General features: G+C 40.5%; 5 protein-coding genes, 1 long non-coding RNA gene and 1 pseudogene across 9 annotated transcripts; 3 read left to right on the forward strand and 4 right to left on the reverse strand.

Moving 5' to 3' along the window:
• Positions 1-17120: 17120 nt before the first annotated feature.
• Positions 17121-20525, reverse strand: tlnrd1 (talin rod domain containing 1). Its single transcript, XM_071489067.1, has one exon. The coding sequence runs from the start codon at positions 18797-18799 to the stop codon at positions 17735-17737; it is 1065 nt and encodes a 354-aa protein (XP_071345168.1). The 5' UTR covers positions 18800-20525; the 3' UTR covers positions 17121-17734.
• A 2997-nt stretch (positions 20526-23522) lies between these two features.
• mesd (mesoderm development LRP chaperone) lies at positions 23523-27610 on the forward strand. The gene is made up of 3 exons (XM_071489635.1): positions 23523-23704; positions 25486-25718; positions 26760-27610. Exons 1-3 carry the CDS (start codon positions 23549-23551, stop codon positions 27022-27024), a joined length of 654 nt encoding a protein of 217 aa, XP_071345736.1. The 5' UTR covers positions 23523-23548; the 3' UTR covers positions 27025-27610.
• Positions 27611-32551: 4941 nt separating this feature from the next.
• Positions 32552-219975, reverse strand: LOC139628189 (cell migration-inducing and hyaluronan-binding protein-like). 4 transcript variants are annotated; one of them, XR_011692707.1, is made up of 30 exons: positions 219832-219975; positions 136026-136182; positions 122834-122971; positions 120542-120680; positions 118893-119129; positions 116622-116801; positions 110925-110995; positions 110666-110761; positions 105727-105848; positions 100808-100955; positions 98293-98484; positions 89567-89736; positions 79256-79465; positions 77669-77874; positions 63736-63805; positions 62272-62400; positions 58703-58788; positions 57085-57216; positions 55284-55319; positions 53476-53631; positions 50552-50732; positions 49664-49879; positions 48813-49024; positions 44955-45140; positions 43912-44116; positions 43496-43582; positions 42862-43019; positions 42614-42714; positions 35344-36199; positions 32552-35183 (listed from the first exon to the last, which is right to left on the reverse strand). XR_011692707.1 is itself a non-coding variant. In XM_071489626.1 (29 exons), exons 2-29 carry the CDS (start codon positions 136078-136080, stop codon positions 36072-36074), a joined length of 4047 nt encoding a protein of 1348 aa, XP_071345727.1. In that variant the 5' UTR covers positions 136081-136182; positions 219832-219975; the 3' UTR covers positions 32552-36071. The 4 variants fall into 4 exon arrangements, 3 of the variants coding, with proteins under 3 accessions (XP_071345727.1, XP_071345728.1, XP_071345729.1); XM_071489626.1 differs by having other exon boundaries at positions 32552-36199; XM_071489627.1 differs by having other exon boundaries at positions 32552-36199; positions 219828-219969.
• On the reverse strand, positions 105856-110643 carry LOC139628191 (piggyBac transposable element-derived protein 4-like). The gene has a single exon (XM_071489634.1). The coding sequence runs from the start codon at positions 107970-107972 to the stop codon at positions 106539-106541; it is 1434 nt and encodes a 477-aa protein (XP_071345735.1). The 5' UTR covers positions 107973-110643; the 3' UTR covers positions 105856-106538.
• Positions 193972-199463, forward strand: LOC139628371 (uncharacterized). Its single transcript, XR_011692760.1, has 3 exons — positions 193972-195034; positions 195131-195220; positions 196410-199463. It is a non-coding gene; the product is annotated as an uncharacterized lncRNA (long non-coding RNA).
• Positions 219976-236526: 16551 nt separating the features above from the next.
• Positions 236527-265533, reverse strand: abhd17c (abhydrolase domain containing 17C, depalmitoylase). Its single transcript, XM_071488914.1, has 3 exons — positions 264504-265533; positions 247123-247302; positions 236527-239209 (listed from the first exon to the last, which is right to left on the reverse strand). The coding sequence occupies exons 1-3, from the start codon at positions 264986-264988 to the stop codon at positions 238990-238992; spliced, it is 885 nt and encodes a 294-aa protein (XP_071345015.1). The 5' UTR covers positions 264989-265533; the 3' UTR covers positions 236527-238989.
• LOC139628018 (nicotinamide riboside kinase 2 pseudogene) lies at positions 265367-266438 on the forward strand (annotated as a pseudogene).
• The last annotated feature ends 5670 nt before the right edge of the window (positions 266439-272108 follow it).

Consider the following 272108-nt stretch of genomic DNA (forward strand, 5'->3'; position numbering starts at 1 on the left):
AAGGTTGCTGAAGGCAGGAAGTCGGCGGAGGGAGGGGTGGAAACAGTGGAGGGTGGCCCCTCTTAAGTAGTCACCTCAAAAACTGCACCTATAGCATTTATAAACCCCAATGGAAAGCAGCAAAGTCAGAGAGCAGAAAGAAGAGAGCCAGGGAGGAGAGACGCAATCAAGTGGCCTAAGGCGAAACACTCACTACGAGGTGCAGTGGAATCCAAGGTAAACCAATTCGGAGATATCCTGTACAAAGAGAAAGAGATTTGGAGAGATCACCAGAAGGCACATGATTGCTTGAACAACACATCAGAGAGCAATACACTGACCCAGCAATAACAACACCATAAGGACCTCCAGGCTATGTGCCCCACCCAGCCCCACAAGTCTTCCCTTTCAACATTGCTCTCCTGTATCTGAGCGAGGTAGTTGGAGTTGTCAGGAAAGCAAGAGCAGTATCAGCACCAGGCCCCAGTGGGATACCCTATAGGGTTTACAAGAACTGCTCTGGTGTCCTGAAAATCCTGTGGACCTTAATAAGAGTGGTATTGAAGAAGCAAGTCATTCCCACTGAGTGACAGAGAGGAATGGCAGTGTTTATACCGAAATAGCAAAACTGCCAGAACATCAATCAGTTTAGGAGTATTTCCCTGCTCAGTGTGGTTGGGATCTCAATCCATGGGTTCTGAAAAGAACAATGGAGAGGCCTACATGTCCCTCCAAAAGCCTGAGCCAGAGTTGCTTGACCGTTTGAACAACGGCGCCACGACCCCCCCACAATTCACACCTAGGTCTGAATCGGAGGTTGAATGTAAACTCAGCACCGGCATTGGCCGAGGCCAAGCACTCTCAGCAGGGATCCCCGGCGACGTCACTCAGGTAATAAAAACAGCAGCACGACCCTCCTCCGTTGCTTTTTTCCCTTGCACCAGTTACAGTAGAGAGCTACTCCCAGCTCTCTCCACGACTCGGCTGCTGAAAGGGAGCTTTTCCACAACTTCTTAAAGCCTAGGACATAGTCTTCAACTTGCGGGCCGACCGCATAGACTGCTGACGTAGATCGCTGTGCAATCAGCTGATCTTACGCCCTGTGAGGACGAGCGCGCCGACTTTGTTAAAGACAAAACAAAGTACACCGTCCCTCATCTGTGATCTTCCTGCTGCCGCCAAGGAACTCATCACATCGTCATCGCCAGGAGAGTGAGAAATGAACCGCCAAGCTCCCAGCCAAGGACCGAGCTGTGGAGAATCAGAGCAGACTTTCTTTTTCTAATTCCGAAGGATCGGAGCAACTGAAAGCAAGAGGCTTATGTCTGAGCAGAGACACAATTAGTATAGCATGTATTATATTTGTAATCTGACTTGTAAGTGCTGCATATCTTGTTGTTTCAGATCGTTCATTGTGATCAGCTTAATAAGCCAAATATCACGAGTTAAAGGACCAATATCCGACTAGACGAACTCCGGTTCGCTGGCTCCGATATTGTGTGGTGATATTGTGGTGATTATCAACTGTGGTGACGATCTCTTGTGGACTCTTTCCTCTCTTCACCTTTATTCTCCCTCTTTTCTCCCAGTCACACACCTCATCTACCTACACATCTCACTCACATTCAGGCTGCCCTAGAGTGTTATCGTGTGATAACACATAAAGCTCAAGGGTCCCTCCCTTTGTTTTTGTTGTTCATGTCATTCACACTCCGCAGCCAGCTGGCCGCCATCTTGGCTCTAGCAAGTACGTCACTCACGTCACACTGCCGCCATCTTGGCTCCTACTGACACGTCACTCACGTGACTGCATCACCATCATTGTTACATGTGTGTTTTGCCTGTGATCATCGAGTTAGTAACCAATGTTTGTTTTAGTTATAGTTGAGTTTAATATCAAGTAATGTTATTTTGAATTATTACTCTCATTAATAAATCTTGTTATAATTTAACTCATCGTTGTCTGTGATTATTGTGAGTATATTTGTGATAACAGCTGGATTCAGGACAGTCAGTGCTCGAAATTACCCTTCAATTAACCTTCTGAGACTGCATTTTGAGCATCAATTTGGTCATTGGTCCCTGGTGACAGGGTGGTGCTCCAAGGTTACTACTTTTAGTAAACATTTATATATATATACTGGTGATTATCCCTGATAATCATTAATATTATACGCCAATAACCAAATTGTCCCTACCTGTGCACAACAACATCAAGGGCAAGATCTTCTTCTCCATCCTGGTGAAGAGAATGTCCTACCACACAACAAATGGTTACAGCGATGATTTGGGAGCAAATCCAGAGGGTCAAAAGAAAGAAAAATATCCTGCATATTGATTGGCCAGAACTGGCCAATGCATATGGTTCAGTCCCCCATCAGCTGATCAGCTTTGGCAGGTTATTGATGCCGCCGGGGATGTAGAAGAAATTCAGGGCAAATACTTCAGCGACCTCCAGCTGTTCTGTGCCCACCAGGATTTCTCAACAGGCTGGCAACAGCTAGAAGTAGGGGGCTGCTCCATCTCACTCGTCCTGTTCATGGCTGCGTTTGAAATCATCCAGATAGGAGCAAGATAGATGGCCATCAGGGCAAAGACTTCCACATTTGAGAGGCTTTATGACATCACTGTCATACTCTGGACAGCACCATGTACAGTGAGGCTGCTGAAACAGATCGATGAGTTGGTGATGTGGGCAAGGATGAAAATCAAGCCCTCCAAGTCACAAAGTCTGTCTCTCAGGAGAGGGGTTAGACATGATCACACCATCTTTGCTGCAGCAGGAGAAGCTGTCCCAAGGTAAACAGCCTCAGGCAAGCCTATACAGCAGAGCTTTCAGACAGGCAAGTGGGCAAGGCAGTCAGGAAACAGCTTTCAGACAGCTTAGCCAAAATTTATCGGTGCCAACTCCCTGGCAAGTACAAGGTGTGATGCTAGCAGTTAACACTGTATCAAAGGGTGATGTGGCCATTGAAGCTGTGTGAAGTCTCCTCCTCAGAGGTTAGCAAAATGGATGGGACGTAAACAGCTGGCCTCCCACTCCACCTAAATGACCCATCCAATTCGCCAGGCCAGGTGAAAACATCCATGCCTCCTTCTCAAGAGATGCAGCAAGACTCCTGGAACCAGGTCAGGAGTGGTCCATGAGAGCAGATCTCGGGAGACAACTCCAGTTTCCTTCAGAGATTGTCACAACATCACTTAGGCCTGACATTTTAATCTGGTCTAAGATGGCAAGAACTGTTCTCCTAGTGGAGCTGACAGTCCCATGGGAGAGAGGGCACGTACAAGAGAAAGAGGGTGAAGTATTCCGACCTGGTAGCTGAGTGCAGGGAGGACAGCTGGAAGGCAGTCGTATGCCTTGTGGAGGTGGGATGCCTCAGTTTTATTGATTTCTCAACCCTGGGCCTGCTGCACGAGACCGGAGTCACTGGAGCAGATATACACAGAGTGATGAGGGAGTTGGCAGAAGAGGCAGCTTCTGGCTATGGTTGGGGAGGAACCAGGCAAGTTGGATGCCAGGCAATGCCTTGGGTGTTAGCAGTGGGTGGCAGGGTCAAATCCCTGCCATTGCTCCACCACCAGGAGATGTACTGGTGTTAAAGGAGTGAAACATCAATGACTAGTGGTCCTCAGATGATGACCCATCTGTGCTGCACAATGGGTGTTGACTGGACCTTCCAGGAGTGGGAAAACATGCCGGAAGGGCACCCTAAGGCACCGGTGGAGGTGCGGCAGGTAGCAATGTGTAGTGGGTCTGAAATAGCCACATATAGTTTATTATATTAACAGACACCCCCTCTTTTTCATTTTAATATTTGGACCTTTATTTGAACCTTTGCAGAAAGCATTACCACTTTACACCGGTAGAGGGTGCTCTAATACCAGTGGGTCCAAGCAAATAGTCTCTGCTCTGCTTTGCTCTGCGCGCGTACAGAGAATAAACCTGCTGAGCAGCAGTAGCATGAGCTAACAGCTCTCGTGTTGTGTGTTTGGATCCACAAGTAAAATGTATTATTTGTACAGTTTTGTTTAGTTAAACTATGTAACAACATACGGCGAAGCCATGAAGTGAAGCTAAGCATGGTAGAATGTTGAAATATGTACTTTATCGTCGTGGTTTATTATCGGGCGTTCCCGTCCGCAAAAGGTCGGTTAAACAAGAGTGAGTGTGTACGTGTGTGTGAGTAGTTCCGACCATAAATGTTGCTGGATACTAGTTATTGTTTATTAATACTATTCTGAGAGTAATTGGTATGGCATTTGCCATGTTGTGTATATCAAATGTGAACATTTGGAGCATGTGCAGAGAATAAACCTGCTGAGCAGCAGTAGCATGAGCTAACAGCTCTCATATCGTGTGTTTGGATCCACAGTTACACCATAGCCGCTCAGTGCCCGCTGCCTGAGTAGCTCATGCTGCCGGACCAGAGACCCCTAGCTCTGGCGCCGGTAACAAATGCTCAGCAGGCAGACAATTAGCCTGTATTGCAATCTGAATCTTAATCTTAATCTTAATCTATTTCTGCAAGGATCAACTGTCACGTAAAAAGATCACATAACTGACTCTGAGGTAAATTATAATATTTGAATAACTTAACAGTATCTTAAAGGAAATCCATGTGAGATGTATTTCTTGGGCCAATCTCTTATCATTGATGTTGAAAAGTCATGAATATCATAATTTTGATAATATTATTGATGTGTGTATCCCTAAAAATACTTTGACAGGTTAAAACAAAAAATGAAAAAAAAGGACTGTCATTCATGTTCAGAGGCCCTATCTGCTGAGACAGTTTAGCTTCAAGTTAAATTCACTTTGAGCTGTTTAATTCTTCACGTGACTTTTAAATAAATTAATGTATTTATTTATTTTAATTCAAACAATTTAATAATATTTTGATCATAAGCCATCAGTCTATTCAAATCTTCAGGTAACTTTGACATCAGTGCAGTACTGTAAGTTAGTAGAAATGACACATTACTTAGGATGTGGTCATAATGTAAAGACACATTCAATGGCAGACAGTTCATCTCTGTAAATGTAGTCAAAGTCAAAGTCAAACTCAAAGTGAACTTTATTGTCAATCAAACCATGCAACAGTACATTACACAGAGGACTGAAATTGCGTTTCCCCAAATTCCAAATGTGCAGTATCATAAACTAAATTTGACACACAACTAAGAATAAACTGAACATGAGACGTCACTGACACACAACTAGTATAAACTGAACATTAGACGTCACTGGACATAAAGTGCAAATAAATATCAGTAACAGATCAACAATCAACACAACATATAGACAACAGTGAGCATACAGTTCCTAGACTAACACAGTATTCCAGAATGTAATCAGTTGAGGTATGTTACTGGAGTGCAATAGTACAATACAGGTGCAATATGGCAAAAGTGCAGAGTAGCAGCATGGAAATGAATACCTTTTGTAAACTTGTGTTTTTGTGCAAAAAAGAATCATAGTTTGGTCTTTTGTGTGTGTGTGTGTGTGTGTGTGTGGGTGGGGTGAGGGAGGGGGTGGGGGTGGGGGGTGGGGGGGGGGGGGTGTGCTCTTGTTTTCAGGAGTGAGTTTAGCAGTCTGGTGGCTTGTGGGAAAAAGCTGTTGCTGAGTCTGGTGGTCCTGCAGCGCATACTGCTGTAGCGCTTGCCAGATGGTAGGAGGTTAAACAGTTTGTGTGAAGGGTGGGTAGGGTCTTTGATGATGTTGATGGCTCTTCTGTGGCAGCGGGATGGGTACAGGTCCTGGATGGATGGTTGGGCTGATCTTGTGATCTTCTCTGCTGTTCTCACCACCCTCTGTAGAGCTTTCTTGTCAGCAACAGGGCAATGGCCATACCAGACTGAGAGACTGCTGGTGAGGATGCTCTCAATGGCACCCCTGTAGAAGGTGGTGAGTGCTCAAGGGGGGAGACTGGCTCTCCTCATCCTGCGGAAGTTGAGGCGTTGCTGTGCTTTCTTGACAAGGGAGGTGGTGTTGGTTGTCCATGTCAGGTCATCAGTGATGTGCACCCCCAGGAACTTGGTGCTTTTCACTGATTCCACAGCACTGCCATTGATGGTGAGAGGTGTGTTTGGCTTGTGATTTTTCCTGAAGTCCACAGTTATTTCCTTTGTTTTGTTGACATTGAGGTGTAGATTGTTGGTGTACCTCTTCTCTGTAAGCTGAGTCATCATCGTTGCTGATGAGGCCCACTACCGTTGTGTCATCAGCAAACTTGATAATGTAGTTGGAGTTGTGTCTAGCACAACAGTCATGGGTCATCAGGGTGAACAGCAGAGGACTCAACACACATCCCTGGGGGACCCTAGTGTTCATGATGGTGGTCTGTGAGGAGTTTTTGCCAACTCTTACTGTCTGTGGTCTGTTGTTGTCTTGGTCGGCCCTTTTGACTTGTCAAAGGAGGAAAAGCACAGGTGTAAGTAACGATGATGATGATGATGGCTCCAGTGTCTTAGTAAGCCATGTCAGTGAGCAAGCCTGTGCAATAAGCAGCTCACCTTGGACATTAACAGTGGAATGCAGCTATTCTTAATGTTATTAATTCCATCTGTATGTTATCTTGTATAAGATTATTGTAAAGATATTATACAATGCTCTATAAGATGTTAAGATAATACTGTGAGGAAAAACTCTGGTGGTAACAATATTCAAACAAACATGAGGCTGCTGATATTAACTTCTCTGATAATGTACTACCTTTCTGTTACAAGTTTGGTGATGCCCTGACATTTGATCCAGCGCCATCAGGGGGGCTAAATTTCAATTTGTCCAATACTTTGGACAGGTATTAGGTTTATTACTAAATACCTGTAAAACTGACATTTCCATCAGCCTCAGCTGTACTTTGTGTTGAATGCTAATTAGTAAATGTTAGCATGCTAACATTGTCATTACTAACATTCTAGTGTGCTGATATTAGCATTTAAATACTAGTGTGGATAAGTAAGGCCTTACATAGACATAGCTCTAGACTCTTTGTCTCTTGGTAAAGTTACTAAAGCAGCAAGACAGAAAAGCAATAAGAGCTGCAGACTTTCATCAAGCTCTGCTATCTTATTTCCACACTCTAATGGCTGTGATGTCACCCATCCTCCACCTGGCTGTTGGACAAGAGGAAGTGAGGATAAAAAATAACCCTCTGCCTCTCCCAGTAGGAACAGGATATGTGAACTGTGCTCACATCAGAGGGAAATCACACACTTTTTTCTTGCACATACTTTCCCACAGTATGGAGGGATGAGGTGATTTCTGATAAAGTTAAAACAGTGACAGCAGAGGTGGACTGAGACACAGCCCAGTGTAATGTTTGTGTTTGTGTGTGAGCACAATAGCAAACAGGGTGGGGTAGAGACAGGATATGAAGTGTGTATTGTGAGTGGGGAGTGGGTTTGTGTTAACAATGTGTATAGTGTCTGCTGACCAGGAGGAAGCTCTCCAACTACTTTAAATCCCAAAAAAGATCTTGTGGCTCAGAGGGCAGAGTGTGGGTGTGAAAGCTAAGGTCAAAGGTCAGACTTGTACTTTTTCAGGAGCCAAAGAAGGGCTGGGCGTAGAATTAAAAATGGATTTGAGCAACAGCCAAGTTTCCACATTCTGCAGCTAAATGTGACCAGAGGGAGTTTTCAGTTCAATAGACCAGATGTCAAGGCTGAAGAACTGTTTAGTTCCATCACCTGCAATAACATCAACGCATCACCTCCCATCATTGTTCACAACAAGACCTGCTGGGAGGTGCTGTCTGAATGTTTCCACTGAGTGCAATATGGGAATGATGTTCAACTGTGATATCATGTTTTTAATTGTTCATCACTGCTCTTTACATTAATAATATGCTAAGCACCCTGTCCAGGCTGGTTTTAAGATGTGTAAAATTCATGTGCTTTGAAAAATAATATGTGTCGATATGGTTTTTCCACAAAAAATTACCTTGTTAAAAATGATTGAAATGACATCTAATCATACACAAAATGATAATTCTGTGACACCTTTGATTAATAAGCAAATAAAAGAGTGTCAAAACAAAGAGTGTCTAAACAACAGAGCGAGATAAGATAAGATAAGCTAGATAAGCAAGCAAACACACCACACACACACACACACACACATCAGTACAGGTAACTCTATCCTCTATCAATGAGGTACATCATTTATGTATTATGGGTGTGTGTTGCTGTGTTCATAGTGTTGTGTTTTGGGCATTGTGGTAGAAATTGCTGAAATGTATATGTGAAATTTCTGAGTCACTGTTAAACTGGCTTTTGTAATAACTCATCAGGGTAACCTTTGACACCAGTCTGTCCAGGTGAGAAGACTGTGGCAGTATTCATGTAAACTGTTCTTACCACAGTCTCTGAGAAGTGACTACTTGACAACTTGACCTCATTGTAGTTGGATAACAGGCTGGTGGGGGGAGGAATGGTTGAGCAGATTCAGTTGGCTGTTAGTGGATTAGTGTTTACAGCCCCACTGCCCAGCTCTCTCTTTTCCTTGCAAACACTGTCCATTGTTATACCACACCCATCATCAAAGGTACATCATCACAACTGAACAGCTTAATTATGAAGATGAAATTAATTTTATGACTTTATTATTAATCAGTAAACTAATCTGTAACGATGGTGTGGGACATGTCTACATATCTGCAAGTACATAAAACATTTTAGAGACCTTACCTTTGTTGGGGAGGGGTGATTGTGTTGGGGGAGACTTATGTGTAAATTAAAGGTGTAAATGTGAATGTGAAATACATAAAATTTGAGAGCTTGCTTTTAGATTCATTGAGGATCACAAAAACACTGAAAATCAAATACGATGTTGCACAGACAAGTTTGAGAAAATGTTTTTCTCCTTGTGGCCACAGGTAATTTGCTGACTCACAAGTCTTATTAGTTTATTTATTTTCATCTAAAATGTGAAATATGAGAACAGGGGTGTCACATCACAGTCTGTCCTTTGTTTAAGGGTTTGTAACCTTCTCTGTGTCAGAGCAGCAGCACTGTCATTTGATCAGCGAAACATATAAATAATGCACACAGGATCAATTTACTCTTCTCAGATTCCTACAATGCACCTGAAAACCTAATGTGTTAAACTGCCTGGCAAACAGAAGGCACATCCACCTTGTGTACTATTAAAAATAAGATCAACATTAAAATAGTTAGACTGAACACCCAAAACAGTTTTCTTTTTTGTTTTGTCAAAAACTGCTCTAGTCAACAATTTAAGGTGCAGCCAGACCAGGTCAGTGTGTCTCTCTGTGGGTCAATCAGAAAACATGCTCCAGCCTCCCCTTGTCCACTGGTAACTTCCTTCTCCTCAGAAATGGGTGTCGTCAGCGCCGCAGGGATGGGCGCTCTCCTGGGGAAAAGGATAGGCAAGTGTTTCCCTCTTGAAGCAGGAAATGGGCGAAACCTTGCCCGAAATTATGACTCGAGCATTATGGTGTGTGAAGGAAGCCACTCCTGATAGCACAGGCTATAGGTTTCCTGTTGTGGGCCAACAGTTTTGGCTTCACCGAATGTTGTCAAGAAGGCTGAAGGATACTTGCTCAAGACCTACTGAGCGCCTGTTAGCTTTAAATTATGCCACAAAAATGCTAAAGCTTTGAATTTACAAGTTGCAATTGACTGTTCAACACTGTTATACAGTTACATTAGTTGCTGTAATGCCATAACTTGCATGCAAGACTGAACATTTGTCGGTTGCACTCCATTTTTGGTCTGTGAATCAAAGAATACCACCTTTATTTTATTGTTTTAATGGATAAAAAAATATACACCACCCACCTGGTATCAGATTTAGTTGAGGCACTGGAACGAATCTTCTTACTGCACAACAGTAATAAGATTGTAATGTGGGGTGAGAACTGCAAGCTGGCAAATATTGTGATGAGAAACTGAACATATTGATCTTGAGTGTGATAGTTCATTCTTGACAATGGATACAGCAGTTTAAAAAACTTAACTTTACAAGCCTTTTTAAAGGCCGTCATAATGTTGTGGCATGCAGGAATTGCTTTTCCTCTCAAAATGCACCTGGCACGGAGGTTTCTATGTACCTGCTGCTGCCAGAAGGCTCTTGAGGCATAAGTTAATACAGTACATTTGTTTATAGTAATGGGTAGTCTGTTTAACTTACATATGAGGTGTCTAAAGATTTGGGGAAATACGTTTTCATTGCTCTTAATCTCTTGCCTCTTTCTGGTCCTCCCACCTCTGCTTCTCCTGGTGCAGCAGCAGCACTTTGTTCCTCTCCTCTTTGCTCGTGTCCTGCTTCCCCTTCACATCCTCTGGCCTCCACTCACACTGAGCTTCCCTGCCTCGGCACCTGTTCTGTCTAGTAGGAGATACAACCAATAAAACTGTCAATAAAATTGATTGGTGTATGCTTGGACTGGGAAAGACATTCAGTCCTGTAGGGTGCTTGAACAGTGTCAATTTAAGCATTACCAGGAAAAGGAGCAGTCTACCCTTCCGTCACCACCAGACCATGTGAAACGAATTGATTGGGACTGCAGACAGAAGACTGGCAGCAACGTGACAAGTGCATAGAAGAAATGTCTTTTGGCAGTGGTGTGAGCTGCAGTTTTTCCAGATAAAAAGCATTACACCATTTACATTTCTTTCAATGACTCGTTTTTATATCAGTGTGGAGTATAGAAAAATGTTTTGTCTCCAGTTATCTAGAATCTCAATAGTTGGGCTATAATTGCTGCTTTCCATGAAGGGGAGTGTGTATCAGTATTAGGCTACATGAACTGAATTACTTATGTTGTGGAAAATAATTAATTGTCATAAGAAATTGTAAAACCTCACATTTGTCAAGCATGGACTTGACTCGTTATCCTTGGTTCATACTTGTGTTAAAGTCCCTGTATGATTTTATGTTTATGAATTGTGCAGAATGTTTTTACTTTGTGGGAATGTTTTTTTCCATCTTTGTCCCCATCATTTTAGTTTTTCTTGTGCTCCAAGTCAGAACACAGCTCTCTGATAGGGTTCTACCCCAGAGGGCTACAACCCTGTGTTTTTTTGCTTCACTTTATTATTATTATTTGTCAAATTTCTTTGAGCTTGAATAAGCTAGAAACATTAAACCTGGCCCAATAACTGGAAATGATGAGCATGTGCTTCCCAAGAAATATGAGTCCAATCGGCCACATAGTGGCACTGTAATTAAGGCTCAAAAATGCAATTTTGGAAAGACCATGGCCCTCGCACAGTTGTACTCTACAAACAAGCTTCTTGGACCATAAAAGTCTGCAATATTGGACTTTTTTGCAAATTTATATAATGTGAAAAACAGCGAATTTTGACTTTTGTTTCACCAAATTTGGTAAACAACCTTGAGGGGAATGAAATATACAGTCCTATCATAAAGGAGCAAGATTGGTTGAATACACATGGCCACCACCAATCAAAAAGGGCTTAGCAAATATTGGCTTTAATTCATTAACCATTTCCCTGATCATCATAAATCCTGGTAGATATCCATACTTATAATTGGGTTAGGGCATCCCAAAGCATTTTTCGCCCGGCCCAGAGGGAGCACCACAAATGTGTATCTGAACACCCAGTGGATAGAGCTGGTGTGCATTTACCACAGATTAACCAAAATCTGAGGTGCCATATTGATTTGTGCAAGTTGGCGTGGCCTTATCACATATTTGCTCAAAACTCAAGATGCCTTTGAGCAATGGTGGACATCCTGCACCTCCTGAACATGTTCACATCTGATGAAGGAAGGAAAAAGGGTGGGACTACCTGAAGTAACTTTGCTCAGCTTTGTCAGGCATGAATCCCACTCATTCCTATTCACAGCTTTCATTTTGGGCGAATCAGCTGTTTCCTTCTGTTGAGCACAACAAGGGTTCATGTGTCATTTGTATTTATGTGTACTTTTTATTCCAAAAGGGAATGGAAGTGGCCAGGAAGAACCTATCATCTCTTGATCTCTCCTGTCATGCAAATGCTGTTTGTAAAGTGATCATAGCTGATCATCACAATCTTTTCCCTGAGAACTGAACTGAAGTCAGTCTCATTTTGAGCTGACATTCACACTCAAAGTCAAGTTCTTTGTTTAGTTATCAGTGTGACATTGTGTCACACATTATTCCTAAAAACACCCCTGAAACTGGGCAAACACTTTGCAGAGTCATATCAAGGTCATATCACTGTGTTTTCAGCTCAGATCCAACTTCAGATGTTACAGGACATGCCTATACTGTATAATACATTTCATTTAAAGAGAATTTGGGCTCTGTGAGATTGGCACAACCCGGATCTTATGATGGCTTTACCTCAGAGAAAAGAGCGTGACCTAGGTTGAACTGGAGAAGGCAGGGCAGGAGAACACTGCTGCTCCATGTTTGAGGGCAAGACCAATGCTGTGTTCACTTAATGTGGAATGAGAGGTAGCAACGGGAAAGATTTTAATTTTAACTACATATGACTGTGCACTGACAGTGTAACACTATATCCATAAACTTGGTTTAAACTACTTTGAATGACAAACTTGATTATGTCAGGAATCTATATTTCTTTGCTTTTCCTGGCTCTTCTGTTATTTTCTATTCATTTCAGATCTATTCAATTATTTAATGTCAAGTTGGATATATCACAGCTTTCACAAAAATCTGTTTTCCAGTCGCAATAATGACTTGGATGCTGATGTGAAAGGTATTCACCTGTCCACAGTTAGTAATCACAATATGGACATATGACATTACTGCATTATCACAATGCAGTGACAATCAGTGGATTTTATATAAAGGTATATATGCATAGCTAACTTCAACACTGTTGGTTGCTTTATTTTCAAAATGTGGCAATGCACCTGTTTCATGGCAGACAGATGCCACAGCAGGAAAAAGAAGAGAGATGAAAAGAGACATGAGAAAACAACATCAATCTTATGTCTGTGTATTACATAGTTAGCCTAGATTAGCCTAGTTAGCCTAGATTAGCATAAAGACTGGAAGCAGATGGAAACAACTAGCCTGACCCTCTGAAAATTTTTCCCTTACCTCCTCACTTCTGACAAATTTCACCAAATTTCACCTCTACCTCCTCACCTCTAATACCTCTAAAGCCCAGAGGTGGAAAAAGTACACAGCTCCACTACTTGAATCAAAGTACAGTTCAGTATAGATCAATAGTTCAGTCAAAGTTTTAGTTTTTTCAGTTAAAGTATTGGAGTACTTGCTTTTAAAAACACTTCACAAGTAATTTTTTTACGTCAACACATTGTTGTATTGTTCCTAAATTGGTCTGAAAAATCATCCAGCAGTGAGTCCCATGGACCTTGCTTTTCTTTTGTTTCATCTTTTTTACTCTTCTCCCTTTCCTCAACAGTGCTTCTCCACTCAAACCAGCAGGTTGGACATCAAAGGCAGAGTTTTGCAGTTTTTTTATCCCTCAGTTAGGGTACATGCACTCTTTTGTTGCATTTGTGCAAGCCACAGACTCAGTTAGGTCAGTGTGTTTGGTACTTTTTACCACTTTGTAATAAAACATAAACTTGGTATTTGTCTCTGTCTGTGATAGTTGGTTTAACAATTCAGCAGTCACTTTTTGCAAAACCTGCTATATGAAATCATCACTTCCCAATGCTCTGTTCTGAACTCCTGGTGTAATGTTCTCATTGATTCAACCAGGAAGCACTTCTGCATTCTTTTCTTGTTCTATGTAATTGTCTCCTTTCCTGTTGTTATCCTAAAGTTGGCATCATGCTCCAGAAATGTTTTTTTTTCCTCCACTTCCTTGCTGATTTTGTTACATTGCATTTTTCAGGTGTATTGGAGTTTGGGGGCCCTTGTCATATTTGCCATCAACTTATGTGAGAACCCTAACTATTTTGATATTTCTTTTTATATCTGGGAAAAAAATGTGTTGTGAAACAACAGAGTTCTTCTTAAACCCTTTGTTCTTTGTCTCTGTTCGTTGGTTGGCATCTCCATTTTCTTCCTATTTTTCCAACTTCCTTAAGGAATCTTTGGAATTAGCTGCCTAAAGATCTCGTTGACCTTTGTCCTTGTCTTCACTCTCTGTGCACAGTTTTTTGGTGCAGACAGTTGAGGTGTTTCAGGTGGCTCAGTGGAGCTGGAGTTGGGTCAACGACAATGTCTTCTTGTGACTGTGGTTGTGCTCCAGCCTAAATACTCTACTGCAGCTGCTCTTTCTACGTCGGTTTTGTTGAGAAGTTTGTCCTTGTCTTCTAATTTTTCTTTGCTCTCTGACAATTCTGACAAACAACACCTTGTGCCTTTTATTCAGGTATCTTTCTCTGTCTTTTCTAAGTAACTCAGGGTATCTCAGCTCTTAATCCTGTCTCTGTTTGCTTTTGATCTCTCTTTCATATCATCTTAAAGAACAAGAAAAAGTGTCACATGTATGAATGCATTTTGGTGCGGTGTGTAAAGGAGCGGATCCAGGAATCACCTTCTTAAACAATGCAACATTTCACAGGAAATAATGTTTGGCAGAGAGGTGTAAGATGAGCCCATCAACTTGCAGGAACGGAGGGGTCAGGCAGAGAGCAGGAGTTTGCATTTGTGTGACCACTAACATTGTGTCAGCCACAACACACACGCTAACAAAACAAATAATATATCATCATTGCACAGTATTTTTACAATTTTAAAATGTATCTGTAGGCAAACTTCAAAGGCCATTCCTGTAATTACAAGTACAGTATTTCATGGAGATTTAGCACCATGAGATCTTAAGTGTAAAATGTTAAATGAGAGTGACACTTGGCAGAGTCAATACCTCCGCCAAGGTGAAAAATGTCTCATCTCGAAATGTTAAGCAAATTCCTTTTAAAAAATAAATAAAAAAACAATTCCTGGATCCACTCCTTTAACCAAATCTGCAAATTTTGTGGATTCCTCCCTGGCCTTTGTCTCATCCCTCCAACAAGAGGTCTTCTGGCTGTTCCAGAGCCCAGGCTGAGAACTAAAGGGGACAGAATCTTCGTAATCAGGTTCCTGAAGCCGTGGAGCGACCTGCCCTAGGAAATTAGGCTGAGAAAGTGCTATCTCTCAGGTCTCTTCTAAAACACACGTCTGCCTGAAAGCATATCCTGATTTCGCTTGTGCTGCCTGTATCTTAATTGCTTTCTCAAACAGTAAGGTTTTTACTTATTGTAAAAGAAAATCTATATATAAACTTTTTTTTATTATTACTTTATGATGTCTGTCAGTATGTTTGCAATGTGGTCAACTGCCTAACATTTTGTTTATAAAGGTCAAAGATTTTAACAACGGAATACAAACGCAAATAAAATTAACACATCAACTTGACTTTTCAGAGATTAGCTTAAAAACACTAATACACTGTAATAAATAAATATATATATAATTTTGTACATCAAGTTCCAAACATTATTTCCTCAGAAACTGATAAAAGTGTCAAAATACGCTTTTGCATCTACATCTCGCAGTGTTAAACCAGATCAGCAGCAAAGTGTAATGGGTTCTTCCATGGTCCATGTCTCAATCCATCCACCAAGTTTGTTGTGAATCAGTTCAGTGCCTTTTGTATAATCCTGCTGACAAACTAACAAACAGACATAGTGAAAATCTAACATCTTTGGTGGAGGTAAAAATTCTAGTTCTATGTTTCAGACCAGCTCAGATGTGAGAAGTTGTTCTGACTCGAGGTCTTTTGACCTGGAATAATGAGCAGAATGAATGAACTCCTGAATGTTCAAGTTTCTTAAAAAGCATCAGCATCCTGGCAGATTTCCCAGCATGCACTGATAGCAGCTTACTGTTTGTAGCACATGTTGAAGTAAGCCATGGTTCTTTCTTCCTATAATGAAACAATGCAAACAATGATGGAGAGTAGTATCACACCACACATGCTTCAGATTTACCAAAGTTAGTGGGAGCAGTAACAACACCTGTAGCTCTAAGTTATTCATGTCAAATGAAGAAGAGATTTATCAACTGAGAATATGAATGGGAAACATTAGTCAACATGACTGACCATATGCTAAGTTTACTCGACTGGTTTCCTCTGGTTCAATTGATTTATTTCAGTGGGTTTAACATGTTGAAAACTTGTAAAGTGACTTAATGACAAAACCTAAATTCAGTTAACTTACATTTTTAAAACAGCAGTTGAACCAGCTTGATTTTGATTTGCAGTGAATACTAACTAAACACAAATAGCACTTAACATTTTAAATATCAATTGAAAAACTAGTCACAAAAACCTAATAATTGGTGAAAACACAAGATTTTAAGGGGACAATACATAATAATTAAGTACATAGTAATCAGTAATACTTCTGAATGTAGTGGAAAGGCTCATTCACCTGACATCTTCTTCGTTGGTTCAACATAATTTCACCACTTGTCAATCTTTTTGTCTTTGGTTTAGCCAAAACATTTTTAAAAGTGTAATTTGGGTTTTATTTGTCCAAGCGTAAAGATTTCTGCCTCAACACTGGTATAACAGAGGTGAATCAACAGCTGTTAATAGATTTCATTTGAAAAATTCTTTGACAGTAGAAAAGGTAAAACTTCTGTAGATCAGGTTTGTGTTTATTTATGTTGGCAAGATTAAAAAAATATTATCTTTCTGGAATTAAAAGGTTGTATATTGCAGACTTGTTGCTGATTCATTTTTGGCAGCACTTCCTCAAGCGGCACCTTGTGTATAAATGGTTTATAAGTTGTAACAAAAGCTTTTATTGATGGTAAATAAATAATTTATTCATGTTTTACACCAGTTCTAAATCATAATGTTAGGTTATGTCATAAAGCAATGTTGGGTTTTTTGTAAAAAAAAAAAATCCAGTCAAAGTTTTTCTTATTAATAGCTTATAAATCATCTAGAAAACATTGTTTTATTAACCACCATTAAAGCCATAAGTTACATCTTACAAAACTAAATATACAAGGTGTGTTATTAGACAGTGGTATTTTAAATGTCTCTTTTCTGTAGAGGTGGAAGCAGAAATTTAGAGACGTCTCAAAACCAGGACAAATGAAACTAAACTATCAGCATGGACAGATACTAAAAGGAGTAACACATAACAGGTTCTTCTGTTATTTGGGAAAAAAGATCCTTTAAATCAATTCAGCTTTTCAAAGCACATTAGCCCAACAACAACATATCAGAAACAATGTTTTTAATAGTTGAAATAAATACTCTATTACATGCATGATCAAAACACTTTAAAATACTATGCAAAGTCTGGTAAATAGTGTAAAACCTATGGCACACACTCACAGCAGCTTTTTACCAATTAATAATTCACACGTTGAAAAAAAATAATGAGACACTCAGATCACTCTTTCCAATCTCACAAAGCACATATAATTGAGCAGGTCAGCCAACCATAGGTTCACACAGCAAGGCTACATCCATCATCGAGGCTGGTGTTTTCAATTAAGCTGAAAACTGAGGTAAACTTTTCAGGTTTGAAGGCTGCTGTCTGAAGGTGAGAGCGGGCTGTCAGATGAGGCTGGATCAGGCTTTGGAGCAAATGGTCCATTTCTAACATGTTCTGAGTCACATCCAGCGTGACACAAAACCCTGTAGCGGTTTTTCTATGCTCCATTGCATTCTCACACACTTCAACCACATGGACAGACCCACAGACAGACAGCCTTCTTCTGATGTTACTCTGACTCTAAACCTGATGGACAGGGATAGCCCAAGTGAGTCTCTTTGGTATGTCAGAAGAGGACAGAAGAGACTGGAGATCATGTTGCCTCTTCCTAAACTAATTCACAGAATGAGAGTTGACTGGCGGCAGAGTCCTTGGAGAGGAGCGTTCTCTGAGTGCCTGAGTGAGCAGTGTGCAGCCGTCTGACACAGCACACGCTGAGTTACGCAGACGCTCCCTGTAGTCTGCCATTTTGGAGCTGCTCTCGGGATGCTGGGCAACGTCCCTGAGGCCCTGAGTGAGGAGGACACAAGCTGAAACCACACTCATGGCCCCCCCTAACACTGCAGTCTGTACCCCCTTCCCTTCATTGGAGACACTCGCAGCTCTTCCAAGGAACTGAGGCTCTGTGGCAAATCCAACCAGGGCGCTCACAGCCTGGACCAGGGCGGCACTAAAAAGGACGCAGCGATTTCTGGTAAGCTCACAAGGCTGGGTTTTCACCTCTTTAACACACGCTAGGAAGGCTGTGCCGCTCGTGCTCATGCTCTTGACGCTCAGTTTGAACTGTTCTTTCGCAAAGCGGTCTCTGGACCTCTCACTGGCCAGCGACGAGATGTCTGTCAGAGTCTTGAGGTTGGTGGAGATGTTTTGAGAGAGCTCAAGGAGGAGCTGGGGGGTGAGGTCTGACAAAGGTGTGATTCGGAGGATACCACAGCTTTGTTCCACCTCGTGCCGGCAGCGGGTCACCTTGTATCGGTCCACCAGACCTGGCAGGCAGGGCTGAGAGCCGGGGGTCTCCACGGCTGCCAGATAAGCAGCGTGGGCTGAGCACTCAGTCAATGACACCACAAGGTCAGCCATCTCCAAAAGGCGGTCCCCCACCTCGATGTAGCGACCCATGTTGAGCTGGCTCTGGATGTCGTGGGTGAGAATGGAGAGTTCTTTAGTCCTGGCGATGACCGTGTCGCGGCACTGGTCAAAAGTGTCTGCCACTGCCACACCTTCAGAGGTCATGACCGGCCTGGTCTCGCTGGACAGCAGGAGGAGATCAGCCACCAGCTGCATCTTTCCCTTACATGTGTCACAGATGGAGGAGAGACGTTTTCTCTGCTGCAAACTGCCACTGGGTGTGCTGGTTGATCCCTCACTAGCCGATCTGCCAGAACCACCACTAGCCATAATAAGGAGGGGAGTGTGAGTGTGTGTGTGTGTGCGTGCGTGTATATGTGTGTGTGTGTGTGTGTGTGTAGAGGGGTGGGGGTGACAGTCACACTGCTCTTCTAGAGGGGTTCAGTTATTTGTAGTTTTCTGCTGCTGCACATTGTACTGTTTAAGACATTTCCAAGATAAGCCTCACCTCATTGCTTTTTACAAACTCCTTTAAATAACAACTGGCCAAACAGTCTTCCTTAAATTCCTTCAGAGTATAGATAATCAACTGTACATTATATGTTGACACACAGGACATGTATTCTCAATGTAAACATGCAGAAAAAGCTAAACTCAATTACTGCATTCACTTATGTTTGAATAACATCCCCATTGTGAATTAATGTGTCTCCACGGTACATTATAATAAAAGTCTAGACTATGATCTGGCATATTCTCAGTTATCTGCCTTGGTTATTACTAATTTTGTCATGTAACACAGTTGCACAAAAAAAAACTTCTGCGTAACCAGTGTTAAGTTATTTGCTCTTAACTTTAAATGAACTGAATTTAAATGCCCTGAACAACATAATCCACGTTTACTGAAAGTCAATATTCTTGTTGTTGTCCCAGGTTTTTGTGGAACAGATTCACAGATTTCTGACTTAAAAAATAAATCACACACTAGCTGCAGTGCCACCAAGGTGCCTCAGAAAAGGCAAAGTGCAGATTGAGAATTAGGCGAAAATAATGTCAAAGCTCAACACATTCCCAATTTGAATTACATCTATTGAATAGCCTATTGCTATTTCTGTAACGTTAGATGCCTTTCTTTTACGACTGCAGCCAAGAAAACTTCCTTAACATTTAGTAGATGCCGTTTGAGTCTTTTTTTAAACTGTAATCAACAGGATATCATTTTGTATCCACTCGCATCGGAGCAAGTAGTCTCACACAGCACCGAGATCTTGTCCGACTTGTTCCCAATGAGTTTGACCGGCCTGGCGCACTCATGCTGGTTACAAACGGGGCAACACCCGGACAGCTCTTCTGGATAGCGGGAAGACTTGTGTTTCCCTCCAGCACCATCATTTCATGAGTCCTCCTAAGTAATATCCACCGAAAGGACGACTATCCAAAACCACAAACCCCTCAATCCACTTTCAACCTCTTCTTCTTCAAACAGAGCCCTGGGTTAGAAGCTAGCAGTTGCTCCGGTCGCTTCGACTCCATATGCATCGTCCGTCTGTCCACCCTCCACCTCCTCAGCGTCTTAACTCGGGACCGGAGAGTGTACAGCCCCGCATATACTCTGTGGGGAGTCGCTTCTCATCTCCATACCAGTAGGTGGTCGTTGACCATTCAACTCACTTGTTTTAGCAAGTTCCACGGTCACGGAAACGTAAACGTAGCTGGAAGAAGTGGCCGTTATTCCCAGAGATTCAAAGTCGTGCTGCGCGCTCCCGCTAAAGTACTATGAGGAAGCAGGGAGGGTGTGGTCGCGGCTGAACGGCTGTTGGACTGAGCAAAGTTATAGCAACGGAATAACACAAGAAGCCCTCTCCACCACTTTCCACCATGTCTGTCAACTAGCTGTTATCTTGTATTCACGACGTCGCGGGGGAAGATGCTAGTTACACGGTAGCCAAAGAGCTCCGTGGAGTTTCACGACTGCTTTTACTTTCAGGACTGGCTGCTTCTCTGCCATGAGACATCCCTGCTACGTCAAGCCCACCGCTAGCCTAGCTAGCTACAATAAGACCGGAAGCTTGTTTATTCAAAATAAAAGCAGAGCAGTCAGGGCCACAGCTACCACTGAGGACTCTGAGCTCACTTTCTTTAAGGGAACTTTTGTTGTTCAACAGCCAGAGCCAGAGGCATTGTGTTTTTGGGTTGTCCGTCACATTCTTTTGAACGTAATTCCTCACCTTGAGGTGACTTCTTCAAATTTAGTCAAAACATTCTGTACTGCCTTGCCATCCTAGTCTTATCTGTGGAATATCAGACAATAGGCTAATACATAAAAACACAGGTTAGTCTGTACATATGTAGCCTGCTCAAACCTTTGGATTAAATGGAGCTATGGACTTAACTTGCCCCAACATCACTGGCATGTTTTACCCCACAAGTAGAACCAAAAGTTTATGTCCTTGTTTTGTAGCTCACTGGCTTAAGTTAACATGTAGTAATGTCCAAAACATATCTATTTTAATTAAGATTCAAGACTTTAGTAAAATGATGAATTCACTTGGCATGATAAAAATCTTTTTTTTTTTTTTTGGATTGCTTACCCCTCTCACCATGTGCTTGAATCTGAGATTGAATCAGTAATGTAAATTATACTTCCTTAATTTGTGGTCACATGATTACCTAGATATAGGGGGTGGCTCATTTTACCTACTTACCCCATTCTCCCCTATAAAGCTATTTGAAGTTATCTGGTGAATCTGTCAGAATAATGTTCTTTAATACAATACAGCATCATATTTTAACCAACAAGCTCCTTAATTTTAACCTGGTTAAAATTATAGTTCCACATACTATCTCATATGTAGACCTCAGTATATGAGGTTCCATGTGTCTGAAACCACCAACATAGGTGTGCTACACATCACTACCAGTTTACAGCACAGGAAAGTCACGACCAACGACCACGATCAACACCAGATTTAAAACTCCAGTATACTACAAAATGCAGAGGCTTGATCAGCATTGTATGAACTCCTTTGGCAAAGGCTTGAATGTGATAGATGTTCATTTATATTTAAGAGTCCTACACTCCAGCTTTAAATCAGTTAATTAGGATTTATCAAGTAAATATAGTAAACATTTGCTGGTTCCAGCTACTCAGATGTGAAGATTTATTTTCTTTTGTCTGTTGTATAACACTGTAAATCAAACCTTTGTGGGTTTCAGTGTGTCAATTTCATGAATTTCAATTCAATTCAATTTTTATTTATATAGTATGGAATGATAAGATACATTATTATACATTACAGTGTAAGTATTCAATATTAAATTTTGACCATATATTTATATATTTGAATAATTCTGTTCCAAAATTTGATACCAGTCTCTTCCAAAATTATGTTAAACACAGAAATAAATCAGTTCAATAATGTCTTCCAGATGCTGTATTTTATACGTAAGGAATAATGAAACATAGGAATGTTGCATGGTAACAAAACCTCTTTTCCTCTTAGTAGGAGGTTGTGATGAACACAGTGTGAGTGCTGTTGTCCTGTCAGTGGGACTTGCAGCTGCACAGGGCACTGTGCCATTGGGTGGAGTCGGCAAAAGAGGAAACAGCTCTACAGTTTGTGTCAGCTAGGCTGATCTCCGATCTCCATGACCCCATGAACCCTATAGCATTCATACGCTTTGTTTTTGTCTCGGTAATCTGTTCACATTCTCACTGAGGGAAAATAATTGTTAATTTACATTAAATTCAGGATCCTATAAATAGAGTTACAGTAAGAATGTATTAGTCTAACACTGGCCTTCATGTTATCATCCACTGCATTTCCTGCTTCTGAACATGGATGGATTGTGGGCAAATGAAGAACCCATTAAATTTTGGTGTGGATCCGGTTAAAGGGACATATCCAGGAATCTTTATTATCACTTTCCCTATCATTGCAAGGACATTTTTTGACATTTCATCAATTTCTCAGGACATAATGTTTGGTTCTTATGACTTACTATCTTTTATGACAAATAAATCATTTATGTTATCTGCTTCCTTTTTCCTTTTTATTTTTCTATTATAACAGCTAGACAGTTTTCAATGCTTAAAAACTATGAAAGGGTATTTTCTCATTCTAAATTGTCAGCAAATCCCATGTGCAAACCCAAACCAACCATGAACTGATCCCTCTAACAAGCATTGTCTGTGTATCCAAAAGCCTGATATAGGCTACAAGTTCTTATTCCTGTGTCAAAATGCATAAACCATTGTTGTCCAAAAACTATTAATAACACATCGGTAGGCTGTGCTGCTACACTATGTGACATCTTCCTTCACTGTTATTAACACACACTCTGTCAGAGAACTGAGAGATGTGATGGTTTGTGAGAACAAACACATCACTGGATTTGATCTTTTCAGACTCATCTTAAAAAAATCATTAAAAACAGACTATACTTGATCTTGAAATCTAGGATCAAAGGGGAACAAACATAAATAATAAGTATTTTAATGTTAAAAGGACAAAACCCCAGTTTTGTACTTGTGATGCCATTACTTTGGGTTGTCAGCTCATGTGTCCATAGTGGCAGTGAAAAGTGTGTACACAGCAAAAACCTGACAGCAACAAAACTGGCTGATGTTTGGGAACTTCCAACCAACAACTCGTGAGACTGTCCTTACGGTGATGCAAAGTTTATTTGTTTGGTCTTTCATCATTTTAATCTCCTCCTCTGTCCTCTGCATCGTTGCTCCACTGGTCTTTAGCTCACAATTCATGAATTCTGCAACAAGTGGCTGTATTTTCTTTGGATTCTAACTCAGAGGGGCGTAAACCCAGAATCGCCACTTGCAGCTTTATTTATTTATTTATTAGTTTCTGTCCAATTGGCTTAAATTGAACATCGGTTTATTATTCAGGCTAATGCTATTATTATTAACCACTGAGGCAGAAATTTGAATAATTCTAGCTTTATTTTGAAATTTCCTCACATGGTGTGCGCACCGTCGGTCGGCTTTTCACAGCTCTGACACGCCTCTCGGTCTTGTGACCGGTAGTCTCCACAGCCTATCAGAACACACCATCTGTAAACATGGCGCCTGACTTCAGGTGGAGTTGTCTGGTGCTTGTGCTCTGCACTTATTTGCTTTGTATTTTAGCGACTGTCGGCGGAGATAAGACCAAGAAGAAGAAGGATATTCGAGACTACAATGATGCAGATATGGCGCGGCTCTTGGAACAATGGGAGGTAGGTTATCGTGTTGGTTCTCATTTAGCCAGCCTGCAGACATTAGCTACTAGCCTAGCAAGGGTACAGTCAACCCTGTCCTCTGTAGGCATATCATTGGCCTGGCATGCATCATCACCAACATGGAACTCATGACGGTGTCTCCAGCAACAGTTAATCTGTTCTTTTACTTTACCATTTAGTTCTGTGTCTGTTTCCGGTGAGAAAAGTATCCTCTGCTTTAGTAAACGTCGCTCTACCACATTGTTGCACAAGTAAAAGAGTTGCTATCTGTTACCACTAGATCTTGCGGTTACTGATGTTGGCCGGCTCTGTCTCTCCTCTAAATAACTGCAATATACGTGGGTTTCCTTAAAAAAGAAACTGTTTTTACCAAATGTAATTTTCCTCCAGATCTGGATTGGAAGAAATAATATTCTAAATTTATGATTGTAAATAAGATCAAGGAAGTGACCTTTAAAATGATTCATCGCATTTATCCCTCCAAAGTCTTTCTACAAAGATATAAAAAAGACATTAATACAGACTGCACTTTATCATCTGGCTCCAGAAGAGCTCAGTCATTTGTTTTGGTCATGTCCTCACTCCTGTGTTTTTTGGCAGGATGTATGTGCTTTCATCTCTCAACATGTTGACTGTGACCACTCACTCTCTTATGAGAATGTATTGTTTGGCTTTTTTACTTACTCTCCTTCTAAAACAAAACAATTCTATATTATTAATTTGATCCTCTTACTTGCAAAATCTCACATACACAAATCTAAATCTTCTATCCATAAACCATCTCTCGTCATTTTTGAACAAGAAATCAAATACGTTAACTCAATCAAAAAAATCCCAAAACAAAAAAGCTATTCAAGCAACTTTGTTCTTTTGTATTCTTTGTTCTTGTTGGTGCTGTTTCTGTATGTTGTGTGATTCCAAATGTCAATAAAGCTTTGGGAAAGAAAAAGAAAAAAGAGTTGCTATCAGCAAAATGTCATGTTCAGAAGAGTCAACTGTAACAGTAAGAGTAATTGGGCAGAAGAAAGCCTATGTAAGTGTTACATTGTTGCATATTTCTGCACTGGCCTTTTGTAACCGATATATTAGTGTCTTATCAGCGTTTTTTTTTTAAATAAATTATTATTTTTTCTTCCACATTTCTCAATATTGAGTTAACTTGAAAGCTGTTGATACAGTAGCACAGTGGCAGTTTATGTAGACCAAGCTTAATGATTTAAGACAGAATGTCTTAATTGTCCACATCTTTCAAACTCAACCACCAACAAAACTTAGTTTTCAAATACATTTACAAACTATTTTTAAACCAATGTCATTTTTAGATCAAAACCCAACAAAACAGTCCACACAGCTCTGGAATGATGTATGATTTTACCTATTTGAAATAGTAAAAAAGAAAAAAAAAGTCGTGCCTATGTTGATTCTGGTGGTGGGCTGCCACAAATAGATCAGTGTATGGGAAACACTGGGTAGAAATATGATGTAGCATTAAATGTTTATTATATTATTATAACACAGTAAGTTGACTTTCCACAACTGGACTGTATTTATTAAAAGTCAAAGAGTGGTATATAATGAGGTAGAAAAGTTGTTGAGTAACACAGTTCTTTATGAGCTCTCAGCTGTAGTATCACAATATTTAGAAAAGGGTTTTACTCAGCACCTTTAGCCATATGAAGAGTGAGACCGTGGCAATTGGGCACCAGTGTTACATCATGTCCTGGCCACTTGAACCTTTCATGATTCACTATGCATCATTTCTCCTTTCTGTTTCGCAGAAGGATGATGACATTGAGGAAGGTGACCTCCCGGAACACAGGAGGTCTCCTCCTCCCATTGATTTTTCCAAGGTGGATGCCTCTAAGCCAGAGGATCTCCTCAAGATGTCCAAGAAGGGCCGGACTTTGATGGTTTTTGCTACAGTGTCAGGGGACCCCACTGAGAAGGAGACAGAGGAGATCACAGGCCTGTGGCAGGGCAGCCTCTTCAACGCCAACTTTGATGTTCAGAGGTAGTTACTCACTATACTTATTAAACATTAACAAGACAGTAGATTTATTTTTCATTAACTTGGCTGTGCATGAGCAAAGCCTGATGAGGTTTTAGCGCTGACCTCCTGTTTGTGCTGAGAAAAGGGTTGAAGCATTAAACAGTGTGACGACAGTGACAACTGGTGGTTTGAAGAAACTATAGCAGCTGCTCAAGACAAGCTGAAGCACTGACACAACATCCAGCTGTGGATTCAGTCTCACTTATTAGCTTTGTCTAGAGCTTTCAACCACATCTCAAGGTCTTCATCGACTCATGGTGTTTATTGATTTGTATCATTCATATATTTTTAAGTGTTTACAACTTTTAGTTGATTTTTGTTTCAACTAACGGACTCCTTCAGAAAAGGTCCCTATTAAAAAAAGGATTTTTACTTGTGTTTCCTGTTAGAGCAGCTGATATCAGCACAGCACAGTGTTTTCTCTGCAGGTGAAAATATGTCTAGTAGTGTATTTGAATTAGAATAAACTAGAATTTAATTAAATTCATTAGTATAAATAAGAAAGCAATTTATTTTAATGAAAAAGTGTTCATCTTTATATCTCTGCACTAACATTGTATGGATGAGTTTTTTTTACCCATCAACCCCTTTATTTTTATTTTTTATTTAAAATTCTAACAGTTACATTTTTGATATGTTTTTAAAATGTGTATTTTTTTACAGCTTACAATTTATATGAAAGGTAGAACTGAAAAGGGAAATTTCTCCTGACCATTTCATCCCTTTTTTTTCAATGTAATTTATTGATTCACTCTCACTCAACCGATCATTCTCACAAACATTGCACAAGCAGAGGTCTTTCCTCAGTTATCACCATATTTCAAATACGTGCTCTTCTCATTCCAACATTGTGTGTCATAGGAACATCATAAGTAACTTAGTTTAGTGATTTATTTTATTAATTAGGCCATCATGTAGTCACTAAAAACAACAACAATACATTACAATGGAGGGTATTCTATAGTAATAAATCGTAACTGGTGTGATCCATCTGTCCTGCAGGTTTGTGGTGGGTTCCAACAGGGTGATCTTCATGCTGCGGGACGGCAGTCTGGCCTGGGAGGTCAAAGACTTTCTTGTGGCCCAGGAACGCTGCATGGACGTCACAGTGGAGGGACAGGTGTTTCCTGGGAAAGCTGCCAAGGAGGACGATGCCAAATATAACCAGCAGAATGAAGTCAATGCCAAGAAGAACAAGAAGAAGACGGAGAGCAAGAAGCCAGACTTTGAGGGGAACAGTGCCAGCCATCCGAAAAAGGAGCTTTGATGGAATAACGCAGAGGGAAATGAAGTGTCACAGGTCCTTAGACGCGCTTATTCTTAAGACCAAGATCTGTGAGCAGCAGACTTATGAGGGCTGCAGGACCATGTGGTTCGGAGTCAGTGGTACAAGTGAATTCATTAATCCCTGCGCGGTGCATTAGCCTTGAATGATGAGCTGGTATCAGAGATTTACTGTCTATTCTTCATCTCTCCCTCTGTGGAACAGCAAGTCAATTCTTGAAATAGCCTGTCACCGAGTGGTTTAAAAATCAGTTGTAATGTCAGCGTTGACTGGTTTAGCTATTTTCTGTTAGATTATTATCAAATCAAAATCAATGCATGCACATCTTGTTTAAAAGATACTCAAGGTAAGCATCATTAAACTTATTTTTTTTCTGTGCCTAGAGCCATGTTGGTTACAGGAAGTGGTTTTCCTGTCACAGATATGGAGTTATCCATCACACCTTCAGGTCCTGGTCTGTTAGATCTTCACATTCAGAAGCACTTCCAGATTTGATGCAAAAGTAGCACCCACATTTCCTGTTAGATTTTTCACTGAATAAGAAAATAAACATTTTTTTAAATAATCACTTGAGCTTCATCTTCATGGCTGAGGTTTGAATGTTTGAACCGTGTGTTCTGTAACTCCATCGTGGCAGTTCTCATCCTGCTAGTCTTCACTTTTGTTTCCAGACATTGACTTTATTGTAATGGCCAATATGCTACACTCAGTGTAGTCTGAACATCATTGTGCTTCACTTCCCAGACTAAATAATATAGTTCCATGAGAGAAGCGTGCAGGTAGAAATGCACAAAACAGAAGAAAATGGAAAATGAGGATTTGGTCAAAAGTATCTGCAGCGCTGCCTACATGCTGTTTCTCACAGTTTGAGCTTTACTTACAATTAAGGGAAATCTTTCAGACGAAAGTGTTTCCAACACCAGCTGGCAACAGTGTGTGTTGGTCTGTTTCCTGGTTCAGCATGACACACATGCTCCAAGAAGTGGTTTTCCAAGTTTGGTGTTGACTCTACAGCTCAACCCCATCCAACACCTTTCAGATGAACTGGAACACAGACTGAGAGCCAAGGAGCCAGTTTCTTCCCTCTCACATATAGTTTAGCAGGGTTCACTTACCAAAACAAGCAGTCTGCATGACCATGTCAGGACCCTGTAGGACACATCCACTGAGACACTGTCATGTGAGCAGTGCTTGCAGATCGCTTTAGTGAAACTGGCCCCGGACCTGATGTACTTATGGCTGAATGGGAACAAATCCATGACACCAGCAGAGTGGAGCTTATTAATACCCATGGTGTTGCATGTAGTCTATGTTTCCATATTTTTGGTATTATTCTGTGTGTCTTCAGAGGATGTCAGCACATGAGAAAAGTTTAGAAAATTATCACTAATAATTAGAATGTGATGACCAAACAGGCGAAGGCAACAGTTACTGTGTCAGATGAATGCACTGTAATTGGGGGTTTTACCACCTGAAGCAGGGGAGCCTTGTTCTGTGTGGATGTCCGGAAACAGATAAACCAAAAGCAAGCACGTAAAAATTGTTCCTACAAAATTTCATCAAAATAAACTTGATGTCACATAAAGGAACTTTTTAAACAAATCTCGATATTGGTGCAAGATACATCCTACAGATGCACTGGGATACATCAGTCCCAGTCATCATCAGTCATGTTTCCTGGGTTCATTGGGTGTTTCAGGCTTCACAACATAATACACTCTCGCCCAGGCAGCTCAGCCAGAATGGCAACATCTTTAACTTCTTCAGACCGCTGACTCATGGTCCCAGAGTGTGGCTCTGACTGAGTAGATATCTGAGTTGCATTATTGTAAATAATACTCAGCGCAAATTGGGAAACACACACAGGCACCAGTGCAAAGGGGAGATATTCAGAGAGGATGCTGACAACAAGATATGAAGTCACACATGGTCACATGGCAACCCCCCAGGGCTGCGTGCTAAGCCTCCTGCTGTACACACTCTACATGTGCGACGGTAGATGATTCTACAGTTATCAGGCTAATCACTGATGGCCTGGTGTCATGACAATAGCCTTGCCCTGAGTGCTGACAAAGACGAAAGACCTGATTAATGACCCAAGGAGATGAAAAGAGCAATACACACCACTATACAAAGGTGAGACAGAAGTAGAGAGGGTGAAAACCTTCGAATTCCTCAGCACTTACATCAGCGAAGACCTCACCTGGTCTCACAGCACACATCAAATTATCAAGAAGTCCCAACAGCGACTGTGCTTCCTGAGAAGACTGAAGACATTTGGCATGTCACCAGCAAATCTTAGCAGTTTCTACAGGGGCACAATTGAGAGTTTCCTGACTAGTTCCATCACAGTGTGGTATGGAAACTGCACTGCTCGGGACAGGAAGGCCCTCCAGTGTGTGATTAAAATTGCACAGCTCATCTCAGTTGCGGCCTTCTCCTCACTCCAGGAAATGTACAACACAATGGTAATCAGGAGAACACGCAACATCATCAGGGACACTACACCCCTCAACACAGCCTCTTACACTCCTGCCATGAGGCAGACGCTACAGGAGTGTGAAGTCTGGGACGACAAGACTGGTAAACAGCTTCCTTCCACAGGGCATCAGGCTTGTGAATGTACACTGCACCTTCCCATCAGTCTGAATGGTTGAACCCTGGTGAACTCACACACACATACACACACACTCCTCACATATATTGCAATATTTGCAAAAAGAAATTTAATGTATGTCCAGGTGCATCAATGCACAATTCACTTTATGACTGTTATTTGCACAAAAATATACACCAACTTTGTTTACATTTATAATGTTTACATATTTACACAAGTGTGTAACAAGTGTGTAACTTGCACATCCATCTTCCACCATGACCATAAAACATTAAAGGACACAACATATAAACCTAATGGCACTAATAATGACAGAAAGAAAACTATACAAACAAGGATTTCATATTATAATTATAATACAAGTGGGTAACTGATCAAACAAGATAGTTAATGTTTCCTAAAGCTAATAGTAAATAAGTGTGGGCTACACAGTAGTCCTTTGATTATAATAGTCATAATAATAAAGACAGTGTGGATGTCTCTAGTGTCTGTTACCTTGGTGATAGCATGGTCACTCGAAAGATATTATCTTTAAATCTATATGTTACATCTCAGCAGTCATAGAGGATAGAAGATCAGGGATTGGCTTATTACACAAACACATCAAATTACAGAATAGTTGGATAGTTGGTTTTATAATTTTACTTAGATCTGTGTCTGTGAAGAGTGACATCCTGGTGCCTAGTGAGGATTGGAATGTGGCCAGTAGCCTAATTTATGATTATGTTATCTAAAGAGGGACAGAGGAAGAACAGGAAGCCTTAGTGTGTGTGTGTGTGTGTATTCATGTGTGTGTATTTTTGGTATTATTTTTCCTATATCAGTCACAATCAAATAACAATTCAGTCTTACTGTTACCAATTTGGAGAGTCTGGTTGTTTACTCCAATCTTGTGTGCATTCATTGATCCTCTGAAGGTGAACCTTTGGCCAATGGTGTGGGTGCATGTGTCTCTGTGACCTGCTAAAAGCTGGTCTGTTTGTGGGGGAGGGGTTCTTTGTCTCTGTTTCCTATCAATTTGATAATTTGATGGTGGGGAGAGTAAGAAAGTGTCAATTTCTCATCCATAACTCTGCTTTCCTCACTTTGACCTTCTTTGAATGGCTGGGTATGCCTGTTACAGTGTCCCTGTGGTGGTATCAACTATGCATATTGCTATTGTAGGACTTGTGCCATGTGCCATGGAGGTGTTATTTCATGTAATTTATTTTCTGACCTGCTCTTGGTGACTTTCCTAAGAAAACTGGAATGATGTTAAGAACAGCGGCAGTCCACTTCACTCAGACCTGTCATGTGAATGCACCACAGAGAGGTGGAGACATAAACCAGCTGTTGTTGCAGAGGGAACGTTATTGGCAGATGTAGACCTTCTAGTTTTTGCCTAAACATCTTTCTTCATGTATAAAAAGGTTTTTGTTGTCTTGGTACTGCAACACCTCCAAAACATTTCATTCAATGTTTTGAATTTCCACTACCCTTATACAGTAATATCCGTATTAACATCGTTAAGGTGCTGGCAGTGCAGCACAGTTTAGAAATGGTATCCACTACTGTATAATAATGTGTTGACACTACTGCCACACCCTTATCATTTTTTGGTGGTCCAGTACTCTTTGGTATGTTCAGTATTTGTATATATTTGTGTAGATTTCACTGTAAAGATGGATCCTTTTAAATGCCTATGTAGCATTGTACTTATTTTCTTTGTGTTTTAAGATTGATCTGGGTTTTGTGTGACATGTATAGGGTGTTTTCATATGCATACTAGTAGTCAAGTAACCCATCACTGTCTGCTGGGGAAGACTGTTTGTACTGTATCCTTAAGGTCTAACAAACATGTCAAGTGTATTTCTTTCCTCATGAAACAATTGCAAGTACGTCCATGTTTACTCTTCTTCTTTCCTGCCTTTGCTGGTGCATTGCGACATATTAACATACAGTGTATTTACTTAAGTGTATTTACCTTATGTATGACATACATTGTGCAGGAGGTGTGGTTTTGGGGGTTGGATTTAATTTTTGTTTAAACTTTAACAGGCAACACAGCCGATTGCAGTTGACCACTGTTTCAACCGAAAAATTGATGAAAAAGTAATCCCTTGTTTTTCCAGAACTGTACAATAACGAATTGGTCTCATATCAGATAGGTAATATCAGCAGATGCTGCTGCCAGGTTTGTTTAAAAAACATGGTGAGGCTAAGCACTACAGCTTAATACAGTCCCACTAGGGGAGTGGTAGACACTGCAGCACAAGAATGTAACGCTTTTACTGCTACTTGTTTATTAGTGTGTGTTCTTGTGCACAAGATGAGTGAAAAACCATCTCAGTGTAATTTTCTCTCTCAGGTTTCTGGAGCTCTGGCAAAAACAGGTTGGTTTCTAAGTGATTGAATAAAAACATTCAATCTAACGTAAACACTCAGGGAAACCGAATCCTTCAAGGTTGGATGGTGGGTCCAGGTGGGCGGGGCTTGGGGCATGGCTCTGAGAGCAGTGACTGCTTTGTTGTGACATCACAAAGTTCCAGAAGTTCTGACGGCTGGTTTTAAGGCTCAGTTTCTGAATACAGGCTGTGTGCATTTCTCTGTGGACTGAGGCTTTGATACTTTCACAGTATTAATATAGAACCTAGACCTGATCTATAATAGAAAACACATGGACGTCTACCTTTATACAATTTGGGAAATTTCAATCAGTTTGTCAAAATCTTCTAGATGCAGCAGCCCACAGTGCTGGTCAGGCTCATCACTGACTTCCATGCAGTGCTGGGAATATAGATGATAGTGGAAATGACACTTTGTGTTTGAAAAAGTCAGAATAATACAGTGTTTTCAAGAAGACTGGATGTTGCTTTTTTTTTGTCCTGACAGTGACACAGTGACCTTCTCACAAACTGTTCATCATCATTTATTTCTGTACAAAAGTCCTCAAAGAAATTCATAGTCAGCACTTTACAAGCCCAAGCCACATATACAACACATCCATTTGATGTACAGTTAAAACAAGCCAACTATACCATATGAGTCATATGCATGTATGCTGAGTGTCTGGTACAAATCTTTTAAAAGTGTAGCGATAATGTTTCATCATACATACAGTATACATACAGGACAGTAATAACATTACAACTCAAAAGATGTCCCTTGTAGATTTTGTCTGTACAATAAATAAGTATAAAATATATCTCTTGGCAATCTGTGGGTTTTTAAAAACACAATAAACATACAAAACACTAAATTACTGCTACAACATCCGAAAAAAGACCAGCTATTTCGGTAAAGGGAGGGGAAATCCTTTTTCTCACCAGATTGGAACAAAGAATTCTGTGATTTTGAAATGGGGAAATTGCACATTTAAAAACTCCCTGATTTAGAATTCACAAGATAATTTCATCTTTTATATTGTTACGGGTTACTTGCTGGTTTACTCCAAAAACACAGACAAATGGATCACAGACACTGATGTGAAAGAAAATGAGAGGAAAACATCACAATATCAAGTGGGCAGTCAACAACCAAATGAGGAATGTCTGTTTTTTTTCTTTTATTCTTCTCTTTTCTCTCTTTGAACAGTTCAGTCAAACACAGCAGGAGTAAAACCACTCAAAACCACTCTGTCACATGTCACAGAAACTGCAGGGTAGGGATGATATATGCTTATTATACATGTTTTTGATTAGCTTGCTCACACCGTCTATGTATTTGCTCCTGCTGTTCATTTAGAAGCAACCATGGTTGACACTGTGGAGGTTTACTGGGCCTTAGTCAATCACATAAATATCACACAACCAGGCCAGAAGATAAAAATGACTGTTAAATGATCAATGTAAAAGTGAATAATCTCATATCTCAAGTTTCTTTCTAAATGCAGGTGATTGTGAGACAGTAAACTGACCAACCCAGTCTCCTACCAACTACCATCACACACAACTCTTTGTAATAACAATTTACATTTACTTCAGAGTTCCAATGCAGGAAGCAATGTAAAAACACTCAGAGAAAGTGAATAGTTCAAATGAACTGTGGTGCATTTACCTGTTTGTTTGACTGCTGTGAAAACTGTAAAATCAACTTTGGTCCAGACTGGACTGAACCTGTTTGAAAAGCTGAGTCTTAGTCAAACTGCTTCTCTTTTTAACATAAAGACTAAACTTTCAAGTGAATTTCTTGACCCTGACCATGGACAGATGAGACCCCTGGGCATGAAAAGATGTGAAAGGCCTCTGACCCCTCCAACATAGGAGAGAGACACAGAGACTCAAAGAAAAATCACAAATCATCCATTTGTAGTCCTTTTGGGTTTCAGTAACAACACAGAAAAAAACTGACTTGGAGATGTTGTTCGTCATGATTTTGTGTCTCTTTGTGGTCTTTTGTATTTCTTTGTGGTGATTTTGCATCTCTTTGTAGTTTTGCATAACCGTGTCTTGTTGTGCTTTTTTGTGTCCATTTATGGTCATTTTGTGGTTGTTTGATCGACTTTACAACAAAAAATACTGTTGTAATATGATAAGTAACTGATGATGCACTGATAACTTGGGGGTGGTCAGCCCACATAATGACCCTCACATTCTCTTATCATGCAGAGCTAAACCATGTGCTATAGATACAGGCCCAAGTGCTCCTACTTCTCCTGGCTTCAGGGGTGTGCCCTGGTTTCTCAATTCCAGGTGAAGTTGCTCTGTTTGTTATTGGCTGCTCATAACAGTTCTTCAATGGAATCACTGGAGCTAGTAAAGAAATCTGGTCTGGAGGTGTTTCAGGCACATCCAACAGGGAGGGGGCACCACAATGTATGTATCCCATCTGACCTTTGGGAATACCAGAAGAGTTGAATTCTGCTACTAACGTGATCAAGACCAGAAAAGGTCAGAGTGGTAAAAGACCTGAACAATCTTTTTTGAGACTTGAGAATTCAAAGACTTCCAAAAGATCAGAATTTGAACATGTCCTTGTCCTGGCAAAGCAGCCCCTGGCTGTGTGGTCACTCATCTCATATTTAACAACTCAAACCCACAATTCTCCTATTGATCCTGTAATTGAATTGGAAAACACCCACTGGTGAGAAAACCTAATTTCTGTGTTTTAACTGGTGATGTCATTGGAGCAGGGGACACATGAAGCTCTGAAGGCATCAGAAAAAAGTGTTTGTGGGGTTGTCAGTGTTTGAAATCTCATGACCCCCCACCCTTGCAAGCATCCCTCAGTGTTTGGAGGTGAGAGAGTAGGTTGGGCTTGAACTCTCTTGCTGTCTTTTTTCATTCCTCATACAACTTCATGCAACACCATGATTTGCTTTAAATAAGGTATGCGTCATTAACCCTACTGGAATATTTATTGATTCTCTCCATGATGGGAGGCTTTGTACTGCCCCGAATCCTTCAAGGTTGGATGGTGGGTCCAGGTGGGCGGGGCCATGTGGAACAGCTACGAACACATTTGCCTTTAGATGTGTCCATGGCAGATGAACATGCTCATGGCTGAAAAAGTCATACTCGATCTGCACCACTGTGTCCAAGAGGGCCTGCAACTCAAAATATGTGACAGTTTCTGTAACTTTCCCACCTCCACACTGGTAAATCACCGGTCAGAGTATAATATCTAATTTGGGAATCTTCACACAATTCTGCCACTTTCTGTGTGTCCACATGAGCTCAAGACCATGAATGTGAACAAGCACTGACTTCATTCTGAGGAAATCCTGCTGCACTCCCTCTGTGACTCGTAACAGTCTGCAGTCCTTCAATGCTATGTCAGAACCCAGACAGTGAGATGCGTTGCTCTGAGGGGAATTTACCTCCAGGATGGAATCTGTGTGCAAAATGGAAAAGATCTAGAAGTCTTGAGTGTGATGTCATGTTAGCTGGTGCACAAAATGGATGTTTTCACAGCACAACAGTTAATGGTTAGCTGACCAAATCCAACAGTTACTTTAGCTGGCAAGCTAAGATTATGTAAACATAACATTAGTGACAAAATGACTGTGCAGTCAGAAACAGAAACAGAACCAATATCATATTCATATCTGTGGAGCCAACCACATTTCTACAAACACCATTGGTTTCTTTAGAGCCATTGTTGCTTAAGAGTTGAAGACCTCCAATATGGCTGCCACAGGGTGTGTTGTCACTTTAAAGCAGTTTGCTGATAGTGGGTCATAAGCAGAGCTGGCTCTGGGAACAGGGTTTCCCTTTTCAGCACACTGACTCACATCATTTTTTCTGACCGCCAAACCAAGAAAAAAACACCACTTGAAACTGGACCAATGGCTTGGACCAACTGACTCTTCAGCGCCGGCAGTGTGTGTATGTATTAGTGTGTGTTGGCACGTGTGCATTTTTTCAGGGGGTCTGTGTGTCAGTATCTGGGGGCTACAAGGTCTCTTGGATTTCTTCCCCATTCTGTCTGTCACTCATAGTTTTATCTTGTGCACCACAGGGACAGGCAGGACCTGATGGATCTTGGCTCGGTCTGCATCCACCTCCAGATGGACCCATTCAGGGTGGAAGGAGCCCTTGAACCCCACGAACGCCACCTTATCTGCAGGAAGGCCACATGACATTAAAGTGAAGAGAAATAATCTGAGCATCAGGTTGTTTTTCAGCAATTCACAGAGGCACCATGTGAGGCTGCTCCAACTCTGAACAGCCTCTGGTTCTTCACACTGGGAGTAGGGGGCTACTGTTCCTGTTACTGCTTGTATCACACCACATACATTGTACACACTGGTTACTGCAAACATGTTGCTTTTCCTATAGTTTTACAATTTTCATTACCCCTTGTGACTCAGGTACAGGTACAGATAAGCTTGTATATGGAAGGTTTTGTGCATTTTATAACTTAAAGCATGACACTTTCCTCAGTGTTTCTATAAACAATGAAGTTTATTTTCAGATGTGGAGGCATTTCAGATTTGACCCCTGGGACAGGGCAGAGGGTGACCAAATTTCAGGCTGTCAATTTTTTCCACTTTTTACAGGCATGAAGCTAGTATATATCATTAATGCTTTATTTTTATGCCTGTATTACATGTAGATTGCTCAGCACTGAATTCCTAATGGGTGTTTCTCAGAGAGGACCATTATGTCACAAACATGTACTGCCACCTGGAGTAATGAGTGTGGTCCAGAGCAAACTAGCATGCTAGCTTCTGATTAGAATGTTTGTTTGTGCTAGCTTGCTACATAATGTCTTTTGATTCTTTTAACCTTTTTAAAATTGTAAGTTGTTAAATTACTGGTCCAGTTGAGTTGTTTGGATGATTGGAGCATAAACACTGGAGTTGTTTCTCCACTGGAGAAACAACTCCAGTGGATTTTTTTCCTACTTTTCTCGACTCATCTGTGGGATTATTGGACATTTTGGTCAGAGGTCACTGACCGTTGCTCTCGCAGTGAAACGCCGGAGGAGAGGAAAACGTGCCGGTGCGCTTGCGCGTCTCCGCCGGCGCGCACTCCGCACACCGCTCCCAGGTATCTTTCTCTCCAACGTGCGTTCACTGCCCAACAAACTGGATGAACTTCAGCTACTGGTGCAGAAGAACAGAGACTTTTCCTCATCTGCCGTTCTGTGCTTCACGGAGACGTGGCTGTGTGGATCGATTCCGGACTCTGCGCTGGAGCTGGCCGGCTTCCAGCTCTTCAGAGCGGATCGCGACACAGAGCTGTCCGGCAAAACCAAAGGTGGAGGAATCTGCTTTTATGCTAACAGTGGCTGGTGCAGAGACGTGACAGTGATCCTGCAGCACTGTTCTCCTGACCTGGAGACTTTCATCATAAACTGCAGGCCCTTCTACTCCCCCCGTGAGTTCACCTCATTCATCCTGGTCGGTGTTTACATCCCACCCCAGGCCACAGCAGATACTGTGTGTGGAGCGGACCAACCCGGACTCCGTAGTTATTGTCCTTGGTGACTTTAACAAAGGTGACCTCAACCACAAACTGCCCAAATACAGACAGTCTGTTAATTGCCCGACCAGAGAGGGGAACACTCTGGACCACTGTTACACCACAATCAGTGGTGCTTATCCCGCCGTCCCCCGGGCTGCACTGGGCCACTCTGACCATGTCATGGTCCACCTGATTCCCACATACAGGCAGAAACTAAAACTGTGTAAACCTGTTGTGAGGACATCGAAGCAGTGGAGCAGTGAAGCCATAGAGGATCTGCGGGCATGTTTGGACCGCACTGACTGGGAGGTGTTCAGGACTGCTTCCAACAGTCTGGATGAGTTCACAGAGGCTGTGACGTCATACATCAGCTTCTGTGAGGACTGCTGTATCCCATCATGCACCAGGGTGAGTTATAACAATGACAAACCCTGGTTCACAGCTAAGCTCAGTCAGCTCAGGAGGCAAAAGGAGGAAGCTTTCAGGAGTGGGGACAGGGACAGGTTTAAAGAGTCCAAGTACAGGTTTAGCAAAGCGGTGAGAGAAGCTAAATGACTGTACTCTGAGAAACTTCAGCTCCAGTTCTCAACCAATGACTCTGCTTCTGTCTGGAAAGGGCTCAGAAAGATCACAAACTACAAACCTAAACCCCCCCACTCCATTAACGACTTCCGTCTGGCCAATGATCTGAATGAGTTCTACTGCCGCTTTGAAAGACAGTGGGACAAGCCTGACACTAACCTCCACATCAGAGCCACATCAGAACCCCCCTCCTCCCCTACCAAAGGAACGTCTCTCTCTATCCTGGAGAGAGATGTCAGCAGGCTTTTTAAGAAGCAGAACCCCCGCAAAGCAGCCGGTCCTGACTCTGTCTCTCCATCATCCCTGAAGCACTGTGCTGATCAGCTGTCTCCAGTGTTCACGGACATCTTCAACACCTCACTGGAGACCTGCCACGTGCCAGCCTGCTTCAAATCCTCCACCATCCTGTCCCCCTGTCCCCAAAAAACCAAGGCCCACAGGACTAAATGACTACAGACCCATTGCCCTGACCTCTGTGGTCATGAAATCATTTGAGCGCCTTGTCCTGTCCCATCTCAAATCCATCACTGACCCACTCCTGGACCCCCTGCAGTTCGCCTACAGAGCCAACAGGTCTGTAGACGACGCCGTCAACATGGCTCTCCACTTCATCCTCCAGCACCTGGACTCCTCAGGGACCTATGCCAGGATCCTGTTTGTGGACTTCAGCTCTGCCTTCAACACCATCATCCCGGCTCTGCTGCAGGACAAGCTCTCCCAGCTGAGCGTGCCTGACTCCACCTGCAGGTGGATCACCGACTTCCTGTCTGACAGGAGGCAGCACGTGAAGCTAGGAAAGCACGTGTCTGACTCCCAGACCATCAGCACTGGATCCCCGCAAGGCTGCGTTCTTTCTCCTCTGCTCTTCTCCCTGTACACCAACACCTGCACCTCCACCCTTCAGTCTGTCAAGCTCCTGAAGTTTGCAGACGACACCACTCTCATTGGACTCATCTCTGATGGCGATGAGTCTGCCTACAGGTGGGAGACTGAGCGTCTGGTGACCTGGTGCAGGCAGAACAACCTAGAGCTAAACGCTCTGAAGACAGTGGAAATGATAGTGGACTTCAGGAAGAGCCCAGCCCCACCCACCCCCATCTCCCTGTGTGACTCCCCCGTGGCTACCGTGGAGCATTTTCGCTTCTTGGGAACCACCATCACACAGGATCTCAAATGGGAGCTGAACATCAGCTCCCTCATCAAAAAAGCTCAGCAGAGGATGTATTTCCTGAGGCAGTTGAAGAAGTTCAACCTGCCAAGGACTATGATGGTGAACTTCTACACCTCCATCATTGAGTCCATCCTCACCTCCTCCATCACCATCTGGTACGCTGCTGCCACGGAGAGGGACAATAACAGACTGCAGCGTATCATCCACTCTGCTGAGAAGGTGATTGGCTGCAATCTTCCGTCCCTCCAGGACCTGTACGCCTCAAGGACTCTGAGGCGTGCAAGGAAGATTGTAGCTGACTCCTCCCACCCTGGACACAAACTCTTTGAGACACTCCCCTCTGGCAGGAGGCTGCGGTCCTTCAGGACCAAAACCTCTCGCCACAAAAATAGCTTCTTCCCATCTGCTATTAGCCTCATCAACAAGGCTAGAGAGCCCCACTGTCACTGATCCCCCTGATCCTCAATTGCACCAATCACCAGAAAAAATTCCTTGTATGTGAAAACATACTTGGCAATAAAACTGATTCTGATTCTGATTCTGATTCAGTTCCTCTGTCCCCTAATCTAAATTGATTTTATTGATAAGTTCTCTGTTGTCAGTTGTCTCTGAGCTTTCGTCCTTGGTGATTTTAATATACACATATGCTGTATGTAACCTCACTAATAGTTTTCATCCCGTGAATCTCTTGCTGACTTCTATATCTGAGATCACCAAGCTGTTGTTTTTAATGTCCCTTTATCTCCACTCACTGCCACACCATGTGTCACTATGCTGTCACGTGTTCTCACTGCTGATTCTGCCAGGAAATTCTGTGACACTTTCTTTCCTACAGCTTCACCTCAAACTTATTTATGCAGTGACAGTGCCCTGATGGTTTGGTTGGTTAGTGATTGATTCTGTTGTGAGCGGCTCCATCCTGGATGCTGAACCTAGCCCTAAATTAGCAGAGGACCTTCTGAATTATTTTGTTAAAAAGAAAGAAAAAATTAAAAGAACATTAGGTCCCAAATTACTTCAGACACACATATCCTGTCCTCCCGCCACATTGTGTAGCACTGACTCAACCACAATTTCTCATATGAAATCCTCCCCCTAGGTTGATATTATTCCCTATAAATGCCTCAAAGACATATTCCCCTGCATCTTATCAATTATCAATGACTAATGTTTTCCCTTCTTCTTTTTAAACATGCAACTGTAAAACCCCTGTTACAAAAACCTTGTGAAACCTCTCATTCCCAGCAATTACTGACCTCTTTTAAAAATATCTTTCTTACCTAAAGTGTTAAAGATTAGTTATTGCCTCTCAGCTGGTTGCATATATGAGTGCCTACAACATTTTTGTCAACTTTCAGTTTGCCTTCAGAGCTTGACATAGAAGTGAGACAGTCTTACTTAAGGTAACAAATGACCTACTCTTTGCTGCAGATAAGAGTGAAAGGTCCATTCTCATTCTGCTAGAGCTAAGTGCAGCCTCTGACACAGTAGACCACTCCATCCTCTTAGTGTGTCTTGTTCTAAAGAGATCTGCTCTTAATTTACTATGTACCTATCTAACCTGTTTGATAGAACCCTCTCTGTTGTTGTTGAAAATTCCTCAAGCATCAATCCTGGGTCCGTTATTCTTTTCCATTTAGATGCTGCCTTTAGGTCAGATTATTAGCAAACAAATCACACAGTATCATCTTTTTAAGATATGTTTTGGGGTATTTTTTGTGCCTTTATTATTCGATAGGACAGTTTAGAGTGACAGGAAAGGGGCAGAGAGAGGGGGGATGATGCTAACGTGGTACGCGCCCTAACCACTCAGCTATCAGGTTGCCCCCAGTGCACAGTATCATTGTTATGCTGACAACACAGTTATATGTTACAGTAGCTACACTAATCATAGTACTAACAGATTTAAATTGCTGGATTTACTAAAACTTCCTTAAACAAAATGATGACATAACAGAAATTCTCGTGTCCTCCACACTCAATCTTTCAGTCAGATAGTCAGCAATTTGGGAGCCCTACCAAATAATATAAAGCTGCTAGAAATGTGTTTAGGTATTGTTTTTGATTCTATAAAGAAGATTGTTCAGTTAAAAAATAAATCTTTCTTATCCTCTGATTACTTACATAGGGTTGTTGACTTTTAACCAGGCCCATATGTATATCAGGGATTTACTAACTCCACTTTAGATCAAATGATAGTGACCTCCTGGTTGTTCCCAGAGCTGTTGTGTTTTTTGCAATCTGGCCCTGCAAATTCTTGAATGACCTTGCATGCAAATAATTCTTTATTCTTGTTTTTATTATTATTATTATTATTATTATTATTATGTCGTCTATTTTTTTGCTAATATAGCTTTCAGTCAGAATAAAAACACTTAAGCATCTTTCTTAGAACAAAAATTTAATTTTGGCAAATGTAAAGATGATTATAATGGAGACTGATGGGTCAAAAACTGGAAAAATGCAATGCTGAGGTCAATGACCTCTCAAGGTCACCAGGGGTCAGATATAAATTGCCTCCACGTCCAAAATACAACCTTGGGGTATGTAGATTATATGCTGAAACTTTCATGCTTTAGTCATACAATGCACTACAGGTACTATCACCAGTTCTACTGGTGCCCTGACTGGAGAAGTTTGGAGTCAGCGCCTTGCTCAAGGGAGGGGACAGCCTTATTCATTCACTCTTTGCACATGAATGTTTATAGCAGGTGCAGAGATCTGAACTTGAAAATTGTCATAATCATCACAAATGGAAAGTACATTTATTCACCCAAAGAACTTCCACAGATTCATATTCATCTACCTCCAAATATGGATCATATTTCCTTGACCAGCAGTCTGTTGGTGCAACCACATTGTTGTGTGTTATCCATTCTAATACTCAATTCTATTAATGATCATATAATTAAAGCAAGGACAGATTTTGCCATGTTAGCTGTTTTTACAGTTGTTGACATTATGCATTTTTTCATATCTCAAAAAAAAGATTTAACATTTTTCATTAATTTTTGAATTGATTTACAAGACAGAACTATTCGGTTCTGCAGTTGCATGAATTGTATGTTTATACATAATGTAGCCTACATGAAACAGCATTACTGGACACTAATATTTTCAACAGACTCAATGTCTTTAAAATGTTCTTTATAAATCTATCATGAAATAAAAAATGAAATGATAAAACATTCTCACAGTCACCTGTGAAAAATTAAACAACAGGGCCCTCTACTGCATTTTTGTTGACAACGATAGCCTTTTTCTCTGACATATTTGAGGTACAGTACACTCCACATAGATATAGTTAGTTACCTTTCAATTTGATGCTTTTGTCAGCTCCAAGTCTGTCCAGGACTTTGGTCCAGGATCCTCTGGTAATCAGATGGCCCTTAGATGTCATGAGGACAATGGAACTGGAGAAAGAGTGAAAGACAGCTCATCATTTAGATGATCACTGGTGCATGTGTTGCCTCTTTTCAGGCCTGAATTAGGAGAGGTAGGAAAAACGGCTGAAGGAGTTTTAGTGTAGTTGATTGAACAGCAGAGGAGCAGCTTCATACCCGTCTTTCAGTGCACTGATGTAGTTGTCTATCTGTGCAGGGATGCCCTGCAAAATGGAATTCTTGAAGCTTTTGCTCTCCACCACCTTCCCATCATGCCCATCAATAACTGTCAGCTGCACCCCATCGTCTGCTTGGTACAACTTCCTCCCGTTCACCTGTCACATGAGTCAGCCAATCACAGCACAGTTCAATCAGTTCAGTGACATAGCTGACTCAGCAGTACTGACATCAAACAACACAAATCATATTATATCGAAAAATAATAACTATAATAATAAGAACTTTTTATAGTTAAGTTTAAAAAGTAACTGAGAAACCAAGTGGTTTGTTAAAATGCAAGAGAGTTTAAATTGCTATTGCCACAGAATACAAAATAACAACAACAACAACAAAGTGAGAATGGGAGTAAATATGAAGTGTCATCTCTCACTTTCAACCATCTGACTAACTGTATTCTGGTTCCTTTACTAAGTGTATAATATGCTGCATTAATCCATGCATGAAGCAATAAAATAAAATAAAATAAAAAAAATCTGTTCATAAAACCATATCTAGTGGTCTAAGTCTCAGCTGTTGAAGTGACAGTAACTCTACATCTACTGTTACACTGTCTGCATGAGAGAAAGGATACCTCAGTGAAGGCAAAGTCCTCCTTGATGTGGAAGAAGCGAGTGTTGTAGGACTCCAGTTTGACCTCCAGGAAGTGTTCTGGTGAGTGCTGAGAAGAGGTAAGCAAATCTATTAAATTTATTTATTTTTATCTTTATTTTCAGATGCAGTATGTGTCACATGGCAGCTGTGCAGTATGCACACATGAGCAGGCAGCCATACTAATGTGTGACATTTTTCACCTTGAGAAATACTGTGATTAAACCAATTATTCAAATTTTTATATTTATACTTTTGTTTACTGGTTTATTTAACTTATTTAAGATTTTTAGTCTCTGTGCTATTTATTTATTTTTTAGATTGGTACATTGTTTTTTGTTTTTGCTTGCAGGCAATGACCTCTACTTCTCTGACCCTCCAAACATGCACACCACTCACCAGCCTGGCATTAGGTATCTTTCTGGGCATGGGTACATCCACGACGGGCAGCTCTGCATGTCTGGGGTAGGCCCGGGCCATGCAGTTGCTGGGTGGACTACCTTTGGGGATGACAGCTGTGATCTTCACCCTCTCACAACCCTTCACAGAGCAGAAGGCAAACTGCTCCCTGTTGTTATGGGCCTTTACCTTCAGGAAGAGCAGACTGCAATTCCACAGAAAGAAAGACATTGTGAAATGCACATTTCAATCACAGCTTACTGACCCACTTCCTGCTTCCTCCCTACTTCAACCTATTGTACTTACTGTAGTTGTGTTTGGTCTGTTTTCCTGTGCAGTGAGGGATACCAGCTTTAAAGTACATGTGTTATATAATATTCACACCACATTTCACCACCAAATGAAGTCGTTTAGATTGTCAGGATAAACTGTCTGACCATCTGACATGTCTCTTGACCTGTTGTAGTCAGTAGTCAATAATTTACTATGATCAGTAGTTTTTATGTTCTCTTCATGCAATTGTTCCTTAAGAATGAAGGTTTTCCAGGGTGAATTACTCCCTACTTTTGTTTTGGTTCAGGGCAACGCTTGTGCTTTTGATGTGTTGATAAAAAGACGCACACATTTGTGCAGAAAAACATAGAAATTGTTCATCACTATTTTCCTGCAACTTCTACAACATGTACTGTATGCATGATTTTTAATGTCAAGACGTGGAACTGGTGTTAGGACAACTAATGTAGGAATTGTTATATATTCCTAGATTTATTCTTTAATGACAAACAAATTAGATGATGTAAGAAAGTGTATATGACATTTCATTGATTTGCTCATTAAGCATTAACCATGCTTAACCTGGGCCACACTGGATTAGTAGTATAGATTATACATGCATACAATATACATATACATACATACAATTTATTTATTTTTTGGTATCAGATTAGTAGTCAGTACCAGCTGGTAAACAAGTTCAGGTCTTGGCATTGGTATCAGGAAGAAAAAAGTGGCACTGGAACATCTCTACTGATGGTGTCACTGACCCTGTGTCATCCTCCCAGTAGTAGTATCCTCTGGTCAGGTGGGAGTGGTTGATCTTCTCCCTCTGCGTCGTCTTCATGAAGATGCCGGTCTTGCGGGTCTGTTTGGTCAGCCGGTTGTGGATATCAGAGATAATGGTGAAGGTGCTGTTTTGTGGGTAGCAGAGGCCCACGTTGATCCAGTCATTTCTGACACACAACAATCAGAACAACAAAAATAAAATACTGATGTCATTTCACAGCAAAACCCGTTCTCACATGATTATTTCTGCCTTTAATCAGTTGAATACTATGAATAGAACTGGACAAATTACTTGATTAACCGATCGAGAAGAAACTGTCATCAATTTTAATGAACTAATTATTGAAGTCATTTATAAAAGAGCAATGGAAAAACACACTCAGGTTTTAGCTTCACCTGTGTGACTGTTAACTGGACAAAACAAGAGTGGGATGATCTGATCCAGTGCAAACAAAGTTTAATTGCTGCCATGATTCTTTTTCTTTAAACTTAACCATGAATTTAATTTGATTTCATTTAGTTTTAATTTGTCTACTGTGAATAACAGACAAGAAAACAAGTGAGTCATAGCTTGTGCTTTATCTTCATATCTTAAATTATCAGTCTGTTGTGCAGCAAAGATGTCTGTTATATGCATTTTTATATTGAACACTTTTCCAAAAAAAAATGTTTCTTCAAACTTTACAGTTTAGTTATTGCTATATTGACGACCTAGTTGAATTTGTGCACTGTTTATTAATCCAGTCCATGGATTTCCCTCTTTTGTCCCATAGAAAAATGCTGCTGGTTGCAGCACTGATTGAAAAATTAGGCTTCCAGATAAGTTGAATCAGGAAAAAACAAAAGATTCAAAATGAATCAGAGTCAGAGCTACTCTACAAACCCCACCACCACCAACAGGAGACATATTTAAAAGATTATGATCTATTTAGTTCAACAATCTGAATCCAAACTGCTAAATCAGCAGGAGGTAACTTCAGTTTAAAATATCACACTGAGCAAAGATCAGCTGACTAATTACACTATGATCAGTCGGTAAACTGGAAGAAAAACAGATGGCAGCTAACAAGAACAAGTCATATTTGAGCTCCTTCTGTAGAGAATCAGTCTCACTTGCTGTTTTCTTCCATGAACTGTAGATGGGGCAGTTGGTGTTTGCACCATTAATACAAATATACTCTCTTGGCTCAACACTGTACACGTCAGAGTGGACTTGGCCGTGGGGAATAGCCGACATGCTTGAAATGACAACCAGCCTTCATGCACTTTAAATGGCTGAAGGCCGATCTGTAAACACTATTTGAGCAGAGGCCCACAGAGCGAGGCTCTCCCTATTTCTGTGGTGAATCCTCATGAATAACAGGAGTGAGAGGAATGAGTAGGCAGCCTCCATGACATTACGTCACTCATCTGAGTGGACTCAGGAGCTGCCCTGCCATCTACTCACATCCTTAAAGGAGGCTGCAAAACAAAATCAATCCTGTTAACTCCCCATGCCATCATCCATGAACATTGTCCTGCTTTCTAGATTCTTTTTCTATAACTGGATAACAAGGATTAAGTCATCAGTGTATTTCAGACAAAGTTCTTGTCAGAGTCTCCACCATCTCCCACAACTGTCCATTGTCGGACTTCTGGAACCAACAGTTGTGCAGTGACTGTCCAGGTGGAGGTGTGAAAGGAAACAACAAGCTTCTCTCGCAAGTTCTGTTTCATTTTTGATAAAAACTACTTCCAGCACATTTTGTTCGTAAGACAGATGTGAGGAGGAGAAACTGCCAATATCTGATTATCCATTGTATGATTGATCATGTTTCATCCTTCTTGATTACAGCAAGCTTTTTCACACTGTCCTTATGTTTGGCCATTCAGAGCTGTTGTCAATACTTTACACTCAGATGATTGAAGCATCCTGAAGCCTCATGTTTGAAAATAATCAACCCTAACCACCACCTGTTACATTGATGGAGTCACAATGGGCAGTAAAAGCATCAAGAAAGTTAAAGTCAATGCATCAGGATAATAGACACAAATTTTCCATGCATATTCCTCTGCCTACATCTTAGCTCAATCACAGACAGTTCAGTGTGCAATGCCACTAGTGGCAAATGTAGCCTAGAAGCAGAGATAAGGAGGGGGCTACAGATGTCTTCTTTTGAACTAAACACCCCAGACATATTTTTTATTAAATTTTGTAGTCTTCAGCCTGAACCAACACCACCATCATTTCATTTTGGGCAATTTACATCTATCAAATTTCACACAGCTCCCTCTGGCATCATAAAATGCTTGATGGAACTTTTTTCACACATGCAGTAGTTCTCTGCTCAAAGGTTTTCATGGGACAGCACAGCAATGCGTCAGCTTTGGACAATTTGAGAAGTACTTAGAAGAACTCAGTGGTGAATGATGTCATCATGACATCATCATGACCCCACACAAGCTAGTTGTGGGCAACATCACATCAATGAAGCAGCAAGGACCCTGGACAAGAGACTGAATGAACACTGGAAACTGACATCATCATCTGTCTGTGAACATCAGAGCAAAACCAGCATCCACTGGGAAGAGGTCAAAGGTCGTGAACCAGAAGTCAGTGGGTCACTGGAGAAAGACTGAGGAGGATGTTCACACCTGACACACCTGACAGCATCTTTGATCAGACACAGGGTGAGTATCTACCCACATAGTATACAACCAAATGTTATCATATGACCAAAGTATTAAAATTTGGTCTGTGGACTTGTTTGCTCCCGTGCTTCAGTAACAGTGTAATGGAGGAGCTGAAGGTAAAGTATAAGCTAATTGAACAGATAAAGCCCACAGGCTGCTTGATGTGGTCATAGAACCGGCTTGTAAATGCTGCACTGTGATTGGCTGATTCAGGACGGTGAATTTGTATCTGTTTACATGGTCCTTCTTTTACATCATGTCTCCACAGGAGATGTAGCATGAGCTGAGCAGGTGTTAGCAGAGGAGCAGCAGCTTCAGTGGTTCCTGTGTGTTGACATTAGACATTAAACACAGAGTTTTGGCAGTGCTGAGAGCCCAACACACAGTCACTGTAGCCACACATGTAAACCACAAGAAAACAGACCTGAAGCTTGAAGACGAAGCTTTGAGACACATTTCTAAGTGTGTAGAGTGAGTGAGACGTTAGCTGTTTCATGGCCTGTGCAGACTGCTGGACTGATCAAGTAGACACATTCTGATGGCTAACTGAGGTATGTGGCTGGACATACTGTAAGATCCCTGCTGAGTTACATTTTGATGCATTTACAATGAGGTTGTAAATGGCCATAATACAATTCACAGCCCATACTCCACTACCAAATATTCCTGTATTTATCCCGAACAAACAGAAAATAAAAGTCAAGTACCTGTAATGCAGAATATGTACACATTCCTGAAAGATATTTCCATATAGACTTTGTGTGCACAAGACCTCACATACACATATTATTATCTTTTGCAGTATTAATAATTTTAATAATTTGTGCAGCCAAGATATTGATCCTATGCCCACAAGTTATTATCTTGTGCAGTATGTGTTCACAAGAAATTATCTTGACCCAAAAGTGCTCAGTAGATCACTACAATTATGCACAAAATATTATCATGTATGCACAGGAAAAATATTTCCCCTCTCCGCCCGAGTATTACATGGCTTGCACGTACTTCTAAATTATTTGAGAGACAGTGGCAATATGATATTTAATATTTTAATTTGGCTCTGTCCAACATCAAGTGTAGTTTACATGCAGTATGTGATCTCTGCTCTATATTTTGTCTGAAGTGTGTTCTGTGCTGTTACAGGTTTGGCTCATGTGTCCACTGACTTGTTGAAGTTGATGAGCCAGATGGTGACCTCAGCAGGCGCCACCTGGTCCCAGTGGACGGTGTAGCCTTTAGCCAGTGTAATCACTGGCTGGAACTGCTGGTAGTGTTTTCTCTTCCCCAAGGCACCCTCTAGTGTCAGGGGACGATCAGGGTACTCATTCCTCACTATGTCCATGTTCAGGTTGGCAGGGTTTCGTGTCTGGACATAGATCTGAGAAGAAAACAACAGAGTTCGATGGGTTGCTGTGGGCTAAGCACCTGATGTAACAGGTACCTGATATTTTATCCATTTCAGACTAGAAAAAAATAGAATTACTGCCTTGTGGTTTATGCCTCTGCAGCTCAAATCTTGTATAATTGCTGTCTTGAGTAAAAAGTGTTTTGTGAGGTCACACTGACCTTGACCTTTGACCACCAAAATCTAATCAGTTGGTTCTTCAGTCCAAGTGGACATTTGTGCTAAATTCCTTCAAGGCGTTATTGACATTCAATACAATGAATGATAGAAAGAACATATTTTTTATGTGATAACTATAACTGACAACTCTTGAAATCATTAATATGATCACACAAAATGTTCAGTTTAAAGACAAGTTTAACATCTACAGAATCAATCATCTATACAACAGTCCGAGCTAATTCAGATAGCACTTATAATTCAGACAGCTAAGATATGTATGAAGGATGTCTCATTTCTCACAAACACATATTATGAATTTATTTATGATTCTACTGGGATTTAAAAATACATGTGATCAACGGTGCCACACAGGGTGTAACAGAAAGTAGATTTGTGTTCGTGAAGGGTGATCTGTGAGCGTGTGAGTGAGTTTGATGCCTGCTCACCCACCTGCGCATAGTGGCCACTGCAAATAGCAGCCTTCCAGTCGGGAACGTCGATGCAGTCAGAGTGACGGAGCAGCCAGTTGTCCTCTTTCACCAGGAAGGCTCCAGGATACTCGCTGACCGAGCCATCGATGTCATGAAAGATGGTTGTCTTGTCCCCGTCCATCTGCATCTTATTGAACCAGGGGCCCGGTTCCCCAAAAAACACACGAGACGTGATCTACAGTAGAGGGCCCAAGTTAGAGACATATATTTGAAGCGCAGACGCAGATTTCCAAATGTTCTATACCTGAAATATTTAAAACATTGTCAAAGAATTAGATCAGATTAACTTGATCTGAGTTTTATTATATATATATATATATATATATATATATGTGTGTGTGTGTGATGTCCCACCAACATCTCTGGATTAATCAGTCCAGGGTCCAGATGTATAAAACTCTGTGTAGATTAATGACTTAATGACAAAAAAGAAATGCAACTTGACTGATTACAAACAGGAGCTGATCAGTGAACTAGTGCAATAACTTCAACTGTGAAGTCCTGTTTTACTCTGAACTTCATTTGTCGGGACTGGAGACATCTTCATTCAGCTCCAGACAGGTATCAAACTGTCATTAGTAAATAGTAAAACAGTAGTTTATAATATTAAACAATGCTAAAAGAAACATTAAGAACACAAACAATTCTTTATGAATTGTCAAAATCTTTCTGTTACTGACCATGTGTACACATGGTCAAAAGGATGCGTGAGGTGCACACAGTCTCACTGCACATTCTGTGTTTATAAAAATTCCAATTTGTGCGTGGGACATGGCTTACGCATGTTTTTGTACACATCATTAATGCATCTGGCCCCTGATGTTATGTGACTTTCACACTGACTCACAGGTACGTGGTCAAAGGTAATGTCAGTGACGTTATTGTTGGGGCAGCTCTGCCACGTGTTGTTGAGCCTGAAGCCAAAGGCACTGGTGTGACGTCCATCCAGAGCCGCGTATTTCCGAAATGTACAGTTCTGCACGTTGATGGGCCCGTCATAGATCTGCATGCCCCGGATGGGAAAATCACTGCAGGTGTGTACACACACACACACACACACACACACACACACACAGACACACAGTTTGTACAGCTATCTTTATCAGGACCCGTCATTGATATTAATGCATTCTCTAGCCCCTTACCCTAACCTTAACCATCCCAACTAAAAGCCTAATCTCAGCCCTAATTACAACCCATATAACTCTTGTCAACAAAAGTGGTACAATTTGGTAAACTGGAAAAATAAAAGCTTAGGTGGCTACTCTGTCTCTGACAAGGAGCCTAACTAATCTTAATCATTCATCTTTCTTTAACCAAGCCACAACTTGGTGAGCTGTTTTGGTTCAGTCCCACTGTTCTCAGCAGGAACAGCTGTTCAAAGGATCAAGCCACTGTACTCGACCAGCTCAGGACCACACACCAAACACACCAACTCACAGACCGAAGGATAAACAGAGTGAATCATTTAGCAGCTAAAGAGAAAGATATTCTTCTCAGGAATTGGAGACCGAAAGAGAAAGTGAACATTAGACTTACATTCATCGCAATCACATCATCATCACAGTCATCACAGTGGACACAATCATGTCTCCAGATAAAGCTAATGTTGCTCTGTGTCTGCTAGAGGTGGAAACAGGTAAATGTTTGCTAACATGAAGTTCATGATGTGATAGTTGTGCAAATGTTATGTGAGTTTTAGCTTCTTGAGGTTTAACTTGGAGAGGTTTAGCTTGGGTTTAGTCTCCACAAAAAAATATCAAAAATATCTGACTTAACCAGTTAGCTCGTTGCTAACTAAGGTGTACAGAGATGTTTCCATGAGGAGAGCACAGAGACTGAAACTAAATAGTTGCTGGCCCCAAAATAATGCTGAAAAAGACAACACCTCTCACATTATATGCAGTCATTTGTTCCAATGGTAAGCTAAAATTATTGATTATTATTATTTAATTATTATTTAACTACACTGTAGCTATAGGTCAGATACTATACCATGTTCAAGCAAATTCCAGATGGAAGAGACAGTGTGAGTTTTGGACATAATGTATAACAATGTGAACAATCTGTCTGTTCAAGGTCAGACAGACACCGGTACGTGGGGGTACAGTGGAAAAACAGAAGGACTAATGACCACGATTCACACTCTGGTGTGTGTGTGGGTGTGTGTGACTCCCTGCCATGGATGCTGATGAAAATATTTTCTATCCAGTGTCCTTCATAAAATGTTCAGCGCTGCACAGCGTGAGAGCACGATCGCATGCCTGAGTTTATCTAGTTGCATCAAAGAATGTCAGGCTGAATCCGGAGCATCCAGACTGAAGCCCTTTATGTGGACCTCTCTTTTCCCCACACAATAAAGGAATCTCTGATAATACTACTGTGAGACATTCCTTCTTCACTCTGCCAGGTGGTTTCTAGCATACCAAGACTGTCTCTCACACATACTAGAACTCGAACTAGAACTCCACCCAAAATCTATCTTTGGAGTATGAATCAATGGACATGATGAGTGGCTGTCAAATGTTCTCACTTTGCTCCCTCATGAAGAAAAGCAGCTGTGCTCAGTTGAATTAATGCCAGTTAAAAAAAAAAAAAAAAAAAGATTACAATAGCAGTAACTTTTCATGGTAGAGAATCTATGATCAGTAAACACATAATTTACATATTGTATGAAAGGTGAGACAGAGGCAGTGTATTTAGCTATACTTTGACAGAACTTGTCACCATTGAGTCCACTCTATAACCGGCAATGATTCAAGCTGATCATGTCCACTGTTGTGAATCAGCAAAATACCAACTTTTGGGATGGACTGCACTCATGTAGCTCTTTTCTAGTCTTCTTGACAGTGGGAGCTACATTCACCTATTCACACACACATTCATACAGCGCTTCACATATAGAGCTATCATTCACAGCCATCAGAGGCAGAAGCCACTGATTTGTGGACAGCCCCCTCTACCTCCACCTGAGCCACAGCTGCCCCACAAGTGTTGTAGTAGTTTTAGTGATGTTGTCTGTTGCTTATAGGTCCCACATTTTACACTTTTACTGTGTTTTATTTGAAGGGTTGATATCCATAAGAAGATATATTTTATGTAGTTTTACATTTCCTCTCTCAGGCTACTCTCTGGAGCTCTACCTTCATAAAATATGAGACCTTAAAAACCGTGTTACATCAAGGTTCCATATGACAGTATTTCACTGACTATATTGAAATGATAGTGTTCACATGTGCACTGGTACCTTGGTTTTTAGACTTATTCTAGTTTTATTTTTTTATCATAGTTGGGATGTGATGTTTACAGAGAACATGTAGAATCATTATTTAGCTCCCTCTGTCATGATCCTGATCATTTGACTGGCTGAGTTACCATAACAATTTGCTGGTGAACCCTCTTTGGTTTCTGGCTGCCTGGACTGCTCTATTTACCACTTTGTACTACCACCAGATTTTGTCCATTGGGTCACCACTATACCATGACCAGGATGGTAGTGTTCATGTAAATACAGTCATGTATATTTGTATATTTAGGACCTTAAATGCAATGATTATATGTATCCTAGATCTCTTTCACTTTTCATCAGCATTAATGGATTTTTTGCTGCTTGAGTGACCAGCTAAAAATACAACTTCTGACAAATCATCACCTTTATAAAGTCTCTACACCAACATTATTTGGATGTAGATTTTAGCCCCCAGATTGGGCTGTAAACACGGTTGATAAAACCAAAATAGAGAGCTAAAAGAGGCAATAATTGTCACTTACATGCCACGTGGCAGAGTCCTGCCAGTGAGGTCAGAGCCCCCGGGTCCCCACATCCGGGTGTCAGGGAGGGGCATCCCACGATTGTCACTTTCACCCACAAACAGCGAATTCTTCACCTGCTGGCGAGAGCCGTCATCATCTGGAAAGGTCCCTCCACTGCACACACAGACTGGGAGAGTTAGAGTCTGAAGTACCAGCATTAGTGGCACCAAGGAGATGTAGTAGCACTTTCTGTGCCAAACATAATCTCCAACAGTTCATGTCTGTGATGTAAATAAAACAGCTAGTTTCTCTGTTTTCACAGCAACAAAATAATCAGACTCAGACTGACAGGTGACAACTAGGAACAAAAAAGGGTTGGTGCACAGATGCTGGAGTGCCATCAAGCCAGAAAAGCCACTATAGCTATTAGTTATTACTGAGTTTATGGAGCCCAATAACAAAAATAAACATAGACACACATGAGGAAGAGGAAGTAATCAGTCAGTGGCCAGTTTGGTGCAAATGAATAACTGATTTAATGTCTTTATTTCCTTTATTGCAGTTTAGCTGAAACTAAACTTTTAAACTATTAAATAGTTTTAGCCTTAGATGGAAGCCCTGTATATACCGTATTTTCCGGACTATAAGGCGCACTTAAAGACCTTTAATTTTCTCAAAAAACGACAGTGCGCCTTATAATCCGGAGCGCCTTATATATGGATAAATTCTGGTTGTGCTTACTGACCTCGAAGCGATTTTGTGTGGTACACGGCGCTCACGGCGCTCTGTCAAAATGTTTTAGTACGACTTTGGTAAACTACAAAGCCGCACCGCTTGCAGCATTACGGCTATCGTAGTCAGGAGCGTCGCGGAGTAATACATACTGTGCTTCACCATAATATTACAGTGTGTGTGTATAAGGACCTATAAGGAGTTATTGTGAATACGCTAACGTTTGATTTAGCGGTAGCAGACTGTGCTTTTTTTTACGTGTTACAACTGAACAAGGTTGGGAGTTATTGTGAACGCGTTTAATAAAGTTTGACTTATCTGACTGTTTTGTTTCGCTTAATGCGCCTTATAGTCCAGTGCGCTTTATATATGAAAAAAGTTCGAAAATAGACCATTCATTGACAGTGCGCCTTATAATCCAGTGCGCCCTATAGTGCGGAAAATACGGTACATTAAATTTGTTGCATTGTCTTTCTCTGTATAACAATGTTCATTTGTATTGTGTTAAATAAAAAACAGTTTTAATCTCCTGAAGTAACAGGTCAGTGCCAACAGTACAGCAGCATCTGGAGCATGCACGGTGTCTGTTACTCACATACTTTGTGTACTTTCTAACATTCATCATCTGCTGATATTCATATCATGCTCAGTGATGCAGAGATACACATAGAACCTTGAAAAATGTTGAGCCAGTCTTCCCACTGTCATTATTGAAGTGACATGGTTCACAAAGTTGCAGAAGTCCTGACAGCTGGTTTTAAGGCTCAGTGTCTGAATACAGGCTGTGTGCATTTCTCTGTGGACTGAGGCTTTGATACTTTCACAGTATTAATATAGAACCTAGACCTGCTTTATAATCAGAAACACACGGACATCTACCTTTATACAATATGGGGCTTTTAAATATGGTTTTTGAGAGTCTCCCAACTTTATGGATGTAATACTTAACAGTTGGAAAACCCTGTGAGCACGTCTGTGAATGCCTATCACATCTACTCTACATATGTACCTATAGAATCTGTGAGATGTCCTTCCATTAATAATACACTCTAATTTACATTAAGCTGTCTACATTTTAAAGTGCCAGAGCTTACCTTGCCAGAGTGAGGCCAATGCCATTATCAGCAAATCTGAAGAAGAAAAGAGAATATTTTTTCTGACAGTAACAGTCTGAGGCTTCAGAGAACATACACACACCTACATAAACAAGTCTGAAGGACATAAAGTTATTATGAGATAAACATAAAAGGAATTAGGGTGATTAGAGTGATTCATTTTTCGCTTTCATCTCTGTCATCAAATGTGAAGAAAAAAACAACCCGTGCTTTCTGAGACTCTTGATGATTTTCAATTACATTCAGCTGAAAGCTGACAAACTTCACTCAGACAAACACTAACACTCACCAAGCACTTTATTAGGAACACTGTGCTAATACTGGGTAGGAACTGTCTTTGCTCTCAGGCAGACTCAGGTTTTCATGTCACTGCTTCCACAACATGTTGGAAACTTTCCTCTGAGACTCTGCTCCACGTTGACCTGACTGCATCACATCATTTCTGCAGATTCATCAGCTGCACATTCAAGATGCTAATCTCCTGTTCTACCACATCCCAAAGGTGTTGAGCTGGATTCAGGTCTGGAGACTGTGGAGGTCACTGAAGGTCACTGAACTCACTGTCATGTTCATGAAACCAGTTTGAGACGACTTTAGCTTTGTGACATGGAGCATTATCCTGCTGGAAGTATCCATTAGAAGATGGTAAACTGTGGCCATGAAGGGATGAACATGGTCAGCAACAATACTCAGACTGTGATATTCAAACCATGACTGTGTTACGTTTGCTGGACCCAAATGCAGACAAACCCAAAATTGGGTAAGTGAAAAAAATAATTTAAAGATGAAAACCGACATACAAAACTGGTGACGCACAACTAAGAAATAATCCAAAATCCACACAGAAACACAGGAACAAAAACCAGAAGCAACAGGAGACATGGGGGGAACTCAACAGAACAACACAGACAAGCTGACAAGGACTGAGGAAAGACTTAAGAATCAAACACACAGAGGAGGTGGGGATGATCTGACACAGGTGAAACACATTGGGGGAAGACAGACAATCACAACAGAGGGAAACTGGACAAAGACAGGGAGTAGGGAAGGTAAATGAACAAAAGTCCAAACACAAAAGAGAGTCAAAACAGATAGTTCTCACAGGGGCAGACCATAACAGATCCATTGGTTTTAAGGGGCATAGAATGTGCCAAGATCCACAGCATTGCACCACCAACAGTCCGTTGATTGGATCTGTAAGGTTGATGTGAAATTCTGACCCTACCATCTGCTCCCTCAGCAGGAATCCAGATTCATCAGACCAGGCTACGTTCTTACAGTTAGTCAAACTGTCCAGTCCTCAGATATCTGTTCTTGGTTACAGGAGAGGAACCTGACAAGGTCTCTGCTGAAGGTACCTCAAGGTTCAAAGTGTGGTTCATCCTGAGATGCTTTTCTGCTTACCACAATTACTTTAGGCTCTTTTAGCTCAGACCAGTCTGACCCTTCACCTCTGCCCTCTCACATTAACAAGGCGTTTCCTCTGCAAAGCTACTGCTCACTGCACGGTTTATGTTGTTGACTTCATTCTGAATAAAAACTCTAGACTGTTGTGAGTGACAATCTCAGGAGATCAGCAGTTACAGAAACACTCAAACCGTCTGACACCAACAATCAAAGTCACTGAGATTAAATTTTTTTTCCTCATTCTGATGTTGGATGTGAACAATACCTGAACCTCCTGAGAGAATAAGCAGTTATTCCTAAATAAGTGCTTGGTGAGTGTATATTTACTCACTTATTTACTTGGTCTAAGTATTTACTGTTTTGCAGTACTCACTGGCAGTCATCCAGCCACACATCCCCTCCTCTCAGCCAGGCTCCATGGTCCTGGTTCTTATAGGCTACAAAGTGGTTGATGAGAGCAGGGACTCTGGGTTTGAAGGGGTCAGCATCCTGGTGGGGGCCATACCTAAGCAATCCATATCACACCCAGCACCACGAACATACACAGAGTTGAGAAAGACAGTGTTTGCATTTGATGATATTTACCCATGTGTTTATGTATTCAAGGTTGCAGAATAACTAGTTACAGTCTTCTAACTTTAATTCTGTCACTTTTCTATGTAATTTGTCTGATCCTTCAGATTGCAGTCAAATGTATTTTAATAATTAATAATAGCACTGTCCCATTTGAAATGACACTTGATCTATTGTGATGCTACTCTATCAGAAATACAACAGAGAAGAGGCCATCAAACAAACTGGGCTGATTTATAGAGTCACATTGTTTTAATAAAGAAAACTTGGACAGCACAGTTATACTATGCATATGATGCAATGTGTGAAATTCAAGCATGCACCAACTCTTCTTTTCCGCATCATGTTCTGTATATTCACAAATTGTTTCTTATACATGGCTCAGCGCTGTAATAGTCAAGTCTGGTTCAGGTTTTGGGTCTGGCTTCAGTAGGCTTTCCCTCTGAGACTCGTCATGGTCTTGGTCACCGATCCCCCTGTGCAGTCCTTGGTCATGCCCATGAAAATGACAGAAACAATAGCTACAACAGCTGGGAGTCAAGCTAGCTTGCTGGGACAACATCCTGATGCCATCACAAGTGGGCAGTAAATTACATGATGGATGCAAACAGGCATCAGACCCTTTATGGGACAGAAAGGTGTTCTGAGATCAGATGTAAGGAGAGATATCACTTCCACTTCATTATCGTTGGCTGGGTGGGGTTTGTCTTTTTGGGATCTGTGCAGGAACCTCACCTCACTGATATCAATGATGCTGATATCAGTGATATCACTGATATCAGCCACTGTGGAGCCTTCCTGTCCTGCCATCCCCTGCCAGTTTGTGATGTTTCCAGTTAGGATGCTTTCTATTGCTCCTTTGGTAATGTCAACGAGAACTTGGCACTTAGCCTTGTTCAGTTTCCTTAAGTACAAGTGGAGATGTGTGATAACCATGACAGGTTCTCTGTGATGTGTATTCCCATGGACCTGAAACTGTTCACCTGCTCCACCTCAGCTCTCAACAATCAGCTTCTTGGTTTTGTTAGAGTTAAACTACAGCATGCAAACACGCTGAATGGCTTTAGAAAAAATGCTGCTGCCCTCATAAATGAGGTTTAATATGATAAAAGCCTTGATGTTGTAGCTTTAATAGATAAACTATCCAGTATTTTTTTTGTTCAAATGCTTTCAACAGAACAAAATAACAGAATCCGTTTGAGAAAACTTTGTGAGAAAGACAAGATGCTGAAGAGGGAGTGGTGTGTGGAGTGTAGGGTGAAGTGCTGAGGTCTGGATGGCATTGGTTACTGTTACAAAGGCTGGTTTCTACTTTTGTACTTTTACGTTGATTTCAATGCAAGAAATCTCACTTGTAGAAGATTTAAAGTGACACTCGCTGCTGTAATATTATAGCAAACACCACTGAGGATTCTGACCTGGCTCCAATCAGAGACAAGAAGGGTCTCTTGTCCTTGTCGTTAGCCTTGGTGGTCTTTACTCCATTATCAAGGATCATCCCAGCCTGGAACAGAAAGAAGAAATATGTTAAACACATAAAATAAAGAATAATAAGAATTAAGGTAAATAATTGATTTAAAAAAAGGGACTAATGGTTAATATTGTTCATAATAAAGAATAAATGTTAGAAACAATTGTCCTCACTCAGGGTTTCATTAGCAAGGTCTTGCAGGATACTTTTGCCCTGTAAGAAACAACCCTATAGGTCATGTGCATGTGCGCAAGCAGCAATAATACCCCAGACAATAAATAAAGATGGTTGTAGCCTACATGATGTCAGCCACAGGTCTCTGAATACTAGTTTTGAAGCTCAGAATGGGCACTTCAGAGCATGCTGGTTTGTGGCAAGCATATGCTTACCCACCTGTCAGTCAAAGCAGCATGCCCTCAATTATGCATAACTTTAATCCGTAATAAAATTTAAACGGGTCACTTATATAAGCACAGTTGTCATAAAGGAGGAAATTAGCTCTAGAGACCAAGACAGTTTTGGACCAGACTTTAAACATTTTAACATGGGCGTCTATGGGGACTGACTCACTGCTGGAGCCAGACTCTAGTGGTCATTAGAGGAACTGCAGCTTTAGCTTCTGCTTTGGCTACATTTTTAAGCCCCAGGGTCTGCTGCTTCTGGTGACGTTGTATAAATACCAACAAAGTCGGCATTAGGAAGAGGTTGGGTTAGATGGATGGGTTGACATAACACAGGACTTCACACAGGAGACCACTGTTTGTTAGTGGTATTTCTTTTGTCCATAGCTGTAACCTTAATCACTTGTATATTACTGTAACCATGGTGACAAAGGTCTGTTACCATGCTACTGATACGGTCCTACATTGTATCTGAGGTAGGGTGACCAGGCGTCCGGCTTTAGGCCGGACAGTCCGGATTTTCAATGCCCTGTGACAGGGACGCCTGGTCACCCTAATCTGAGAGTAGGGATGGGTGTGGGAACTTTTAGACTTGAGTCAGATTATGTTTTCTCATACTTCCTGTTGTGTTTCAACAAAATCTTGTCTCTGTTTAAAATGAATATGAGTAGAATATGAAAACACTCTACATGTTTCCCACTGAGCCTGCACTGCTTTAGTTGAGGTGAAACCATTATTTCAGTGTTATTTTCTCCTTGCATGCATGAAGAGTGTGTGAGTGTTGTTGTGAAACACATCAGGCTGGGTAGCAGAGGACTCAAACTTTTCTTATGTGGTTCTTTCCAGACACATGTTGAACAGCCCGGCATCAGGTCTTAATTAGCAGCAGTGCACACAGATGAAATCAGATGCAGCTGGTCTCTTTTGTATCATCAGTCTTTATGAATATCCTGCAAAACTGTGTGACCTTGACAGTGTTTAATTAAGCTGCCATTTAATATTCACCTACTGACTTTTCACTCTGGTGCTAAAATTTAAATAGGTAGTTGTTTTCATCTCATAAATAAAAAGAATTTGTTTTATAATATTACACTGGGAGCTTAAACTTTAAATAACCAGGTCAGTGTGTGTCAGGAATTCTTGACCATAAGAGGCCAAATAAACTTAAACAGTGTTTGTATGTCTGCACTAACAAGATAATATTTCCACGCCTGGCTACATTGGTAACCTACAACCTACCACTATTTCCCATGCCATGAATTAGTATCATCAACTAACTATGTATGTATGTGTGTGTGTGTGTGTGTGTGTGTGTGTATATGCAGTAACAAGTTACATTAGAAAAAAGCCTGGTTCAGGACTGAAGCTGGTGTTATCAGTCCTGGGTCAGATCTTAGGGTCTTTGTTCTGCTGTTTAATGGATTTAGGGAAGTTTGTGATGTGTTGTGTGATGCTAAATGAATCTGTCCTGATCCTCAGATCCTTCTCCCATGTAAAACTAAAAACATATTGTCTGAAAAAAAAAATTAACAGGGGTGGCAACAGTAATGGGGCATAGCCCAGCAAAGTGTCAATTGCCAGCTTTCACATCCAGAAAAATATGAGTCCAATATTCTCTTTCCTTTGAGCTCTGGCTCGGTGTCCGCTAACTCCTGAGAAAAACATCTGTCTCTCCAGCTGCTACATGTGTGACTTGCTTGACCTGCTGCTCTTTTTACACCAGCTTTCATGGTGAGCAGGTGGTGTTCACTTTGCTTTTATGTTTTATATGTTGTACAGTTTTTATTTGGTGAAAGTTGGTGAGTTGCTGGGAGGTGACAACACAGCCAATGTGCTGGAGAACTAAAATAACAACTTAAGGCTCCAAAAGGGACACAGCTGTAAATGATTTTCAGTAGGTTTGGCAGCACTAGTAACCCTTCCACTTTACACGAGACCTTTTGAATATTAGAAACCTTGTTTCATAGAACTTTAAGGCAGAGTGACCACCTCGTTTAACAGGGATATCTAACTGTACCGAATCAGTTTTTGTCTCAGATATCACTTAGTGGAGCTTTAAATTCCATAACCAGTCTGGAAACATTTAATGCTACTTTCATCACAGTAAAACAAAAACAGTAATGATGAAAGCGACACTCAGCCAGTTTGTTGCTCTGAATGCCCAATCTGCAGCCCTGACATGACCTTTACTCTCACAAACATCCTGGGATGGCAGTCTGACATGAGTTATGCTCCCATTTGCTCCCCATGATCCAAATTCAAAGCGAAGAAGGGAAGCAAACACTGAGATGGGAGAGAAAAGAGATCACGTTTGGGGGTAGAGAAAAGAGGGCGATAACAATAACACTTCCTCTCTACCAATGCCTCATAAATCTCTTTCTGCTTGAGCTGTGCTGGGCTTAATGCCACGGGGGCCTGTGAAACCTCTCCTGTCCTCTCCATCTCATCCGTTTTCTTTGGCTTTCGTCTGTTTTTGTTGTCTGTCCTTGATTTTTTGTTATTTTCCCTATTCACTTATTGCTCCCCCTCTGTATTTCACATGACAGATCACGTGATTAAAAATAAGTAATCTTAAATTACAGCTCTCTTTAAACAAAAACAGGAAATAATGAGTTATAATAATAATAATAATAATAATAATAATAATAATAGTAATAATAATACATATTATTAAAATATTATTATCATCAATATGCTGTATTTGCTGATCACTTCAGGAACTCTGTGACTTGTATCATTGTCATTTGGTCTGTGAGAAGTTTAATGAAACACTGACTAAATACTGTTGTGAAACAGTAGAAGTCCTATTTCAATTTACTTCTCAACACCCAAAAGAAATCACAACATTATTTGACACATAAACGTGCAAATAAAATCAATATCAAAAAACAATATGTTGCATTCAAAGACCTCAAATCTTAATCTTTTAACAACAAACCTTGTCTTGCATAAATGTCATTTCTAAACGTATTTTTTGTTAACACTTCTTGAGTGCCACAGTGTTGCAGTATGTAGTTCAGTGTTTGTAATATGTAATTGTATTGTCAGTATTTTACACTGGCTCATCACTAGTCCCAGTGCTACACCCCGCAGCCACATCCATCCTCAGACTCACCCTGTTGTTGGAATGGGCTCTGTTGTTGGTGAACAGGCCCATAGGTTTGTGTTCAGTGTGTCCGGGGGAGTACAGGCCCTCTGAGGGGCCGGTGGGCACGTGGTGGAAGATGAACCAGAAACCTGTTTCCTGAGGGATCACATACACACAAATTAATGCAGTTGCATGCAAAAGTTTGGGCACCCCGGACAAATCCCATGTTTTATTGATTTTTGAAGAGAAAATACGAAAATACAACAAAAAGCAAAACAACAACAAAAAAGCAAAAACAAAAAGCTTTGCTCAATGTTCAAATGCTCAAATGTTAACATACTGTTACTTTTTAGTCCATGAACTGAAAAAAAACAACAGTAATTGTACCATGTGCAAAACCTTGAGCACCCATGAACTTGTAAGGCTCAAGCATTACCTCCTTATTTGACTCGACCAAACTTTGTCGTCAGATGACATTTCAGGGTTGATAAATTCCCTGACCCTTTTCTTCTCAACAACCATGGGCTCCTCTGAGCAATGGAGATAAAATCTGAAAACTAAGCTAACTGATGCCTACAAAGGAGGTTAGGCTATAAAAAACATTAGGAGAAAAGCATTTGCAGCATGTTGGAAATATTGTGCTTTGGGGCTGTGTGGCAGCCAGTGGCACAGGAAACACTGCACAGATAGAGTTTCACTAAATATGCAACAATGCAAAAGTCCTGCAGTCAGTCATGGAAGTCAAGGTAAAAAGAGTCTGTCTCCTACAACAGGACAATGTTCCAAAGCAAACCTCAACATCAACCATGAACTACTTCAACAAACACAAGCTGAAGCTTTGGAATGACACTCATACCCACCTGACTGGACATCATTGAACATCTGTGTGTAGATCTTAAACTGACTGAGAGCCCAAACCTTTGCACATGCCACAAGAACTGTTTCATTCATTAGATAAAGAGTAACAGTGCATTAACATTAGAAGAAAGGTTCATCTTTAATGACTTTTCGCTGCAGCTGTGTTGTATGTGTTTACTAGAATTTGCGTAGAACTGTACATACAGTAGATTGATGTAGAGTTTTTTTTGTTCACAGAATAAACATGTGCACACTTTCACATGCAAGACTACGGTCTTGGCTTTTGCCACTCTGCTTGTCAGCCTGTGTGTTGTAGTGTTGTTCTTCACAGGTATGCAAATGAGAAAAGTTATTACACTGGCGAAAATAAATGAGATTCTATTCTGCCTGACATATCCTTGTGAAATCCCAGAGGTATAATTGGCACTCTATCATAGTGAAAGTGCCCCAGTGCTTCTGTCTGTTGTCTGCTTGATTCTGAAGTTAATAGGAGTACACAGCCATTAATCTGACCTGGCAACGTGGTAATGAGACCTCCACCTGGGGAGACATGGGGGGTGTGGGGGTTGTGTGGTAGAGATGAAGAGGGAGGGGGGGTGGGGGGTGAATGAAAAGCTGGAGTGAGAAACTCACCTCTGAGCCTGCAGCAGCGCAGTTGATGAGGTTGTTATTGGGGTTGGCGATCCAGAAAGTCGAAGTTGCACTATAAAGAGGAAACGTGTTGGAAGGGACAACAAGGAAAAAGCTTGGTTATTGGCTTTCACACAAATAATTGGAGCCAGTGATGTAGTGGTAAATAAAGAAAGTGTGAACACTGACAGCAGAAGGAACTGAGGGAGAGTTGCTTTTGTGCTGTTGTCAGTGAAGCACACAAACTCATTCTGTAACATTTAAAACTAAAATGTTTCCATGGGCTCTTCCTCTTATCTTGGAACTCTTACTAGTGTATTTTAATATTAGTTTAACTTAGTCCTGAAGGCACCAACAGAGTAAATTCATGTTTTGTTTTGTTTTTTGGCAAAACCAGGACAAGTAAATGATATACACGTACACAATTCGCGAATGTCTTTAAAGTTGTATCCAAGGCAACTAAAAATGTTTTTATTGTGCAACAAACATATATTGTGACTGGTCAAGAGAAAGTAAAACTGCTGCCGGTGACATCATTCACAAAAAATACTGACTGCTGAAACAACAGTTGTTTGTATGGTGATAGATCCACTGATCCACTGATTCTGTTAGTCCAGAACCAAATAACAGGAAAATTAAATGTGGCTTATTGAATATCAGATCACTCTCATCTAAATCTCTACTAGTCAATGATCTGATAACTGATCATCACATTGATCTGCTCTGTCTGACTGAAACCTGGCTGCAGCAGGATGAATATGTTAGTCTGAATGAATCAACACCCCCCACTCATGTTAACGTTCATATCCCTCGAAGCACAGGCCGAGGAGGAGGGGTAGCAGCCATTTATCACTCCAATTTACTAATAAATCCTAAGCCTAAAGTTAATCATAATTCATTTGAAAGCCTTATTCTTAGTCTGTCTCACCCAAACTGGAAAACACAAAAACCAGTCCTACTAGTTACTGTATATCGTCCACCTGCCCCTGACTCTGAGTTCTTATCTGAGTTCTCAGACTTTTTATCTGAGTTAGTTCTCAGCACAGATAAAGTTATCATGGTGGGTGATTTTAACATTCATGTAGATGTTGAAAGTGACAGTCTGAGTATTGCATTTAATTCATTATTAGACTCAATTGGCTTCTCTCAGCATGTTAATGAACCCACTCACTCTTTTAACCATACCCTTGATCTGGTTCTGACTTATGGGATTGACATTGAATATCTAACAGTTTCTCCCCAAAACCCTCTTTTATCTGACCATTCTCTGTTAACATTTGAGTTTTCAGTCATGGACTACACAGCATCTGGGGAAAAAATCTATTACAGCAGGTGTCTCTCTGACAATACCATCAGCAAATTTAAAGAAAGGATCCCATCAGTACTGAGCCCACTGCCAGGTATCAATGCAGCAGGGAACAGCTCTCTTAACTTCACATCCACACAGGTTGATGATCTTGTTGACAGTACTGTAGCCTCACTGCGTGCAACTCTAGACACTGTGGCCCCTCTGAGGAAGAAGGTAGTGAGTCAGAGAAGGCTAGCTCCATGGTACAACTCAGAAACACGAGCTTTAAAGCAAAATTCAAGGAAACTAGAAAGAAGGTAGCGTTCTACTAACCTGGATGAATCTCTAAAGGCTTGGAAAGACAGCCTATTGGCGTATAAAAAGCCAGAACATCCTATTATTCATCATTGATAGAAGAAAACAAGAACAATCCCAGGTTTCTGTTCAGCACTGTAGCCAGGCTGACAGACAGTCACAGCTCTGTTGACCCATCTATTCCTTTAGCCCTCAGCTGTAATGACTTTATGAGCTTCTTTACAGATAAAATTGTCTCTGTTAGAGAAAAAATTCACCATCTCCTCCCCACAGCTGGCTCAGATGTACTGTCCAGTTCAGCAGCCTCAGAGTCGACTGTAACTGGCTTATATTTTGACTGTTTCTCTCCTGTACATCTCCCTGAGCTCACTTCAACAGTTTCGTCATCTAAACCATCGACTTGTCTTCTTGACCCCGTTCCAACAAGGTTGTTCAAAGAAGTTTTTCCTTTAATCGACACCTCTATATTAAGTCTGATTAACTTATCTTTATCAACTGGTTATGTACCGCAGGCTTTTAAAGTTGCAGTAATTAAACCTCTACTTAAAAAGCCTACTCTTGATCCTGATGTTTCAGCCAATTATAGACCTATATCCAACCTCCCCTTTATTTCCAAAATCCTTGAGAAGGTTGTTGCAAACCAGTTATGTGATTATTTGCACAGGAATGGTTTGTTTGAAGATTTTCAGTCAGGTTTTAGAGTCCATCATAGCACAGAAACAGCTCTGGTTAAGGTTACCAATGATCTCCTCATAGCTTCAGACAATGGACTTGTCTCTGTACTTGTCCTACTAGATCTTAGTGCCGCATTTGACACCATCGATCATAAGATTTTATTACAGAGACTAGAACATATGGTCGGCATTAAAGGAACCACACTAAGCTGGTTTAAGTCATATCTGTCAGATAGACTCCAGTTTGTTCATGTTCTGGTACGCTGCTGCCATGGAGAGGGACAATAACAGACTGCAGCGTATCATCCACTCTGCTGAGAAGGTGATTGGCTGCAATCTTCCATCCCTCCAGGACCTGTACACCTCAAGGACTCCTCCCACCCTTGACACAAACTCTTTGTGACACTCCCCTCTGGCAGGAGGCTGCGGTCCTTCAGGACCAAAACCTCTCGCCACAAAAACAGCTTCTTCCCATCTGCTATTAGCCTCATCAACAAGGCTAGAGAGCCCCACTGTTGCTGATCAATTGCACCAATCACCAGAAAGAATTCCTTGTATGTGAAAACATACTTGGCAATAAAACTGATTCTGATTCTGATTCTGATTAATAATGACTCTTCTATCAACACTAAAGTCAGTCATGGAGTTCCACAAGGTTCGGTGCTAGGACCAATGCTCTTCACTCTATATATGCTCCCTCTGGGAAACATTATTAGGAGGCTCCAGATGAATTTCCATTGTTACGCAGATGACACCCAGCTGTACTTATCCATGAAGCCAGGTGAGACTAACCAGGTAGCCAAGCTTCAGGTCTGTCTTAAGGACATAAAAATCTGGATGACCAGTAATTTCTTACTCCTAAATTCAGACAAAACTGAAGTTATTGTAATTGGCCCAAAACACCTCAGAGATACACTATGTGATAATATACTGACTCTGGATGACATTACCTTGGCCTCCAGTGCTACAGTCAGAAACCTTGGTGTCATTTTTGACCAGGACTTGTCCTTTACTTCACATATAAAGCAAGTCTCTAGGACAGCCTTCTTCCACCTCCGCAATATTGCTAAAATCAGACCCATTCTATGTCTAAAGGATGCTGAAAAACTAGTTCATGCATTTGTTACCTCAAGACTGGACTACTGTAACTCTTTATTGTCAGGATGTCCCAAAAAGCCTCTCTGCATTGGCTCCCTGTGAAATCCAGAATCGAATTTAAAATCCTCCTCCTCACCTACAAAGCCATTAATGGTCAAGCACCATCGTACCTTGGAGAGCTTATAGTTCCCTATTTTCCCAATAGGACACTTCGCTCTCTAAATGCAGGTCAACTTGTGGTTCCCAGAGTTTGTAAGAGTAGAATGTGGGGCAGAGCCTTCAGCTATCAGGCTCCTCTCCTGTGGAACCAGTTCCCAGTGTGGGTTCGGGAGGCAGACCCCCTCTCTACCTTTAAGATCAGGCTTAAAACTGTCTTGTTTAGTAAAGCTTATAGTTAGGGCTGGCTCGGGTATGTCCTGACCCATCCCTTAGCTATGCTGCTATAGAGCTAGACTACTGGGGGATTCCCATGATTCACTGGGCGCTCTCTCTCTATTTCTGTCTCTCTCCCCCTCTCTCTCTCGATGACTTCATGCCATTAACTTTGTATTTTTTCTCTCCCGTAGTTTGTGCTTCTCCTCTCTCTCCCTCTCTCTGTCCTCATTCTGCAGGTATTTCTGCTTCGGGAGCAGCAGGATCCAGATCCACCACTACTCATCTTTACTATTAACCACTGTTATCTGTCATTATTATTGATAACACCATTACCGACACAGCTGTTCCTGGTCTCTGTCTCTCTCTCTTCTCTCCCCTCTCCTCCCCCTCCCCCTCTTTCTATCTCCTCCTAAACCCAACCGGTCGAGGCAGACGGCCGCCCACCCTGAGCCCGGTTCTGTTGGAGGTTTCTTCCTGTTAAAAGGGAGTTTTTCCTCCCCCCTGTTGGGTTTTTTTCTGTAACAAAGTAAGGTCTTGACCTTACCCTGTAAAGTGCCTTGAGATAATGTATATTATGATTTGGCGCTATACAAATAAAATTGAATTGAATTGAATTGAATTCATCAATTGTATTATCTTTTGAACGTGTCCATGAACATCAAAGTTCCTAGATGAATATGTTACAGATGAACTTAACATGTGGCTGCTGAGATCCCAGAAGGTTAAATTAAGACATGACACATTGAATTTGTTAATACCACAGTCTGCCCTCCAGCTGGATTTTGTGTCACTTTTTTTGTTGTATTTCTTTGGTCACCGAACATTAAATGTTTTATTTTTAATATAGTTTAGAGTTGAACACAGAACTTCCTTCTTGTGAATAGTAGTTTGACAAAGATGATCTCAACTCAAAGGTCTGCTTAGCTTCTTCCAGGGCTTTCAACTACAGTCTTCATGAGTAAAGGGAGCTACTGGCTCAGTTGATGACATTGAGTCATGATAGCTCATTTATGATTGACATGGCAACAGTGTGGCTGGACTTATTTTAATGAATGTACTACAGTACTTACTCTGATCTTCACTAATGGCTCTCTCTCTCTCTCTCTCTCTCTGGGGAACAAGAAGTCAGCTCTAGAGTCCAGTGTTGGAGGGAAGAGACAGACACAGCTGAAGACTGAAGCAAAGAGCTACAGGACACAATTTACTAAGACTGTTGGAATTTGTCATCAGGGGTGCATCACCACAGTTTTTCTGTCTTTGTCTCATTTCTGTCTGTATTTAAGATAACAGACAGAAATAAGTGTATTTGAAAATTGGTTGATGAGAAGAAACTTTTGGAAATGCAAGAGTGTGTCCATCCATGACAGAGCTCTATGTGAGAAAATAACAGACAGACTGGTGTCAGAACTCCTTTGACTAGATTAACAGATAGAAATAATACAACAGCCCACATAATAAACAGCGCTAGAGAAGACCTGCTGTGAATCATAGTAAAAAAGAAAGGAAGGCAACTGTGGGAGACAGAAAACTAAAGTAACAGATTGTTGCATTGCTCGCTTGTGTCATATTCTGGTACTGAACAGAGACGTCTGGTGCAATAACTTTAAATAAATCTTTTCATTTACATTTCTCTCTCTCTCTCTCTCTTTCTACATCTCTCACTAAATGATCTCAAGCATGGTAGAAAACATCAGAGGAGCCCAATTGAGGCTCTCAGCTGCGTCTTGCTGTCTTCATCGGTAGATGCAATTTGCGTGTGGAATTTCGGTCACATGATAACAGGTGGCTGTATATGGAGGAAGATGCTAACCCCTGTCACTGACCAAAGATGGTGTCTGGTGTCAGATCTGAAGATCCTCCTTCATTGTTCTCTGACAATCCACTGACTTCTGGTCAACGACCTTTGACCTCTTCCCTGTAGTTGCTTAGAGAAGTTTTGTTCTGGTGGTTTTCTGTGTTCATTCAGTCTCTCTGTTTAACTGATGTTTGTAATGATATTTTACACTATTTTCTACACAGTTTTCAAACTGTTGTTAACTAACTTTCTAACTAACTTTCTGCCAACTACTGTATATAACAAGACCAGGTCAAAACCTACATGGCTGGACTGCTTATGGTCAAATCCTGATTTTGTAACTGTGATGGCATTTGCCGAATTAGTTTATGCTTTGACTTTGAAATTTAAAAAATGATGATCCCATTTAGGGTAACGTAATGTAGAAGATAAAGCAGGGTATGCTTTCAGGTGTGGTCACTGTTTTACATGACTCAATCAACCAATCAGGATCAGGATGGAGGATAGAGCGATAACATTTTGTTTACCTAAAAATGTGTTGTCTTAAGAAATTGTTGTGTTATTCAATTTTTCTGGTAAGAACATTTTGTTTTAAGCCTGTTTTTCATGAGCTCAGTTAACTTGAATTACGGATGCACCTTGCTATCCAATCTAGTGCTGGCATTAGCTGATAACTTAGCATTTGCTATGTTAATGGTACCTGGCCCCACTGGGCTGGTAACCTGTGTTAACCTATGCATTATAAAAATAAAGAGGTTTGTTTAGTGTTTCTGGCATGTGACCTTAAATGTAGATAAAACATTATGGTTAACTTTCTATGTTGTCATCAGGTAGTTAACATGTGTCATTAAAAAGTATGTAATGGCAAAGACATGGGAATGTTTGACTGATATATGATGGAGTGCAAACAAGCTGGATTACACTGGAAGTAGTGTGTATCTTCGTCATTTTATTCACTGAAAACATATAAACCGCCCTAAAATCAGACAACCCACTTTATTCATGTTTTACTCATCTTTCCAGTTTAATTTTCTGTTTTTTCAGCCAGCTGACATCTCTGTAATCAACGACAGTTAGTGGGAAGTCTAGACTGATGGCCTTTCCTCTTCTGTGGTGGGTCTCTGTACCAAAGGCAGCAGGTATCTGTTCAGTCTCTCTCAGGAGTTTCTACTGCAAATCAACAAACTTGTTGGATACTGGTACACTGAAAATCATTTACACAGCTAACAAAACACCGGGGCAATGGTTAATCAATCAATCAACTTTCTTTTTAACATGGATGGCCAAAGTGACAACTGAAGCACTGTATTTTTAATTACAATCCATATTTTGACATCCCAGACAACAACAAGTTTCCTCTGAGAAAAGCTTTCCATGAGATTCTCAAACCATCAGTGCATCACAACAGGGAGAGTCCTGTGTTTAAAAGGGATGAAAGTAGTGAATGTCATGATTGATGCCATGATTATCACAACCTCTAACATGTCCACCTATAACGTATGATAATGTATTCTATCTGACCCCATGTTGTTTCCAAGTGTGCTTGGCACAGCAACAGTGCACAGGGTGCTCCAGGAAAAGTTTCATAACGGGGTTGGTATGTTCAGAATGCCCTCTTCTCTTGGCAAAGAGGAAATCTCTACATAATCTTAAAATTTCAGGCTGGCAAATAGCCGCCAAATACTCTGCAAATCTTATCTTAAGGGCTCACTTAGTTTGGCCAATATACATAAGGGCATCAGACATATAAGTAGATAAACAACATGAGTGCGACTGCAATTGATAAAAAACTTGATTTGGTATTTACCTTGTGAGAAGGTGTACATGTATTTGCTACTGTGAAATCAGAGCAGTGTGCACAGTGTCCTCACAAACAGCAGCCAGCTACACACTGGTTTGAACAGATGATAATGGACATGGCACCTTTTTACTGTATCTTACATATTCATTTGACTGAAATTCAGATGCAGTTCCATCACTGCCCATATCATTTTCAATAAGCTAACTGTGAAAACACAAATAAACACGTGCTCGAGCACACGCAATTTCACAGTGAACTCAAGTTTATTCACATCTGCAGTCTGTGGGAATGAATACTGCAAGTTTCTGTTTGTTCTACCAGGTATGTTGATGTACTAGTGTAGGTCTGCTGAGCGTAAAAGGACAATTTATCTATGTACTGTACATGTATGTGTTTGTGTGTGCGTGTGTGTGTGCGCCGCCTTCTCCAAAGGAATACAAAATACAACCAATTGCCATGTTTTGCTGTTGCCTCCGATGGAGATGGCTTCGATGGATAATTAACAAATGGGAACACTGTTAGCACAATCATGTCAGATTAAATTGGAGTATTTGAACCATAGTGATAAATGGACTGGGATTTGGAAATCATTACAGAATACAATTATCCAGAAAAACTGGACAAAAATCCTCATTAGAAGTATATTGCATTGGGTATTACTGGATAACTTAGGAAAGGAAAGAGGAAAGGAAAAAAGAAAAAAATGACAGGAACAGACCAGAAACAAGAGACTGAGATGACGTTAGAAACAGCAAATCCCTCCAGTATCCTCATCTTGGAGAGCAGGTAGATGACTCTATATGAGTGAAAGTCAATGTATCCCTAACCTTTGTGCTCCAGCTGAAGGCACAGGCAGTGTGGTGAGATAAAAAGTCTTATGACCTGGATTAAACTGCTTTATATTCTGAGCATCTTTAAATACTATGCCTCTCTACCATGCCTACTGGTGTGTGTGTGTGTGAGTGTGTGTGTGTATGTACGTGAATGCGTATGTGTGCATATGGTGGAGAAAGCCATGTTGGCTGTCGTTTGCAACTTCTTAACTCGATCTAAATTTTTGTTTTAATGCACTTCCAAAGTGAAGTGATTTGAAGACAGAATTGTCCTGAAAAAAAAAGATGCACAAGGAAACATTCCAGAGAAACACAAAGACTACAAAGACTAGTTTTAAAGGATACCGACTTGATTGTTTTTACTCAGACAGCTGAAGCTATCACCCCCATCACTTACACTGGAGGCAGATTAGAGATCTTTTAGTGGCCAAAATGAGCAGTAGGAATGATCACAGCAAGACTGTAAGAGTTTCAATGTATGGTTTTGACTAAGCTGCAACAGTGGGGCCAGCCCTATAAATATGAATGTCGCTGAGTGGCTGACTGAGTGATGAAGTTTGTACCATTGGTTCGCAGAATACCATGTGATGAGACTGATAAGGTTAAGGTTGTTGGAGTTTCTCCATTGGTTGTTGTGCTTTCAAAATGAATATGGCTATCAAAGTTCTAGCTCCCACTCAATTTAAAACCAGGTGCACTTGCACCTTGGTATCATAATGGTGCAGTGTTTCACATAGAATAAGATTCTATTTGTGGTGAGTTGACTACACTTTGTGATTGACCAGTCAGCCCAGTGCCAACACACACATGCAGCAGCTCAGCACACCCTGAGGGGCACAAAAGGGCTGAAACAATCCATGCGCCGCGCACAGCTCAACAAGGAAACGTTAGACATCTTTTATGCCACTGTTGTGGCACAAATTTAGGTGATGAATGGGAAACGCTGTGGTGGATTAACCAGGTAGTAAAAAAGAACCCCTCTCTGCCATGCGCGATGGATGTCTCTTGGACGTAAATGATGTATGGCAATGTTGTGCAACTCACAACACACAATATGCACAAATAATGCTCTGACCTTCTGTAGGCTGTATTATAATGTTACACACATTTTCAGCACACTCTACTAGTGCATAACAGACTTGTTGATAATGCACCCTTAAAATAACAGTGAAATACTGCTCTATTGACTTAAGATTAGGTTTTCGTTGGTCAGTCACATAATCAGAATAGCAATGCAATGCTGCAAGATAGCAAGATAAACTTCAGTTACCAGGTGTTTTGTAGTTGTGATCTCTTATTCTCTTATTGTTAATTTATAGTCTGCACACAGTTAATTTATATGTGCTTTACCATTAGTTGAGCTTTTTGTAGAAGCTGTGAAGGTCCTGATAAGGTAAACAGCCATAACAAACAGTCTGTTAGTTAGTAAATTAGTCTTTCTTCATGGGAAAGGGGTAATTTGGATCGACAATGTGAGTTAGGTAAGATGTGTTTAGATGTAGGTATTCAATAGTCTTCATGCATGTGTGAGCTTGTGCTGTGTGAGGATTCTAGGTTTAAACACACAGCTCCAGAGATTTGGGGTGACACCACTGGTTAACTTGTTGACTGCATTGCTTATCACTCTTCTCCCTGATGCACAGAGCATCAATAAAATGTCTGCTTAAGACATGTGGGTCTCCTGAGCCTTTGTCCAGGGGCTCACAAGATTTCCATCACAAAGCAGCGCTGTTGGCAGGATTCAAATAGAACAGCTGGTAAGTGCAAATTTAAAGTTCTTCTTTGCTTTTGCCATGTCGGTGTTTGATGGGAGTGGAACAGCTGGACATTGTCAAATATTGATATGCTACGTATTTAATTGTGTCAAACATTCAGCATGTTCCTAAAACATCACCATGTCTGCTATCAGGCCAGACTTACACTGTCAGTGCACAGCAGCATATGCTACAATATACTATAACATCAAAGGCAGCGTGTCATCTTGCTCCTGCAAAGACTGAGTGTGGTCACAGAGCTTCTTTGGCTATGATACAGTTTTGTTTGCCTGAAGTTCTATACTGTACTTGGGACACATTCTAAAGAGAGGACAGCATTATCTTATTCACTGTGGTGAACAACATGCCTCCACCTGAAAGTAAATAAAAAGATGCTCTTATTTCTGGGGATGGCAAATTACTGTAGATGTTGAAATACTGATTATGCTCCTATGGACTCCATGCATCCACTGTGCAGTCTGTCTCTCCCACCGTTTAATCTGCATGTATATGAGAAAGATGGCTATGCTATTGGCATACTACATAGTGGGGGCTTATACATAAATATAAATATATATAAAATTAACTACAACCCTGATTCCAAAAAAGTTGGGACACTGTAAAATTTGCAAATCATGTAAACTCATATTTAACTGAAAATATATCAAAGACAACATATCAAATGTTGAACCAGAGAAATTTTATTGTTTTATGAAAAATATTTGCTCAATTTGAATTTGATACAGCAAGACGTTTCAAAAAAGTTGGGACAGGGTCATGTTTACCACTGTGTTCATCAGCTCTTCTTTTAACAACATTCTGTAAACAGGTGACAGGTCTGGACTGCAGACAGGTCAGTTTAGTGTCCGGACTCTTCTACTAAGGAGCCATGCTGTTGTAATACTCTCAGAACATGGTTTGACATTGTCTTGCTGAAATATGCAAGGCCTTCTCTGAAAAAGACTTTGTCTGGATGCCAGCATATGTTGCTCCAAAACCGGTATGTATCGTTCAGCATTAATGGAGCCTTCCCAGATGTGTGAGCTACCCAAGTCATGGGCACTAATGCCTCCCCCACACCATCACAGATTCTGGCTTTTGAACTGTTAACACTGATAACAAGCTGGATGGTCCCTCTCCTCTGTAGCCTGGAGGACACAGTGTCCATGATTTCCAAAAAGAATTAGAAATTCTGATTGGTCAGACCACAGGACAGTTTTCCATTTCACCTCAGACCATCTTAAATGAGCTCGGGCCCAGAGAAGTCAGAGATGTTTCTGGACCATTTGTTAGTGTTGTACTAGTTGCCACTATATGTTTACATCCATCTTTGGAGTCATGCATTTGAATGCATAAACTGAAGCACAAAACAGTTCTCAAGTTTTTCAATTTATTTTGTTTGTTTGTTATTTCATTGCTCTGTGTGATCAAAAGTTATGTAACAGATCATTCACTGAACTTTACAATGTTGGTGGATAATTGAAAATGCCATCTATCATTATGAGGGTTGAGAAATAATTGCAGGTGCTACAAACTCACGCAAACATAACAAAATGGCACTGGAGTCAAACAGTAATGTGTATGTATGTGTGTGTGTGTGTGTGTGTGTGTGTGTGTGTGTGTGTGTGTGTGTGTGTCTAAGAAAGAGAGAGGGAGAGTTTTACCTAATGAGCTATTGTGTTTTCAGCCTCTGCCCTTTTCCAGTGTAAATTTATTTTCTACAGGACCATTCTAGCACTGTTAATTATTTGTTTTCTCGTATCTTTAAGACATGAGAGAAACATTTCATTTTCTCTGCCAGTCTCTCAGGTCAAGACATTTATTGCCTTCAAAGTGTTTCTCTGCTGTCATAAAGAGTTTCTCTGCTTGCATGTGACACTGTTTTGTTCCAGACTAAATCTTGACAGAACAAATATACCTTTATTCCAATCACCACAGTGGTACTGGAGGTGTGTTGTTGTAGGTACACAATAAACTCTGAAACACTCTCAAATGTTACCTCACATTAAATCCAGAAGTTGTGATTACTGCATTGCAGTTGCATGCAGTGACTTTTACAGATAGGCAAACAGAACTGAGCATCCAACTACCCCTGTATTTTCCAGCCTCAGTGTTGTAATTCTTCCTGGCTCAATGTCTGGACTTTAGCTGAAGCTCAGAGACCCGGGAACTTCGGTTTGAGGAGTCATAGCATTTAGTCATTGACAAACAGCCTAACGTGCACATACATTGAACATTGTAGTACATACAATTGCTACGTTCACAGCTAGACTACTAACTAACAAGCTAACTTTCTGCTCCCTCACCAGCCTCACTGCCCTCTCTCTCTCTCTCTCTCTTTCTCCCCTGTTCTGTTCACAACCTCTGTACTGATCTGTTCCTGAAAGGAGCTGCTCTCCTCCTGCAACAATATTCTGTCTCGAATTTCTCAGACTTACTACAGATCTTACACAGAGATGATAAAACAGTAGTTTTTTTATCTGCTGCTGCCTCTTAACACTTACTGCACATGTTTAGTTTCAACATGCGTCTGCGCATGCACATAATACATTGCACTATCACAACTGATCTCAGAACAGTAAAAGCTGAATCAATGATTTGCTTAGCACACTTTGGCTGTAGCTAATCACCAATCAAAGATCCAGAAATTATAGGTACAACGGCTGACAGACAAGCTAGCTTACAGAGACAATACCCTGCTGCCGCCACAAGTGAGCAGTAAATTACATGATGAATGCAAACAGGCATCAGATCCTTTACGGGAAAGAAAGCTGCTCTGAGATCAGATGTAAGGAGAGATATCACTTCAACTTCAGTATCATTCTAATTGAGGTGGACCTGGTGTGATGGTCTTTGTATTGGGTGTAGGGGAGAAATACTAAACTCCATTATTACTAGCAACAGAGTCACATGCAAGATAAGACTGCACCCTCTCCAAACATGATACTGCTACTTCACTCCACACATGCTCTCTCTAGGTGGAGAAAATGCCTGTGAACATCACAATAACAAGATTCTTTATCTTTATTAGGGACTATGTGCTGGATCCTTATTCAACACTGTTTCCAGGCAGATAACCTCTTTGAACAGCTAAGAATATGCACACAGGAGCTTAGTGATGTTTGGAGGTACTGTCAGTGCAGGCAATGTACCGAGCACAGTTTTCAATTCAAAACAGAAAATGATGCATAATGGGAGATTAAATGTTCCATATATTCCTGCTCCACTAATAAAAAAAATGATGAAAATGACTATAATGAAGCTACTTTTCTACCTTAGAGTTTAAGACTTTCACAGTATTAATAAAGAGCCTAGACCTGCTTCATAATCAAAAACGACATTGAAATCTCATTTATACAATATAGGACCTTTAAGTGATTACTTAGATTCACTTCAGATTGGGGGTGTTAAATTTTCAGTTATTTAATTTTTGGTAACATTAGTTGAACAGTGAAATTTGTGTGTAAAATGTAAAATCATATCACTTCCCTCCTACTGTACTGTACGCTGAGGGTATTATAGTGGATGCAAACAGCTTCAAGAGAGAAATAGTGCTTCTAGACTGGTAGGTAAAGCTGTTAATGCTAAGGTTGACTATGTAACGACACCAAAACTTACAAATAACTCCTTTAAACTTTCTGTAACAAGTGACTGTAATTCTGTGTTCCTGCTTATTTCTAGTATTGAACATCTTGTATAAAAGTCTCTAAAGAAGATGTGGTGTGAGAAAACAAATAATCTCACTTTGGAAATGCATTATAGGTTAGTCTCTATTTGCACATTCTAATCCTTCATTAAATTTACATTTGACAGGACACATTTATTATGGCTGCATCTTTCCATCACCTGGAAGTATTCTAGATGTGTTGTGCATCATTATCAAAATTCAGCCTGACATATTTAGTATCTTTGGAGACTTGTAGAAGTCTACATGGCAGATCCATGGGAGGTCTGCCATGGCACTGAAAAGGTTAAATGTTGTTACATGCGTGTCTTGTATTACCTGCAGTCTTGGCGTGGGTTGGCCACATATCCTGGGTAAGCTCCTTCAGTGATATCCCGGCACATTTTGCTGTCTCTGTCTGAAGGCAGCAGGGTCCCTGCTCGCACCATCAGACCCAGACAGTGGTCAAACGTGTTCCTCTCTTCTGGACCATCCTCCGTGAAGAAACAGTGGCCTAGCATATCATAACCTACCACATCCTTTACCTGGGAGGAAAAAGAGACAGTGAATTATACTGATCATGGGCTGGCATGATGTCAAACTAATGGCTTCTCTCCCACATCAGACTGGAGAAATAACTGCCAACTGCCAAGTCCAATTGGCTGTGAAAGTATCAGCAATACCTCTGTTACTGTATGCACCATTATCTACATGCTGAGAGTGCCTGACTCCACCTGCAGGTGGATCACCGACTTCCTGTCTGACAGGAGGCAGCACGTGAAGCTAGGAAAGCATGTGTCTGACTCCCAGACCATCAGCACTGGATCCCCACAAGGCTGCGTTCTTTCTCCTCTGCTCTTCTCCCTGTACCTGCACCTCCAGCCATCAGTCTGTCAAGCTCCTGAAGTTTGCAGACGACACCACTCTCATTGGACTCATCTCTGATGGCGATGAGTCTGCCTACAGGTGGGAGACTGAGCGTCTGGTGACCTGGTGCAGGCAGAACAACCTAGAGCTAAACGCTCTGAAGACAGTGGAGATGATAGTGGACTTAAGGAAAAACCCAGCCCCACCCACCCCCATCTCCCTGTGCGACTCCCCCGTGGCCACCGTGGAGCATTTCCGCTTCTTGGGAACCACCTTTACACAGGACATTAAGTGATCATCAAAAAAGCTCAGCAGAGGATGCTTCAAGGACTCCGAAGCGTGCAGGGAAGATTGTAGCTGACTCCTCCCACCCTGGACACAAACTCTTTGAGACACTCCCCTTTGGCAGGAGGCTGCGGTCCTTCAGGACCAAAACCTCTCGCCACAAAAACAGCTTTTTCCCGTCTGCTATCAGCCTTATCAACAAGGCTAGAGAGCCCCACTGTCATTGATCCCCCTGATCCCCAATTGCACCAATCACCAGCAAAAATTCCTTGAATGTGGAAACATACTTGGCAATAAAACCGATTCTGATTCTAACATGGGCAGCTCTTCTTTAGCTCCATCTTCCATGTTAGATTAACTGACTCCTTGCAAAGTGACTGTGCCTTGTGAAGAAGTATCCATCATGAATATATTGAGGGAACTGGATACTGTTTTCTAAGATGACGCCCTAATTCCAGTGAAGGATGCTCACCAAGAGTATCTACTGAAAATGTCTTTCATGCCTCAACAACTGCTGCAATGAGCAGACAGAGAGATTCCTCCATTTATAGATAGACAATTGAACATTTTGGGGAGTATGTGTATTTGCTTACTCAATTGAGTTGCATTTTTTGCTGGCATGTTACTTTTTGGTTTTATATCGTCTCATAATTTCATATCACATGTGCATTGTCAACTTGTAACACTATAATATTTGTTAAATTATGTTCTTTGCAAATACATCAAGTAAAAAACTGAATAAAAAAACTCTTAAAAAAAAAATTCTTAACTGACCAGCAATCCATTGGAGCCATGGATAGTTATGCAGCGGGAGAAGGAGTGGTGGATGGACAGATCTCTGACAGAGGTGGGGGGATTGTAGCCCCCTCTCTCATCCACGTCTCCATTCATATGGAAATGCACTGGATAGTGCCCCATTGTCTGCTGGCCCATGTGCTGCAGTTCCATCCCAGCTATATGAACTGCCTTGAAGCCTCGCTCCACCTGATGACAGCAGACACATTTCAGTTACCGTATTTTCCGCACTATAGGGCGCACTGGATTATAAGGCGCACTGTCAATGAATGGTCTATTTTCGAACTTTTTTCATATATAAGGCGCACCGGACTATAAGGCGCATTAAGCGAAACAAAACAGTCAGATAAGTCAGTCAGACTTTATTAAACGCGTTCACAATAACTCCCAACCTTGTTCAGTTGTAACACGTAAAAAAAGCACAGTCTGCTACCGCTAAATCAAACGTTAGCGTATTCACAATAACTCCTTATAGGTCCTTATACACGCACACTGTAATATTATGGTGAAGCACAGTATGTATTACTCCGCGACGCTCCTGACTACGATAGCCGTAATGCTGCAAGCGGTGCGGCTTTGTAGTTTACCAAAGTCGTACTAAAACATTTTGACAGAGCGCCGTGAGCGCCGTGTACCACACAAAATCGCTTCGAGGTTAGTCAGCACAACCAGAATTAATCCATATATAAAGCGCTCCGGATTATAAAGCGCACTGTCGTTTTTTGAGAAAATTAAAGGCTTTTAAGTGCGCCTTATAGTCCGGAAAATACGGTACTCCTGCAGGGAGATCAGGTTGTTGTTTCATTCAAATAACAGCTCTAACTGTAATCACTGGACACAGCAAAGAAAAGCAAATGGAGGGTTTGAAATGCAATGACTATTTCAACAGTAGGTGTTTGTGAATGTAAAATATCAAAATAAAAGAGGGAAGGGTGGATGATGGGGCTGAAGGAGGGATAAAAATGGTATAAAAAAGAAGCAATAGAACAAGAGTTAAAGGAAAGAAAGGGTGGGAAGGGGGTGGGGAAAGAAGGTGGAGGAATGGAGGGTAATAAATAGGCAGAAGACTGAAAGGAGGGTCAAAAGAACTGATAGGGGGATTTATGAAAGGGAGGCCTGGATTAAGGTAGAGAGGGTGATGGTAAAGGTAGGATGGATGTTAGACAATTCACAGATGAAGAAAGAAAGAAAGGAACGAAAGAAAGAGCAAAAGCATGGCAAAATACAAGAATGGAGAGAGAAAGGAAGCGTGAAAGAAAACAAATGAAAGGAGGATGGGAGGAAGTATGTGAGGAGGTTAGAGTCATAAGGTGGAGAAAGTCAGGAAAAAAGGATGACATGGATGGAAGGATGGACAAATATGAGGATGTAGAGGAAGGAAGCAAGAAGGAAAAGAGATAGAGTGCAGAAAAGAAGTAGTTAGGGTGGTAGAAAACAAGAAGAGTGGCATGGGGAGGAAACATGAGATAGAAAAATGATGTAATAGACAAAGAGATGGGGAGATAGAATCGAGAAAAGAAGGGTGGATAAGAGAAAGAAAGAAGGGATGAAAGGACATGTTAGAGGCAGTTAACATGACAGGAGATTCATCAATAAAATACATTTGAGAGCAGAGTGACTCAGTGATGAAAAACAGCTTTGTTCCATAAATTAGAGCCACTGTTGCACCATATGATGAAAAAACTTCCTAACTAACACTTTGGTGATTGTAACTTCAGTTGCAAAATGAGCCTCTGAAAAATGCTAAACCCCCCTGCTGGGAATTAAACGATTTTAAAAAGAGAAGCTGAAACAAAGGCTACACCAGTCAGCCTGTGACCAGCTGATATTAGTGATACGTGGTTTTATTACAACAGTAATAGCGGAACTGTCAAGGGGGGAGCGTGCTCTGAGGCGTTGATTTTTTTTTTTTTGCGATCAAATTTTTATTTCATTTCCATTAAGTCCAACAGAAATATTACAGGGGATACAATATTATTAGAATGGATTCTCAAAGAAAGACAGTTGGCCCAAGACATAAGAACGTGTCATGGGAAAAAACACAGTGAAAGTATTAATGATAATAATAATAATAATTTATATATATATAATAATACATAAATAAAATATATAATAAAAAATAATAATAAAAAAAAAATATATATATATAAATAATAATAAAATATAAGAAGAAAAATAAAATTACATACATAACCTACAAAATATACATACATACACACAGACATATATTGACAAGACAGAAGGGACTTGACATCTAGAAGCACTAGATGAGAGGCGAGAGAGCCAGTGGGAAAATCAACTTACAGCATGTTTTTTAAAGAGTCAGCGGTGCTACGCCAGGTGTTGAGGGTGCTATCATTAGCACCATTAATCCGAGCTGTTGAAAGCTCCATGTATATGACGTCCAAAAAAGAGAGAATCCAAGACTGGGTAGTCAGAGAATGAGGTGGCTTCCAGCGAGTTGCAATCATTTTCTTGGCTGCCGTCAGTCCAGCAAAGATGACTCGCTTTTTGAGTTTAGAAATACTGAGGATTGACAGATTATTTAGAATCAACACACATATAGTTACAGGCACTGTATCATCTATCAAATCAGACAATTTGGATGCAATATTGCCCCAAAACTGTCTGACAGGAGGACAGTCCCAGAACATGTGAATAAATGTGCCCTGGGCTTTCAATGAGCACATATTACAACATGGCTCATTAATAATTTTCATGTGATGGAGTTTAACAGGGGTAAGGTATGTTCTGTGTAAGAAATTAAAATGAATTTGCTTATGATCTGGATTACGAGATGCCTCATGAATGCTGGACCACATCATGTCCCAATCCAAATCCTGAGCTAGGTCTGGGCAGTCTCTCCTCCAGATCCTCTCCACAGGGAGTGAAACAAGGTCTGTTACCTGTAAAAAATGGTACAGTTTGGATACCATACCCTTAGGTCTGTTTTGTTTAGTGAATAAATCTCGGAGTGGGTGGGTAGGTAAAGGACATTGCCTGGGCACGCCATGTGCTCTAAGCGCTGACCTTAGCTGTAAATAAAAGAAAAAAGTGGAACCTGGCAGGTCGAATGCATCCTTAATATCAGCAAAAGAGAGTAATCCAAAATCATTATAAATGTCTTTTAAATAGTGAACACTCCTCTGCTCCCACTGGGGAGCACCGATAGGTCTCCCCCCAATTAGAAGTGCCTTGTTATTGAATATAGGAGAAAAGATGTGCCACTTGCAGGAAAGATGGCAGTGTTTTTCAACTAATCTCCATACCAGCATAAGATGAGAGATAATGGGACCAAAGCGTAGTTGACACTGTTTTTTAGAAATGTTACTAAAGAGAACGTCTTGAAGTGTCCATGGCTGAACTATATTGCTCTCTAGCATGAGCCAAGAGACAGAGGAATGAGAATCAAACCAGGAGAGCAGGGGCCTGAGCACGAACGACCAAGAATAAAGTTCAAAATTGGGGACGGCCAGGCCACCATCCTCCCTCCTTCTCTGAAGAATAGATAATTTCAGACGGGGCCGCTTCCGGTTCCAAATGAATTTGGAGGTTGCAGATTGGAGCTTGCTCCAGTAATCAGATGGAGGGGGAAGAGGAACCATAGAGCTTACGAAATTGAACCGGGGCAAAATATTCATTTTTACAATAGAGATACGGGCTCGAATAGATATGGGGAGGTCAATCCACCGGTCCATGTCCCTCAAGATCTTATTCAGTACAAATGAGTAGTTATGCTTAATAATCTGATTTAAAGAGGAAAATATTTCAATTCCTAAATACTTAAAGTGTTGTACTATGGGAATACTGATTGGGAGGACAGATGTTTTTGCAGTGTCATTTAGATGTAAAAGAGCAGACTTGGACCAGTTAATTTTAAAACCTGACATATTACCAAACTCCTCACAGGTGTTCAAAAGGTGTGGTATCGACTGAGCAGGATTTTCCAAGAAAACTAAGACATTGTCCGCATATAGGGACAGCTGGTGCTGGGTGTTATAAACAGAGATGGGGGAGATCAAATCGGACTGACGAATTGCTTGAGCTAGCGGCTCCAGGGAGAGCACAAATAGTGCAGGGCTTAGCGGACAGCCCTGGCGTGAGGACCTGGAGACTGAGAAGAGGGAGGAGTACGTTTGACCAGTAAGTACCTGTGCTGAGGGATTTGAGTATAGTGTCTTAATCATACCAATAAAAGTGTTACCGAAACCCAGTGCTTCCAAAACAGACCATAAATACGACCATTCTAATCGGTCAAAGGCTTTCATAGCATCAAGTGAAAATACAGACATGGGTGTTTTATTATCTGTTGCAGTGTCAATGATGTGAAGTAGGCGTCTAACATTATCTGCTGCAAGCCGCGACTTTATGAAGCCTGTCTGATCAGGGCTGACTAATGATGGCATGTGGTGCTCAAGGCGGCGAGCAAGGAGTTTTGCAAAAATTTTTAAGTCAGAATTTAGGAAACTGACAGGGCGGTAGCTAGAGCAGTCAGTAGGATCCTTATCTTTTTTCAACAGCAAAGAGATGAGGGCTGTGTTAACGTCCCTTGAGAATCTGCCTTTTTCAATTGAAAAAACAATCATATCCAAAAGAAATGGGCCCAACTGCTCCCAGAAAATAACATAGAATTCAGGAGGGATCCCATCAATGCCTGGTGATTTTCCTCTCTGCATAGCTTTTGCTGCTTCCCACAACTCTTCTAATAAGATTGGCTTATCTAAGTCAGTAGAACCTGTACTTGATAGCTGGGGCAAATGTAAACGACTTAAAAAATTATCATATTGATAATCTAAGGATCTAAGGACACCTCTGATTTATATAATTCAGAGTAAAAAGTTTGAAATGTATCATTTATCTTTTTAGGGTTAGTGCTAATATTGCCCCCTGCCGACTTAATAGCTGGGATGTCTGCAAAGTGGTCACTGGTCCTAATTCTCATGGCCAGGAGATGGCTAGGTCTGGCACCATGAAAGTAATACTTTTGTCTGGTCCTGTGAATTTGAAATTCTGACTGTTGCTTCAAAATGTTGTTGATTTCCTTCTTAACTAGCGTACGCTGTAGAGCAACTTGCTCTGTAAAATTGGTTTGCAAAATATAATCCAACCTGGAAAATTCTGTCTCAAGATTTTGTAACTGAAGAGATCTAGATTTGCGAGCATTAGAGCTAAATAATATTGTGTTACTCCTAATGAAGCCTTTTATAGCATCCCAAAGGATTCTGGGGTCCTCTACAGAACCAACATTAAAAACAACAAATTCTCTGAATCCTATAATAAACTGATTAATATATGCTTCGTTTTTTAATAACGAGGTATTAAAGCGCCATCTGGCTGCGCGTTTAGATAGACGGCCCAGAGTTGCAGAACAGAAGACGCCTTTGTGGTCTGACAGAGCTATCGGGAGTAAAACAGCAGTATTAATACAGTGAAAGAGCTGGGGGGAAGCAAAAAGGAAGTCTATTCTAGAAAAAGATTTATGTCGGCCAGAGAAAAAAGTGTAGTCTTTGATGGAGGGGTTTATTAATCACCACATATCCACAAGCCCCAAATTACTGGCCCAAGATTTTAGAGCGTTCGTGGCCATAACCTGCCCCCCTGAGGAGGTTGTGCTCGACTTATCAAGAGCTGGGTCCCACACTGCATTGAAGTCTGCACCTACAATGAAGGAATATTCTGTTAATTCTAACATTTTCGATGTAATTGAATTAAAGAAATTGCTGTTGAAATCATTAGGTGCATACGCTGATATAAGAGCTATTTTCCTTGCATTGAATTCTATACTAGCAATTACAAGCCTACCCATGTCATCTGCCCAGGATGTTATAATTCTTATTGGAAGACTGCGTCTAGCAACAATCGCCACACCTTTAGTTTTCGTGTCAGCAGAGGAGAATGCTACAGTATGAAAGAATCTATTAGCAAGACGACCAACGTCAGCTTTCAACAAATGCGTCTCTTGCAACAATGCTATGTTTGACTGAACATAGTGCAAAAATTGGGTTATTTATGAACTCAGATAGGCCTACCGCCATAATGGAACAAAATAATAACCCATAAACAAAGTTATATCAGGCTCATTGGCAGCTTACCAACTGAAGAGCATCAGGTGGCTATTAAAGCGGTGACTTAATGTCAGACCTCAGTGTCTGGTGACAGCAGGATGTCTGTCTTGTGAAGTAGTGTGAGAAGAACAAAGAAACAGTCCACACGTACCAAGTCTTAGATTCGACAGGGAAACAAGGACAGAGTTCTGTCACAGAAATGGCCGATGTGAATCTGAGGTCAAGGCGAGGAAGCGCCGTCATCCCGCGCCGAAGTCTCCGGATATGGAGCCGGCATTGATGCCAGAAAACCTCTGCCTCTTTGGGTGAGGTGAAGGCTTTGTACTGAGCACCGTCTTTAACTTTCAGAGTGGCCGGATAAAGTAAAAAGAAGTCCAGACCTTTAGCTCGAGCTGCATCCATAGCCTGGTGAAAACCTTGGCGTCGCTTGACGGTGAAGTTGCTGAAATCTGGAGAAAAGCGAATCCTCCGACCTTCAATGGAGAGAGGGTCTTTCCTGGTGGCACGCAGGATGGCCTGGCGGGTCGAGTAGCGAAGCACGTTGAAAATCAGGGTGCGGTTAGCTCCTCGGTTGCGGGCGTTGTCATTGTAAATTCGGTGCACTCTCATAATCTCAATCTGGATGTCACCGAGAGTGGGGAACCACTTAGGTAGAGAGTGTGAAAGAAACTGAATAGCATTGGACCCCTCAAGCCCCTCTTCAAGGCCAGTGACGCGGATATTACACCTTCTGTTCCTGTCCTCCATGTCGGCTAGCTTGAGCTCCATAGCCTGAAGAGCCTGGTCGTGTCTGTTCAATGTACTGGCGTTGCTTGCGACGGTGGTTTTCAGTGTATTTACATCAGACCTGATGGTGCCAAGGCCGGCCGCCAGCGTGGCTAGCTCAGCCTGGATAGCACTTAGCTTCTCGTCGTTGTCTTTCCCCACCTGTTGAATCTGAGAGAGGCGCAGTTCCAGATAGTCACGCTGCTTCTGCAATACGGACTCGGCAATGGCGTCAATATCTTGACGGTTGCTTTTAGTTTTTGTAGACATCGTTTTTATCTATCTTTAGATAACACAATAGGCCAGTATGGAAACCCCTAGCTCCGAAAAAATCAACAATTTGGCAATGCTGGGCCGGGAGCTGAAAGCCTAGGCTGCCATCTTGTCCAGCTGATCACGTGACTCCGAGGCGTTGATTTTGAAGAGTTCCACTGAAATCTCAGTGGGGCTTTCCCTGGTGTGAGTGTGCCGCTTGTACTCGCTGTTCACACACCCATTTGTGAGAAATATGTGACATGAGCCTGTGATGGAAGCTTATAATAGGATATGATGATGGTAGCTCTCCATAGAGAGAGAGGCATGAATGCAGCACGAAAACAACCACAGCCTCTCTCCTCTCTCTCTCTCTCTCTCTGTCTGTCTTCTGTGTGCTTCAGTCCTCGCCTATCTCACTGTCTCTCTCCACTGATTTAATCCTCTTGACACACTGCATGGGTTTTATTGAGCATCTTTTCTAGTTTAACCACACATCAGTACATAAAATTTTATTTGATCAAATGTGGAAATATTCGTCTTTGCAAATGAGCATGCAGCGCCTTCTCCTCCTTTCTTCATCCAGTCTAGTGGCATGGCACTAAGGACAGCAAAGTGATGCCGGTTGGCAAATCTCAGCATCAGGATATTTTGACCACACAGTCCCATCTCAAGGTCCATTTACTAGCTTCACATGATTCAGTTGAAACCCACAGAAAAAAACAGATGGAGATGGATTTGAGATTGTTTTGTCAAGAATGAACTTCATTACCTAATGTTGGATGGATTACCATGAAATTTAGTTCAGACCTTTATGTTGTTCTCAGGATGATTTGTAATGACTTTGTAATCCTCTGCCTTCTTTGGTTTATGACTAAATAAGAAACACTGCTAAACTCATGGCATTCACCTCAGCCACAGCTGTACTTTAGTTTATTAGTGTATTTAGTACAAACATGCTAAAGTAAGATGGTAAACATGATAAGCATTATACCTGCTAAATATTAGCACGTTAGTAATGTAATTGTAGGCATGTTAGCATGCGTCTGCTAGTGTGGCTCTGGACTTGGTATGAGGTTTTAAATCTAGCTTTCTTCTCTGTAAACTTCATTATGGCAGTTAGGCCCTGGATCGTCTCTGCACTGGATACACATAGAAATAAACAATAATGATCTTCTCATCTTAGTCTGTATAAGACAGCAAAGAGGTGTATTCACAAAAAAAATGTTGGACTGTTCCTTCATCTTTCTTTACTTTTCATTGGTTTCACCCTCTCACTGTGTCTTATCTGTTCACATGTAAGCTTTTATATTTGCCACGTCACCCCGACCTTTGGGTCAGGATCGTTGTTGAAATTTAAAGCAGCTGTGCAAACTTCCCTGCTCTGCCGTGTTCGGGACGTTACCGTCACATCACCGAACGTCACCGGAAAGACCCGAGTAGTCCCGAGGGAACCCGAGGGCAGCTAGTTACCTATAGCGTGCTGCGTACATGCTCTGCAGTTGTGACCGAGTTAAGCAGAGTCGGGTCGTTGTCGTTCTGTGTCGGTTGTGCGTGAGTACCAAGTAAGTTTGCATATGTGTGTTAAACATATGATTCTGTTCTGATTGAGTGTTACATACCATGGATGGGTTTTATATCTGACGATATTTACGTTTATTGCGGTGCTAAATTGTAATGGTGCGGTCTGAAGCGCCCCATGTGGCCATTAGAGAGTATTATTTGACCTCAGTTGTTATCTTACTGCATTATTTGTGTAGTACGATATGTGTGTTTAGCTCACAGTCATATTATTTTAAGTCTGTAACATATTAATACATTTATTGTTTATTTATTTCTATACTTCAGGAAACCACATCTCAACACATCCTGTATCTTGTTCGTGTGTGGAACATTAAAGAAGGATAACAAACCCTCTGGAGTAGCTGCAGTTTTTCTAACAGAAAACTAAGGCCAGACTGTGTACGCCAGCATCCAAAATATAATCTACAGCAGCAGTGCTTCATGAAATGCTGTCACAGAGTGTGATGCACTCATGATGGAGGGGTGGAGCAGGCTCTAGCTGTCCTCTGGGTAGTGAGGTCAATGGGGCACTGTCAGTGACTCAAATCATCATCTGATGTGAAATAAAACCTGTGTTTAATGCAACTGATTGGTCTTAGCTGTTGAGTCATTTTAGCCAGCCACACTCTGTCACACACCTGGCTTCACCCAGCTGCAGGGGATTCCAGCTTTGAACAAAAACAACAACAACAAAACATTTGGGTATTTGCTTCAGTATTTGTTATAACTGCATTTGGTTTGTCCCACTACACCGCTGCACTTTGACTCTACAAGGCAAAGGTATTTATTAAGGTAGTTATTCACTGATAATAAGTCTTTGAATACAGTACCACACATTTTTTGTGTTTAAAGAATTTAAGCAGAGTAGGACTTTGTCCGGTGATTTTTGACATGCCTCTGTATTTGTGGATAAACAGGTGCAGGGACATGGTCTGAGTTCCTTAATGAGCCTTTTATTAATTGTGTTATTTTCTTCCTCATATTTCACTTAAGTGAAAGGAGGGATCATTTAAATCAATCTTTTTTTATATATATATACTTAAAGGTGAATAAGTCTGCATTAACAAAATAAGGCTTGATTTAGCCCAGCCCTAGCTGAATTATTGCTGCTTCCTTTTCAGGTTAGGTGTTTCCTCAGAAAACAACCTTGCACTCTCCTTTATGACTTGTTATATATCTGTTAGTGTCACATATTAACTATGTTGTCCTGCAGGTGGGAAAATAGAAAACGCTGTAAAATGTTGTTTCGGAAGCAATGACTGACCTATTTTGCTGGTTAGGTTGAAGGACTTGCAGATGCAGACATTTTTTTTATTTTGTGAACTCAAATGATTGTAAACAGACATTTTCAAGAAACAGTGCTAATGGACTTAAATGAGGTCTTAGGACTTAAATGCCAAAACCTAGTATGTGGACCTTGAGTTGAGATTGTTCTGTCAACTGTTGTTTACAAGGTCAAGCATTACAGTAATTGGCAAGCTGAAATTAGAGTAGCTCTCACATAAAAAAGCAGAGAGAGCTGAAAAAAGTCACTGCTGAGTTCTCATCCTCAGGCAGCACACCATGATCCCTGGTGGAAACTGGTTCATAAGTGGATCGTCTGGTTGTCTGTGTTGTAAATAACAAGGTTAGGACGACAGTATACCTTTAAATGTCCACCGAAAGTGTCGAAGTCGAAGAATTTGCAGGCCTCATTGCCGTAGCAGCCAGGCTCCATCTCACCACGGAGCAGGATGTTTCGACTCAGCAGGCCGACCTCTGCCCTCATATCCACCCCGTCCACCTCTTCACCCATGTGGATGAACTGGGCCTTACCTGCACGTGCACACACACACACACACACACACACAGGATAAATCAACAAACTGTACTTTTCCTAGTCTCTAGTGAGAATGAGCATCTTCTAAACAGTGCTCAGCTCTGTAGACCTGACTTTCAGACAGCACTGTCAGCAGATGAGTGTAGATATGTGTAGACCAGTTTTCAACAGATGTCTCTATTTTGTGTTTTTTGTAACAGCCCTTGAGCTGAGGTATGAGGCGTGTGTGTGTGTGTGTGTGTGTGTGTGTGTGTGTGTGTGTGTGTGTGTGTGTGTGTGTGTGTGTGTGGCTGAGCAGATGTTTCAGACAAACGTGATGAAGGATATAATAGTGAAGCTGAATCAGAGTCTGTAGCACCACTTTCTTCTGTATTTGAAGGAGAATGGTCAGGCAGCACTTATGGTGAGCAGAGGCACTCAGCAGACAAACACTGATGCATAATAAAAACACACACACACACACACACACACACACACACACATACATACAGTTTTGTTTTTGTCATTATGTGATACTGAGTGTAGATTGATGAGGGAAAATGTAATTGTTTTGATCTGAGCATATGCTTCACCATGACAAAATGTTACTTTCTGAATGAACTGTAAACCTCCTTAATCTGAACTTGCTGCATCCTGATCACAATGTTGGTCAGCGAAGGGTTGGACTTTTCTCCCTGGGGCTGGTGCTACAGGATACTCAGAACAAAAAGCCACAAGGCGCTACACTGTCTTTTAGTCCAGTACCAAATGAAAGGGCCCTATTTTTGTTGTACACAACAACCAGTGTAAGCAGCATGTTTGGAATTTTTCTTAACTATGTACTATAATTATAATTGTGTGTATTTGTGTGTGACTGGAGAGCAAGTGAAACACAGATGGCACTTTCACACCTGTAATTTGGTTCATTTGGTCCAGGCCAAGGACAAATACATATAGTATATTGCAGCCTTTTAGTTCTGTCCAGTTGTGTTCACATTGATTTATTACAAACAAACCAGGAGTTGTAAACATGACGTTATACAAACTGACAAGTAATTCATTTATTGGAGAGTTTTGGTGCTATATAGCCCTATGTAGGGAAATCAAATTTCACAGATTTCACAGATTTCTGATCTCACAAAGGGGACAACTTTAAGCGCCACATCTTTCTTTCTTTCTTTCTTTCTTTCTTTCCTATACTTAAATACTAATTCTCCAGAGTTTGTTGACTTGTTACCTCTGCCATTAAATTTTTGTGATCATCCAATTAAAAAGGTGGATCCATGAAAACATTGCACAATGGAGCATTTTTCAACATTTGCGTCAATTTCTCAGGAAATATTGTTTGTGTAAAAAAAAAACAACCAAACAAAACAACCAATACAAACAAACCAACAAAAAAACATATTTCTGGTGTGGAAATCTATGATATTGCGCATGCTGGTACCAATCTCACAGACGTGTAGGAATGTTTGGCCTTGGTGGAGGTAAGCGCTTTACTGAGTGCCATTCTAGTTTGGTATTTATTTGCTGGGAGTGATCACTTCTCAGTGGATGAACTGGAGAGACACATCCTGGCTTTATGAGTCTGGGTAAATGTCAAGATAGAAATAGAATAATGCTAAATCCTTCACCACTGCTTCAGGCCATTGATGCACTCACTTTTTTTTTTTCCACTCATGATCATTTATGCCATTAAGAACTGTCAAAAGTTCACCATCTAAAACCCAGGCACTAGTTACTGGACTCAAAATGATAAATAGACCTGGGCTATCTGTGTCCGTGTCTCAACAACACACCCTCCCTGTTTGTGCATAACCTTGGGGGCTGTGAAACAGACTGGAATATCACAAAAACAACACTGGTGGCAGAAGGGCAGTAATTAATGAAAAGCATTACAGTAAGGAGGAGGATGACAGGAGCTCTGAGGAGCAGCCACGGGCTCACAAAAATAGGATTTCCACATTGGATGGCCAAACGCGATGACGTCAGAGAGCTGATAAAACACAGGCACAGGAGGTGTGGGGGAAGTTTAATGGACTTATATTCTGATGCAGCTGGAGAGGAGACAAATGTCAGCAGCTCATATAGAGATACGAAAATACATAGATGGACTCCCACAGCCACAACAGAAGAAATGCTAACTTTAATGTTTTGGTCAATGAATCACTGAAAGGATGCGACAGCTATGAGAGGACACATCACATCTCGTTAATGCTGACTTTTATCTCATGTGGGCACAAACTCAAAGCACCAATGACAAAGGTCATTTGAATCATAAAAGAGAACAGTGAGTGCTGACAAGGCTGACCTGAAGAGTGGTGATGATCTGCTAAATGTGTGTATGATGCAGAGAGGAAGAAAATAAGTGTCTCTATGTTTATGTATTCGCATGGGTTGTGTGTGTGTGTGTGTGTACGTGTGTCAGCCTGAATGGGCTGAAAACACCTTCCACCGACTCCTACTCCGCTATTAGACTCTGTTTGTCTGTTTGTGCACGCATTCATGCACAAACACATAATAATACATAATAACATAATAACATAATACACTCCCCAATCCTAATTCTAACCTGACCTTTTAACCAAAGTATTAACCCTCAAACAGCCCTTTGAAGTTGTGAGGAACAGCCAAAAGTCTTCTCTCGATAAATTGTGTAACAAACTAGTCCTTACAAAGACAGAGGTACGAGTACACACATGTACACTCACACTCAAACACAACACACAACCCCTACCTCTGACTCAGCCTTAACTGTCCTGGCAATAAAGATTGTTTCATTGTGGAACTGGGATTTTACTGCCTAGTTGGACTGGGATTTCATTCCAAATCACTAAAGGGCTAAAATCACTCATTCAGTACTCAATGAATAAAAATGATCAAGAAAAAATATGGCATTTATGATTTCAGTTCATGTTGACACCTGTAGTTACTGCTGGTAACAGTAAGTGTATTTTAACCACACAGTTGCTACTGGTGCCTCATCTTACAACGCAGCCAGAGAAAGTGTAAGCTGAGAGGATCTGTCACCTTGCATTGTTTCAATACAGCAGGACCAGACAGTGTTTACAGAAGGATTCTACATACTGAAATGCTCACCAAAATAATGGGAGAGAACATGAAGGCATCTTTTAAATCAGGCCTGATCAGGAAACAAATAATACAGGCAAATAGTCATACAGGTTGTAAACAAGCTGTTATTTAGTCAGATTAGGTCTGACTACACTCATATTGCTAATTATTCCCCATAGTGCAAGAAATCCATGACTGCACACAACCACAGTGGGTATGACAGGTTAAAGGTTTTGTAAACAAGATTTTAACAATAATACAGCAGCAAACAACTATTTTTTTATGTGAAGATATAATTTAGTCATGGTGTCCTGAGCAGAGAAGGAAATCACATCCCCTTTATGTGTACTGTAATCTGAGTTTCTCTTTTTATTGTTTTGGTAGCCGGTCTGTTAGCGTGGGCATGCTAGTGCATGTACGTGTGCATGTTAGTGCATGTGAGGCCTTCCATTAAACCATTGGCCAGCCTCAAATTTATAAAAAGACAGGCACTGTCCACACATGATATGGCACAGTGCAGTACACAGTGTTCAGGTGAGAGCCACCTTATAGAATTTCCTCCACTGAGGAAAGGCTCCAACAAAGAGAGATGAGACCAGAGCACACGCTGACTGCCCATGGGGACTACCAGCTCAAATCCCAGTCAACTGGTTGACTGTCAAAATATCCATAAGGTTTTTAAAGTTTTACTGGTTCCATCAGTGTCATTTGTACGGCTGTGGTCCCAGCAGATAAGTCCAAGGCTAAATTTCTTACCCAGTCTGACTGTGGAGCCAATACTGGTCTGTCTGTACTGAGATGGAGAACCTAGAGCTGCTAAAAGCTCCAGCTGGACTCAGAACTGGTTTTCTTCTCCTCCAAGTGCAAATGACTTGATGTTATATAATGCTACATGTCTGTTTTCATTAGTGACAGCTAGATAACATTAGCTGACTTGCTCTTACCCATATTATAAATGTGTTTGACAAATGTTGCTATCGCTAGCTTTCTAATGGTCAGCATTGCCCTGGAGCATATCCCAGCAATGCTAGCATGAGCTAATGGTTGTGGCTGGTTTGTTTATTTGTTGGCTCTCGTGTTATCAGGGTAACTTTATTCAGTTGTGCTTCTTATTGTGTGTTTAGTTTGGATTTCTTTGGGACCTGTCTGACTGCTCATATTTATTGACCTTTTGAATTGTTTTAACCAATGACGCAGTGTTTCAAGATCTCAGTTATTACTTTGATTACTTCAGACATTTTGTATAATGCATCTTTGGTACTGATGATTCAGCCACGACACATAGAAGTGAAAACAAATGGAACTTTGCTTTTGGATCCCTGGAAACGTGAAATAAGTCTTTATACATCACTTAAAGTGGCAGTCAGCTATACTAAACATGTGATCAAATATAACATGTGTCTTCCATATCACATTTAGCTACACAAAATTCCAAACAGAGGTCTATGTTAGTAACAATTAAAACTACTACATAGAGAAGTCAAAATCTTAAGGATACATTTAATGTCATAATTACGTCAACAGAAATGTGGTTGTCGACCAGTCGCTTTATAAGAAAACCCTCAGTTCTTTTGTTGAAGCTCTAACTCAAGCTGTTTGTGTTTTTGTATTGAATGTGAATATGGCTCAAAGTAAGTGTGATTAGCTTTCATTATTCTAGCATTTGAACTGTGACACAATCTGCCTGATGGGTTTAAAGGTTACCTGAATGCACTGCCATTTGAATAAATGAGTTCATGACACAGTTTTCCCTTCCTGTGTGACTGATGTATTTCCCCTGCTTGGTCTTTTTTCATTAATCCAACTTGTTTCTTACATTCTCAACTTTTGCTTTTAACCTTGTGAAACACTTTGCAGCAAAGTCGTTTGTGTTCTACAGGCTGTAAAAGTAAAGTGGACTTTATGTAGCTCGTCATTTCAAATTGGAATAAAATGAAATGAAAAAGCCCTCTTTCCACTGGTCAAAAAATCATTTGCTAAGACCCACTAACATCCGGCTTTTGATGGCAATGGAAAAGGGTAAAATTCGGGCATTCACACCCACATGAAATGACTCTGCAGTAGACATGGATATTTATTGGCTCCGGCTCCAATCAACATTGATGTAAACACAAGACCTGGGTGAAAGTGTTAAATTTCGCCCCTTTTCCGTGCTGTTACATCTTTCAGAGCAGGAGCAATTTAAAAGGACCCCTAAAACAGAAACACTGTGGCTACACTGTACTCTGGGATGAAAGCTTTAAAAACACACAATCACTGATCGAAGCATCTCATACAGAGACTCCCACACTTTTACAGGAGCACCAGCCTGGGGATGAGATGTGAGGTAGAGGTTTCACTACAGTCTCATTGAGTAACCTAAAGTGTCCAGTTCAGGTACTGTTGACCTGTGGTGAGTGTGGAACGATGGAAACTGACCAACTGACACTGGCATCTTCAGCATGGGGTTCATTTTCACAGCTAGACTTTATATGAATATCTACAATATCCACAATTTATCTAGTAGCTTCATGTCAAGGAGCTAATTTCTGCAGTAGTTTCTCTTGAGAGTGATGTTGAGCAGAACCAAAGAAACTGGCTCAAAGCAGGAGCCTGTCAAAGAGGTGCCAGGTAGAGTGTGTGAACAGTACAGCAGCTGCTAGTGGACTGAAACAGGACATTAGAGTACCAGTTCAGATGCTTCCACTACACACAAAGAAGTGATAAGACATGATGCTCTGTAGAGATAAAATAAAGAGAATGTACATCTAAATTCTTGTAAGCACACTGTGCACACTCAGAGTCTTCTAACTCGCCATCTACTGTAGCTGTGCAGCCTCTGACAAACACTTCCATGTTTTGGAATAGTTGACTGAATTTGAAATTGATTAATTTAAGATGCATTGCTATGATTTGTTCAATATTCAGCTGCTGTTTTTTTTATTCACTTTTTATTGTTTCATATATTGTTTCATGAAGAAAAAAAAGAAAAAAAACAATAACCTCATATAAAACAAAAACATAAACACAAGAGACAATGACAATAATAATGACAATGAAACCTAAAAAAACAAAAGACAAAAAGAGAAATTGCAAACAAAGAAAATATATCTATACAAAGGGTAAGCATTACCAGCACCTACCTTATCATAATGCTGCCACTCACTTACCAGCATGGCATAGGAGGTAAATGGAATTATAACCTATAACAACCTATAACAAAATGGCAGCCATAAATACGGCAAGTATAGTTAAGCACATGGTTGTCACTCACAACCACAATACCATTAGCAAACAGCAAACATGGGCAAACATCACATCACAATGTCATCAAGCGGCTCCATCATACATTTCGACATATAATACAGGCCAGCTGTCATTTAAAGGATTGATGTTTTTTGTTTTCCAGTGCCTGAGCACAATCCTACAACCTGTGGTAAAAACCTGCAGTTTTGACATTATCTTTTTTTAAGCTAAACAATAATACAGTCACGGCTGATGAGGAGCACATGGGGCATTAGCCCTCCTCACTGAGGACCTCAGTTCTCCCTGACACACCGGCTTTAAACTGAGAACCTTTCCCCTGTTTTAAGCTAAAAAAAACTGATGTCTGTCTGTTCAGATGAGTGAAGACCTCAGCCTCTGTGCCCCACTTCCACGCTCTCTCTAAACGTGCATAACTCCTGTTACAGAGCAGGCTCTAGCAACAGGACAGACTTTTCATTGGTTTTAATTGGCTCAATCCTGCTGTGCTACAAAACACAACTATACAGGCGGTGACAAATTAATGGAAATGGCTGAATAAATGAGTAGACAAACATAACTAATGCAGATGCTTCAACACAGGTGCACTGCATGGTACAAGGAAGGAATTAACATCCCATCATACTCTGTGGTATGTAGAAAAGTGAAAGAATCTGTATAAAAAGGACAAGAGGGAAAGATCTAAAGGACTTTGAAAGAGGGTTCATTGTTGCACGGATGGCAGAAGCTTCAGTCACAGAGATGCTCAACTGACTGGTGGCTCAATAGGAGCAGAGACTAAAGTAACATCTGCATTTAGATCTGTGGGTAAACAGGGTCGCACATTCAGCGACCATGACCTGTGCATTACTGCGATTTGAGGAAAAACAGATGAGTAACTCTTCCTCAGGTGACTGAGGTGAATGGTATTATAGTAGGACTGCAGTACATCGACTCCTCATTACAAAGATTCATTCACATTTGAGAGTCCAGTGGTGCACAAACCAGAGGCACTGGTCTGCAGAGATGTGGAAAAAAAGTGATACGGTAAGATGAGTGATCCTCACCGTGTTCTTGACAGGTGGGCCAGTGCATGTGTGATGTACACAAAAAATAAAACAGTACAGTCCTGAATGCTTGATCCCCACAGTGAGGGTGGTTCTGTTATGTTGTGGGGGGCATTTAGCTGGAATGGCTTGCGTCCACTTGTCCCCTTAGAGGAAAGGGTCACTGCAAATCAACACTGCTCTGAGCTCCTTCCAGGGGGTGGGCGATATAACAAATATATGGAATGTGGTAAATGACTATATCGAGGACAAATTGTCACGTAATTGTTTTAAGCCACAACATGAAATTTGCTTTGGTGTTTCACTCTCCTGTGGTGGAGGGAACTGGAGAGAGCAAAGGAAGTGAAGCATTAAAGCAAATTTATACGTGTATTGAAACAGTAACTGAAGATGGAGGAGGGTGAATTGGTTCAGAACATGCGGCCTGCCTTCCATGAGCGTGGCAGCTGTGTCACTGTTACTGCCAGCTCTGTCTGTCTGCATCGACTTTTCCCTGACCTTTGTGTGTGCTCATTCAGAGTAAGAAAGACAGACAGACACACATGGTGAGAGAGGGAGTGCACCAGTAAGATACTGAACTCCCACATTGGGTTTCTGCTACAAATACATACACGCAGTACATACACAGTATATGTTTGATAAACAAATTCAGAAATTAATTAAATAATACCTATCAAAATTATTGATTACTGTTTTTATAATTAATATGATTAATCAATTGATAAAATTATTTATTGCACTACATACAACTATCCATGCCTTAAATGTAAGATCCTTAAGATTGTCATTGTACCATCACTGATGATGATGACTTATGATCACATTCTGCTACAGTACACGTAGCCTTAGCCATGTAGTGTTTAGTTTAGTGTTGTGGGGGCATTGTGGACCTCATCGGCTTATGACTCAGTTTTCCAGCTGTGGTCACTTCAAATCCAAGTACACATGTGGAGAAGATGAGTGGGGAAAGAAAGTCACACTCTCCCCTATTACAGTGGCTTCTGTTGAATGACCTATCCATCTCTCAAACATGTTAAACAACACCCTCAACCAGACTTCTTGCCAATAGTTAAAGTCTGGTTAGTCTGACACTTCACTTGATAGAACAATCAGAGCTACACTGATAGTACTTAAATGTTTCTCCCAATCAGCATCAAAGCCCCTCCCACCAGGGCTGCATGGTAACAAACTGTAGGTCACTTGTTCTCTCACCTTGGACCTTGACCTGGTTGGATGTACATGTAGGGCAGGGCAACAGGGTGAACTCCTCCGCCTGGTGCATGGAGTAGTCAGTACTGGCCACCACCACCCGATCCCCAGACGCCCAGCCCTCTGGATGGTCAGCGAGCTCCAGGATACTGCTGTTGGACAACATGTCGATGGAGATGGAGGCCTGTGGGCGAACTACGGAGGGAAATGGTAAGAGTTAGTGCACACAGAATGCAGCACATTCACACAGGCCTACGCAGCAACACTTGTAAACATATGGAAGGTCCATGCCCACAGGGCACATGGGTATACTTAAGTCCAATTTCCAAAACATTAGTTTGCCAGAGCTAAGCAATATGGTCTTTATATTCCAATCCAATATTTTTATATTTTACTTTTGACTTACACTATCGTCTTGAGTTAACTGAAATGTCTTGCAGGATTTGCTCTGTTGTAAAAAAGAACACTGTTTCATATACCAACATTTGAAACTGTTTTTAAAAAAAACACTTCTTTTCTGCAATAACAATGTGACAGGCTAGCTCCATTCAGGTGCATTTTTCTCCTGGTTCATCCCAAGGTGTTCCCAGGTCAGATGGGATTTATAGTGTACTGTGCAAAATGTTTTAGGCAGATAAGATCATCAGCAGCAAGAAGAACAAGGAGTCTTGTAGCAGATGGTATGACCCCCAAAGAGATCTGATCTCAAAATCATAGAGTCGCTCTGGGAGACATGAAGAGACAGAAGTAACTCAGACCTTCTGTTTACTGCAATGTATGAAGTCAACTGATCAATAAAAACAGTTTATGGCACTGTTGAAAGAGGGTTTTTTACCTTCAGTTTATGAAACATTTGCACAGTATAGCATATAACTCCTCCAGTGTTTCCTGGCTTTATCTCTGGCTCTCCTCCCAGTTCAAAGTGCCCAGAATCCCTCGCTAGAGAAACATCCCTATCAGCTGGTGGACCACCACAATTGGCTGTGAATGCAAAGGAGCAGTGGTTCTACTCTGACCTCCATCTGGATGTCTGAGGTCCTCATCCTGTCCCAAAGGGGGAGCAAGAAAACTCATTTCACTGCTTGTATCTACAACCTCACACTTTTACTTCATGACCATAGTTGAGGGCTGTAACATAGACTGACTGCCAAATCAAAAGATGCGCCTTCAGAGCCTTCTTCACCAAAATAAGACCCCAAGATACTAGAATCCAACCTGGGGCAGCTTCTGCCAGTCATAGACTCTCAACCGTGACTGGGAGCTGCAGAGAAATCAATTGTTTGCAAACACCAACTTGGTGCAAGCTGGATTTATAAGTCAATAAAGCCAGAAGAACCATGCTATCAGCAAAATGCAGAGTTGCAATCCTGAGGTCACGATACCAGAAACTCAGAGATTCTGTCTGAAATTCACAAACAGAATTAGTGACAAGGCAGAAAACAACATACACAGAGGATGTGCTTGACCTCCTGCTGAGAACACAGATGCAACTCTCATACAGTTATACAAGGACCAGATGGCTCATATGTAGCTTTGAACCAGGCAAACCATATGTCCCCAGCACCCTCCACAAAATACTGCGAGGAACACAGGCATGAGCCTTCTCCAAACATGTGCTGAATGGATGGGAAAGCTTCCATGAACCCTGCTGTGTCCTCCCAATGGCAAAGTGCTGGTCCACCACTGTTCCTCATGTTCATGAAGTCTCTGTAAGCTTTACCTGGGAGGCTGAACAGGGGGATACCCCTACAATTGTGATCACCAGGAAGCATAATCCAGAACAATTAGGTGAATATAACAATGTTTTTTTTTCTTTTTCTTTTTTTTTGGAAACATGAAACAGATAAACCATTACTGACCTTACAGCTACCTCGCTGTGTTATTTAGTTTTAAAGTGAGACAAGTTGACAGAGACGGAGGGAGTTTGATATCTAGATGCAGAATATTTAAACCTTCACAAACACAGAATCTGTGAGAGGATACCTTTTGTGGTTGATACCAAAGGCTGACTGAATTACAGAACAGTTGACTAATTGATGCCTGAAGCACGACAGTCAACTTGGAGTGAAATTACATACATGGATGCCTTAAAGATGGTTTCCAAAGTTGCTGTTATGTAGTGTTGTACACACACACAGAGACACACGCACACACACACACACACACACACACACACACACACACACACACACACACACACACATAGACAAGCCCAGGCATAGGTTTGTCTCAGTCTGGTTGGAGCAGAGCCGGTGAACTCCAGAGCAACCTGCCCACACACAACACTCTCTCTGCAGCATAGTGTTGGTGTGTATTCACCAACTCTGAGCAGCTGAAGCTCTCTTTCCATGACATACTTGTGAGAGCCATTAATCATTGTTGAATAGTAACATAGTGTACCATCACTTTTTCTTTTTCTGAAAAAGCATAGAAGTGAAAAAAGAATCAGACAGATACTGATACAGACACTGCGCTCACAGATAAACCAACAGTCACTGACAGTAAGTGAAAAACATACCCAGTTTTCCACAGAGGAAGTGAACCCTGTAGTTGCGACAGAGGCCATGAGCCTGGTCCTTGTTGAGGCAGACAAAGCCATAGTCCTTGTCATTCTTGTGGATCACATCTCCAGTCTGGTTGGACGGTATGCCGTCATGAGTTTCAGCCTGGAAAACAGAATGGTGAATAACTAAAATGACTGGAGGATTCTAAAACCAAAACATTGTTATCAAAATTTGTGACGCAATTAAAGGAACATTTCAAAATTTGTGAAACAATTAAAGGAACATTTCAAAATGCTGGGAAATAAGTTGGTCTATAGCTGGAGAGAGAGACAGACAGTGAGATGTTTAGCCACTTGTTCAGGTCAACCTTTGTTTGCAGACATTTAAAATGTGTTTTTGCCCCAGACATCTGGTATTTGTCTAAAGTGTGGCTTATTTTGTCGGCAAACTGCAGGAATTTCAGCAAGCCCATCAGTACTGACAAATGGGCTCAGTCCTTTCACATAACGTAGCTGTGCTAAACTTGAGAACCGTGTGGGTTTTTTCCAGTTAAATTTGTTCTGCAGTCAGTGCTGGTCCTGCATAGTGGTACTGCTGCCATTTCTCATCAAAATTCCATGTGTCACACAATATTAGCTAGTGGGCCCTCAGTTGTTCATCAATATCTGGCTCACTGTAATAAAGCTGTGGACATGTAAAGATAAATGTTCCGCATTCCATCCAATTTCTGCAACATTTTCCCACATGTGAAGTCACTGCCAAGATCAAGCCTAACATTTTACATGGGTCTTTTACATGGGAGCTGTTGAGGTTTTAGCATTGAATGCACTAAAAATGCTCTTGTGTAATCCAGCAAATTTCCTTCAGAACATAGTTGGCGAAAGAAACGCAGTGAGCAGGCCAGCAGAATTTTTGAATATTGTTTAATTTGTTTAATGATGATAAATTTATACAGTAACCATGTCTGACATTCAAACATTTCCAGAAAAACTAGAACACTATGACCTCTTTAACTCTAGTGACATTCAGTGTTACCACTACAGTACAAACCCAAACAACAGGAAAGTGCAGACATCCAGCCTTAGGCCCCTAAGCATCTTCACATTTCCTTAGGATGGTCAGATAATCCAAAGCAAACCAGAACCGCATTACATAACATATTTGAATGAGACAACAAAAAACACATGGCTGCTAAAAATAGAGATCCCACAGAGGCAAATTAGACAGTGAAAACTGCAAACTGAGGAAAACTTTGACTACATCCAGACTCTGTAAAACTGATGACACACACAGAGCTGGCAAGCTGGAGGACATGCCAGTTCTACTTCCAGCTCTCCTGACTACATCGTAAAAGGCAGATAATAAAAAATAAAAAAAGACTAGGGAAGATTAGTAAACTTCTGGAAATCATCATTTTATGCAACAATTCAGTTGGATGAACAGCCCAGTCAGAGAACAAGAGAATATAAAGGACAGACTGTGAGGAAGTAGAAAAGAAGATGACTTAGGGGTAGTAAATTGCACAGCAGCCATAAAAAAGAGTAGTTGGAGCGTACAGTAGCAATTTTTTATGGTAATGGTATGGGTGTTAGAGGCTGTGTGGGCAGATCTGGCATTACTGCTTATCATCATGGAAGGCTAACAGCTGCTGCTTCATGGTGCCAGGCTGAATCACATTCACTGGCGGTGGCCGTGTCGTGTCCCAGCAGCACAGTAATGAAAGGCTGGCTTCGTGCTGATGATCACCTGACTGCATGACAGACTCCAGCTCCAATAAAACTGGAAGCAGCAACATCTGGAGCCGACGTCCATGTGGCCAACTCTCTTTGGAACACTAGTAATGTGTAACGTATTGATATGGATTAAAGTTATAATGCTTCAGGTTTTCATGAAATCGTACATTGATGTTTGTATTATTTATGTTGTCATTTTGGCTGCAAAAGCCATTAAAGGTCTCATATTTTACACTATTTCTGTGTTTTACTTGAAGTGTTGATCTCCATCAGAAGATATATTTGTGGTTTTAAGAACCAAAAACCATCTCAGTGCAGTTTTACATCTCCTCTATCAGGCTTCTCTCTGGAGCCCTAGTAACAACAGGTCAGTCAGCCAATCAGAAAAGAGGCTCTGAGCCCTGCAGACAATTCTGCTTTGTTGTGACATCACAAAGTTCCAGAAGGCCTGACGGCTGGTTTAAAGGCTCAGTTTCTGAATACAGGCTGTGTGCATTTCTCTGTGGACTGAGGCTTTGATACTTTCACAGTATTAATATAGACCTTCTTTATAATCAGAAAAGACATGGAAATTTTGATATCTTAATATGGGACCTTTAAATAAATTTTATTCTTATTACCACTCTGCATAGTGGCAGAGTCTGCCATACTCGTGTTGCAGTCAGAGCACATGCACAGGGGATCCACAGGAAACAATGTACCATGCAACCCAATTAATTTTATTTCACTGATAATTGTCTCATTGTTTTCTTTTCATTTTTTATATACTGTATCAGAGCTGTATGAGGTTGCTAATCATACAATTAGAAAACTCTATTAGAGAGATACATCTACCCTTCTGCTCCTCAGCATACTCACCTACTCCTTTTACTGTGTCATGCAATTATGTGGAAAACTACTTGTGTTGTGTACAGTTGTTGTGTGAGCTTCAGATCATGTTTGTAATTATTATTGACAGATGACATCATGAACATAACACTTGTTTTGCTGCACTATAAATAGATACACCAGTTCTCTGTTGTAGTTTTGACACAGTGGCTACTCAACCAGTGTTTGCTGTTGTATTAAACTGCATTTTCTGTTAACACGGTAACCAAAGGATTACAACTATCGGGGCAAGCTGCAGCCACAAAGGTCTCTATTTTAAGAAACATGCTATAGCTGCGGTAATGCAGGGAAAATTGAGTTTAAGCCATCCTCCACCCCATAAAGCTGGTGTTAGTTTGTATTTTTATGTCTTGTACATTCCATCCTCACTTTCCTGCTATTTTGTAAAAAAAAAAAAAAAACTTGTTTTCTACTGGAAATGTAACAAAAACTGAAAGTTAAAGTTAAAACTAATGATTGACCTGATCTTCAGGTTTGAGATCAAGGCAAGTTCTGACACTTAGAATAAATTATATATTAAGGTATTATAGTGAAATTTTTCATAAATATAGCCCAGGTAGAGTATCTGGTACATATATCCAGGTATATCCATCTAAAGCCAGATGTTTGCTCGTGAAATGACAGCTGTCAAAATGCTCCCCTGTGCTCTGTAAGACCTTGAGTACACAGTACTGTGCGCACAGAGCCATAAAATAACCAAATGCAGCCAGTAGTTTAGTTAATGTCAGAGGCAATGTGAGTTGAGTTGTGCATCTATTACAGTGACACTATGCAGGTCAACCACATCTCTACAGGGCTGCAGTTGTCTGTCTAAACCCTGCCCAGACTGTCCTGCTGCAGATCAAACATCCTCTATGGATATTATACTAAATACTATATGTCAAGCACATTTAAACTGTGTCATTTACATATGTACTGCACAACATGGACATTTACAAATGTCAGTATGACAAATACTGTCCTTCTTTGAGGAGACAAAGACACAATTATAACCAGAATAGTACTTAAAATTGGGACAGTAGCGTGCATGTAAACATTTTCATTGGCAGACTATGTGTTTTTGATGACATACTGTAAGACCTAAGTGAAGCTGAAGTAAACTAAAATATTGATAAATCATTTGGCAAAAGATGAATCCCCTTTGAGGGACTCAGAAACATCTAGAAACATCTGGCTTCTGGCACCAAAACTGCTGGAAATGGGTGGACCTGGGATTTTAAAGCCATCCAGTGGCATTCTGAGAAATGAATGGGTGAGGCAACAATTAGGGGCCAAGTGTATAAAATATAGATACAAACCTCCGTTCCTACAAGACCCCCTGAAATGGACACAACCTGAGGAATAGCCAAGAATTACAAGCAGCTGAGATTTACATGTGACTTGTGACTCTCTCCCTCTCCTGCTCTATAGCACACCCTCTGGGACAAACATGCCTGCCAGAAAAACTGTTTAAAAATGCACAACCATTCCACAACTTGCTTTTGTTCCAAATCATTAAGTGGAGTACATCATCATAAATCCCTGATAGAACAGCATGGAATGAAAAAAAAAAAATCTGGACACACAGTGATATCAGTCATCTGATCTGATTTTGGCAAATACAACAAACAGGTGCATTTTCCCAGCAAGCTTTTCAACCTTTGAAGTTTGCTGGCAAAAGACATCCCCTCAGGCAGCTGAGTATTTACACAGAGGAACGTGGGGATGGAGAATGGGTGTGAGGGATTCTGGATATTACCTTGCTACAATATTAAAAGTGAAGTTTCTGCTGATAACCTATCAGGGGGCTTTCATGTTGCTTCAGAGGAATACAATAACAACCCAGTTGCCAGCATCAGCTGCTCTCATCTCTTTTCACCATTCAGCTCATCATCATTGAGAAGTGAGAATGCAGCTGGCTGACGGCAACGGGGCAGTAACTTCTGATGTGTGCACATCTGATCATCTCTGTGTCACCTTACATCAACAACAAGTGGGAGCTGATGAGTGAATGATTTCCACATCTGTCTGGAACGGTCGGTACATTACACAGATGAGCTCACAACAGCCATCATAAAGTCCAGCTTTAATGCAATCTGGATGAATTTTAAAGTGAGTGACTGTGTGTGTAATTAATGTTGCTGCTATAAGTCGGTTTGCTGGGTTGGGACGGGTCGAGAGATAATTGCTGGTAATGGGTTCCTGGAAGGAGCTTTGAGGGCGTGGGACAGATGCACGTTTGTAAAACCGGGCCCCTGCAGGACTCCCATGATGACAGTGCACACACACCCCTGCATGCGTGTGTCTGATGCAGTAAGGAGAGATTTATTTACCTGGATGTCCAGTGGGCTGCCACACAGTCTGTCTGGATAGGCCTGGTGCAGGTCAGACAGTTTCTCCCAGTCTCCAGATCCCCTCTCATCATCCCTGTCAAACCATTCTGTCCACTCTGCCTCTGTGGGACAGATGGACATGGACACACACACACACACACACACACACACACACACACACACACACACACACAGGTTTACTTTTATCCCTTTGTGGAAATTACAGAGACTTAACCCTTGTGTGGTGTTCATATTGTTGTTACTCAGCCAGTGTTTGTGGGTCTGGTGGACCTGTTGCATTTTGTGGTTTTTAATGCCCCACAATCAAACACTTTTATGTTAAAATACTCAACAGATGTTTACTTCATCCCAATTACAAGCAGTATAAACAGTATATATGGTTAATATTTGCCCTTTACCTTTGTTAGATCACATTTATAACTTATTATTTAAAACGTAATAAAGAAAATCAATTCAAATCAAGATATGAGTGGAAAGAAATTTACAAGTGAAGTAAGGTTTTTCAAAACTACTGACTTTTATTTCTTTGCACAACACTAGCTGAACACATGAACACATAGAGTAAACATATCAGTCAAGACAACACATCAGCCCCATTGAACACATGGCCTTTAGCCACTAACCTATACAACACATGAGGGGCAGAGTTTTACTGTGTGTGTGTTGCAGATATACTTTTTGCACTTGATGCATGTATATTGTGTTTTTCTGTACATCTTGGGTCCGTACACTTCACACCGCTTGTTCTTGTTGCTGGTGTTCACAACCTAGAATAATGAAAAGATCAGGAATCAGGAACACCTCTCTCTCACAAGACATGAGTGCCAGACATGTACTGCAACAGCAGGCTCTGCAGATTGTGGTTCTGTAGGTTGGGTGGATAGGGCACCAGCATTCTCCTCCTGAATCCTCCTCACGATGGCTGCAGAGGCTGGGGTTCTGTGGACATGTTGTCTTTCCTCGATTTGTGGTCTCACCAATCCCTTTCCCAGATCCTCGAGAAAGAGGCGTCTCTTCTGGAGCTTCCCTCTGTTCCACTCTGGGTTCAGTGCCATCCAAATGACAAAGGCGTTGTATGCTGAGATGTCCAACATGTCAAAGAATATCACCAGTGGCCAGAGTAGAGTCCTCTGTTTGCAGCTGTAGGCCATCACCAGCTTGTCCATGTCTTCTACCCCTCCTTTTGTGGCATTATAATCCATGATGATCTCTGGTTTGTGATGTTCCTGGTCACAGATTCTTCCATCCCCGTGCAGTGTACTCATGAGTACCACATTCTTGCCTTTCTTTGGCACATAGGATACCAGGGATGTGTCAGCCGTGTACGCAAACTTGGAAGACTTGACAGGCTTGTTCTTTGAAGTCAGCAGTTGAGGTGGGAGCTCTGACTTGTTTTTCCGTATTGTTCCCACCATGGTCAGCTTCCTCTTTAGGAGCTCCTGTCCCAGCTTGTGCAAGGTAAAAAAATTGTCGCATGTGATGTTGTGTCCACTGAGTCCCTGAGACATGTCCAGGACAACTCTCATTCCTTGGTTTTTCTCGGGGGCTCCTCCATCAGGTTTCCCTGTGTAGACTTGTAAGTTCCAAGCATATGAGGGAGTGGCATCACAGGCAGCCCAGATCTTTATACCATACTTTGCAGGTTTAGATGGTAAATACTGCCGAAAGGGGCAGCGGCCCCTAAATGGCATCAGCTGTTCATCAATGGTGACATTTGGCCCAGGGTTGTACAGCAGGGGGAGGCGGCGCACCCACTTGTCCCACACTGTCCTGATGGCAGATAGTTTGTCTCTCTGCCGTCGAGCTGGTCTGTCATCTCGGTTGTCAAAGCGGATAATCCTGGAAATTATGTGAAAGTTTTCCAGAGACATTGTTGCACGGATAATTTCTCTGCCAGTTTCTGCATCCCACAGGGATTCTGCGGATTCCCCTTTGGACCTGAAAACTCCAGCAAGGGTAAGAACCCCGGAGTAGGCATGTAAATGGGTTTGGTCCATTTCCTTCCACCTCTCTCCAAAAACACATCTTCCTTCTAAATTAGTGCAGTCAAGAATAATTTTCTGGATGGAATCTGGGATGAAAAGCTCAAAAGAAGACTTGATGTCCTGTGTGTGAGTAACTGCCATCCGTGTTGGCCCTGGTTGCATCCTTATCACATTGGCAGCCTTGCGGGGTGGCTCTTTTCTTGGGCGAGAAGACCATTCAATTTCAAAATTTTTTGACATCCATATTTCCTCACTTGCTGACTGTCTTGTTCTGGTCCTGGGGCTGGCTGCTGACGGCTTGGTCCTGGGGCTGGCTGCTGACGGCCTGGTCCTGTGGCTGGCTGCTGACGGCCTGGTCCTGTGGCTGGCTGCTGACAGCCTGGTCCTGTGGCTCGTCTTCGTTTTGGAACTGGCTGATGCTCAATCTCATCATCTTCTTCAGAGTCACTGTCAGACTCTGAATTTTCAGAAATGTGATCCTCAAATTCTGAAACCTCTTCTTCTGAATCCTCTCCCTCTACATCATCATCAAACATCTCTTCCAAAATCAAGTCCAGGGCCCTCTGCGCAGAGCACCTTTTGGCCATCTTGATCGGTTGTGATAAGAAACCACACTGGCAAAGCTATATTTATAGTGTCCCGCCTCCAATTTGTAGCAGACAGAGTGTGAGAAAATAAAGATTCCCGCAAGACAGAGGGTCAAATGTGCAGGAAAACGAGAGCAGACAGTGTTGATGCTTGAATTTTGCAACAATGTTGCAACCTTGTGTGGGAACCGCAGGTGCAGAAACACAAAACTCACATTTACAGTCACTCTTTCTCTCTCTCTCTGTCACTCTCTCTCTCTCTCACACACACACACGCATGCACGCACGCACGCACGCACGCACGCACGCACGCACGCATCTTATATGTAATAGAAATGTGTAGGGAGGGTGTACGGTGTGTGGTCATTAAAAATGTATTCTGATATATGTTCTTCACAGAAAATGAGCCAAGGCCAGTGAGTCTGAGTTTGAAAAATTAATTAATTGTATCATTTTTCTTTTAATAAAAAATGAAAACGGGTCCCACAGACCCGAACACCACATAAGGGTTAACCATAACTACTATCTGCCTAAACCTAACCTAACCTTAACCAGACATCCCTTTAGTCTAAAATTTGTCCCCAAGAGTAACCTAAGTCACACACACACACACACACACACACAAACACACACACACAGGTACCTCATAGTTGAGTGGTCACAGCCAAGTGGTAGATATTAGACTAATCTGCGTCAAAGCTTTGGCTTGTAGTCCATTTAGACTGTTAGAGGGCATTTGTAGCAGAGTAATTGAAGGGCTCTCTCCCTCCATTATGTTCTTTGTCTGGCTGCCACAGTGGGGGATATGCATTTGACTGTGGGCCGAATTTCAATCTGGATCAATCAGTGTTTGAGCAGTCTGAGGGGGTAGAAAACTAACAGGTTATTGTACAATGAGTTAGGAAATTCAGGACACATATTAACTAAGTTTATTGCATATAAGATGGTTGAGATCATCACTAATACTGATACAACTGAACCTATTATATAAAAAGAAAAATGTGTGGTCCAACACATTCTCACTCCCAACTCATCACATACCAACGCTTGGCCAGTCCCTCCTGTTGTAACTGTCAAATGCACTGGCTACCCCCCTTTGGAAATTTGCTCTGCTGTGTGGCTTCTCATATGTGAAAATATACCACCACATGTCACGGCTACTGGTCACTATCTCTCCCCACTCATGTATCACATGTGGTGACAACTAAAGCAGTTCCAGCTCTCAAAAAGCAAATAAGTGGACTTGAGCACATATTTTGGAGGTAAAAACCTCTAAATATTTCCTTAACTGTCTGTTGCTGACAAAACTCTGTAAGTATAAAGAAGAGGAGTAGTTTAAAGATAATTCAGTATCTAATTATAAATGCCAAGTGTGCAAGCTACCTTTTTATTGAGTTTTCACTCACATTCTGCTTGTGTTCAACCCCTGATTTACAAAGACAAGCACTGCAAGTGAAGGGAAGCTCATAGGCACAGCTGAGGTATTTCTATGAGATCACTAAGCTCAGAGAAGAAATGATAATGCAGTGGTGTTAATTACAAAATAATTACTATGACTTACCTGAATTACTACCTCCACCTGAGAAAAAAATACTTAAACGCATCTATGGGCCATAGAAATGAAATGGAGTGATGCAATGAGATAGATGAAACACATAAAGACAAGGCAGTGGAACTGATGGAGAGAGAGGGAGAGAGTGAGAGAGGAGGAGAGAGACGCAGAGAGAACAGCAGAGACTGCAGCATGTGGAAGTGTAGGTGGAGATGGTTTTGATATGGTTGTTAATGTGAGATATACACACTGAAATGTCTCAGCAAAATAAAGAAAAGCTTTAAGTTGCTACCTGTAGTAATTTTAAAGTTCACTGATGATCATGCTCAAATTCAAATATGATGACACAAACTACAACACCCATTATTCATTTGTGTTACAGTGATCAGACAATGTACTCTTTAATAACAGCCTAAATGCTTCTTTTTTGTTTCTGAGTTATAGAACCCCATTACAACCTTCAACCATCCTTCTGACTATTGTAAACTCCATCTGCACCATGTTTGCTTCGCTCTGCAGAAGGAAAGATTGTTTCTCAAAAAACTGATTGTTGCAAACTGCGTGATCCTCTCTTAGATGCACACAGCTCATGTAATGAGAGGAGAGACACACTTTGTGAACACTGGCACAAATGACATGCAAACTGTGACTCCTGCATCGTGTGTGTGTCTGACAAACACAGCATGTGTTTGGAGATTAACGTGTCAAAGCCATGGTATATTTAGCTCTGACAGTCATCCACCTACAGTACATGTTATACTACAAACCTCCGTATGTGAGAAAAATTACAGTACCTTGCACCCACTGGCTGCTGGTGGTGATGGTGAAATGCTCCCCATAACGCAACCGAAACACACGAGAGCTCTGAGCCTGTGAGGAGGCCTTTGTCCCTGACAACACACACGCACACACACATTGTGGAAATATTGTTAGTCATGTAAGATAATACTGTGACAACGGTCTTGTGCTGGGTTTTAAATGTTCTGCAGGGACAAATTGCATGCATTATGTACATGATCAGGTTGGACGCAGAAATTTAAAACTGATTCCCACCTTGATAGACAGCGTGATCTTCCACAGCGGATGAGGGGTCACCTTTTGTCACTATAAAAGTCCAGGGATTTCTGCAGGGGGAAAAGAGACAAGAGGTGAGGCAGGGAAAACAGAAAACAGATCAGATAATGGAGAGAGAGAATGAACAGGAAGAAGATAGACAGAGACCGAGACGGAAGAAGTGAATAAGTAATGACCAAACAAAAAGAAAAGGACACAAAGATAGAAGCAGCTGAAGAGCAGGTGGAAAGTTAGGAACATCTACATTTGACAGCATACACACACAATCGCACACATTGCATCTGGTTAATTGAATGAACTGTCCCAGCATGCATCACTCTGCTGATGGCTTGCTGGCTGTCAGGGAGGAACAGAAGAAGCTCTATGCATGTTTGTGACTCCATGTCTGTGTCTAAGATGTCACCATGTATGTGTGAATGGAAGTGAGAGGATGTATATTGGCAACCTTATGCTATATGGGACCTGTTCAGACCTGTTCAGACCTGTTCAGGCCTGGCATTAACATCTGTCTTGGGTGATCAGATCACAGGTGGACAGCTCTAAGTACAAGTGTGATCACACCTGCCTTGAGGACGCATTTGAGATCCGATCACTCAGATGGACTCGTGTGCTGTTTTCAGCCAACATCATATATGTGTTTATTTGCACATAGAACGGGGAAGTGAAATGAAAGTGGTCACTCAAGATGCATGTGAAGATGTTAATGTCAGGTGTGAATAGGGCCCAAAACTTTCAGTACACAGTTCTCTGTACATGAAAAAGCTGAACTAGAATACTCTTGTGTGAATCAGATGTTTCTCAGTTGCTGTGATCTGAAAATGTACTGGTAATTTGAAAGTATCATTCAATTACCAAGAAGAAAGGGAGAAAAGAAAAAGAAAAATAATTCTGATAATGATCCAAAAATCACTTTTGTACCACTCTTTGTACATTTCAATGAGAAATCTTGTGTATTTCAAAAATACATCAGTGAGATGAAATGAAAAAAGTAGCATTGACTGCTTAGTAACAGACAAATGAGTTGATAAACTGAGATAAGATTCCTAAAATTAGTGAGGATTTGCTTCTGTAATACCAAATCTTATACTCCTGCTATCTTATCTTAAGACTTTAAATTAGAAGTTTCTGTAATACAGCCTCAGATATAGAACAAATACATCAAACAATAACTGTAGCTGTCGAAGGGGACTTTAGTTCATTTAAAAAGGAATACATGTGAAAACAACCTTACACAGAGTAGGGGTGTCACAATACCACTGTGACACTGTCAGTCACTGCAAGTTGGAAGATACTTTAGCAACATTTCCTCATCATGTTAAAGGTCCCATGTTGTATGTCTTTTGTGATTATAAAGCAGGTCTAGGTTCTATGTTCTAGGTTTTAATGCTGTTAAAGTATCAAAGCCTCAGTCCACAGAGCACACAGCCTGTATTCAGAAACTGAGCCTTAAAATGAGCCATCAGGGCTTCTGGAACTTTGTAATGTCACTATGAAACAGTCACCACTTTCAAATATGCCACAGCACCACCCACTTGAACCATCCATCCAATGTTGCAGGATTTCATCTCTCCAAGTGTTTACCTGAAATCTGCTATATTTTTAATTTGATCTCTATTAAGGACTCGACTTTTTCAGCTTTTAATTTTTAACACTGTGGATTTCTGTCTGTGTTGTTGTTACAGTTGGACTGAAAACCAGCTATTATTGTGGATGAGAGTGTGGACTGCAAACTTACCCATGCACAGTTAAGAGATGATATCCATAGCTCTGAAAAAAGAATAAACTGCTTGGGGACTTTGTCGCTGCCGGTAGACATTCCTTCCATGCACTCACCTCAGTGTAACTGCCAGTCTCTGGTCCGCAGTCCCCATCAATCCCATTCAAGTCCACATGGTCTGGCAACACCTGAAGGGTCGACTGCTCCCTCTAGTTGTAATGTACTCATCATATTTCACTCTTGCTGTCCCAGCTGCTCTATCACCTGCCTCCCTAATGGCCTAGGAGGTCTCAGATTCTGTGGCCACGCACGCTGCCCTGGCTGACCACCATACTGAGCAGCTGAAGACTGAGCTCCTCTACTCCTGCATTGGACCTGCAACATCACTGACTATCACTATTTTGGTACATTTTGGTCTGAATTTTGGGGGTTTTGACCTGTGGTCCTATTACAGAGAAATATTTCAATTGGCATGTGGCCAAGAATACACATTGATGCACAGACAGCTCAGGAGAAAATGTAAAAGAAATGCAGCAGTGTGCCACCAAAGACGGTGAAGAAGATTACAGGCCAGTGAATCCTAATTCTTTTTCTAAAATCTCATCTTCTTCTCCTTAACAGACCCATGGTAAACATGGATGGAAACAAAGCAGGATTTAAAATCCTTTAAAAAGAACCTGCTTTGTAAATATTTTATGAGGAAGGAAATGCATTCTCCACATTTGTTACACACATTAACGTTAAATAATACTGTAAATGTAATTTTTGATTGTTTACAAGGAAACTGACCAGGGCAGCATTAACCAAAAATATATATACATATAGTGGGTAGTTATTTGGGGCTGGGAATTAGAAGTTGCTGAATACATCCATCAAGGGCAGTCTGGCAGCAGAGACCATTGATCAGTAACACTTGTGAACTGTTGCTGATTTATTATGATCTTTTTTTGCAGTGAGGGAGCCAGCGCTTACACTATTATAACAGTATACATCCCCTGAATTACTTCAAATCACTTAAAGCTGAGATTTAAAAAAAAAACCTGCACCCGAGGTGAATTGCTATATTTCTCTATGCTGCAACCAGCACCACTGTGGCAGCTACAGTAAACATATGCAAATTACATAACTGAGAATGTACCGCAGAGTCTACGCTGTCTCATAAATTCCAGCTTATTAAAATGTCTCTGGGTGCGCCGCAAATTACATAGCCACTCTCTCCTGATGACACCAGTGTTGGTCTGTTTGGCAACAGTGTGAGGAAAGAAGGCGACAAGAGTCATTAGGCAGGAATCCCGTTGTCACCTCACCACTCCTCATCCATTCACTCTGTCTGCTACAGCATCCAAAACCACGGCGTAAAGTGCAAACTGGGAGAGGAAATGTTAAGATGCGCTCTGTTCTCATATCATTTATGTGTTTGTTCAGTCTCCTTTTCAGCATTGAGTTTCACACCACAGAGCCAGACATGCCAAGATTCACCAGCATCTCCACTCAGTTCACAACAAGGCCTCTGATATTGCAGCGGAATAGCACAGCACAAAACAATCACACAAGCCTGTGGTTTACTATGCAAAGTTGCCTATCAAGCAAACAAAAGAGAACAGCTGAGTCTTGTTTGAGGAATGTGTCAAGGTCCAAGTGCACACATTCTTATCCACTCTGATATCCCTCAAGTTGGAAACCTCAAGACATCTCCAGGGTTCTGTTTTCATGGCATGATTCGCTTTCCATTTCCCATGCATTCCTGACATACTAACACACACACACACACACACACACACACACACACACACACACACACACACACACACACACTTTTGAAGTTATGAGGACCTCATAACACCAAAATTTCATCATAATCATAGACACACACACATACACACACACACAAGATTTCTGCACAGTAAGATAGAGAATAACTAAAGCACACACAACAGGATTAGCTGCTACTGCATTCCATAACTAATGGGAGTGTGTGTGTGAGTCTAGGCTTCTATGTAATCACACATTTGCACATGCACACACATATTTACATGGACATGTGTTTGTGTATGATGCAGGCCTTACTTAATTTTATGTTTACATGTTTGCTGCTTCTTTCACTTTTTCAACATCAGGAAGTATCGACTGGCTGGGAATCATTTAGCCTCATTTAGCATCTGTAGAGTCAGATTATTTTTCCCAGAGCTGAAAGGAGAGTGCATATTGGATTTACAGTAGATTCATGTAGTGAACACAGGCAATTCCTAATGAATGCTAATGTAGCTCTGTGTCTGGTAGATGTGTTTAGAGTTTATTCGGCGGCAGCAAACTGCAAAAACACCTGCTGTCAACCCTGTCAACCCTTTCTCCTAGAAATAGTCAACAAATTTGAAAGAGCTACTAAGTTTTAAAGGAAGCCTAATGCACCCTGAACTCCCAGTCTGTTAAAGGTCTCGTATTTTACTCTTCTTCTGTGTTTTATTTGATGTGTTGATATTCATCAGATGTATCTGTGGTTTTAAGAACCAAAAACCATCTCCATCCAACCATCTGTAGTTTTACATCTCATTTCTCAGGCTTCTCTCTGGAGGTCTAGTAACAGGTTAGTGAGCCAATAAGAAGAGATGCTCTGAGTCTCTAGACTGATTGGCTGACTGTTTTCTCACTGATTGAATAAAAATATAGCAGATTTCAGGTAAACATTCAAGGAACAACAAATCCTGCAAGGCTGGACAGTGGATGCAGGTGGGTGGGGCTTGGGGCATGGCTTATAGTGGTGACTGCTTTGTTGTGACATCACAAATTTCAGAAGTCCTGACGGCTGGTTTTAAGGCTCAGTTTCTGAATACAGGCTGTGTGCATTTTTCTGTGGCCTGAGGCTCTGATACTTTCACAGTATTAATATAGAACCTAGACCTACTTTATAATCAGAAACACATGGACATCTCACTTTATACAACATGGGATCTTTAACATAATGAGGAAATGGTGCCAAAGTATCTGATCTTCCAATGCAATATCCACTTGCAGTGACTAATGCATTATTACACTTTTTTGTTGTAATGTTTAGGCACTCACCAGCTAAGACAGGGAAGGGTCACATTTCAGTTTCATACAGAAGTCCACAGTGAGTTCAGCCATAAAACAAAACATGACTTTCAACATCTAACCAAAACCACAACCGTTCCCTAACCTTTTGTTGCCTAAATTGTAGACCAAACTCACAATGATCTTTGGAGTAAAAGTGGTGTGCTGTGTACTCGCCATCTGACCACCTCTGCTGCTCTGGTAAAGTAGATAAATCTAAGGATTCATTCACTCATTACTTTTGTTGGTACAACATTATTGGGAAAACAATTCAGATTAATTTAGGCTTGTCACTAGAGTGTAGAGGCAGGTGTTGAGGTTTCATGCAGTTTTATGCTTCTACATGAAACTATATCAGAATTTCCATCAGAATAAAATTGTCATATGAATTTTATTTGGATTCAGTCTCATAAAATTTACATCTGAACTGTGTTTTTCCAGGCTGCACTCAGTAACCACTTTATCAGGAACACCTGTACAGTCTAATGGAAAACAATTGCCCTGAAGTTTTATGATGCCTGAAATATTTTTGGTGACACTGTCTTAGAAGTGTCAATTAAATTAAATGGTTTAGCGCTGAGTAATAGTGTTGTAATATCTAATACAATACCAACTTTAACAATGTCCACAAAAACTTAAACATGTCATTAAATAAAAAGAGAAATAAAAATAAAATAAAATAAATAAAAGAAAGCTCCAGACAAAACAATTCTAGGAGCTTCAAAAATACATTTTCTTTCCTTACATGGTGTGAAATGTATTAAATTCTGTTTTGCTTCACCATTATGGGGACACTGAGTGTAGACAGGCTGCAACATGTGAAAAAGTGCAGGTTTGTGAATACTTTCTGAATGCAATGGAATTCCAGAAGCAACATTTCAGGAGCTCACCGAAATCCCAAATTGCTGATGTGCTGACTGCCCAGTCTGGAGAGGCTCTTCTTGGCTGAGTCCTCCAGGTTGTTGGAGCCCTCGTCATTGACCATCATGGCCAGTATGAGCCCTGCTTCCACACCATCCACATACTTAGCAAGGCGCCGGCTCTCGTCCTTACTGCGGTATGTGTCAAACCTGTGGGGGTAAAAGGAGGTTGAAAGAGAAATAGGACAAAGACACAAAATCATGATTATATCTTCCAACAATTCCAAGTTTTGATCAACAATAATAAAACAAGACTAGGTTAAACCCTAGTATATATCTGGACCACATATGGTCAAACCTTGATTTTATAACCAAAAGTTTGTCTGACAAAATCACCAAACACAATAATTAAAGACTGTGCTGTGATTTCAGCTGTATTTACTTATAAAATGGTCAATGAGAGACAAAATATCTTTCTCATTTTGTCTCGCCCAGCACACAGCCTCCATCTGGGATTCACCAACAGTTTAGCCTTTATTTACCTCAACACCAGAACGTAACAGACTTTTATTTGTGGCAGGTCTTTATTTCTAACTCCCTCTGTGTGATGTGTAGAATTGGTCATAGCGGTACTTAAGTTTCAGGCCTTGTTTTCATTTGCTCCCATTTGCCGTGTTAAAGTTAACGCATTACATGCTAATACAAACTCTTCCTGTAATTGTTTCAAATTAAAAGCATTTCAATGGGCCTTTATTTCTTACAGCTGTGCTGCAGTATGCATATTGTCTCATTTCCAGTTGCTGTTGTTTACATGTTATTCTGATCTGCTAGTTTCTTTAGCAGTGACTTCTCTCTCCCTCCCTCTCTCTTGCTCTCTCTGCTCGCTGTGTCTTATTTTTACTTATTCCTCCGCCTCATCTAGTAATAATGATACATGTAATGAAAGTAGTTTATTTGCCGTAATGGAGGCAATGCTCAGTGAACTAGAAGCACTCCTCAGCTTCCCTGCAGTTCCCAAGCAGCCGGAAAACCAGAGCAGCTCGGTAGACTGACTGTAAAAAGAGTTGTAGCCCTAAGCCCCTTGATGGTATCCATACACAGTACAGACATGTACCAGCTTTATACCATACACATAACCTCCATGACATCACCTACAGGTTTCTGAAGAGCAGTTCTGAAACTCAGAGTGAGTTGCTCCTTGTCACCATCTTGCAGTGCCTGGGTCCTGGCTAATCCATAAATGGGCAAAGAGGTGGGGCCGGTTTGTGGCAAGTATATGCTCATTCATCTGTCACTTAAAGTGGCACACCCTCAATCATACAGAACCTTGAGCCTTAATAAAATTCAAACAGGTGGGTTATATAAATATTCACCCCATGTACAGTTTTCATGAAGGGGGAAATTATCAACACAGGCAGGCTGTAAACTTTTTTTTTTCTTCTCTAAAGTTGGGCATTTTAACATGGGAGTCTATGGGGACTGATTTGATTTTGGAGCCAGACTGTAGTGGTCATTCAAGGAACTGTTTTTGGCATTTCTGTGTTGGCTTCATTTTTCAGTTGCAGAAGTTGGTGCTTTGTCTTGTTTGAAAAAAAGTGTTGTTTGAAATCTAGCAACAATGCACTAAGTTGGCAACACTGCAGGATGTAACCACCTGTAAGAACCTCTACAAAACTCCAACCTCTTAATACCAGGTGCTTTAATAACATAAGATTTGTCTCCATAAAAGAAATGAAGCTAAACTAACCTGTAATTAGCATAAGAGCAAAAACCAAGCTCAAAAATGACATTCACTTGTAAATCACTGTCCCACTTGAAAGCAATATTCGCTGTCTATCCAATTATAATTATTGTTTAATTGTTCTCTAATCGCTCACTGCAGTTGACTCTGTCTACATATTGATTGTGTTGTAAAAACCTTTTATTAAGCGAATTTAATGGTTGTCACCTTCTAACGACTTTAAATTGGAAGTGATTGCTCTGCCTCCCCCTCTAAAAACACCCAATCATCAATTTACCGCAATAAAAGCTGTATATCAATTAATCTGCCCTCCATTTGAAATAAAAACACAATGGATAATTAATCAAGAAAGGATATTAAGGATGGTATCATTTTCTAAATGTAATTTCCCTGGATGAAACAACACCGGAGCCATTAGGGCCGTGTTTGTCTCCATCATTACAACCCTGTGGTTAGACAGTTTGTTAGGTGACATCCACCATATCATTTGTGCTCTAATTAAGACTCTCATTATTTTTCAGCAGCCAAGGATGTTGCCTCTGCTCTGCGGGGACCCTCACCTGTCATCACGCAGCACCTCTCCAGTCTTGGGATCAATGACATGGATAATGATGCCTCGGTTCCCCCAGCTTCTCTGGAACAGGTAGTTGTTTTGGTTGCTCTCTCCGGGGTGGAGGGTCTTGTTTAAGAACGTCCATGACAGCTTCTTCTCTCCGTGGATCTCTAGTGTCCCTCCTGTCCCCACGCCAATGTACTTCCTGCCAAAGTAGCTATGCTCCTGATCACTGTCGTCCAATCTGAGAAGAGCGTGGTAGAATTAAACAACAAAACAACTATCAAATATTGACACAAATCATGTTGATTAAACATGTTTAGATCACATACCATCATTTGCAGAGCGTCTATCATCTTTTAGAGGATTTCAAAATTATCTTGTGTCATTTTGCCCTCATTTACTGGTTGGTAGTTTTTCTTGTATTTGGCCATAGAGCAAAGAATTGGGCAAACTGATATTTGAAGTTGATGGTTCAATATGTAGAAGAAACTAAATCATGATCTGGAATCACTTTGGTAATTTTCTAAGAGGCGCATGATTGTGTGTAATTTCATAACTATGCTATTGTATCAGATCAGATGGTGGCACTTGATGAAAAGTCAGGAAATCACCAAAGTCAGTGGGTTTCAAGTTGCAGACATGGCTATTACTGTTTAATTTATTTTTTAAAAAGCTCAATAATTTCCTAAAACAGCTGCGTACTGTAGTTTTCAGAGGTAGATTAATCAACATCTGGTGCTATAATGAGTATCTCAGATTTTCAACATAAAATATTTCAAAACTGAATACGATAGTTTTCATTACACATTCCCAAACTAACTTTAGGGAAGCAATGACTGTCAAAGTGCTGGTAACATGATACTGAGCATTTAGTTATAATCAGTTAAACTAAATATGACCTCAATGTCAAATGAACCTCATAGGATCTGTGGTGAGTTATAAACCAGTGGAGCAGGTAGGTGGCAGGCAGCATTTTTTTCCCAGGATGGTGAAGCGGAAGCATGACCCACCTTCCTCTGCCTCTGCTTAGCTTGTCCTGATACTCTTACACTAACCAATCATCTCTCCTCATGCCTAAACTAAACAACCTGACCACCAAAGGCAGCAAGCACTGGGCAGTCAGAGTCAGAGTAGGGCGGGACATGCCTTCACCATCCTAGGTAAAAAAATGAACAGAATGATTCACTACTGACTGATGTGTATCAGAGGGCAATATCTTCTAATGGCTACTTCAACAGGACAGTGCTCCAAGTCACAAAGGTAAAGTCTCAAACTGGTTGAAAATCAACAGGACAGTGAGTTCAGTGAACTTCAGTGGCCTCCCTAGTCTCAAGATCTGAATCCAGTAGAACACCTTTCGGGTGTGGTAGAACTGGAAATTGGCACCATTAATGTGCAGTTAAAAAAATCTGCAGAAATGAGACGATGCAGTCAGGTCAACATGGAGCAGAGTCTCAAATATCTTGTGGAATCTATGCCATTAAGAACTGAGGCTGATTTGGGAGAAAAGGGAAGAACTACCCTGTATTAGTATGAGGTTCCTAATAAGGTACCTGGCAAGTGTATGTTAATGTATTGATTAGTGTCAGATCTTGAAAACACATAGCGGTGCGAAAATATTAATATCTCATGGTAAATTCCCTACAGCCGTACCTTCCAAACAGGGAGATGGTGAGGTTGCCTTTATAAGGACAGTCTGGGCTTCCAATGTGCAGCTCCCCTTTGTTCCCAATCAGAATGTGTTTTGTTCGAAGCAGTATGGGCCAGGTGGTGTCAGCAATCACCAACTTTCCTACAGGGGAAAAGAGAGGGGGGGTGTCAGACTCCTGGCAGTGCCTTCATGCCCCAGTGCCCTCAGACACCTCCTGTCTTCTAACCATTTATGGCCCTGTACACAGACTGCACATACACACACACTCACTCACACACAGCAAATGTAGTTGGCCAACCACCTCTGTTGCCAGGTCTGCAATCCAATGATGCCAGTTCAGTAGTGAGGTGGTGAATAACTGTTGGACATCAAACGTGATCTCCTGTATGTGCCTATTTTCTCTGAACGGCTGAGACCTCGCTTTTTACCACATTTTTTTCTTGTGCCTTTTTTCGAGTGTTTTTGCCTTTTTGTACAGTGCATTCAGTAAAAATGAATGTATCCACAGAATTTTTCTCTTTGAGAGATAATTCAATTGGAGACACTTCCGTTAAGACTTGCTTTATAGCAAATGGTTCTACAGTTCAATGTGGCAGAAAAGGGAGCTATCAAAGAATCTGAGAAAGGAGGATTCTGCTGTAAGAACTAATGCGCCATATTACATAATACTCCATAATACTCCATGATAAAGCAAAAATAGATATTAACACACATTGGGGTCCAAACCACTTCCCACTGTAAATGAGATTAAAGAACCTGATTCAAAGGTCCCATATTTTACTCTTTTCCTGTGTTTTATTTGAAGTGTAGATATCCATAAGAAGATATATTTGTGGAAAAACCATCTCAGGTTCTCTCTGGAGCTCGAGTAACAACATGTCAGTCAGCCAATCAGAAGGGGGACTCTGATCCACTGTTTTCCGTGTGATCAAATAAACATACAGCAGACTTCCGGTAAAGACTCAGAGAAACCAAATCCTGTAAGTTTAGATGGTGGGTCCAGGTGGGCGGGGCTTGGAGTGTGGCCAAGAGCAGTGACTGCTTTGTTGTGACATCACAAAGTTCCAGAAGTCCTGACGGCTTGTTTGAAGGCTCAGTTTCTGAATACAGGCTGTGTGCATTTCTCTGTGGACTGAGGCTTTGATACTTTCACACTATTAATAGAGAACCTAGACCTGCTTTATAATCAAAAATATCTCATTTTTTACAATATGGGACCTTTAACATAGATTTCAACAGAGTTCCCTTACTTTGTGTGTCAATTTGAAAAATGGATAAATGAACCCCATGAATAAACAAATCCCTTAAAAGAAACAGATATTGCATTAAATACATCTTAATATATTACAATACATAGATTTGATCCATTACTTCCCCTTAAATCCATTAAAACACCTCATTAATTCAGTCAGTTCAGACTGACAGTCAGTCTATTGATCTTATTTCATTCACTTACTGATTTGCTGGTAGTTAAACAGATGATGCATCAAAGACCCAGTGATAAAAAGCATGAATAAAACAGCTGATGTGAGTGCTGGCTGCTCAGTTGAAGACACGATGGAATAAAAATATATTTTCTTTAAGATTCTGTAAGCCATGATCACTGCCACTAGATGCCGCACTAGACCACCAGCATCACATACTAAAACAAATGCTTTGTCAGCCACACCTCTGGCCTCTGTTTGGCCACAACCCATCCCCACACAGGCACCACCCACATGTGAAATGGCACAGTGCAGTGTGCATTGATTAGGTGACAGCAACCCTTCAGAATTTCCTCCACTGAAGAAACCACTTTTTTTGACTAAAATGGCTCCAACAAAGAAAGAGATTAGGCCAGAGCACAGGTAGATTGGCCATGGGGGCTAACTGGCTCAAAGACTGGTTGGCGGGTGGACCATCAAAATATCCATAAAGTTTACTACGTTTTCACCGGCTCCATCAGTGCCATTTGTGCGACTATGGTCCCAGTAGATAATTCCAAGGCTGAATTTCTTTCCCATTCCGACTGTGGAGCCAATACTAGCCAGGCTTTACTGAGATGGAGATCCCCCGAGCAGCTAAACCTTGACTCAGAACTGAAGAAGAAAGTTCTTCTCCTCCATGTTGAAGTAACTTGATGCTAGATAATGTTGTTGATAAGTGTTTGTTTTCATTAGTGACAGCTATAGTAGCATAGTAGTAATGTTAGCCTACTTGCTGTAACCCTTTATTTGACAATACAGAAGATAAATAAACTATCATTTCTGTGACTTTAAAGAAAGATGAACAGAGAATTGATTTGCTTAGCTTACCTCCACTGAGAATCTCAATAGAGTGGACTGTAGCTGAGGTTGTGAGGAGGACGTTCCTGCCATAACCGATGGTAACACGGTGGTCTTCACTGTGTCCAGGCATCCATGGCTGCAGTCCTGGCTCTTTATCCGGGCAAACTGCAGGGGATGGAAAATACACTGAGATTTCAATTCCAGAGATGCACATAACTAAACTCTGGTAACTAAGTAACTCTGTACTAAGGTACAGTACTTATGCACAGTTTCTGTCTTTTTTTGATTTTGTGCTGCATTATACTTCTATTACACATTTCAGAGAGATATGTTGTGTTTTTACACCACTACATACATACAGCTATAGTTGCTGGCCCACCACATAGAATCACATACAGCCCTGCCCAGTGTCATTTAAAAAAAAAAGAACCAATCGGCCACTGATTAATGTGTTTCATGGGCCCGTGGTGTCTTTTTTTTGACAAATGCATAAATATGTGATTGGGCCAGCCTGAGCCCAGTGGGCTGCCGATCTACGAGTTTTAAGGGCTTGTCAGACTAATACAAATGAATGTATTAGCCCAAAAGCACGTCTGCCCAGCGGGAAAGCTCCCGGTCTGACAGATTACCAGTCTGCCCCTGATTAGTGGTTATTTTTGAAATGAAGATTCTACATAAAAATACATATGATAAACTATTAAAGTGTTGCAGATTAAACCTGTCTTCCCAAACGTTTCTAGCTTGTGAAAAAAAACTGTGAAGTTGTGAACCCTTGTCATGTTTCAGATGTCTACAGGATGTCAGCCCTAAAGAAACATTTCCTCTCAAAACTTCTAAATTGATCAAAGCCCAATTTACATTTTGGTCTGACCTTAGTTGGGGAACCACTAAACCACTTAACTATTGACTAACGTAGTTAAACCTACAGTGGCTTCGCCTTGACAAGGTACAGCAATAAAACACTACTCATGCATGAAACCCAGAAACTAGTGTATAATATGAGAGTCAGCAGTGTAGAGAGTCTGATTTTCTGTAGACATGCTGTTAGTTTTGTTAAATGTTGATGATAATATTTTTGTACTGTTATTTAAGATTTCAAATGCAGGATTTTCACTTGTAATTTCTACTTTAAGGTATCGGTATTTTTACTCATGGAAAGGATCTGATTACTTGCTTCAGCTTTGCAACTCACCATAAATCCACACATTCAGTCTGTCAAACAGTTGAGCTGATAATGTCATTGTTGCAAACAAACCTTAGACAAAGAGCTTGTGGGGTTTCAAATTTCTGTTTACTTTCCTAACAGACAATCCAACATTTTCCTGAGTGCAATTCCAAACAGTAAATGCCTTTGAAGAGAGACTGACCAAAAGTCTTAACTGTAATCTCCATTTGTATCATTTCCATATCCCTGCGTCAACACCAGAGCCAAGACAAACTGCAGACAACAGTCCTGGCCTATGAGTGTGGTCAATCAGAACAGGCAAAGATACTTTTGCCAGCACATTGCATGAACTACCTGGATTACTTTGTGGCGTTCAGAGCAAACTATCTTTAAAGTTTGCATATGGTATGAAGTGAGATGTCCATGTGTTTTTGATTATAAAGCAGGTCTAGGTTCTATATTAATACTGTGAAAGTATCAAAGCCTCAGTCCACAGAGAAATGCACACAGCCTGTATTCAAAAACCCAGCCTTAAAACAAGCTGCCTGGACCTCTGTGATTTGTGATGTCACAGCAAAGCAGTGACTGTCCTCAGCCATGCTGCAAGCCAGGCCCACCAGGAGTCACCATGCAGCCTTAGAGGATTTGGTTTCTTTGGTTTCTCACATAAGAATTGTGATTCTAATTTTTTGAATAAATTCCATAAGTTGATTTTTGTTAACAAAAAACAAAGAGTGGAACTTAACTGTGAGGACAAATTGCAGTTATTTGAAGTTCATCTTCAAAAACAGCAGGTGTTTGAGTGCATTTTGGTTTTAATTACTTAAAGGGGCTTTTCGAGTGTTTACCTGAAATCTGCTATATTTTTATATGATCACTCAGGAAACAGTCAGCCAATCAGAAGAGAGGCTCAGAGTGTCCCTTCTGATTGGCTCACCAACCTGTTGTTACTAGAGCTCCAGAGAGAAGCCTGAGAGAGGAGATGTAAAACTACACTAAGATGGTTTTTGGTTCTTAAAACCACAAATATATTTTCTTGTGGATATCAACACTTCAAATAAAACACCAGAAAAATGTAAAATATGGGACCTTTAAATACAGTATGTACAACTACAACTCCTACTATAACCATTGAAACTTCTCTTATTCTCTTTACAAGAATAAACAAAGTGAATAAAAAATATGAAATAAAAATGTGGCCATGAGTCACCTTTTCTCTGGTCTCTCCCTGATCTTTGCTGTATTAACTAGGGACCTTGTAGCAACGCTGGAATCTCAATATGATTGAATTACAAGAGACAATTCAAATACTTTTAGAGCAAACCAAATCTCTTACAAAATGCTTCAGCTGGCTTTAACGCCACTTTGATGAAGTCTCTTACAGCTGGAACATTGATTTTCACAGGACAAATAGAAAATACAAATAACCTGGCCCTGGGTTGTATCAGTCCCTCGGAATCAAAGAACAAGAGAGTCTTTCTTGACTCACTATTCTGCACCAACATTCTGAGGCAGGTAGTGTCCTGGCAGCACAGGACACACTCAAATGTACATATTTATATGCAGTATACACAGACCAACCTGTCACCTTTAATTTAAAGCAAAAGAGTAATACAATTTTTTACAATTTTCTTGAGGCTGTTGAGAGACACAGTGGGAAATACATTGAAATCATGAGAAATAAATCAGACTGAGGAAGAGTTACACATCCAGAAAAACACTGCACATCACAAAGTCATAGGATCAGCAGTGTTAGTACCTTAGCTTTGTCCATAAGTTCTATGCTAATAAGATTTGTTTTCATTTTTTCGTACTGTGCAACTTTCTCAGTTTGCCAACTAACTAAATGGGGATAAAATAACACACATTGTTATTGGATTGCTCACCCAAGAGGAGAGTGACAAGTGATAAACCCATTTGGTCTGTGTCTGTTATTTTCAGGATAGCACTGAGACACTGTGTGTAACTGTCCAGTCTGCCCAATAAAGTTTCAGTCTATTGCTCTCTGGTGTGTGTGGTGGTTACCTCATCTTTCTACCATCTAATGGATCCATCAAAGGCACTGACTGGCCATGGATCTGAATTGTCCAGCAAATTTACCACAGGGCTAACACAGATTGATAGGTGGCGATTTGCAATCAGTTGCTTTCTGATATTTGGGAGTGACTGGTAGGTCTGGAGGACTCAGGAGGCCCTGGAGCGTCTGCGGAGGTGCTTACAGCCATGCTATGACTCTACCAGGGGTGAGTAAAAAAAAAATCTGTTCACATAAGAATTGTGATCCTAATTTTCTGAATAAATTCCAAAGGTTGCTGTTTGAAAGTTTTCTCTGCCACCAAATGTTGTTTCTTGCTGGGAGCAGGTGGTGGTGATTGTTGCGTTACAAGAGCCTCTGCAATTGCATCTGCAATGACAAAAGGTAATAATACGCCCTCTGAGCAGCGTTACATCTTCAGGGCAGTTTGGAAGCTGCAGTGAGTCGTTATCGGAAAGTGATAAGATGGGCCGAGGCTAGCTGGTTAGCATGCTAAGTTCAATAGAAGAAAAAATGTAGAGACAAGAGTTTACCTCGGGGTTTTTTTTCACTTCTGGAGATAGCTGTTGGTGAGTAAAGTAATTAAGTCTGTTGCTGAACTTGCAATGTTTCTTCTAGGTAAGTAAACAGCTATTAATGCCAAAATTAGCTATGTAGTTATATCAAAACTTACAAATAGCTCCTTTAAATATTGGCAGTGGTGTACTGCTTACACATCTGAAGATAGAAAATGATAAGACGACATACAATAAAACGGTAGTATAAGTAAATATTGTAAATGGAGTAACAAAAAAGTTTAGCTTATTTTTTAAAATTTATTTTATTTATTTTAAAACATATTATTTGTAGTTCCTTGTCACACTTTCAAATCATAGTTCAAAGACAGAATAAGAAAATATAATTGAGTTTTTTATATGTATAAAATAAATATGCATTGTATTATTTGTGTGTATTATTCCAGTGGCATCCATGCCTTACAACATAGCATTTTATCCTGTTAGTTTGCCTGTGTGATACATCAGAAACTCAGGTGGCTCATCCCCTGAAACTTTCTACTGACTGGATATCCTAGTTAACTCCAGTAGTACAGATAATAAAGATGTGGATAAACAGTTGTTGTTTTTAGGAAAAGGCTAAACTCAAACTTATTTTGTTTTTGTGAAAATCTGTGTTTTCTAGAGGGGTCCCTGTTACATATGTATCTTTACATTCAAGTTTCTGCATGTTCATTTGTGGCCACAAAACTTGGCTTGCCCCGTCTTGTTTTTCCTTCTTCACTTTTATTTCCAGTTGTCGGAGATAATTGGACTAACTCTTGTTTCAAGTTTCCACCTCCTCCAAGTACAGAAGGATACAAATATTAAAATGGAAATGCTTACCCCATAAAACCATGGACAAAACCCTACAGACAGCATACAGTAAAAAGCTGTTCACACACACACTCCTGAGTGAGCCACTGAAGTCAGCCCTTGGAGATCTGTGTCTGCCGGCTCCTGGAGTGTTTGACAGCTGTGAGTAAAACTGCTGTCGTTGCTGCTTTGCTTTGCTTTACATTTTTTTCTTAATCCAACAACATAACCTGTTCCTGAACTCCACCACAAAACCACCAACCCAGGAGAGTCAGGGAAAATTATACCACAAAAACAAATCAGCAGAAATTAGATTTCAAAGCATTTTTATCTCATCACAGCTGTAATTACAGGCAAGGATAACAACAGACTGTAACACGGCATTGCTCTTTCAAAGAGTGTTGTTGAATGAATGCCTTGAGTTACCCTGAGTGTGGACCAGTCCAAGAACTTAGGCTCCTGATGCCATCATGTGATGGCACACTAGCAAACAGTGTTTGTTTGCTACACTTCACACAAGTCAACATGTGATGAAAGATGTTAGGAAAAGCAGAAATATTAGAAATCAACAGTGGCTCCATTAAAAGGAATCAAATATCAAGAAATAATCAGGATCAACTCCACTGAGCTGATCAGGTGCTGAATTAGGAGAGCACTCTGATTAAGGTCTCCATAAAAAATATTTGAATGAAAGAGAGTTCCCATGAGGAAAAGATTGAATTAAAGGCAAGGATGCAGAGAGGGAATCCATCACAACCCATTATGTCATTTACTAAACCAACAACAGATTCTCACACAGTGCATTCAATGCCTAAAGTCCACTCAGCAACTTTTCCTCTACTGAAGAACTGGACCTGTATTTATGAAAACTGTTAAAAGTAACAATGTTACATTTCCCCCCAGGTCCAGGGATAAGGGAAGTAAGAAATAAACAAAAATAAGTGAACCGGGCAAAACAAAAAGAATCAGGAAAACAGATTCAGAAGGAAAAAGAGAAATTTATTAATAATTACAATACTAGAAGGAAAATCTGACAGTGAAGCGCTGGGACAAAAAAACCCCAAAACTTAACACCAACCAGAAAGAAACGCACTGTCTGCCATTGGTCATTATGAATAAGTAATGTTAACTGTAACAACAGTAATTCAAAAGTTATTTAGCCTAGTTTGGTTGAACAGTTAATTGATTTTTATTTTTTCACTCCTCAGAGTGCAAACAATCAGAATAAACTCTGCACTAATTTTGTTTAGTCACTTGCTACATAACTTATTATACATACTTCTCATGTATAATCCAAATGACTTCTTTAAAGTACCTCATAGGGCTGGACCAAAAAAGAGGGACCAAAAACTATATCTTAGTGTTTTGAGGGCTGAATGACAAGATACAATATCTTAGTATATGTGATTATTTCTATGACTAACCCAAAGCCACATGTGAACCATTTCAGCTGTTGGTCAGTCGAATGCCACATCACTGAATAGGAGTTTCTGGCACAAACAGGTTTTATTAGGGGGATGTTTACAGGCTGCAGTCTTGCCAACTTAGCACATTGTTGCTGGATTTAGAGACTTCTTTTTTGTTTCTTTTTTTTCAGACAGGCTGGGTATAAACCTGGTACATGACTGGACTGTGTATGGATACCAACTGGGAGCTTAGGTCTACACATTTAGTTATGGTCAGTCTACTGAGTCGCTCTGGTTTCCCAGCTGCTTGGGAACTGCATGGATGAGCAGGGGTGCTTCCAATACCCTGAGCCTTGCATCCATTACAGCAAATAAACTACTTTCATTACATGTATCATTATCACTAAAGGAGGCAGAGGAATAAGTAAACATCCAACACACCCAGCAGAGAGAGCAAGAGAGAGGGAGGGAGAGAGAGAAGTCATCTGTAACTGCTGAAGTAACTAGCAGATCTTAAATCTGTAATGAAATAAAGTATTTGTGCTCACTGAAATGCTACAGGGCATTTAATTTGAAACAATTACAGGTAGTGCTGTATTTTAGTAAGAGGCTTCGTACTAAAATACAGCTATGACCAATTCTATACATTTCAAACAGAGGGAGTTAGAAATAAAGACCTGTCTCTAATAAAAGTCTATTTATTCTGGAGATGAGGTAAATAAGGCAAACTTTTTCTCTGAGTTATCATTTCAAGTAAATACAGCTGAAATCACAGATCAGTCTTTGTCTTTAATTTATGTTTGGTGACTCTGTTTTAAATCAGGATCTGACCATAGGCAGTCCAGACATACACTAGGTTTTGACCTAGTCTTGTTTTTTCTGTAGCTACAATTTACAAATGTTCCCCAAACACCTCACATGCAGGCTGTTGGTAGACACTAGCTATGTGGCTGCAAACAGAGAAGCCTCGAGTCCCTATGTCCCCCTAGGTGTCAAACAGCCACCTAACACACAGTATCTTCAGGAATAAGTTTCTTAATGAATGTTTCCTATTCTTCACTTTCAGCAAGGGACTGTTTTGCTCTTCAGTGTGATCTTTTGAACATTCTTAAATGCAGTTCTTTTGAGTTTGATAAATATGGGCTCAGGTTTTCCTGCCATTCTGTGTAGTGTTCGTCACCTGCTTGCATTTGGTCTTGATAAGTGAGTTGTGAAAAAACATATTGTGTGTTTGACAGAGACCCAAAGCCATTCAGTCCAAATATGCACTGCAGTGGAGTTCACAACAGCACTGTCTTCTTCAAAAGAAAGAAAGAAAGAAAGAAAGAAATGGTTTTGCTGCATCTTGAGCCTCCAACTGAAAGTCAATCTGCCTCAAACTGAGATGCTTGTGTGGTTGTGATTAGACAGATTTGCTTACAGCTTGGGAAGGCTCTGTTTGCAATCACAATAAAGCTGCAGTAAAAAGAACCAACAGGAGAGAAGTAGAGATTTGTGTTTATAGTGGAAGAATGTCTCTAAAGCCTTGAAGGTTTCTAATGCTAACGTGACAACACTAAAGTGCCAGATCAACAGGAAACCTTGGTGTGAGTACTAAGTACTGCATCTATTCAAAAAGGCAAAGTGCAAGGAGATCATTTAAGGAAGTGCACAGAAAAGTGCATGGTAAGTGCTAGTTAGGCATGTTGTGGTGTTAGAGGTGTGTACTACAAATACACACACAGAACAAGGCCAGCATCAGTTGTTTGGCTGGATGCCTGTTTGCACGGCTGCCAGGAGAAGAAGAATTCTACTTTCTACACATGACATACTGCAATCCTGCAGTGTTTGTTTTTTTAGTTTTTTGTGTCCACAGGCATGTATCAACAGTATGCATGAGGGTATATTCATATGCATATGAAGGTTAATTGAGAAGTTGACCAAAGGTAGAAGTAGGGCATGCAGAAAGTTGGAAGTCAGCACTGTGTGAGAATGGACAGGATTGCCTGTCGTACAGTCATCAGCTACCATGGTCTCAAGGGCTGCTCACCTGCGGAGGTGCACAAGGACATGGTGGCAACACTAGAGCAGGGTGTCCCCTCTTATAGAATGGTGAAACAGTGGGCTGTTGAATTCAAACCAAGCAGCAACCTCCAAGGCCGAACAATGAAGCCGACACTGAAGAGCTAAAAACTACAGTTCCTCAAATGATCACTCGAGTCTGGCTTCAAAAGTGAGTCAGTCCTCATGGACTCTCCTTAAAATGTCCAACTTTATAGCAGAAATAAACATGTTTACAGCCTGGTACAAAAACGGTTCTGGTCTCTTTAGCTAATTTCCTCCTTTGTGACAACTGTACGCAGGGGTGAATTTTTATATAATTTACCTGTCGACATTTTATTAAATCTTAAAGTTATGCGTAATTGAGGCCATGGCTGCTGTGAGTGACAGGTGGGTGAGTGTATGCTTGCCACAAGCCATCATTCACCAAAGTCTCTGTTCCACACATGCCCCACCTCTTTGCCAATTGTGTGATTATCTATATGTTTATGCCATATGGGCATATATTTCAGTGTGTGTGTGTGTGAGGAGTTTGAGTTTGACTCAAAGTCTTGGTTATAGAATCAGAATCCCCACATGACCCAGTCCTGCTGCTCAGTTAGTGAAGGCATCTCTCTCTCTCTCTCTCTCTCTCTCTCTCTCTCTCTCTCTCTCTCTCTCTCTCTCTCTGTTTAAGCTTTGATGCAAAGATTAGTGTCCTTCATACCTGCTCACTTATAAATCCATAAGTGGATAGTGGTATTGCTCTGACACTGCATGTGAATACTGTGCATCACTGCTACCCTGTGCCAACTGTCTACTCTTGATTATAAGTTGCTGATGTTGATTCGTTTAACAAAACAAACAAAAAAAACAGTTTAATTTATTCATTTGGATTATCAGTTTAAACACAAAAAACACATTCTTATTTTCGTCTTTTCTCCTGTCATGTAAGTAGTTGGTTTTATTGTTGGTTTTATTCATCCACTTTTTATGACAGAATGAAACCATTTTTCCTCATACTTTTTGGAGAAAACGTACCTGCATACTAAGTCAAGTTATTGTGCTTAATTATGAGCAGGGCCACATAAAGGCCTGTAAATTCATTTGTAGGTATTGGCAGCAACTTTTATTTTGAAGAGTACATATTACATTGTCAGCCTTTTTTTCTGCTTATTCTAAAATATATTTTTGAGGGAGTAGAAATATTTCCATATAAAATTTGTGCACTTTCTTATAAAATGCGATGTTCTGTGTTTTACTAAAAAATTTAGCGCTGTTTTATTCTATGAACTATATGTGTATGCATATATACAGACTTCCTCTTTTACTTTCAGTGTTTCTACTGTATATAAAGTATGATATATGAAGTTACTGATGTTTTTAAGGTTTGAAAACATAAGTTATGGTATTGCACAGGTACAGAGAGGTGAATGACCCTGTTGAGTGCATCAAACCTGTCACCTATAAATTACATTTATAAACTACCAAACCAATTTTAAACCAGTTTTTACATTTTAAGTATGGCTACCTGGATTATGTTCAGTGACAACATTTTTTTCCAGTGAGGGAGGTGTTATGTACTGTATGCAAGCAGTGGTCAGGCTGAATAGTGGCTGTGCAAGTAACAGGACACCCTGGCTCCAGCATGTGTTTTGGTTTAGGTGACAAAAAGGAAATACCAAGGTTTTGATTAAATGTGAATACATCAATGCATCCTGTCTGTGCTTCTGGTAGCTGCTTACTTTTTAAATACAGTATTTAACCAACGCCACATTTTTTCCCTGACCTTAACCAAGTGCTTTGACTTACCTAAACATAATTATAAGAATTTTAATCCTGCTTTAGCTGCTCTGGGCAGATATTGAAGGAAAACAAATGAGATACATAATCAGTGAACACAATGCAGGCAGCATTTTGTTTGTTTCAAAATTCACTGTTGCAAATTCACAGCATATAAACACATTTTAGGTGCAGAGTTAGTCTCTGACATTTCTGATGTATGACTACAATGGAGGTTGTGGGGCACAGAAGATCCTTGACCTCAACTTGATTTCACTGGAATTAGATTTACCAAGAAACAAAAACGTGTTCCTTGATTTTTCAGAGACACTGTTTCTTAAAAAACAGACTGTGTTGGGGTAAGTAAGAAAATATGTTTTTGTTTTGACAAAAAAAGTCTTCTAAAGTTCCACTTATTAGATTTTTCTAGAGCTTCCAACTGCATCTCACAGTTTTGCCATTTGATGAGCTTTGATGATCATGAGCTGCAGTGAAAAGTTAAGACTTGTTTTATCAAGCTATTTTCTTTCTACTGTCAGGAATAAAATTTCAATATCTTTGAACCGACCCTTTAACTAGTTATGTTCCCAACAGAGGTGTATACCTCATGCACTGGACCTAAACTTTCTCTCAATCAGTCTGAAGGCTAAAGGGCTGTAGTTTCAACATCACATGTACAGCCCCTGGTACTCTTCACTGCAGATTTATTTAATGCACAGTGATGAACAAAACACAAAGTAACAAGTCATTACATCTTTTTACTGTCATAAGTAAATTAAAGACCAAAACCAAATGTAACCCAAAGCCTGATATAGCTTATTCTGCTGTGGTATAGAGCTTCACTATTGTCCTTTCATTAAAGTTTTTTTTTCTGTGTACATTATATGATGTGTGTTGTCTATTACAGGATAAATTTAAAGATTATATCTTCAGTAGGAGCCAGCCTGGGTGCGAGTGCCACAGACAGGGTAGGGAAGTCAGAAACTAATGAGAAGTAGCCATTTTAATGAACTGACTGAACAGCTGATTAGAGTAGTGAGACTGAATCCAAACTGTAAACTGTCAAACACACACACACAGTTTAAAAAAAATCTCTTTGACATGTTTTTGATGTTGTGATTTCAGTTGACTTTAAAAGAACATAAAAGTGACATATTTTTTCATTACAATGAAAATGGCAGTGTAGTTTATTCTGACACATCTTCGACTGCACTTGGAGAGTAGCTCTGTGACAGACAGATGCCACTGAGCACTGATTGTAACTATTAGAGAAAAAAATAATCACATCCTTCCCCCAACTGACACAGATGTCTTGTCTTGTATAGCAGCCTTGGCCTTGTAATGCCAGATTTATATTTAGACTCTCCTATAGATCTGTCTGAGCTAACAGCTTCTTTATTTAGACCACCTTTGACCCTATTTTGACTAGACTGTTTGGTAGGAGGATGCTTTACCTTTAATATATACTTCCATATTAGATCTGATCAATTTACCTTCATTCTTAGACCAACATGTTTTGGCTTGTGGCCTTAATCGGGGTCATCAATTTATTTTCATTAGCAAGCTACCTACCACAGGCTTTTAAGGTTAAACTGCAACTTAAAAAAGCCTAGTGTTCAGCTAGATGTTTTAGCCAACTACAGACCTACTGTATATCCAACCTTGTCTTTATTTCTATTTGAAAAAGCTGTTACAAACCGATAATGTGATAATTCGCATAGGAATGGTTTGTTTGAACATTTTTAATCAGGATTGGGAGCACATCACAGCACAGACACAGCACTGGTTAAAGTAACCAATGATCTCATGGCTTCAGACAATGGATTCATCTGTACTTGTCCTGCTCCATCTTAGTGCTGTATTTTAGACTGGAACATGTGATTGAAGGAACTGCACTATGCAGGTTTAAGTCATATTTATAAGATAGAGCCCAGTTTGCTCATGTTAACAATGACTCTTCCATGTAGAAAGTTAGTCACAGAGTTCCACAAGGGTCTGTGCTAGGACTGACACTCTTCACCCTGTATATGCTTCCTTTAGACAACATTATCAGGAAGCACCAGATAAATTTCATTTTCTTTGTAGATGACACCCAGGTGTACTCATCTATGAAGCCAGATGAAACTAATCAGGCAGTCAAACTTCAGACATGTATTAAAGACATAAAGACCTGTACTTCTTAATGCAGATAAAACTGAAGTTATTGTGCTTGGCCCCAAACACCTGGGACAAACATTATCTAATCATATAGTTACTTTGGACGGCATTATCTTGGCCTCCAGTGCTACAGCAAGAGGACTGTCCTGTAAAAAACAAGCCCATGGGTTGTCTGTGCAGCAGATTAATATCAACCACAGCCTGTGAATATTCTCATTTGTCCAGGTCATAGTGTCTCAAAGGAGTTTTAAATCGAAAGCAACTGGACTTGGTTATTTGTCTAGGAAGACGTTTCACCTCTCATCCAAGAGGCTTCATCAGTTCTTTCTCTTACCTGACCAGGCTGGGACTGGTCCAACTATCTGGTGTGGAGACCCAGGTATTTTTAACCTCTCCAGACAGATAACCAAGTCCAGTTGCTTTCGATTTAAAACTCCTTTGAGAGAATATCAACCACAGTTACTTTTTGTTCTTAGATGCAGAATATATCCCTATAATATATATTTCCAAGAGTAGAATGGGAGGCAGAGGCTTCAGCTGTCAGACTCCTCTCCGGTAGAACTCAGTTTGGGTTCAGGAGGCAAACACCCGCTCTACATTTACGATCAGATAAGGCTTATAGTTAGGGCTGAGTGAGATGAGCCCTGAATCATCCCTTAGTTATGCTGCTAGAGGCTGGGGCTGCTGGGAGATCTCCCATTACGCACTGCGCACTTCGTCTCTCTTCCTCTCTCTCACTCTCTCTCACTCTCTCCATGCATTTATATCAGATTACTGCAGGACATTAACTTTGTGTCTTCTCTCTCTCTGTACTCGGTCTGCAGGTGTCTCTGAGTCCTTAGCTGCAGAGTCCCGATCTGATACTATGAATGATTGACACACTCATTGCTCCTATTAGACCTATATTAGACCTAGGCATATCACTCTTATTTTTATCATAGTAACAACCAGCTGTATATACAGCTGCTCCTGGTCCTTCTCTCTTTTTTCACCACCTCTCAACCCAACTGGTTGAGGCAGAATAAAACATTTAATTGAATTTTCATTAATTTCTTGTTGAAATTCATCCTTTTCACTATATTTGAAGGTCAGCATTATGAAATATGGATGGTTTAGCTAAGATTTTCCTCTTGTTTTCTCATTTTACCCCCATCTTCTCTTTTTGTGTTCTACACACTGAGTAATGTGAATCAGTTTGATATTACTGTGTTTTGTAGGATGGTAGAATATGATTACTGACTGATTAACAGATGATATTGAAAAAAAGAAAGAAAAAAGAAAGAAAAAGAAAACATCCTGCACTCACCTGCGTGGATGCTGGGGAGCAGCAGAGCTGCCAGCAACATGGCACTTGTCTTCATCTCTCTCAGCCTGCCGCTTCACACTTGAGGCCTTCAAAGGTTGCGTCAGATCTCCCAGTGGGCTTCAGAGGAGGTTTCAGAGTGGGAAGCCACCAAAGGCACCTAGAACATCACATTGAAATGCAGAGGACTCAGCAAGACATGTACAAATAGGCAATTCTGCAGGACTCCCTGGTGTATAAGCACGACAGGAGGTCTGTCACATTTTAGCCAGGTCACATGCTGCAGGAGTCCTAAAGAACCCTAGATTTCATTCTTGGTTTTAAACTTATCCTCAAAGACATTATAACAGTAGCTTATTTTACTGCATGTAGGGAAACACGCACCTAACCACTGCAACATTACACAGATTTGCAAAAGATGCACATAATTGTTTTGGAAAGAAGGAATAACACCAATTTCACTGTTGTTATTCTGATAATTGACCTTCACTTGTCTACACATGATCAGCAGCAGAGACACTGAGCCACACTGAGCTGCCTGAGCCACTGCTTTTCTATAGCCACTGTGCAGATTTGAATTTTATAGCATTCTTACCTGCTCTGATTTTACCCCTCACTGGTGTGCTCAAAGTTCAGTTGTTTTCAAGTTTTACCTTGTTTGTCAGTACCTTTAACTGCTAATGACCATATGACTTAATAGCAGTCTGTTATAAACACCACCTTAAAATTATATCACAGTTTTAGAAAGATTGCTACCTTAAGTCGACTGAAACCAGGAGCCACTCTGATGGTGATGCTTTGTTTTGGCAAAAAGGATGAAGACCCAGTTTTTCCTTCATTAGAGTGAAACCCAGTGAACAATAAAATAAAATAAAATAAATATGACAAGAAATTTACAGTTTCGCATTTTTTTCTTACTTTGCTGCCAGCTCACGCACCAAAAGCTTAGTTCTCAGACAGTTGTAAGAAGTTCTCAGATATTTAGGTAGGTACCTTATTGGACAGAAGTAAATGGGAAAAAATATAGTAGCCTAGTCTCCACTCAGTGGTTTGCTTGTTAGCTAGATGTGCTTAGTAAGTGAATTCCTGCAGTCATGGATGTAATATGAGTGCAGGATGCTGGATCTACAAATGACACCCATTCAGTATTGTATGAATTGCTCGCCTGGTGCATATGCCGAAAATATTTCTGGCTTCAGGGTTACTTCTGCATCTAGTGCGGCATGTTCATGAAAGCTATGCTAGCGGACTACATGGATGTATAGTAAGATTTCTACGGGACTGACTCAGGGCTTGAAACCATGAATTTGTACATATGGTAAGAATTTAGAGTTAATTTGTGTTGAATGTTCAACAAATCAACATTTGAAGCATTAGAGCCAATATCACATTGGATTCTCGACAATAAATCATAGCTGGGCAGGAATATTTAGTTTGAACTCTCTTTTGGGTATTTTGAAATGAGGAATGGAAGCATTATGTGATGATGATGGCCTCTGATATATATTGGAGAGGAAGCTACACCGTGCATGAGAAATTTCTAGACAGATAAACAAACAGCACAGTATGTGCAACTGTCATGCAACTGCAACTTTCTCACTGAATACAACAGTTACATTGTTCTCCATCAGCCAAAGAGTGGTGCTAACCCCAGCCACATCCTGGTCTATGAACAGCTTCTAAGTCTCGCTGGAAAGCTGCCCAGTTGGCAGCACTGGATGGAAGTTCCTCCACACCATACATGCATAAAAAAGTCTGTAAAACATGCTGTGACATTTGGCATCTCTAGCAACTCATTTAATAACTTAACAGTGTTTACTACTGTAAACTGTGGAGCATCCCGATGCTTTGGTTACATTGAATTAGCTCATGATGCCATGTGGAGAGCTCAGTGAGAGGCTGTGGGCATGAAGGAATTCTGCAATTATTAATCATAATCTATTTTATCATTTCATTGGCTTGCTGTTTGACTGTGGGTGCCAGAGTTAGTGGGAGTTCCCCTGTGCAGCAGCTGTAGTACAGTGGCCTATTTACCATGCATGTAGGTACACTGTTCATACTAGTGCTTACTTCATGGGCCAAACAGAGCCTTATATTTGATTCAGTTTGTTTGCTGAGCTTGATGCTGCTAATGCTGCCTGCCCTTTGCAGCTTTATTGTCAAAAACTGCTCCACTTAAGCCGTTTTCACATCACATCTAGAGAATCAGGTGTGGACATTGTCCAAAGTTGCCCTATCCCACATGTAGCTCACAACCCCCTGTTCTGAGCTACATGTGACATACTCTGTTTGCTTGAGGCTAGTGGTGGTGCCTGGGTAGCGTGTGCAAGAGAAATGATAGAAATGTCATGAACACTCTCACTGTATTCACAGTGACTGGCTGTATTCACAGATGGGCTCAAAAACTTTAGTTTAGGTTGCTGGCAGGGGACAGTCCATTCAACTGACTTGGACATTTACGTTCACACATACAACTCCTCTGGGTACTGTCTGGAAAAATTTATGGTTGCAGTGCACATGTCAAACCAGCTTTGATAGTAGAGAGTTTATTACTGTCATAATTTGGTTTTACAGAGCACCGTTACCAGCACATACACAATGCAGACTGTAACACTAAACAACAAATAACATATCTGTCATACAGCCTCTGAGACGATTGTACCTGTAGAAACCTGTATGTATGATGAGTACAATAAAAGTGACTACTACAAAAACTGTGAAGGTACAATAAATAAAGAATGTAATAAAGATGTAGTTTCTCTAAAACTGTCCCTAAAATCTTTAAGATATAAACATCACCTCGCTCTTCAGTCACTGAAAAATAACACACTAGCATACTGTGTACACTATGAAAAACGAATGAGAAGTCAGACCATTCCAGTGCATCAGTCAAAAACATGGCTGCCAGCGGGAAAAGCAAAACCAATATCCTTAGTTTCCTAATGAATGAATGAAGTGAATATGAATATTAAGTGACACACACACCTGGTTAATGGATTTATATTGAAAAGGCTGCTAACCCTAACCCTGTCCAGTAATGTCATGTTCTAGTAATTTATTTCTGCAACTTTATTTCAACATTTAGTAAATTTCTAGAGGAATTGAAGTGACCCATACATCTGGTGCTGTGGAAGTAAACGTGAGAGTAATTATGATCATAGGGCTGTTGCAGGTATCGTGCTTGTATTCTCATTAAGGTGTGATTGTCTCATCTGGGGGCTCATGTTTCTTTCTCAAGGCCAAAAGGCTCACGACCTGGCAGTGAAAACTGGTTCAGTGAATGTGTTTCTGGGTCACAGTCTGCAAAGCAGCTCAGAGGAATACACTACACTTTGATCACTGTAGTATCACACATCTTTCATCATGGAAATCTGAAAACTGCAAAAGGAGAGAAAAGAACCTAACCTAGACAAATGTAGATAACAAGAAAATACAATATTTTTAACTGGAACTTAGGATTTTTTAGTGATCTAAGACATGAAGAAAAGGTACTTTCTGGTATCACTAGTCTCTCAGAATCAAAGAGTTTCTCTCTGCAGCAGTAAATTTGCACTGATGTTCTTATGAGATACATCAATGAACTCCCTAGGGGGGTTCTGGGTGGGAAGCAAGGTCAGACCCACAATGGGCCAGAACCCTCCTGAGGGTCTGTGTGCAGCGCTAAACTGAGATGACATTCCAGACATGGAACAACCGAGGAAAACAAGAAAATTACATAATTCCTTTTTCTGGCTTATGTAGGATAGCCTCTACCAATCGAGGACACCCACTCCCATCTCAGACTGGCAGCTTAAGGCTTCAGTATGTTTCAAATTGCTTTTTGAATTCTTTAATGGTGTCTGAAGCACCAGCCTGTGATCGATAATTTTTGAAACGTTCTACAACGGACCATCTTTATTCCCACTTCATGACTCAAGTGGCCATTCATCACACTGCTACTATCACTTATCGTTAGTGCAACATCACAAATGTCTTTGAGGGGTGACTGCAAACAAATGCGTTCAGAATTATCCCAATTCACACCACACTCCCAGTCACTGTCAGTACTGATGTTCTCCAAAACCTTAGATTAAGTCCAATGCCAAGGTTTTTAAATTTTCATTTTCTAGAGTATTTGTGTTTGGAAACTATGATGTTAGTGTTAAGGTTAGTAATAGTGAATAAAACTGTGATCCTTAAAAGCAGGTCTGTGAGATGTGCCACACACACCTTCGCAACTTCACCTCCACCACCTTCCTTTCTGCCTGTCTACATACACAATACACGACCTCCTGCACTGGCATTGATGTTTTGTATTAGATGTAAATTGTGAGGTGCAGAATCATCCAATATATAAGTAATTCCTAGGAATACCAGGCTTCCCAGATCTATGATTTAGAGTGTAAAGACAAGCAAAAGACAGAGAGAAAACAAACACAGAAAGTATCCCTCTACAATGTCCATTATGGCTAACTGTACAGGGATCTACACCTGGGTCAACTTGCCAGCAGCCATATTCATCCATCACACAGGCTTATGCTCAAAAGAACGTTGTCTGACATTGCCATCCCTGCATACAAGGCAGTTGCAGTCCAGACTGAACTGGTGGAAAAAGCTATTGAATGTTTTCAGAGCAGGAGCATCCCTCTCTTTCTTAAAGACTTTCTTCTTCCTCCTCTCTTGACACCTCTAACACCCTAACATGAACTTTCTGGTGCATTTAAACCTGATCTTCTTGCACTTCCCCTTATTGAACAGATTTAGTATGTTTTACTTACACCAAGCTCTCGTACTGCATTGAAGCTTTAGTGATGTTCCTCATTTGTAAGTCACTTTGGATGAAAGCATCAGCCAAATGAGTAAATGTGATCTAAATGTACATTTGAATCTAACAGGTTCCATTCCAAAACCGTGCCAAGATGTTTCGACTTTAGCTAAGGTTTTTCTGGTATGTCCATGATCAAATGTCCATGACTGTTTAATTGACCTCTTCCTCCTGAGCTTTTCATGAGGTGGATGCTGTGTGTTTGTTTTACTGGTATGTGACAGTATTCAATTTATGTTGGAGAAGAGATGTTCTTATAACTCACAGAGACGAGGATATACAGTCCAGCGCTGTCACGGATGACAGTGAGGAGTTTGCTAATACTCATGTTCAAAAAGAATGTGAAGTGTTTCATCTCTCAATCAAATGCTTTCTGACTGACACACACAGATCACACACGTGTGAGCAAAGGCAGGAGCCACTTAAGTGAAGCATTCATGCATTATTAATAGCAAAAGCTTGTTCTGTCTTGGTTTTCTTAAATTCTAAGTTCAAATGATTTTTCTGAGCTGTGACACTGAACACTGGCCATTTAACTGTGCAGCACTTCACTGTTCGTGATTTCTCAGTCCACATAGCCATATGATTCAAGCAGCCAGCCAGCAACAGTCTGTGAGACAGACAGCCACAAAGAAGCTGTGTTTGTGTGTGTGTTCTGTCTGGTGGTCTCTCTCTCCATTTGGCCTTTCTGACTTTGTTTGAATGATTTGTTGTCAGGCTGAAGAAATGAGCTGATTAATTGATAAATCTACAAGCACAACATTCTTTGACATGACTCAGTAACTATTTTAATATTGATTAAGCATTTATGTGATATATAAGACCAAATGCATAAAAAATCAATCAATGTGAATACTTGTGGCCTATTGATAGTTTGGCCTGTTGGTTGGACAAATCAAGACATGATCATGTCAACTTGGGAAAATTGTGATGGGTGTTTTATTTATTTTTTTTACTATTTTCTGTCACATTATGGACCAAAATTATTAATCAATTAATAATGAAATAAAACCACAAACATATCTTCTTATGAATATCAAACACTTCAAATAAAACACAGGAAAAGTGTAAAATATGGGACTTTTACATTTTGATTCATAAGTAGAAGAATTTGTTGTTTTTCTTTAAAACACAGTGTGCTCTTCTACTTTGTGATCATTCATTGGTAGGTTAATATACATCGCAGATGTGCCATCCTTGAAATATATTAATGTTAATACTGTCAGAATGTAAGAGTAAGAATTTAAGATTTTATCAAATGTCTCAATTTAACTGGCCAGGACTGACTATTAGCCTTAATCAAATAACTCTTTCATACTGTTATTATGTTTACAGTTGTCCTGAAAGCCCATGATCATACAGAGGTTGTGTTATCTCTGACTGAGTCTGTCAGCGCAGTCTATTCATTATAACACACTTCTGAACAACTGATGCTGGCAGAAATAGTTTTCTGTATTAAAATGTGTTACTGTGTTGTTTCAGTGTGGACTGTGAGATTTTTGAAAATGATCTCAAATTAATAGCCGAGATGAAATAAAGTTTCACATGCAAGATTCATCTAAATCAGTGTCGACATGACTGCAGTCTGAAAGGCAGTGGAGAACAGCCTATGTGCTCTCTGCTCTCTCAGCTCCAGTCTATAGGATGGATAACCTCACATTCACATCCTCACCCTTTCACATTCAGCCCTGCAGCTACTGGTACAGAGACTGCACACAAACACACAACCACGTGTATGTGTGTGTGTTGTATGTTCATATAGAAAGATGTTGTCTTTACTGGTGTCATATTTCAGAGCAGAGTAATGTGTGATGTGTGTGTGGCAGCACAGGGCTGAGGATATGGGAGCTTATGTGCTGCCAGGCCCTGCTGCTTATTGGACACTTTACAAGCTCAGTGCGACTGTGAAATTTTGAACACAAGCTGGAACTGCTCTTAAAACACTCACACACACTTCCTAAAAATGAACTTCTGAGAGAAATGGCCACTTTCCCTGCTGAACTACACTGCCCAGCACACACATAGTGACAAAGCAACACAACACGCACAACTTGCTGCCAAATGGTTGGAGGACACTTTCAGATGTTTTCATGACTTCCACAGTAACAAAAGCTTGCAATTAATCTCCCGCAGAAACAAGCATTAAGTCTATGAATAGTGTGTAATAATATACCTCTGGGAAGTGTTGGGTGTGGCTCTGTTAGCTGCATTAGCAGCAGCTCTCCTTGAGGTCTAACTAAATACTGGCCATATGGAGATGGAGAAAATCTGCTGACTTCACACGCACACTTTTTCCAAGCACATTTTTGTCTGAATAAATGTTATGATCCCTGTCTCGTCTACAGGAAGGCAATCCCATCACAGCCTCAGGAACGACACGCCACTGCTGACGATTCTAATAAGCTTAGAGTGCATTCCACTGAGGGTGGGAAAGTCAGACATCCCAGATGATGGGCTGTAGTTACCATCACTGTGTTGTTTCAGAAGGCCCCATTTTCACCCGTGGAGCCAGTAATGAGATTCACACTAACCCTCACAGATCCTGAGCCCTCTGTGTGGACCCCAACTAACCGTTAGGGGGTCAGTCGTTCAGTAATAAGGACACCCTTGTGTAACCTGCCCTGTTGGCGGGGGCTGTAGGTGCCAGCAGTGAGCATACTACTCAGGTGTGGAAAGAAGTGCTGCCCCCTCCTTTGCAAGTTCTCCAGCTTAGAAAAATCATTAAATCTGTTATTTTTCTGAAATTTATATCATCCTTCCCAGAGCATTTTAGGACCATTGTAATGAAAAGCATACTAACAAATTTTGCCATAATGTTTTATTTCCTAGATTATTATAAATGCAACTCTTCATTCCATTTGCCCCAATTCATTCACTTATTTTTCTTATTATGGGCTGCATTCAGAAACACATTAGCCCAAAGTTCTGAACTATTTGACTCATTCACACACACTCACACATTAATGGCAGCAATAAATGCAGTTAATTTCTTTTTCATTTTATTCCTTATCTATTCATACTTAAATTTATGATATGTAACTTCTCCACTAAAGATTTACATAAATGCACTTTTCCACTCCATTAAAGTGTCTAAAAACGACCAGACCTCTGTTCAATATGTTGTTGCGTTGTGTTTTTACATCATCCCAAATGTTTCCATCAATTCTCAAACCAGAGAAAAATGTCATTTTAATCATGGTAATGGTCCATTTCATTTGGTCGCCTGTCAATGATGTCATATCCTCTATGCTCATGTGTCAACCTTGTAATTGCCCACCAGAAGCTCAAAATTGGTTGTTGTCAACTAAATATTAAGTGGATGAAGGATTTTTAGTCATCAGACAACTGGATCTTAAGTTATCAGAGAAAAAAAACAAGTAAATGTTAGACAGCCCAGCTCCCAACCGCCCTGAGACATCCTGTGTCAGCTGAAGAGTGTTGACGAATCACTGACTTTTGCTGCTGCTGCTAAAAACCTCCTGAACGTCTGATTCGTAAGCTACCAGAGAAACAAAGGTTAGCAGCAGTCTCAGCTCCCAACCCTTACCTGACGTCTCGTGTGCAGTGTACTTTTACTGATTATAATCACCAGGTCTGTCTGTTCCGGAGAGGAGGAGACCTCTGTGGAGAATTCAGCTGCAGGTAAAAACCTCCTGAACAACTGACACTGAAGAAATCCAAGTCAGGAGAAGCTAATGGCAACAGTGGTGAAGACAACAATTCCCATGCTCCCACACTGTTTCCTGACATCACCCAATGCTTCTTGGTACTGTTTTAATTGAGAGACCCCTATCCACAGAAATTACATACTGTGAGTATCTTGTACTGTGGTACCATCTACCATGCCTCTTATTCTATATTGTTACATTAATACTGTATTCATTTACTAACTTAATACAGTTGTACTGCTCTTTACGTCCCTGCTGCTGAAACACTCAGTGCGTTATTTTGCTGGCCTGTTGTTATTTATTCAATGAACTTTCATCAGGCATATTTGCGTTTTTGTTCTTCAAAAATGAAAATTGCAAAGTTCACTTTAAACTAAATCTTCATGTAGTCTGGCTTGTTGTGTAATCTCTCTGTACTCCACATTCTTTATTTCTCTAGAGTCATATTTCACCATTAGTTATGACAATAGGAAAAAAACTCTTGATGGCAATTTTACTGGCAACTTTAGTCAGGTTTTTACTAAATGAATTACTAGGACAAAGTGCTGCTATTAGTGGTTTGTGGGGTAGGGTAGGGTGTGAATCAAATTCTGCTTAGGGCCCCAAAAGGCCAGCCCCTAAGCACACACAGACACACTCCAACCCCACAGTGTTAAAATATGTATATCATTAGCAATGTTCAGAGGCCTGCAGCAACATACGATTCACTCAGCAGCCAGTCAGCCAGTTTCGATAACAGACCAGCTTCAACACACACACAGACAGAGAGGAGGGGGTGGTACGTGTGTGTGTGTGTGTACATGCTTTTTGGTGTTGTGTGGACAAATTTTAGCTGAAAACTATCATTGTCAGGACATTTTGGTTGGTTCTCACACCTTCAAGGGCTGTGTTAGGGTTAAGACTTGGTTTTATTGTAAGGCGTAGAATTAGGTTTAGGTTAGGGTTAAGGTAAGAAATGGGGTTAGGCAATTAGTTGTGATGGTTAAGGTTAGGCTGAGAGGCAATGGAATGCATTAGTGTCCTCACAAAGATAGAAGCAGGAGTGTATGTGTGTGTGTGTGTGTGTGTGTGTGTGTGTGTGTGTCTTTCTCTTTCCTGCAAAGCAGTCTGGATTTGGTTGCAGGAAAATAACATTTGGTCACATACTGAACATGCTGTCCTCAACCTGATCCAGGTACACTTAACAAGGTTAGTGTGAGCATGAAAACATACCACAAGACACAGATGAATGCATTCTGTCACAAAAGAATGCACACACACACACATAGACACACACACACACACACACACACACACACACGTGCACAACACACAACAACGTAGAGGGAGCCTCAATGGAGTTACTGCCTGTCATGCTCACTGCTTTACACACACACAACAATACACGTGTATGTAGCAGAGCATGCACAGACATACACATACACACAGACAACACAAAACACGTGAGGTCTAGCCTTGGGCAAAAAGAAAATAAAAGGCCACATGTCACAAGTTTAACATGGTCTTTATGTTTAAGCTAATATATTCTAATAATATTTCCTGCAAAGCTACATTGAATAATAATTTGGGTAAAACAACAGAAATGCACGATTCAGTATGACCCACTCTCGGAGGAATGTCAGTTTGTAAAATTGTTAAACTGAATTTTTGTTTCTGAATGACAAACGATTACTACTTCATCATGGCTAGCTACAATAGTCCTGTGAGTACGGTTTGGGTACAATCATGGTCATTGGTCATGATATTGGTCAAGACACCAAGATTTTCTGTCAGTAGGAAACAGGAAACAAACCACTGTCTCCCATGTTAAAGATTGCATAATGTATAAAGATAGATGTCCATGTGTTTTTTTGATTATAAAGGAGGTTCTATATTAATACTGTGAAAGTAAAAACTGTGCCTTAAAAGCAGCCGTCAGGACTTCTGGAATTTTGTGATGTCACAACAAAGCAGTCAACGCTCTCAGCCCACCTGGACCCACCATCCAACCTTGTGGGATTTGGTTTCTCTGAGTGGCTATTTGAAATCAGCTATATTTTTATCTGATCACTCAGAAAACAGTCAGCCAATCAGAAAAGAGCCTCTCTTCTGATTGGCTGACTGACCAGTTGTTACTAGAGCTCCAGAGAGAAGCCTGAGAGAGGAGATGTAAAACTACACTGAGATGATTTTTGGTTCTTAAAACCACAAATATATCTTCTGATGGAGATCAACACTTCAGATAAAACACTGGAGATGTGTAAAATAAGGGACCTTTAAAGTCCATCCATCCACACCCTCCCCTGCCTGCTGCTTCTGTGGACTAATAAAGTCATCTGACTTCCACATTTGCTCCCATAGGACAAGATCCATAAATACCATGATCACAAGAGGGTTCTTGATTAAATATTATGACTTGATATGATTAAAAAACACTTTTCATTTTGTCTGTCTCTATCAACATAGACACAGTTTCAGTTGAATAAATGGAAGTAAGTAGAACAAAACAGGGAGCTTAGTTTTGATGCCTACAGGCTATAATGGGAGATCAGAAGCAGCACGGTGATTTGAGATGGATAGACAGGGCATCTTGCTCTCAGCTGTCTGTCTCTGAAATCACCTAATTAAAGCTGGCAGTATAGCATCAACAGCAGTATGGAGTGTGATTTGCGGCAAGCCCTCCAGTCACACTGTGCAATCCCTGCACAGCCCAGAGTTTACAGCAGCTGAAAATGTAAGTGTGACGAAACTGAAACACATGTAAGAAATGATGAAACTTATTTGACATTAGCAGTGGTTGGCGGGTGCGGGGGGCAAGGTGTTGAAGCTTGGTGGAAGGGTTTTCCGTTTTTTTTTTTTTCTCCTGACTGTTTGAAAGTGACTACATTATAACATTGCTATGGGAGACTTAATGAAAAAATCACTTTCAAAAAACATTTATGAATTTCTTTACTATTCATTTACATATTTATATTGAATATCATCCTGCAACCCACAAAAATAATCTTGCAACCCCATAGGGGGGTCCCGGCCCACAGGTTGAGAAACATTGGCTTGATATACCTTGCTCTCACATGCATAGTTCACTGTTGACTGGACTGACTGTTTTAGTTTCTCTTTACATGGTGTAGCTAATTTATGATCTGTATCAGCCTCCAGCAGAAACACCGACAGAACTTTTTTTACTGTTCACAAATGGTTTCATCATATATTTAATACAAATATTCCAAACCAGCCAGAGTCCAGCTCAATGACAATTACAATCTATGCTGATTGGACATTTCCTCTGGCTGGACTAAGCCTTAATGGTACGCGCTCCACCAGGTGAGCCTCTGAAGCGCCCCTGATTGCACATTGCTGACTGGGAAATGGCTCCCATGCCCTGCTGCCTCAGATATGCTCTGAGCCCAGCAGGTTCTCACTGATGTGCTAAATAAATATATAAGACATATGTTTTAATCACTTCTTTCAATGAAGAGTTTTCTCCTGGTAAGGCACATCAGCCATGCTGAGAGGAAGAGAGGAGGCAGATTGAAAGACAGTCATAGAGTCGACAATCTCAGGGGTTCAAAGAGAGAGACCTGCTGTGCCAAGACAGGCAGTCATACAGATATACAACCACTGTGCCGCTTCAGTGTTAACTAGGACAGAGCCCCAAACATGTTCCCTAACAACAAAACACTGCATCTAGGCTACAGCCTGACTGTGAAGAGCGACAAACTATGACACATTCAAACACATAAAAACAAGTCCTGGATTTAAAGATGTCATTATATGAAATCTTGATTCTATTAAGGTCTCCACATTTTTTACAGATGCTTGTGCACCTTCATTTCTTACAGAGGAGGCAGTGTTTGCTTTTCCTACTGGACAGGACATGTGTCATTACTGACTGAACAGTGTATTATTAAAAACTCTCTTGCTGTTATCATCAGAAACCTCAGGGGTCACCAAATACTTTGTCACTTCTCTGCCTGGTCTGTGGCACTCAGCCCCAAGCTGAGAGTTTCAGTAATCATAAAAAACATAAAATCATAAAACATCAAAAAATCCGAACTCAGAAAGCCGGGCAGTGTCAGCCACACACTGCATATTGCTTAAAGCACATCATCGCTGATGGCAGTGCGGTACTGTCTGGATGGAATCAGGAGGGTCAGGCGTTGTTGTAATGCATCATGCACACGCAGGACAGATTGCAGCAGAGCATCTTCCCCTGCCCTCTGCCACAATGCCACTATTGGAACAACAAACTTTCATTTCACTGACCTGACAGCCCGTGGAATCTGCTGGAGCTGCACTCCCATTTCAACCCAGACACAACATGAATGTTTCCCAACCCCTGGTCTGCTTGTCTGTCTGTCTGTCATACAGTGAGGTCACACTGGAACACAAGGCGACACTTATTAGCTCTGGCTTCTGCTGGGGTAGGGGGCTGGGGTTGGTTTACTGGAATGAAACATGACCTCTTGAGCCCTGCTGTACCAATAAGTTGGTTGAACTTTACAAACTTATTTGAGTGGAGCACGGTCAGGTTTGCAGATTCTGAAGTTTATGAGATACCAAATATGTCCCGTTTTATTTATATGATGATGCAAATAGTACATTTTTTGGGGGCTAAATTTAGCTGTGGATTAATCCACACTTAGTGCTCTAGTGAGTATTTCCACCAGCAGGAGGTTGCATGTAGTATTCAGTCAAAATAAACACCAGTGCGCTTGTTCATGGTGTTGAAGGAATAACAAAATGATAACAACAGTGTGGCTCACTGATGAGTGTGTGTGTGTGTGTAAACAATTTCTCTCAACAGTGGAGCAGAGGAATAATATATACAGGATCAAGCTTTGGATACACAGGCAGTACTTAATGGTGGAATCAGTTCATTGTTGCTCAGATGCTCATAGTAAGAAAAAGAATATCATTATGGTAGGTAGGATTTTTTAATTTTAAGGAGTGTTTTCCCAAACATGAGAGGGGAAAAGGAAGGATGGAGATACTGAGGTTGGGTGAAGGGGCAGACATTTCTCTCCTTAATTTAAAAATGCTGGGAATACTCTAGGTTCAAGCAACAAAATCACAGCAGTCAGTGAAAACAGGGTCCTGATATTATCTTACTTTATTTTTTTTAATACGAACCTGTGCATAGTAGTTCCTCAGTATACCTCCAGCCTGCACTCAGCTGGTCACATGCAACCACAAGGCTAATCAAAAGCAGCTTGAGACCTGACTGAAACTTTGAATTAACCAGGAGATGCAGCATTCACAACAACATGCCTGCTAGTGAGCCTGATGATCTGCACCTCCTCAACCTGAATCACTGCCTTCTAACAGCCTCGGAAAGATGGAACACAGCTGCCAAAATGTCCTTTAATGTGAGTGTATTTGTGGAGGAGGGCAGATCGGAGAGGCGAGGAGGGAGCGTGGAAGAAAGAGAGGAAATACACACTGATGCTTGTGGAGGTGTTGCAGGCCTAAACCAACAAAACATTAACAAACTATTTCATTCCTCCCACAGACTGCATGCACTGCCACAACATTCCTTACATGCTTGATAAGGAGTACGACTAAACAGCTAACAAATCTCAATTTCCTGATAAATGACTCCCGACGCAGCAGGGAGCTGCTCTGATAACTTTCTGGGAAACGTTGTGGATGGTGTTTAACCATCACCAAGATCACCTCTTGTCATTGTGTCTTGTTTCTGTGGGGGCTTTGCCAAATGGTCCAACATTTGAAAGTCAGATGAGAGGAAGGCACTCACACACACACAAACACACACACACACACACACACACACACACACACACACACACACTAATTTACACAGTTGGGAATGCCAAAAAACACTACATTAGCAAGTCTGATGTGTGAGGGGAAATGGCTGTCCTCTATTAATTTGGCTAAATCTTCTCTGCTTGACAGGTTTGTTGATCTTTAAACCTGCGATGTTGCTACCCCATCACATTTCATATCCATAATTTGTAACATATCCTGAAGCCTTCCCACACAATCAGAGCTGAGCTGCTATCAAAGCTACTGGGACACATCAGTGTTTTGTGACAGGACAAGGACATGCATCTACAAAGCCAACAACACATTTTCAGATGATTCCTGAAACTTGATACAGTTTTTCTTATCTGAAATGTCATCCTTACTAATATAGAGAAAGAAAGCCTGGGCTCTTGCTAGGCATCATGTCCAGCCCGGTCACTGACTTACTGTCAGGCACCTTAGACACAAATGCACAGCTGCATTAAGGCTAAAGCAAATTATTATTTGCTTTTAATTCACATTTCTTATGCAAACCCATCACTCTTAACCTGAAGTCTTCACTCCTATTTCCTCCTCTCACTTTAGCTGATGGAGCTTCACTATCAGATCATAAAGAAATACTCTTTATATAAATGATATATGTTTCTGCTGTGACTGGATGTAATATTCAACTCTACACTGATGACACTCTTTTGTATTGTACTGCAGATACAGTCCACAGTAGAATCTTTCCAGCATTGCTTTGCAAGTTGCACCTGATAACCACAGGTTAGTGTTAAATGCAGACAAAACTAAACGTATGTTTTCCTCCAGAGCCAAAAATATTAATATGGATATAGTAATTAACCTCTTACCTGTTTATTGTGAAGGACTAAATTGTGTTTCATTGATTCTGCTGATTGCTGTCCTCATTGGCCTAAAAGAAGTCGATCAAACAGTTCATGTGTAGGCTTTTCCATCAACCAAAAATCAACCTAGCTGAAGGGGATTTAAAATAGCTCTCCATATTCACCACTGTCAAGGCTTTGTCTATAGCTCCCTTGAGGAGAACTCTGCAATTGCTGTAATTTATAGTGCCTGTAAATTGATTTTATTCGTACGACCAGTGCCAAAATGCTTGAATTATTAATATAAGGTCCTGCATTTAGCTCACTCTTGCTGTCTGCTAAAGGGGATTGACTCTTTAGTGTCTAATTTAGTGATGCACAATGCTCTGATTCTGTGTGGCCTTTAATGTCTGCTGCATCATTCATAGGAAGGGACTGACAATGAGCTCAAACACAACAAAGAGAACTTTTTTCACAAATGACTATTTGAGATGTTTGGATGTGAGATGAAAATAGATACAAAACAAATAAGGCACAACTTACAGCAGTATCTGCAACGTGCACAGGAAAGAGAATACGGCAAAGATGTGCCACTCTAACTGCACAGGTCCCTAAAGGCCACAGTAGAGTGTGCACAGATCAAGTAATAGTGAAATGGTACACTATATATAGCTGGTCCATCCTTTATTTCATACAGATGTCCCAATAAAAACCATTGTAGCACAAGCTACACAAGCATAGTGTGCACCCAAATAATGAGTGTGCTGCGGAGATCAAAGCTACACCTGCACACTAAATTAATGGTTCCAACATGATTTCATTAGTGCAGCTTCAACATTTCAACATCATGACTTCATCAGGTAATCTCAGCAGGTGAACCAGAAGACTTCACCTAATTCAATAAGGGGTGACTCAGAAAATCATTATTAGAGTCGACAGCCATGCTAGCTGCTCCGTGGGGCTCTACTTAGTCACAGTGCCGCTTTGAGCCACATACTAACATCAGCAAGCTAACATGCAGATCTTTAGCAGGTTATGTTTTTCATTGTCGCCCTGTGGAAGTGTAGCATGAGCAAAACATGAGCAGAGCAGCATAAAATGTGATGGCCTGTTCGACTGTATTGAGGAAATTAGAAGTATATTTGTTGCATTACGCACATGTACAGGTGCAGCTGAGGCTGATGGGAATATCAGTTTCTGGTCAGAAACAAGTTCTGGACCATATGGGATTTTGTTCAGTTCAGTCCATCTCATCCTGAGGGGAACATAGATGTCTGCACCAAATTTTCATGGCAATCCATGCAATGTTTGTGGAGACATTTGACTCTAAATCAAAAATGTCAACCTTATGGTGGCACTAGAGAAAAAGCCTGGAGAACATCAAAGCCATTTACTGGGTGCCATTGATGTTTGAATAATTTTGTGCCAATCCATGTGGAGGAAATCAAGACAGTTCACTGAATAATTGAAAACTTCTGATCTGTTTGTGGCAACAGAACAAAGGTTCAAGGATTCATGGTTTCAGTAAAATCAGTCAAATACTTATTCACAATAAATTAATAACATAGCATCTGACATACATAGGAAATGAAATGTATCTGAACAGCTTTACATTCAATGAAAATTCCCACTCCATGAGGACTCTTGGAATATGAGTCTGCAGTGCTGTGCAGAAGATGCACAATGCACGCAATCAAATCTGCATTCTGCCAGGCAAACACATGCACACATGGCCCAAATTCTCTCCTTTTTTCTTTTTCTGCAGGATAAAGAGTAATTGAGGATAATGAAAATGACCTCAAAATTATACAAGATTTGTTAAGTGGCCTGCAGAGATTTTTAAAGCTTGTATTTCTGAGACTGGAGGGAATCATGAAGGCTGAAATATTAAATGTAAAACCACTGATCACATAAAAGACATAATGTGGGGCTAGACTGTCTGAAAGATAACCTATAGTACATGTGTGTCCATGTATGAGCCCTGTGTGGTTGGGGGAGTAGAGCCCTGCTGCTCCAAAGGCAGGCAGATGGGTATTTTTACAGAGAAACAGCAGCCATAAAACTATTAACTTTACAGCCATGTAAAGAAAGAAGTGTGTCAGCAGAAAACACTGTGCAGATTTTAGGAGGCAGGAGAAGCTGCTTGTCTGTCACACGGACAGTAAATCTGAGCAATCACGACAGGAATGACACCATGGTGTGAGAGGAATCTTTAGAAACACACATTTATCCTCTCAGCATCACATTATCATCATGTTGATAAATCACTGCAGTCTCTCTCCCTGCCAAGGTGTGACAGTTATCCCTCCACTTAGCATTCCTCTCTCTTGCTCGCTCTCTCTCTCTCTCTCTCTCTCTCAGTGCTCTGTGTGTGTGTGTGTGTGTGTGTGTGTGTGTCAGCCATGTGATGGAGTTTTACGGTCACGATCATTATTATTTATTTGGAAGCAAGCATTCACCAACACACACTATGTATATGAATGTGTGCACACATCAGACTGACATCCACTGCCACATGTCAGGGAACAGCACCTCACAGCTCTGAACCAGATGTGTAGCTTTAACTCATAAAACATCTTGAAAACTATGACTGCTTATCAGTGACACCGCCTGTACATTATCACCAGTGTTCTATAGTTACACATTATTACACATTACAAATGTCTTCCTGAGAAAAAGCAGTTTTGCAACTCCTCGGGGTGAAAAGAAAACATCTATGCAGTATATATTGTCGATCGAAATCCCACCAGGAGCAGGAGTTGAAATATTGATAGACAGAATTGTTTACGGTTTTTAATAAAGACAAAGCCTACAGCAGAGTTCAGGTCAAGAACAACAACTGCTGTGGTTTATCTTTGTTCTCTTCTGCTCAAAGCTACACCCTGAAAACCACATGTGAGCTCCTGATTCTGACACTGTGAGCTGATGGAAGACCTCTACTGTAGGACTTTTAGATGATATTTTAATTAGAGAAATTCTGATGTTTTACAAGAATTAGGTTTAGGGACAAGACAAAATGCTAATGAATCCAGAACCTAACCTCTAACTGTAGGTACAAGGCTGGAGGCACACTTGATAGGTTGCGTGTGCATGGCGGCTGGTCTTGGTTTTCACTTCAGCGCTCATGTTAATGGATTACAGCAGACATACTGCCTGCGTGAGACGCACAACTCTCGCATCGCAGCTGCATCAGGAATCTAGAAGTGAAGCATCTCAATTCTTTTTCGCATGTGACACGTGCATCTTACAGCAAAAACAGACAGAGAAAAGACCTGTTGACAGTCACTTTGACATCATACCAGCAATAGCAGACAAAACTGACACCTCCCACTATAATCTGTATGTCTATGCTGAATCTGAACATGTCATAGACATAAAGATATTTTTTAACCATTTTACCAGCTGCATGTGGAGACAGTGGGGTTTCAGAGGCATTTTCTGTCAAAATAAATCAGGAATTTATTAAAAATGAAGAAAACTCCAACATACAAGTATCCTGAATGTTGGACAAAATGTTTCTGGGCCCCACTAAGACCAAACATCGAGCCTCAAAGTGTGCGTCTTAAGCCATCTAAAACAAATAAGCATCTATTCACTTTCCTCTTGCCTTTATCAACTTTAAAACTTTGCTGCACATTCAGTCTGAACTTACACAACTGAAACTGTTCCATGTGGACCCAGCAGTCATGATCTGCCCCTATTCCAACACTGTCCTCCTGTAACAAACGAGCCCACAGGTCATCTGTCAGCAGGTTACTATGACTCATAGTTAGGTTTAGTTGTTAGGTGACATCTAATGGTCATAATCATAATGTTGGGAGCAAAGGGTGCCGTGCCGTAGTGCACAAGGTGACAAAGTCCACGTCAGGAGGAGGTTGGGGTGGATGGATGAATATGACACAGGAGAGCGGTGTTCGATTCCCAAGTGAAAGTAGCAGTTTATGTTGTTTCTATTATCCATGACCGTTCACTGTTATTATTGTTACCATGACGACAAAGGTGATCTTACGTTGAGGAAGTACTTATTTTAACCCAAATCACCATCTTTTCCTAAACCTAACAAAGCCATGACTTTTATTATGGTAACCATGGTGATGAAGGTAGGTACACTGCTCTTTTTACATTCCACTTGTTTATTATTGTAACCATGACAACCAAGGCCCAGTATTTCAGGAGACACTTTTAGGGGTCGTATCAGAAACTTGAAAACAAGCAAGCATGATGAGCATCTTTTTCATAAGAAGTGTGTTTATGGACATTTATCTGTGATGTAAATTAAAAGATATTTGAAATAAAGTCGTATGTGCATTGTATAATGTTTGTATGTTCTGACTTACTTCAGATACAACTGTGCAGTGCAGGATTTTTGACATAAAATGTGTCAAAGGCTTACTTGACTACACATTTGTGTTGTACTAAGTAGCTAAGTTTAAGCTGTAACATATTTATATGTTTTAATAAAAAATACTTCTTAACATCAGTTCCATCAGATTGGTGTCATTTTAGGTGCATTTGGGTTTCCTTGAAGGGAAACTTGTGGTAAAAGCCCAGAATTCTTCAAAGGCCTCTTGATTTCTATCTTCTGTCAAATGAGACGATTGGTATCTCTTTCATGTCTGAGCGTCCAGTACAGAGGGAGGTCCAGGGCGGGTTTATCTTAGCTTAGCACAAAGACTGATAGTAGCATCTAACAGTAGACCTCTAAACCTCTGGGCCATGCCCTCCAGTCTATCGTTCAAAACCAAACACTTGAAAGTCTTACATAACTCTATACATGTACCTTGATTTGTTATGGTTACTAAAATCTCCAGTCACATGGACCAAGGGATCATTACTCCCTTGAAGAAATAGATCAAAAAAGAGGATTGGGGGCTTGTAATGTTTCCAGTCCTTTCACGCCAATAATCTGCCTCCAGCACATGAGAGTCTCTCGTGGTCAATCTGGGGTTGTTTAGTTTCATACTGTGTTACACTGAAGACACTAGGGGTCTAAAGTTCTTCCATAAACAGAGTGAGGGGCTGACCACCCCCCAGCGTGACAGGGGAAGAAATGTGAGGAGGCTGCATGTTTTGAACCCTGCTGAGCACACGTGCCAGAGTAAAGACAAGCTGTACTTACACACAAACACACACACACACACACACACACACACACACACACACACACACACACACTCCTTAGGACCAAATGCAGCAGACATGACAGGGGTGGGAATGGGGGAAGACATTTCATTCTGATATCTTTTGAAATATCTGATAACTTGCAGCTGTATAAGATTATTTCTTAAGCTAACTATCACTTAACTATTAACTATCACAATTTCTTTGACAACAATAATACGATTTTAAAGGAACAGGAAGGAAATTTTAGCATCACTTACAGTAACTAAGTAAAGTTTATTTTTAAAGTACATTTAAACACACTTAAGGTGACCAAAGTGTTGTACAAATGATATTAAAGTAAAAAAGTAAAAATAAAAACACAAAGCGAAAAATACAGCAACAAACAACCAGGGATAATTACAGAATTACAGATATTACAACAGATAAATGATTAGTAGCCCCAAAAGGCCAGTGAATAAAAATGTGCCTTGAGTGTTTAGATTTAAAAATAGAGATGGAGGAAGAACATCTAACATCTGATGGCAACTGGTTCTGCAGCAGCTGCAAAAGCTCCATCACCAATTGACCTTGGGACAAACGAGAGATTTGTTGTTATAACTAAGGCCCTGTTCAGACCTGGTGTTAACGTCTGTCCTCAGTGATTCGACCACAAGTACATCTGTTCACACGTCTGTTCACACCTGGTTTTAAACTGCGTCTCCACATGTGTCTCCAGTGACCACTTGTGATCGAATCTCACTTCCCTGCTTCAAATGCAGATAAACAGGTATGTGGTGTTGTTTTTAGCCAATCCAACAGACAGGTCTGTTGTCAATGTGCATCTGTGTATGTGTGGGTGAGTGTGAGAGAGAGTGAAAGAAAGAGAGAGAGAGTGGTAATGAAAGGTTGAGCAAATCAGTGCCCTGCACATAGCTCTACAGTGAAATATGGTTTTATTCATTATGAAATTCATTCAAATTCAAGTTCATTATGAAACTGTTGTGGGACTAATTAGACTGTGTCAGAGGACGTCAGTAGAGGAGGCGATCCTTCAGTGTGGCCAGGACACATTTGTGTTCTCACTGCTATAAGAATGTGGTCACATGTGGTCCAGACCACCTCTGAATGTGGTCTGAGTGATTGGATCTCAAATGTGTCCTGAATGTGTCCTGGGTGCGTTCACACCTGAGCTTGGGATCACTGAGGACTGAACACGGCCGTAGCAGGTCTGAACAGGGCCGTAGAAGCTGAGAGCCACTGAATGAGGCCTGTGGTATGAGAGGATGCATTTAGTGCTTTGAAAATAATTAGTCTTAAATTGCATGTTAAACGGAAATGGAGGCAATGACAAGAGGCTGGGGTGATGATGATTATGTTCCAACTTTTTTATTTTTCTTTAAATACTTATAACAAAATAATGCTGGGTTGAGCAACAAGAAATGACAATTAACTGATTGGTAACTATTTTATAAAAGGATGAATCATTTGAGTCACATTTGCTGGTTCCACCGTCTCATGTGAAGATTGGCTGATTGTCTTTGTCTTAACTGTTGGTCAGAAAGAAGCAATATGAAGATGTCACCTCTGAGAAATTTTGATCAGCATTTTTCATACAATTTTCAGAGACATTATAGAGGTAATAACCAGTAATGTACTCATCATAAAAATAGCTTGGTAATATAAAGGTTTATCTTCAATAAAAGTTCATGTGGGCAAATATATTTGTCTTTTCATCATGGTCTTATCCCACCTGAATGTTTCCACCATTAATAGTCCATAATTTTAAAGATTTTACACTACTACCTCATTATTACTGAAAAAAATATCACCTTGATATGATGTTATTAGTGGAACTTTCTCCCTCACCTTCACCCTCATTATTATCCTCTGCTTTTGTTTCCTCCTGGAAAGATGAAGTTAAAACCTTTTATGAGTTATTGCAAAGAAATTAAAAGAAAACTTTTAATTTCTCCTGACTCTTTACAGTTCATTTCCTGGTTGCTGCTGATCTTTACAGTAAACATTTATCTTTGTGCTGATGTTTGGGCCAGATTTAAAAGCTAAGGTACTAGATGGGATGTGGAATAAAAGGCTAGCTAGATCACAGAGGTGTATTATAAATTGTTGTCTGAATGCTCTATTAGTAGAATCTAGTCAAAGGTTAGTATCACCATTATGTGACAGGGGTAAATAATTAGAAGGTTCATACTCTCATCTTTTTTAGTTTTTCTGTTACTTGATTTATGCAATAAACAAAAGTATATAGACAGCTGTTAAAGATTCTCATGAAAGACACTAACCAGATTCATTATTGTCAATCTTTTGTCATTGTGAGAGATGATGTATAGCTAATGTCAAGCCTTCATACTATACAGGGTCACAGCCAAATAATAAAGTTACAGGCTACTCTTAGACAGGAAATGAGCAGATTTTCCATGGTTTAAAAATCTGCTTAAATCAGATGATTTTCATCATTCAAACAGCTCCTCCAACTCTTAGATGCAAGAACTACTGAGTAGAAATCTGCACTCCTGTTCAAATCTGCACTAATTCATTTATTTATTCATTTGCAATAGCCTGCTTTTATTTCTCTCTCACTCTAAGTGGAAGATGGTGAGAGTGGGTGCTCATTTCAGCGAGATTATGTTTCCTGTTTTTCCAATCTGTTGTTTCTCTTTTCGTTTTGTTTTCTGATAGATTTGTCATCATTTCTGGTGTTTTGTGGTTGCGTTTACTGCAGCTGGAGTCATGCAGACTTGTGGAGTCAGAAGGGTGAGGCTGGAGAAGCTCACACCCACCATGTAGTTAAACTCTGTCTGACAGCCAGTCGCTCTGTGGAAGATTACAGTTTAGCGATCAGTGAAACTGTCACTTATGACAGAGAAAAATCTGCATCTGGAGTCTTTATTTTTCTTGACAGTGATGATAAAGTCAGTGTGGTTGTTGAGCAAGGTGTGGTGATTCAGGAAGCCTTTGTTCGGCTGGTTAATGCAACCAAAAAGATCCTTTTGTTGCGAAGAAAACTAGTGAGACACAAACAATCAGTGTCTCCAATGAACCTGATTTTTCTGAGCTGCAAATCTCTGCATCCAAAACATATTGTTTCTTTCAGTAGGCAGGACTTTCTGATTCTACAGAACAACACTGATGACTTACATTTGATGTTTAAATAGATGATTTTGCTTACACTGCTGATGCATTTTCAGAGAAAATTAAATGTTTTGGCTTTGAAGGGTGACATCATCTGTCCCTGTCCAAAGAAACTAACTGCTGCAGCAAATGAATATGAGACTGCAGCACAGAGTCCAGAGCAAACACAGAGTTCACAACTGACTCAAGCTAAAAACAACTAGTTCAAAATGTCAACAGGCAGTTGGGGTCCATCCGATTTTCCAAGTTATTCCAACTTTTTTATAGTTTGTTTTTGTTTTAAAACTTTGTTCTTTACTATGGGCATCCTAAGAATAGGCAGTTTGAACTCAGATGGAGCAAGGGATGATGGGAAAAGGGCTTCTCTTCTCTTCTCATAAAAAGTTAGATGCATTTTTTGTCCAAGAGACACATTACTGCTGATATCAAGGCTGAGTGGACTGGTGGAAGTTTTTTAAGCACAAAACCAGGAACATTTGGAGGCTTGGTTTTCGTTCAGTCTGTGGAATCTGAAGAAATCATTAAGGCCATCTGTTTAATGGTAAGCAGTGAATGAAAACATAGTAATAGTGTTTATTGATGTTTATGCTCCAGTTGTGAGAGTGTCTCAGTCAGATCAGTCTTTCCAGATGTTTTATAGGAAGAGACTGAGAAAGATTGAGGGACGTTTGTTTATTGGTGGAGAGTTTAACTGGACTCAGGAACCGTGCACGGCCTCACGCTGCCTCTCACACTCATCTGCTTCATCTCACTCAGGCTCATGGGTTGTGTGATGTGATGTGGGAAGATTTTATAATAATACACGTGGATACACGCCAAAGATAACTACCTGTTTGTGGCCAGGCTTGACTGATTTTATTGTTTGAACATCTTTTTTTTTTTTTTTTTTAGCCCTCTGAGCTTTTCTGATCATTTATTTATTTCTATTTAAAAAGAAAAAAAAAATTCAATAGTGCTTATGGACTACTAGAGGATAACAACTTCAAAGAAGCTTTTTGTCTTTGTGTGGAACCTCCAGGACTGAGCTGAGGCCACAGGAGACCAGCATCCCCCCGAAACACTTGTGAAAAAGTCTGTTGTAACCAACCTGCTGGCTGTTTCAGTTCAGGGGGCTTTGGTCAGGTCCCACTGTCAAAATATAGCCCAGATCCCGTCACACTTTTTCTGTGGTCTGGAGCATAATAATGGATCTTGCATGTGACACTGTGCAGTGAGTATAGTGCAGTCTGTGAATATGCTGTCAGTTTTTACAGCTGTTTAAATGTAAGCAGAGACAGGAGCTGGTGTACTGGCCTCCTCAGGTTTAACAGCAGACTGATGCAGAACTGGAAACAGCTCTCTCCTCCTCTGCTGCTCTGCAGAGTGGGAAGGCTCACAGAATAGATGCTCTACCTGTTAGTCTTTCTGGTCAGAAGCTGGAGGGATATACAGGCATTACTAAGTGGCAGCCTCGACCATAGTTCAGGAGGTTTATGTCACCATTCTGCACTGATATGAAGTTCCTGATAATGACCAGCCAGACTGAGCAAAGGGATGGAACGAGTGATTCATTGTGACCAGACCTCCTGTGAACCTTCTGATAACATTATTTTTGATTCAAGACTTTTTTGAGATCTGCGAACTGGCCTCAAAGCTGGTGTCATATCTGCTGATCAGGAAAAAGTTTTCGATGGTGTTGAGCATGAATAATTTATGGCTCAGGTTGAGTGGCTTTGGTTTTTGTCCTGGTTTTATTAACAAAGTTAGGGTTTTGCCATTCAAAGTGTGCTTAAAATCAACGGTGGTTTGAGGACTCTATTTCAGATCCAAAAAGGTCTGTCTGCATTGTGTATCCTCTATCAACTGAGCCTGTGCTGCACCAAATCATATATATACAGTATAGGTATAGATATATATGTAATAGATATAGATAGAGGAAATGGTCAATGGTTGTTTTCTTTCCAAGATGCAAATAGAAAGTCAGTGTATGAAATGTTACAGTCGTGCACAGTAACAATATCAGAATCAGAATCAGAAATACTTTATTAATCCCTCATGGGAAATTATTATGTTGCAGTGCTCCATTTCACATTTATACAAGTTTGGCAGGAGCAGCTGCAACAGGCTGCACACAAGTTGACGCATGCGCTTGAAATTAAATAGTGATTTTTTTTGTTGTTTGTTTTTGGGGGGGGGGGGGGCATGTGCATGAGCAGAAGAAACAGAATGGAGAAATGTTTTTGTGTCTGTGAAAATGTTGAAAGCTCATTTAAAAATAGATTTTAATGATTACACAGAGATGAAGGATCTGGAAAGATTTAGCCGTGTGTGGTGTTGTGCTTTGTCGTGTTGTGGATAATGAGCTCATCCTCAGAGAGGATTTGGATTCTGTTAATATTATTTTACTGACTGTGTTGATTTTTATTCTGTTTATTATTGTTGCTTTGTAACAGCTTAAATTTTTAATCAAGTATTGTTCAAATAATACAAAAATAATAATTTCCTCCACACTGGTTGGTATAGTGCTGGAGAGGTCCTTTGCGAGAGGACTCCCAGTGTAACAGTCTGCTGTCTTAAAATAGTCTTCACCTTCATCCCTAGCTGCACTGCATCCCACTCCCTGTCATCAAGGGCTCTTTCCACTCAGTCTGGGGCTCTGTTTAAGTGCAATTTACCCCAGTAGCAGTGTCAAACAACTGAGAGAAGAGCAAGTTTGAGGAGCGACTTGTTTGTAATTTCCATCTGAAACGTCAGTTTGGTGTTTTTAGTGTTTCACTTGAGATTTGGTGTGAAGCTTCCACACCATTACACACAGCAGCCTGCAAGGCTCATTTGGTGGTCTCACCTCTCAAAGAAAGAAAAGTTGGCGCATGTTCAAACAGTTCCTGCTGTGCTGCTAGTGTGATAGTTTGGTTCAGAATCAAATGGCTTGACAGCTGTTGAATGAATTTGGTGCAGACATTTAGTGAATATGACCAAAAAACTGCAAAACCAAAACTAAAGGTAAACATTCCCATTTGTCTCAGATGTATTTAGTGTTTCATGTTTTGAGCATCCAGCAAGCTGAACTAACGTGGTCAACATGATAAACATTACACCTGCTAAACACCTGCATCTGCTGTTATTGTAAATGGACTGCTCATATAGCGCTTGTCTAATTTTATCAACCACTCAAAGTGCTTTACAATGTAAGCCACATTCATCCAGTCACACACACACACACACACAGTCATACAGCGTTTACATATACACATAGAGCGCTTCTACCATTCTCACACACACTCACACACTGATGGAACAGAGGGAACCTGGGCTTTAGTATAAAGGACACTTCAACACACAAACAGGAGGAGCCAGGGATCAACCTGCTCTACCTCCTGAGCCACAGTCGCAAATATTACCGTGATAGCCAACTATTTGTACGTTTACTCAACAATTGAGATTGTCTTGTAACAAATGAGCCTATGGGTCGTCTGTGCAGCAGGTTATCATGACCACTCAGCTAAGTTTTGTTGCTAGGCGACATCTAGTGGCTGCCGTAAGGGGCGCTCCTATGGACTGTATCAGAGGGTTGAAAAAACCACCTGCATGGTTGTTCAGGTCTTGTTGCAGCCACCAGTACTATGACAGCTGAGGATCTGAAACTCACTTTCAGCCTCTGCTTTCATCCATTTATGCATTTATGATTTGGTTTCATTTACAATGAGTATTACAGCCTTACACAGCATCAACCTGCCTGGCCCGACTCTTGTTTCTTACATTTCTCAGGGTGATAAACAAAGAGATACCATGATTACATATACATACAGTAACAATATGTGAAATTACTGAAAGGCACAGTAGCTGAATGTGGACGTGAAACCACCACATAAACAAATGAGAACTTTGTTTTGTTTCTTTTCTTCAACTCCAAGTTTAGCACGTGTATATTTTGACAGTGGGGAGTCGGTCAATCCATCTGATAGTAAATTAATAATGTTATCAGATGTTATATCTGCACTGTACTGATAATTAAATAATATTAGAAACAGGATTGATAGCAGACTAGTAAGGTAAAGTGTTAGGACACTTAAGCTTGATAAAAAAATCTTCATCTACAACTCTTCTCTGAACCCTGGGAGAGAAGCAAAAGAGCGAGGGAAGGTGGAGAGAGAGGCAGCAGAGCTGAGAGAAGATCGAGGCGTCTTTGATGTGTTCATCACTCTCAAATGTTCCCTTAATCACAGACAAAGGGGCCTGCAGAACGGGAGAGGCACACAGAAAAGACAGGAGAGATTTGTCACCTCACTCTTTTGAAGCATTTGTCACTCTCCTTTTGCATCTCCATCATCCTGTGAACCCTCATTAAGTGATTCAGTCAGTGAAGTGAAAGAGAGCGAGCCTGCAGCCAGTGGCCATGTACAGAGCTGAATGAATGGCTGGACATGATCGTTTAAATACCACCTCTTCCTGCACACATGTCCGCAAGGAGACAATAAAGGCCACTGGCTTAGAAAGTGGCTGGATAAACCAGTTTGTTATGTGGAGATGAAGTTTGAATCAGTAGAAGGGTCTCTTTTTGCTACCTACTGACCTCAAACAAAAAAAAGGAAGAGGAAGGAAGTGGAATATTGAAAACAATCAGACTTTGACTCTTTTTTTTTTTAGACATCTTCCAAAATGGACCCATGGTAAAGATAACTGAACCTCACATGCATAAATTCATAAAATTCAATACAGAGACTTGATCTGAAGGGGTACCAAGCGCAGCCTGACCCAACCCAAACAGACCTAAGAATTATACTCCATACAGGATGTGGTCGACCTGAGAAGACCCTAACACAGAGAAAACACAGACACCGAAATCTATTTCGAAAAGGCAGCTGCGGTTGAAAAGAGCAGTGATATATCTTGATAATAATAATGTCCAATGAATGGATAAAACTACTGAAAAATCATTTGTTTATATGTTTCAAAAACAAATTTATAGAATAATTAAAATCGTGTTTTCACTTCATGAACCAGCAAAAAAACTGCATTCCATAGTCTGGAATAAGGGTAGACTTAATTTTTTCACCAATTTCATATAATTGAAATTTTGAAAAAATGTCATGTTATAGCATACATGTTCAATTAAGGTTACTGATTTTCTTCCTTCCTTTGTTGTTTGCTGCAGGGCCGAGGTCGTTGCTAATGTCCTTTACTCAACTGAGCAGCTGGCAACGAAAATATGTGAATTTCACTTTGGTTTGAAGGAGCTGTAGCATTCATTTACTGAGAGACTATCTCACACTGTACATTCACTTTACTCTGATCGCAAGCTCACAGTCTGCTTGGCTTTCACTTGACTACACACTCACTACACACATACATGAACACCTTCAAATCCATTCAGATCCACTTGTGTATTAGACTTGTTAACATACAGACCGGAGCAGCAGATCAACACCCTCCCAGACCTGATTAGACTGAGTATAATTGGAACCTGCTCCAAGTCATGTTCTGGTCTCACAAAAGCGTTGACACACAAACTGCACATCAGAGTTACACCGATTCAACAGCTGATTTATTTTTATGTCCATTTTTCTAATGTTGCTGTTGATAGAATTGGTCTTTAACAAAAACTGGACAATTTTCGCATCAAAATGTTCTAAATTTCCTGTGTTCATGTTTTCCTGCTTGTGTGAAACAGCCTCTCAAATGGTCTTTGGATTATCATTGGACATGGAAGCATTGTTCTCATGTTTTTTTTTTTTTTTAATTGACAGTTGTCCATATGTGCTAAGAAGAAATAAATAGACACACTTCTGGAAATGACTGAAAAGCCCTGTTCAGACCTGGTATCAACATCCATCTCAGGTGATCTGATCACCAGTGGACAGCTGTACATTCAGGTGTGAACACACCCAGGACACATTGAAGACACATTTGAGATCTGATCACTCAGACCACATTCACAGGTGGCCTGGGCCACATGTGGCCACATTCTTTTAGCAGAGTGAACATAAATGTGTCACACTGAAGGACCACCTCCTCTACTGACATCCTCTGCCACAGTCTAATGAGTCCCAACAGAGTTTCATAATGAACTGAAAATGTTTTACTATTTCAAATGGATAAAACCATATTTCACTGTAGAGCTGAGCTCAGCGCACAGATTCACTCAACCCCTCCGTACCATCATCAAGTAGCTTTGGTCAGTCAGGAACTTGGATTTTATTAAACATTAGATCAGTCCTGAACCACTGATCTGCTGTTATTAATATCACCACACACACACACACACACACACACACACACACACACACACACTGCTGTACTTGGAAGTTCAAAGCAGTGACCAGCAGGGGAACCTCAGAGGCAGAGTACATGTTGACAACTAGTTCATGTCTCTCAGGTCCTGATAATTGATTTCCCTGCTGTAACTTTCACATCAGTGTCAGAGGTGTCACATTAATGAGTCCAATCGCCTGACAAGGCTCACGTAGAGAGCCAAAAACAAAACCTGTCAGAAAATCACAGCAGAGGCCGTCATGACGCACTAACTGCAAGTCTGAAAAGAACAGAGTAACAACCCAGGCATCATGTTGTAGCTGGTTTGCCCCTCATAAATAAAGAAGATTGCCAGTCAGACTCACATCTGACAATAGGAAGAAAACATTTGAGCCATACAAAACAATAACTGTATCTCTCGCCTCAATTACTGCACGGCCTGTCTTCACATAGACTGAAACCCTCACAAATGGCCCAGAATGCAGCAGCTCATCTGGTCTTTGATGAGCCTAAAAGGTTCTGTCACTCCACGGCTCATTGGCCTCAAATTGAAGTCACTAATGCTGCTTTCAGAGTGGGGGTGGGCAATATGACCTGAAATTAATAACACAGTGTTTTTCACTTTTTGGACATTGAAGGTATTATATATCATGGTATTACTTTTTTTGTTTTGGGAGGAGTAGCGTGTCCTGTCCCTTTATGTAAATAAAAACATTTTGATAATATATAAGCACAATGTATCATTGCCAGTTGGGAGACATGGGAGGGTATTATCCATTCTCAACAGCATTTATTTTGCAAAAAGCCTGAAGATCTATTAATTTTATGTGCTACAACAAAACCAAAATCACCAGTTATGCGGTACCAAAAGAACACTGTTGTGGTCCCATGGAATCTATGAGCTGACTTGTATCAGAGAACACAAAAACACACAAATGAAAGCATCAAGGCACACAGCTACTTAGACGTACAGTGAAATATTTAAATGACGTGTTACCCAGAGCAACTTCAGTGAATCACCATATTCCACAGATTCCCACCATAAAAGCATAAGGTATCAACCACGATAGCTAGTTAGCACATTTCAAACTTTCTATGGTGCATCATCATCAATATGAAATAGAAATGAACAGTACATTTATACTGTTAGGCTGCATACATTGTGTTCACACAGAGCTCGCAAAACCAGGAGGGAGGGAGAGGAGAGGGCACCAGTCTCCAACCTGATATTATGAAGTTTTGAGGCTGTGTGCAAACTATTGGTCTATCTATGCATGTGTCAAGGCTCAGGCTCTTTCTGGTTTGGCACTTTAATCCAGTGTCTTCTCTGTACCTGTGTGTATTCACAGGAAAATGCACATAAACAGACACAACTTACATCTAGTAAATGTAATGTAAATTGTAAATGTAAATCTACTAAGATGTTTGTCCTTCAATAAGCCCCAGAGTGACTAACAAGTATCTTTACGTTGCCTGAGCTGTTTTCTCTGCTCTGATTCCCTCTGTCAGTCGTCACATGTGTATCTCTGCCCTGCAATGAGGTGTGAGAACTGCACTCACATGCTTGATTGATCAGCGACACACAGCTCGTTTCAATCCATCTCTGAAATTCAAAGAAAAAATCAATTTCCTTCTTCCATCATCTGTCTTTAGCTTCCTGACATCATACACCTCATCACAGAGAGTATGTGTTTTAATGTGGTTTCAATCCCAGGCTGCTACTGTGAGCTCCAGCCTTTTTGCTGGCCATAGAAGCACCTTAGCATTTCCCAGCGTGAAAGTATTAAACACTACAACAATGCGCATTAAAATAGTGTTGCTCAAGTTGGTTCAAAGACAAGGCAGTTGATCGCAAACAACAGTTGTTCACCGTGCATACTAGAGAGGCCATAACCAAGAGCCTGGTGCACTCAGCAGCTGTTCTTATTATGTGGAATGGAACAGAATGCAGTTTTAACACAAACAGATTGTGCTTTGAGTGTGTTGTTAATGGGAAAATGACAATGTGTCTCGCTGTTGAGAATAAGCAAAATCAGTTTAAGAACATTCAGAAAATGGAGTTTTGCTCCGAGTACATTTTAATAGTTTTGTTTTTGTTGTTTTGTGTTGAATCCAAAGTGGCAGAAACAAGAAAACCTTTTGGAGTCAAAAACCGGAAAACAAAAAGAAAAACAGTTTTCTTCTGTGTGTTCTCATTTCTTTTGGTTTTGTACTTATAAGTTCCCCTTCTGATGGTTTTAGTCTTTTATAGATACACTAACAACTAGATTAATAAACACATTCACCTATTGGATTCACCGCAGAACAGAAAACACAAGCAAATACATAATGCTACCAGTCATATGGAACTGACTTAAAATTGTATGTTTATAGCCAACATCCGTACTGAATCTAGACTCCTATCAGAACCATACAGTCAGCTTACTAAAATTTCCATTGTGTTAACTTGCTGTATTCCAGAAATTTTGCTTGTGTTTTCTGCTTAATACTGTGTTGTTAGATAGTTAAGGTGGATGTTGAGCTCTGTCAGCCACTGCAAGCCAACAAACAAACCTAATATACAGAGTGAACAATAAAATCTCAAGCAAAAGTCAAATGATAAAATAGAGAAATAAAAAAGCAGGTGTTTCATGAATTTTAATGATGAGGTATGATTTTTTTTTTGTTTCTATAATAATAATTTATCTACTAACAAGAATAAAATCTTAACGGTTGTTTTGTTCCCATGAGAAAAACTGAGTTTCTAACATTTTATTGGAAAAAGTAAATCCAGATATAAGTTATCAGTAGGTTAAATGCCAGAGATTTATATTTCTACAGTTTGGCAGAATACAAGTTAAGTGACAAGGAGGTCGCACAGAGGATTGACAGAGGAAAAACAGAGAGGACAGAGGAGAAAATCCAATAAAATGAGGAGAAATCCAATGAAAGACAATGTGGTGGGGAGAAACAACAGAGGTGGAGGGTTTATGTGATAATTTGGCCAGTAAATGTCACGAAAATACCAAGGACACAAGAATCTAGCTTACTTTGATTGCACCATGCCTTTATCAGCCCCTGGAGCAGACACTGTGTTCAGAAATACACTTCACACATGTTTCTAGTACTAGTGTGAAATGTCAGTGGTGTGAGGGCAATTGCACCTCATTAAAGTTTTCCTGCCAAATCTTTCTTCCTTTGTTTCTTTCTCTGTGTGAATGACAGAGAATCAGTTCAGATTCAGAGAGAGAGAGAGAGAGAAGGAAAAGAAGATGAGAGCTAATTATATTGTGCATATATTTTAAGTTAACTGTCGGGTGGGATCACACAAGACACTTGTTTTCTATAAATTACTTTAGAATTAAACAGTGCAGTTTATACTAAGACTAAACTTTATTGACCAACATACGAGTCATTGAGTCACACTGTAAAAAAAAAACCTGTAAAAAAACGGTCAATGACTGGCAGCTACGGCTGCCAAACAAAAACCATAAAATTAAGTGACAATGCTAAAAGTGCTGCAGAAAAATACCATTATTTCACAGATTTTTACTAAATTATTGTGATCAAACACTTTTAATAAAGGCAAGATGCTAAAAGTTCTGCAGAAAAATACCGTTATTTCACAGATTTTTCATAGATTATTACAATCAAACACTTTTAATAAAGTAACAATGCTAAGAGTTCTGCAGAAAAATACCTTTATTTTACAGATTTTTCCTAAATTATTACAATCAAACACTTTTAATAAAGTGACAATGCTAAGAGTTCTGCGGAAAAATACTGTTATTCTACAGATTTTTGCTAAATTATTATGATCAAACTCCTTTAATATGCCTTAAAAACCACCTTAAAAAACTGTATGACTGGCAGGTACGACCGCCAAACAAAAACCCTTAATATTTTCACTGTTAATTATTCTCAACTTGAACTTAATTACGAATAAAATATACACCACTGTTGATTCTAAAACCCCTTTAATTAATGTATTGAGTTGTACATTTACATTATCAACCAATCATTGACAAACAGTTCTTCAGAGCCCCCCAGGAGGAAATGAATATGTCCATATGTGTATCTTCTCTGTTAACGGTACTATCTCACCTTTGAAACAGGTGGAGAGCTTTTGGGCTGAGGGGGTTGTGGTCTGTTGTTTTTTAGCTTGTATTTTCCATTCCAGTTTTGTTTTCCACATTATTCTCCTGACCCTTGGGGGCTCTGTATACTGTGGTTCTGATAATATTTGTAGTATTTGGACAAGCATTACATTCTTGATTTAGAACCCTAAATATACAGTGTACTACTAAGCAAAATCAAAACATATCACAAAAGGTCAATGAATCTGAAGTGACAGTGCAACGTATCAGATAAAGAAGAATCCTCCTCCAAACTGCCAGAAATCAGCTGAATCTTTGGTGCATCTGGTGATGGGGGAAAGGAAAAAGGAAAAAGTAAGATCTACTGAAATGTCCTTACTATAATAAGTAGAATTCTTATTTTTATTTTTATTTTTTTTTACCATTTATTTAAACAACCAGGAGGAGTTTGCAGTTTGCTATTTAGGGGGGTGACCTTTTTTTCTTTTTTATGCAACTTTCTAAAATAAAAGCCATAACTGTGTCACTGCACTCTATGGATAAATTGATTAAACCTGATATGGGGTTTGAATCCCGCCTCTGGCAGAACAAACAAACTTCTTTTCTTTCAAACATATTTAGTTTGTTTAAAACTGCAAGTGAGAGACAAACTGCAACGGATTTTGTGTCGTCCAGACTGAAATAAAAACAGTATAACACTGATTGTTCATTAGTGAGAAGACATGTATGTATGTATTGTTAATGGAAAGAGACAAATTATTTTTTGATCCTGTTTTAATTGAGCCTTGATTCACAAATACAGTATATCGATGTTGTCAATTTAAAAGATAATTTTGCTAGTCAGGGAAGTCGAAGTTTATTGTAAAACTATTGAAGTAAAAGCCTGTGAAAATACGTAATTACATAATTATAAAGACGACTCACATAACTGACGTTGTCTTGTTCAGCATTCAGAGAAAGCCAGTCCTACAAGCAGCTCTCACGGACTTAAAGGGATAGTTCAGATCTTTTGACATGAAGCTGTATGACATCCTTTTTAGCTGTGTCGTGCATCAACAGTGACTTTCCCCCTACTGCGTCCTGTGAGCAGAGTTCCGGCCCGGTCTTGGTGTTGAAATCCGTTGTTCCGGCTGGTTGGCTGGGGTCGCAAAAATAAAGCGTTTTGCTTCTCAAAACAATATGCGTTCAAAAGAGTAATACATTTGTATCACAAAACCGCTGTCCACAAAAAAGTCAGACCTCACAATCACTTGGCGCTATTTTCTCTCCCTTCGTATCACTGCACGCTGCTGACTGCCGACCTGCAGCGCGCAGTACAACACACTGTAAACAGGTGCGGCTGTCGGCAGCATAGGTTGGCAGGCGGCATTTCAACACCAAAAACGGCCGGAACTCTGCTCACAGGATGCAGTAGGGGGAAAGTCACTGTTGATGCACGACACTGCTAATAAGGATGTCATACAGCCTCATGTCAAAAGATCCAAACTATCCCTTTAACTGACTAACTCTTCTTTCACAGTGCTGCAGCTCTCAACAACAGCAGACTTGTAGTCATTTTCATCTCTTTTAATACTTTTCCCCTCATTACAGTATGTGTCGAGCTAACGGCTATGTTGCTGTTAATGACTATGGTTCTTTACTATATCTACAACAAGCTACGACTTTCTTTACTTGTAAAATTATCTTTTAAATTGAAATATTGAAATAATTGAAATAATTTGTCTCTCACCATTGACTGCTATACAAACTTTTTCTGAAATAAGGTCCCATGGAGCACACCGGAAGGAGCGTGACTTCGGCTCTCTATTGTAGTAAAACTATTTACAAATCTGTGCGGAGAGTTGTGTCTGTATCGATTGTAAATGTGAAAAAGAATCACACGCACACAAATCACCACGCACATTTGAAAATCTTCCGCGGCAGAAGTGTAGATGACTTGTTTGTATTTCTAGCTCTTGGAGCAAAATACTTCGACTTTTCCACCAAGGCTTTAAAGATTTGTCTACACTTATAGATCTCCATCACAATGTAAGGGATAGTGGATAACATTGACTAATATCTTGTCTTATATATCGCAGTTGATACTTACTAATGGTAGACTTGTCTCTCCATTGGATGCCTGTTCTCTGCCGTAAACCTTGTCCAAATGCTTGATCTACAAAAAATATAAGCAAATTTCTCATCATTAGCAGTTATCAGCGTTGGAAATGAGAATGTAAAAATATTAAGAAATAAACAGGCAGTTACACATACATAACACACATACATAAGGCCAAATATAACATCTCTGTAACATCTCTCCAAGACAAGCATAAGCCTTATCATATACTGTATTTCTGTGTAATTTAGAGGGGAGCTAATGTAAAAATCTTCAAAGCAGTTTGATATCAAATATGAATATATGAATTGCGCCACTGCTTTCAAAAAACTAATTGAATCTGCACGAATCACACAAATGACTTAAGGTGAATTCTAAACGGCGATTTTCGCTGAAAGGTGACCAGTTTGCATCAGAGAGAGAGAGAGAGAGAGAGAGAGAGAGAGACAACCAACTGTAAGGTTACTAACATAACTCTGACAAAGACTGCAAACAGAGCATACAAAACCTCTCGTTAAAACCCCATTTAATATTAACACCACGAATCAGGCCAACAAGCTAACTAACATTGTCACCTGTGACTTTACTTAAAAACATTTGCTAGTTAATTTAGTTAGCTAATCTAACTGTTTGAAAACATCATCACTGTAAATTAGGGAAAGAACACAAACATTGCTTTTGGTTATGAATTTACAGCAAATAACAGGGAAATGCTTTCTTACCTCAAATAGCAGGCGAACAGTTATAACCGCGAAGTTGACTTAGCTGACCAAACATCCGTCTGACCCTTCAACTGTGTCCATATTTTTTTTTGTTCTCCGTCGAAATCCCACAACTCGGATTCGGTCAAAATAAAAACATGGCAAGCAGATGTAAAATAATCCAGGTAATAATCCAGGTAATCCATTAGTGGTCAGATAGTCCACTAACGTTAGTGGACCGACTGATGCTATGGCGCCGTATCCAGAGCCATAGAGATCTATCATCGCTCTGGCCGTATCCAAAAAAGAAGGCGCGCACAGTTGTGATTGGCCAGTTTTCTTGATGATAGCCACTTCAACCAATCACATTCAAAGCAACGTGGTATCTTTTTCTTTATCAAGAAAAGATGATAAAGAAAAGAAAATAAATTTTTATTTGTATGCTGATATATTCAGTTACATAAGCATCTCTCTCTCTGTCACACACTATATACTGCATTATGTGTAAAGCACTACAGTGGGGCAAAAAAGTAAAAGATGAGAGAGGCCTGTAATTTTCATCATAGGTACACCTCAACTATGAGAATGGGGGGAAAGAATCCAGGAAATCACATTGTAGGATTTTTAATGCATTAATTGGTAAATTCCTCGGTAAAATAAGTATTTGGTCACCTACAAACAAGCAAGATTTCTGGCTTTCACAGACCTGTAACTTCTTCTTTAAGAGGCTCCTCTGTCCTCCACTCGTTACCTGTATTAATGGCACCAGTTTGAACACGTTATCAGTATAAAAGACACCTGTCCACAACCTCAAATAGTCACACTCCAAACTCCACTATGGCCAAGACCAAAGAGCTGTCAAAGGACACCAGAAACAAAATTGTAGACCTGCACCAGGCTGGGAAGACTGAATCTGCAATAGGTAAGCAGCTTGGTGTGAAGAAATGGAAGACATACAAGACCACTGATAATCTCCCTCGATCTGGGGCTCCACGCAAGATCTCACCCCGTGGGGTCAAAATGATCACAAGAACGGTGAGCAAAAATTCCAGAACCACACGGGGGGACCTAGTGAATGACCTGCAGAGAGCTGGGACCAAAGTAACAAAGGCTACCATCAGTAACACACTACGCCGCCAGGGACTCAAATCCTGCAGTGCCAGACGTGTCCCCCTGCTTAAGCCAGTACATGTCCAGGCCCGTCTGAAGTTTGCTAGAGAGCATTTGGATGATCCAGAAGATGATTGGGAGAATGTCATATGGTCAGATGGAACCAAAATAGAACTTTTTGGTAGAAACTCAACTTGTCGTGTTTGGAGGAGAAAGAATGCTGAATTGCATCCAAAGAACACCATACCTACTGTGAAGCATGGGGGTGGAAACATCATGCTTTGGGGCTGTTTTTCTGCAGAGGGACCAGGACGACTGATCTGTGTAAAGGAAAGAATGAATGGGGCCATGTATCGTGAGATTTTGAGTGAAAACCTCCTTCCATCAGCAAGGGCATTGAAGATGAAACGTGGCTGGGTCTTTCAGCATGACAATGATCCCAAACACACCGCCTGGGCAACGAAGGAGTGGCTTCGTAAGAAGCATTTCAAGGTCCTGGAGTGGCCAAGCCAGTCTCCAGATCTCAACCCCAAAGAAAATCTTTGGAGGGAGTTGAAAGTTCGTGTTGCCCAGCGACAGCCCAAAAACATCACTACTCTAGAAGATATCTGCATGGAGGAATGGGCCAAAATACCAGCAACAGTGTGTGAAAACCTTGTGAAGACTTACAGAAAATGTTTGACCTCTGTCATTGCCAACAAAGGGTATATAACAAAGTATTGACATGAACTTTTGTTATTGACCAAATACTTATTTTCCACCATAATTTGCAAATAAATTCTTTAAAAATTAGACAATGTGATTTTCTGGATTTTTTTTTTCTCATTTTGTCTCTCATAGTTGAGGTATACCTATGATGAAAATTACAGGCCTCTCATCTTTTTAAGCAGGAGAACTTGCACAATTGGTGGCTGACTAAATACTTTTTTGCCCCACTGTATATAAACAAAGGTGAGTTAAGCAAAATATCAAACGCATCAATATTTTACTCCATTCCAGAATCTGGACATCATTTAGGTTTTCATTGCACTGTCATTGTCATTAACCCACTCATAACTTTTTATTTCATCATCTGAATTCAAGCTTTACCCATCAACAAGTTTACCGATTGCACGTGAACATGCCACTGCCCTGTTTTTGACCTCCCCTTCCCCCACACGTTACGCTGCTAGACAGCCAACCGAAAGACGTGCCATTTCTGTCTCCACTCTACAGAGAGAGCTTGACCAACGCTAAGAAACAAAGCTGTGTCAACTCGACGCCGTCGTGAACTTTTCTAACTACTCCGCATATTCCATCTGGTGATGGACAGTAAAGACTACAAATTTTACCTCTTCTCAAGAGGTGAAGCATCTGTGATTGCAGAATGCATGTTTTTTTTACTGTTAAAACCCCTCAATCAAAAAACCCTTTTTGATAGGGTACCAGAGGGGTTAATTACAGAGTTTGAATGTAAAAATATACGGATATAAAACTAATATTTACCTTATAATTACAGAGAAAAACGTTAGATTGTTAGTATAGACATAAACCTTTATATAAAAAGCTGCATATTTAATTACAGTTTTTGAATGTAAAAATACACAGATATAAAACTAATCTTATAATTACAGAGAAAAACATTATATTGTTAGTATGGACATAAACCTTTATATAAAAAGCTACATATTTAATTACAAAGTTTGAATGTAAAAATACTCATAAATCTAAAACTAATAAGATTTACTTTAAAATTACAGAGAAAAACGTTAGATTGTTAGTATAGACTTAAACCTTTATATAACAAGCTACATATTTAATTACAGGCTGCATGTATAATTACATGCAAATATAAAAATAATATGATTTACCTTAAAATTACAGAGAAAAGTGTTAATATTGTTAGTATGGACATAAACTTTAATATACCAGGCTACATATTTAATTACAGATAATTACTGTTATTTTACATGATTTTGTATGTAATTTAAGAAAACGGAAAAGATCATGTAAAATGAATATTGTATTTTTCTGTAAAAAAATGAGAAATAAGTGTAGTTTGTCATTACTGTCATAATACTTAGAATAACAGATGGATTGTTGATTTACAGATAATGTCTGTAATTTTACAGTTTTGTACACTATTTCTAAAGAACAGGAAAACTGCTGTAAAAAAATAGAGTCATATACTGTAAAATTAGGATTTTTTTTACAGTGCATCATAGCACCAAGTTCAGCCAAATAATAGAAATAATAACAGAGCAAAAGGACGGTGTTTAACGTCATGTCAAAGACAACATCAACCACCAGCACAGTGAAGCTGAGTGAGGGAAGTTACTTCTTATTTTGTTGCAGAGGTACCGATAACCATTCACTTAAGGGTGTGTCCATCTATGTCTGACTGAGGAAGTGAAAATCAGGTGTCAATCCTGTCGCCAGTGTGAGTGATGAATTCTGCAGAAACTTAGATTCATTTCAATGATGTTTGTTAAAGGTCCAATATCATACGAAGCAGTGGCGTGTGGTGACTTTTACAGATAGGCAAGCAGAAGCAATTCAGCTGTGTACTACACTAACCACAAAAATATGGACCAGACCTTTTCACGACTGCCGTAGAAGCATCTCTCAGACATTCAGGTCCTATCCTGTCTCATGATTTTGTGCTGTCTGTATTTCCTGTGCTGAAAATCTCTCTCCTGCATCTTCCGATCTCTGTCTGGACATCTTCACCTTCCTCCTTCTGTCTGAAGAAGTTTTAGGATTATTCTTCTGCACTGATATTAACATATCAAATGTGCAGAATAGAGGAAAAATAACTAAAAATCACATCTATGGTCTTCAACATATTGACCAATAACTGACAGTGACACTATCCAGTGATAATGTAGAATCCTGTATTTTCCCGCCTCAGTGTTGTTAATCTTCCTGGTTCATCATCTGGACTGTAGCTGAAGCTCAGAGATGCAGAACTTCAGTCCTGAGGAGTCGTAGCTTTGATTTACTGACAAACAGCCTAAAATGAACATACAAAGAACTGCTGTGTTCACAGCTACACTGCTAACTGCTAACTAACAAGCTAACTCTCTGCTCCAGTGCTCAGCCTCACCGCTCTCTCTCTCTCTGTCTCTCTCTCTTGCTACGCACACGATCTACATACTGATCTATTCCTGAAAGGAGCTGCTCTCTCCTGTAACAATATTCTGTCTCAAATTTCTCAGCTTTACTGCAGATCTTGCACAGAAATAATAAATCAGTTATTTGCCCATTTACTTGCTACTGCTGCCTCTTAACGCTTAATACGCAGGTTTAGTTTCCACATACGTCTGCACATGCACAGGAAGCTCACAGTATCTAAACTGATCTCAGAACTTCAATTATTTCCTGTGTCACGTGGGTCTCTCCACCTCCCCAACCCTTTAGGAGACCAGCAGCAGGTCTGGATCCATTTTTCACAAACCACACGTCCTCTGAACTTTCAGACACTAAAATGTAATTTTTCAGACCGACAGATCAGGAGAAAATTAACTTTATTCAAGACATTTCTCTGTCTCAGCAACCTTGTTTTTACACTGTGTTGCTGCCTGTCTGGGGGTCAGGGTCTTGGGGACAGGTTGAGGAGCTCAGACATCTGGGAGGAGTTTGGAAGAGCACTCCTTTTTTTTTTTATTAGGAAAAAGCAGGTTGAGGTGGCCCAGGCATCTGAGTAGGATGCCTTCCGGATGTGAAAGTATTCCAGTCACATCTAACTGCAGGACATCTTGGGACAGATGTAGAGCATGGCATGCCATCTGGCCTGGGTAGGCCTCAGGATCTCCCATGAGGAGCAGGAGAATGTGGCCTGGCAGCAGGACATTTGGCTTTTCTTGCTTGGCCTGTTGCCTCCATGTCTCAAACGACACATACAACAAATACAAATACAAATACAAAAGAATATATATCCTTTGTGTGTGTATAGCTTTGAAACTGCACAGTTTTATAAATCTGGCGCTTGATGTTTTTATAGGATGATAATGTGAAATGAAAATACTCAAAAATAAAAGCAATGATTGAGACAAGTTTTTTGTGATAACTTTCAGATGCCACAAAAATGACACCAACACACAGCGGCCGGTACAGTGGGGTCCAAGAATGTGTGTCGTTTAACAAATCACACACACTTGACACTTCATGAGACTGTATGATAACCATCCTCTATGGCCAGTAACAGTTTCAGCAATACCAGCCAACACAAACTGCCATCTTACCAGCAGAGAGTGCTCTCAAGTTAATCTAATGTGAGTATGTGTATATATGTGTGTGTATGTGCATAAATGTGTAAGCTCACTGACCCACATAATACAGAACCTGAATTCAACATGCTCCCTCCTTAGTAAGGGCTCAATACCTCCCTGTGATTTATGCGCACTGTCCGTGCCAGGGACAGTTACAACATGCACACATAAACACAACAAAAAGCCAATACAAGTCAGAAACACAGCCGACTGCCGTTGCATAAAACCTTCTTTGTCTGTTGCTTACACTGCTGCCATTTTCTAATTTGATGTCTGTGGTCTTAACCTGGAGTTTATACATGTGCTCTGTACAGCTGCAAGGAACCACAGCTCTACAGCTACGTCAGTCGCACTCTAAATCTTTCCTGTTTGTCTTGACCTTTGAAGGCCCACATCCCACATCAACGTTCTATCTAATACATGTTGTAGGTTCAGTGATGAGGTTTCACCAGTTCAGATTAGGTTTTACCTGTTTTCAGTGAAAAACCACTTGGATTTTTGGCTTGACAGCAGCAGCAGGACAGCTCTACAAATGTAAATATCTCTCACTGACTAACTGTGTTGGAGTTTGAATTTGCATGAACAGCTTCTATTATGTCATCAGGGGGGTGTTTACAGGCTGTTGTTTACAGCGTACAACTTGCACAGTATTAAAAGAAGAAATACTTCAAATATGTTTCAGTTTTCACCTAGATACTTGTATGATTAGATTTTTATAGCCATTTTCATCCAGATTCAACCTTTTCATATATTCACAAGTACATTTACAAATTTCTGTTTTGGCGGGACAAACTTTCTGAGGAACTTTATTTACTCTTTATGTTCACATCATTTTCTGCCTTCAACTGAAAATAGTGACAAAAAATAGTGACTGTGTGTTCAGCGACTCAAATATTGTTTCCCAACATGTTCCTAATGAGTTTTTCCATTGAATGTTTTCAATGTGATAAGAACTACAAACTGTTTCCATTCACTTGCGTTGGGGTAGGGTGGCAGCATTAGTCTCTGCAGAATATCTAAAAGAATTCAGTAAATAAAATCCTCCGTATGACTAGATACTATCAGGGAAAAATATGCTTTTCTGTGATTTGAGGGAACTCAACCTAAATATTAATGCTGTGTTAGCAAACATTATTCAAGGGTTGTCAGTTCATCTCATTGGGTAGCTCATTTTGGAGCAGTATTCTTTGCTTAGCAACATTTCCTCATGTTACACAGTATTTCCATGCAGATTTTATGGAGTTGATAAATATTGCATCAGTGTTTCCTCAAGATCACATCTATCTGTTCATCTACGTGTCTCTGTGCCCCCAGCTGGGCCAAGCAGGGTTAAAGCTTTTCAGCCAGGAAGCAAACCTGTGGAGACAAACCTCAGGCGCCTCAAAACTGGGCCAGGCCCCCTCTCACTCTCTCGTTCTCTCTCTCTCTCTCCCCTTCTCTTCTTTCTCCTCTGTCTCTCTCAATCACACACACACACACACACACACATATATACACACACACAGAGTGTTTGGTATCACAATCTAATTGGCTCTAGCTAGCTGTGCTAGCTGCTACGTCTGTCTTTTCAAGAGAGAGAGAGAGAGAGAGAGAGAGAAAGAGAGATCCATATTTTGTAGCTGTTATTAACATGCACCAAACAAAAAATCACTTTCATGAGAATTGGACAAAACATAAAAACAGTCTAATTGATTCATTAAGATATTCTGAAATACATGTGTAGGGTGTATTGTTTACCATCTTACCAGGGAACAACAGGTAGAAATAGCCTCAGCTGCTGCAGAGAGGAGGCTGGTCAGAGGTTTGAATTGGCTGATTAAAAAACAACCTCTCTAAAGAAGCACAAGCTTTTTCGTCAACCTGTCCTCACAGTGCAGAGAACTTTTATAATTTTAAGAACAGCGATTAAATATGTCTTATGATAATGCAACTTCTTTTAGTTAAGATAACATTATGCTCAGACTTATTGCCAAGGTATGCAACCTTTGCAACATCTCTACAAACTGTCAGACAATCAGACATGTTGGTAGCAAACAGTTTATCCAGATTAAACCACTTTATTTGGAAGTCCAAAGTGAAAGTGAGAGCACCTGAAATTGTTCCTCATTGCACAGGAAAACTGAGTGGACACAACTACATAACATACAAGATCCTTTACAAGTAGGGTAAAAATAATTTTACTGTTCACCTTTTATTTTCCATACAAGTTTGTCTATAATGTGTCTGATGGTCTGTTTGTTTGTATTTCTTGTCCTGTCAGACTTCGTTATTGCTGTTCCTAGATCTCAGCAATTAACGATTTGATGAGGATGCAAGGATTAGTTTATTCATAAATTGATTAATTGACATACATTTTGTCAACAACTATTTGAACAACTAATTTGAATCACTTTTTGAGCAAAATTAGCTGGTTGGTGTTTTTTTTTTTTATTCGACATCACTTGATCACATTTTGCTCTGATGACAGTTTCATGTCCATCCATGTCTAAACCATCAGACCACTAATTTTGCAGGGTAACCCTCTTTATTACTGAATAGGTACCAGACTAGTTATAAAGTTGGCCACTGGTGGTGACTGATGGAAAAACATGAAAAAAAATATATTCAATTGTAAATTTTTCTTTTTAACCATTTCAGCAACTACATGTTGTCACAAGAGAAAGTGGAGGCATATGTCCTACACAATCATAGCAGAAACTTCATGTAGGCTATAATTGTATTATGTCAATAAGTCAATGAAACATTAGGTGAGGGGCAATTGTGCTCCGGCACTCCCTCACTCTCACTCCGAACGAGTGTAAACAAACATTATGTCACATGAATAATTATTGATTATTATAATATAATAATCATAATAATAATATTGATGACTATTTTCAAAGGCAAAGTCAGTGTACAAAGAAAGATGAGGCTGACAGTAGCAGCGCTGCAGCAGCAGCAGTGTGGACACACACTGCAGCCGCAGTGAGGCAGCCTCATATACACATGAGGTGATGTAAGAGGTCTGTTCCATACTAAAATGTAATATATGACGTGTATGTTCCTGATGTTGCTATGTATGTCACTTATAATGGGATCATCTGCACCATATATGAAATAATCATCGTAACATTTTTATATTTATATATATTTATGTTATCATAACATGTTGCAATCATATCCACTATATTGCCAAAAGTATTCACTCACCCATCCAAATATTTGAAATCAGGTGTTCCAATCACCTCCATGGCCACAGGTGTAATCAAGCACCTAGTCATGCAGACTGTTTCTACAATCAGTTGTGAAAGAATGGGTCACTCTCAGGAGCTCAGTGAATTCCAGCGTGGTACTGTGATAGGATGCCAACTGTGCAACAAGTCCAGTTCTGAAATTTCCTCACTCCTAAATATTCCACAGTCAACTGTCAGTGGTATTATAACAAAGTGGAAGTGATTGGGAACGACAGCAACTCAGCCACGAAGTGGTAGGCCACGTAAACTGATGGATCGGGGTATATGCTTATACATGTTTTTCATTCATTCATTCATTTCTCATTAATTCGAAACCTTACTGGGGGGAAGTGGAACCCACTGTATATGTAACATTAAGTATTGACAGGTGTTGGGATGGATATACAACCTTGTTTCCAAAAAAGTAAACCCATATTTAATTGAAAATAGAACAAAGACAACATATCAAATGTTAAAACTGAGAAATGTTGTTGTTTTATAAAAAATACAGTATATGCTCAATTTGAATTTGATGCCACCAACACATTAACACATCTTAAATTAGCTTTTTGCATTTGTGGATGAAGCAACAAACTGTGTTCACAGACAATGGTTTTCAGAAGTGTTCCTGAGACCATGCAGTGATTTCCAGACCAGAAGATCACGGCCATCCAATATTGGTTTTCAGCTTTGTCCCTTGCTCACAGAGATTTCTCTGGATTCTCAGAATCTTTTAATGATATTATGAACCGTAGATGGTCTTTGCGGTTTTACATTGAGGAGCATTATTCTTAAACTCTTGCACTATTTGCCCACAGTCTTTCACAGAGTGGTGAACCTATCTCCGTCTTTCTCAAAGGAGTTTTGAATCGAAAGCAACTGGACTTGGTTATTTGTCTAGGAAGACGTTTCACCTCTCATCCAAGAGGCTTCATCAGTTCTTTCTCGCACCTGACCAGGCTGGGACTGGTCCAACTATCTGGTGTGGAGACCCAGGTATTTTTAACCTCTGGGAGGGGCTTTCACAAGGCTGATGATGTCATTGGTTCCCTTTGTGCTCCATGTGCCAACGACAGTCGTTAGAGTGACTATCTTGGTGGAGAGTTGGTTTCGACTTCGTTAGAGCCCTATTGTGTTATAACGACAGTCGCTGGAGTCACATGCCACTTGTGAACAGTTGTTTTTCTTTGAGGTTAAATTGTTGAATCTCCTGGGAAGGGATGAAAGGGCAGCATTGTAAATTGGAGATAGGTGGTGTCTGAGGCCTCCTCCCCTGTTGAGGGATGGTTTCTCTACTTTTACATATATGGCTTCTTTCACTCCTGGACAGAGAGGACAGGTGGTTCGAAAGAGGAGTGAAAGAAGCCATCTACTATGACCTGGACAAATGAGAATATTCACAGGCCTCTCTCCATCTTCACTGCACAGAGACTCCGCCTCTCTGGAGCCTCTTTTTTATCATCTACTGACCTGTTGCCAATGAACCTCATTAGTTGTGAGGCATTCAACCTGGTGTTTTTTTTAGCATTACACAACTTTACACAAAGTTGTACACCACACTTTTGTTGTTGGTGTCCCAACTTTTTTGAGATGTGTTGGTGCCATCAAATTCAAATTAAGCAGATATTTTTCATAAAACAATAAAATTTCAGCATTTCAACATTTGATATGTTTTTTTTGTTATGTTTACCTGATTTGCAAATCATTGTATTCTGTTTTTATTTACATTTTACACAGTGTCCCAACTTTTTTGGAAATAGGGTTGTGTAGTTACATCATAATGTAAGCCACATACAAACATATTTGTATGGGCTAGACATAAATGTCAATATATGATATTGTTCCAATTTCTAATTATTAAAACACCTGAAATGTCTCCTACTGCGCAGCTCTCCTGTACCTTGACCTTCAGTCTTGTAGTACAGTAGAAATGGTCTGGGGAGAAACCATAAATGTCTGGATTATGCAGGTATGTATACCCATCCACCACACACCTGCTGCCCTCATATATGGACCAGTATCCAGATGTTCCTTAACAACCATTTCCCTTCCCAAACTGGTAATTATACTCCTGTAGCTTTGCTGTCGGCCCAGTAAATATGCACCATTGCCACATACACACCAACGCCCTCCCTCCCTGCCACTGGGATACAGTCAGTGTCTGAATACCTTCCACTGCATTGTTGTCATTTCACAAGTCTAATCCCCAGTCCGCTGACCTGTCGACACTTGTACCGCCATGTAGACACGCACACTCCCACAGCACTTATATGAGTTTCAACATGATCATGATAACATTATTCAGAGCTTAATCTGAGTCTTTACAAGCTGGGACATGCTGCAGAATATATAAATGTATTTCACAAAAGAGCTGAACAAATAGCACTTGAAAATACTGTGTCTGTGTGTGTTTGTGTCTCTCAGAGGGCTGTGTCAAAACTAAATGATGGACCAATCACTGATCTGACATTCAGTTCGGCATTTAATTACATGAAAAAGAAAACAATACAGTGTTACCTTTGAGACACTGACCTACACTCAGACAAGTCAGATGGTTTCTAAGAGAAAAACACCAAAATTGAGGTTGTATCTTTGTCTGTGACATGATGTGGTTACCAGAGATAAGACCCACAGGTAGATCAGACACAGAGACAAAGGGGAGCTTCAGCTTTTTTTAACCAATACATTCCTTCCTCTACTTTTCAAATAACCACCCCAGAACTACTACAGCATCTCTCTGATTAATGAACACTGCACCGTCCACAAAGATCTGCCATTCTAGACCAGAGAGGTGATACTGGATTGTTGTCGTGCTCCAAACTGTGGGACAGCTCTAAATGCCGTGTGTGAGGGACACAGAGGGAGACTGCTCAGTCCTCCTCTCCCACATTAGCTCCATATATCCCCATCTGACAGTGGCTGCTAATATTGACTCATTGCAACCCACCCTGCCCATTAGACTTTCATGAAGATCGATCAGGAGTTGTAGATTTCATTTTGCTTTTGCACTCACCCTCCTATTTTTTGGGACATAATTACTATTCCAGTTTCTTCTTTCTTTGCATGTTTATGGATAGAAGAAATGATTTCCTTCACAGACAGAGACTGCAGCAGAATCAGACACAGAGATGATGATGTGCATGGTTAAGTTGTTCTCCATCACAGGGAGGGTTAGAGTAGAAATCTGAAACTACTGGCCATTAACTGACTGGTGTGGGAGGACTGTACTCAACAGAGTATTAAAACCTGCAGTGTGAACTGCTTCATGCTGCTTTAAAGAAATATACTGCGACACTAAAGAGTGAAAGTACTTTCAGACAGCAAGTGGTTGTGGCTTCCATCCTACTAACAGCCTGAACCATCGCAGGCTGAAATACAGTATGTTATAAAACTTAAGAAAGAGGACATGGTCAGCAATATGAGACATTTATCATGGCAAGTTTTGCTAACTAATATCAAAAATTTTGTTTGTTGAGACATCCACAGTCACTCCATGATTGGACTACCAGAGGTGAATGCAACATTGAAATGGAAACACATTTTTGTGCTTCTCCGCTTTTCATGTGGACATCACAGAGCAGGATAAAGTGCTTCTTTATGGCCATGTTCTGCACAAGATGCACAATAAGGGCCACCTGCTTAATGTGCAGCACACTGCTGGTCTCATCAAGCAAAATGGGGAATAGTGATGCTTCCCTCACTTTCTTCTTGATGACTTGTTTCACATAAACACAGAGTGCTGTTACAAGGTAATTTTGTGTCTATTGGAGAGGAGAGACACCTGGGGTCTTTGCTTTGATGCTTGCTTTTCCTTGATTACATCAAGATTAAACTAATGAGGACACTTTCATATTGGCCTTGCAAATCCACCAGATGCAGGAAATGTCCTCTGTGTGAATTTCACCAGCTTTGATCACTACCCCTGAGGGCCAAACCTTGTCTTGCTAGGTACATTCTGTTGTCCATCACAAGATAATCTGTTTGTTCCTCTGCCTCTCCCTTTCTTTGGCTGCTTGGATTTGAGAATCAGCCACTGCAAAAGCCATCTCCATTGCATTTTTTTCTAGATTCATCCCACCTCATCATGTCTTGCATGTGTGATTTACTGCTGCAGTTCTCCATTCATTCTGACTTCGGTGTGTTTCCACGTATTTAACCCCACATAATTCCACACAGACCTGCTCTGATACTTTCCATCATTCACTCATCCAGCAGTTGAAGCAGCACATGTCATCCATCTGAGGAGAATACTCAGGGTTTTCATACTAGTGGCCCTGAAAACCCATCTGGGTTTTTTAGGAACAGGAAGATAGGAGCACAGGGCCCAACTAATTTTGAGAATTTGATGAAAGAGTGATTGTGCTTGGTATTGTTTTGTTGGATTAAGTGACTATAGCAAAAATGTAATTCTGTAGACATTTTTGCCCTTGTGAATGTTAGGGTTAGTGTAAGTCTTGCTGTCCATCTCTTCCCTCTCAAACTCCATATCCTCTCTTCTTGTTTCTATGTCCTCTATCTTTGTGTCCTTTCACAGAAAAGCACTTTCTTTCTTTAACATTAGGTTAAATATGAAACTCATTCACAACACTGTGTGTAGATTTAATATACTATGTATTGAAATCTCTGTTTTTAGTTATCAGCCTATTTCAAACTTTTAAGAAAATGCTTCTGAGAAAATAATCCTCCATCACATTCACTGTGTAGGAAATGGTGACATTTGCTTCACCTGCTGGTTGTCTGAATCTTGATGTGCAGTTGTTCGCTCCTCGCCTCCCAAAGCTCTTTCTCTCTCTGCTGAAGTCTCCTTCTTTTCAAAAGCATTGCCTACTGTAATCATCCTCAATTTAAGTTATAATATGTAACTTTTCCACATTAAAATGTCTAAAAATGACTAAATGGCATGCTACGGTATGCAGTTGCCTGCCACAAGCTCAAAATGGAATTTTAACCAGTATTAAGCCACATTTTAAGATACATTTTTACACCTTGGTTGTTTTCAACTATATATTTTGAGCAGATGAAGGATTTTAGTGATTGGATGTCTGGATCTTAAGTTATCAGAGAAAACAGATGTAGACAGCTCAGCGCCCATCCACTACAAGACAAACTGAAGACATCATGAAGAGCTCATTTTTAATGTGAATCTTAAAAATGAGCTCTTTATTATTTCTTATTATTTATTTTCTACCAGTTTTAATCTCTTGGTCTGTTGGTTACAGAGAGGACGAGACCTCTGCAGATAATTAGGCTGGCAGCAAAAACCCCATTGCAACTTATCATCTCATAATGTAAAAGATGGTGACTTCTATCAGCTACACTCACTTTTTGGTTGAAACTTCATAACAACCTAAATGAAGCGTGTTCAAGAACATAGCTAGCAGTTCAGAGGAAGGTAATGCCTACCTTAGTTTACTTCAAATTACAAGCCAACATGAACATTTAATTCTTTTAACAGCTAATGTACACTGTCGATAGTCAATGGTTGAACCGGGTTCTACTTTTTTGCCAGGTGACTGGGTGAAGTGTTTAGCCTGAGCCCCCAGTGCAACTACAGACTGGTATTTAAATAAATGAGAGGGCTGTGTTTGTTCTTGCAGTGCTAAAGTCTGGACATGGCCTTGTTTCAAAATGTAGCTTATAGCCCCTAGTTCTTTGAGTTTGAATTATGTTCAAAAGGACTTAGATTAACTGTAGCGGAACCTATTTACTGTACATCATCACCCTTTTTAGTCACCACCAAATGGAAAATATGCAGTAATGCAACATTTTGCAACAGTGACATGAGTTTGCTTAGTAAATCAAGCTGAAAGTGAGTTCTGAAAGGACTGGTTTAATGCTGGAGGAAGGAAAAGAAAAATCAGTGATGTGTAACAAGTATTCCAACCAGCCAACCTCCCCCAGAGTAATAATTCCCATTTGAACAGGGCTTTAGGCTGATGAGAGTATATTTATATAATACAAATCTTGTTTAGCACAGCTATAAATTTAGCCAAAGCACAGATTATAGAATATTGTTTCATTTAATTATTATTGTTCTGTGGTAGATGTGATTCATTTTCATGTTTTCAATTGATGGAATCACCTCAGGTTAATAAAGGAACCACTGGAGAAGAAATGAATGCAAATGAAATGACTTAAAGTGATAGACAGATGAGAGATGAAGAGGCATGGTAGACAAGAGCGGCAGGAAGATGATGACGACATGGAGAGACAGCTCAGCCAGTCATCTTATTCCAGGCTGACATGAAGTGCAGATTTAAGACTTTCATTTTCAATCACAGCCATAAAGGCTGTGAGGAGGCAGCTCCCTCGAGCGGCCCTAGGATCCCAAGCCAAATCCATAAGGTCTGACAGAGAGTGGGAGATGGATTCCTCATTGTAAAACAATCTTGTGCTTGGCAAATAAAGAAAGGTATCGCTTGGAATAAAGATTGGAACTAGCCTGGCTTTCAAATATGATACCATCAGAGGAGAAAATAAAGGTGACAGAGGAGAAGATAAAAAAAGAGAAAAGTCGGTTCTTGAATGTAACAGAAACCTCAGTACTGGCTGAGGGCGCTGTTTAATTTCCACAAATACATCCAGTAAAACTGATGGCAGTAAACACTTCACATTATCCAGGGATTAAGCAATCTGTGCTCATCTACATCAAAGATCCTTCCTCTATGTTTCTCTGCACAGAGACATGAAGAATACTTTGAGGCCCAGTACAAATTACTTTTCATGTGCTTTCGAGATTTGGATTCTGAGGGACATTTATGTGTTATTTGTGGAGTGTGAAGGAAATAAGGACTCGTTTGAGTTACAGACAGCTTATGTTTCCACCAGTGAGTCCAAGTCATGCAGGTACATACATAAATATACACAATGAGGCAGTCGAGTAAGCTGAATGTAATAATACAGGCATTAGAAGTTAAATACCAAAGGTGGAAAGTTGCTAAGGACATTTACTCAGGTACTGTACAACTACTGTTAATACTATTACTTGATACTACTTTCTTTTCTCTACGATTTACCCGACAGTTAGAGTTACATTATAGATATAGGGTATACAGTCCTTGTTAGTAAGGTCTCCTCCTCGCTTGTTTTAAGATGTACAGTATAATAATACTCTGTTTACATAGATCTGTATGTTAAACTTGGAAATTATGATTAGATTAACAACAATGTAAAGGTATGAGCTTTAGAGGTGTCCGGCATGAGACTGAGAGCGAGAATGAAAGAAACTTTATTTCCAGAAATGTTGCACTGGTCCTTTCAGTGACATTTTGAATGTAGGGCTTCTGTTATTGGTACTTTTGCTTAAGTAAATGATCTGTATGCATCTATCACCACAGTGATACAGCCTACACAAGCCAGTGAGTTGGGACCTTTGACCCAGACTGTCCTCAGATCACAGACCAAAGCCAGTTCTTTTAAATTTGGCAACAACACAGTGTAACCACATTGAACCCTAACACACTCTGGGAGCAGAGCGCCGCTCCAACATTCCTGAAGAAAATGTCCCAAATATTTCCTGGCTGAGGGAGAGCGAGAACAGTTAGAGTCAGGTCATCTCTGAGTGTGTGATGTAGTGTCAAATATTCAGAAAGAAAAATTATAGATATAAAAAAGGAGAAGAGAGAGAAGATGATGGAGAAGAATGGAAAAGCACGGCTGCCTCTCTGACTGTAATTTTGTTCTCTAGTTGCATACTGTAAATCCAAAGTAAACATTTTAGAAGTAATTTAAAACATAATTCTGTCAAATAATCTCCCCAGACAGGTATAAAGAAATGTAAATCCTCTGTATTTGTATCCTTTTATAAAGATTTTTCTTTTTCATTTTTTTCACTGCCCTTTTCCCAGCATGTTAACACTCACTTGATTTCCCCTTTTCACACTTTTCACCACACACACACACACACACACACACACTTAAACACACACTGACAGTGACCCTGATGGAAATGCTGCCATTTCATCCGTCTATGCATCCTTCTTCCACCCATCCATACAGTTCCATCAGAGGTACAGGGACACTGAGGAGAGGTGCACTGGCCCGTGGCCCACCTATGGGAAGCTTTCTAAAAAGCAGTGAGCTGCACCTTCCAGCAGCACTACAACAAAGCCCTTTCACTCTTCACTCCTGTTCCCTGCCCCTCTGTAGGAGCTGAAACCTCCAGCCACCATTTCCCAGCATTACATCCAAACTCCATCTGCCACTTTCCACAGAAAAGTCCTTCAGATAGAAAATTGCCTTAGAGTCCTAACAGTTAATCCAAAATGCACTCAGACTGGTTACCATGGTGACAGTGGTGCATACAGATGTGGTGGCCAGTAATTTCACTACATTTTTGTTTTAATTTGCTATTGTTTCACCTTCATCACTGAAGCATGTATTACTTATGATTACTTATGGAAACACACTCATCAGTGTTGGAAAAGGAAGCACAGTGGTTTGGATTAATGGCAGACCTTCACAGGGAAGAAACAGCCTGGACAATGTTTATAGGAGCGTCCCTGGCAGCTACAGAGCCCTCCCTGTCCTTATATTGGTCAATCAGAACATATTTCCCTGATTCTCCTGCCAACTTACTCCCATCTGATAAAAAGGGTCAAACCATTGGGAAAAAAAACTGTTTAAGTGTAGAGAACCACATCAGTCTTCAGTGACATCACATTTCAGCATGGTGTTGATGTTGTGGTGATCACAAAGACAACCAGAAAGCCTGGATGAATGGAGAGGTGAGGTTGCCTTTCACTCAGGTGACAAGGAAGGGTACAACACCATCAGTAAGACTGAAAGCTGGCAACAAGGAGGCAAAGCAGAGACTGGAGAGAGATCTCAACAGCATCAACACCGAGGATATGTGGCAGGCGATCCAGAACATCACAAGCTACAAAAACAGGAGTGGCCCTACTGTGTGTGAGGCCACGTAGCCTGATGAGCTTCATACATTTTACGCTGGCTTTGATCTCCTCAACAAAGAGTAAGCTGTAAAGTCTGCTCTGCCTCCAGAGGACCTGCTGCTGTCAGTGTCCACAGCGGATGTGAGACTAAAATCCTGCTCAGAGCAAAGCTGCTGGGCCTGATAACATACCTGGCCTTGTACTAAAAACATATGCCAGTCAGCTAGCTGATGTTATTACTGACATTTTTAACATATCACCGTCACAGCAGAGTGTTCCCACCTACTTCAGGACAGCTGTTGTCTAGTATTAATGGATAGAATTACAACACCTCCATCAGAATGCTGTTTGTTGATTTCAGTCTCCCTGATGAAACTGATTGGCAAGCTTAGCACTCTGGGCTTGACTACCACTCTCAACTGGACATCGGACTTCCCCACAAACAAACACCAGACAGTTCAGATTGGCAGTCACACCTCCTCTGCTCATGAACTCTATTGCGAAGTTTGCAGATGACACCACCATCACTGGCCAGATTGCAAGCAATGATGAGAATTTACATTGGGAGGAAATCAACATTCCTGCAGAGGAGCACACAGAGAGCAACCTGCTGCTCAACTCCAACAGAACCAAGGAGCCGATTGTTGATTTAAGAAAAGAGGAGGCAAGACACACATGTTTTCCATCTTTTTAAAATTATTATTTTAGAAAAATCTAAATGTAGAACACAGCAAGTTCCCAGAATTAAGCACTTAATTACTCCATTAGATTTGTCCATTAGATTGGACAAATCTATAAAATGGTACATTTTGAATATACACAAATACAACTATGCGACATTATATGTACACAGTATATATTTCCCCTCATAATTTGAATTAGAATGAATTTTAATTGCACTGCAGAGTTCTGGGACATTCATTATTTATCGCCTGGAGTTATTATCAATGAACTATTAATATACTTTACAGAGGCTCTGGAGTCTGAGTTTTATAAATGTAAGATAAGAGCTTATCACAATACAGAGCTGATGGCAAGTTGTGCATATGTATCTGTGTGTGCTACCATTTGCTCCACTCTTCTCTACAGCTGTTATAATAGTCCTACTTCTAGATTCAGCACAACATGGTGAACCCTGTATTTTCAACCACATCTCTGCAGACTGGATGGGAACCAGGGCCTGTATTCACAAAGCATCTTAAGGCTAAAAGTAGCACCTAACTTGCTGATATAGGAGAAACTCCTAAAAATAATGGGTGCGTCAGTTCTAACTTTAGGACATTTTTTTGACCAAGAGTAATTCACAAAGACACTTAGCACTAAAAGTAGCACCTAAATGTGGGAGAAGTTAGAAGCAGTGGAGAGGAGTCCTAACTCACTGAGACCAGATCACTAAGAATCATAAAGGGCTGCAGTGACCTCACAATGCTGCGCTGCTTTTCAATTCACAAAAACAATAAAAGCACTCTGTAGACCCCACATCATTGGGCAATTCAAACAACTCCCTCTAGATCTTCACCAATTACAGAGAAATAAAGCAGCATGACAAGCTTTTCTTGTAATGGAAATGAGCATGTTTTGGTATTTTGGCGCCTTGTAACCACATCTATTGATTAGCTGTATTCCCATGTCTCAGCATGTAGTTGTAGTAACAAAGTAACAAGTAACAAATCTGAGAAATATAAATGTTACTGTGTACCACCTCTGATATGTTTAGCATATTACATATTTATGGTACTAACTGATACTGCACTCTGTGCCTGAAACAGACTTAAGGTCCCAGATTTTACTCTTCTGTGTTTTATTTGAAGTGTTGATCTCCATCAGATGATATATTTGTGGTTTTGAGAACCAAAAACCATCTCAGTGTAGTTTTACATCTCCTCTCTCAGGCTTCTCTCTGGAGCTCTAGTAACAACTGATCAGTCAGCCAATCAGAGGAGGGGATCTGATCATCTCTTTGGATTGGCTGACTGTTTTCTGAGTGATCAGATAAAATATAGCTGATTTCAAGTAACCACTCAGAGAAACCAAATCCTGCAAGATTGGATGGTGGGTCCAAGTGGGCGGGGCTCGGGGTATGGCTAAGAGTGGTGACTGCTTTGTTGTGACATCACAAAGTTCCAGAAGTCCTGACGGTTGGTTTTAATGCTCAGTTTCTGAATACAGGCTGTGTGCATTTCTCTGTGGACTGAGGCTTTGATACTTTCACCGTATTAATATAGAACCTAGTCCTGCTTTATAATCAAAACACAAATGAAAATCTACCTTTGTATAATACCTTTGTATAATATGAGACCTTTAACATATACACTGGTTTTCTGTGTGATTCATTCAACCTGAGCACATTCAAAGGCTCTCATCAGATAAAAAGCTTTTCCTCTTTTTCAAACCTCAAGCACACTAGCAAGAGCTCAAAGAGCCTTACATCACTTTTGATGTCGTGCACCACACTGTGTAATTGGTACTAGCAGTACAACCTGAGGTAACAGGGATGGTCTCCTTGTACTACGAGGATGCTCTGCAGAAGAAAAAGATGAGGAGCTGCTCTAAAGTCGCTCATCATAAATCTGTAAGAGACTGCTCACTTCCCTCCAGGTGTAGCTTTCATTCTCTGTCTGACAGCAACATTATGTGGCATGGCTAAAGTTGAGACACATTCAATTTGTATAGCCCGGAGCACAACACACCATGTCTTCAGTATAGCTAGGATGATTACAAGAAGGTGTGAATCACCCTGCCTCTGGGCTTCATGGAGCTAAGAGCTGGGTTGTAACAATTAATGACACCTGCTGACAGCTGAGGGAAAGAGGAAAACATGTGTTAATTGATGGTTTGCTTTATTGAGTGTCTAGAGGTCACTCTGGACCCTTTTCTCTTTTAGCCCTTTTAGCTCATATTTGAATCTCTGTTTAAAATGCCATCAAACATAGAGGTATAGAACCTATATATGCTAAAAACAACATTTTTCAAAGATAACATAAATATAATGAACCAGTGTAAAAGCAGATGTGCACATTTCTATTCACTCTTAAAGTACAAAGTAGTTTTTTAACTAAGGAATAAATTTGTTCCAGTTCAACTTGAAGTAAAGACACAGTGACTGAAGTCTGCTGAGGAAGCTTCCACATAGGCCCTTTCAATCAGATTTTGGCAGGTGGGAAGCTGGTAATAATCGTGTCTACTGCTACTGCTGGAGACAAGGTTTGTGAGAGCAGCAAGACAGAATCATAACGGTAAAGCTGAAGCCCATAAAACCAGAACAATGAGCTGAAAGACATTAAAAAACTCTGCAGAGCTGGGAGAAACTGCAGTTTGTGTTTTGTGATAATTATCTGCGGCTTCACCAACATTAAACTTCTAGAAAGCTACACCTATTAGTTCAACATACACATAACGTCAACATAACTAGAACCAAGAGAAATCTGACTTAACCCGTGTTGGAGGAAGTACTCAGCTTTCCTTGAGTCAACAGAGCAATATTAAAACACAGAGTCCTGCACTGAAAATGACATGTAAGCATTTGGTATTACACTAATTGTATTAGCAAAAAAGTATTTAGTAGAGAAATGGGGCCTGTTATTACATATTATTATTATTATTAGTAATATTGTTATATATTATTACTAATTCATTCATTTGTAAGAAGCATTTTAGCATTTTAGTTGGTTGAGATGAAGCCAATTTAAACAACTTTACGTCAAAGTAAACAAAGCATCATGAATTTATAAGGTCAACATGTGTTTTATATGTGGACTAAAGTCTTCTTCTGTAAAGTAATTATGGCTCTCTGATAAATGTGAATATAAAATACAATATTGTAGAATTGTAGGGATGTAAAAAAAATTATCAAATATGACTTTTTTTCACAAGGTCAAAATAAATAAATACAAAATAGTAATAATAAAATAAATACTATGTATCAGCTGATATAGGGTGTGATGTTGGGTTTTAGTCCCATGCAAAACAAGCACATTTTCAGAAACTAGAAGATGTAAGGGCAGCACGATGGTGTAGTGGTTAGCACTGTTGCCTCACAGCAAGAAGGTTCTGGGTTCATGCGGAGTTTGCATGTTCTCCCCGATGTGCAAAGATGTGCATGTGTCTTAATTGGTGACTCTAAATTGCCTATAGCTGTGAATGTGAGTGTGACTGGTTGTTTGTCTCTATATATCAGCCCTGTGGTGACCCGTCCAGGTTTGGATAGGCTCCAGCGTACCCACAACTCTGTATGGATAAGCAGTACAATTGATGGATGGATGGATAGAAGATGTTCCCTTTCAAATGATGCATTTTGGTCTTACATTTCTTCTGTTATAAGGGATGTGTACTTAGTGACATCACTGGATTTAACTGGATTGACCTGATCCCAAAATGGAGAAAGAGAAGAGAAAGGCTGACGTGCAGCACATTATGGCCCTCAGATAGCTGGAGTTAAAGATTCCTACACTGACAGGTGAGTAGATACCTTTGTGTAACTGATGGATTCTATCTGAAGTCAGTGTATCATCAGATATCAGCCATAGTCAGGGTTTATAGTGAAACCAGCCATGTAATCCTGCACCAGGCATGATTAGGCTTTATTGTTGCTGTTACTAGCTACACTTTGTATTTTTTGCAAGACAATTAAACAATTCTTCACTTCTCAGTGTCACAATTTGTCCTGCAATGACTTTTTATACTATTTCCTGTTTTATTTTGAAATTACTTTCCCATGAGTTCATTGTTGTGTTACTTCCTGTCTTTGTGCTTTTGCTATGCTTTGCACTTCGCCTCCACGTGATATCTCAGTCACGCCTTGTGGGAATTTCTTCAGATTTGGTTCAAACATTCACTTGGACGCCCATCCCACATTCATGTCTGTGAAAGTGATATCTCAGGAACGCCTGGAGGTGACGTCATTACACCCGGCCCAAATGTCCACTTGGATGAAAGGATGAACTGATTAGATTTTGATGGTAATAGGTCAGAAGTCAAGGTCACTGTAACCTCAGAATACATTTTTGTCTATAACTCTAGAATTCATACACTAATTATGACACTAACACAAATGACATTGTGATGACATTTTATTTCAGTCAAAGATCAAGGGCCATATTTCCTGCAGCCTGACCGGTTGGCGGAGGCATTGAACTGCGAGGCGGTATTTCTAGTTTCCTGCCAGTTTTCTCTTTCACCTGTTTCTCATATAGTTAATTAGTCCCCAGAGTATTTATAGCCTTGTCTTCCCTGTGTTTAGAGTTTTTGCCTGTTTTGTTTGCACCTTGGATTCCTGCTTGCTTGACTGGATTTGTTGGACCTGTTTGACCCTTGCCTAACTCACCAGCTTGTAAGCCTTTGTTGTTGTTGTGTATAAGATCACTGAACTGCACTGACTTTGTTTCTGGCGTCTGCATTTGGGTTCTTTTCCCTACTACTGCATGTTCGTATTATCACATGCTGGTGATTCACACACACACACACACACACACACACACACACACACACACACACACACACACACACACACACACACACACACACACACACACACACACGCTCGCTACCACATACTGTCTTATCTGCAAGAGTCTTTACCTCCAACGGAGATTGAGGAAAATGTCATGTATTGCATGCAACTGAGAGAAAAGGCTTTTTTTTGGGGGGGGGGTAACATGTACAGCTCACAACCATTTTTAAAGAAGCACCACAAGCCTTGCTTCATGGTGCACTGTTTGCCAGACACAACACTTGAAGCAATTGTATTGTTGACCCTGACTCTTTCATTTTACAGAGACCGCTAGTACCTCCAGTGTTTGTTCTCCACCTTTCTATTATTCTGAGCAGGCTTTCAGACACAGTGACTTTCCACTGCTGTGGGCTGAATGTAGAGATCAGGTTGACATATTGTATTATATCCTGTTATACACATAAAAAAACAATTAATTGTGTGGGTGTGAGCTGATTTAATTTGTGTGACTTTATTACCAGTTTCAGTTACTTTCTTCAGTTACTTTTCCCATGGTAGTGTTTTTGTCTACTTGTCTATAATAATATGCATATTACTTTATCTATCCTCACTTGTTTCAGTGAATTTCTCTCCTACAGAATTTCCTTCTCTTGTAGTTTAATATAATTTAAATCAGTAGAGCTCTTTGCTGTCTCCTGCCCATTTCTAGTTATACTTCATCATTTACGGTATGTTGTGCTAATGACATGCTGGAGTAGATTGTAATTGTCTTCTTATTCTCCATTGACTTCATCTTATATATTTCAAAAACGGAGTCTGCTAAAGTTCTGATGAGCTAAACCACAGAGATGAGGTTTTTTAACAGCTTCTGCCACAGGGATTTGACAAATCGTCTGGATTAAGAATATCAAAGGTTTTTAAACTCCTGCCCAGAAAGATGATGAGTACTAAGGATGGACTTGTCTGTGTGTTCAGTGTGTTCACTGAGCGTGCTCACGTTTTTGGTAAATGGTGAACTGAACATATCTGTTTGCAACTAATATACATGAGCATTTTTCCCTCTCACCAGAAGGTGGCGAAAATGCACCAGAAATCAAAGCACCATGAAGGATGGGATGAGACGAGTCGTTTGTGCAGCAGGTTAGTATGACCTATACTTACATTTTGTTGCTAGGCGACATCTAGTGGTCGTACTAATGATGACAGGAGCAAAGGGAAAAGTGCAGTGAGTTTATAGAGCGACACGTCAATAAAACAAAGGAACATGACACAAGACTGGTGCTTCATTCCCATGTGAAAGAAGCAGTTTGTGTTGTTTCTATTATCCACGACTGTTGTCATGGTTACAATAATAACAACATGGTTTTTGTCAGACAAAGATTGTCTAATGTTGAAGCAGTACTTATTTTAACCCAAATCACCAGCTTTCCCTAAGCCAAACCAAGCCATGACTGTTATTATAGTAACCATGTAACATATAATAACCATGGTGATGAACGTAGGTACATTGCTTTTGGTACCATGGTAACCATGACAACCAAGATCTGGTACGCCTGGCACTTTAGGGGTGCTATTTAAGGAAACACTCCTATGGGTTGTACCAGAGGGTTGAAAAAAACAACCTGTATGGTTGTTAAGGTTGGAGGAGTTGTTGGATGGGACGGCAGACAACCCAAAAACATAAGGGCTCCAACTCTAGCTGTCGATGCCCTGGAGGCATAAAAAGCTGAAGGATGTGAGTGTTTACCAGTCAGAAGGGTCTAAGGAAAAGAAATGGAGTATCCAATGGTTTTAGGACATCAGGATATCTCCTCTGCTGAATTGATTTTGACCACAATTTAAACTGGTTCCACAACTTTATCAATACAGATAAGATAAGTAACCCCTGACTGCAGTAAACATCAGCCTGTCCTCTCTCTTCTAAGCCTCCAGCCTTTTATTATCAATATGTTGGAGGATTCTCTTTCTGTCTGCCTCTTTATCCATTTCAGTAATGTAGTTCCTCAGTCTGGTGTAAAGAGGAGAGGTTTCAGGTCTTTCAGGTTCAGGTTGTTTGAAATCTTTTTTTTTCCCACCCTGACAAGTCTCAGGACAAGGACTAAATATCGTTTAATTTTCACTTTAAAATAGTTACTATTGTTATGAATGTCATCAGAAGATATTGATCTCAACCACATTATCAGCCCACTGTTTTGTTTGCACGGGCCATCTAAGAGCGTCAAAGTACTGATTGGTTTCTGTATTCACCTCCAGTCTGAGTTTTGATCTGTGAAATAAAGTCACACAAAGCCTCACCTGTTCTCACTCTGTCAGGGAGTTTAATTGAAACCACAACAGGGACAGATATTATTTCATGAAGGCAGCGAGGGAGAAGGCACAGAAGCCCTGCTGGATCTCCTAATCCATTCAGAGTTGTATTTTCCTGTGACATATTACACAGACTGTTGTTTTTAATCAGACCTGGTCTCTCACTCCACTCATCAGAATCAGAATCAGAATCACAATCAGAATCAGTTTTATTGCCAAGTATGTTTTCACATACAAGGAATTTTTTCTGGTGATTGGTGCAATTGATCAGCAACAGTGGGGCTCTCTAGCCTTGTTGATGAGGCTAATAGCAGATGGGAAGAAGCTATTTTTGTGGCGAGAGGTTTTGGTCCTGAAGGACCGCAGCCTCCTGCCAGAGGGGAGTGTCTCATCACTCTCTTTCTAGTAGAGGTATCACAAGTATTCAACTGTACTAATGGTTTGGCTGTAGCTACGTGTTTCAAAGTCTTGGCATCTATGGTCAACACTCAGCCAAAGCTTCTTTTCTTCGTTAACAGGTTCCTGCAGGGTGGAAGCTCTTTTAATTGCGTATGTTCTCTTTCCCTCCGGGGTTTGAAAATGATTGTCCATTAGTGGAATTGTGAATCCTCCTCCACTGATGAGGGAGTTGGGAGAGCACAGAGAGCAGAGACAAGATTTCACTGCGGATGTGATCTATGGCCTGTGGTGTTGCTTGGAGCATGTGACTGACAGTAGTAAAGGCTTGCTGTAGGTCAGCAGGCTCATCCTGAAGCCTGTCTCACATAACTGGTTGCTATGCAAAAATATTTCAGCTGAGTACACAGTGATTAACAATCATACTGAATACATAAGAAATTCAGAGATATTTCAGCGACATCTCAGGTCAATTTCTAAATGTCCCATGTTGTATAAAGTGAGATTTCCACATATTTTTAAAATTACAAGGTAGGTCTAGATTCTATATTAATACTATGAAACTATCAAAGCAAGGGGCTCAGAGCCTCCTTTCCAATTGGCTGACTGACCTGTTGTTAATAGAGCTCCAGAGAGAAGCCTGAGAGAGGAGATGCAAACCTACACTGAGGTGGTTTTTGGTTCTTAAAACCACAAATATATTCTTCTGATGGAGATCAACACTGGGTTAGGGTTAGTGTAAAATATGGGACTGTAACACCTATAATCCAGTTCATTTGTCCAGACCCTTTTAGTTCTGGTCTTGTTTGTGTCCACACTGACTTGTTACAAACACATTGTTGGCTTTGGTCTGCATGTGAGATTTGCTGATTGTTGTTGTTGTTAAGTTATAGTTTGGGTTCAAGTAAAGACTTGAGCTCAATATGTGTTGGCCCTGTGTTGGCATTCCTTAATGCAGCAATTATGCAAGGATCAGCTGTGTTTGTAAAAAATGGCAAGAATGTTTGATTCAAGCAGGCAACTCATATGCAGTTTGTATGGATACAATTACTTGGCTGCCAAATATCAAGGCCAATATCAGCACATCTGTCCTTGTCAAAGAGCATTTGCAACTGAGGCCATATGGGAGAAATTACTAGAATATTTGAGCTGCTTTTCCTCACTTCCTCTGACATATAAGAACATCTCTGGCATGCACCACAGTTAGTGTGCAAATGTGTGCAATTGAGACTATCTATAGCGGAGTCTCATAACGCTCCCTGCAGTCCTAGACCTACCACATGATTGATGGCTTCATCTGCTGTGCATTTGTAATTACAGAGGCAGATTTTTTAAGTAGACACTTCGGACAACTTGGACTGTAAATTCCCCGTTTGAAGTGTGTGAGCGCTACGTGTGTCTGCATGTGTTGGTGTTCATGTGAGAGCAACTGACAATCATATCTAAAAATACCTTGCAGAGATATCATACTTTTGATGCTACAACATGTTGGTGGAAGGAAATGCAGACCTACATCAGAGATGAGCTATAACTGAGTGTACGATCTATTCAACTTTTAGATGGATGTCTAAGGTTGTCATTTGCAAAGCTGTTTAGTTCTTCAGTGGGATTAATTCACTTATTTCAGGGGAGGGGTTAAGATAGCAACACGTCTAATTGAGCTTCAAGCTGCTAAACTTGAGACTTCAGTAATAATTTTACAGGGATGTTTTACTGGAAACTCATTTGGGTTTAAAGTAATAACAAAAATGAAATACAAAAATATTACTGAATCTCTGAAAATTGTTGCATACTCATTTCATTAGTCATTTCACAACATAGCTAGCAAACCAGACACCGAGAAGGTCAAAGGTCATCAACCAGGAGTCAGTGAACGTTCACATCTCACTCCAGAAACCATCTGCTTGGTAGGTCACAGCTCCACTTGCTCCACTATGGTCCCCAGTCTAACAGCTGGGCCTTATAACTTGCTGCCGGCACGGCTGTAGACTCTTACTCTTGTTCACCTTTTTTTTTTTTTTACATTTCACAGATTTTAAGATTAATCATTCTGGGTGTAAACATTAGTAACTTTCTAAGCCTCAGATTTAGTTAATCTTTGTTCTTCGTGAAGCTGACCACTCCCATTAAACTAGTCTACTGCAAAAGCAAAAAAAACAAACTCAACCCTGGTGACATCACAAGCTTTCTAACACCAAAGAAATAATGTGGATTTTGTTAACACACACCCAAGCACTTGCAGGCTGGGTAGCACTAGGTTTCAGCCAAACATGTTTAATTTCCTTTGAATGTGATTGTGATGGCCACACGTGCAGCCACACATTAAAAGTCAGTAACCCCATGCACTGACATCTCTTTAGTTATTTTAGGTTTTCTTTACATTTTACTCATATGGCACATGTGAACACGTAAAGAAGGACACATAGTTCTTTATTTCATATGGTATACTTATGGTTTATTTCATATTATATTATTTAGTTTAATTGGCAGTACACAGGGTTAGTTTTCTCTACATTTAACATTTGTGTTTATTTATATAAGTTGCCCTAAGATGTGTTAATTCTTTCTGTTTTGCCGGTGCTCGGGGTCTCCTTACCTCTGCTGCCTGGGTCATCTGGCTGGGGTTGAGCAAAGGATGCTCCTGAGGAAGCTGGAGACTTTTATAGTGGATGTGTTAATTAGGACTGAACTAAGTGTCTGTCAATATGGGGGGGATTTGAGTTCTTATGTTTGATTATTTACTTATTTAGATCTTAGTTTGACAGTAGGGTATTTCTTTTTGTTGTGTAGGTTTAGTAGATATTATGTTAAGCTTGAGGCCAACTGTCCTGTTTGTTTATTTGTTAGTTAAATTGTTGGTTTTTATGTTATCCCCCTGTGTGTCTTAGCTGGTCTGATCAGCCAGTATATATGTTCCCTTGTGTTCTTTGTCTGTAGGTCAGTTGAGTTAGTTTGAGCTCTAGGTTATTTTGCCTCAGTTAGTTTTGTTACTTTGACCTCTTTTATGGGCCCAGACTGGTTTGGTTTATTTTTTGTAATTTGGAAGTTTGTTAATTTAGAGTAAATAAACTTTTTTTGATAAGATACCTGTGACTCCTCATCGCCTTACCACTCGGTCCCTCACAGTGATAGTAAATCAAAAGACAGCAGGATATTTAACAAGTGCATCGAAAAGACTCTTCTTCATGGTAATATATGCCAGCACTCTCACTGGCAACCTAGTGCAGAGAATTAGCATCAACAGCAGGGCCTTGGTCTTTTCTACAGCAGGAAGAAACACAGGGATGATTTTTGAACTTGTAAATAACAAATTATTTCCATTAGAGGGAGATTTGGGACTTTTAACTGGCTCATTGAGCCTTCATGCATAATTGATCGCGTGGTATGTTTGGAAGAGCTTGTTAATGATGATGATTGTTTCAGAGGATTCAAATTAAGATGCTTTCAGGGAGAATGGTACTCTATTACAACCAGAGAAACCCACAGTGGGGGCTCCACACACATCTGAATGATCACACACAAACTGAATACTTGACTGAACTGAGTGACCTTCAACTGTTTACATAATAATGATGATAATAATAATAATAATAATAATAATAATAATGCTGTTATCATTGCTGCTGTCATTAGTAATAACATTATTATAGTAATAGTATATCATAGTAATAGTAATAGTAATATCATTATATTAACCAGTCTGACAGCACTTGAATACAACAGTATGTAAAGCTGTTCCTGGTCTCTCTTTTCTCTCTCCCCCTCTCCCCCTTCTTTCTCATTTCTCCCCCATTCCTCTTCTCTCAATGGACAAGGCAGATGGTTCTGAGTTCTTGACTGCTGCTCATAGTGGAACTGACAGTGTCTCTGTAAAACATTGTAAAGACTTGACTTTACTCTGTAAAGTACTCTGAGATAATGTATGTATGTTATTTGGTGCAATATAAAATAAATGAATTGAACTGAATTGAATTTGCTGCTTCATATAGCACTTCAAATGTGCCTCCTCTGCCCCAGCATCCACTTGTAAGCTCTGAAGCCCTGGTTATGGCCAAAATTAACTAGTTCTTTGAACATCTTGCTAATGTCTCTGTATAGCTGTTCCAACAGGCCGTTTTTTGTAGAGAGGGGTGCCAGCCAAAGCTACAGATGACAATAGTAATGACCACAATTCAATTATGTGTTTCACTAAAGTATTAATCTAAGCAAGATTTGTGTGTCACAGTGTGTGTGTGTGTATTCATTTCAGAGTTCAGTACAGTTGACAAAGATCTAGTTCAGTTCATCCCATAACCCCAACTCACTTCACTTCAATCCAGAAAGTCGACTCAAAAGTCTGCTCTGAGTTTTCCAACAAAAGACAGCATCTATGATCACATTGCAGTTATTCACTATTGATGGAGAATTTACATTATTTACAGAGCGGTCACTGTTCAGCTGACCTGTCAATCTGAAGGCAGTATTGCCAAATCCAGTTTCTCCATTAAACATTCATCAACCAATTAACTGTAGGGACTGTAATCCTGCCTCTGCCGCAATGCATGCTGGGACACCTGTGCCCTCATGGCCCTGAGCAGGATAAGTGTAGGTTGAGAGCAGATGGAAGTTCTTAGTCCTTCAGTAACCTATTCAGTGCGAAGGCCAATAATTAACCTCTGAGTTATTCTCAGCAGGCTAAAGAGGTAGTGGCAGAGCGTAAACATGAAGATGGGACATTACATTATGTCTGATTTAATTTCCAAACACATCCACTGTTTTCCATTGTCTGTCACTGGCTTTTTGGAGTTTATCAAACAAAGAGCAACTTCACACTGTGTTTTAGCTTCTACAAGGCAGCAGCGTTTGATATTTGAAATAGAAAAACAATAATTACTTTATTGTGCTGAATCTATGCTAGTAACAGCAGGGAGCCAGCACTGTTTCACTTCCCTCTTTGCTTGAAAAGTAATTGTCAGTTTCTTCAGTGATTCTGAGCTCTGTTATACCTGTAACCATGCCCAACAATGATGCCCTCATGTAGTCACATACCTTTCTGCATAACTGTAGCAAGTTGAGAAGTTAAACCTCAGGAGGTCAGTGGAAACAAACTATTTTCAGCTCCACTTAAGTCACAAATAATTTATTCAGCGTGAATCTCCACAACCATACAGAATTATTTGACACTTCAACTGTCTGTTTTCTGTGGTGTACTCATGGAAGTGAGTTGACTTTAAAACAAGCAAACAGGTTGTGAGAAGTTTTTTCAGCAATCATATAATACACTACAATGACATCACACACTAGCCTGTTGTATTAAACAAACCTTCTTATTGACTTAGCATTTTTCTGTTCAATGATACAGAACATGGACAGACATATCCCGCAGGAGGATTTGTTTTATTACTGGAAATTTCCCATGTAAGTGTAACCATCTCATCCAGCTGTAGCTGCAGCTTGAACAAGGCGAGTTTTGGATGAAAAGTTGCAGAGCTCAGCTTCTTAAATGATTTCCAAAATAACAGAGTGTCAAAGAAGAAAAAACTCAGTAGTGGCCAACACATCATAAATTCACTGATACTTCCCATTGAATCTGCTTCACTGTTGATGGCTTAGGTCTTTGAACCACTGGAAGATTTTAAGTGTGAAACATTGGTGCACAAAGTGTTGAGTTCATGAGTAACACTGCCTGAGAAAATGACTGGAGGTAATTAATGAATGAAAACTGTACTACTGTTAAAAGTTGAAAGTATGACAGGATTCTGTTGTTGTGCTGATGCAATTAGTGCTGTGGAAATGTATATTAAACTAAATTCATCAAGATCAATGAGATTCAATTAATTAAGTAAAATGGGAGCAGATCATAAAACAGGGAGCTCTATCGATGCATTATCTATACCACTTATCTGAAACCGGGTCATGGGGGATCTGGAGCCAACCCCAGCTGACATTGGGCAAGGGTTGGGTACACCCTGGACAGGTCACTAGGCTATCACAGGGCTAACATATAGACACAAACAACCACACACACACACTCACTCACCTACAGGCAATTAAGAGTCACCAATTAACCTAACGTGCATGTCTTTGAACTGTGGGAGGAAGCCAGAGTACCCAGAGGAACCCACACAGACATGAACATGCAAACTCCACACAGAAAGGCCCCAGGCCCAGGGTTTGAACCCAGAATCTTGCACCACTGTGCTGCCCCTAAAAACGCCGATAAGCCTGACTACAATATTTTTTAATATTTAGGAATAAGGGATAAATTTAAGCTTGTTCCAAATAAAGTTCTCATTCTTTTTGCAGTGGAGATAAATAAATGTCCTGGCTGCCATTTGACAATTTACACAGATTTTCTACCTCATAATGGGGTTATAAATGGAAGCTATTGGCACAGACATTTTTCTTTTTGAGCCCTGAGCTACGAGGACCCGGGGAGGCAGCTCCATCATCTAAGCAGCTGACTAATTGGCTAATACACACCTACACTGTTCTCACACACAACATGATTACAGCCAGCTTCTATAATACTATCAGCACACACATGCACATTCGTTTGCACACAGCCATGAATGCCAGCCTGCATATACATCATTTAAGCCATTGATTTGACATCAGAATGAATTATGAGCTAGAAGAGTCGACACCTCCATCTGCCTGCGTCAGCTTATTGACAAAAACCTTTTATAGAGGAGTGGTGGCAGCAGCTCCACACTTAGATGACCATTATCCTATGGGTGTCTATTGGCTTTTGAATAAGGAAATATCTCCTTCAGACAAAGAGAATGTAATTACAATCTACCATAGAAAATCGTACGTTCTTCTCCTCCATGGATTACTGTCAAATGTCGCAGGCATCATTCTCTCTATCGACAAATGCTAATGCCCCTCACCAAAAGTCTGCAGTCTTTGGCTGCATAATCATTTCAGCAACAAATGCTCAGGAAAGTGTTTGGATCTGTCAACGTGTGTTTCAGGGCGACACTTCAAAGCAACGCTTCAACAATAATCCCGCTATTTTGACTAAAACCTCGCCTGTGTGAAGCAAGACACAACCCTCAGTTCAAGGGGAAACTAACCTCACAGCAAACAGGGCACTCTGTAAACTGCCTGTCTATATTCCTACACACACTGCTGTACTCGTTTATTTAAATCTAAAGAGCTCTCTCCCTGTCCCTCATAGGACACTCATTGACATAATGCTTTACCTAGCTCTTACTGTAACCCTTAAACCAAGTAACCCTCAAACAACCCTTTAAATATGTGGGGTCCAGCATTTTGATCCCCATTAAGCTCCACGGATCCCACAAATATAATTAGGTCCTCATTTTTGGACCCCACAAATATATTGTTACACAGTATACTTCTATGTGCACATGATTAATGTACTAAAGGTATACTATTTTCGCTGTGCAAATAATGTACTTAGTATGATAATGATATATCATTAGTGCTGCAAAGTTATGCCAAAATACAGTTAGTTGTACTTGACTGTACTAATTTGAGATACCATTAATATTTGCATAAGTATATCTTTTTTCTTTTTTACTCATGCTGTACTTTTTAAAAATATACTTCATTTCAACTCGCTATTTTAATTATATTTTAAGTGCACTTGAAAGTAGTTTCAAATTTAAATGATTACATTTTAAATGTATTATCCACACATGTTGATTGAACTATAACTCTATTTCTTGTATATGTGTATAAGTGTATTAAAAGTGATCTGAAAAGTGGAATAAAAGAAGTAAGCATCATAAGCATCCTAAGTATACTGAAAACATTTGAACATTATTAACGTGCACATTGAAGTATATTAAGTATAATTAAATTATATGTCAGTGGATGTTTTCCTTGGGCATTGAAATAAAAAAAAACAACAAAAATCAAAAGACAAAAATATATCATTCATCTAAATGATTTCAATTTAGAAGTTTTAATTAAAAAAAAAATAACTTGAAGGTCAAGGGACATCATGTCTTAAAACTTTCTGCAAATGTTTCTTTTTTTTTCTAATATTTAAACAGAGGTTTCCAACCTTAGTCCCTGTGAGAGCTACCAGCATTTTGCTAGTGATTAAGTGCCTGTTGAGCTACTCAGAAACAAGCAGAGAGCCACTGGTGCGTCTTGAGTTACAGGTTGGAGGTCCCCCTGCTTTAAAAAAGGCAGATGTCTTTATACATCTTAGATTTTCAGTTTGTTATATAATGGAAAGATCCTAAACTGATTAGATATGGAATCAAATTGAAGTCTGTATCAAACATCGTGATATCAAACAGCGAAATCAGCGCCAGTGCCATAAAATATACTTTGCAAGCAGTGCAAAACAGCACCTGATATCTGGAGCAGTAGTAGGGCCTGTAATTATTCTGACCTGTATTTTAAATTACAAGCTAATTTTTCAAAGTTTGATTTTTGGGTACCAGCTCGCTTCAACCAAGGTCGATCTCTGTCTGCTGAGCACAGCTGGATGTATTTTTCATGCACTTGTTGGTAGTCTAGGTGTGTGGCATATATCAGTCTGAAAAGGGACATTAGGCCTGAGGCAGGTTGACCAGTTCATCCATCACCACGCTCCTTTTCAGGTTGATCCCAACTCTGGATAACCTCTAGATTAACACAGACCTTTGTCTTTGATTAATACAAATCTGTGTCAGTTACATCCTAGCAGTTAGGAACAGATTAACAAGGAGGAAAAAGGTATTTGAACTAAGTTTTTAAAATAATAATAGCACAATAATATAAGTACACTAGCTATCAAACATTAATTACATTTCAAAATTAAATTAAAAAATGTATCAATAACTTATTCAAAATATTCAAAGTGCACTGTAGTTTCAATGGTAAAATTCAGTATTTTAAAGGTAAAAAAAAAGCTTCAAGTGTATATGATTTTAAACTGATCAAAGCACACCTTTAAAGAAAGGACCAAATGCTCACTTATTTGAATTGGTTTATGGTGCAATTTGGAAGAATACACCAATTTACATCTGAAGTCATTTTAATCATAATACACTTATTTTAAGTTCACTTCAACGCTGCCACACCAACTTATGTCTTAAAACATATTTTGAAAGTCTAACAAAAGTAAACTTCTTCAAAGCAAGCTATGAGTGTACTCCATAACAGTATATGAAATATCCACTAAAACTGAACTTATATTAAAAGCATTCAAAGCACACTATCAAGTGGTGCACTAATAAAACACTGATGTGCAATAAGCCTGTGAATATTCTCATTTGTCCAGGTCATAATGTCTCAAAGGAATTTTAAATTGAAAGCAACTGGACTTGGTTATTTGTCTAGGAAGATGTTTCACCTCTCATCCAAGAGGCTTCATCAGTTCTTGCTCGCACCTGACCAGCCTGGTACTGATGAAGCCTCTTGGATAATAAAACACTGATGTTTATTTTTGTTGTAGCATACCTCATATAAATACACTAAATATCAATTTAAGGAACACTACTAGTGTATTTGGGGTACCTACACTTAAGTACCACCAAAGGAGAAATGTACTTGTACTTAATATGTTTGTTATATATTTTTGTTGTCCTTATATTTACCACACACAGCAATAATGTGCTGGAAATGTACTTGCTAACATCAAAGTACATTCTTAGCAGATTAAAATATATGTTTTACCTGGGTAGGTAGGTCTGCTGCAGGAAACTCTCCCTGCAGCATCTCAACCAAGCATGAATGCAAAATACTAGTTTGACAGAGACTGCTGACTGAGAAAGGGTCACTTCACTCGAATCATAGAAAAGCATAATGTCTCTCTTACCTGTGGTGGTATCTCTCCATGCAGATGGAAGTGGTTTTATCCCAGTTTGATCAAGCATCCTTGGGTGTGACTCTGAACCCCAAATTGCTCCCCATGCTCAGGCCAGCAGCTTTCATGGTAGTGTGCATGTGTGTGGATGAGTGTGTATGTGAATGAGTGAATGAGAGGCAGCATAAATGCAGCCATTAATTTTAGAAAACGTTTTCAGTCATGTTGATCAACTGAGCCTTCAGTAATTTTCATGCTTGTTCTGTTATTTTCTTTACTATCGCTCCCATTATTTTTGCCATAGTGGAAAATTGCATGGAAACAGCAATGTCAGCATTTTTACCACCATCATGGTAAACTGCAGCTATGTCCAATGAAAGGTGAGTCAACAGCTCCTCAAGACAGGGTTAGGCAGATTTTACTGCAGTTTTTACAGACACCACTGATGTTGAGTCTCATCCTCACCTTCATCCCACTACTGCAAACACACACACACACACAGATTAGCCAGCGCCCAGCGCTGCAGGGAACATGAGGTCATAGCATAGCTGGAGAGCTGCATATTCCTGCTATCTGTTGCTGAAGTTTTAAATAATGGATAGGAGTTATGATAAAAACTGTGTATCCTCACAATCACCTCAACGTGATTGCACACTGCCAGCTGAGAACAGATGGAAGAAATTTAATCAATTCTTTTTTTTTTTTTTTCCGACCACCAACATCAATTTAAAACATAGGGTGTTAAATCCGTGGCTGCTGTTGATGAATATATGAGGAGAGAGGCAGTTAAAGATATGTGAGGTGACATTCTCCTCTGAAATAATCACATCAGCCAGACCAGGCAGTCCTTCTCTCCTGTGATCATACCCAGTCTATGTGAAAGCTGTTTTAGATGGGATCAGTCTAATGTCACACATTATACACAACATGAGGAAATATTGTCAAGACATGTTGTATTGTGAGAGGAGGGGTGACTTTTGTTATTTTGTCATTATTACAACCTCCATGATACTACACATAAAGTCTTTGCAAAGGACCGAGCTTAGTGAATATTGCCCATGACTCATTAACCATGTGATCAATCATCATAGATCTTTGTAGATATCTTCAAGCCATGTTTGGTGAATATGTCCACCAGACCATTGTGATCCTGACCCATCTTCAGACCAGATCTTAAGTCGTTCAAGAAATTTTTATCAATCTATTTTGAAAAGTGTTGCATGCTACAAGCAAGCTTTGCTTTCACCTTCCAGCCTTCAAAAAATTTAAATAAATCACTGTTACGCCCTACAGACCTGAATGAATTTTCAGAATATCCACCGAATCGTGATGAAAGTTTGTCTCACTAATTTTTCTAAATATGGAAAATTAGTCTCCATAAGTCTTCATTCAAATGCTACAAAAATTGGCACAGACATTCTCTAGATAGTAGATATCACGTATGTTTGTGACTGCAGTGATTCTCATCACCTTATGAATTAATTTGTACTGCATGCATAACATTTTCTTATTTGCTCATTGTTGGATTCAGTGTCACCAAAATATACTCCCAAAACCAGCAGACAGGTGTTTGATTTTACAGCAATTTCACACCCACATTTTGACTGACTTTGAGGTTAAACCCTCAAAACTACCCCAGTTTTGTACGAGATGTCTCTGAGGATATAAAAGTCAAAGGTTCGAAATCCCAGATTACCTGAGTCCTACTTTGGCAACAATGTAGCAATTAATGCATATGACACCGAACTGCTCGTGAGGTGCTTGGAACCTGGTGATTCCTACTTGCAGCTGTATTTTAAACTTTAGTGCTACAGTTGATTCACTCACTTTTATTGACTGTTCAATTAGAACTTAATAACCACAGACACTTGACGGAGCATTCAAGTGATTTACCACTGCACCTGAACAAAGTTGGGGGACTTCACAGAGAATGGTAAAAAAATGCAGACAGCGATATCATAAATTTTGAATGAATGAATTTCACTTTCGAGTATAGGCCATGCTTCAAAAGCTGCATCTTACATTTCCCACAATGCAACTTGACAGCTTCATCCCCCAATTCCTGGTAAATACCCACATCTTTCAATCTCCACATTACAAGTCTGTAGTCTCTAAGGCCAAGCTGAGATAACCCTGGTGACATCATCATAACATCACCAGGGTTATTCTCTCAGACACTGGAAAGCTCCTTTCAGAGGTTCAGTTGCTGTTACAGTACAGAGTGAGTACTGGCCTACTGACTAGAAAAGTGAGCCTGATGTGTAAAATTGGTGGGAGGCTCCTTTAGAATGATATTTACAAAAACTGCCATCATTCACACAAACAGAAAATAAGTGGCCCAAGCCCAGACCTCAGACTTCAGAGGAAATATAAATGGAATGTGGGGGATACTTAAATCCTTTAATTGCCAGATTACACCTGAAATTACCTGTGACTGAAATTACCTGTGACTTATCAAGCTGTTTCTAAAACAGCTTTCATACACTCAGTACCACAAATTATTTTTAGCTTTAGTCCAAAAATACATATCAGTGGAGAGCAGCCGGGAAAGATGACTGACAGCCGGCAGACAGCTATGAGGGTATCATCAACAGTAGATTCACATTTTATTCAACACACAGCACTAAGGGTACAATATGGATACACACCATGTACATGCTTTGTGTTAATGGATGAATATTAAAAAGTATATTCATCATTCCTGAGGGTGTGTGATGTGACACATTGTATCCTGATATGAATATGTGTTGTGTGTGTGTGTGTGTGTGTGTGTGTGTGTGTGTGTGTGTGTGTGTGTTGTGATGAGAAACTGACAAAGCAATTTCCCTGTGTCCTGAAAGTAATCCCTGTGAAAGGTCTACAGGTCTGACAGCAGCTCTGGACTGGGCAAGAGACAAACCCATGAGACAGTGTGAGCGAGAGAGAGAGAAAGAGAGACATAAATAAAAATTAGGGAGAAAATGGATGGCATTCATAACGTCACTATGCCTGTGTCTTCTCTTCATGGTTTAATAAAAAGGAGATCAGATATCCGCTGAGCTACTGCTGATACCAAACTGGTGTCATAAACATTCATAGATCTGCATATTGCAGGTACACACAAGCTACCAAAACCTGCCTTACCACACTCACATCTACTATATATTCTTTTTTAAAGCTCCATAAATCAGGATTTTTATATACACATAGTATTGAGCAAAGGCTGTGAATACTTATGTACATGTGATTTTTTTTTGTTTTTTATTTTTTATATATTTGAAAAAATTTCCAGCAACCTTTTTTCACTTTGTCATCATGGGGTATTGTGTGTAGAATGTTGAGGTAAAAAATGAATTTAATCCATTTTGGAATAAGGCTGTAACATAACAAAATGTGGAAAAAGTGAAGTGCTGTGAATACTTTCCGGATGCACTGTATATACAACAGGAAGATGTTGCTCTGTGTCTGCTAGATGTGGGACCTTCCCTGTCCTTCCTCCTCTTTACCAGTTGTCTGGCCCCTACTAGGAAGTAACTTGGAGGATAGAATAAGGACAGTGAAGGACAGAGACAGACCATCGACTAGAATTGGGACATCTGTTTGCTTATATTAACCCAGCCTCCACTTCCAATCATGTTCGACTTCAGGACTCTAAACCAAACATCTCAGACTTTGCTCAATCACAGTCAACTTTTCTTCTGCTGAAACAACTGCCCCATCTGCCCCTCTGACCAACCAGCTTGCACCAATTCATTCTATCATGTAGTTCTCCATAAACAAATATTGCTTGATAAAAATTTTGCACTTGCCTTCTGAAACAATCATAAAAGACTGCATCTGTTTCAAGTACAATGGCTCCATCCAGCTTTCATGTGGTCTGACTATCATGGATGTGGTTTTCCTCAGACATGGCCTCTTATTGTAGATAACCTCAATGCTGCTCGATTTATTTCCTACAGAGAAAAAAGTCTGGCAGGATGATGGTAAGATTCTGATGAGCAGTGATATCCACCTCGGCTGGCCAGAATAAGAAAAAGAAACAAAACACTTAAAGTGCTTTGACTGAAACTCAAACAAATAAGACACCACAAAACTGACTGACAGGTGTAACACCCCCAGAGCAATGAGCACAGCAGCAGAGAAGAGGACACTATCATACAGAAAATGGGATATTGAGGATTAACCACTTTCAATTTAAGTCTTTCCACAAACCTGACCCAAATCCTGCACTGATACTCACACACACACACTCACACACACACACACACACACACACACAAATATATGAGGTGGAAAACAGCTCGCACTTATTTACACCACCACCTAGTGCCAACCCTTCCATAGAGAGGCTGCTCCCAAAGTTAATGGAAATGAACATCGATTTGCACAGACAAGAAAGTAGAAAATATCCTCATCTATAGCTTTCTCTGTTACCTTCCAGAAAAGCCTTTATGCAACAAACAGTTGCTCTCTGCCTGCTACTGCATCTCACACACACACACACACACACGGTACTTGGAAGTCCTGCTTGTTTATCAAGCCTTGCTTCTAGTGTGCCAGATATGTGTTTGGACAGGCAAGCCTGTTTATCCACACATGGAAGGACTCACTTTCTGACACACCTTCAAACTGCTGTGAGGGTCAGGACATGGTTTTAGGGTTAGAGGTGGAATTCGGTGTAGGTTAGGCTTAGGCATTTAGCTGTGATGGTTAAGGTTAGGATAAAGGGCCATTATGTTAATTATCTTAATGAGTGTCATCACAACCGTAGAAGTATGTGTATGTGTGTGTGCGTGGGTGTGTGTGTCTGTGTGTGTGTAGGTGTGTGTGTGCTTGGACCCTGCCACCATTAATACAGCGTCAGTGCAGTGGTATCATGTTGAGATCTGCTGTTTGGAGAGCACAGACATGCTCCTTTATCTCTGTCGACAGCTCCGTGCCTGCTCTGATTCTGCTTAAAAACTACTAATCACTGCTGAGACATTCTTGGCCTGTTGCATAAAGGCCCTGCAGCAGCTTCACGCACACTTGAAGCTCTAAAACATCTACTTCAGTGTTCCATGTTGGTACAAAAGGTTTTTCAGAGCAGAATTAATATTTTGCCCCTGAAGGAATACTCCACTAAACCTTTCAGTATCAAACTCAACTGCAGGCTTGATAGGTGGCTCCAGCTTGGATTCACAATGGCTGGCTCCAAAAAAGGTTTGCTTTGGATGATTCAGATACACTGTAAAACCAAACCTGCCAAGAGCACAGTGTCAAAACTACAGCCAAACTAATAAATATAGTTAAAATGTTTCTTCATATATTTTCTGGTTCACTGTCATTTATTGGGTTATTTTTGCCCAGTGACAAAAGTTGATTACTTGCCTAAAATAACAGCTGCATTTACATGTGGTGAACAGGTGCTAGTTTGTGGCAACATAATCTGCATGTCAGCTTTTGTCCATTCAGCAACGTGCTGACAATATGTATGCTATTTATATCAGTCAGAGGTCTTTTCTTCGCCTGGAAGGTGGTAAGCCCAGTTTTTGCAAACCAGAAAGAGGGTAAACAAGAATTCCACTGGGTGTGTGCTACACTACACCCATCTCCTCAGGGCTTGGATCTAAATGAGACTCTCGGGATCTAAACAAAACATGGTGTGGAGGACACGACTCCATTGCGTGATTTTAATGTCAGCCTTTAAGCAGCTTCACTGGCTCGTGGACTAGCAGGTAGGCAGGGACAACAGACTCACTCACAAAGCATGAGCAGCTGTCTGTTGTCGTGCCAGGGCAGGACAGGGCCTGGAATCAATTTACACCCATTTATCCACGCTGCCCTGTCATTGCTATTTTATATCATCAATTAAGAACATTTTTTATGGGGGGGGCGTCGAAGTTGGGTCTTGCTACTTCTGTTGCAGGAAAGCAAGTACAGGCAGGAAAATAACAGTTCAAAACCATTTCACAGCTCATTAAGGTGTTGATGGATGGGTTAAAAAAAAAAGACCTCTAGATTCCGTCTGGGCAACCTCATCTACAAATATGGAGCTATTACTCTCTGAAGTGGAGCAGAGGAGAAAGCAGGGAGCAGGCTGCGGCCAGCGGGCCTGACTGCAGGACAAAGACATTTCCCTCTCTCCACTGAAACTACAGAGCTGATGGTTTCCTCAAGTAAACTGCAGCCTTTGGCTACCAGCCCAAACATCCACGGTGGCAGCACTCTGCCAGTTCTTCCTTTTCACTGTACGTCTCTGACTGTATGTGCTTGTGTGTGTGGAAACTTTAGACTGTACTGGAAAGTGGAGGCTTTTTCTCTGCCAAGAGTTGTGTTCCTCACACTGGAAAGGGATTGCTTTCAATGGACATAATACAAGAAAGACCAAAAGGTATAGGGGGTGTGAGAATGTGTAGAGGTGCCTTAGTAGCCTTTCCCTGCCCACTTAAAAAGCCCCAAATTCTTCCTAGATTTGTAAAATCATTGATTTTTGTGGCCTCGGAGGAATATGTCATAGATTTACATAAGCATGGAGTATTTTCTTGGCTTTATCTTGGACATAGTAATCTGTAATCATAGTAATCATTGTTTCAAATTATATATAAAGAAATGTTTGATTTTAGTGTGGCTTTAGGTTTTTGCAGGTGGCTGTTCCGTTAGTTAAGGCTGTCGTCATCATCACTGTTCATGCTAAGTCCACAGGTCTTATTCCATCCAAATAAAAAGTAGGAATCACTTGCTGTGCAGTAAGCACTCAGGGGGATTTGCAACACATCGTGAGAATATTTCACAGTAGTATGAGCCAAGGTCTGGGCAGAATTATTTTACTGATGTTTTCTCCCCTTCCTTCCTTCTTGCAGGACTACAGCTGTGTAGCTGCAGTAACTGGTCTCTTCCATCAGTGTTTCAGGTTCAGCAGCAGAGACCTTTCTCTCTCTTTTGCAGTCCATTGCTGTCAGACATGCTCACAACACATCTTTAACAGCCTAACATTAGGTCTTAATTAGTGGCAGCGTATTCAAATTAATTAAACTGCAGCTCTGCTCATTTCCATCACTCATACTTAATACCCTGCCAAATTAAAAAGGTTGAGAGACACAAAATGTTGTGGCTTAGCTGGGACAGTAAATTGTGGTAGGTTTGGGAAGCAGTGTTTCCCACAGCATCAAATCAGTCACTTTATTTGTCCCCAGTGGCGCAATTGGGTACGCAGCAGTGGGATATATGCATAATAAAAACATAAAAAACACAATGCACATAAATACAACACCAAGACATAAAGAAGTTAATACATACAAAAACAATACGTTTGTAGATAATCAGTCAAAACATCTACCTTTTACTCCCAGAATTTAGGAGGGAGATGGCAGAGGGTATAAAAGAGTGCTTGAATCTGTTTGTTTTGGCTGAAGAGGGTCTGAGGAGGGAACCAGAGAAACAGAAACTGTTGATGGAAAGGGTGGGAACAATCTCACAGAATTCAACTGGAACTGCTTGTTCTCTGCAGAACCAGTTAATTTTCTACAGACATTTACCACCTTATTAAATTTGTTTTCAATCCTAATTGTGGTGGTAGCTGTCAAGGGTGGGGGGGTGGTGGTGGGGGACACGGACACAGACTGGACCAAATACTCGTGCGCCCATCTGAGTGCCCGTGGGTGTGTGGGCCTTAAGAGTGATAGTGAAACTGACGAACAAAAACCTGGTCTGAAGTCAAGGTGCATTGTGAAGAGAGTAATATGCGCCCACATAGGCGGATGCACAATGTGCACATACTGTCCGTTACACACAAGAAGACTGTGTTGAAAATGCACCTCAGATGTTTGGATAAGTCAGAGTGAACATCACAGTACAGCCTCAGAGGGTTGGAGCATTCTTTGTGACATATTGCGTCTTGCATAACGTTGCCACATGTCATGAATGTCTCATGGACATAAATGAGGCTCTGCAGAGAAACGTTCTTTCTTACTACCTGGTAAATCCACCACAGGGGGATTGATTTGCTCAGCCCCCTGGGTACTCTCAACAGTGCAGATTCTGTGCTGTGGTGCCCCTGAAGATCTGACTGAAATTTCTCAAAAATATTATTGCTATTAAGGAATGCAATAATGTGGTCCTCCATGTGATGGAGGACCACTTTCTCCACTACTTTGCTCAGGGGTTGAACCACAAGTGTGGTGGGACCTTCCCAGTAAAAAGAGAACTCTTAATAATATTAAGAATACTTAAGTAAAAAAATTCCCTAAAAACTTTCAGCAGCTTGGTTGGAATCATATCAAGGCAGAGCATCGTGGGCTTCAAGTTATATAAATGCCACATGCTGGTGGACTCTTGTATGAGGTGGTGATAATTTAGATCAGAGGGAGAGTCTGTCAGATATTTTCAACTTAGTCTATAAAGAATTTTTTTAAGTCCTCGCAGCTGATTGTTCAAGGGTACAGGTTAGGTCTTCGAGGGGGTTTATAACAGAGTTAATGGTGCTGAATAAGATTCTTGGGTTGTGGCAGCTATTCTCAGTAATAACAGAAAAATATTTTGCTCTACCATCCTTAACAGACAGTTGGTATTTTATAAACATCAAGGGAGCTGTTTTTCTTTTTTTTTTTTTTGATAGCTGAAGCAAAGTATTTATATTTATTAATATAGGAGATGGTTTGAGCTGAATTCACATCCAGATTCCTGGAGTAATGGCGTCCTGATAAGAGAACGAGGTCACATCCTGTCTGAGTTTCTTTGTTCTTTGTTTTGGTAGCCAGTCTGGTATCAGATGAATGTTAGTGCACATACATTTGTGAGTCCCTCCTATTAAACTGTTGGTCCCTCCCATGTTTATTAACATAGGGATTGCCCACAGGTGAGATGGCACAGTGCAGTACACAGCATTCAGGGTGAAAGTTACCGTCCTCCACTGAAGGAACCACGTTTTGATCTAAAAAGGGTCCAACAAAGAAAGGGAGGAGACCAGAGCACAGGTGGACTGACCATAGCTTTTCCTGGCTCCATCAGTGTCATTTGTGCAGCTGTGGCCCCAGCAGATAAGTCTAAGGCTGAATTTCTCTCCCAGTCTGTGGAGCTAATACTGGTCTGTCTTTACTGAGATGGAGAACCCTATGAGCTGCTCAAGGCTCCAGCTGGACTCAGAACTGGTTTTCTTCTCCTCCATGTGGAAGTAACTTGTTTCCATTAGTGATGATTAGAGTAGCATGATAACATTAGTTGACTTGCTGTTACCCATGTTATAAATGTGTTCTGCAAATGTTGCCATTGCTAGCTGGCTATCTTTTAGCATTGCCGTGAAGCATTTCACAGCAATAACTTGGGCTAATGGTTGTGGCTGTTTTTTTTTTTTTTTTTTTTTTTTTTTTGGCTCTCATGTCCACAGGATAACTTCATTCAATTGTGCTTCTTGTTAAGTGACCGCTTTCACTGGGCTCGGTGACACCCTGCTGACTGAGGACATGAAGGGAGGGGAGGGGGGTTCTGGTCAAACAGAGGCTGGAAGTGTGGCTGACGAAGCATTTGTTTTGGTCTGAGATGCTGGTGGTCTAGTGCGACATCTAGTGGCAGTGACGATTATTTACAGAAGCTTTAAGGTTCGGAAAGATAAATAAATGTTCTGTCTGAAGTTTCTGAACTTATCATAATCCTTCACCAACCATAACCAAGTCTGCCTAAACAAAGTTTAATAATGCTGTCATCACTGTAAGTGAATAGGGTCTCCTTCTGTCAACATCTGTTCAGATATGTACAGAATCAACATATTTGCGACTTGCCTAATATGTGAATTAACAACGGTACCTCATTATGTTAACTGAAAATGTAATCTGGTCACGATTATGTTTCCTTCAAAACATATTTTCTGTTGCAAATTGGTTGAATATAAACATAATTTGTAGGCGACACACTTGGTTTCCTGTCTCCAGCAGCAGGTCAGCTTTGTTGTAGCACTAAAATGTTGCACTGAGACTGAGGCTGTGAGCAGCAGCTGATCTCAGACCAGTGGCAGTAGATCAGACACATCAGAGCAGGTGCAGATTCATAAGTGATGCAAGCCTATAATAAGGAAAGGAATCTCTCAGCCTCTGAGACACACACACACACAGTACCAGTCATACTCATACACACACAATACACTTCTCATAACAGCTTGTACATTTGCAAGTCAGTCATAGATGAAAGGCAACGCCACCATACCGGAGCCCGTGTAATCCCAACTCCAGCTTCACAAGCTGGGAGACAGCTCGCTCTCAGGTAGCTCATCTTCAAGGTTTTCTACACCTTTCTATTCTCTGTCTTCAGCACCAAAACCCAGCAGACTGACAAGCCGATGTCTCTAGAGCTAATTCTTATTTTGGTCTTAACTGGTTGTGTAACGATCAGTTTTTATCGAGCAGGTCACTGAAACACAAATTTTCACCCACAAGTAATCCATCCTCCTCTTCCTCCTCCTTCTCATCATCATCACTGCCATTCTTCACCAGCCTGCTCCAATTCTTTAGCACAGTGCTATTCTTCTTCTCATCATCATGTCATCCTCTCTGGAGGACACTAAAGGTGAGCAGGGAACACAGGAACACAGCAGTCAGCCACCGACAGCTCTGAGGCATCATCAATTCATCAGCCCAAGCACAGATTCCCCTTGATCCCCACGATGCTGCAGTCACACACACAGAATCACCATCAGCATGCCTGAACCACTGATGAGGTCTGCTGCAGATGAAGACAAAGGGGGAAGCGTTTAAAGGTGGCACAAGCAAATGTTAGGCATTAGGTAGGTAAGCAGCCATGTAACTGTAACAGCCTTTTTCAGACTGTCATAGTGAACAGTACAGACATCGAGACTGTGTGGGGCTGGGACTGTCGAGTTAATGATATGGAATTAAACTGTTAGTGTGAAAATCACATGTACTTAAAGCATTGTGAAGGAGCACGAGAGACCTCCCAGGCAGTATAACCAAATAAAAATTCATATTGAAATATATTGTAACTACCTCATCTCATAGTCTAATAATGTTACAGGTACAAATGAAAAATCAATGTTGAGCTTTTGTTTTGTTCAAGTTGACTGTGTATCCTGGCCTTGTGGGGAGAGGTATATATGTAGGTATATACAAATATGTAGGATAAAATTAGCAGGAGACATATGTTTTATAAATTAGATTTACATGTGATAAGATGGGAGTAAGAAAGGTTTATGGATGAAGAGCTATGGGGGATATTTTGCTCTTGACTTAAGTATTTCTAAAATTCTGGCTACAGCCCTGATAAGCATCATCCCAGAACACATGAAGAAGGAAAACAGTCCCCCCTAACCTGTTGGCTGGAGCCTGGAGGGCACAGTACACTTATTTCCTCCGGAGTCTAATGGTAGAGCGGAACCACCGCTGAACAGAGCGCACCATTCATAGAGTGGAGGAGTGGGGGAACCTGCAGGCGGCTGCTTTCAGAGAGGAGGCCAGTAGCAGCTGGATGGCCAGACAACGATCTGCACATTTTCTATCCTGCAGTTTATTTTCCCTTCTTTGTTTCAGATAACATCATCTGACACTCAAGTTATTTTTAAAGGTTCATCATCAACGTGACTCATCTTTGGCCGAGAATAAAAAACAGTGTTCTGACAGCATCTTGGGGTGGCGGCACAACATACCGCCAGCGCTGCCCTCACAGGATCCTTCAGCAGATCACTTACACTCATCTTTCCATTTCAGTTCCAACTGCACGGACCGTGTGCTGGAGCAGTGCCTTCAGTGTGCACTGACCAGGAGTCCACTTACCTTTGCCCCCAAAGTCGTGGCAGGACGGACGGCGTGCGTTCTACAACGCAGCAGCAGCACACACTGACAAGATACACGCCACGGACCGCGACCGCGTCTCCGGTCCGCTGTGACAGGCTAATGAAGTGTGCCTCCTTCCCAAGCAGCAGCAGGACTGCATTTATCGACACGGGTCTTTTACAGCACACCTGTAGCTCGCAGCGGACCGCAAGTGCCCACTCTGGATACACCACAATATCCACACACACACGCAACATACTCGAGCCCCTGACAAAGGTGTTAATGAGTCGAGACCTACCGACCTGGAGCATATGATCTGTGTCTCGTCCTGGAGCCTGTGCGATGCGCAGCTCGGAGCTGTGCAGAGATGGAGTAGAGCGCTGTTTATGTATCAGCCGGTGTCGGAGCGCAGAGACGTGGCCAGTCCCTGTCCGAAGCGCACGGTGCTGCGCCGCCTCTATTTACCCCAGCTGGAGGAAAGGCACGCCCATTGCTTGTGTGTGTGTGTGTGTGTGTCTGTGTGTGTATGTCTGTGTGTGTATTTTGGAGGTTTGGAAGGGGTATTCCTAATTGCTCGATTCCTTGGAAACCTATTTGCTATAGTTTAGCCAGGATTTTAGAAATATGCTACTGAGGTCAAATAAAAGCATTGATTGAAAAAAAAGTACAAAATACACAAATACAGTAATATGATAGAAAATAATACATAGAACAGTCATCTCTTTATTGACTGTTAAATTAATTGGATTTTATTGCTTACACTTTAAGCCTTTGATGTAAATTCACAGTGAAATCTGAACAGTAGTCTGCTGTATTAGTGTCATACAGTGCCATACTGTAAACTGCAATGCAATCTAGGAGAAGAAAAATGTGATTACAGTACTTTCACAGAATGCCATTATCTACAGTAATTTACTGTAAACTTTACTGTAAACAGCTGAGCATCTTGGGAAGGTGAAAAAAGGTGGAGCTAAGATTTAAAAATGAACCAACATAACAAGATTTTGCAAAAGAGTTTGGGCTGTTTTTGCAGCTTGCATTTTATTCTTCTGGATTTCACCCTTGGAGAACATTCACCAACCAGTCTCTGTCACCACAAAGACACAGCCTCACTACAACCTGCTCAGCCTTTTGTCACAGCTGTCCAGAGCTGGACTGATAAGGCAATCTCGACTGAGTAAAGTATGTCACCATTTTTATTCTGCCTCAAAGTGTCAAAATGTTACTGAATGTTATAACATCATCTCTGTCAAGGAAGTAAAAAAATCAGTGTGAGTCTTTCTCCAGTTGAATTTTCTGCCATTTAGGACAGTGATTGGAAAGCTTCATGCAGTTTTTTAGCTATAGCTAAAATGAACATATCAGTATTTTGTCTCAGTTTACAACAACATGAAACAACGCTGGTGCTTTTGCTGAAAGATAATTTAACCGAACTAAAGTAATGAAGCACTAAGTCTGACCTAATGCTTAGTTTTCCAGTTGGCAGAAAGAGTCATACGAGACTTTATTCAGACATTTCCAGAACCACGCTCTAAATTCACAGTTTTGTTGTTTGTCCCGAACTGTTGCACAGATGCATTGTTATTGACAAACTGTCATGGGGATTTTTCTGCAAGGTGTGACATGTAAAAGGCACAAATTATAGAGGGTGTGACGGTTTCTTCTCCATTTAGAAACTGTGACAAAAGGTTCCTTGTGGTGTCTACATTTTTATCCCATTTATCAAGAACTCAAAAAATGTTTTGTGAGAGATATTTCAAGATAAATATTTATTTTGTTCTACATTGTTTTTCAGAACCCGCACTGATATTAATCCTCAGTGGCACAAAAGCAAAGACATGAGACCAAGAAGAGCAGGAACATGGTCAAAGAAGAGACAACATCAGTGAACCTGCACGTTTACACTCATCAAGAAGCTCAGTGACTTCAAGTGGGACTTTGTCTGATCTTTCATACACACATGCACACACACACTCACTCACTCAATATTGTACTGCTATTTGAATTAAAAATTGTCATGTTTTTATTTCAATAAATATTTTAAAATGAACTACATAATGAATGTTTTTCTCCATGCACAGAGGGGTTGTTAGGATCGTGAGACACTGGGGGCTTAGCCTAGGGGTCCAATTAAAAACTAAAAAACTAAAACTAATACTGAAATTATTAAAAACTAAACTAAAACTTAACACTTTTAAACAATAGAAACTAACCTGAAATGGGCAAAGCCACTCCGGAAACTAAGCAAAACTAAACTGAATTGAAAACAAAAATCAAAAACTATTTCGTTGGCCATGTCTTGAAGCTCTTGTCTGGTTTCCTCCAGATGTCTCATCATATCCCGGCCAAGTACATCGCTCTCACTGAGAACATTCAAACAAGCCATGAAAAGAATGTATATGGTGAAACAAAAACAACATAACACTTACTACAATATCTTACGTTTGGGGTCAGCAAGTAAATTTGTGCCAATTTTTTTCTGATCCATTAGATGGCAGGCCAGAACGTAATCAAAGGCTAATTTTATGAAATTGATTGATGAAATACAACTGGAATCTACCTTAATGTTCACAGGTGTGGGGCTGTGGTACACATAGGGGGGTGGGCGATCTGGCTGAAAGATCATGTGACAATGTTTATGGGTAGAATCACAGTCCACGATCATTCATTATCGTCATCTACATACCATTTCCGCTTTATTGTGAAAGGTGTGACCAGAAGTTGTGATTCATACCTTTCCTACACTTTCTTTTTTTCAGATAGCTAGTTAGCCAGCTGGGTGGGGAGCACCTACAGCCTCCTACTTAGTTTTGTTGGTCTGCACTATTTCCATCTACAGCAGCAGCTAGACAGCTGATTCAGAGTTACTCTGACATTGTCGTTGCTGCAGCTGACAGGTGCTAACTGGTTTTGGAAGCAGTTTTTGTGCTCAAATTTTGATAAGTGAACTGCTGACTTACTATGACCTTGTTCTAAAAGGACTTATCCGCAGACCAAAAGGATCAATAAAATATCGGAACCATTCCATTCAGAGTAAGAGTATTTACATATTTTTTCAACTTTTGAAGGGTGACATAATTAATGAGATGAATAGTGCCCTATTCTATGTCATCATCATAGACATGCCTCAAGATGTGTCAAGCTATGACCACCTGAATCACCAGGTGTACAGATACATCATAGTAATCAAAAACAAGATGGAAATATCTACAGATAATAAAAAAGTTATGAAGCTTTGTGGGATTTCAGTTCACCAGTGATTCAGCAGCCTCAGCTTGAGAATAAAATCATGGGCTCTATAGAAAAAAAAAGATTAAATCTCTCCAAGTGCCACAGACAAGGTTATGATGGGGCAGCAAATGGGAGTGCCATGTAGTGCCATATATCCGGGTGTACAAGCACAAACTCCAGAGAGAGAGAGAGACACTTGTCCTTTATGTGCATTGTGCAGCTCACAATCTCTTATTAGAATTAACATTAAAATCTCCCAGGAATTAATCAGTTTTATCACACTGTAGACAGACTATACAACTTTTTTGTTCGTAGTATAAAAAGATGAGCTTTGGTTAGTAATCTGAAGACACCAGAGGGCAGAGGAAGAACACTAAAACTGTCCCACTCTGTCGCCCTCCTGTTATGAGGCACGAGTTGCATTAAGGTACAGATATATGGACATTATCAAAGCCTTAACAAAAATCTCACTGACTAGTAGTAAGTAGTAACTGGAAGTAAGAAAGCAATATATATTATATTTTTGGAAAACATGTAAACCAAAGTTTTGGTGGTGGTTTGGAATTCACAAGTTTATGCAAGAGAAAAGGACGGACTTTCACAAAGCCAGGCTTTCCTGCAACATGTGATCATGGTTCTGCTGGAAAGAACAGAGGCAACTTTGATGCCACTTGCTATTTACTGTACTCAAACAGTTTGTAGTAGAGTGACACTAGTGAAGTGTCATTTTAATGAACTGAAGACAGTTGACTATTCAACACAGAAACTTACTTGTTTTCTACAGTATGTTTTCAATGCCTGTCTCAACACAACCATCCAGCAACTTTCTCAGACATTTACCTGCCTACCAAGAACTGCTTTCACACACTTTTCACAACTGAGGAGCACACAACAGACAGGATGAGAACTTACACCAAGTTGCCTGATGCCTGGCTGATCAGTTAATTCGGGATATTGATCCAAGCTTCCCCAGTCACCTTATTTAATTCCAGACATAGATCAGAGATACAAAGTTATCTATTCTGAATCTAGTTAAAATCCTCATATGGTGACCATCCTGCACTGGTGTCTGCATATGGTTAAGTTTCCACAGCCTTTCTATTATTTATGACAATTCCTGTTACTGTTGCGACTGCCTACATATGATTTTCCAGCTAAAAATGATCAGAAACTATTTGAGAAGCACAGAGGGACAGGGATGACTGTACTTTGTGGATTGGTCATATTATCCATTGAAAACAAAATAAGGAGTCAACTTTAACTTAATTTAATCTACTGGTGTGAATATGAGGTGAGCAATGTTGCTGAAAAAATCTAATTATTGAGAATAATAAAAGGAAACCTCTAAATCCTGCCTCCATTTAAACTCTGGACCATCCATTCTTTAAACCAGTATCACAGGTGCTGCAGTTAAACCGTCTGTCATCAGTCAGTACAAACACATGCACTCATTTGTCTCCACAACTCAAAAGTGACTGTATCTTAAATGTATCTAAAAATGTTCCCCAGAGCATAACAAGTACAACAACACACTTGTAAAAGCTTTGCATTTATTGATGATTTTCAATATTAGTGAATATAATCAATTTATCATTATCAATATTTAAATTAACTGAGTAATTGCCCAACAGTTAAGAGGGAACTTCTGAATTTTGAAGGAGTTTGTGAATTAAATTTTTGTCATAATTTCCATGTGTGTGTGTGTGTGTGTGTGTGTGTGTGTGTGTGTGTGTGTACTAAGGTGTGAAAGAGAGACTGAAAAAGAGAGATGTTTAATCATTGGCTTCAAGCTCAGTCTTGGATCCTTGGATTCTGTATTCTGCTGATTTTGAGTAATCTAGTCACCAAGGGGGTCACCAGCTTGAAGATAATAATCAATGTTACTGACAGGAGTCAAAAAGGCAAAAAATTGCCTCAGAGTGTAACAATACAAAAAACATCCAGAAGCATAAAAATGTAGTATCCTCAGTGCAGGATAGTTGCAAATGAAAAATGAATGACGATGTCCTCTGCTGTACATTTCCTCCACAACTAGAGATAAAGAGCAACAACGTCCATGTAGATTTACATTAACATTTACTCATTTGACAGACACTTTTATTCAAGTGAAGACTTGCATCACTAAAGCTTCAGTGCACTAGGAGACCTTTGAATGAGTATTAAGTGCTAAGTGCTACATCAATTTAATAACTGTAAGGACATCAAGTAAAGACGTGCACCAAAAGTGCTTAGTAAGTGCTAGTTAGGCATGCTAGGGTGATAGGAGAGGAGAGGTTCTCAGAAGAGATGAGTCTTCAAGACATTCTTGCAGATAGAGAGGGGCGCCCCTGCTCTGACAGTATACAGTAGCTTGTTGGGAGGCCCACCAGAAGGACATCGCAGTAGTCAAGGCAGGAGATAGCCATGGCCTGGACGAGAAGCCAGGTAGCATTTTGCGTCAGGGAAAGCCTGACTTTTCTGATGGTATACAGTGCAAAGAGAGTGCAGCATGTTTGTTTGATCTCATGGAGTTCTTACAATAAATGAGGTGACTAATATGTTGAAGGGCCACGCAAGACACAACAATTCCTGGAAATAAGATTGCAGTACACTACTTGTCATAACCACACCTTCTACCATACCAAATGAAAATGCCATTTGGCTGATGTGGAGCTTCATGCTGCACCACATGCTTACATCAAAGTAGAGCCCTTTGAGTTGCAGTGGTTAGCACCACCATTTGTTTGAGTCAATTCACACTGCACGGAAAGCAACATCCAAAAATAAGGATGTTGTTAAACACTACATTAAAGTTGAGTGGTGCAGAACCTGAAGGATGCTCTCTAACAGGCAACAATCCCCATAAGGGTCTTTTTAATGAAGAACAATTACTGTAAGCTACAATATATAATTTGACAGTGGTGTATGTAAAATGACTCACTTTTGACAGTTAACATCTCTTTACGTCAGCACTAACGATTTGACTTGAGGACTTAGATGCACAGGTCATGTGGTTGAATGAGAGTCTCTGTAACAACTGTGTCTCTCTTTATTTGGTAAACTCTTCAGTTTACCAAATAAAGCTGGTCACGGTGGCCTGCTCAAGTTAATGAAGTGGCAGAAATGCCACACATGCCAAGCTGATTTGCATGAAATTGGACTTCCTATGCCACTGGCACTTTTCCTCTATCATCACGCTACAGTGAAATTAAATGGGCTGTTTGCATGGATGTTCATGGAAATAGCTGATCCAGTCATTTCAGATCATCCTGTCAACTTGACTTTCTTAATAGCCTATAAACAATCTGGTTTTATTGAGGGTTGGTTATGCAGTGAAGTTATACCAATATATGGCATCAATATTGGCTTTTTATTATGAGATGAGCCATTTCTCATTTAATCATTTCTACTCTCACCAGAGCTGACAACAAGCTGTGAAGACCATTGGTTCCTATGGAGGTCAAAATTCACCTGATATTTAAGTTTGTTATGTCAAGAGCACAGCTTAATTATCTTGTTATCTGTGGATGTGAAAGTCCAACTAAATCCAATTAAAAGTCTTTTTTCTTTTTTTTTCCTGCTACGGCATATATATATATATATATATATATATATATATATATATATATATATATACCTGTTTTGTAAATAACTAATTTGTGTTCATCTTTGAGAATAAATTAGAAAGTAAATGGGAGACATGTATATATTATATACCTCCCATTTCTATTGAGGTTGATTGGAGTCCATCTGTGGTAAATTCAGCTGATTGGACATGATGTGGAAAGACATATGCCTCTACATAAGGTCTCAGCTGACAACGCAGATCAGAGCAAAAACCAAGACACAAGGAGGAAGGAACTGTCTGCAGAGCTCAGAGACAGGATTGTGTCACAGATCTGGGAAAAGATCCAAAAAAACTCTGCTGCATTGAAGGTTCCCAAGAGCACAGTGGCCTCTGTCATTCTTGAATGGAAGAAGTTTGGAACAACCAGGACTCTTCCTTGAGCCGGCCGCCCAGAGCAGGGTCTTGGTAAGAGAGGTGACCAAGAACCCGATGGTCACTCTGGATGAGCTCCAGAGATCCTGTGTAGTGATGGAGAAACTTCCAGTTGCATGCTTTGTTCACCTAGCTAATATTAAGATCCATTGATTAGCTGTACCTATGCTTTACCTTTCTGTAATATGAATAGTAGTTACACTGACCTCTTTTGTTTCTAAGGATATTGAAATATTTTTTTATTTCTGTCCCTCTCAGTTTCACCCTTTCTGAATGACTAAACCTGCTGATAAAATGTCTTTAGAGTGTTGATGATTGAAAGGTGTTTCACTGAGTGTTGAAGTATACAGAGGGTGAATATAGAGAACAGTAAAGTGAGTGATCTGATCTGAAAACTGAATAAATAAAGGATGAAAAACACAAAAACTGCAAAAAATAATAGCCATATTACATTTGTAGAAATAAATGTTTAGAATAAATTCACCATATCTCATGTGAAGAATGTAATTGAACCTTGTGACTATCACATTAAAAAACAAAAAAAACAATGCTTCTCCAGTATTAGTTGTTTATGCTCTCTGCTGTCGGCTATCACTGACAAGAGGAAGCAGTGAGCCTTTTGAAACAGAATGTCGTTTCCAGCAGAGCAAAGACAGCAGCTTAGATACTGCAACAGCAGGTACAGAAGGAGAGAGACCCAGAGGGGGTGCTGCTGCAGACTCACTCTGACTCCACATTCAGCTCCCACACACTCCTGGAGAGGGCTGCTGTTCCACAGATCGACTTCCTCCAACAAGCTCAACAATCTGCCATCCACACACACACACACACACACACACACACACACACACACACACACACAGCTTTTAAGTCTTATCTTGGCTGCTGGGTTTACAACACTGTGAGCACAATTTTTGAAATTCCTGACAGTTGCTCAAATGGTGCTGAAAATAGCAATGAATGATCATACAAATCAGTCAGTGTTCAAATGTGTGTACATGATGAAAGTGCTGTGCTTCTACTCATTATTTTTGATTGCTTTCAACTATTTTAATTTACAAAAGTTTCTTATTTAACTGGTAAAATTAACTGAAGGTTTTCCTTCAGTCTTGTCGCAGCCTTCTGGGCTGTTGTTGTGCATTGGTTGTTATTCAGCAAGACACAAACACCTCCAGAGAAAGTGTAGACATTTAAAAAAAACAAGACCAACCTGCAACCAGATGACTTCATTTCACTTTCAGAATCAGAATCAGTTTTATTACCAAGTATGTTCCACATACAAGGAATTTGTGCTGGTGGTTGGTGCAATTGGGGATCGGGGGGATCAGTGACAGTGGGGCTCTCTAGCCTTGTTGATAAGGCTGATAGCAGACGGGAAGAAGCTGTTTTTGTGGCGAGAGGTTTTGGTCCTGAAGGACCGCAGCCTCCTGCCAGAGGGGAGGATGAAGTGGCGAGCCATGTTGACGGCGTCATCTACAGACCTGCTGGCATGTAGGCGAACTGCAGGGGGTCCAGGAGTGGGTCAGTGATGGATTTGAGGTGGGACAGGATAAGGCGCTCAAATGATTTCATGACCACAGAGGTCAGTGCAATGGGTCTATAGTCATTTAGTCCTGTGGGCCTTGGTTTTTTGGGGACAGGGATGATGGTGGAGGATTTGAAGCAGGCTGGCACGTGGCAGGTCTCCAGTTAGGTGTTGAAGATGTCTGTGAACACCGGAGACAGCTGATCAGCACAGTGCTGATGATGGAGAGACAGAGTCAGGACCGGCTGCTTTGCGGGGGTTCTGCTTCTTAAAAGGCCTGTTGACATCTCTCTCCAGGATAGAGAGAGACGTTCCTTTGGTCGGGGAGGAGGAGGGGGGTTCTGATGTGGCTAGTTGTAGAGGTGCCAGGGCCCCTGCTGAAGTGGGAGAGGAGAAGCTGGTGGTCTGGAGGTGGTGGCTGGACTCGCGGGGGTTGGTGACAGGCCTGTCCCATTGTCTTTCAAAGCAGCAGTAGAACTCATTCAGATCGTTGGCCAGGTGGAAGTCATTAATGGAGTGGGGGGGGTTTAGGTTTGTAGTTAGTGATCTGTCTTAGCCCTTTCCAGACAGAAGCAGAGTCATTGGCTGAGAACTGGAGCTGAAGTTTCTCAGAGTACAGTCGTTTAGCTTCTCTCACCGCTTTGCTAAACCTGTACTTGGACTCTTTAAACCTGTCCCTGTCCCCACTCCTGAAAGCTTCCTCCTTTTGCCTCCTGAGCTGACTGAGCTTAGCTGTGAACCAGGGTTTGTCATTGTTATAACTCACCCTGGTGCATGATGGGATACAGCAGTCCTCACAGAAGCTGATGTATGACGTCACAGCCTCTGTGAACTCATCCAGACTGTTGGAAGCAGTCCTGAACACCTCCCAGTCAGTGCAGTCCAAACATGCCCGCAGATCCTCTATGGCTTCACTGCTCCACTGCTTCGATGTCCTCACAACAGGTTTACACAGTTTTAGTTTCTGCCTGTATGTGGGAATCAGGTGGACCATGACATGGTCAGAGTGGCCCAGTGCAGCCCGGGGGACGGCGTGATAAGCACCACTGATTGTGGTGTAACAGTGGTCCAGAGTGTTCCCCTCTCTGGTCGGGCAATTAACAAACTGTCTGTATTTGGGCAGTTCGTGGTTGAGGTTACCTTTGTTAAAGTCACCAAGGACAATAACTATGGAGACCGGGTTGGTCCGCTCCACACACAGTATCTGGTTGGCGAGCGTGCCTGTGCCTCCTGCATGTTGGCCTCTAGGAAAATAAGCCCAATTTCATTTATCGTCATTCTTTTAAAAGGATGATTGTAAGACATTTTAAACTTAGTGAAGTGTGGAATAAAAACAAAGTATTGCATAAGGTGCGTTTGTATGAGTTTTGAAGACAGTATGACTTTGGCATATGTGAAGAATATTCACTAAAACAATAACATTGAAAAGACAACAAGACAAGACAACAGTGAAACGTCACATCTGTGACACATGGTTTATAGACCTGGACTATCATTTATGTTACCTTTTCCAACAAGCTGATAAAAGGCTGACCTTTATCTAAATTTAACCCATTTAGCCTTAGATTTATTTAGCTAATTTTGTCAAGTGTTGCTGTATATGAGAGGTTCTGGCATTGTGCTCATTAGGCGGCCAATTAATCACTATAGTTTAGGGCCAGTCCAGACTGTCCCTGCACTCAGTCACAGTGACTGAAACCTTATCTGTTGTGTGCATAGATGACAGAAAGGAAGTGGATTGTTCAGTCAACCTTTCTACAGACTGGTATGTAGTTATATTGATGATGAAGAGAGAGTTTGTGTTAAGTTAGTCCCTCATTGCCTGTTCTCATCAGTTACCCAGTTAATTGTGCTAATATTAACTGAGTCTAGAATCCAGTCCTTAGAACAGGTTTCTGTTCTTGGAACCTGACATGGTTTTCTGCTGTTGTAGACCACCGACCTTAAGGTTCAACGTGTTGTTCATTCTGAGATGTTTTACTGCTCACAACAGCAGCTGGGTTTGTAGCCAAATCAGTGGTCACTAAAACAGACCACTGGTTACTACCACTAGTAGTGCTGAATATAGTGGTCCAGACCAGTTAGTGAGTGGTCTGTGGAGTGATCTTTGTGATTCTAATCCACCTGCTCCCTTCTCTGCTAGTTAACCTTCTACAGACTGATATGTGGTTATATTGATGATGAAGAGATAGTTGGTGTTAAGTTAGTCCCTCACTGCCTGTTCTCATCAGTTACCTGGTAGTTATTGTGCTAATATTAGCTGAGTCTTGAGAGCCTTGTTAATAGATAATAATTATGCTAGTTGAAATTTGCATTATGTTTTTGATTTGTGAGGGAGTCTGTCCACTGATCCTGGTCACTAAAACAGACCACTGGTCACTACCACGAGGGGCGCTGAAGATAGTGGTGTGGACCAGGTAGTGAGTGGTCTGTGGAGTGGTCTTTGTGGTTCTAATTCACTTCTGACGTTTCTCCTCAACAAGACGTTTCCGTTCACAGAGCTGCCACTCGCTGGATGTTTGGTAAACTCTTTGGTACATTTTTTTTTAAAGAGACTGTTGTGTGTGAAAATTCTACATCAGCAGTTTCAGAAATACTCAAACCAGCCACCATCATGTCATGGTCAAAGCCACTGAGATTACATTTCTTACTCATTCTGATGTTTGGTGTGAGCATTGACTGAATCTCCTGACCTGTACCTGCATGATTTTATGCATTGCACTGCTGCCACATGACTGATTTTATTCTTACTCTCTGAAATGGGACAAAGAGTATGGTAAATGCTGATGATCATTACAGACTAATAGACAAAACTTGAAGTTTATGTTGGGGCACAGGTAGGGGCAATTTGGTTATTGGTGTATAATATTAATGATTATCAGTGATAATCACCAATATATATATATAGATGTTTACTACAAGTAGTAACCTCGGGGCACCACCCTGTCACCAGGGACCAATGACCAAATTGATGGCTCAGAATACAGTCTCAGAAGGTTGGTTGAAGGGTAAATTCGAGCACTGACTGTCGTGAATCCAGCTGTTATCACAAATATACTCACAATAATCACAGACAACGACGAGTTAAATTATAACAGGATTTATTAATAAGAGTAATAATTATTCAAATAACATTACTTAATACTAAACCGATTATAATTCAACTATAACTAAAACAAACATTGGTTACTAACTAGATGATTACAGGCAAAACACATATGTACAACCGTGTGTGTGTGTGAGGGAGAGAGAGAGGGGGTGGTGACGAGGTCACGTGAGTGACGTGTCAGTACGAACCAAGATGGCGGCAGGGTGAGGTACTCCCTAGTTAGGGCCAGTCACTGGCCCTAACTAACGGCTGGCCGCAGAGCCTGAATGGCGTGAACGACGAGAGCAAAGGGAGGGGCCTTGAGCTTTACCTGTATGACGCGATCACACTCTCGGGCCTGAATGTGAGTGAGATGTAGATGAGGTGCGTGACTGGGAGAAAAGAGGTGAAGAGAGGAAAGAGTCCACAAGAGATCGTCACCACAGTTAATAATCACCACAACATCACTACACAATAACGGAGCCAGAGAACCGGAGCTCGTCTGGTCGGATTTTGGTCCTTTAACTAGTGATATTTGGCTTATTAAGCTGATCACAGTGACCGATCTAAACAACAGGATCTGCAGCACTTATCAGTCAGATACAACAATACAACAGCTACACTAACTGTGTCTCTGCCCAGACATCAGCCTCTTACTGTGGCACACAGTGAAACTGGACATTATATGTCATATATGTATATATATGTTCATACAGTAGAGGGTCATTACAAACTCTAATCTTTCTGTGACTAGAAAATTCTGAATAGATTATTATTTCTAAGACTAGATAAAAACTGAAGTTTTGAGACATGTCTTAAGGTCTCCAGAGTGGTGGGGTTTTTTTTCGACAGGAGTAGTTTTGAAATAGAGAGGGACAGAGTCAGAGGTCAGAGAGCTATTTACAAAGAAAAAAATGAAAGGTCAGACATTGGCACAGTCCACTGTCAGACTATGTTGAGACTGAAGTAGTCTTTTAAGGCCCAAGATGAAGACTTCATGTGCTTAACCAGCTGACTGAGTGCGGAGACACTGGTCTGAATGAGCTGAGAGAAAGAACATGAAATGATCTGTGAGTTTAAGGGCTCTGGGACAGGTAAGTTGTGAGGGAGGGTGCTATCAGTCTTGGATCTGATTTTTTCAATTTTCTCGCTAATGTTAGTGCTTTAAACTGTGTTTTTGAATTCTGGGGATTCTGGGATCCCCGAGTGCAAAAGTAACTTGCAAGAAGTATCTATATCGCGATATGATTTTTTTTTTTTTCTTTTCGCTCAGCCTTACCTGAGAGTGTACATGTCACACACAGCTATAGACTTATCAAGAAACTTTAACTATTTACTCCCATTTGTCACATATATCTAGAAGAAAGCGTCTCTGAATGGGCTTCTTTTCCCAAAAGCATCTGAAGGCTCAGATGAGCACGTAGACTTATTGTAGAGTAAATTAAGGCCTGAAGTTGCTATAATTGTCAATATTTGGGCACTCGACAGACAATTAAGTCTGTCTTTAAACCTCAGGGCGCAGTTTTGGGGGTTGGGTTACACTTTCCTGTTTAATAAAAGAAATTCAATGTATAGATAATTCTAAAGTCTAACTTATAAGAAAGATATCACAATTTATAAGAAAGTTAATGACTTAGTGATAATCTTATTTCATTCAAAACATTTTTCAACCAAAATCCACTAATGTTTTAACAATGTTCCCACAAAACCACCTCCACACACACTTTATTCATTCACCTTTCAAAGAAACAAAGAAGACTTTTTATCAGAACAGATTTACAGTGCTATATAACTAGTTCTTAAGTAGTCCTCAGTTATATCAGTCTCTTCAACAAGAGTCAATTGTCTAAAATGCTCCAAAACAGAGTTACTGATTTTAAGGGTATGTGTGTGTTGTCGAGGGCAGAAACAGCAAGAGCCGAGAGTGTCACCAGATTCAACGGTCAGATAATCCAATACTATGATTCTACAGGTAACGAGCAGCTCCAAACAAATCACAGGGGCAAAAAAGTAGAAAAGATCATCAAAGCCAGAGACAGTCATCAGTGTGATGCAGCTCAGGGATGCTTCACTCCACTAACAAACTTGTGATGACTTAATATAAAATAGACTCAAAATACATTTAAGCTTGCTTGGCTTCTCCTCATACTGACTCAGATCCTCTCCTCTGCAATGAAGGAGCAGTCTGGTGTTTTTTTTTGGCTGGCTGCTGCAGTATATTACAGTGGGACTAAAATGATCTAATCCTTAAGATGTCAAGTCTAGTTCACATGTTTCTAGAGCACATTTGAGACCAACAATTGTTGACCAACGTGCTTTACAATAATAAAGAAAAACCACAAACCTAATTATGAAGAGCTGTAAATAAAAAACAAAAGCATAAAAATCAATTGTCTTAGATGAAATCATAAAAGTGCATTAAACCAAATAAATTAGTCAGGTCAAATCAGTTAATTTATGTGGCACAGAATCATAACAGTTAGTTTTAGTTAGTTATCTCACTTTTCATGTAGAGCAGGTCCAAACCGTACTCTTTATAGTGTTATTTACAGAGACGTGAGACATGGAGAGAGAGAGAGAGAGAGAGAAGGAGGACAGAGAACATTACATTATGCAAGTTCCACATAAGGATGTACAGTATAATAATAATAATAAAACAAATAATGATAATAAAAAGACGATAATAAGACTAATAATAACAATGATAATAACAGTAGGACTAATAATAATAACTAACAATGAGACTAATTATAATAATTGTAGCAGTGGGGGCAGTAGGTGACTTGCAATCACAGATCCAGACTTTGCAGCTGCAGAAGGTGACAGAAGAGAAAGCAGGAAGCACAAAACTGTGGGAGAGGTAAAAAGCCAAGTTAGTAACATGCATTAATGGGATATGAAGAGAGAGAGGGAGAAGAGGAGAGAGGAGCTCAGTGTATCATGGGAAGTTTCCCAGCAGTCTAGAGGGACCAATTAAATGTTCCAGTCTCTGTAATAGGATGTGCTGGTCAGTGGTATCAAATGCAGAACTAAGATCTAACAAGACAAGGACAGAGACGAGTCCTTTGCCTCATACAGTTAGAAGGCCATTTGTATCTGTCTGTGATATGATGCATCTAAACCCTGAAAATATCCTCAAATAAACGACTGTTGTGTAGAAAGTCATGCAACTCGCTAGCGACTGCTTTCTCAAGGAACTTAGAGAGAGAGGTGAGGTTGGATATAGGTGGCTAACATACAAACATAAAGAAATGAGGTTGATGGGATTAAAACTGTCAATTTTATCATTAAAGAAGCTCATGAGGTGATTACTACTGAGAGCTACAGCAAAGCAGGGATCCTGAGAGCTCTGACTGTCAGCCTGGTTTCAGAGCTGAAGAGAAGCCTGGGCTTAATTTTACTTTCCTCTATTAATGATGAGTAGGCTGCTGTGGCCCTCCTATATGTTTCAAGACTATCTTGCCAGACTAAGCGAGAGTCTTCCAGTTTGGAGAATATCCATATCCTTTTAAGTTTTCATGACTTTTCAAGACATTTGTCACCAACAATGAAATGAACAGGACCAAAAAATAGTTGACAACCACTTAACCAAACTTAATATCAACCCACAATCACATGACGTTGAACTCGAACTGAAAATACACATTCATTAATAAGTGTTCTGTGCTGTAAAAGTTTTGTCCTTTATATATAATCTATGGCTTTACCATAGACTCTGCCATCCCTCAGTTTCTTGCTGCAGCACCATTTCAAAGCACAGACGATTGTAATTTTACCACAGCACTCATGTGAATGTAGAAACAACAAAGCCCCTGTTTTATGCTCACATGATCCGAAACTTATAGAAATCCTTGAATGATTGTCTGAGCTCCAAATTCATAAATATAGATTCCCTCTCATTCAAATCCAGTTAGGAGTTATCATGAAGACCAAGCACATCATCTTTAACATCATCATCATAACAATCTATACATAAGTATTGTTTCAAAATCCTGCTCACTGCTCTAAAAAAGTAATTTTCTCTACCTAACAAATGTATTAAAAAAATCTGAGTATAACTCATTCTATCACCTACTCATTTGCTTATTTTTATTGAATTATTATTTTAATGGCTCAATTCTTATTTCTTTCATGTTATCTTATTTCAACATTTCAATGCTTTTTGTTTTGTGTATGTAGGTAGGAAAGGAGCATTTATCATTTAAGTTACAGATAAAGTTGGTTTACAAGATAAATGCTAGAGTAAGTGCAGTGGGATTCCCCAAGTCCTTTTGAGTTCACCCTCACGTCTTTCCTTGACTTCATGATGTTTTTAATCAAGGTCAAGGAAAAGTGCTTAGGAAAGGAGATTAGTTTGACCTTTCAGCCCCAGCCCTAGATTTACTCCTCTCCAGCACCATGGCTCCATCCGCCTGTCCTCCGTCTGATTGGCTGGTCAGTGAGCAACATGCTGATTGGGTACTCAGCTCAGGCATAAATATAGGGTCCAAATTCCTGTTTGTAACTTGTAACTTCAGTGTAAACCTTACTGTTGAAAATATTAATGCACAAATTTTAATTACACCTACACAAACTACTTGTAGAGCTACAATTTTTTTTATTTTAAACACGTGTAAATTATATTTCTGCACAAACCATTTTCACATATGCACAAAATATTTCTAACTGCTACAAAACATTATTACACATTCACAAACTTGAACTTGTGAGAATGTTTTTATTTTACAAATTCTCACATTCAGAAACGTGCACACTTTTTCTTATTACATGTACACAAAAAGTGATATACAACTGCAAATTATCTGTGAGCATCATTTCACAAGCTCAAAATATTAATGACCCCTGCTTGACTCCGTACCAGCACCAATACATTAAAAAAAAGCTTTGTGCTGGAGAGGCCATTGAAAATCTTTTCTTCTCACAGACTTTCCTGACAATACAGATGTTGATGCTGTAGGTGGAGACCGACAAATGACTTATTGGTAAAAAGCCAATTCACCAAAATTCTGAAAAACATCTTTGCACTTACCTATACTGCAAATATCAAATACAACCAAAACTACACCCCCCCAAATTAGACCGAACCAAGCTTTAAAAAAGAAGCCCAGTAGGAACGATAAGTCATAAAGCAGGCCTGTAACCCCTCTAACACAGTGAAACAATAAGGTCCGACACACACTTCCATGCATCCTTTATTCCATAATAAGCATTAAAACATCCATTGGGCTGCCTTTTTGCAACAACCATCACATGTATAACAATCTGCTTCATGGCATATTTAAGGCTTATTTCATCTGTTTTACACACTATAACAAAATCAGATTCTACTAGCTTCATCATCTGCCTTTTATTTGCATATCGTGAATCCAGTGTTCAATCAATGAGACGAGACTGCCCTGTATAAGGGCTAACATGTATAGAGAAGATATTTAAGTACACCATTACGGAGGATTTATCATACAAACCAGAGAGTAAATCGATCACTATTTAGACTGGAAAGCCTCATAAAAATGTCAGTATCAAAACAATGATCAGGACATTATCTGGAATCAGAAAACATTCAAACCCAACTGACAAACCACTTTACAGCAATACACAGATCATTTAAACCATCATCACAAGTTGCTATGGAAATATCCCTCAAACACAATCTCATTTTTAGTGTTTACTTCGGTGTGAGTGTTTTTTGGTGTTTTACCTCAAGTGTGATTGACATGTCATTGTTTAGTGTTTCATTTATAGGGGGCAAAGGACAAATCATTCAAATACAGTTGATACTGGCTGAAATGTCCACAGCTATAGGAGGTGGTCTGCATGCGCTGCCTATTTCCACAGCATTTCATTTCCCCTCTGTGCTTCTTTCAGAAGTCTTTGCTTTAGTCCCAGCTCAAACTCCAAACTATCACCAGGCTCAGCAGACAGTTTGGGTAAAGGAGGGAATCGCTGGCTGATTCCTCTCCTACTGCAGACAAGAACATGTGACTGACAAAAGAGCATGAGGAAGAGGATTGATGATGGTGGTCAGGCTGAATTTGGTTTTAGTACCATGCTGTCATTTCAGTATGACAGGAGCGACTGATTGAATCCTCTCATGAATAGCAGCAGTAATGAGTCCACCTGAAGACCACAAGAGCCCCGATGTAGTCGCCACAACTGTCGGGGTGAAATGTTTCCCAACATAAGGCTTTATTTGCAGTGTGAAATGAGTGATCGATTAAAAACACACAAGCTCGGCAACAGCATCTTCACTTTAAATACCTTCACATGGAGAAGGGTTCACATTCGAGTGTCTTTGTCTGCAGGTCAACCCCAGCACCACAGTCCTTGGCTTCAGATTAAATCAAGTGTGTTCCTGTTTGACACAGCTGTTAACTTACTACCACATGATCTCCAGTGCACAAACGCACAGTCCTGATACCTGCTGCTCTCTTCTACTGAGGTAAGCTTCTACATTACCCAACATTTGGGATATTCATTGTTTCAACAACGGCTTCACCAAGTGCTGAAGTGTCAGGATGTGTTTTATTCTGCAGCATAGGTCGATAAAGTTAGTTTACATGATGAGTTGATTTAGGTCCTCTGCTAAATTCAGCTTCACTTTACATCACCTTTAATGGTGTATAACTGTGAATAGACAAACCTATTCTAAGTGTTAGCATTTGAAGTCCTGATGATGCTGTTTGCTTAATTTATCAGAGGCTCTGAAGTATTTGAGGACTTTAGTCATTTTCTCTGCCAATATGCAAAGCGTGTTGTAAATTGCTGTATGTGAGAGAAGCATGCACCAGGACAACAAAGATCACAGCTGCCACAGCCAGATGTGCAGGGCTGCACTCTGGTTAACAGCTTTTGAACACACACTCTGAAAAAAAACAAAAAAAAACAAAAACAAACAAGTTCTAACTGCAATTAAGAAAAACATGGAATGTCATTGACAAAAGAAATCAACATAGACATTACCTGAAAATGTCTGCACAATACAAGTGCAACTGTTTAATCAACCCTGAATGGTAACTTAAAAACACATAAAAAGTAAAAAACTTCAGTTTTATCTCAAGGTGCAAAATTGATACTTCTTCACCTGGTATAAAAGAATAGAAAAATCAAGCTTAAACATTGCAAAGACTCTCAGTCAAAAGGAAAGCAGGGAACTGTGGGGGGGGGGGCAGAGGAAAGAGTGAGGAAACATGACAAACTGAAGCTCATAGTGAGAGACACTGATGTGGAAAAAGTGAGGGAGAGTCAGGAGGAGAAGGGAAGAAGGCTGAGAGCTGGAGGGGGAAATGAATCCAGATTGAGCAGCGAGTGCAAACAGTGTCTAGGCCTGGGCTCATTGGCAGACTGGGTCCACATGTAGGAGCAACTGCCAAGTTTTAGGGACACTACATTTCAAACCATAGCTACACACCTTCTGGGACTGGTCTTACACTCAGCTGCACCTCAACAATCTAAAACCACCTCCTCTTCCAGTCCACTACACATTCCCACCCTGAAATGGCTCCAAGGATAGGGGGAGGACAGTGTGGTCAGGTTACTCCAGTCCTGCCCCCTTTGCTAAGAGAGGAAGTTGGGAGATGATAAGGAGGAGGCTTCTTGAGTGTGTTGAGATGAACCCTGGCCAGATGGCGGCGCTCCCCTCAGGAGGTGGGAAGCTCGAAGGAGATGAACTGCTTGAGTCTCTCCAGGTACTGGGCGTAAAGTTCAATGTCGTTGTGGCCGGCTCCCTCCACCCACAGGGGCTCGACAGCACGTGGACAGCGCTCGTACATGGCAAGACCGTGAGAGAAGTCAATGACCTCGTCTTCCGTACCATGGATCACCAACACTGGGGATGCCACCTTGGACACCTTGTCAATACTGTGGAGGGGGGAGAGACAGAAAGAGATTAAGGTAAGTGTGAAAGACACTGTGGTCGAAAACAGAAGGGCTTCCTCAATGCACAGTACAGCAGGGTTGAACTCCAGTTCAAAGTCAATAAGCTGAACTTCAAATTCAAACTCCAAAGACTGGGACGACAGAGTGTGCTCAGTTTGCAATGGGGACCACAATGTTCTCTAGGTCAGCTGGACTCAGCTGATTACACAACAACAGATAAACTTGTTCTCAGAAGTACTCAGAATAATGGAAAGTCTGAACATCTACGGTCCACTGAGCACTGAGTAAAAGTCCATCTGCAGGTGAAGACCCAAGTTCATACATTGGTTGGCTCCCAAATCATCCTTAAAAAGGTCCTGTATTCAGAAACTGAGCCTTAAAAATGAGCTGTCAGGACTTCTGGAACTTTGTGATGTCACAACAAAGCAGTCATTGCCCTCAGCCCTGCCCTCAGCCCCGCCCACCTGGACCCACTGTCCAACCTTGCAGGATTTCATTTCTCTGAGTGTTTACCTGAAATCTGCTATATTTTTTTTGATCACTCAGAAAAAAAGTCAGCCAATCAGAGGCGAGCCTAAGATCCTCTCTTCTGATTGGCTCACTGACCTGTTGTTACTAAAGCTCCAGAGAGAAGCCTGAGAGAGGAGATGTAAAACTACACTGAGATGGTTTTTGGTTCTTAAAACCACAAATATATCATCTGATGAAGATCAACACTTAAAACACAGGAAAAGTTTAAATATGGAGCTTTAATAAAATAGGTCAAGAACACCTCCTGGCATTTGCACTGTATTGTGCTGTATATGTGGCCTTTGAATTGAGGCAGTACTACTTGAGGCAGATGTTTAAAAGATTAAAAGAACACAGATTAAGAAAAGACATCAGATTTACCATAAACTAAGGATATAACAGCAGCTATATATTAAAGCTACTATGTGAACAATGGCAGACAATGTACTGATAAAATGGATCAATTGGCATTCCCATCAGGGATGTTCTGAATTTCATCAGCATCAGTTGATGGTTAAACTCAGAATGGAAAAAGTGATCAAAATACTGCATCCAACTTCGTGGTCCTGTCTCCACCACAGTTTACTTTCCTTCCTTGTTTCACACACACACAGATGTTGCTGTTGATCACGCCAGGACTGAGGGGGGTTTGAAATAAAGTCAGGCTAGCAGTCTATTTAGCTGTCTAGAAGCAGTGTGATAGAATTCAGGAAGCTAACACAACTGAGAGTTTCTGATGGACACTTTTCTAAAAAAAAAAAAAAAAAAAAAAAAAAAAAAAAAAACAGGCTATGGGGGATTTCACAGATGGAGTTTGAGCACATCACAGTGGGAACACAGACTCTGAGAAGACCACAGTGGGACTGGAGATGCAACAAATGTGTGGCTGTGTTAATGTTACAGGGACAGGTGAATAGTGAAAATGTAACGAGTGACATGTATTTATTCACTATGATACAGTGGCCTTAACAGGAGCTCTTCTGTTCTGCTTGTCCTGGTTGGAGACTCCCTAACTCCCACCCAGAAGCTTTAAGTCCAAAATTCCAAATGCATTTAAAGGTTGGTGAGTGGAATCACTGTGTCTGGTCCTAAAGACAATAACATGGATGTGTAAATGTGTCTGTGCGTCTACACACTCATATTGATTTAGTTAAATGATGATCAGCTCTGCCTCGTGGCCTGGATGGAATTGTGTTATAACCCCACAGTCCCTGCCATGCATACAAATTCCTCACTAATCATCCTCGCCCATAACTAGGTGTAGCAGCTCAGCCTTCACGGGGCCCTGCTGTTCAGATAGAGGTTTAGTTGGAAGATTAATGCAGGGAAATCATCACAAGCTAATTTCATTCCAGATGGAATAAAACTATTATCCTGCTTGCTTCACAACTGGGGCATAGAGGCTGAATAACTGCAGACGTGACTGTCAAACATGCATATTATCTCTCACAACATTTGTATGAATGTGAGCTCACAGCTGCACAGAACAAACTCTGACAGAGAAGCGACAAAAACACAGGGAAAAATTTGGTTTACAGATAACTGACTATTTGGGCTGTGGTTTGATTACATTCTCTTAAATGAGTCCAGTATCTAATCTCCTTATAAAACCACAATCCCTTATAGAATTCAATTATATTTAGCATTCAACATTTACAAATAATTTAAGTTATAAATAACTCAAGGGTTCAATGAAGATGTCTAATTATCTTTTGTTGGCTTAGAGGGACAAAACTGTGCAGCTTTTAGTGTCAGTCTAATTAATGTTAACAACCAGTAACTACAACAACCTTCACGAGAAGATATGAATGTTGTTACTTATGTCATTGGGATGCACCATATCATATTGTCCATGAAAATACAGTTATGAATCTCAATGTGATGACAAAATGTCATATTATTAACAATACTGTGACATGTTGATGTTATTACATCATAATTACATATAGCAGGAAAACACACTGCTGAAGACACACAGATGCACTTGAGGAACACCTTCATTTAAAACACTCGCTGCAAGTTGAGTTAGTTGAATGAACCTCTGATGAGTAAATCAGAATAAGCATTCATTCAAAACATTCAAAACAGTATTTGGTATAAAAGAATTCACCAAAGGATTAATCAGTCAGATGAGGCTGTCGTCATGCCACTGCCAAAATGTAATTAGTCAGGACTAAGCCAAGGGAGGCCAGCCCCCTGTGGTCTCACACCAATCAAATCATAGCACATTATCAACTTTAGCCCACTTTTAATTATGGAGGATGGACAATTGGAAGTTTTTAATAAAACCCTATAAAACCTGATTTTACTAAACTACCTGTAGACCAACATCAAAGCTAGAGCTGCGAACAGAGTGGAGGGATCCAGACTTTCAATGAGTAAAATTATGGCTTCATGAAGCTAGCTAGTAGTGCTAAACTTTATCAGGTATTTTGCTGGCTGCCTCTTCTTTTTGACAAGGGTTTGTGGACACTGAACAATTCTTGGGCCACTGCAGGATTCATTGCCAACAGTTCAAGGGCAACTGAGAGGCACGGTAAATCAAAAAAAGTCACACAGATTGTGTTGTAAAATTGATGTTTTTGAACACATCAGATTTGACAAGGCTCTGGCCTTGGAAAGAAGCACTTGCACCAAGGAGCATAATGAACAGGTGAAGAAAACCAGGATATTCTGATCAGACTCATTGTTGCATCCTTGTAACTTAGCGCGCCAAAGAACAAGCACTCAGGGGACACAATAAGGCTGCTGGCAGTTCAAACTCAGGCAACAATTTTGTGGAGCTGGATAAGGAATAAGCTGCACATGCTGTACATCTGGGTAGGCTTCTTATTGAGGATGACCTACAGGGCACACTCTGAGGTCCACGGCACCAGCACATCAGCAGAGCACTGCTTTTCCTGTCTAAAGGGGATTATAACTTCTCTGGGGGACACTTGAGAACAGGACACTGACAGACTTGACAACCTTAGCAAAATATCCACTGACTGTTGTCATGGAGAACCTAAAGGGCCTGTGGGAAATTCAAAGACATTGTTATTGACCACTTTACCGCCATGAAAGACAGGAGAATGCCCAACTGAGTCTTGCTTGCCTAGATTTAGCTGCATGTGTTAATCAGTCCACTGAAGTCACTGTTCTACTGTTTACGCCCAGAAAACCAGCACCATGGACAGCACCCATGAGAGGTTAACGATACCTGGTCACTACTCAGGTTAAGTTACCTGAATAAATGAGGTCTGGTACAGGTTGTTATTCTTTTAGGTAATGCTATATAATGAACAATTGGCCATGTCTTAAATGATAAGAAAGGATGGAAAGTGTTTGTATGTATTCACATGTTTGATACAAGTAGCCTACTGATATTTTCTTAATATAATGAATGAATGTACAGCCTTAAACATCTCATGATAGAGTTTGTACATGAATAAATGAATGTGTTTTTTATTCATTATGGATTCTGTGCATTAAGAGGCTGGTTATGCATGCGGGTGGAGGGGCTGCATACATTTATAAATGAATTAATTAACTAGGACTATTTTAATCCTTACAAACTGTGCTCTGATGTTCAGACACTGTCCTGTGTGCTCAGAAAAGACTATTTAACATATAAAATTATATTTCTTCATAAGAGAGGGATTTTAATGGTGGTACTACTACTTTCACCAATACCCCCCACTCACATGGTCTGTCTTCTGCATTGGGAACAGGGAAAATGCATCACAGACAAATGTCTTCATCAAAAACAGTGTTAGTGAGATAATGTGTGCCAGAGAACTTTTATGTAGCATTACAAATAGCTATTTCTCCAGTACTGAGAGCTGATCTGATAATGTCAGAGTTTATCAATACTACAGACTTGAAAAATGTATCCCCGGGGGCCCGTTTAATACCAGGTTTCATTAACCATTCCCTACAAAAGACTGGCTCTTGTATGATGTGAGATGAGAGAGACTGAAGAGAGATTAGTGCGTGTGAGTAGTAGTGTGAGTGTGTTGGCAGCTGTACTATGTTAAAAATGGAAAATTTTATTAGATTTCAGTACTGAGGTACAATTACATTTATGATTTTGCAAAGGCATATTAACCTTAAAACCTCTTACTGGGACTCATGAGAAAGTTTCAGAGTGACAGAGCATCCTTGTAACCATAGTAACTCACACAATGACATGAGAGGAGAGGGAAAGCCGCTGGATCCTCTGAGCAGCATGAGACTAAATAACAATTAGGGCTGTCAGCGTTAATGCGTTAATCACAATGAGATTAAGGACGGAGCATAACGCATTTTAAAAAAAAATCATGTTAATCACGCGCCGCCAAAGATTCTTAATTTTACATCATCACTGCTGCTGTTAAGCCAAAGATTCTAGAATGTAGCGCTCTAGAATCTTTGGCTGCTACTATTTTGACCCTTTACTCACCCTTACTTGTTGTCAAGCTGCCAGAAACACTTCCTACAAAGATTTTACATGGTGGAGCAAGATACTTCATGTCTATGGGAGCAAAAGGGGGGCGGTTCCAGTCTGCATAAAGGGGTGTGTCAGGAGACCCACAGTGTTTAAATCCAACGCCTGAATCATCGTTGGTGAAGACTGAATGAGTTGGAAAATAAAAATATAACTTACCCAAAGCTCATCTATGGATAAATAAATGATCAGACATCTTCATAATTACACTTCAATTACACAGACATGCTAACGTTGCTTCTAGTTCAGACAGACTGACAGTTATGTGTTGTCAAGCAAGAGAAAACTGTTCTGAAATGCAGAATAATAGAATTTAATCATGTGATAAAACATGAGATTAATCACGATTAACTATTGAATTCAGTGATTTATCGCGATTCAGAAAAAACTAATCGTTTGACAGCCCTAATAACAATACAACAGATTTGTGGATATTTCTCACTTTCCCCTGATGATCTGAATAAGTTGCTGCTGTTGTGCAGCTGCTGCTGCTCTGTCGTGTCTACCTGTGTGCTGTCAGTGTTGTGACATAATTATGTGCTGGTGTAGCTAAATGAAAAAGGTAGGCACACCATTGCAACCAATGTGAGAAGTTAGTCTGGAGCCCTGAATAGTGTGAGAATTACTGACTTCTTTGCAGCCGGCAACCTGCAGACACGTCATGGAACTGTGTGATCGATAGATGCAAGACAAACACAAACACTCCCCAGTACAATCAAACAAAAGTATGATTATGCCAGATAAGGTGAAGTATTTCAACATTAAACTGCAGTTAAGGTGTGCAGCTTTTTGCTGAGTCGTTACATGCTGTGTTCCAGTGTGATGCTGGCTCAGTGTTTCACCTGCCTTATGTAATGTAATATTATGTAATGTACTTGTGTATTAGGGCTGCACAATTAATCGAAATATAATCAAAAACAAAGTATGGCCAAGTCCAATATCCAAGTTGCAGGAGCTGCAGTTTCTTTCATAAAGCTAAAATGTGTCAACATTGTTGTGCATTGTTAGCACCACAAGCTAAGCTGTGGTGATACAGACACCCTGGCCTATAAATCATATGCTCTAGACATAAGGGAACATGCTTGCTTGGTACAAGCCCCACACAAAAAAATCACATTGTCATCATTTTAAAAATGTTCAATGAATATAAAATGCAAAAACAATTATTTCAACTGAAATCACAATATCTGCTGATGATTTTTTGCATATCTTGCAACCCTGTTAGTGCTTAAATTTCCCTGTTCCAGAGACTGTTGTGAGGACACTGGTTTCTGATGAAGCAACATGTTCTCCTCTGCATGTTCCTGATTCTTTGTGTACTGTAATCTGTTGTGCTCTGGGTTTACCAGCTTTCTAAAATACCCAGTTCTCTTTGTTTAATCAGAGAAACACTGTGCTGCCTGGCTCACAGCAATGAGAGCCACTGAAACACATAGATGTGCAGTAATTGCTGCGTTCCTCCACTCTTTTATTAACATTAATTTAACAGAGGGTTTAACTGATGTTACTGATTACAATCGTCAATCCACCCCAATATCCTACTTTGACAACACTTAATATGTAGTAACAGCATGCTACTTCTGCTGACCCCTGAGCAGGAGCGATAAGACAAACCATCTGCAGCGAGACCAATTTAAATTGAGCAGCAGTTCCACAGAAACCTCTGTATATTAAAACCCATTACTTTGTATCATGTGGGCTGTAAATTCAATCACTGCATGACTGGTGCTTTTTTCATTCGTTATTAGTCATTTAACTTATCACTATCGCAAAAGTCTGTTTTACTGTTATCACAAATCACTGTCACACACCTGCATATGAATTAAGTTCTGAAATACTTGGGGAATAACAGAACTAACCTGCAAACCTGGAGTGGAGTGCACCAGCTGGGCATGAAAAAGTAGGTTTTTACTCTTACCCCAGTCTTAGTTATGCCTGACTCTCCCTTTGCATAAAATCTGAGCACAACCTGCAGTTGCAGGGCGGGGGACAGCGTAGCGTTCTTGTCCAATGCACGCTGTAGTTGAGAGGGGAACTCTTCAGTTAGTGATACTGGTTTTCAAATAACCCAAGTTACTCTAACATCTATGTGAGATGACTATTGATCTGTATTCTTTGAACTGGTGCAATAATGATGATGCTGATTAGTCAACTATATGAAAAAACATGAAGGACCAAGATGCACATCAAGGGTGAGCCTTTGAGGAAGCTTGGATGATGTCTGAACTCTTGTTCAGCTGCTTCTGTATCAGTGCTGTGTCTTGCAGGTTAATCTGTGACGTGTCCTGTGTTCACTGCTTGTCATTTGACTGAGGGCGAGGCTCTCAATTTATCAGTCCATCAATAGCACACTCTAACCCTCAGGGCTGTGAAGAAATGCAAGAATGTTAGAAGAAGATACAAGTGGCCAAAAGAATTTCCTTGGCAGAAGACTGGACTCATCCTCAGAGACAGGATGAGAAGCTCAGACATCCAGAAAGAGCTTGTGGGAGAATCACTGCTCCTTACATCAGAAGGACTCGATTGTGGTTGCTGAGGCTTTGGACAAGGATGCCACCCTCCCTTTGCAGATATTCAGGGCAGGAAGAGACCACAGGGCAGACCCACAACACAACAGAGGGATTACATATCCCATCTGGCCCTGGCACACTGAGAAACCCCAGGAGAAGCTGGAGGAAATGGATGGATGGATGGAAAATCTGATTAAAATATCATTTCTCTGAAAGAGAGTGAAATGACTGTGAGAGTCCGCCATATTACTGCAGAGCAGCCTTTTCCACTGACGCCTGTAACCATGGTAAACGTACACAGCAAAGATGGCGACATTTTAACCTGGTAGCCAACAGTGGCGACTGGATTTTAGTCTGCCTAGTAACTGTTGCTGTGTGGTGTGTGTGCCGCTGTGTGCTGAGAGACTCACCTGGGGAAGGCATCGAAACAGTAGGTCTTGCGTGTGTCAGGAAAGGCCACCCGCAGCCCTGACATCAGGGGGGAGTGCAGGATGACGGCGGCACATTCATAGCGAGCAGCCAGGTCAATGGTGGGCACAGTGCCAATGCTCTGACCGTACAAGATGATGTTCTCAGGTGTTACACCATACCTGTACAACAACACACAGACACGCCACATTCATTTAAGTGATTTTACATTGAAGATCAAAGTCGCATTCAACATTGGGAAGTATGTTAAAAGTGTACGTGTGTTTGTGCGCATGTGTAACTGTAGGTTTAGGCCAAAGTCTGCCACTGTGATAGGGCTGAAAGATACACCATTATCATGTCCTTATTTAGATATGAACATGCACAACCCTGATATCGCCAAAGGAAACAATATGGATGATATCAAATTGCTGGTGGACTTCTTATGTTATCATGTAATACTGGTAATACTGATTACTGTGGCAACCCTAATACATCTGAGATATTGATGTGTTTGGTAAGGAAAGACTTGGAAGTTGGGTTTGTGTGGTGGTTGTTGAGTCCAAGAGTAGCACAGTCAACTGTCACTGTAATAAAACAACAGAACAGGGGCCAGATGCAGAAAACTCTGTGTAGATTCATGACTAAAACTATGTGTACGCACAAAAAGTATAAAGGGATAAATAGTATAAGTATTTCTTCTCTTATTTTTTATCTTAAAACCATAAATACACATACACATTCTTTTTGTCAGCATTATTAAGTTGTGTGTAGCATGATTCCATTGAGAAATTGGGGCACACATGCACGAGCCTCATTTCCACTCCCACAGTTAATTATAAATGGATGGACTGTCCCTTAATACATCAGTTTGCATGTAAAAACACTGTCTGTGCTACAAGTTATCAGGCATGGCACAGAAAAGAACGACCAAAAAGAAACACAACTTCACTGATTGTTGTTTGGATTACAATCTAGAGATGGGCCAATCCACATTTTTTCAGTTCTGATCCGATTCCGATACACAACTGCCAATACAAGAGCCATTTTTACTTCACTACTTCACTTCTTATCAGAAGAGCAAAAAATATACACAAATGCATTGAATTTAAATGCTTTCCAAAGGAATTTATTTGTTACACTTCAGGTAGCAGCAACAGCTGTAACGTTTTTATTCAATCTCAAAGGAGTTTTAAATCGAAAGCAACTGGACTTGGTTATTTGTCTAGGAAGACGTTTCACCTCTCATCCAAGAGGCTTCATCAGTTCTTTCTCGCACCTGACCAGGCTGGGACTGGTCCAACTATCTGGTGTGGAGACCCAGGTATTTTTAACCTCTGGGAGGGGTTTTCACAAGGCTGATGATGTCATTGGTTCCCTTTGTGCTCCATGTGCCAACGACAGTCGTTAGAGTGACTGTCTTGGTGGAGAGTTGGTTTCGACTTTGTTAGAGCCCTATTGTGTTATAACGACAGTCGTTGGAGTCACATGCCTCTTGTGAACAGTTGTTTTTCTTTGAGGTTAAATTGTTGAATCTCCTGGGAAGGGATGAAAGGGCAGCATTGTAAACTGGAGATAGGTGGTGTCTGAGGCCTCCTCCCCTGTTGAGGGATGGTTTCTCTACTTTCACATAGATGGCTTCTTTCACTCCTCTTTCGAACCACCTGTCCTCTCTGTCCAGGATGTGAACCTTGCTGTCCTCAAAGGAGTGGGATTTCTCCTTAAGATGTAAGTGGACAGCAGAGTCCAAGCCTGAGGAGTTAGCTCTCCTGTGTTGGGCCATGCGTTTATGCAGTGGTTGTTTTGTTTCTCCAATGTAGAGGTCTTTGCATTCCTCATTGCATTGGACTGCATGCCCCAGATTGCTTTTTTGGGGTGTGGTGTTCTGTCCTTGGGGTGTACCAGTCTCTGTCTGAGTGTGTTGCTGGGTTTGAAATACACAGGGATACAGTGTTTGTTGAAGATCCTCCTGAGTTTTTCTGATACCCCAGACACATATGGGATGACTATGTTGTTTCTCTTGTTTGGTTTTTCTTTCTCAACCATTTTGCTACTTTTCTTTCTGGAAGCAGAAGCAGTTTTCACAAAGGTCCAGTTAGGGTAACCACAAGTTGTGAGGGCGCCTCTCGGGTGCTTGTGTTCTACCCTTTGAGCCTGTGAGCTGGTGGGTACGTTATCAGCTCTGTGTTGCAGGGTTCTGATGACACCAAGCTTGTGTTCCAGAGGGTGGTGTGAGTCGAAAAGTAGATATTGGTCTGTATGTGTGGGTTTTCTGTATACCCCAATGTGGAGGCTCCTGTCCTTTTTCATATGGACGTCACAATCAAAAGAAGGGCAGACTATTGTCCTTGACATCCTCTCTGGTGAAGTTGATGTTTTGGTCCACTGAGTTAATGTGTTCGGTAAAAGCTTGCACCTCTTTGGTTTTGATTTTAACCCATGTGTCGTCCACATATCTGTACCAGTGGCTCAGTGTAATTCCTTCAAAGGAGTTCAGGGCCCTGTTCTCTACCTCCTCCATGTATAGATTTGCCAAAATGGGGGATACTGGTGAACCCATGGCACAGCCATGTTTTTGTCTGTAAAATTTGCCGTCAAACTGGAAATATGTAGTGTTTAGGCATAAATCCAGAAGCTGGCAAATGTGTCCGGGTTTGAGATTTGTTGGTTTTGCAGGGAGTTGTCCTGTGTGAGTCGTTCTCTTACTGTGGCCGAAGCCTCCACAGTTGGAATGCAGGTGAAAAGAGAAGTCACATCATAGGAAACCATGTGTAGGAGCTATTTGTGAAGTTAGTCTTAGTTGTAAGTTTAATTTGCTAATTATGAGTAATCTTGTATGATTAACTTAAGTGTTTGTTTTATTTAGATTAGATTTTTTGCTTATATTATTTGTTAGTTATTTGTTTAGGATATGTAGATTTGCATGGTTAGTATTTTGGTTTATTTATTTTTTGGTAAATGGATCACACTGCACTTGAGGTTATTTGGGTAGGTAGGCACCTTGAGTACCAGCATGCACCTGGGTGGGCCTATGGTTTTTTACCAGACAAAGGAGGCAGCAGGAGCCATGATTTCCTTTGTTCTTTTGTTTGTTTTATTATTTTGAAATAAATCATCACAAAACGCAAGGATTGAGTTTGGACATTCATCTTCTTTTGCCTGCGTTAAACCACATTCCTATGGTGCATCAGTGGCCTTTTGATTTTGGTTGGTTTAAAGATTAATTTGGTTTTTTTTATGGACAAATGGCCACTACACCATGGTTTCATCTGGCTCCATTTTTTAGGTTCCGGACTTTACTCACAAAGTCTATGGAGTTTTGGATGTGGTGTGGGGTGTTGCCCACCAAAGGTGCCAGGATATTGGCTATGTGTTTGGCTATGTTGTATGTGACCGAGTTTATGCTGCTGGCAATAGGCCTGAGCGGGGCCCCTTCTTTATGGATTTTGGGGAGTCCATATAGGCAGGGGATGGAGTCCTGGGGATAAAGCCGGTAATATTGTGTTTTGTCAATGACCCCTTCTTTTTGCAGTTGTTGTAGACATTCTATCACCTTCTTTTTATAACCACTGGTCGGGTCTCGTTTCAGAGTTTCATAGGTGTTAGAGTCGTTGAGTAGTGCAGAGATCTTGGCCTGGTAATCAGTTGTATTGAGCACAACTGTGCATCTACCCTTGTCTGCTGGGAGGATTGTGATGTTTTGGTCTTTGCCCAATGCTGTCACTGCTTTCCTCTCCTCAATCGTGAGGTTGGAGGGGGGGACCTTGGCCTCGGACATCGCCGCTGACACTTTTAACCTTAGCTGTTCGGCGAGTGGCGAGTTCGGCCTTGGCTGCATCATCTAAACAGGTCAAATATTAGGACAACTGCAGCAGTAACAACTGTCTGGATGGCAGAATATACCTGGGCTCTCAGTGCTCCAACAGGCTGCAAAATCTGACATTTTCCACAACAGACTGGCGTTTCCAGGCTAAAATATCTCCAGACAAACAACCTTTTATTCAAACCAACAGCTAATCTTATTTGCCCACTCAGTTACACACTGAAGTTGCCATGTGTTCATGGTAAGATGTGGAATGATCAATAAGTGGATTGGCCCTGTCCATTTGATATGATTGCTGCAGATTTGTTGCCTGCACATCCATGATGTGAATCTCCCGTTCCACCACATCCCAAAGGTGCTCTGTTGGATTGAGATCTGGTGACTGTGGAGGCCATTTGAGTACAGTCAACTAATTGTCATGTTGAAGAAACCAGTTTGAGATGATCTGAGCTTTGTGACATGGTGTGTTATCAGAAGATGGTACACTGTGGTCATAAAGGGATGGACATGGTCAGCAACAATACTCAGGTAGGCTGTGGTGTTTAACGATGCTCATTTGATAGTAAGGGGCCCAAAGTGTGCCAAGAAAATATCCCCCACACCATTACACCACCACCACCAGCCTGAACCATTGATAGATTGAAGGCTGGATGGATCCATGCTTTCATGTTGTTGACCTCTGACCCTACCATCCAAATGTTCCAGCAGAAATCGAGACCCATCAGACCAGGCAACGTTTATCTAATCTTCTATTGTCAAGTTTTGTTGAGCCTGTGTGAATTGTAGCTTCAGTTTCCTGTTCTTAGCTGACAGGAGTGGCCCCTAGTGTGCTCTTCTGCTGCTGTAGCCCATTTGCTTCAAGGTTCAACTGTTGTGTGTTCAGAGATGCTCCTCTGCAGACCTTGCTTGTAACAAGTGGTTATTTGAGTTTGAGTTATTTGAGTGTTGCCTTCCTATCAGCTCGAAGCAGTCTGGCCATTCTCCTCTGACATCAACAAGTCATTTTCTCTCAGAGAACTGCTGCTCATTTTCTCTTTTTCAGACCCTTCTCTGTAAACCCTAGAGATGGTTGTGCAGGAAAATCCCAGTAGATCAGAAGTTTCTGAAATACTGAGACCAGCCCGTCTGGCACCAACAACCATGACACATTCAAAGTCACTCAAATCACTTTTCTTCCTCATTTTGATGCTGGGTTTGAATTTCAGCAGGTCATCTTCTCCATGTCTACATGCCTGAATGCACTGAGTTGCTGCTAACTGATTAGATATTTGCATTAACAAGCAGTTGAACAGCAGTTACCTAATAAAGTGGCAGGTGAGTGTATTTGAAAGTACTTGAAAAAACTAGTGAGTGGACCTTGGGTAATAAATGTTTTGTCACTTTGAACAACTCATATCACTACATGTTTTGCACAAATGTTTACTAACCCACTGCTCAGGGAAACCACTGCATGCAGGTGTTGAGAGGGGATATTCAGTAGATTCCAGCTGATACCAGCTGGGTGCAGTGTGCGGTAAAACTAAGAAAGTCTGTGGATTCCTGGATGATATGACATTAACCATACTCCATTCCTATCTGAATGTTTGAGTGTTTCGCCAGCGACATCCAGAACCAACGCCTTCTGAAGAGAATGGTTACATCTGGATTCTTCAGAATTCACTTGGAAAAACACTGTAGAAACCAACAGACTTCCTGGATTCAGGTATGCTCTGGGTGGTGTGCATTAGAGGACTGTTTGATGTATGACCTGGACAGTGCCTCTCTTCTTAAGTAGTGCAGGGTGAAAGGCAGCACTGACAGAAAACAGGCTCGTCTAGAGGGATGGCATGCTCCCTTGCCCGAACTCACAATCTGGAAAGGAAACTTCAGCCCCCTCCCCTCCTCTCCCCATCTCCTGTCAGTGCTGGGAATGCAGAGAGAGGCCGAGCGGAAACGTGCAGCAGGGACAACACATACACAGAGGGATTAGAAGCCCTTGCTTAACAGACAGCCATGACAATGGGATTTGAACAAGAGGTGCTAGATTGAATGTGTCCTATGAAGTGATGCCATCATAACAGCTCTTCAGATAACAGCTTGGGTGTGACTAATCTGCTGTCCTAGACAAATACAGCCTCTGATAAGAAGCCACTGAACTGAACAGTCATCCTGATAGGAGATTATGACCCTATACATGGAGGAACAAAGTCCCCACTGGCTGCCAGCTGACTCACAGAACACCAGACTGCCTCTGACAGGGCACGACACGACTCTGAAGGTGATTAGAGCTATAACTTGGCATGATGGCTGTTAAAGATTGAAAGGATGGATAGTCTGCATCTGTTGTTCTGGTAATGAGAGGGGTTAAAAGTCTCTTTTCCAGTGTTTTATTTGAAGTGTCCATATCCATCAGAAGTTATATTTGTATTTGTTTTTTAAGAACCAAAAATCCCCTCTAGCAAAAACAGGTGAGCCTCTCTTTGAATTGGCTGATTAAAAACAAACAGGTTAGATAGACTATATGGAAAATAAAGGACGACCTCAGTGCAACCAAAGTCAGTTTCCCTGTGATCACTGTAACAAAAGTGATTCGACCAACTTTGTACAGATGGAGAGGATACAGTAGACTGCTGAACATAGGCTGAAACAGCAGTTGAAGCAGTGGTTAGGAGGTATACAAAGAGCAATGCTGCCAATAACAGAAGTTCCAGTGGCCCAATAACACCAAACAGAATTTGCTGTTTATACAACCTTGCATTAAAAAAACATGGCTAAGTGCTTCTGACTTGGCACAAGGGATATCTGTGGGAATTGGTTCTTCAGTGACTCATAGAGCAATGTGAAGGACATTGCATAAAGTCAGGCCCGGACTACCACAGTGACTGCATGGTGGAACATGGAGGTTGGAGTGTACTGATACGGGGCTGCATGAGTGCAAAAGGCGTAGGGGAGATGACATTTATAGATGCATGCATGTTTGTATACCCAATTAATGAAAGACCATATAACTCCCAGTTTCAAGAAGCTTGACAGGAGAGGAATTTCACAACATGACAATGACCCCAAGTGTACTGCAAAAAAAAGTTCATAAAGACCAACAAAAAGTGAAAACTATGACCTGGCCAGGTACGCTGCTGAACCCGAATCCAACAGAACACCTTTGGAGAATTTTAAAGCAGAAGGCTGAGCAATGAAATCCTCCAGCACAGAGCGGCTGATAAGAATCATCTGTGACCGGCATCTTCCACACCCATTAGAATCAAATCTGTCATCAAAAATAAAGACAGACATACAAATAAAAAAATAAAAAATGACTCTTACTAGTAAAGAGTGATTGGATGAATGGACAACCGCACCACGTCCTGTATAAAAAAAATTTGGAGGAGCGTAAAAATGAGTCAGAATCACAGAAACACAGTGATGCTGAGAAGAACGAATGTATTACCACATTTTTTCCATGCTTATAATCCATAGAAACTAAAGGGGAATGAAACTAAAAATCTATCTGGTATGTGGTATAGGTTATTCATTACTCTATTTGTCACACTGATTTTCCCCGTGTAGTGTCAGTGCAAGCTTGAGTGGGCAATGCATGTTTTTCAAGATTCAACTGACCCTAAACAATATGCTACTGCATCTTCAGAAATCATGGCTTTCTTTTTCTGTGGAATAATTAATGAGTAAATATGATGCCACTCTCTGTTCAACTGTAATGAACTATGTTTGGGACAGTGAATGGAAAACTACTTCTAAATAAATAAAGATACTGAGGGAGAGAGAGAACGAGAGAAATGTTTCTATATGCAAACTCAGGCCAGTAGAAATTGCCTGTTCAAACATACAGTACATAGAGATTCCATAGAAACATCAGGACTGGCACGAACAGCTTGAAGTAAAAAAAAAAAAAAAAAAAAAAGTCAGTCTCTGAATGGAAGTAGCAGTATTAGGTTTTCTCAAGTTAAAATAGCATCTCACATGCCAGCCTATGGAAGACAAAGGGAGGGTTATTGAATAGAAGATCATGAGTCTCCTTGTGCTTTTCAAACTACAGAGTGACAAGTGATCAAGGCACCACTAGAACAGACAAACTGCTGTTACAGGTAGAAATGTTTCCTTCTTCCTGAAAATAATTTTCGGTTTCTGAGCCATGTCACAAATCTCACAAAGCCAGTCGTTTTAAAAATTGAGAACACAACATTTCTTATACTCTGACGGGTCTTTATCTCAGGAAACAACACTTTGTTGGTATTGACTAGAAAAGCCTAAGGAGTGGTTAAACAAGACCAGGCCTGAGTATTTAACTGGCAGGTCAGTCTCTCTGGAAGGACGCATCAATCACAAGAGCTTTTTCAATAAAGTTGATATAAATAAGTTAGAATTCTCTCAGACTTCAGCATTCTTTCATGTCACTTGTTTCCTGACCAGTGCTGATAAAAATCTGAGCTGTGTCTGCATGTTACTTCATTAAAGCCTAATGGGGGAATTGTATAAAAAGGCTTTGGGGGAAATTTGACAACTGGCATTACAAATGACTCTTTATCAAGGTGAGTAAATAGGCCTAAGTGGTGGACATGTCCAGACTGATGCTTGAGGCATTCAGGTGGATTGCCATGGGCAAAATTATAAAGGATGACCATAGTCTGCCTCGAGGGGCCCAGTGAAATTTGATTTTAAACAACACTGTCTGAAAATACAATCATTAATAAAGCACAGCCAACAGCTCATCACTACTCCCACAAGAGAAGGAACGAGGAGTCAAATAAACACACCAGAACATCAAAGATGCCATCTGTGATGTTTAAGAGCTACAATTAATGTGGGAGCTGCTTAGTATTACTGAATGATGCTATGTTTTGTAGTTGACTGACACTGGGGGCTGATGTTGTACATGTGCCAACAGACACAAGTTTTATGATGTTTAAGTGTGCTGTGAAGTCACAGTACAAGTTACCAATACATCAAACAGTACTTAAGTCTATTATTTGTTATTTGTTTGGAAATTAACAAATTTCCTACAGCAGCTGGTTTTTTGTCCAAATCCACTATTGAATTTCAACATACTAGGCCACTATAGCCAATGCTGTAACTCAGTGAGCACAAATGCTCTAGTCTATGTCAATACTCACTGAGATGAAGTACCTTGATTTGTTGATAATTATTTTTAATTCATTTAATTAGCATTTTAAGCTGCTTCTTAATTTACAAACATTTTTTTTTTTAGAATATTTACTATATAATGAAATATTTTATCATCAAATTACATATACCATGACTGAGGATTTCATACATTCAGCCTAGGGGTGGGCAATCTGGCCAATTGCAATAAATTAAGATTTGCATCCTGTTTCCTCTGTGATTTTATTGTGAAAGTCCTGACTGGAGGTTGTGATAAGTGTCTTTCTATCACTTTGGCCCTGTTCAGACCTGGTAATAACATCCGCCCTGGGAGGTCCAATCATAAGTGGACAGCTCTAAGTTCTAAGGTGTGAACGTACCCAAGATGCACTGAGGACACATTTGAGATGCGATCACTCAGACCACATTCAGAACTGGTCTGGGCCACATTCTTTTAGCAGGGGAACGCGAATTTGTCCTGGGCAACACTGAAGGACCACCTACTCTACTGATGTCCTCTGACACAGTCTGATTAGTCCCAACACATTTTCACAATGAACCCATCATAATCTACACTCTCCAGCACCATCGCTCCACCTCCAAAGTAAGATGTTTAATGTGCATTCTCATTCAATGAAACACATGACGGCCAAAATGCTGAAAATAGTATAAAATATGTCAACAAAGTACTTCCTAGCACCATCAACACTCTTCTGATGAGACTTTACCACAGCAATATAATAATAATCTTTACAAATTTCCATTTCATTCAATTTTGACACTGAAACTGCAAAGCCTGTGCTAACTGAGGGCAGTGATCACTAGACCCACTGAGCATCAAAATGGAACCTAACAACATTACCTGAGCACAGTACCGTAATATACAACATTGTGCAATGGGAATTTTTCAATTTCTTTTTCCAAATGAGAAATACAGGCAAAAAAAGATGCATTGTGTGGGCTGGAATCTTTGCTTAGACCATTTGGGAAATCACACATCATCAGTGCAGGGTCACATTGCCTGTTCTGCCAACAGCAGCCTCATCAGACACGGAGCAATGTCCAGCATGGGCAGAGTGAAGCCCAGGCTTACAGGCAGGATGTTTCCATGCTTTACTTTTGTCTCTCAATAAAAAAAGAGGAACTTCAGCCTGGTACATTCACACTGATGGGAAGAGGCCTGTGGGACCCTAATGAAAGAAAATTGTGCTCATATAAATTGGCTTAATGGAATATCCTACCAAGTTATGATCTGTTTATACACCCAAAGAGTGACAGGGTGACAGATTACTCTTCTTAGCTCTTTTGAGACACACTCCTTTATTTTGTTACTGTGACCCGAATCCCCACATTTCTTCCCAACCCACAGCAATGTCCCAAAACTGTGGTCATGATGAAACTGGAGTTTGGAGGCACTATAGGGCATTACAACACTAAGGAGTGTATCTGAGCCTTACATGGGGAAATGTGATTTCAAAGGGGAAGACTTAGTAAAATAAACTAATTTAGCAATTATCAAAATGTCAAGCCAAGTGATCTTTGAGCAAATAAATCTTTATGTTAGAAGTATTCCTACCTGTTCCAATCCAACAGAGCCCCACAGGCAGAGTAACAGGACTGCCATCATGACATAAAATTGCTGTTTAAGGGCACGGTCTTAATGATTTTCCACAAAACGTAATTAAAAAGATATTGAATAAACATAAACCTCCTCCTCAGGTGCACAGCTCCCCTAAGGACAGCCCAATGATTAAGACTGTTATATGCTTGGGTAGCTCACTCTCTACAGGGTTTGGGAACAATTAAATGTCACTTTTTAATAGTAGGTGGGAAGAGATGCTCTTGGTCTCTTTTCAGTTGCATTTAGACTATCTGTCAAATGGCACATTAATCTGAGGCATGTTTAGAATGAGAAATCTATCGCTCTGCTTAATTTTATATTACGTGATGATCAGCCTTTGGCCTCTATTTTACAGTTTTTCTGAATTGCTGAAATGGAGGAAGAGTGCCTGTTAGAGGAGGAAGAGGAGGAGGACGAGCAAGACCAAGACCAAGACTTACGAGAGTAATTTCAGATTCGAGCAGCTGTAATACACCATGATCTTCATGGGATGATAATGAGGCAAGCAGGACTGGATCCAGAACAGCAGAAGATTTTGCCTGGCTAGGAGAAATATGGTTTGACAGTGTTTAAATCAAAGACATATTTCCTGAGTTGCACTGATGTGCGAAAGCAGGACAGCCAGTGTGTGCAATCGATTAAAATCGATTATTAAAATAGTTGCTAACTAATTTAATGATCAATTAGTTGGGTGTATGTTATTATACATGGGAGGACAGAGACAACCGGTCCTAATTTGGGGGCAGTAAGCCAGCCAATCGGTGGCTGTAAAGCACCATTTAGCTGTATGCTGACCGCCATAAAACAAGAAGAAGAATCGAACTAATGCTGCACCTCGTGTATCTTACAGCAGTGGAGGTTAACGTTAGCACGGAGAAAAGTGCACGACCCAAGTCTTCAAAAGTATGGAAGCACTTCACATTAAAGCCTTCAAAGAACAGCGTTAGGTGCAAAATGTGCACAGCTGATCTTGCATGGCACGGCAGCACAATACCAGTGCCTGAGCACCTGAAGCAAAAGCATGTTGGAGCCATGGGTGAGGGAAAGACTAGAGAAAACAGCCAGAAGGTATTTCTGTCCATTACGTTTGTTTTATAATTGACCTGGAGTCGTTCGTTTGTCTGTCAAAACTGACACAAATCTGCCAGAAACAGTAGATACAGTTGACACTAATTAGCTGACAGTGTATAATGTGACAACGCTGAGTTTTTGGATTATTTTATGCAATTATTCAGAGCCAGTTTAAAGTGAATCCTTCATTTCTTCATAACAGAAACTTGAACAATATCTGGTCAAATATATATTAACTGCATTTCCTTTTTATTCTGCATTACCTAATGTTCATTTATTTAATTTTGTTTTGCCTTGTCTGCATTTTAAACCAGTAGTGATTAATTCAAAACGACAAGATACGTTTTTCTTACTGTGCTTCTGTGCATATTCATACTATACTGTCTCCCTCACTTCAGAAAAAAACAGCCCAACATTGGTGACTATGTTTTGAGGAAGGTCTGCGCACCACAGCAAGCAGCTGTTTTCACGGTATCCTGAATATGCTGGTAACAGATATGAGGCCATTATCAAAGGTGGAGGATGAAAGAAAAGGTCAAAAGACCTGCTACAAAATTATTATTTTTATTTCTTTTTTGCACTCTTAATGTAGCATACATTTAATCACTTCGTACCCACACTCTGAAATACAAGTCAAACTAATGGCACTCAAACTTATCGGAGCTTGATGAGGCACTTAACTGGCAAGAAAACTGTTTCATTTGGCTTTATCTTTTTAGCTAATTTACCAATATGTCTGCAAACACAACGTTGACACTGGTAAGGTTATCCTTACCATGACCTGCAAACTGCTAAAAGTCAGGCGTTCACAAGTACTGTAAAACTTCAACTTTCATTTGCTTCAGTCACTGAAATCCTCCAGCTTATATTTGGGACAGGACGTCCACATGGGACAGGCCTTTAATTCATTTCGCACAAACTCAGCAAAGACAGGAAATACTATCAAACTGATTATTCAAACCAGGATGATTATTATTGTATAAATATTACCAGGCCATCAAATTACGAATCATTCACTTGATCTAGCTCTGAGTGCATCTAGGGCAAACCAGAGAGAGAGACAGAGAGACAAAGAGAGAGAGAGGGAGAGAGAGAGAGAGAGAGAGAGAGACTCATGTCCAGATACTGGTAGTCTACCTTAGAAAGGATGAAAGCCGGAAGTTACCATAGTTATTTTAACCTCTATTTGCATGAGCAAATTCACTAAATGACAGTTTAAATTTCACGTCACACCTTTTTCTCTTTGCCAGCATGGTTTCTGAACATGAGTGTCTTTGACTCTCACGACAATACAGCCAAAGATCCAGGCGTCTAACTGAGACCGGCGTGTATTTGACAAAATGTACAGCCACACAGTAAATCCAGTAAGAGGGACTCAGTTTTTACTGGGACTCGGTTTCTAATTGAAGTTTTATGGTATGCAGATCAACAACAGATATAAATGATCAATTTATACTCATTCAATCCTGGTAATTGTAATTATTGCACATACATTTTTGTCAATAATTATGTCTTTTACCAGAAAAAGCATTCAGAACAGTGCAGACCTCTGACAAAGAGGTGTACTGAGTCTTATTAAAGGCTGTTTAATAAATTATATCCGGTTGTAAACATAACGTTAACTATCAAAGAAATCACATAAACTCATACAGAGGGAAGCAGATTACTGCATACCAAGAAAATGCTTTAATAACACTATGACTAGGGCTGCACGATATGCAAAGAAACCCCCCAAAAAACATTGCAATTATTTTGGCAGATATTGCAATTGCAATATGAGTCACAATTTCAGTTGGAACGATTGTTTGTTCATTTCATTTTCACTGAAATGTTTTTAAAATGATGATGTGATTTTTGTTGGGGTTTGTACCAAACAAGCAAGTTCCCTTACGTCCGGAGAATATGATTTATGGGCCAGGGTATCTCTGTAGCACCACAACAATTATGGTGCTAACAATGCACAGCAATATGACACATTATAGATTTATTGCAGCTCTTGTGATATTTCGCCAATTATATTTCAATTAATTTGCAGCCCTAACTATGACCCTAATATAATTATTCACAGTAATCCAAATGTACTCATTCACTGTCAAAAACCAGCACCCAGCTCACGTTAGAGCTGTCACTATATTAGCCTAAACAAGCTAACGTTAGCCTCTGCCAACATTGTGTGACAATTCACACACAGTAACTATAACATTCATTTGAACTGCTCTGTGATCACATACTGGCTCATGGTTGTTTATAACTTGTCCCTGATGATCTGTGTCAAATGGAAATATCTTCATTCACCAGTCTCAGTGTGTTTACCCCCACTTACTGCTGACCTGTTGCTGCACCTGCACTTGTTGCTGCCATCCCATGTGTTGCTGCTGCTGTTTATTGCCTGCCGCCTTCTTCTCTTCAAGTTTGATGTCGGATAAGAATTTTCTGTGACGTTATATTTCCCTATGATTTACCCAAGTTGATAAATGAATGCACCATGTAAAACAGATTGTGGACTACACTAGCATCTCCTCCAAGATGCAAAGGCATCCGTTGCATTTTGAGGAGCCGAAATGAGCCAGCCTCGTCATTCCATGGTGAAGTTCATTTCCATGGTCATGAATCAATTTTTGATCTCAGCCAATATAGACAAGCAGTCCTGAAAATGCTCACGATGATGAACATCTGAACTCCCTCTGCTGAGGAAGATCACATGACATGAACAAAAGATCCAGAACAGAACAAATTCTCAGTTGATTCACAAATGCCAAAAATCATGTTTGCTCACCATTCATAACACTCTGTTGACTGAACCAAAAAGCTGCAACTCAACCGTGACAGCACAGTGGTGCACCCAGACACACACACACAAGAGTAACTTTGTTATTCATCTTCAAAAAACACAAGCATTTTAAATCTAATAACTCCATGATGGTCTTATAAAGATGAAGGTTAAGAAGGTATTCTGTGGTTATCTTAACCCATCACCCAGAGGGCTAACGTTACCAAAGCAGAGCACCAAACTCCACCACTAACAAAGGCAAACCAACACACAATGCAACACTTTGCAAACCTTCAACCAATCCTGGAGAAGAAAACAACTCAGCTGTGGTCTGTTTAAATTCAGAAGCCCTGTGCCCGCGCCCACACTGTGGTTTGGATAACAATGACTTTCGCCAGGAGTGGTGATGCAGCAGAGAGGCTGGAGTAGACTCCACCTTTCCAGAACACACACATCAACTGTTTAAACATCATTTGACCAATGATGTTGTCAGTAAATTACATTTCATTATTCCACTACAGACAGAAGATTGCAACACACCTCCAAATAAGCCTGTGTTTTAATTATGTTATTGTACTTATCGCATGATGTATGGTAATGTTTCAATTATTTTTGCTGTCCTCGATATTGCTCATTGTTTTCACTGTAGTATAAGACTTGGGTACAGCCCCCTTTTCACAAAGCCTAAATAAACATAAGGAAAATACATATGCAAAGTCACATTTTGCTGTACTTATTTCACTCTTTTAAAACTAACTTACAACATGCTTCTCTGTGCATAGCTGCATAGCTAGCATCTGTCAATAGCCTGCATGTGAGACTTTTAAGGGATATCTGTAAATTGCAGCTACAGAAAATAACCTGGGTTACATTTTCCCTTTCTAAACTGCATGAGTCTCTGCATTCAAGCTAACACTAACAGCCCATTAGTACAAATGAGCCACTATGTTGACTTTTTATTGACTTATTATTATTATTTATGTTTAGTATGGATATTTTAATATATTTTTTCAGTGTACACTGCATGTACAGGGGCACTTCAGCCCCTTGCACAGTGTTGGGGAGTAACAGAATACATGTGTTCTCACTGATGAGGTGAGCACTATGTCCTTGAGTAGTCCTTCACATTTTTGTGAGTGATCTCACTGTGCGCCAAGCAATATAACATTGGTAAAACAATACTTACAGTGAATGGATTTTATTTGCAAAAGTGTCATCCTCCCACATCATCTGATAACAAAACAGTGACTGTTCAGTTGGACATCTATAGACAGCTCACTTTCCTGTGGTCACTAGTCAGCTGACTGAGTCACTGTAGCAAGTCCAGTCCTCTCTTACTCGCGTTGCTCTCCAATCATTATTTTCTCTGACTTCAATCTCTTTGAGCTCATCATCTGTGACAGACGCAGTTCTTGACAGAATGTCTCATTTATTTCTGCTGTAAAGACATCGAGAGAAGCTGTGAACATCTTTTAACCTGTCATGAATTTATTTCCTCCGTGGAAGCAAAACATGTTACAAGTAATATTACTTCAGAAACTCCTGCAGTTTAAACTGTGCTAATGAAACACTTAAGGCTAATTAACTATAGACGGACTTGAAAACACTAGCCTAGCAACATTAAGGCTACAAACCACTCATAATGCAACACTCTGTAAAAGACCGTAGTTACACTGGTACTCTCTCTATTCAAAAAGTAAATCTGTTATAATGAAAGACTGTTAATGTCTAGCACATACTGAAGTATTTTCTAATGTTTATGTGAATGCCACATTCATACTGTTGCATAACATGCAAGACAATGTTGAAATAATCCAAAGCATTTACAATATGTTACTCATACTGAGTAATCTAATAGAATAGATTACAAATTACTGTTAAGATATATATTTTGTAATGTGTATGGGAATACATTTTAAAATAATTTTTAATATTCACTGTTGCTGCAATTTCAAGTGAGTTTGAACCCATATTCATATCATGAATTGTATCACTATTGAAATATCTGAAATAAATATAGAGGTATGAAATTCTGTCCATACCATGCAGTCCTAATATATTTGTATATTATATCAGTGTCATAAAACAGTATTGACAATAATGCTTTTTTTTTGGGACAATATATCATCCAAGAAAAATAGTTGACAGGCCAAGTTTATTATTATTTATTTATTATTTAAAAAGCTGCATACTCACACTTTTCTGACTGTATTTTTCAGATCAGACAGACAGTAAACTTCATCAAAACCTGTTATATTAACTGCCATTTATGTTTCATGTTGCATTTCAGACAAGTATGAGCCTTAAAATATTGACAACCTTTCTAGTTATTCTATCAAGAATCTCTTTGGGAATCAAGAATCGATTCAGGATCACACCATGACACCACCATAGCTGAACTGAAATCTAATCAAATTCTCAGATTTCCAAAACATTCCCACTGTTACTACTGATTGGACCTTATGGTCAGTTTTCACAAGTGACATATTCTGTTTTGAAATGTGGACCCACAAGTTGGGATGCAGCAACTGTTGTGCACTTTGTTTCATGGTTGAGCCTGTTTTTCAATGAGAATATTAAATGTAGGCCATGTTAATTAACAGCAATTTTATATGAACATTAAACAAACGTTTTGGCAGTACAGAAGCTCTCTCTGCTGTGTGGAAGTTTCACTCTGAGAGAGTGTTTTATAAAGCTCTTGTCTGTGACTCAGAATTGCTAAAATCTTCAGTTTGTCACATTACCTTGTGGTAGCTTCCACTGCCACCAGTACACAGAGATTGTATGCTGGAGAGAAAAGGTCGCCGTGTGCTGCGACTTTTCGGCTCTGTCACAGAATTGGTTAAACATCAGGAACGGAGTCTGCTTTTTAAGTTTCGAGAAGTTAAAGTTTAAATTTAAGGAGTTGAATCAAGTTTTCCAACATGAGCATGTATTAGGGCCATGAACACCAAACAACTGACCACACTAGCTGATCCACAAATCAGTCACGGTCCATACTCACTTGTTCCTTAAGACCTGCCAGGCCGCCTCGATGTCCGCATACAGGTTCTTCTCAGACGGCTTGCCAGTGCTGACTCCGTAGCCTGAGTAATCATATGAGAACACGTTGCAGTTGATCCTGGAGCCGAGGCCGATGTAAAAGCTGCACATCTGTCCCAGGTCCACAGCGTTTCCGTGAGAAAACAGTAGCGTGTACCGGCTGTTCGGGGCGCAGCGGACGAACATGCATCCGACCCTGTTACCCCTGCTGCTCCTGGTGCTAAACACTTCCACTGCATCCAGCTCTCGCTGGGAATACTGCCAGTCCGCCCTCTCGGTTAAATGTAAGCTAGTTACCCCGTTAGCATCGGTGTGCACCGAGTACGTGGGCTCCGGCGGGAGGAAAGCTAGCTTGGCCGCGATACGACTGGGGCAAGGCGGACAACAGAACAGCCAGCACAGCTCGCCGAGAGAAAACCCATTCATCCTGGGGCCTTGTTCGGGCATTTAGGCGCGGTGATACCCGGTTTAATCTCTTGTACTGAACCAAAAAACAAAGAAACAAAACACAGTTCTCCTCTGGCTTGTGGTTCTATTTATTTGCCATCCACAGACCGTAGCGAGTAGTGCTGGATGACAGGTGGCTCGGTTTCTCGGCTTAGCAGCTAACAGCTACCTGCAAGCCGGCTAGCGTTACAGTGCAACTCAGACTTCATGTAGATTAGAGATGAACTAAAACGCAACATTTATATTAATTATTTATAGCACAAAACAGTGAAGCGACTGCTCTCGATATAATAATTCTGCCCCTTTAACATATTATTTGCCATACGTCAAGGTTTGAAGCTGATGTATTGTTAGAGAGACAACAGCCATTTCTCTAGCATGGAGACGAGCCGGTGTTCCGGTTCAAGCGGATATCCTGTTCGGCTTGGTTTGTTTCTTCAGTTTTTATGTCAACTGATTATATTAATTGTTTGCTGAATAGTTAGAATCCCTTACAATCATTATTTCCTAAGACATCTCTGTAGCCCAAAGTAAAAAATAGATAAATAAACAAATAAATATAAACGTAATTGTACAGGTGTGCCCATAGACTGGTTTGGTCACACAGTAGGCTACCTAACAGATTTAAGAGAAATAAACCCTCTTGTGTTTTTTTCAATTCAAAAATGAAGTTTGAGTAAAAACAAAAGTGTTGCATCTCTATTTTTCTGGTTTCAGTCTTTATTTTAATCTACGTAAGTGCTGCTACTTCGAAGCCCCTTTTACATTGAACAAAAAACATTGGGCTTTTGCTGTCACTATGTTTGCGGCGTAACCAATGGAGGGAAAACCACCCTCACCAACAGACTGATCAAGAACCTGCCCAACTGTTGTGTGGTACATCAGGATGACTTCTTCAAGTCATTACTTCTCTGGACATGGATGCCATGATGAGCGCCATCTACGCATGGTTGGAGAACCCAGTAAAGTTTGAGAAGTCGCATGGCATTAATAACACCCTGGATACCGAGATCATTCCAAGGAGGACGAGACTCACATCCTTATTGTGGAGGGCTTCCTGCTTTACACCTATGGACCTTTGATTGACGTGCTGAACCAACCTTACTTTATTTCCATCCCATATGAAGAATGCAAAAAGAGGAGGTGCTCGAGGAACTACTTGGTGCCAGACCCCCCCGGCCTGTTTGATGGCCATGTCTGGCCCATGTATTTGAAACACAAGAAAACGTATTGCTTCTGGGTCAATAATTATGATATGGGTGTGGTTGGAAGCTCCTTCCCCACATCTTTGCCACTTGATGTAACCTCATTAGAATTCATGCTTATTGGTGTTTGAAGAAAACATGGGTGAATGACAGTGACAATTCAGATATATCCTTTAACCAAGTGGTTTTAATTGTATAAACACAAAATTAAACAACAACACTATGTTTCCTACAAATCTACACATTTATTAATGCAAATTAGTTGTACATGAATGTAATTTCTAGAAGACTGGGTTGGTCTTGACTCATAATATAAACCCTTACACCTGTCAACATACAGCAGGCAGTATACTCACAACACAGAGGACAGGATGTCACTACTATATATCACAACACTGAGCTGAGACTTTTCAGATTCAGTAACAGTACAGGCATGTGTCCCCAGATAGCTGAAGCACCTAAAACCCACCTAAGAGCAAGAACACCATCAACTCTACACACGAATTTCAGCAGTGTAACTAATGACCATATGGAGACAGGACTTGGCTAGATTTGTCGTAGCCTGAAGGAGGAAAGCCATTACCAGATAGTCTAATGTGTTCAAATCAAACAGGCTGTGGTGATGGAGTCTGGGCCAAGCTTCCCATACAAATACTACATGTCTGATATTTGGAACAGGTGGGGTAAAGTTATATTTTTTTCAAGCATAAGAACAATATTTATGAATCTGAAACTAAGATGTCTCACAATCACAAATGTATTCTATAGCAAAGGCTGAAATTACGCCTGTGTACAGATGTGTTTCTAGGCCTGTCAACAAGTTGGTATGGGATCATGCACCTGCCAATAGGAAACATCTCAAGTCTAATTAGATTCAACCTCTCAGCTTACAAGAACTGGACTGCTTTTTCTCTATCTTCCACGTTCCTGTAAGTGTAGCTGAGGATAAAATGATCCATTAGGATGAGATGGTCTCTCCTTCTTCCCTATCATGATGAAAAAAATCAACCTGATCTTCCACGCCTTTGTTCAGTGACAACTGGTGCTAATGTGTGGAGTAACTATCCACTCTTCTAATTTAATAAATTAGGGTTACTTTATCATACTATCAGTATGCAATAGCACTTTTCAAAACAAGGCTTTATATTGCTTTGCAAAATGTAAGGTGATAAAATAGTTAACAACCAAAAGTACTTTAGTTAATGATTAATTAATGGGTGAACATGATATAGAAAAAGTGAGACAAACCAAAATAGTATAATAATTTTTAAAAATCACTTAAAGGTCACATACTTAAATTTTTTTTGGTGTTTTATTTGTTAGGTTTATATTCATAAGAATTTTTCTTTTGTGGTTTTTCAGAACCAAAAGCCATCTCAGAGTAGTTTTACATCCCCTCTCTCAGGCTTCTCTCTGCAACTCAAGTCAATTGATGATTGACTGGCTGACTGTTTTCTAAGTGATCCAATAAAAATATAGCAGATTTCAGGTTAACACTCAGAGAAACCACATCCTTCAGGGTTGGATGGCGGGTCCAGGTGGGCATGGCTGAGAGCAGTGACTGCTTTGTTGTGACATCACAAAGTTCCACAAGCCCTGACAGCTCGTTTTTAATGCTCAGTTTCTGAATACAGGCTGTGTGCATTTCTCTGTGGACTGAGGCTTTGATACTTTCACAGTATTAATAGAGAACCTAGACCTGCTTTATAATCAGAAACACATGGACATCTACCTTCATACATCATGGGACCTATAAAAGTACATATTTCAAATGCCCCACACACAAAAAAAACAAACAAACAAACAAAAAAAAAAACACTGGCACACTGCTGTCCCAATTTTGAGTGGCTTACAAATGGAAACTCTTGCACCAAGAAGTCTAAATTAAATCCTGTAACATTAGACAAATGCCTTTACAAATCTCAGTTCTATTTTTCCCTCTGTATTCTCATTTATGTTTTTATGGCCCTGGTATTGCAGCAACCCTGCGAATCAATTTCATGTATGTATTTCCTGTGTCAGCCATAATGGTGTACCACTTTTAATACTGTTATATTAGCACAAATACTGCTGTATTAATTGTAATGTTTTACCGAGGTGAAGGAGAGCTCGAGGGCATGAGGAGCTTTACATTGATCCCTGTGCTTGACCAGGAATCCTGATTGGCAGTACTGATGGGAGCGCTGCACTCAGTTGCTGTATCAAAGACTTAGTTAAGCTCTTTTCAGACATCTACAGTTTCTTAAAAAAGTATTCAGCCCCCTTCAGTTTTTGCACACTTTATTGTGTTGCAGATTTAATTTTAGAGTTATATTTTTTGGGGGCTTTTTATGCCTTTATTAGAGATCAGTGGAGACTGACAGGAAAGGGGGTAGAGAGAGGGGAATGACACGCAGGAAAGAGTCGGACCGATCGGGAGTCGAAGCGTCTTGCGCTCAAATGGTATGCGCCCTAACCACTTGACTACCGGGCTGCCCCGCAGATTTAATTTTAAATGGATAAAATTGTCATTGCCCATTAATCTACACCATAATGACAAAGTCAAACCATGTTTTTAGAAATACTTGCAAATTTATGAAAAACCAAAAACTGAAATCTCCAGTATCCAGACCCTTTGCTGTGGCACTCAAAACTGGAGTCAGGTACATCCTCTTTACTTTAATTATCCTTGAGATGTGTCGAAAATTTGACTGAATCTACTCAAATTTTGTGGTTTTGTAAAATAGTTTCTGAAGCCATTAGTGATCCCGGCAGCACAGTGGCCTCAATAATTGTATATTAGAAAAAGTTTGGAACCACCGGGACTCTTCCTAAAGCTTACAATCCAGCCAAACTGGGTAACTGTGTAAAAAATGAATTATGAGTCTAAGAGTGTCTGATGGAGGTGTTTATGCTGACTCTGATCTAAATGTTCCACCAGGAATAGATGGTCATGCTCTTCATGTTTCTGGCGCATCTGTTCCTGCACAGAACTACCTGCGAGTACAGTCCACAGACACATCCATTTGAAACAACATTATCTTCTATAGACAAATAATTGGATGTAAATTATACTGTTGAACACAGTAATCTTTATTTAGACAATTAAAACAGGTTTCAGTTAACTAAAACTTTGGTTATGCTACAACACTGAAATACATGCAGCTTTCTATCAAAACAGAAAAGCAATATAAATATACTGTTTATTTTTCTTCATTAAAGTTTAAAAAATCAAATAGAGCTTGAAAATGAACAGATTTGGAGTGCCAACATGTTTTGTGTTTTTGCAGAACATTATGGTGTCACACTGAAGTTGACCTTTGACCACTGGTATATTATCCATTTGTGTTACATTGTGTCATTGTTAGTATATTAATTCATGAGATAAGACCAAAAATGTGTTTTATGAAGTCATAGTGACCTTGATGTTCGTCCACCAAAATCTAATCTTTTCATGCTTGAGTCCAACTGAATGTTTGTGCCAGATGTAACGAAATTCCCCTCTGGGCGTTCACAAGAATGTGAGGTCCCCGTGACCTTGACCACCAAAATCTAATCTGTTCATTCTCGAGTCCAAGTGAATATTTGTACCAAATTTGAAGAAATTCCCTCAAGGTGTTACTGAGATATCACGTTCATGAGAATGGGACGGACAGATGTAAGTAATTCCAGTTGTACCACAACACAGTTTTAATATGTTTTTTTAAGGCCTGTTGATCTGAATTTCCATTGAGTATTCATGAGAAGATACCAGGAGGCGGAGGAGGCGTGGAAGTGGCAAGAGGCCGGTGGTAAGGTAAAAAGGTGTGGTGGGTGTGGTGTGAGAGTTGTGAGAAGGTGTGATATGTTGGCTGTGTTGTGGGACCCTGGGAGTATGATGCCATGCTTCTGTCTTGAGCATCGTACAAATTTCTTGCGATGGACCATTTTCTCAACAGGATCTTTTATGAGACACATCTCTCCAAACCCTTATATTTAATATTATTATTAATTTATGGGTGGCCTGGTAGTTAAGTGGTTGGGGCACGTACCACCTGTTATATTCCACTACCCAAACTGAGAATGCACTTCTCACAAGTGCTGTCAGTGTTGCTATGATATGTTTAACAGTGACACCGCCAGCAAAAGATTTAAAGATGGCAACCGCCGGAAATAGTCCACTGGCAGAAAAAGAAGACACTGCAGTGATACAAAAAGGAATGGAAAAATGATTTCCAAAGCTGTGAAGCGTGAGTGATAAAGTTTACAAGGCCAGCTTGCTTGTTCACCGGGTGTCGTCAGTTATGGAGGAATTTGTGACATCAATAAGGATGTATCAGGAGAAAACCATAGGAGGAGCTGGAGGCTGCAGAGGACACAGGGAGAAAGGAGCACTCTTGTCCTGATATGGTATGTATAACAATCCTATTTAACCGTGAATCTGGTTGATAGATACACTGTGATTATTTTTGGTACAAGAGTCAAACTGCTGTATATTTAAGGTCCATATGATGTGAACATTGAGCGGCACAGCGGTGCAGTGGTTAACAAAGAGGTTCTGGGTTTGAACCTGCCACCCGGCCGGTTCCTGTGTGGAGTTTGCGTGTTCTCTTTGTGCCCGCAATCCAAAGTCATGCAGGTTAATTGGTGACTCTAAATTGCCTGAAGGTGTCAATGTGAGTGTGACTGATTGTTTGTCTTTATATGTCAGCCCTGTGATAAACTGGCAACCTGGCCAGGGTGTACCCTCCCCCTCTTGCCCAATTTCAGTTGGGACTGGCTGAAGGAACAATCAGTACCATCCTGAGCTCTCTCCTGGGCCTGACTTTGGATCATGTGTCTGTATTCAAAACAAAACAAATGTCAGTGTCAATTATGGCATCTACAATACAGCCTTCACAAAACTGAACATAAAGTCAGTCCTTCAACGCAATTGCCATCCACATATTGTCCATAAACACTCTTGAACACGCCCTGGATCATCTCTGAGTGGATGTGCAAAATATTGTCATTACAGTCTAGTTTCTTTCCATCTCTACCAAAAGGAGAGAGTCTCTGAAGGAGCTTTGTGTCCTTTGTGATGTTGAGTTCCTTGAATTACCAGATTCCACATGGTTACCAGATGGCTGTCACTCTGTGCCCACCTGCTGCAGAGCTGGGCTCCTCTGAAGTCATATCTTATCAGCACTGGTGATGCCTGTGTGACTGTCTCTGCAGACATTGCTGAGGGTGAGAGGGGGCGGTGCTGGAGTTGAGGAGGCTGAGGTTGTGTACGTCCTCTTCTGTAGTAATGTCTTGTCCCTCTTTGAAGAGGTGGTCAAAAAGTTGGAGAGGGATGACACCACATCAGCTGACCTCGCTGCCATTATGCACTAGATAAGATTAACTGATGGGATGATGGGTTCTATGGCTTCCTGACAAAACAAAAGCTTCAGCGTTTCTCTCCATCTGATGCTGATGTTGCCAGACAGGAGTTTACAGCCTTCTTAAACACTGCATCAGTTATGGTTCAAATTTTCAGAGTACAAATGCTCTGTCACCTGCACCCTTACTCTCTGACATCTGGGAAGATCACCTATGATGACATGGAGAAGATCACTGAGCGTCTTCACCAAGCAATAACCAATAATCTAGGGTGCCTCACAAACAACATGAGTGGGTGTCCAGGGGAACAGCTGAGAGGTGGATGGCAGTTTTCCAGGTAGGTGACCTCCAAACATCCTGGTTGTGGTGTCTTTTGTCCTCAGCATCCCATCCTCTACAAGGTATATGGAGGGAGTTTTCTCTTCAATGAAAAATAAATGGATAGATGTGCAGAACAAATGTTCTGATGCACTTATGTAGAGTGAGCTGATCGACTGGCTCAGAGTTTTCCAGTGCAACTCTGCAGGACAATTTGCTGCAGCAAGAAATGTAAAAAAAGGACAACTAAAAAAAAAAAGGCCTCAGCTAAATGC

The sequence above is a fragment of the Trachinotus anak genome, unplaced genomic scaffold (genome assembly GCF_046630095.1).
Source record: "Trachinotus anak isolate AG129_WGS33_773 ecotype Australia unplaced genomic scaffold, CSIRO_AGI_Tana_v1 ptg000011l, whole genome shotgun sequence".
Classification (NCBI taxonomy): domain Eukaryota; kingdom Metazoa; phylum Chordata; class Actinopteri; order Carangiformes; family Carangidae; genus Trachinotus; species Trachinotus anak.

Bases quoted from the DNA above. Each gene is read 5' to 3' on its own strand.
- tlnrd1 (XM_071489067.1), bottom strand. From the start codon at position 18,799: ATGGCTAGTGGTGGTTCTGGCAGATCGGCTAGTGAGGGATCAACCAGC.
- mesd (XM_071489635.1), top strand. From the start codon at position 23,549: ATGGCGCCTGACTTCAGGTGGAGTTGTCTGGTGCTTGTGCTCTGCACT. The intron at 23,705-25,485 runs GTAGGTTATCGT...TCTGTTTCGCAG, and splicing joins GGCTCTTGGAACAATGGGAG to AAGGATGATGACATTGAGGA. The intron at 25,719-26,759 runs GTAGTTACTCAC...TCTGTCCTGCAG, and splicing joins GCCAACTTTGATGTTCAGAG to GTTTGTGGTGGGTTCCAACA.
- LOC139628191 (XM_071489634.1), bottom strand. From the start codon at position 107,972: ATGTCAAAAAATTTTGAAATTGAATGGTCTTCTCGCCCAAGAAAAGAG.
- LOC139628189 (XM_071489626.1), bottom strand. From the start codon at position 136,080: ATGAAGACAAGTGCCATGTTGCTGGCAGCTCTGCTGCTCCCCAGCATC. The intron at 116,802-118,892 runs GTGAGGGTCCCC...TTACCCCCACAG, and splicing joins GAGGTGCTGCGTGATGACAG to GTTTGACACATACCGCAGTA. The intron at 58,789-62,271 runs GTGAGTCTGAGG...TTTCTGTTCCAG, and splicing joins GAGCCCATTCCAACAACAGG to GCTGGGATGATCCTTGATAA.
- abhd17c (XM_071488914.1), bottom strand. From the start codon at position 264,988: ATGCCCGAACAAGGCCCCAGGATGAATGGGTTTTCTCTCGGCGAGCTG. The intron at 247,303-264,503 runs GTGAGTATGGAC...GTTGTTGTACAG, and splicing joins TGGCAGGTCTTAAGGAACAA to GTATGGTGTAACACCTGAGA. The intron at 239,210-247,122 runs GTGAGTCTCTCA...CCCCCTCCACAG, and splicing joins TGTTTCGATGCCTTCCCCAG to TATTGACAAGGTGTCCAAGG.